The sequence below is a fragment of the Bolinopsis microptera genome, chromosome 10 (genome assembly GCF_026151205.1).
Source record: "Bolinopsis microptera isolate Bmic1 chromosome 10, MBARI_Bmic_1.0, whole genome shotgun sequence".
Taxonomy (NCBI): domain Eukaryota; kingdom Metazoa; phylum Ctenophora; class Tentaculata; order Lobata; family Bolinopsidae; genus Bolinopsis; species Bolinopsis microptera.
Genome location: NC_087081.1, coordinates 11,013,715 through 11,267,168, shown reverse-complemented (window position 1 = coordinate 11,267,168; position 253,454 = coordinate 11,013,715). Strand labels below are relative to the sequence as shown.

General features: G+C 38.1%; 14 protein-coding genes, 1 long non-coding RNA gene and 1 other non-coding gene across 21 annotated transcripts; 8 read left to right on the top strand and 8 right to left on the bottom strand.

Annotated features, from left to right (window-relative positions):
- Nucleotides 1-13,081: 13,081 nt before the first annotated feature.
- On the top strand, nt 13,082-17,943 carry LOC134822395 (V-type proton ATPase 16 kDa proteolipid subunit c-like). The gene is made up of 6 exons (XM_063833433.1): nt 13,082-13,220; nt 14,274-14,381; nt 14,594-14,644; nt 15,527-15,643; nt 16,688-16,803; nt 16,999-17,943. Exons 1-6 carry the CDS (start codon nt 13,133-13,135, stop codon nt 17,020-17,022), a joined length of 504 nt encoding a protein of 167 aa, XP_063689503.1. The 5' UTR covers nt 13,082-13,132; the 3' UTR covers nt 17,023-17,943.
- Nucleotides 17,944-30,766: 12,823 nt separating this feature from the next.
- On the top strand, nt 30,767-32,142 carry LOC134821619 (very low-density lipoprotein receptor-like). Its single transcript, XM_063832321.1, has 4 exons — nt 30,767-30,794; nt 31,050-31,175; nt 31,291-31,419; nt 32,087-32,142. Exons 1-4 carry the CDS (start codon nt 30,767-30,769, stop codon nt 32,140-32,142), a joined length of 339 nt encoding a protein of 112 aa, XP_063688391.1.
- Nucleotides 32,143-58,415: 26,273 nt separating this feature from the next.
- Nucleotides 58,416-64,385, top strand: LOC134822391 (adenylate kinase 2, mitochondrial-like). Its single transcript, XM_063833423.1, has 7 exons — nt 58,416-58,538; nt 58,708-58,811; nt 60,652-60,740; nt 61,443-61,551; nt 63,347-63,422; nt 63,586-63,718; nt 63,971-64,385. The coding sequence occupies exons 1-7, from the start codon at nt 58,436-58,438 to the stop codon at nt 64,062-64,064; spliced, it is 708 nt and encodes a 235-aa protein (XP_063689493.1). The 5' UTR covers nt 58,416-58,435; the 3' UTR covers nt 64,065-64,385.
- A 14,141-nt stretch (nt 64,386-78,526) lies between these two features.
- LOC134822390 (potassium channel subfamily K member 16-like) lies at nt 78,527-144,564 on the bottom strand. 5 transcript variants are annotated; one of them, XM_063833421.1, is made up of 10 exons: nt 144,455-144,564; nt 144,170-144,262; nt 81,817-81,949; nt 81,501-81,566; nt 81,143-81,236; nt 80,869-80,960; nt 80,375-80,505; nt 80,044-80,242; nt 79,598-79,743; nt 78,527-79,250 (listed from the first exon to the last, which is right to left on the bottom strand). In XM_063833421.1, the coding sequence occupies exons 1-10, from the start codon at nt 144,548-144,550 to the stop codon at nt 79,143-79,145; spliced, it is 1,158 nt and encodes a 385-aa protein (XP_063689491.1). In that variant the 5' UTR covers nt 144,551-144,564; the 3' UTR covers nt 78,527-79,142. The 5 variants fall into 5 exon arrangements, with proteins under 5 accessions (XP_063689491.1, XP_063689490.1, XP_063689492.1 ...); XM_063833420.1 differs by lacking the exons at nt 144,170-144,262; nt 144,455-144,564 and adding exons at nt 102,827-102,917; nt 103,161-103,425 and having other exon boundaries at nt 80,044-80,254; XM_063833422.1 differs by lacking the exons at nt 144,170-144,262; nt 144,455-144,564 and adding an exon at nt 125,405-125,477 and having other exon boundaries at nt 80,044-80,254.
- A 1,510-nt stretch (nt 144,565-146,074) lies between these two features.
- On the bottom strand, nt 146,075-207,576 carry LOC134822389 (uncharacterized). Its single transcript, XM_063833416.1, has 4 exons — nt 207,566-207,576; nt 147,206-147,272; nt 146,883-147,000; nt 146,075-146,690 (listed from the first exon to the last, which is right to left on the bottom strand). Exons 2-4 carry the CDS (start codon nt 147,255-147,257, stop codon nt 146,546-146,548), a joined length of 315 nt encoding a protein of 104 aa, XP_063689486.1. The 5' UTR covers nt 147,258-147,272; nt 207,566-207,576; the 3' UTR covers nt 146,075-146,545.
- Nucleotides 159,022-163,509, bottom strand: LOC134821618 (ectin-like). The gene is made up of 8 exons (XM_063832320.1): nt 163,466-163,509; nt 163,117-163,246; nt 162,823-162,872; nt 162,404-162,533; nt 162,079-162,128; nt 161,784-161,930; nt 160,184-160,381; nt 159,022-159,173 (listed from the first exon to the last, which is right to left on the bottom strand). Exons 2-8 carry the CDS (start codon nt 163,200-163,202, stop codon nt 159,022-159,024), a joined length of 813 nt encoding a protein of 270 aa, XP_063688390.1. The 5' UTR covers nt 163,203-163,246; nt 163,466-163,509.
- LOC134821532 (uncharacterized) lies at nt 163,745-164,226 on the bottom strand. Its single transcript, XR_010161022.1, has 3 exons — nt 164,116-164,226; nt 163,943-163,992; nt 163,745-163,834 (listed from the first exon to the last, which is right to left on the bottom strand). It is a non-coding gene; the product is annotated as an uncharacterized LOC134821532 (long non-coding RNA).
- Nucleotides 169,921-173,328, bottom strand: LOC134821617 (uncharacterized). The gene has a single exon (XM_063832319.1). The coding sequence runs from the start codon at nt 173,326-173,328 to the stop codon at nt 169,921-169,923; it is 3,408 nt and encodes a 1,135-aa protein (XP_063688389.1).
- LOC134822388 (coadhesin-like) lies at nt 176,138-184,097 on the bottom strand. Its single transcript, XM_063833415.1, has 17 exons — nt 183,989-184,097; nt 181,996-182,134; nt 181,520-181,714; nt 181,214-181,405; nt 180,868-181,097; nt 180,592-180,721; nt 180,426-180,475; nt 180,188-180,317; nt 179,954-180,003; nt 179,605-179,734; nt 179,285-179,334; nt 178,859-178,988; nt 178,637-178,686; nt 178,347-178,482; nt 177,658-177,719; nt 177,294-177,494; nt 176,138-177,086 (listed from the first exon to the last, which is right to left on the bottom strand). The coding sequence occupies exons 1-17, from the start codon at nt 184,092-184,094 to the stop codon at nt 176,935-176,937; spliced, it is 2,133 nt and encodes a 710-aa protein (XP_063689485.1). The 5' UTR covers nt 184,095-184,097; the 3' UTR covers nt 176,138-176,934.
- LOC134822076 (uncharacterized) lies at nt 191,211-195,588 on the bottom strand. The gene is made up of 6 exons (XM_063832932.1): nt 193,427-195,588; nt 193,240-193,311; nt 192,831-192,913; nt 192,492-192,577; nt 191,888-192,172; nt 191,211-191,736 (listed from the first exon to the last, which is right to left on the bottom strand). Exons 1-6 carry the CDS (start codon nt 193,490-193,492, stop codon nt 191,615-191,617), a joined length of 714 nt encoding a protein of 237 aa, XP_063689002.1. The 5' UTR covers nt 193,493-195,588; the 3' UTR covers nt 191,211-191,614.
- LOC134822075 (uncharacterized) lies at nt 194,737-199,128 on the top strand. The gene is made up of 9 exons (XM_063832931.1): nt 194,737-194,797; nt 195,066-195,201; nt 195,950-196,064; nt 197,315-197,433; nt 197,623-197,706; nt 197,862-198,017; nt 198,147-198,287; nt 198,472-198,569; nt 198,878-199,128. The coding sequence occupies exons 1-9, from the start codon at nt 194,768-194,770 to the stop codon at nt 199,037-199,039; spliced, it is 1,041 nt and encodes a 346-aa protein (XP_063689001.1). The 5' UTR covers nt 194,737-194,767; the 3' UTR covers nt 199,040-199,128.
- A 1,310-nt stretch (nt 207,577-208,886) lies between the features above and the next one.
- LOC134821616 (TANK-binding kinase 1-binding protein 1-like) lies at nt 208,887-209,924 on the top strand. Its single transcript, XM_063832318.1, has 2 exons — nt 208,887-208,944; nt 209,371-209,924. Exons 1-2 carry the CDS (start codon nt 208,887-208,889, stop codon nt 209,922-209,924), a joined length of 612 nt encoding a protein of 203 aa, XP_063688388.1.
- An 8,548-nt stretch (nt 209,925-218,472) lies between these two features.
- Nucleotides 218,473-227,931, top strand: LOC134822403 (uncharacterized). Of its 2 annotated transcripts, none has more exons than XM_063833450.1 (22): nt 218,473-218,707; nt 218,813-218,955; nt 219,137-219,296; nt 219,595-219,731; nt 219,879-220,223; nt 220,444-220,547; nt 220,721-221,914; nt 222,147-222,404; nt 222,605-222,746; nt 222,901-222,943; nt 223,170-223,409; nt 223,607-223,722; nt 223,873-223,970; nt 224,176-224,253; nt 224,373-224,492; nt 224,740-224,824; nt 225,014-225,219; nt 225,360-225,426; nt 225,884-226,004; nt 226,160-226,251; nt 226,552-226,736; nt 227,113-227,931. In XM_063833450.1, exons 1-22 carry the CDS (start codon nt 218,529-218,531, stop codon nt 227,233-227,235), a joined length of 4,236 nt encoding a protein of 1,411 aa, XP_063689520.1. In that variant the 5' UTR covers nt 218,473-218,528; the 3' UTR covers nt 227,236-227,931. The 2 variants fall into 2 exon arrangements, with proteins under 2 accessions (XP_063689520.1, XP_063689519.1); XM_063833449.1 differs by having other exon boundaries at nt 225,357-225,426.
- A 150-nt stretch (nt 227,932-228,081) lies between these two features.
- On the top strand, nt 228,082-252,073 carry LOC134822404 (importin subunit alpha-3-like). Its single transcript, XM_063833451.1, has 12 exons — nt 228,082-228,223; nt 228,997-229,137; nt 229,627-229,768; nt 230,030-230,117; nt 230,334-230,505; nt 230,633-230,773; nt 231,218-231,323; nt 231,586-231,731; nt 231,924-232,046; nt 250,513-250,635; nt 250,874-250,990; nt 251,292-252,073. Exons 1-12 carry the CDS (start codon nt 228,086-228,088, stop codon nt 251,409-251,411), a joined length of 1,557 nt encoding a protein of 518 aa, XP_063689521.1. The 5' UTR covers nt 228,082-228,085; the 3' UTR covers nt 251,412-252,073.
- Nucleotides 228,308-228,379, top strand: Trnaq-uug (transfer RNA glutamine (anticodon UUG)). Its single transcript has one exon. It is a non-coding gene; the product is annotated as a tRNA-Gln (tRNA).
- Nucleotides 233,032-234,421, bottom strand: LOC134822406 (rhodopsin-like). Its single transcript, XM_063833452.1, has 2 exons — nt 234,246-234,421; nt 233,032-233,997 (listed from the first exon to the last, which is right to left on the bottom strand). Exons 1-2 carry the CDS (start codon nt 234,319-234,321, stop codon nt 233,123-233,125), a joined length of 951 nt encoding a protein of 316 aa, XP_063689522.1. The 5' UTR covers nt 234,322-234,421; the 3' UTR covers nt 233,032-233,122.
- Nucleotides 252,074-253,454: the final 1,381 nt, after the last annotated feature.

The following is a 253,454-nucleotide window of genomic DNA, read 5'->3' as shown; positions in this document are numbered from 1 at the left end:
GTAGTTAAGTATGATTGGAAGGTTCTGACAAATTTTCAGCATGATTCATGTTCAGGAACTGAAGATATGACAAAATAATACGACAAAAATCAACGAATTTCGTCAAATTACGCGACTTTTACACCTAATTTTGCTCCAAAAGCCGCGCACCATCAAATATGGCACCTAGGCGAAACTCAATGATCATTCCAAAAAGGTATGATAAATTTGGTACTGTGAAAATTCTCACAGTCTCTAGAAAACGATGGTACACAAATTTTGAAAATCCGAGCAAGTTTATTTTTATCGTGCACCGCCTAGTACCACTCCAATTGAGGTGTAAATAGTCCGGTTTCTGGTTTCGTCCAATGTTCCTAGAGAATTGCTGACTTAGGAGCCCAGCCTCATCACAGAACATGTCAAAACCAGGTACCAAATTCACACCAAAGTTGGAATGGAGCAGCTCCTTAAAAGTTAATTCATTATAATGTACAACTTTACGATTTAGCTCAACGAGTTTGGTCGGCAGCAGCGGACACATTACTGGGCCGCGCTCAGCCTGTCATTCCGCCAAATCTCTATGTTTATGAACATAATTGCTCTAACCAGAGCCCTCTCGCTTGCAGTAGCGCGCGACCGCCGTACGCGTATATACATGGCTATGTGAATGAACATAATAGCCTGAGGTCCCCAGGTAACGGACACACAATATATTTGCTTTGGGGTTAAGCGCTTGGATCATCTCTACTTTCTGAACAAATGGTGTAAAAACACTATTCTTTATATCAGCGGTATTTTTGATCTATTCAAATTTTGATCTACTTAAATTTTGTTTTACTTAAATTTAGTTTTACTTAGTTTGCGCGGCGCGTCCAAGCGGCGAAGTTGAAAGTCCTCCAAATTTGTTTGTAATATTTGATTGTACATTTAAATAAAAATAGGATTAACTAAAATTAAAGACTGTCTGACCATTTTTGTTTCTTCATTTAACTAGGTAACAATCAATATAATATAAATAGGGGTGCAGTGCACGATAGGAAAGAAAAATTTTTTTAGGAAAGAAAAATTTTTATTTACCACAAATAATCAATACATAATGTTATATTCATAAATAAATTCAAATTTCAATTTCAAACCCATATACAGTACGCCGCGCACACAGCCAAAATTTAAAATTGTTCAGAAATTCGTAGGTCAGCTGTAGGCGCCGCGCACAGGATCTATTTAATTGTTAACTTACAATTACATGTCACATTTCTTAATTACTAGAGCCAAAATTTCAGAAGCAAAATAATTTAAAAGATATTTCTGTCGTTTACTCAGTACAGGCCGTGAGCACTGCGATCTAATTAATATAATAATGGAGAGATTCCAAAAAACCGCGCGCTCGTTATTTATTGTGATTAAATTGAGTGCGCGCCACTGTGAACAGCAGTACCGCTCAAGCATGAATTAGTACTGAGCGGTACGCAGTTCTGCGTGAGGCGTAGACATTTGTAGCACACGTTTCATTCAACTAATCCATTAATCCATGTGACATGTAATTATATCAAAGCAAAAAGAATATTAATTTTAGTAATAATTGACGTAAACATATGTGTTTAAATAACATCGCGTTTGTTTGTATTCTTGATTATATATCTTTACACTAGCCTATATTATGATGGAGATATACATTATATAATTGCTCCAATATTCAACACTGCTAAACAACAAATACCTACTCGCCCATCGATGAAGCAGTCGCCAAAACAAAGCTCAAAGTTAATATATCTTCGTACTTCGTTTTGGAAACTGTAGAATTCCAATAAATAATTAGTGTTTCAATCGTGTATTCGATGGGCAAGCACTCGCCACTTGAGGCCGAGACAAACGGCACCAGCTCCGCCCCGCAACCGTGAAGTAAGGCGGGGCGGTGGTGTGCGCCGTTTATACGGCCCACAGCACGAGACATTTTGAGCTCCAAGACTTAAGACTATAAAAGTCCCGAATTAAACGTAGCGACTTACCATCGTCAGCCGTCAAAAATTTAGAATTTGTATGTTATAAACTCTACACCTGCTATCAGTCTAACATGTAATTTAGTTTGTTATTGGCTAAATTTTCAACTCGATTAAGCGATGCAGACGGATGAACTAGGCTTCTCCTCCGTCAAAAACACAATGAGAGGGGATTGTGGAAGGACACGAACACTATTCGTTAACTCGTACCCCGGGTACCCCCTAGAACTGTGTCCCATCAGAGAGAGCCCATCACCCGTCAGATCGAAAACAGTGTTTTAGTTTTGATATATGCTGTACCAATTACAATAAATGGTAAGTCAAGGCTGACGTTGGTAGCAAAGTATAAAGTGACACGTCACAACAAAATAACCACTACACACTACACACACTATACGCTATAACTATTGTACACAGTACACAGTATAACTAAAATATGAAATATAAACAAGTTACAAGAGACAAAAGAGTTTACAGAAGAGTTTTACATCGGCTCAGCACCGCCAGGACATTGGCTATACACGTGGGTCAATTAGTTTGATTTGGTATGGTTCGACCGGGAAAGTGGTCGAAATTAGTGCTCTTAATGAGTCATCACTGTCGTCTGAATATTAGAGCGGGAACTTCCCAAGTTTCGGCCGACAACGCGCGCGCATAGCATCGGCGCGCAATGCTATGCGCGCGCGTTTCAATATTGCTGAGTCATTCGGCGGTTGCGCTCAGCGTAACTTGGAAATGAGTTGTATGTTGTTTACCTAAATTCAAGCATGGTATTCATAGATAAGCTTGTCAGTCAGTAAGTGCTTAAGTGGGAATAACAGGCAAATGAATATCACTTCATAATCAGAATTCAGTGAAATTTCTGTCACACCACTCAGTTCCATACCGGTTTTGAGCTCTTAGAAGTGACTGTTTAAGTAAATTCTTGACAGATCCGCATGTGGAGGTGAAATTTAACGGGCCAACTTTACGGAATTCGTTCCACAGCCATGCAGATTTATAAATAAATTGATTAGTTGGAGAGGGTGTAATGAACAGATTATCTTTCCTATTTGATATGTTGAATAAGTAGTATAACGAAATTGGTACTCGTGACTTAATGATCTTAAAAAGTTCCATTAAACAACGGTATCGGTACAGGTTCTCAGTAACAAGTAATTCATGTTTTGTGAATAGAGGCTTAGTGGACTCTTTAACATAGAATTCAGATCCTAGACGTTGAGAATTAATTGGTCTTGCTCTAGCACATGTCTTGAATTTGTCTACATAAGCTTCATAGTCTCCAAATAGAATCCTGATACACTTCTTTTGAGTAATAAATAGTGGTTTTAACTGATTATTGGGAATACCTCCCCAGACAGAAATAGCATAACCTAGGTGTGATTCAAAGAGAGAATGATATATTTGTTTATATAGTGATTCTGGTAAGCATTTCTTAATACGGTAGATACGTCCACAAGCACTTCTTAGTTTCTTGTTGAGGGATGATATATGTGGTTTCCAGCTCAATTTATCATCCATGATTACTCCGAGAAACTTTGTCTGACTTACACGTTTAATTATTTTGTTATTAATGGACAAGTTTTGGCTATCTATATCGGCATCTAATTCGTTATTATTACGTTTAGAGGGAGAAAAATACATGTAACAACACTTCTTTACATTAATGTGCAGTAGGTTAACTCCCATATACTTGTTTACGGCCTGTAGTACTTCATTAGCCAATTCATATGCTTTATTTCTCGAATCGGCAGCGACAAATATATTAGTATCGTCTGCAAATAAGACAAATTTACCCTTTTTAGTTATATTGCATATGTCATTGATGTACAGTAGGAAAAGTAGAGGTCCTAATACACTACCCTGAGGGACCCCGAATTCAACCGGTAATTCATCAGATTTGGTATCCAAAACGTTTACAAATTGTTTCCTATTAGACAAATAACTAGAGATAAGATTCAGAGCATTTCCTCTTATGCCATAGTTGTTTAATTTTGTAGTTAGTTTACAGTGGTCTAGAGTGTCAAAGGCTTTTGAGAGATCGATAAAGACCCCTAGGACATGTTGCTTTTTACTAATTAACGATTCTATATGTTCTACAGAGTAGTTCAGTGCATGGCTGGTGGAGTGTCCTTTTCTAAAGCCGAACTGGTTTTCATGTATTATACCCTTGGAAGTAAGGAAACTATAGAGCCGCTTATATATTAACTTTTCTAGAATTTTCCCGAATACAGGTAGAGTTGATACTGGTCTATAGTTTTCTAAAAGCTGTTCATCTTCTTTTTTGTAAATGGGGCTGATTCTCCCAGTTTTTAATTCATCGGGAAAGTGGCCTTCTTGCATGCATTTATTAAAGTATCTAGCTAAGTACGGTGCAGTAATTTGACACGACTTCTTGATCACATGAATAGGTATGTCACTAGATTTCCCGTTTTTTAGTTCGTTTATGATCTCTTTAATCTCAATACAGTCACAATCACAAAGAAAAATACTGGACGTAACTGATGTGGGCAGGTAATCAGTAAATGACGGCAGGGAATTTATTCTTAAGAAGTCACCAGAGTATGCTTCGTTCAAGTTAGCTGCAATAGAGGCAAAGTATTTATTGAACTCATTTGCAATTACACGCCGATTAATCACACGCTCGTTATTTATCACAAAGTTAGGTTTAATCTCACGTCTCTTCTTACCACGCAGTTCATTAATTATCTGCCAAGTTTTCTTACTATCTCCAGCGCATTCTGTAATCTTAACACCATGATACTTACGTTTTGCAGAATTAATAAGGTGGTTTAATAACTTCCGGTGTGCCTTAAATTCTTCATGACGTGTTACTTTATTTGTACAATTAAAACAAAGGGTAAGACAGTCTGCATGGTTGGTTGAAGAGGCGTTGAGGCATTTCTTCTTAACTGCCTTTTTCCACAGGTCATAAAGCTCATGTTTTCTATTTATAGAGGCAATCAGGCCAGATGTAATCCATGGATTATTCTTAGCAGTACGTTTAGAACACTTAGGCTGGCTTAGTTTACATGCACTGTCTAGTTGATGATTAAATACAGTGAAAAAATTACTGAAGTCTTCTGGTGGATCACTAGTTAATTCATTGTCTAGTACTTCCACAAATTTGTCCACATTTTTTGCACAGTAGTCATAGTACTGGAAATAGTTTTGTTCATGAACCTCAGTACTGACTAGGGGTGAGTTGAATATATGGAATACAGCATGATGGTGACTGATGCAGGTACTAATTGTTCCAGAGCAGATAGAGTTTTCTATGTTGTTGGTGAGTATGTTGTCAATACACGATTCGTTACATCCTGGTTTATGATGCGTGGAAGTAGAAATAAGTGGTGATAAACCTAGACCTAGAATAAGGTTTTCAAAGTCTTGAACAAGTTTACTGTTTTCATCATGTAGATTAATGTTAAAGTCACCTAGTATGTAAGCATTCTTTTTTGGGCATGATTCAATAATTTTTCTAAGTTCATTTAGTGCCTCTGAGGAGTCCCCACTAGGAGGACGGTACAGTACTCCTACATGTACAGGTTCATCATGTTGAATAGTAATAAATAGGGTTTCAAGATTTTTGGTTACCCATGATAATTCTTCGTTTACAACTCCATTAAGTTCGTCCTTTAAGTACAATGCTACTCCACTTCCCTTCGCTTTATTGATATGTTTATCCTGATAGAAACAATTGTACCCCTCAAGATGGTAAACAGTGCTTTCCTCTATTCCAATATTGGTTTCAGCAAGTCCAATAATTTTAAATTTTTCGGCTAATCGGTTTAGTTCCATGCTAAAGGCATCAAAATTTGTTTTATTGCCATCTATGTTCTGGAAAATCATGGAGCAGTTGCTTGCAAAACAAGGTTTGATATGTGTGTTAAAGTCCTTAATTGTATAGGATCTACAGTTTTCCAAAGCATCGGACATCTTTTGGATACATGGGTCACAGTCATTAACTTCAGGATCGGTCATTACTTTAAAAGGATTGTATTTTTTAGATATGGAATGTTTACACTCGTTGCAGTAAAAGTTTTCATTGATAACTTGCGCTTTGGAAGGATTAAAACATTTGGCATGGAGAATACTATTGCAGTTAAAACATTCAAAGTGGGGAAGCCCTAATCCAATATTCTTCAGACAGTGACTACAAATTTCCTTTTGAACACGATTAACCATACCTGTTAACCGTTCCGTCCCCTCCGCTGCGGTGCAGGCGGGTCACTAGCCACGTTGCTGTATAGCCGTCCATTGACTTTGCCGATGTGTTTTCTTCTGTCTTCTCCGCCATTTAACCTAATAAATACAGATTGTTTAATGAGTCCAGCAAGGACTCTTGCCCCTAACTTGTTGAGATGAAGTGTATCAAGTCGACCATGTCTGTCGAATTGTTTCGACAGTTCGTCCGCAAGACCATAGTTGCAGGCAAACTTTTCGAAACCCTTAACACATACGACATCCTTACATGTAGGGAGCAGGTCGAAATGAATCAGTCTATTAAATGCATTAACTTTTACATTCAGCTCTAAGTCCTTAGTAGGCAGCAGTTTACAAACAAAAACAGCTCTAGTGCTGGGGCTAAGATTCTTAATTTGTTTAATTTTCAGCTTGAGTTTATTATAACAATCAGCAACATCATTCTCACAACTAATATCAGGCTGTCTCACGTCATTGATCCCACAGTGGAGCACCACATTGGCGTAACCCATGCAGGACACAGGGTTGATATCTTCAATTCTGGGAGCCCAGAACTTTTGACCTGGCATGAGTTCGCCAAAGGTACCCCTCTTGTCAGACCCAAAACGCAAGAAGCCTGTGTTTGAATCACCATGTAAACTTGTGCAATTTTTATTTGTCCAGCTAACAGCACGAAAGGTCAGCGAATACCTAATACCATCTGATATTGAGCCACGCTCAATCATATGGCTGTAAACTTCTTGAGATCTACGGCTCATTATGTACAGGGAGCGATCATGACATTCAAGAGAGGATTCAGTTCTAGAGTCACATTCAGTGAACTTGATGTTGCAGATCTGGCCGAGAGACAAGGTAAGTATTGATGATTCTGGATGGATGGTCACTTCACGGTCTGAATGGTTAGGCAGGTGACTATCAGAGCCATCATATCTGTTGATGAGACATGAATTGATAACCGGGGCCGTCAGGTGGGGCTGATCCGGGTAGCTCTTGTTAAAAAGTTCAGTTTGTACTTTATTCATTTCATCAAATAATGGTTTGAGTTCCTCAGGAATTGGTGGCACATTTTCTGAAGATTTAGATCCCATGTAGTGGTAGGGGGTGCCAAATGAAGTGACGGAGTGACCGTTCTCTTGTTTGAAAAAAAAATAAAAATAAACTTGCTCGGATTTTAAAAATTTTTGTACCATTGTTTTCTAGAGACTGTGAGAATTTTCACTGCACAATACCAAATTTGTCATACCTTTTTGAAAAAATCAGTGAGTTTCGCTTATGTGCCATATTTGATAGTGCGCGGCTTTTGGAGCAAAATTAGCTGTAAAAGTCGCGTAATTTGACCTAATTCGTTGATTTTTGTCGTATTATTCGGATATATCTTCGGTTCCTTGAAAGTTGAATGAGATCATTCTTAAAATTGGCGACAACCTTCCAGTAGGGCTTTCAGAACTGTCCGAAAAATTTGGTGGATATCGGAGTTACTGTAAATCTATTAGTAAGCTTACAAATTTTTGTTGCAATCGGAGGTCGGGAAGTATATTTAATATCTATTTGTTTGAATATTGAAGAAAATTGTGCTGGCCGAAATTAGCGCTAAAAACCATCCTACAGTAGGCGCGCGCGGCTCACTCTCGATGGCGCACTACCTAATATAAAGATCAGGGCCGGGGCGAGGAAAATTATTTTTAGTCGCATTTTGATGATGCAGATGAACATGCTGAAAATTGTTTAGCAATCCATTCATACTATTATATTTATATTATTGCGACAAGGAAAAAGAATGTTAAAATACCAAATACGCCGCGCATATCCGTTTATTGTAAATCACGTTTTGTAAATCGAGCGCTAATACCGAATTTCCTCAATCTTTATACGAACTTTCTATTTTTAATCATCTTAGTTTTGGGTAGTGTTCTACATTAAGTGCTTTAGCCTTTGAATGCCGCCAACACCAAAAATTCAAGGGCAGATCTCTTCTGATGTTGGGAGGTAACCTGCCCTTTACTACTTGAGGTCGTGCTTATCTCATTTGAGCAACCGCAACCCACTCTGTGGAAATGGACCAGTAGTATACTAGCTGTACGGGGTTGTTCATACGAGCCAGGGTGTAGGGAGTGTGCATCACAGTCTGAAGTTGTACCAATCTGCAGCTTGGTAACTTGCTGACTTATAATAGACCATTACATTCTACACAGCTCATGGTAGATCGTGTTACTATTACGCCACCCAGCTTGCAAATACCATAATTTGTTGAAAGTCGTAAATCCACATTGCTGAAAGGATGACCGATTCCCTGCTTCCTTCACAGCTTATATCCTTTTCATCCCAATTGTTAGTGCTAATTGCAAAGAATGGGTTCCCTTGCTGACAAGAGGTGACCGGGATTCCCGGTACCGGGAATCCCGGTACTGGGATTGGCAATTTTCAGCTATTCCGGTCCGATCCCGGTCAACCGGGTCAAGTCAAATTTTTCATCCCGGTCGCGGTCCCGGTCAAATGCTGATCTATGATCCCGGTCCCGGTTAATTCAGGATTCTTGGTCCCAGTCCCGGTCCCGGTCCCGGTCAATCACTCAAATTTGCCGGGATTTTGACCGGGATCTTTTACATTATTTCATTCACTGTGATTTTAAGTTTTTACTTTCATTCATTGTGAATTTCATCTTTCAACAACCTCTGAGCCAAATAAAACAATGTTTAAAATTGCTAAACAAGTTTACTAGTTTAGGTAACTAATATCGTTACATAACTCATTTAAGTGCAAACTAACATCAAGTTTTCAACTCGGGCTACGCCCAATTGTCAATTGGAATTGGAGAATGAAACTGTTGAATAATTTGAGGGATCATTGATCGAGGAATGAGGAATGAGGGTGAACTTGAGTAATCAGTACATGAACATTATTGGTGTAGTACATTGGGCCCATGCACCATATTGACGGTTTTTTTTTTTCAATTATAATGTAAATGAAAGTTGCAGCTTTCAATATGAGAATACCAGTTTTGGTCCCGGTCATCACGGTCAAATCCCGGTCATCCCGGTCAAATCCTGGTCATCCCGGTCAATTCCCGGTCATCCCGGTCATCCCGGTAAAATTGGATTGTTGGTCCCGGTCCCGGTAAGATAGAAATCCCAGAAATTATTGGTCCCGGTCCCGGTCATGGTAAATTGATAATCTCAGTCCCGGTCCCGGTCCCGGTCCCGGTCCCGGTCAAGTCACATTTCGTATCCCGGTCCCGGTCCCGGTCAGGCCTAAAATCATGTCCCGGTCACCTCCTGCTTGCTGAACGATTGACAGGGCCGGGTTGCTCTTCAGCCAACTCCTACTTACGGATTTTCCGGATTATTCGGATTGTAATTTCTTAAACCATCATTTTACCACCCAGACCCTTTATCTTGTTAGTACTACAATTTCAAAGTTCAATATTAGGTACACTTAATCAAATCAAGAAATGCTTATGCATCACACACAGGTTAATACTTAAGTTAGCTAAGGTACTTTGATGTTAGGAGGGTTATTACTGCAGTGAACCCTTCCACTGTGAAAAATTTCGCACTCCATACTCGTTGTATTGTACTATAGACTCATCAAAACGTGATACAAGCAATGTCATAATCCTCCCAAGAAAAACCAACACTTTTCTTTATATAGCCTCCAAATTGTGGAATAGCATACATAAACGGATTCTAAATGAGAATGGGGAAATCCTCACTACTTCTGTATCTTTGGTTAAATTACGCTGTAAAAGTATCATCCTGGGATCTCAATCCATCAACAATAATAACACCTGGACTTACCACAACTTTCACATCGCCCCTCACTCAATCACAGACCAAACCATCTCATCACTCACTCACCAAATTGCCGACCCAATATCTATTGAAGTGGCGAAAATTTTCTAGACAAATGATATTTCGATATTATTGCTGCAGCAGATACAAATACCAACATTATTATATTCCCAAACGTTTGAACCTTTAAATTAACTAGGAAAGTCAATCCTCAACTTGACTTTTACTGTTTTAAACAGATATGATGATATTAACTTAATTCATTATTATTATTATTTTTTTTACATACTCCTTCTTAGTGTGGTGACTTGGGGTCCATAAATATAACAATACAAGCTGATAAACCAAAAAGAACAACTGGGGTAGGTAGGTAGCCCTGGTGGGTGCGTAAACTTTACGGTCTGCTCTCTCCAAGATCAGCCTGCTTCTCCATTTTACCGTGAAGCCTAATTTCTAGTTTTTATAAAATATACAATGCAAGTGCAGGTTTACTAATCTTAATCTACTTAACAACTCAATAGCCCAAGTCACCATACCCGTAGTATATTCCATGGTAATAGAAGAGCTTTAAAGTTTTTCAAATTGTTGCTATAATTGATTTAAATAAAAATTTGTTGTTTTCTTGAAAAAAATTTGTTGTTTTCTTGACTGTTAAGATAGATAATAATGCTCCTCAATTGTATATTGTATAAAATTTGTTTCTCAAATGGTTAGATTTATTCTGTAAGACCTTCTCGTGGTACATGTAATGGGACAACCTGCAATTGCTTTTAACCTTGTTTTTTGGAGCGATCGCCAATATAACAACTTCTGAATAACCAGGCAATGCTGAACTTGAAATGGGCAGGCGTGAAATTGCAATGTTTGGTCTTCATTGAATCTGAGTGTTCAGCTGTAAGCTGTTAGGAATCGCAAATTTTATTTTAAATGGATCAGATAACACTACAACTGTTTTATCTGAACAAGTTCCGAACACAGTGGCGTAACGTAGCCTGTTGGTGCCCCCCCGCCGAAAAAGCGCCCCCCTGTTGGCGCCCCCTCCCATTTTGGTGCCCCTCCCTAAAATTGAACAGATTAGGTGATGTTAGAGGATACGCCGGTAAAATCTCTAAAAAATTGTGTATCTAGAGTAAAACGCGCAGTTTTGCTAGTACTCTAGTGAAGTTTTCGAATTGGTCCCACATTCAAACGACAATTTGGCGCCCTCCTAAGACGGAGCCCCCCCTCCCCCCGGCCCCCCCGCACAGCGGGGTCAGCAGGGCCCTTCGTTACGCCTCTGTCCTAACATACAGTCATATCTTATTATTGCAAAGTTTTGTTCTAAAAAGGTTCATATCTTTTGTAACTTTGTAACTTTTCATTTAGAACATACATCGTTTTTGCCAATGTTAACATATAGGTAAGAAATCAAACCTTGGTAAGGTTGAGGTAAACATATTTCAAAACTTTTCAATTTTAGGTACAGAATAAGTAATCATGTCTACCGACCTTGCTCCTGCTTATTCCCCATTCTTTGGATGCATGGGTGCAGCTTCTGCGATAGTATTCTCATGTAATTAACAGTCCATTTATTTGTTTCAACCAAAGTACAATGTTTGTCATAATAGCAAACTTTTTGCCTGATGAATACTATAGCTTATGAAAAGTTAAACTTTCGAAAGGTTAAACTTCTTTAAGCCAACTAATTTAACTTTCTTTTCGTTTTCAGCTTTTGGTGCTGCTTATGGGACAGCTAAATCAGGAACAGGAATTGCTGCAATGGCAGTTATGAAGCCTGATCTTATTATGAAATCTATAATTCCAGTTGTTATGGCAGGTTAGCATAACATAAATGTAATTTTACAAACTCACAATGGGAGGATTATGATGAAAAATTAAAGTTGAATGTAGGAAAACCATAGTGAGTTATGATTTAACTGTCAAGCTCAGTAAATCTCGATGTTTTGCAGGTATTTTAGCTATTTATGGTTTGGTGGTAGCAGCTCTTATATCACAAGGATGTATCCTTTTACAACAAAATTTCTAGGTTACCTTACTTTCATTGGAAAATGTCTGATAAAGTACAATATTGGCTACCATTTTCTGTTAGTCAGCCGCAAACATGACGTTTGAAATTGTAAATTTGGGCATGACTTTCTGAACTATGAACCAGCTCTTGCTGGAATGTTGCACAGTGTGCTTCCCATGTATCCTTTTGAAATTACCATTGACGACCTATGGAAGACAGACAGTAGATTTTGGGAGACAATGCAGTTCAACTGACATCTGTTTATGACCGTTTTACTGACAATGATCTGAATTTGCCATTTTTTGTTTTCTTTATGGTCAACTCTGTAGTCTGTATCTACCCTCGCTCCTTCTGGACAACATGTCATGTGAGTATCTTATCACCGAAGCATCTCTGCAGTCAGCATTCTTATTGTAGCAAAAACTAATGTAAGGTTTTTTTAAGAGATTTAACTTTCAAGTTTCCCTCACCATGATCTAAACTGTAATCTAATCATGCATATCCATTATCCATTATTCATTTTTGTTATGTTTCGGTTGTTCATGAGCCTGTTGGGGAATTCGATCCTTGAAAAATAGATCAGGAAAGTCCCATAATATGATTTACTACGTCCTTTTCCTCATTTAGTATCGTGTCGTTATGTGATATGTTTTGCCCAGGTTGAATCTAACATGAGTTAAATAACTTTTATAAGCAATATTAATAAGAATGTTTTCATTTTAAATATAATATTACCAATTTAAAACATTTGTTTTTTGGGACCGCCACCACGTTCCTATTTGGCACAATGTTTGCTTGATTCTTGAACACGCTGAAGGGTGTATGTTTAATGTTTATTATTTCGTCTAACTTGACTGTACGAAGAAGTAACAATTAACATTCAACATGTACATATTCTGTGCGGCTAATAAACAATCGTCCGATCATAAACTTTAAATGATGTACAAACATCATCTAACTGCATTTGTTACAGCATGATAATATGTAATACACATAATTTTACACAGATATCATCGAGATTATCCAAGTTTCAATATTACAGCTTTAAAACAAAAAATGCTTTATTTAACCCCAATGCTTTATTTAAACCCAGTTTATTCAGCAAAGCAGTTTTAACCGATATTATTCGATAGCATTCTCACAAATCCAAAATGGCTGACGAAACCACCTCCGACTTAGCCCCAGCTTACGCACCATTCTTCGGATGTATGGGAGCAGCATCAGCTATCATCTTCAGTTGTAAGCACTTATCACTTTACTTATCACAGTTTCGATACTTTTTTTGCTGTTATACACCTCATAACAGTCAAATATCTTGACCAACGTTTACTAAATATTACAATATTTCCATACGTACAACTTAGGGAAATAAGGCAGATAAATTGTTGATATGTACAATGAGCTACCCTACTTGCCAAAATGACTTGTGTGTAAGTAGCGAAGCATTACGAGTTAAGACACACACACACACACCCAGCCTCGCCCAGTCATTAGTTTCTAGCATACCTATTTTAACACAGTACAGGGTAATTACACTTCATTATAGTTACACCTAATTGCTTTAATCACCACACCCCTCATTATATCTCTCCTATCTCCACTTTCCCTGCTAATGCACAGAATTCATCATTATCATGTACACTCGTTTTACACTCTGTTGGTACATCATGTGTTCAGTGTGTGATGAGATCACTGAACAAATGTGATTACCTTTCACAAGAGAGTCTCACAAAGCTGTATCGAGTGGGTCCCCATTAGAATTGAATTCACCAAATGAAGCACCGTCAATGAGCCTCACTATACTAACAAACACCCATATTTAACATGCTCTAAAACTAAAATCTGCGTTCTGCAGAACACAGCGCCCTGATAAGCGTAGCCGTGTAAGTAGGAATTAGAAAGTTGCTTCCGAGATATACTGAGAGATTCTAAGAAATACTAGAGTTTATATTTCTTTCGCCGGCGCGGCGGTTTACCCTGAACATGTGAGGGTAAAAGTGGACATAGCTAACCATGAAATTTAATTTACATTCCGATAAAGGGAGCGCATTCTGCTGCACCATTACAGAAATTAGCAATGAGAGGTAGCAGTAAGCAGATAAAACGGTGTTTAGAATTAGTTATTACAGCGATCATATTTCACATTTCGTCATTCAGCAGAAGCCATTTCCTCAAACTTCAGAATCAGCTCTAATATTGTCCCATGTAACTTGACTATTCTACACTGCCTAGAAACAAGAATACTTAGAATGTGCCAGTATTTACAACAAATACACAATAAATTTCTTTCAGCATTGGGGGCTGCTTATGGAACAGCTAAATCAGGAGTCGGTATCTCTGCTATGGCAGTAATGAAACCTGATCTGATTATGAAGTCTATCATTCCTGTGGTTATGGCTGGTTAGTATAATAATGGTTATTAATAATTTTATTAGTTTATTAATATAATACATGTGGTGTAACCCGACTTATGAATGATGATGAACTTGTCTTGAAGTAAAAATTGAAGAATTGTGTATTATATTGAAGCGCATTGGTACCTTAATATTATTTTTTTATTATACTGGTATTAAACGCTTGGAATTTCGGTTATTTAATCTGAAATATTTCAGGTATCTTGGCTATCTATGGTCTTGTCGTCGCTGCTCTTATCATCCAGTCACGTATCCTTTTGAAATGCTATCAAAAATTCCTTGCATTTAAAAAAATCATTCAATATTGTACAAAAATCATGATCAGTTTCACTCAACCACAGGCCTAGGATTCATACAAGACGTAAATCGCAAAAATTTCGGAACAATTGGAATCTTTCCAAATTTCTAATCGTCATACATGTTTGAGATTAAAAGAGCTCCTTGTATCAATATCCACCAAACAGTTGCGAGTAAGATTAAGGTATATTAATAGATTAATATAGTTCCTTTATAGTGCTGCATAATAGTCTCTATAATTGGTTTATTGTACACGTGCGCAATAATCCAGGTCTAGGTCGCTGCGTTTTGATACCTGGATTATTGGCTCTTTTAGACTTATGGTTAATGTTTTTAATGTCATAAGTTTTAAATTTGTTGAGTAAAGTATGCTGTAGAACGTTGATAACTGGTTTATCACTTGAGGGAAATCGAATGTCGATAGCGCGCGCCGTCATGTCAAGGAAAACTGCCCACCGAACCGGAACAAACCATGCCACTTTTGCAGCAGTTAGCATTTAGTATAACGCGCGCATCGCGCGCGGTACTTCCGGATCATATAAAAAATCACATGACACCCGGAAGTTGATTCCCGGATGTTCGGTTTTCAAGACTGAACACCTCGTACTCCTCATAACATCAATGATCAGGCTAAAAAGTTGACCAAACAAGCGATTAACCTTGAATATTCAAATTCGCCGATGGTAAGTGTAATGTCTATTACCAGTGCCACGTAAAAATTCTACACATTCACAGTTCACTATCACACCCAGATTTCAACTAAGTTGCCACAATTCAATGTTGTCAAAATCAATCTAATTATGTTTGGAACTTTCCTTAACTCCCTACAAACAGTATACCCAGCACCGAAATACACCCTCTTCATGTCATTCTGCGACTTTGCTGCCGGACTTTCAGTCGGAATTTGTGGACTTGCCTCTGGTTTTGCTATTGGAATCGTCGGAGATGCAGGTATGTGTTTTACTGGAATGTTGTGTGTTTGTGGGTGTAGCTAAAACTGCTGCCAATGTGATTCAACTACAGGTTTGTAATTTGTATGGTTGTAACTTGCAGGCTGTAGAGTGTAGAAGCTGTAAAAAGGCAGTTTGAACTGTGTTCGTTACATCCACAGACATCATGGTTTTTATTGTAACCTCTCACAAGGAACTGTGCTGTAGGAATTAGGATCGCTTAATATTGTTAGGACAGGGGTTACAGGGGTAACAGGGGTAACAGGGGTAATGACCAAGGTAGTTAGCTGTTAGTAGGTAGCTCCACCCAACAGTCAGTAATTGTAATTGGGTGACTGCATGACTGCATCTCATTGTTCCACATAATACCTGGATTGTTGCGCAACTGTGCAGTAATAGCATCTGTATTCTGCAAACATTAGGATTACCATACAATGTGCGTATTACGGATGTAAGTGTGTACAATCTGTAGGCTGATACCAGATTAACAGTAGCGTGGTTAGCATCTGACTTCCTGTTTATACTTTGCTCTAACCTCAATAGTTGAGCCGGGGATCAGCCTGGTTTGCCCAATTTGGTTTAATCGTGAAAATTACCCACCGTGTATAATACTGATGTACTGCAATGTTCACTGTAAATTGGGTTGTAATGTTGGTGTAGGTCGTGGTTGTGTAATGTGTACTCGCTACATCCGGTGTGAAATTGTTATATTTCTTACTAGGGTATGAAGATAAAGCGGAGAATTGTTCTGAAGGGTTCAGTGGCATGTAAAATGAACCATAAAGTAAACAATAACTTATATATGGATGAATCAGCATGATGCTAGAGCTAGAGCTACTGATCTCTATAGAATATGATTCCCCTTAATGTCTTCTTAATAACTACTTTTCTCTAATATTCTGCTTCAAGGAAAGATGTAGAGTTCCGGCTGGAATTGTACCAATCTTATCTTCGTTAGTAACGCAACCCAAACGTCCAGACTTAGCTGTTACATTGGTCATTTAAAAGATATTATCATGTTGTCACAATGCAATTTATTTAACAGGTGTGAGAAGCACAGCACAGCAGCCTAAACTGTTCGTGGGTATGATCCTGATCCTTATTTTCGCTGAAGTGCTCGGACTCTACGGTCTTATCGTCGGAATCATCCTTCACATCAGGGTGAGTACTAGAGATTATATTGTGGTTTTTTTTACAAGTTCGCGTCATAGCAATATTAGCCAATCAGCTTTCCAGGAAATAGGCAAATACTGAGAATTCTATTTTCTATTCAAAAGATTAATCGAAGATCACGAAATTTATTCTGTCTTGTTATTCCGAGTATCATCCCAAATTTAACATGACTATTATTTTCAGATTACCACCAAAGCAACGTCATAAATACTTCTTAACGCCATTTCAACGAACACTCCTGCCGGTCAGGATCAAAATATATTGTAGTGTGATAAGAAATATTAGTTGATTGGAAAACAATTAGACAACATTCTCATACTTGCAGTCGAGTATAAATACTATATATGTTTAAAAGGTTTCGAAAGAAAGGCTTTTTCATTTACCGTCTTAATGTAATCTAGATCAAAATGTGTAGTGTATAGAACATTCTGGATCATTCTGGAACATTCATCTGCTGGATTTCTCGCTTCAAGTGTGACGATCCAGTGATAGATAGCATGATCTGCTTTCTCAAGATCTTGAACCGTTTTACAGTTAATTTCTATTAGTAATTTAGTCTGGTGTTAAAGGGTTTCTGATTCGCCTCGTTATTGAGATTCGTCACTTTGGGAGACGTTGCATGTAGTGGGGAGACCTTGCACACAGTATCTGCTTATCTTATTGAGAATAGCGGAGGAAACTGTGAATTGTAAGATCTAGTCACGTGTTATTTTCATTCTGTTAGGTAATTTTTTTAGAATTTAACACTTGGCTTCACACTAGACCAATTGCAATGTATTTGTTCAAAAAGATTAATCCTTTCGACCGAAATTGCACATCATGACACACTATCTTGTTTCCATCCCAAGAGACGGATCTCATTTGAAAAGTAACATTTCTTATTTTGTGTCTATATGGTAAATTTTCTGAAGTTCGCAATTGGTTTTGGTACACAATCGGTCTTTTAAATTATTTTATAGTCGCATTGTTATTACGAATATGTATTATTTCGTGTGCACGTGACATTGGTTGCCATGGTGACTGCGACGTCTTGTTATAGTCATCATCTCACCCATGTCACGTGCCATCGTTTATCATGTGAACTACATTATAAATTTGTGTGAAATTCTTTGATGTGACTCATCCAAATTGCCTCTTATTGTGTATACCTTCTCGAACTTAAATTGGTCAGCATAGCCTGAGCACTGCCTCTTGAGTGTAAATAATACAAATTCGCCGGGAAGCACGATTGGTGGGCACCCTGCTGCAGTTAAATACCACGGGTTCGAGCTGACCTCTTCAATACGCTGGTTCGGGGAGGAGACTACATATTAAGGAGTGATCGTGTGATACTGATAACTGATAAAATAAAGTTTGAACTGTGCGACTGAAAGGTATGTGAGATATCAGCAATCAGGTGTGAAATAGATAAAACTGGTCATGGACAGTTTTCACCTGTAAAAGGAGCGATCAATGTCATCTGAGATGTTACGGTGTGAGAAGATAAAACGAAAAAGGTAAAGATTTGGTTAAGCTCGTTACTAGTTACAAGCTGTTAAACTTAAATGAGAAACTAGATGTGAATGAAGGGTAAAAAATTGTGTGAAGAGATAAGAAGTGCGAGGAGATAATAGATAATATAATAGATTATAAGGATTAGATGACTTGGAAGGGTTGACGACAGTGCCGTAACGAAGGGTACCGCAATCTTAGGGGGGGGGGGGGGGGATCGTCGTTTGAATGTGGGACAATTTTGAAAAACTTAACTGAGGTACTAGCAAAACTGCGCGTCTTGCTCTAGAAACACACTTTTTTAGAGATTTTACCAGCGTATCCTCTAAATTCACCTTAGTTTGTAATTTGTTCAATTTTAGGGACGGAGGGGTGCCAAAAGGGGAGGGGCGCATTAACGGGTCGGGTGATACTCTTAAAATATCTGTTCCATATATTGGACCGTCGACGAGTCCAACTCGGCGCGCGTCCTGGTAGCAGGTAGGTTGTAAACCTACAAGGGGCGCATTTCGGCGGGGAGCGCCGCGCCAAAATTAGGGAAGGGGCGCCACTGTGCACTGGTTGACGATGTCAACCTTTCCAAGTTTCTAAAGATCTCGTTGCAAAAACGATAGTTCGCGTCAAAACGGCGATGTCCTCCGATCCAGTAGGCGCTTATAAACGTAAACTGATTAACGATGTCCTTCTTTCGAAGCTATTCACTATTGCATGTTCATTGTTAATAATAATTTACTAACCTGGCGCGCGTAACACTAACACCCGTCAACTTCAAGGTACTGCGACCCAGCATATATAAATCACAGGGGTGCCATTATATTGCAAAAAAACTGCCCAGAAACCCTTACTGGATGGGGCCTAACTTTGAAAGTAAAAGAGTTAGTAGAGACATTCCGGTTTTTTGTAACATGTTCCATGTTCGTCTTATAAAAGTAACGTTACCTCCCCAGGAAGAAAATTTAAGACAACGTAGTTGTTGATTTGTGATTAATTGACGGATGTTACTCGTCTAAATTTCTTCGAAGTAGCGTCACGCAGTACGCGTAGACACATGGCTATGTGAACGCCGGGCCAAATCATTAACAATGGTCAAAGTTGTTGAGTTATCTCAAAATCTTTTGACCATTGATAATGATCTGGCCCGGCGCGCGCTACTTCGTAGCACTTGCCATCGCGCTACTTCGAATAAATTTAGACGAGTAACATCCGTCAAAAAATCTCCAGAAACAAAGAAAAGTCCCATTTTGGGCCGATCAAAAGTGTGCAACTTTAACTTTGCGGATTCCTGTACTCTGATTGGCTGAATTGTGTCACGTGCCATGCTAGCTGCTTGAACATTGGAATGCGCCACGCGTGCAAATCATGCTTAATTGTTAATGTCGCGCGCGAGGTCAAGCTTGACCATTGTTAGGTATGTAGCTGCGCCATCGACAGTGGACAGTGAGCCGCGCGTGCCGACTGTAGGATGGTTTTTTAGCGCTAATTTCGGCCAGCACAATTTTCTTCAAACAAATAGATATTGAGTATCCTTCCCGACCTCCGATTGCAACAAAAATTGGTTTACTGGGCCGCGCTCAGCCTGTCATTCCGCCGAATCTCTATTCGAAATTTTATTCTATGTTAATGAACATGATAGCCTGAGGTCCCCAGGTAAAAATTGGTAAGCTTAGGGGTTGTTCACATATTACGTAATCAGCCGAAGGGGGGAAGGGGGGGGGGGGGTTCAAATGCTTACGGTTGATTACGGCCTTGACGGATGTTACTCGTCTAAATTTCTTCGAAGTAGCGCGCTTCGCTTTCTTCTCGAAATGTTAGCGCGCGCCGGGCCAGATCATTAACAATGGTCAACACACGATATGATAACAAATTATATATATATATTTGAGACATTCAGTGAAACAGTAAAACACGAAATTCACATTAAGCTATCGATTGTGTAATCTTTACATGTCTCATTCTGAAAGCAAGTTTATTAAAATAACTGTTCTATGAAGTAAATTAAAAACATGACAAAAATAGATCAATACTGAGATGGGAAATTTGTGAGTAAGTCTCATTCAATCATAAGATATAAACAAAAGATGCAGAGGTGAAAGTAAACATCAAAATGCAAGTGTCTGTGGAAAGATTAATATTAAAGCATATCATATAAAGGTCAATTTTTTATTTCATTAAGAGCACTACGTTTATTAAGTCCTCCAAAATCACTGAGGGTCATAAGCTGGTTTTGCCAAAATGATTCTCTTTCTTTAGCAACCCTACTTCTATCTTCTAAGGTTAAACATTTTATAAAATCTAGCTTTTCAAAAATAATAACCTCTATCTGATCGGATAACTCAGTGTCAAACGTTTTTAAGGGCTCTTTGGTAAGATTATGGAACTGGTTATCGTTAAAATGACAAGAAATTTCACAACTCCTAACCGCTTTCCTAATATGTGATTTGTGGTTCTGCCATCTGGTCTTAAAATTGTTAACTGTGCTTCCTACTGAAGCACGTCTGCAGACTTTATCCCTTACTAGATAGCACACCCCTACTGTGTTGCAGTCTAGTTGTCCAATGATGTTAACAGTGTACCCCGAGTGGTAGCTCTGAGCTGTTTTTGATTCACAAATATACATTCTACAGGCTTTACATCTGGAGTTACAATGATAACATCCCCCCTCTTCTATACTAGTAGGCAGAGCCACATTTTCAGTGTTAGAGTTTAAAGCTATAACATTACTATCTTCATGATACTTACGATCTTCTGAAAGTTTACTCGGAACTAAAGTTTCTTTGATAGTTTTATTACCACGATATGAAACAAATACTTTGCTAGGCTGGATCACAGACTTTAAAAAGGGGTCTAGGCCAAGGATAAATTTATTCTTGTTAACTATTTTACCAATTGGAGGTAAGTTAGGGTCAAAATCACAAACTAAAGGAAAACATCTTTCACTCTTCTTACTATTAGAGCTTGTAAGGTTTTTTGAAATCAGATCATCCCGTTTAAGTAACTCAACTTTCTCAAAGGATTTATGGATAAGATCTTTATTGTAATTCCTATCTTCTAGATATTCACTAAATTCAATTTTACATTTCAAATACTCTTCTTCCTCTGAACAGTTTTTGAACACTCGGTGTGCTACTCCATATGGAATATTCTCTGCTATGTGTGTAGGGTGGCAGGATTGTGGGAGTAAATAGCTATGGGCATCACTAGGTTTGCAGTACGTCCTAGTTTCTAGCTTGCAATTTTTCGAGTAAATAAACAGGTCTAGAAATTCAGTCCCCTCTGTAGAAGGTGTCGACATTGTAAACTTGAGGTTTGGATGGTATTGATTGAGCCAAAGTAGGAACTGGTCTAGCTTCTCCAGTGACTCAGTCCAGGTGATGTATATGTCGTCACGGTATCTGCCATAGAACTCAGGGGTTGTGATTTCTTGGCTCTCCACGATCTTACTGTCCAAGGGGCTGAGAGCTGAGTCTGCATACTGGCAAGCATTATTTGGACCCATCGCAGTTCCACTTGTCTGTACATACATGTTGCCATTGAAAACAGTGATGTTGTTATCCAGGGTTATCTCCAAAGCTTCCATAACGCAGTCTGTGGAGAAAAGTTTAGTACTTCTTTGGTCTAGTAAGGTTCTACAGGCTGGTAGTCCAATCTCCTTTGAAATGCTGGGGAACATGTTTACAATATCAAATGTAACGTGGTAGATGGTCTTCCCAGTCAATCTTCCTGACTCATTGAGTTCTTTCATCTTCATAAGTAGATCATTAGAATCCATGAGGCAATGGGGCAGGGTTACCTTCTTTAGTTCTTCTGCTGTGAATATTGAGAGGTTCTTGATGTAAGAGTTACATCCAGTGCTGATAAGTCTCCCAGGGTAGTTTTTCTCTGGTTTGTGAGCTTTCAGGTTCATGTAGTTTACTCCAGGTTCATTTTCCTCTTCACTAGGTGTTACCCATTCCATAAAGTTTGGGGTCATGCCAGGGCAGTCAGCCCTGGCATTTTTTTTTTTTTTTTTTTTTTTTTTTAATGAGGAACCTGCCAAACCCCAGGACACCAGGAGGATACCACCGGCAAAGCGGCTAATAGTACCCTCCGGTCTGTGTTGTACCGAAGAAGCTAAGTTAATCGATCAAGACTCGGCTTACCAGCCAAGAGGGAAAATCTGAGCGGCACCAAGGGTTCAGAGAGTGTCATTTCAGCTTCTCCGGTGCTGGATGCCCTGGGGTTTCACATGCGCCGTAGCAAAATAAATATAAAAACACACGCACACAATTTTTTTTATTCTTTTAGATAATACGTCGAATAAAGTCAGTGGATATAGAGTAATAAATAGCACATAAGATGGAGAGAAAAAGGAGAGATACTACTGGTTTTAAATGTGACTCTATATCAATACTAGTAGTGGAGATAACTCCACTGGCTACAACTTGTGAAATAAAGGGTAAAGGTAAGGCACGGCTGTAATTTCGAGAGAATAAATAAACAAGAGTGTATAGTGGATCCAGTACTTTGGGTATAAAATGGTCATCAAGGTATAACGTCTTTAAGGCACCGTATAATATCCGGTTTTTCACCTAATAAGAAAAGCTTAAGATGTTTAAGATATCGCTCCCAGAATAGGGGTTCCTTGTTCTGGAAACTCCTTCCAATAAACCAACAGCAAACCGAATTTACGAAGTTAACACTTTTATCTCTGTGATTTAAGCAAATCAAATAGTGGCGATATGGGTCGTCATAATTTGCGTCAATATTCGATCTAATAAACAGATTTACTCCCTGTAGGAAAGAGCTTGTGGCTGGACAGTCAATAAATATGTGAGAGATAGTTTCGAGGTTGTGATTACATAACGAGCAATTTGGACTATCTTTTTCAATCTTCATTTTATATCTCATGTACCGACAAGTACTAATCCGGTGAAGGAGCTTATATTGGTACTGAATAAGTTTGAAGTTATTTGAGAAAGAAGTAAAAATATCCGTAAAAATACTAATCCAATCAATATCCGTTGAGGAGAGGTTAGCACTCCAGTTCCTCATTGGAGGAAGGGTGCTGGGATCTAAACGCTTAGACATGGTATCTCTAATGTTTCTACCTTTGATAGTGAGAGGAGTATCTCTAGAGTTGGGGGTATTCCTACCTCCCCAAAAGCGAAGTGAAAGTTGGGTATCGATAAATGTAATGTTACTTGTAAACGTATCGGTATTATTAAATCGACGTATTCCCAATTTTATACTCGCATATTGAGTCGAAGAGATTATACTACTTGTTTGGCCCCACTTTCTCAGAAATTGCTGAAAACTTAAGAGGTTACCTTCCTCTGAAACGAAATCAGAAAGATAGATGATATTTCTATCAATAAGAATATCGTTCCAGAGCTTGGAGCCAATGTCCGTTATTACGTCGCTTCCCCACACACAGTGGTTGACTGTACTCTTACTTGACTGTGAAGAAATAGACTTCCAAAGCTTATAATGGCGAAGAAGGTTAAAGGTAAAACCAGTATTCTTTAATGTGAGACAGTTTTCTATACACACAGTTGGTATATTTGGGTGTAAAAGCTGATTGATGATAATATTTTTCCAGGCATGTTGGAAATTAGGATCGATAACTTTTCCTATAAGTGACACTTTTAAACATATAATAAAATCGTTAGTATAGAAGAGACCTAGACCCCCACATTCACGAGGAGAAGTAACAATATCACGTTTCAACTTATCCCTCTTACAACCCCACAAGAAGTGAAATATCATAGTGTCTATTTTACTGATGGTGTTAGTATCAGGAGTTTCTAGTGGTATGATAAGGTAAGTGAACTGGGAAAGAATAAGAGATTTAATAATTGTACACTTTCCTATCAGAGTTAAGTCTCTCTTACTCCAGGTGTTGATAGCGGAGCTGGTGTTACTAAGTTTACTGTGGTAGTTCATTTTGCAGAGATCAGCTCCACTAGACGTGTTGTCGAACTAACAAATTATATTTATAGTTATACTTATAGCGATAAGCTTAATTTACCACACCAGCTCCGTCTAATTTCTTTACTACAGTTAATTTATTACTATAGTCTTTTGATCTTATATATATATCTTATATTAATTTGTAATTATTTTTTGCGATCAGAATTTTGCCCAGATTTATGACAATGCTTTTATGCGATAATCTTGTTGCCATGGCGACATTTATCGCTTGTTAAATGTCGCCATGGCAACAGAACTACAAGATTATCGCATAAAAGCATTCAGGCGAGAGACTTAAAAACACCACGTGAAGTAAGATTTTGTGTACTACAACTAGTGTCAGTGACAGTGTGTCAAAGCTGTGATATTTGGTCTGGAGTGACTGGACAATCGAGGTTGTTAAGTTGTAAGTTTATATATATATATAATGATCATCATGTTTAATTGTATTGACTAAACTGCAACATTACCCCCCTAGGGCCTGTAACTCTTTATAAACGCCTGTTATAGTGGATAAATAAAACGGTACACGTACCTTAGTTTGACACGCACTCCAGTTCGGCAAGTTATATTATTGCAAATATCTCCATAACATGTTGCACAATCATGTTGCAAAAATGATATGTTGCACAATTCAAGCTCTCGTACTACTCTTACGTGGGGACCCCAGGCTATTATGTTCATAAACATAAATGATATAAAGATTCGGCGGAATGACTGCAGGCTGAGCGCCGCCCAGTAAGTACTACTCTTGTTGTTGATGACAATTCGTTCAGATACTGGGCTATTCACTATTGTCGTCGAGTTGTAAGGTAGGAGCTATATTTAGTTTTACCTCTATCAGTATCAAACTAATTAAGATATATACAATATAGTGGGTTATCGTTTGTATATATATGCACAGAGTTTCCCAGAAATATACTATCGTGCTTGCTTCGTCTCGAAGTACTAGTAGTACCACTACCATTATAACACATATCCTCTCTGGGGTGAAAATTGTAGGTTTAAAAACCTACCAAGACGCGCGCCGAGTTGGACTCGTCGACGGTCTTGGACAAATGTTTTACGAGTATCACCCGTTAAGGGTGCAAATCGTCCATCAATTTATGGGGCTGCTCATGAGTTTAATTGTAGGAAGCGGGAAAAGGGGAACAACCCCCTATCTCTCATATGACTGTCACTCTCGCTAATTTCTTTGATTCCCACCTACATTTTTACTGTTGTCCTAAAAATAGAACAACAAAAAAAAACTTACTAGCCCGTCGATCATGTGACCAAAGTTTTTTGCCCATAACTCTCCAGGGAAGCATTTTTACCCTACTTTATGGGGGGTGATTTGGAATCAGCGTCCAAAAATACACCGATCAGATTACTTTCATACCCTCAGGGTCTTTTCACAAGAATTTGTAATGATTTGAGCGAGCGTTTTTTAATAGTGGGACTGGGAGTGGGAGCATTCAACTTGAGCCCTTCTATATGCCAATAATGAAAAACAATAAACCTCTCTCTCATGTCTGACTTTTTCAATGTCAAATTCATCAAGTAAGAATAGTTTTTTTGCAACTTTGAAAAATACGAAAATAGTTGGATTTCATGTCAGTGTCACTGAATTGTTAATTTCATAATTATATATCGACGGATTTACGAAATGAAGTACCGAGATCAAAAAAATTAATTAAAAAAATACTGCAATACTTTGTGCTTTGAAACTCTCAGCTGATCTGTACACATTCATATTCAGTCATGATAATGATAATTCAACTTCTACTGGTGCTATCGAATATCTGCCAGCTATCTTTACAGCAACCACGGCAACCAGGTAAAATGTTAGATTGTGTTAATTTGAAAGTGCAGCTTTTATGAATTTCGGACCTGTAAAATCCGGACCAAATAAAACTTAGATTAGAAAAGTTTCAGATTTCTACGAAAAGAGCCACCTGTATACTGCGGACCAAATAAAACTTAGATTAGAAAAGTTTCAGATTTCTACGAAAAGAGCCACCTGTAAACTCCGGATCAAATAAAACTTAGACTAGAAAAGTTTCGGATTTCTACGAAAAGAGCAGAAACTTACTTTATTAATATTTTAAATTAGTGTAACTGTAATATTCGGAACGGAACATTATTTATTAGTCGCATTTTTGTAATGACTTTGGGGCAAAATAGGTAGTGATCCCGTTTGTTGCGACAAGGAAAAGGCTCTTATCAGCATAAGGAGATATTTTAATACTTTCAACTCTTCTATATAATAAATAATTTTACATTGAAACGTATGTAAAAGCCGTTTCCTTGTCGCAACAAACGGGAACACTACAAATTTTGCCCCAGAATCGTTAAATAAGTACGATTATATAAATAGCTTTTACCAAACAGGCACCTGTAAAGGAGGAAAAGTAAAATGTCCGGGTGGTCTACAATGTATCGAGGAGGAATACATGTACTGTAATGGTGAAGAAGACTGCCGAGATGGTTCAGATGAGAAAGGAGCTTTCTGTAAAGGTTTGTCAGTTACTATTAATGGTATCAGCTGATAACAATTTAAGCGCCAATACACGAACAAATTCCTTCATAGTCATAGTGTTAAATTAGTACCACTATATATTGATAACTATTACTCAAACAGACTACACCTGTAAAGGAGGAAAAGTAAAATGTCCGGGTGGTCTACAATGTGTGTGGGATTTCAACAAATATTCTATAATGTGTGACGGCAAAGAAGACTGTTCAGATGGTTCAGATGAGAACGGAGCTCTCTGTAAAGGTTTTTCAGTTGCTATTAACAGTAACAGCAGTGGCGTAACGAAGGGCCCGCTGACCCTGCTGGGGGGGGGGGGGGGGGGGGGGGGGGGGGGGGAATCGTCGTTTGTATGTGGGACAATTTTGAAAAACTTAACTACGGTACTAGCAAAACTGCCTGTTTTGTTCTAGAAACACAACAGGCAACGTCATTACGCCACTGAGTATCAGCTGCTAACAATTTAAGTGCTAATGCACGAACTAATTCCTTCCTTGTGTTAAATTAGTACCAGTACCACTATATATTGATAACTATTACCCAAACAGACTACACCTGTAAAGGAGGAAAAGTAAAATGTCCGGGTGGTCTACAATGTATCGAGGAGGGTTACATGTGTAACGGTGAAGAAGACTGTTCAGATGGTTCAGATGAGAACGGAGCTTTCTGTAAAGGTTTGTCAGTTGCTATTAATGATATCAGCTGCTAGTGCTAACAGTTTAAGCGCCAATACACGAAAAAATTTCGTCATAGCGTTAAACTAATACCACTATATATTGATAACTATTACCCAAACAGACTACACCTGTAAAGGAGGAAAAGTAAAATGTCCGGGTGGTCTACAATGTAGCTCAGAGGGTTACATGTGTAACGGTGAAGAAGACTGTTCAGATGGTTCAGATGAGAACGGAGCTTTCTGTAAAGGTTTGTCAGTTGCTATTAATGGTATCAGCCGCTAACAATTTAAGCGCCAATACACGAACAAATTCCTTCATAGTCATAATGTTAAATGAGTGCCACTATATATTGATAACTATTACTCAAACAGACTACACCTGTAAAGGAGGAAAAGTAAAATGTCCGGGTGGTCTACAATGTATCGAGGAGGAATACATGTACTGTAATGGTGAAGAAGACTGCCGAGATGGTTCAGATGAGAACGGAGCTTTCTGTAAAGGTTTGTCAGTTACTATTAATGGTATCAGCTGATAACAATTTAAGCGCCAATACACGAACAAATTTCTTCATAGACGCCATAGTGTTAAATTAGTACCACTATAATTTATTGATAATTATTACCTTAACAGACTACACATGTAGAGAGGGAATGGAAAAATGTCCGGGCATTTCACAATGTATCAAGGAGAGAAAAATGTGTAACAGTAAGGCAGACTGTTTCGATGGTTCAGATGAGAACGAATCTTTCTGTAAAGGTTTGTCAGTTTCTATCAACATAATCAGTTGCTAAAAATTTAAGCGCCAATTCACGAACAAATTCCTTTATAGTGTTAAATTGGTACCACTATACTATAGAGAGCTATTACCCGAATAGACTACACCTGTAAAGGAGGAAAAGTAAAATGTCCGGGTGGTCTACAATGTATCAACGAGGAATACATTTATTGTAATGGTAAAGAAGACTGTTCAGATGGTTCAGATGAGAACGGAGCTTTTTGTAAAGGTTTGTCAGTTGCTATTAACAGTATCAGCTGCTAACAATTTAAGAGCCAATACTCGAACAAATTCCTTCATAGTGTTAAATTAGTACCACTCTATAATAGATAGCTATGGTTGGGAAAACAAGTAGAGAGACTACCATCTCGTTCATTAAGGCGCTTTCCATAGAGGGAACGTGATTATGAAACAAAACCAGTAGTCCATTTGGAACACAAGGAATTGTCACAAACCATCGAATATATAAACCGTCCTAGAAACGTCGTTCAGTTGAACGGAAAGTAAACTCAAAGTATAAGCCCAGACCCCCACTTTTGCAAAAACACCCTTTTCAACTTTGGAACTGATTCACAGAAGCAATTCTGGACAGAGTTTCATGATTCTAACACAGCCACATAATAGTGCTAAGAACACACGTACCCAGCACACGTACTGTCTCTTTACTTTTTGTCTGACGCTTCCAAGAAGCCTACAGTTCTTCTCTTCAGCTTTGTTTTGTTCGGTTTTTTCACGGTGGCATCTCTCCACTTCGCCACATGGAATGTTAGAGGCATTAGTCAGGAACACTCGCAGCATCTAGCTGCAAATGATTGCGACAGATACAACTTGGATGTTATAGCCCTCCAAGAAACTAAGGTGTCTAAACACTCAGACACTGTTATACCCGGCAACCACAGGCTTCTTTTGTTTAACCAGAAGTTGTCTTGGCATGGCGGACTCGGTTTTATTATCAACAGTAAATTTGTATCAAATGTTGTCTCGTACCATCAAATCAGTGACAGAGTAGCATACATGGACCTTTCTCTACCATCAAAGTTTCATGGGAAACCATCACTGAAAGCCCGTATTATAAACTGCTACAGTCCAACTAATGTCAAATCTATACAGAACCCACGCATTGCTGATGAGTTTTACTGTGAGCTCCAGGAAGCTATCAGAATTCCTGCCAGACATGAACTTTTCATCATGGGTGATTTTAATGCTAGGCTAGGGAAACGGACTAAATCAGATTTTGAAAGTGGTCTTCAAACTAACATGGGAAGACATGGTATTGGTCGGCGTAACGAAAATGGCGAAAGGTTGCTAGCTTTCATGATCACTAATGGACTCTATGCAGCCAACACTGCATTTTCACATGCGAGCAGACACACCAACACTTTTACAGGATGGATTAAAGACCGTAGATCCAAAAAGTCTGTACCCTGGTTTTCTCAAATTGATTATGTTTTATGTAGATCTAGAAGTACCCCTCTGCTTGTTGACGCTAGGTCTTACGCTGGTGCAAAACTTCAATCTGATCACAAAATTGTAAAAGCAACTTTTGACCTCAGTAAACGTTACAAACTTTACAGTACTGCCAAACACAAAGTCAAGCAGTATAACACCAACTCATTGGTTTGTAGCAAAGATGTTCAAAGTTCTTTTCAACAAAATGCTGCTCAGAAGATTGAAACTGATACATCTGCCCAGTCAGTCACTGAAAGTTTTAACAACCTTTTCGAGGCGGTTAAAATTGCTGCATCTGAAACAGTGGGTATGAAAAGAAACACAGCCAAACGTCACAGAACATCAGACCCACAAGTCGTCTCTATGCCAGAAAAGAGACACCAATTACTACAACATTTAAACGACAACAAAATGCGTGACAGAACTATCCTGCGTAAGGAAATCAACAGACTCAAGAATGACATTGCAAAGCGCCTTATTACACTTGAAACCGCTCATGCCGACCTTCTAGCTGAGACGATCAACTCCACTGATGATACCAGAAGAATGTTCGAAGCAACCAGAGCAGTTTCAAGCACAAAGGACACTCCTCCTATTTCAGTATTCCTACCAGAAACAGAAGAACAAAGGAGAACCTCTAAGAAATAGAGAACCTTGGAGGAAGTGTGTGTCCCTAGGCTCTAAGCTATGTAGTAAAGAAGACATACAGCATCGTATAATCCTTGGAAATGTCGCATTCGAAAAATACAAGAAAGTTTGGATGCAAGGATCTAAGATTAATCTGAAGACCAAGATTAAGATATACGAAGCATACGTTACATCTGTTATGCTCTATAACTGCAATAGCTGGGCTACCCCTCAGAACCTATTTGACAAACTTGATGCATGTCATAGAAGACACCTGCGTCAAATATTGAAGATGACTTATCCCATTATTATCAGTAATAAAGCACTTTATGAACGCTGTGGTGTAACACCGTTGTCAGAGCGAGTGACATATATGCTCGCTGGAAAATGCTTGGACATGTCCTTCGCAGTGACTGCTCATCACCAGCTCAGAGAGCTCTTCAATTTGCTGTTAATGCGTTATTTACCATGAAAGGACGTGTTGGTCGACACCAAAGTAATCTTTTAAAGTTTATTATAAATGATTTGAATAAAAGAAACCTACCATTACGTGATATTAATGATCTTTATGATCTTAGGGCTACTGCCTCTAACAGAGTTTTGTGGACAAAATTATTTACCTCATAATTAACCTTTATTTTTCAGAGAACTGTTATGTTTTTTTGGGCACTTATCAGTCTCTTAAGATGTTTCTTTACTATTTCGAGATTGTTTTATAAGTTAGATAATAATAATAATATTATCCAAACAGACTACACCTGTAAAGGCGAACAAGTAAAATGTCCGGGCGGTCTACAGTGTATCTGGGAGAATTACATATGTGACGGTGAAGAAGACTGTATAGATGGTTCAGATGAGAACGGAACTTTTTGTAAAGGTTTGTCAGTTGCTATTAACAGTATCAGCTGCTAACAATTTAAGCGCCAATACACGAATTAATTCCTTCATTTAATGTTAAATTAGTATCACTATATTAACTATTACCCAAACAGGTTTCACCTGTATCGAATATAATATGGTAAAATGTCCGGGTGGTCTACAATGTATCCAGGAGAATTACATATGTAACGGTGAAGAAGACTGTATAGATGGTTCAGATGAGAACGGACCTTTCTGTAAAGGTTTGTCAGTTGCTATTGATAATAAACAATTTAAGCGCCAATACACGAACAAATTCCTTCATAGTCATAATGTTAAATTAGTAACGGGTGATGACTAAAAAATGGGACTTTTTTCAAGGGTCTTTTTAGTGTCGATAAAACTATTTTTGGTTCAAACCAATGAAACAGCGTTGTAAAGCGGGCAATTTTGAACAAGTATGGTCAATGACAAGCGCCCATGAGCCCATTTTGATTGGTTCAGGAGGGCTTCTTTCTTCAAGCTCAAAAATTCGTCTGTACAGTTGGGCCTAAAATCGTGTTGGCGCAGTCTCTTCTTTTGTGCCCTAGGGCCCATGTATGCTTGTTAGCCATATTCTGGGCATGTACATGTGTTGCCAGGATACTAAAGAAGTCCTCTATGGGTTGAGATTGTCAAAATTTACTTTGGTCGATCACTTTTGGGACGAAATTAACCCTATGGCAAATAAAGATGTGGTTTTCATAGAAAAATACGATCTAGCCCCATCCTAACGAACCACCTTCCAACCTTTGGGGATATTTTCTTGTAGGAACAACACCAGGCAAGGCTCCAAGCACTTTGATTTTTACGTGGAACCATTATAGATCTTGCTAAAGCCGATAGTTGACCTAGCCTCGATCTTTCACACGGTAAAATTTTACCCCTCAGGTGGTTTTGAGCTCAAATATCTTCTTACTGGTTTTAGCTACGCTGATGGGTGTTGAACCCTCGTCTTAAGCATAAAATTCAGCATACTCTCTGCTAAATATTTTTTGGTATGGAAGCTTTAACTACCTGTGAGGCGACTTCTGTGAACAGTGCTTTACTGTAAAACTTTTATAGGACCCCTCCCCTAGTTCGAGACCATTATCGGGGACAAAGATCAACCAATTTGATCAAATGGGGGCGGAAACTGTTCGAGTATCGTTCAGAGTAACTGGTGGTTGTGATAAAATATCAAAATTTTGTTCAGGTGGAATCTGAGGGCTAAAAAACATGTAGTCCCATTTTTTATTCATCACCCGTTACTATTATATTGATAGCTATTAGTCTATTACCCAAACAGACTACTACTGTGAAGGAACAGGGAATCTAGTAAAATGTTTGGACGGTTCACAATGTATCAATGAGGAGTACATATGTGACCGGAAAGAAGACTGTCCAGATGGTTCAGATGAGAATGAATTCATATGTAAAACTGAAGGTACGTCTTCAGTTTAGCTTAAATTACAGGAGTCAATACGAATGATCATTACAATTTGATTTTCTGTGAAGCTATAAAAAACCTAATAAAGATTTTAAAACATGATTCAATTTCATGCTTCTTGAATAGAAGCTGCCCCGAATTGCATGAATAATGCTGTGGTAGTTATATATGGTTGTTATATGGTTGTTATATTAGGTGAAAAATATGTGTTTCGGGATCCGATTGAGTTGGCTCATTAGTGACTCATTTCATTCTCGGTATCATTTTGCATTTTAGAACAGTAATTCAAGTTGATACCATATTTCCTTTTGTGCGGTCCACTCCGCCCAATTTGGATTTTGGTGAACAAATATATACATACATATTATATACTAATAATTATTAATAAGTTATTGCTTTATTTCCCAATGAAAGTGCTCAATTTAACTGCAGATAAGCCGGGCATTATATTTCAAACAATTGAAACAACCAAATTGGCGGGCATACGATCCGTTACATAATTCATGGTATAGCTATATTAGTTATTACACAAGTAAAGTTATAGTAATTATCGCACAGGTAAAGCGTGTTTTGTAAAAGAACAGAATGGATTCCTCAAGTATTCCTGCCTCACCGGAATAAGCGACAATTTAAGATTCAAGTGCCACAACACTGATGAATATTATGAATATAAAGAGGCTTTGGGTAGTAACAATATGAGGGGACAGCTCTGTTCGGATGACCCAAACTTTTATCAGCTTTGTGGGATAGAGAAATCACAGGTTATTACAAATGATGAGGGTTTCTGTGGCGACGTCTTGTGTGTGATCAGTCGTAGCAACTTTCTGGTTACACTCGACTCACTTAAGTATACGGGTAAGTATTGTGATGGTAAAACTGATTGTATTAATAGTGACTTGGATGAAGAAGGATGCCTTGATCTTACGAACATGACGACCTTATTGAGTGGTACTATAACAGTGCAAAGCAGCCTGGTATGTGATGATGTCTGCGACATACAGTCCTGCGAGGATGAGGCTATCTGTAACGGATACCGATATGGCATGTGGTGTAAAGAAGACGGATACTATGTTACACTACATGCAATATGTGATGGAACGTGGAATTGTTTATTAAACGGAGAAGACGAAGAAAACTGTACCGTAACAGATGAGTCAGTGGACACTTGTGCCAGAGTATTGACACATCGTATCATCCCAATTCACAATTATACTAGATGTACAGTTATAGATCACCAATCTGATTGGACGAATATTTGCATAGATTATTGCTTTGAAACAGATTATTGCTCAGATTATACAGAGCAGACAAATTGCTCTGACCCTAGCAGGGTCGGTGTCTCTTGTCAGATAAACGGATATATGTCTACAGTTTCAAAGTACATGATTTGTTTTGGTGAGCAAATATGTGATGATAACATTGAAAACACCTGTTTGGGACTATCGTTTGATTGCCATGTGCACAAACATCTCATGTGTGATGGACGACAAGACTGCGACGATAAAAAAGATGAAACACATTTTAGCTGCGACAAGCAGACCCAACAAAAATGTAAAAGACGTATTGGAGAAGCAGGGGAACTGCCAATACCACTCTCTTGGTTAGAAGATGGAGTGTTGGACTGTATCGATGGGAGAGATGAGGAGACCATCTGGCCCACTTGTGGAAAAGGTATTTCCTTGAGATTTGTCGAAGTTGAAGAAAACTGTCAAAATGTGCTGCTCTGTCCATGGAATGAACCTAGTCTTGTGGAGCTGAAAGATCTTTGTGATGGACTTGAAACCTGCGGAAATGAAAATAAAGTCTGCTCTGAGGCCCGGAGTAATCTCCGAATTTCTTCGACTGTTCTGACAAGTGCTAACGGTTTGAGTAAACATCTCTCGTTTTGCCTAAAAGGATTAAAAACCAGTGGACATCTTAAGGACTGCACAACGTTTCCATCATTCATATTCCCAAATCACAATTTTTTTGGAGTAGCAGATAGAACTTCAGTGATCGTACCGAGAGAACTTCAAAGTTGTGACCACATGTTTGGAGAGCTGTACGTGTACACCAGTTGTACTCACAATTGTATCAGCTCTCCCTGTCCATTAAAAAACATTCCTAGATACGAGGTGTGTCCTGAACAATACCCGAATAGGATAGGAACTGTAGCTAATAATAAATACCTAGCGTTTTTCACAAAATCATTCGGAAGGTTCTACACAAACAGATATTTTGTTTGTGACAACAAAATCAAGTGTATCGACTACTCAAAAGTTTGTAATCTTGTGGATGACTGTGGAGATGGTTCAGACGAGGAACCCTGTACTAACCATTTTAAATGCAACTCAACAGGACATTACATACCCAAGACCAGTGAGTGTGATGGATTGTTTGATTGTTTGGACTTATCCGATGAATGCAATGTCCATTGTTCAAAACGTATTTTAGGTGGTTCTGCTTTAAACGTACTATCGTGGTTCGTAGGATTTTTAGCTGTGCTAGCTAACGTTATCATTATTTTTAAAAGCGTGCCAACCTTAACTAGATGCAAGACAACAGTTGCTCTAATAAACAAATCGTTTGTCATTGCAATATCGGTCGGAGACTTGTTTGTCGGCTGTTACCTATTGATAATCTCTTCCTATGACAGGATCATCTTTCGAGAAGATTATTGCCTTAAACAAATCAATTGGATTACAAGCTTCGACTGCTCAACAATCGGTGTTCTTAGCACCGTAGGGTCTCAACTCTCACTATTTGCCATGTGTGGCCTGGGCCTTACCCGAATGTATGGAATATTCTATTCTATGAGAATGCCGGGAAAGGTGACCTGGCTATTTTCGTTGCAATTCGTACTGTGTTTGATAATCATGATCATATCATCACTGATCATCGCTGTCATTCCAATTATTGGCAAATTTCAGGACTTCTTTGTCAACGGTGTAAACTTTCAAGAAGACCTAAAAGTATTTATAGGCACGCCAAACAAGCAGACAATTTCAGCAGTCCTTGAGTCGTACTACGGAAGAATGTTGGACACTAAACTGAGTTGGAGAATGATTTATAAAATGGTCAATGAAATGTATTCTCACGATTTTGAATACCCAGACCACACGACACAAATCCAGAGGGTTGATTTCTATGGAAACGATGGAGTCTGCTTGTTCAAATATTTTGTCAAAAACAATGACCCACAAAGGGTGTTCGTGTGATTCATCCTTGCCTTGAACTTTGTGTGCTTCATATTGATCACAGTTTCTTATTTGGTGATTGGCTACATTTCTCGGAAATCGTCTGATATTGTAGCACAGTCTGACACCTATGAGTCCATTTCCCAACGGAATACAAAAATGAACCAAAGAATCTCCATTATAATCATTACTGATTTCCTTTGCTGGATCCCCTTCATAGTAATCTGTGTGCTACACTCCCTTGAACTGTTGGATGCAACTCCTTGGTATAGCATATTCTCCGTGATCATCCTCCCGATCAACTCAGTCGTAAACCCTCTGATTTATGACGATTCTTTAGTCAAGCTGATTATTGTCCCTATCCAGAGACTTATAATCTTTATTACCAAAACAAAATTTTACCAAGCGCTAACAGAGACATTAAGAAGATCACTCACGAGTGTAATACGATCATTAAGAAAAATATGGAGAAGATCAACTACTACTGAAGCTGTTGAGGTAGGTGAAATTAGAACAGCAGAGCAAATTGGAGAAGAAGGAATTGAAAACCTCGCCACACATTCTCAGAATCCCACGCAGGAACGAATCAAGGACACTGCTTTGTAGTGCGGTACTGAATTAGATGTTTAACTTGTAACAGAGTCGACTCTTTTTCAAGACTATGAAATCTGAAATATGTGATCTGCCCTTTTAATCGGTGAGTAGGGCTGAACTGGATCAGGTGTACTAGGACATCTTTGAAGAAGATCTAGTTGCCAAGGTTAGAAGGGTCGAAATGGCTGCAGACAGATGCAAAAATAAAGAAAGTTGGAATGTCATAAATGAGATTACTGGTAGGAAGGCCAAGGGGGCTACTCAAATAAGGGGCAACGGAGCCGAAGAGAGGAAGGAAAATTGGCTTAGGCATTTCACGAATCTGTTAGGGAGTACACCTGATGTGGAAAACGAGCATCCTAGCATCGAGACTCAATTTGAAGGACTCAACATCAGTACAGAACCTTTAACTCTACAGGAGCTCAAAGCTGCTAAACTCAGGATTAAAATTAAAGAAGGTAAAGCACCAGGTGATGAAGGTATACCACCTGAAGTCCTCAAAAGATGCGACCTGGATGAAATCGTGTTGTCCTTCTGCAACAAAGCCCTGACAGATGGTATTGCGCCAGATCAGTGGAGGATAAGCAACATCATTCCAGTCCCCAAAAAGGGAGACTTGACAAACCCTGGAAACTGGAGGGGATATCTTTGACTTCACTTGTAGCTAAGACTCTTAATAGAATGGTGCTTAATAGGATCCAGCCGGCTATAGAAGGGGTACTTAGGGACACTCAGAATGGTTTTCGGGAAAGACGGTCCACTACTAGTCATATCTTGGCACTCAGAAGGATACTAGAGGGGGCTAGACAGAGAAATCTACCGGCAGCTATGGTGTTTGTTGATTTTAAGAAGGCCTTTGATTCACTTCACCGGGGAATTTTGATGCAAATACTAAAGGCCTATGGGATACCGGACAGTATTGTGGATATCATTAATCTACTCTATGTAAACACGAAGGGCAAAATTATTACACCTGATGGGGATACCGAGCTATTTGATATCCTGGCAGGAGTTCTTCAAGGAGATACGTTAGCACCATACTTGTTTATTATAGCCCTTCACTATTGCATGAGACAAGCTTTAAGCAAGCACCCTGAAATAGGATTTACCATCAAGCCTTATAGAAGTAGGAGAGTTAAGGCGGAGAAGATATCAGACACTGGTTTTGCAGATGACATTGCTCTGATAGCAGATACTGTAAAGGAGGCAGAGACGCTGATGCTAGAGGTAGAAAGGGTTGCTGCTACAGTTGGACTTAGAATGAATGAAGGGAAAACCAAATTGATTACTCAGAACATCGAGAACCCTGATACCATCAAGTCCCTGGGTAACAGTACAATTTAATAGAGCATGTGGAAGACTTCACCTATCTGGGTTCTAGAATCAGAGACAGTGAGAGTGATATCAGGGTTAGGAAAGGAAGAGCATGGGGGGCATGCCACACACTCAAAAAACTTTGGAATTCTAAGCTTAGAAAGTCTATCAAGATCAGAGTGTTTACAGCACTAGACACTAGTGGAGTCGGTGCTACTGTACGGTTCCGAGACTTGGACTATGACGAAAAGGCTAGAGAAGATGGTTGATGGTTGCTATACGCGAATGTTAAGAATGGCCCTTAACATCAATCAATATCGAGACCATGTCAGCAACTACAGCCTGTACGGTGATATTCCCAAAGTCAGCTCCAAGATAACCCAACGAAGGCTCAGACTTGCAGGTCATGCTCACCGACATCCGGAGCTGACACTGAACAAACTGATCCTCTGGAAGCATGGGCACATATTAGGTGCGATGGGTGCAGGATCGCACAATTTACCGTTTTCCGCACACTTCCGCATAATTTATTGTTTTCCGCACATTTTGTAATTATCGGCATATTTCCGCATAATCTAGCATTTTCCGCGTAATTTCGCATAATTTTGAAATTTTCGCGTTAAGATTTTCGAGTGTAAAAACCAAAATATGTTAAAAGTCGGGCCCTTTTAGGACCGTGACTCAGGCCCTTTCGGGACCCTGACCCAGGCCCTTTCGGGACTGTGACCCAGGCCCTTTCGGGACCGTGACCCAGGCCCTTTTGGAACTCATACCTAGGCCACGTGACCCAGTTACCACGTGACTCATCACTCAGGCCCTTTCGGGACCCTGACCCAGGCCCTTTCGGGACCCTGACCCAGGCCCTTTCGGGACCGTGGCCCAGGCCCTTTTGGAACTCATACCTAGGCCACGTGACCCAGTTACCACGTGACTCAGGCCCTTTCGGGACCCTGACCCAGGCCCTTTCGGGACCCTGACCCAGGCCCTTTCGGGACCCTGACCCAGGCCCTTTCGGGACCGTTACCCAGGCCCTTTCGGGACCGTGACCCAGGCCCTTTTGGAACTCATGCTTAGGTCATGTGACCCGGTTACCACGTGACCGAGGCCCTTTCGGGATCGTTACCCAGGCCCTTTCAGGACCGTTACCCAGGCCCTTTCGGGACCGTGACCCAGGCCCTTTTGGAACTCATGCTTAGGCCACGTGACTCAGGCCCTTTCGGGACCGTTACCCAGGCCCTTTCGGGACCGTGACCGAGGCCATTATGGAACCCTCGTCGTTACCGTACTTCGATTATAGTGTATCAGTTATCATTCGTAGGTGATAATAGAAGAATTCGTTGTAGCGTTGGCTTTATAGTGGGCTTAATGGATCTTGGATCAAATGGTTCACAAGTAGTGACGATCAATGCCAACAAGCGTGTCACATATTTGCGATCACGCATGGGATCTGATCGACTCTATCAAGAGGCGTCTTCAAATAACTGTATCCTGATTCCTGATCTCTACCAGATCAAGTCACTGTTCTTAGATAACTGAATCTCAACATTCAATTATGGTCTTAGTAAAGAACTACACCCTCAGTAACACATAAACAGACCCATTTTTGATAAGAGCGGCGGTTATACGTTTAGAATTTCCAAAGTCCTTGAGAAAATGCAAAAGAAAACCGCACAAATTTCGAAAAAATCGCCGCACATTTGCCGCATAGTTGGTAAAAATTTACCGCACCTTACCGCACATTTTACCTTTATAGTCGGGTGCGGTACCGCATAATTTCGATTTTTTTACCGCACCTAATATGTGCCTCTGACTGTCTGGAAGCCGAGTCATGGGCATACTAACAGGGGGCGACCTCACTCTAACACTACTAGATAACCTAAAAGCAGATAATGGGTTGAAGTCAGTAGATGAGATAGCTAGACTGATGGAAGACAGAAAGCTGTGGAGAACTGTTGTCAATGGATCTCGGGAATACTACCCGCCTTAAGTCAAGTAAGTCAGGGCCCGATAGAGTTCTCGTATCGATATTCTCACACAGTTAAAATTTCAGCAGCGATTTTTCAAAGTTTCCAACAAACGAGTTTTCAATATCAGTTCGTATAAATTATAGAGATTATACTGTGGACAGTATCACTATCTATAATCAATGGTGAGAATGTTAATTCAAATCTAGAAATAAATTGAAGTTATTGATTCCAGGACTTTATAGCTGACGAAATTTACCTAGAAATTTCACCACAGCGAGTCCCATATGATGATGTGCATTTAATTGGCATAACGTTACCATTTGTCGGAACATTTAGCTAAAACCTAATTTATCTGAAATACACTTTCACAGTGTCTTTAGTTTTATAACTTCTTAAAGCTTTATAATTTTTAAAAGCTACAAAGTCTACTGCTCTGTAAACACCTTTATCTTGGGTCTGTATTTATTATCATTATTTCACTTGATGTGATTAGCTAGCTCATGTTTCCGAGTTCTATTAATTAATAACGACATAAAATAGACATAACAGTGGAATTTTGGATAAGAATCTTTGCACTTTTTGACCACTCATGATCCCAGGACTGTAGATTCTCTTTGTTGGTGTTATATCTTTGTTCTCCAGCATAATGTCATTCATCCATCCTCGAACATTGTAAATGGAGCTGTTTTGCTGTATTATCCATGCAGCTGCATGCTATTAAAATGATATGACAATATGTGCACAGAGGTCCATCCTATCAATACTCTATAACTAAACAGTGGGATCACTATTCTCCTCCAAATACTGGGCTATCGTCCTCACAATGAGTCATTGTGAGACGAATGCTATATATACGCATATGGAACGATATCTCATATTCTCAAGAACTGTATGATTAATTTGGTAGTATTTACAATTTTATCGGGGCAAAAAAATCGTAATTCGTCTTCACTCAGCCTTAATCAGCTTGTAACTAATTGGGGATCTATTGTTCAATCAAATAATCCTTTGGAGAACAGAGAGGTTATCGTAGGAATTATTGGATTAAACAGGATTAAACAGGATTAAACATGAAATTACCAGAGAGAACACCAACGGACTCGTCTTGGCTATACAAGAATGAATAAATGAATAAATAAAATTATCAAAACTGAATCATTTAAAAATAGTAAAATTTAACCGTTTACAATTTCACGAAAATAAAAGAAGATCGTCTATAATAATTTAAGGTAATACAGTAAATAAAGTTCGAGTACTACATCTGTTTGCGAGGGTTAAGGGACGTTTTAGGAGGATTACGTAGATTTGAGGAGTCTGTAAGGTACTTCCCGAACTCTTTTATATGGGGTGAGTTCATTATTGCTCCATATTCTTTTAGCATCAACAGGCTTTTGAGGTTGTCAGAGAGGTTGGACCTGAGTTGATGGTAGTAGGGGCACTCAGTTAAGACGTGGTCTTCGGTTTCTAGAATAGGAGTTTTAAAGAAGGGGAGCTCTTCTAAAAAACGTATGACATCCGTTTCCGAGGAGCAGCAGAAGCGACACGTTTTAAGAGCTGTGTTGAGTTGATCTTTGGTGTAGCGACCTTTTTCTATCCTAAGATCGTGACTGCTAGATCGGAGTTTAGCAATATTGACCCTTTTAAGCCGGCAGGGGAGCTGTAAATAGGGTTCTTCGCCAAACTCGAATTTAACCGCTGTGTAGAAAGACATTTTGGGCTGGTTGAGGAGATCTCTCTCCCAATGGTCAACAAATGTCTCATGTATGTATTCACAAGGGTGGGTGATAACTGCGGCTTGATAACTGCGGCTTGGAGACTGTACTCATCTTGGCAATAGTTGACCACGAGTCATACCAGGTTAGATTCAGTAGCTTTTGTTCTTGAAAGGTGTGGTGCAAAAGAGTGTTCACGTTACCTTCTACCGCCAGGGATGCCCGATGGAAGTAAGCTAAACATTGGGGAATGACGGTAACTGTCCAGGGGGTTCTACCAGTGTCACCATAGCAGAAGTTGTTATTAGCTTTCTTGTGAACGCCTAGTATCCATTTGAGAATCTTCAGATGAGTTGTTTCGAGCGGATCTTTAGCTGCAGATTTAGGCAGGCTCACTTCTTCTTTTTTCGACAGGATAGCCTTTACGATGTTTGTTGATGAGAGCCAGACGGGACATGCATAGGTCGCTACAGGCTTTACTAGACTATCGATGAGTTTAAGCATCGTGCTGGTAGTGAGCGCTTTCGTGTTGATAATTCGCCTTATTGAGAAGAATGAGCGTAGAGCTTTCTTCCTAAGTTCGTCGATAGCTTGCTTAAACGATCCATTCAGAGAGAATTGGATTCCGAGATAGCAGTATCTTTTTACTGGTATAATGTCCAGGCTTCCTAGTTTAAAGCCATAAGAACATTTGAGTGTTCGTGAGCTTGTATTGAAGACCATCACACTGGTTTTGTCAATGTTCACTGATAACTCCCATTTTTCTGCATAGTCGTGCAAGCAATTCAGCAACGATTGTAGGCTGAACGCGTCAAGTGCTAGGAGGACTAAGTCGTCAGCCCATAGGATTACAAAATTTGCCCAACAAGATTAATAAAAAATTGATATTACAACCAAATTTTTAAAAAGCTTTTGAGAACTTTTGAGAATTTAAAAAAAGTGAATACTCAAAGACATTTTTAAAAGTTCCAAAACAAATTGCTTCTGTCTATATTTTCCAAATATGAAATCAAATAATCAACGGTTTGATGTATGTCTCGGCCTTAAGTAATTGCGCTCCTACTAAATCGCTAGCCCAAATTTTAAGAAAATTCTTGTGTACTTAAACTGTATATTTGCCAATATTTCATATACTTTTCTTTGATTTATTATGTCAAATCAATCAAGTATCAATGGTTTGATCTGAATCACAAACTAGTCCAGAATGTACATTTTATTCTTGAAAATGTCCTTGAATTGTCCAGTTCATTACTGACAGATTTACGAAATGCCGACTGCCGAGATGCAGTAGGCAAAAGTGTTGTTGTTCTTATTTATTTTAACAATGTTATACTCAGCTAACCTTATACTTTCATATTCAGTCATGACATTTCAACGTCTATAACTGGTTAGTAACAGAACAGAATGTCTGCATCCGCGCAGTCAGCCGATCGTTATAAGACAGTAGACACGTACGTAAGTGCCAACTGCCACAACACTGATGAATACTAAAAATCCTACTAGCTTATCGGACATAATTTGACCGGAGTCCGGACATTGCATGTGATCTGAATGGATATAATTCTAAACGAACATTAATACATTATCGCCCGAAGGCATTTCAAAAACCTTTAAAACTTTTTCGAAGTTTTATATTTTTGGAGATCAAATACAAAATAGTAACTCAAAGAAGTAAACGAGGAAGCTGAAGAAATTGATGCTATAATGTGATTTAGTTTTAGATAAAACTTGTTATTTATTAATTATATTTAACATTTTTATAATAACTTGTTTTTATTGATCCAATCATATTATTTACCCGATAGAAATTGAAATTGACCGAAATAATAAAAAACGATCATATTTTGGATAATAAGTTTGTAAATTAAAAACTTATTTACAATGTAATGGTATTCTTTTGGGAAAAGGCTTCAATTGAACGGATAAACATATAATTTATAAACATATAATTTATAAACATATTAATTATAAACGCTAGTGCCTAGTACGCGTACCTCCAGTGCAGCGTCCATGCTTGATTGTTGATGCGCGTTCAAATCAAGTCCCATAAGTTATGAAGATATTATTGAAGAATGGAGGACATTTCTGTTCAAACGATCTACATGTTTATCAAGCTTAAGTGTTAAGTTGGGTGACATCACAGACGTTAGACCGAAAGTTAGAGATATTCAGATAACAAATGATGAGCGGCTTTGTGCAAACTACATGTGCTCCCCAAAAAACCTTACCCGTAGGGGCCTTACTTTTGTAGGTTTACAACCTACCAGGACGCGCGCCGAGTTGGACTCGTCGACGGTCCTGTATAATATATCAATATGGAGCAGATATTTTACGAGTATCACCCGTTAACAGCTAACTTCGGAAGTAAAAGAGATAGAAAGTTTTGGTTTTCAACAAAATGTCCGTTTCGTAAAACTTTGTCATACGTTGTATGACCCGCCGCGCACGAAGTGCGCGGCTCCCCTGTATCTGCCAACTGGGGAGCTAACTTTAGTTTTACTTGTATCATGTGGTGACCCCCACTGTCGCTTCACTATAGTCGAAGACGATACAGGGGGAGCCGCGCGGCGGGTCATACAACGTATGACAAGATCTCGATGGGTCGACACCGTCCGCGTCAATCAAGCTCCTCAGGAGCACAATTTGGGACAACGTACAGCGTAGATTTTGAATTGTCCTGAAAAGTATGATTTTGGGCCAAACTAAAAATCGCAGCTTTTCAACTTTGCAAATTAATGTTGTTGCCATGACTCCATGTTTTAACGGGTGATACTCGTAAAATATCTGTTCCATATACCGAGTCCAACTCGGCGCGCGGCCTGGTAGGTTGTAAACCTACAATTCCATGTTGCTCTATCCAGAGCCCTTGCGCTTGCAGTAGCGCGCCCCCACCTCTCTTGACTTGTGAAACAAGCGCGCCCGCAGCGGCGCGAAAGCACATGTGATAAAAGGCTCTTTTCCTTTTATATTTTGTTCTGCAAGGTGACAAGGGAAAATACTTTAATTTGAATAAACCGTTCAAGAATTGTAATTACAATATCTCAGTGTTCCTCAAATACTATGTCAATAATTCGAATAGTTCTTTAACCGTAAACTTTAACTACAAAATCAGCTCTTCTCAAACCAAAAAAAGGTAACCTTCCTTCAATATCTCCAGAATAAGTATCCCCCGAAAGTATTCACAATCTCCCACTTTTCCCAGCAATCTCTAAACAATTTCCTAAACAATCCTTCCTATAGCCAAAACAGAGGTGTAAAATAGAACTCTCTGATAACCAAAACAGAGATGTTAAAATAAACTTTCTGTTTCCCTAAAACTCTCTGCTCTTAACAATATCTTTAACTATCCTCCTATAGCCAAAACAGAGTTGTTAAACTGAACTCTTTGATAACCAAAACAGAGATGTTAAAATAAACTTTCTGTTTAACCCTAAAACTCTCTGCACTACCCTGCTGTACTAAATGTCGTACATAAATATATGCCCTAAAATACTACCCTTAAATACTGGACTAATACTGTCATGCATATAAACTTAAAATATAAAACCTTAATTGACGATGTCAATTCATGGCAGCTCGGCGCGGCACAGTAGTGCATCTCGCCGATCTAGCATGTCGCTGTCAGAAGCCTCATTGAGTGCGTGGCCCGGCACAGTAACGCATCGCGCTACAAATAAAACCCAACGTCAATCTATATTAGAATCTAAACCGTCTATCGAGTTCCTTGCCATTAGGGCTCCACTTCTCGCGATCTCCTCTGCGCATCCCTTCGTCTTATCTCTGTATTCTCCTCTCTCCACGTCCTTCTTCTCGGTCCTTTCTATTCATTGTTGTAATAAAGGGTTAGATTATGATCAAAATAGTTATTTTGGAAAATGCCAAAATGACCCTACAACACATGGTTAGGTGAAACTCCATGCATGGCTGAATTCAAATTGTAATTCACGCATGCGATTAGTGAACATAACGTCATGCGCGCTGACACGCGTGCTATTGGAAAACAACCACCTCTAGTAACACGGCCAGCCGGTAACTTTTGCTGGGTGCTGCTCATGCTAACTGCTGCTAACTGCTGCTGTACATTGTAAAGTAGTTCATATACATTGCGCTATCCACAGGGGAGCTGAAACTGCAGGTTTTCGATCAAACGCTGTTATTTGTAGTCAAACGTCTCCAACAGTTGCTCTCGTCCAATGAAATCGCTGCATTAGTATTGTACGCCAAACTCCTCATATGAATATATGTATGCATGTAATTCAATTATGCATAATAACTTGCAAAATGTTGTAGGTTTATAACCTACCAGGACGCGCGCCGAGTTGGGCTCGTCGACGATCCTGTATACGGGACAATATATGGAACAGATATTTTTTACGAGTATCACCCGTTAAGCAAAATTCTGCAATTTCATTGGACGAGAGCAACTGTTGGTGACGCTTGACTACAAATGGCAGTGTTTGATCGAAAACCTGGTTTCAGCCCCCCTGTGTACCGAGACGCGTGCAGTCTAATATCACTATTCACTTATGCTTATTAATTTGGAGCAAATATTTTAAAAGTATCATTTGCATTAAACACGGCTTCACTCCAAATTATGAACTTGATTTCTCTTGGAGAATTTCTCTTTAGACTCTTAACTTGCGAACAAATTGAAGCAGCAAACTTTAGGCTATAACTCCAAATTATAAGTAGTCAAATTCTGCCTGTCATTCCGCCAAATCTATATTAATATAATAGCCTGAGGTCCCCAGGTAACAATATTCTTGTAGTGCAATAATGTCCAATGGACGGTAGTCTGCTGCCACTGATCCGCAACTGTCCGCTCCAATTGGTTAATCCTGTGTGCTTGCCATTTGCTAGAAAGGGTAAACCCGGTAAGTAAGTAAGTAAGTAAGTAAAGATTATGACATAACATCATCACAAGTGTCTACAAAATATCATTGCACTAAATAGAAAAATAATTTAAATTAATATATTTTTCCATCAACATTAATGATTTATCAAATTTAATTTTATTAATTAATAAAATCTAATACATTATATATAAATAATTCATTAAAACTTCCCAGTGGAATAAAGATTTACAAAACGCTTCTTTGCCACAAAAGGATGAAACCAAAGATATTCATTATGTCTCTCCTTATTGCTTAAATAACTGGGTCCTTCAATTTTCCCTAAAACTTCATTTGAAACATTCCAAAAATAAAAATCATTTACACTGTTTTTAGAAATCATTTCTTTCTTAAATCCTTCCAATCTAACTTTAAAACTGTCGAGCAGTTCTTGACATCTGAAGGGAGTTTGTTCCAATAAGGAATGACTCGCTCCGGAAGAAAAGAAGACTGGAGATTCTTCACTTTAGTTACACTTTTACTACATCTATTGGTTGAAACAAGATTAAGACCAGATCTGCTCATTCTGAACAAACCCGATCCATGTTCAGTCAAACCACTAGTTACTTTAAAAGCTTCAATAAGGTCCCCACGTATTCGCCCCTCTGCCAGTGTTGTCAAATTGAGGATATCCAGTCTACGGCTGTATGGAAGAGTACCCACCTCATCAATAAGACGGGTAAACCACCTCTGGACGCTCTCCAGCTCCAAAATAGTCCCCCAACTTCCATGAGCCGCAAATGGATTCCACAATTGGACACAATACTCAAGATGAGGTCTTATCAAAGCTTTATAAATAGCTATCATTACAACCTGTTCTCTAATAACTAAATTCCTTACAATCCAGCAGATCATACGATTTGCTTTAGAAATACATGCTTTTATCTGTTCATTCCAAAGCAAGGAGCTATTATATGGGTAATAACCCCTAAATCTTTTTGCTGTGCAGATACTTCTAGTTCTACTCCATTTACAATATAGTTTAAGTTAGGATTATTATTCAGATTAATATGAACTACTTTACACTTGGCAGGATTGAAGTTTAAGTGCCAAATACTCTCCCAAATTTCGAGTTCTAAAATATCATCAGATACACTTCCATGGTTAGCTGCATTAAAAACTAACTTGAGATCATCTGCAAATAATTTAATCTTATTTTTAACAATGTCAGGTTAATCGTTTATATTGATTGATTGAAATAAATTTTCGTGCACATACAGAATGAATGGTTAATAATTTAATATATATGTAGACCAAGGTCTGTGCACGGGATGCTTCCTGGAAGAATCCAGTTCTTTTAGCGGGGCACCCTACCTAAAGCCAAATTGAGATATAATAATCATATTCCTAGAGAAATAATCAGAAATCGAATACCAATCAAATAATATGATATATAGGAGTAGTAACCATATTTACTATGCAAAATGCCCCAACCACATAGTGTAAATTTATATAGAATTCAAATTCCATATCATCATTAAACCTCAATAGTCAATATAATAGCCCAAGCAAAATTAAATAACTTCTTATATACCTTACTGTCATACTACAAATTAATTAAACATTTGAAATCTGTTAACCAGAGAATAAATTTCTAAACCTAATGCAAGTGAAATAATTTAGATGCAATAATGAATGCCTAATGTGAGTATCATCTGTCAATGTCCTTGTAAAAAAGTCTGTAAAAGAGATATGAGTAACTAATATAGAAGAAAAAACAGGAAGTTGTCGTCTGTTGAAAAATAAATAAAATATCTAGAATATAAATTAGAATATAAAATAACATTCAGTCAATGTGTCGTCAATAAACTGTACAATTATCAAATGTTAAAACTGGGTGATACAGTCACCAAAAATAAATACTAAGTATAATAAGTAAATAAATTAAATGTGGTCTATAAAACTACCACTAGGTATTATAATAGGTCAATAAATTAAAAGTGGTTTATAAAACTACCACTGTGCGAACCCTTTCTCCGGTTAAAACATGTCAGTCATGTGCAAAATCAATCAAAATGGTAAGGTGGTAAAAAAGGGAAAATCCTTTCGATACATCAATTATATATGCCTCAGATTTAAAAGAATTAGAAGATACTTAGTTATCGTCGACTATGATTGCAGTGTAAAATTTGTCATATGAATTGTCGACGGTATAATTAGGGTCTGTTGTTATAGATGAGAGTAGCTGTTTCTTATACGAATCACTAAAGCTTTTAACATCGGGCAGATTTCGTAGATCTGTTGGAACATTATTCCAACATTTTGCCCCCAAGTATTGAAAGTTTTTATGTGATGTTGATCTATTAACATATAGGTTGCAGCTTTCGCCGCTCCTACTACCTCCTGATATGTAACTAAATTTGTTCATAAAGTTTGTAGGACAATTGTCATGGATGATTCTAAACATATAATTTGACAGATGGAGTTGTCGTCTAAGATGGAGTGGTAACCAAATTTCATGTCTCTATAAACATTAAGGCTGCTCTCTGTTTGTGGAACGTTGAGAGCTATTTTGGCTACCTTTTTGTACAGAGTGTCAAGTTCAGCAAGTTTTGTCTTGCCAGCTCTACAATAGATTGTGTCTAAATAATCGAATTGTGGCAACATGAGTGCATTGGCAAACATTTTCCTATATTTAATGGGTAGCAGTGCTTTACTTCTATACATGGCACCAATTCTCTTCATGACCTTCTTAATAATATAATCTACATGGCTTTTGAAGTTTAATTTACTATCTAGAATGAGGCCAAGATATTTTGTCTCTTTGCACTCCTTGATTGTGAAAGTTACCTCATTACATTCAATGGTTAATTCATCATGTTGATCAACAGAATCAAACAATAGGAATTCAGTCTTCTTTTCATTGAGTGATAATTTATTTACACTGAGCCATTTAAAGATTGTCATAAGTTCTATTTTCATGTTTATAAATGTGCTTCTGCAGGTTTGATCAAAGAATAGTGCACCATCATCTGCAAATAGAAAGGGCTTAGATAGGTTACAGGCATAAATGATGTCATTTATGAAGATACTAAATAATATAGGCCCAATGATGCTTCCTTGTGGTACACCACTCAGAACTTCTAAAAATGAACTTAGTTTGCCATTGATCCTAGTGCATTGATATCTACAAGATAAGAAGTTCTTAAACCAGGTTAAAGCAATGCCACCAATTCCATAATATGCCAATTTTTGAAGCAATATTTCATGATTCACTGTGTCAAAGGCCTTCTTAAGATCAAGAAAGATGATTCCTGGTTTATAAGACTTAGATTTACTCATATATATTTCGTCCATCAGATCGTACATCAAATAAGTTGTGGAGTGATTTTTCCGAAAGCCATATTGATGCCGGATGAAAAGTTTGTTCTCTTCCATGTAATCAGTGAGTTGCTTGCCGACAAAGTATTCTATAAGTTTTCCTACAAGTGGAAGGATGGATATTGGCCTGTAATTATTAGGATCATCTTTCATTCCTGCCTTATGGATGGGAGTTACTCTAGCTTTTTTACAAAGGGTTGGTACAACACCTGTATTAAGGCTCAAATTGACAATATGGGTCAGTGGCTCAACTATGTGTGGTACAGCTTGCTTAAGTAAAAATAGAGGCACATCGTCATATGAGGCCTTGTCATTCTTGAGCGTTTCGACATACATTAGGATATCAGTTTCATTTATTTCTTGGAATCTATCAAATGAGATGTTAGAAGTTCTAGGAGGTAAAAAATCAGTAAAACTAACTCTTTCAATATTGGGGGCCTGATTTTGTAATCTTGATCCAACATTTGCAAAATGAAAGTTAAATAGCTCAGGATCATTCTTATTGATAGTTTGACAATTAGTTGTACCAGGGGTCATATTTGATGCCAGTTTGATAGTTTTCCATACCCCTTTAAGATCATTCTTGGCACTTTTAACTTGTAGATCATCGATTACATTAGCTTTTTTGCAGGTTTTAGCTAATTTATTTCTAATATTTCTCTGAATCTTGTAGCAATCCCAGGCCTCATTACACTTTATACATTTGCTACATATACCACATTTATTGCAATTTCTATTGTCTCTCTTATCCTTCTTTTTACGGAATTTCTTTAGAAGAAAATGTGTATGATTAATGGCATTTAAAAGTTCAGTAGAAGGTTTATGTATGAACTTTTCATGCCTTTCTATGGTCTTGCAAGGGAAGAAGGTTGCATATGCCTGTTCAATATGATGACAAAGGCCAGCAGTGATAGCTTCAACATCTGTACTTTCCAATAGTGGACTGTAATCAGAACAGGTATCTAGATAGTCTAAGAATTGTTTAACATTACGTTTACAATGATTTCTAATTTCAACCTTTTCAAATTTAGGAGCTATAGGTACTTTACAATCTATCTCACACATAATAGCTTGATGATCCCCAATACGTTCATCAAGAACAGAAGATTGAACAAAATCTGCATAACAGTTAGTGAATATTACATCAATAGTAGTCTGGGTAAAATTGTCTCCACGTTTAGCAACTCTAGTTATCCCTTGAATGGTTTGAACTAGATTGTAACATCTCAAGGTCATATCTAATTTTTTGTACTGGGTGGATGAGATATTATTCTGGTCAATGTTTATATCCCCAATCCAGATAACCTTTTTCCCGTTCAATTTTTTCATGCAAAAATGAATGTACTCAATAAAGTTATCAACACTGCAATAATTTCCAGAGCGATAGAAGCAGCAAACATTGATCTTGCTATTCTTAAGCTTCACCCATAATGCTTCAATGTTATCAAGCTTACTATCCATAACTAATTCTGTGTAAGCTAGTTTTTTGTTTATCATTAAGCCACAACCACCCCTAGAACTGTTTGGCCTGTCGCATCGCATAATGTTGAAGGAGGAAGGAATATTTATGGTGTCTGTGTCAATAGTATCATTAAGATTCATCTCATTTAGGGACAGTATGTCTAGCTTATGATCTCGAATGAGTTGAGTAAGTTCATTACTTTTAGCTAAATTTAGGAGACCACCTTGAATGTTACAGTGACCAATGCAAAGGTTATGAAATTTGTCAGCTGAGTTGTGAATATTTGTCATTTCACAAAACGTGTTAGTCGTTGTGTCTGATTAAACTAAAATCAGGTGAAAATTATCTGCCTGTAAATATTTTCAATAGAAAAGTTTTAAACTTGAAATCAAAATAAATATTCAGGTGGAAATGTCATGTCGATTTCAATGGTGAGCATGGTACTTGATGTGCTTTGCTAGTTTAAAGATACCATCGCTGTTTAGATGCACATTGTCTTCCCCAAATCTACTAAAACAAGATGATTTCCTAAATCCAGATCTATCACTAAACAAAAATCGATTCATCTCTGTGGGTATAAAGCTAACAAACGAGTATTTGGAAGGAATCTTAGATAAAAAGATATTGATGTCATTTATCACTTTATTTCTAGCAAAACTTTCTCTTGGTAAAATGTTTATGATCTTAATTTTTGCAGCTGGAGCCCACGAGTGAAGTGACTGGATCAGATTATCAATAGAGCGATTGGTAATATCAAGGGCCTTTGCTTTTCCTGTGAACTCATCGGGTGACAATAATCTATTCCTCATGTGTCGAGGACTCTCTAGGATTAAGTCCACATCATTAGTTCCACACATGAGTACGATGGTCTTCACATTATTTGCATCAATTGACCTCTTTCTTTCATCTGAGTGGAAGCGTTCATTGATACCGTTTGCAATGCCACCAGGATAGTGAAATACATGTGCTTCTTGATGAGCAGAGGATAGTTTTGTAGCATCTAACTTGGAGAACATGCTTGAGCTAACATACACAGCAAGGGATTTGCTTTTGACTGAAGCAGGGGGTACGGTGCTCTTATGAGTGATTTTGTTGGGTGATGATTTCCCTTTGATTGAGGGTTCAGTTTCTCTTACAGTAACGAAAGGCTTACTTGAGGTATCGAGTGGAGCAGACAAGGTTGCACTGCCATCAATCTGGCGCAGAGTAATGCTAATTCTCATGTCATCAGTATGGTCCTGAATAAGGCTGTGTTCAAAGCTGTCCTGAGATTTTCTGGTCATAATCATTATGTCGCCATGGGAGAGAGTAAGATTGGCAACATGGACTTTGCTTTTAGACCTAAAACTGAGGACTCTTGTTGCTCCTAACGATATGGTGGAAATCATGGAGCCTGGTGATATGGACCTCTCATCATCTGAATGAAATGGTATTCCTTGCTTGCCATTTTCATACTTAGTGATCATGGCGCTGTTAAATTTCAGACTTGGGAACTGTGAGCGTAAACGTTCTAAAATAGACTTTAATAAGGGATTGTCATTTAACGGCCTTGTGTTATGGAAGCCTCCATTGTAGGCATATGGGAAATCCCCATAGTATGCTACAGCCCTATTGTTAAACGTTTGTGTGTATTGTGTTTCCATATCCAACTTGAGAGTATCAACAAACCTGAATACACCTCGACTCAAATCATGATATGGATTGATGGACTTACCCACAACGTTAACACTGGTTGAAGATTGTTTGTTAACATCAGAAGAATTCACAAGAGATGGGTTGCTATTAAGTTCAGTCACACTGCTAACTTCACAGTTTTGAGTTTCTGATTCATGTTCAGAGATAAGAACATTGTCCCCGCAAGAGAATGGAACCGCAATTTTGTCATGGCCTGAGCCTTGGGTAAGTTTGGTTAGACGAGCAATTTGTCTCCTCAAATTGTCGTTTTCAAGACTTAGTGATACACAGGTAGAACATTTTGCTTTTGCACTGTTAGGTCTGTCACGAAGGCTGTAATTTCTGATTGGGATACCGGACATAGTTCAAATAAACACAATAATGCAAAGAATTCAGGATAGAGTCTAAAACCGATGCTACTGTTTATAGTTATTTAGTTGTTGATTACAGTACCTTTGCAGCAATTCAGAAGATGGGAATGAGTGGTGTCTGATATTCTTTAGGTGATAGATGGGTGATAGGTAATAGATGGGAGTTAACAGCTCTTAAAAACGATGTCTGATAGTCTTTAGGATGTCTTTAAATAAACTATCATGCAACAACCATTTACATCGACATACAACCTGTAATGGTTGCTACATTTGATTGAGGTGTTAATTCCCACTAGGGGTCCTCAAATTATTTGTTATATAGTAGTGTTGAAAGTATTAGTAGTGTTGAAAGTATTAAAAAATAAAGAATAAATAGCAAAGGACCTAATACTGACCCCTGGGGAACACCAGATAACACGTGTTTCACCTCAGACCATTGTCCTTCTACACAAACCCTCATGGTTCTGTCTGTCAGAAATTTTTTTATAACATCTAAAACTTTTCCCTTGACCCCAAACCCCTCCAATTTAGATAGAAGTCTAAAGTGGGGGACTGTGTCAAAAGCCTTACTAAAATCAAAATACAAAAGATCGACAGGAGCACCTTTGTCTAAAATATAAGAGATTAGATAGACAAGATTAACCCTTCACAAATCCATGCTGATGCTTTGAAATTCATTCTTCTAAAAATGTTAGTAAATGTGCCCTCACCAACTTTTCATACACTTTGCACAAAATACAATAAAAAATATATCAATATACTTTTGTTGAATCATTAAAACCTGATTCTTAGTAGAAATACCACTATTTACACTACCAGTTTCCCAAGATACATTAGGTAGGTTAAAATCTCCTATGGTAATGGTTTCAAAAACATTCTTTTCACTAGATATAATGTTCTTGATGCAAGATAATAACATATTGTTCTGGTCCAAATTCAAAGAAGTAGACCTATAAATACAACAAATACTAATCAATCCACCAGAGGTATTGACATTAATAGCTAAAGAGTCTGGTGCTTTTAAAAATGAGCTCACTAATGGAGCATTACAACTGTTTTAAATATAAATAATAGAACCTCCACCTCCACTTATGTTGCTAGTGGAGTTATCGATTTTAAAATCTCTGTCTTTTCTAAACATACAAAAACCTTCAATAAAAATTTCAGCATCTAAAATATCACTATTAAAATGAGTTTCTGTAATGCAGATTACATGAATGGATTTATAAACTGATAGAATACATGTGTTAGTTCATCAATTTTATTAAATAGTCCATTAGCATTAGTATAAAAAATATTCATGGGCTGACTACATTCTTTGTCACTGCTATTTACTTCTTCTCCACCTTCTTCTCTGTCTTTTTCTTCTCTGCTTCTTCCCGCCTCTTCTTCCTCTCTTCTCTGGCTAAAAAACGGATCTCTCGGTCTGCTCTGCAGAGATCCAGATTTATCCAGTATGATGACTCTCTCCAGCCCTTGCCATGGTTGGAATAAAAGTTAACTGACTCCTCGTCAGCTGTCTGGATGATTAATGGCCGACAGGAGTCTGGCTTATCTGGATCCACTTTACCTGCACGATGGCAACTGATAAAGTCACTTTTTTCAATCTTTAATGTCTCCTTGCAGAAATTCGAGTCCTCTTCCTGGCGTAGCTTGGAGTTAGCTTTCTTGCTCTCTGGTACATTCAAAACACACAGATTGAGCTTCCTTAAATTTCGCTCATATGCATCAGTGTGCATCTTTGTCTGAACTTTACTGACAACACTTTGTGAAGCTTGCTGTAGGCTCATTTCTTCCATCACTTTCTTCTGACTATTTGCAGTAACATCAGCGAAGGACTGGAAAGCCTGGTTCACTATATTTGATATTTCTTTAGTTTTTTCAGACTCAAAGTTAGTTGAAATGTTCTCGTTCACTGCGTTTTCAACAACCCCTCTGATACAAGGTGTAAGGGCCTCAAGTTCCTGCCTAATAAAATTCCGTAGTATTTTTGTTTCTTCATTATCAGGGTTCGAGGTCTGAGTCCTTTTGCTTTTTATGTAAGGTGATATAAAACAATTCTGACAACGCCAGTTAGACAGATGGTCGCCTTCTTCTTGTGTCAGACCTGTCAGTCCAACACAGCAATAATGCCAGTACATATCACAGGTTGCACAAGCTAATGAAAACTCCTCTGCGATATACCTTCTGCATTCACAACTACGATCTTTTTCATCTTCAGTTGCATCCTTTTGTGCTGTAGCACCAGTTTTCTCTGGACTTTTCTTGACATTTCGTTTTCGTGTCGTTTCTCCTCATGTCAAACCTCAAATTATTTGTTATATAGTAGTGTTGAAAGTATTAAAACTGGTAAAATGTAGTTTATCACATAAAAGGTAAATAAACATGTGATCAGAACTAACAACCCATATTTCACTGTTTAGACTGAATTTATAAAAAAAAGACCATCTAGCAAGGTCACTGAGGATGGCACAAGACACGATTGAGGTACTAAAAATTTTATTCCTAAAGAAAGCTCTGATAAACGGAAAATCATCAATATAGGACGCAAGGTTACAAGGATACAAGGATACAAGGATGCAAGGATACGAAAGTGATAACTACTTTATTGAGAACAAAATAGTTGTAATTCTGAAATAATTTAAGTTACACAATTCTAATTATTTACAAATGTGTAATAATTTAGAAATGTTATATATTACTAGTTAAAAACAAAAAGAAATCGAGTTTGTATGGTTCAATTTTATTTTAAGGTCCTATAGCATTATGAAATCTGGGCTCTTATAAAAGGCTGTATATTGTTCGTTCACAGAGAGAATTGAACGGATTGCTCTTGCTGTGGCAGTAAATTTGGTAGGATCTAGAGTTTTGTTGGAGAGCAGACCGGCTAGGTCAGTGATGTTTTGGGTGGGATTTTTCCCTAACTGAGTAGTGAGGCAAACAGTCAATTAATTCGTGATTTTCGTCCTCAATAGGCTTGAGCCCTTTGCTGAAAAAGCAGTAAGTGCACCAACGTTCTTCTCTTGGTAGAAGGGGGGTTTCGTATCTGCCCCTTTCGATGTAGAGGTTGTGGCAGCTGATACGAAAACTTGTCAAGCTTTTTTGAACATCAGGTATTTTCATCATTCGTAGATATGCCTCTGGTTCAAAATCATGTTTAATTAAATTATAGACTTCTAGTCTTGGCGAGGAGGCCTTGGCAGATTTCCAGGTATTCACGAATTCTTCCCTCATATTATGACTGATTTGGGTGGAGAGCTTAAATTTTGAGGAAGATGGGTGGGGGAAGTTTTGAAGTATTGTCTTATCAGTTAATTGCTTTTGCGTCGGTTTAAACAGCTCTCACTGTGTAGCAGATAATATACTCGTGTATATTAAACTGGCCCTGCGTGTACATTGTACATCATGGTTAACAAATACTTGGAGAATCTTGACGATGAAATAGTGATGAATTACTCTACACTCAAATTCAGATCAATGTATGGCGTATGCTGAACAGATTTTGGGTGCTCAGATTATGCTACTCAACGATATGCGTCAAGCGGCAGGTGTTCAGAAATCCAATGTGTTACGTAAAGAAACGCTCAACAAGCCTCAGATCACCAAGGCTATACTGTGTGATTGGATGGAAACTTTTATCGACATTCTCGACAGTTATTGTTCACCGCTGTTGTTTTCAGCCACCAAACTACAAGATGAAATCGACCAACTGAAGGACGAAAAGATTGCAGATCAGAACACTGTGATTAAACTGCAAGGACAATTGCTTGAGAAGAAAAGTGAAGATTTGACCTCTGTTCAGACGACAGTGAAAATTGAACTCAAAGCCTGGTCGTCAGTTGTGAAGAATTCATGCAGCAAGGCGCTAGAGCGCCTAAGAAAATGAAAGGTGCTCTGAAAAGTGCCTCCGAGGAAAAGGATCGTAGTCAAAATCTGGTCATCTACGGTCTACCAGAAAAGAGTGGAAAAGAGTGGAAAAGAGAGTGCTTGAGGTACTAGAAAACATAGATGAGAAACCTCGAATCGTTTCTTGCTGTAGGATGGGGAGAACTGTATCAGATGGAGGACCAGCCGTTAAACCTATCAAGTTCACCCTCAGCGGCTCAGATCATGTGCGGCGAGTGTTGAGCAAAGCGAGAAAACTAAGAGAAGTGGAGGGGTATGACTCAGTGTACATCAGCCCCGACCGATCAGCCGAGCAGAGAGCTGCCTTCAGGAAGTTAGTTCTTGAAGTTAAGCAGAAACGGGAATTGGAGCCTCAGCGAGTTCATGTTATAAGGAACAATAAGATCGTAAGCTCCGAGAAGGACTGATGGGATATGATTTTTTATCAACATATTATTTGATTGATTTTCATTTACCAGGGACTAGGCTTGTGCGGTGTGGTTTCGACTACAATTTTACTGCGTTCTGGTTTCCCTTTGAAATTTACATACATCTGTCCTTTAGAGATCGCAATCAGTTATATTTTGATTTTATTTTGCGCCACATGTTATATTGTATGTAAATTTTGAAAAGATTTTCATAAAAAAAGTTGTATTTGGTGAGAAGCTTTGAGGTGTTGGTATACCAAGGAAGGCACAGCATGATTTGCTCGTGAAATGCAGCACAGAGTAGTTTGTTTTCAGTGCTTTCAAGGCGACCATAGTAATCTATTGCAAGTAATCTATTGCAATATGTAAGAAGAGATTTTGGAGGATTTTTGAAGAGAAGCATTTCTGCCGTCTCCTTGACTTAAATTTCGCGGTTTTGAAAATGTCCTACGGGTAGGAAATTTTCGAATTTCAGCTTCTGCGCCCCATATTTCACTGTTTTGACTGAATTTTTCTTGAATGACCATCTAGCAAGGTCACGAGGATGGCACAAGACACAATTGAGGTACTGAAGGTTCTATTCCCAAACAAAGCTTTGATACCAGTCGAGTCTGTTGATTTGTTAATAGCTCAATAGAGAATAAATCGAATGAAAGTTGGTACATTGTCCCATCGAACAATTGAGTGATAGCTTTTTAACCAGATAGGATAATTAGGACAAGACAATTTACGTTTTTGTTATCATCTCAGCTTAGTAAATGTTAAGGAAGAAGCAGAGAGGGTATGATACCTAATGAATATCTATAATTTATATTATATATTCATTTATTTTGTTATAATTTGACAGTACTAGCAGTAGCACAAAATTGTGATTTGTGCTTGAAGTTAAGAAAATAATACACAGGAAAAAAAAATTGATTTTCATATAATCGTGTTTAAGTATATATAACTTGCTTGCTACTTAGCCCGTTACTTTATGGTTATAATAATGTTTGAATAATATTGCTAGATTATCATGGCAACGTTTGTTGGTGCAGTAAAGCGCTATCTTTCTGGAGAAGCAGAGCAAAGGAGATCTATCAGGTCTATTCTTCTGGGACCTCCTGGTGCTGGCAAAGGTAATTCGATGTAACAGTTTGTTGTAATAAATATAGACTTCTGCTCTGTTAAAGTTTAATGATGGGAAAACCTACGTATTTTCTGAAGAGAATAAGAGAACAATGAATGTACTTATCACATGGGAATTGCCATTTCAGTCCTCAATCCAACTCTTGATTAACAATTCAGGGACCCAGGCTATCAACTTGAAGGAAAACTTTGGAATCTGTCATCTTAGTACTGGTGATATGTTACGTGCCATCGCCAAAGAAGATTCACCTCTTGGAAAAAAGGTAATAATTTGTAATTTAAGGCCAGAGGGGGGGGGGGGGGGGGGGGGGGGTAAATGGCACTTTTCTAGTTTTCATGTATTTGATAATAGCTGCTGGAGACGGACAAGAAGAAAAAAACTGGATCAAAATTTACCCCCCCCCCCCTCTGGCCTTAAGGGGGCATACCCCAAAACAGTGGTTTGTGCCGTCCAGACCAAATGACCTCATAGGCAGTTTAGTGACCTTCTAGCGCACCGTTTCCACTCCAAAAAAATTATTTTGAGAATACCTATTTTTGTAATCGAGCATTTCCTGGTTAAGAGTGCAATTTTCGGAAAAAATTATTTTGTGGTTGAGACGCTATAAGTTAATCATTTCTTGCGGTATCAGGTTGAAATTTTGCTCGCCGTTTATTCACATCTATGTCAAGATGTGTGTAAAATCTTGATATCGTATCTAAAAGGCTGGTGTGTTATGAATTTTTAAAGTCAAAAAGCTAAAATTGTCCTTTTCAGGCTTATTTTAACAAAAAGTCAGTCAGGGAAGATCGGATTATTTGATGCTTGACATCAAATTGTTCTCTGAATTCTGGCGCAGTTTTTGATGCCCTCAAAAATGTTTTTACTCATTTATCTTCTGATCTATTGGACCTCAAAGCCAAACAACAAATTTAGGCACATTTTTCGTTTTTAATATTTACTGATTTTTCTAAAATTTTGATAGGAATGTGCTAGTGACTTTTTGAAGGGTGAAAAATAACCGCAACTAGCACATTTATATATGAGTTATGAACAACAAAACACCCTAAAATGCTTCCCTTTGAAGTTATGGGAGAAAATGTGATTTTTTGGCTTTGCAGATCAAAATCACATTTTCTCCCATAACTTCAAAGGGAAGCATTTTAGGGTGTTTTGTTGTTCATAACTCATATATAAATGTGCTAGTTGCGGTTATTTTGCACCCTTCAAAAAGTCACTAGCACATTCCTATCAAAATTTTAGAAAAATCAGTAAATATATTAAAAACGAAAAATGTGCCTAAATTTGTTGTTTGGCTTTGAGGTCCAATAGATCAGAAGATAAATGAGTAAAAAAATTTTTGAGGGCATCAGAAACTGCGCCAGAACTCAGAGAACAATTTGATGTCAAGCATCAAATAATCCGATCTTCCCTGACTGACTTTTTGTTAAAATAAGCCTGAAAAGGACAATTTTAGCTTTTTGACTTTAAAAATTCATAACACACCAGCCTTTTTAGATACGATATCAAGATTTTACACACATCTTGACATAGATGTGAGTAAACGGCGAACAAAATTTCAACCTGATACCGCAAGAAATGATTAACTTATAGCGTCTCAACCACAAAATAATTTTTTCCGAAAATTGCACTCTTAACCAGGAAATGCTCGATTACAAAAATAGGTATTCTCAAAATAATTTATTTTTGTGTAGAAACGGTGCGCTAGAAGGTCACTGAACTGCCTATGAGGTCATTAGGTCTGGACAGATTTGGGGTATGCCCCCTTAAACTGTGTATCAATGTTGCAACATTTTAACTAAAAATGATAATTTAAACAAGTTTTAATGTATGTAATCTGTAGTTTCACAAGTGTAATTTTGTTGAAGTAAAGAGCGAGGACGGTATTATTTTGTAAGATACAACTTCAAATATTCACTTTACATCCCCCATGGAAAGGTTGCATTAGATGATACAATATTAGATGATACATGTCCCTCAGCCTTCCCTTTTGAGCTTCAAGGGTGCATTTTAGCATGATATTTTAAATAATTTATCACTGTGCTAGCTGCACGATACTTATAACTATTGATAAGACGTAATGTTTAAATCTAATTATTCAGGTCGCCAATACTCTAAGTTCTGGTGAGCTCGTTACTGACAGTCTTGTTATTGAGATCATTGAAGCTAACCTACAGAGCGAGGCTTGCAAGTGAGTTTAAAGAATGTCGTGTGATGTAAGAAAAAAACTTTTTAATTAATATGAGCTAGCAAATAACACGTTTGCAATATTAAATTTAGCCCAGCGTAATCCATACCTTGTTTTACACTGGTAAATGATCGAATTACTCTCAATTACTCTCAATACCTTATATTTTACCATTTAATGGAATTTGTTTTGATAAGCAGTTACACAAATAGGATCTTTCTTACATTATCATACGATATTTAAATGTGTTCAATATGTCAGGTCAATTAACATCAAATTTGTTGTAACTAAATTAATCAACTATCAAATGACAATATTGATACACTTCCCATGAGAGAGAGAGAGAGAGAGAGAGAGAGAGAGAGAGAGAGAGAGAGAGAGAGAGAGAGAGAGAGAGAGAGAGAGAGAGAGAGAGAGAGAGAGAGAGAGAGAGAGAGAGAGAGAGAGAGAGAGAGAGAGAGAGAGAGAGAGAGAGAGAGAGAGAGAGAGAGAGAGAGAGAGAGAGAGAGAGAGAGAGAGAGAGAGAGAGAGAGAGAGAGAGAGAGAGAGAGAGAGAGAGAGACAGAGAAAGAGAGACCACACAAAGGATGAATTACACAATATGCAATGATGCATATTGTGTAATATATTACATATGTTACATATTACATACAATTACAAGTAATAACCGTAACGAATACATTTTACCAAACAACCACTCTACAGATTGGGTTTCATGCTCGACGGATTTCCAAGAAACTTGGTTCAGGCAGAGAAATTAGACGAATATTTGGTTGGACAAGATGAGCCCCTCAACAATGTTGTCGAATTTAAGGTTTGAATTTTCGTTTCATTTAAAAACTTTGGTAGTTAAAGCAAAAATGTTTCAAATGCATCTGCTTCAGATAACGATTGATGCAAGTATGTGATTCTCATCATTCATGTAAATAATACCGTTTCCAACCTACTTTTTTTTCAACCTCTTTGTCCCAGTTTTTAATTTCACTTCCACGCTTAACGTCAAGGTTTTAACGGTTTTAATGATTCAAAGTATGTACAAATTCAATAGAAGACTTCTGCAAGTATAAATATATATCAGTAAACGACCGGGGGTAGGATTTGGCCGGGGCCGGGGCCGGGAATGTCCAAATATTGCCGGGGCCGGGAATTGGCCGTTCTGGAATTTGGCCGGGGCCGGGACCGTGAATTTAATAAATCCACGGCCAGAGGTTACAAAAACAAAGGACTGCTCTTGAAAGTTGGCACTCTGGACATCATCCTTTCAAAATTGAAAATCCATTTTAAGATTTATATGAAAGTTTTAGGCCGATTTCGATCAAAAATTCCCGGCCAAATTCCCGGCGAAAATTGAAAATCGGCCGGGGCCGGGGCCGGGAAGAAATAGCTCCCCCGGTGCCGGGATTTCACGGCGCCGGGAATCCCGGTCGATTACTGATATATATAACATGAAATGTGACTTCCTTTGTCTATGTATTATACACACTTACACAGCATAATATGATATTTCCTGGATTCATCATGATTTCTACACCGTTCCTGTTTAACTCTCCAGAAAGAATGATTCATCAAAATTACACGAATTTTCCAAGAAAATCAAATTTGCCATACTAATTTGATATGTTCGTGATACTACTACTATAACGAAGTTTAATGATATTAAAATATCTCTGAACTAGGTATCGGGGAGGGGGGGGGGGCGGGGGTGTACCACTGTCCATTTTATCCCTGCACAAAAAAAACTGAAAGAAGACAAAGACAAAAGGGACAAAAGGGACAAGAGGGACAAAAGGGACAAAAAAAGATAATAGGGACAAAAAAGAAAAAAAAGACAAAAAAGGCGGGGACAAAAAGGACAAAATGGACAAAAAGACAGGAAAAATGGACAAAATGGACAAAATGGACGAAATGGACAAAAATGACAGGGACAAACGAGACAAATAGATAGGGACAAAATGGACAGTAAAGAAAATAAGGTCAATTATCCGTTGAAATGCAAAAAATAAGTTCAGGCACAGTTCTAACAAGCTAATAAGTTGGGTAAATTCAGACAGAACAGTAAAGTCAATCTTGATTATATATCAGCCTTAGTGTACTCACTGTTCAAGACAACTTGGTCTAGTCCGATATGCCTGCTCGCTGATTCACATTTGACGTTTGAGCTGAATTTGATATCACCACTTGATTAATGGGATTAATGAAATATTGACTGAACCGTGTACACATTTATTTATGTGATGCCGTTGATGAATTCTGCTTATTTCAGTCCCTTCAGTGGTTTCAGTTGATTCAAAGTACAGCAAAACACTGACATGAAAATCTAAATTGTTGATGTCGAGTAGAATATATACATTCTCTACATTTGAGCTTGTCTAATTTTTTGTCTCATTTGTCCAAAATTTTTGTCCCTTTTGTCCCTTTTTTCCCTAGTATTGTCCATTTTGTCCCCAAAACACTGTCCTTCACAAAAAAATGTAAAAAAAAGACAAAATGGACAAAATGGACAGTGGTACCCCCCCCCCCCCCCCGGTATCATGTCACTATAATTACACGGGCAAACTTAACAGCTCAACCAATAGTTTTCAAGAGCTAACAAGTTACATTTACCTCAGGTTAAAGATGATATTCTGGTAGAACGTATATCAGGAAGGATGATCCACCAATCGAGCGGCAGAACTTATCACGAAGGTTTGTTTCGCGAAGTCTAAAGAATTACAGTTTACACCGGAATTCCCCTATTTCAAGATATTCACCGTATCTTTGCACCACAGAAATGACTTCAATCCTTAATAATATTAGTAGAGCACTTTCTTCAAATAAACACAGAGCCGTTAATTTATTTACCCCACAGTTTTCGCCCCACCAAAGGTTGAAATGACCGATGATGTCACTGGGGAGCCTCTGATGAAAAGGCCGGATGATAACCCAACAGTTTTATCGCGAAGACTAGATATTTATCACGAGCAAACCGCCCCCTTGATATCGTGAGTTCAGATGTTTTGTTATTTGTGATGACGTCACGTGGTGTTGTGATGACGTCACGTGGTGTTGTGATGACATCACGTGGTGTCGTGGTGACGTCATGTGGTGTTGTGATGACTTCACGTGGTTTTGTGGTTGATAAATAAAATCAAATGTATTTCAAGATTGTTCAATGACTTGGTATTTTTAGTCGTTAGACTTGGTTTAGTCGTTAGACTTGGTTTGGCTTGAATATCTAACTGTTATAATTACAGGTTCTACGAAAAGAAGGGTATCCTGCGATCAGTTGACGCAATGCAGTCGCCCGAGAAAGTATTCGAAGATATTTCTGTTCACTTTAAGCAATAACTCTGGAAGAGTCTGCCTATTGATCATCCGTTTTAGATATTTATTGTTACTAACAGAACAGATTAATGTTTACCATTATTATAACCTTTTTTGGTTTAAATTAATTAAAAATGTTTTTATAATTTCGGGTTGCATCAGTTTTGACTAAGCTTTTGGTACTTAACAATTTTAAACTGGGGTCTTCTTATTTATTCACCGACTTGAATACATTTAAGCTTTTGTCACCAGGAAAGAGAAAACTAGTAGAACCTAGTATATTGCATGATTATTCTTTTATGTTCATGTAAACGTTGCCATGATTTCTCAAAAGCTCTTAAGTAATTAACGCGTTTAATTTATCAACATCCTGGTTGGTTGATGGTTCCTGGAATCATACAAATTAATGATGAAGAAGCCACGCAACGATTCACCATTCGGTTGTACATTTCGAACCATAAATGGAAGACGCTTAGTATTTTACTCTATGACCGATCGCGCGCATCCTGACGTCAGTCACGCGACGCACGCGCGTACGTACGTAACGTACGCGCGCGACGTTACGTCCATTTGGCGCGTAATCGATCACAGTCGTCGCGTTCATATCAACATATCACGTACATCTGCACCATGTGCGAGCTCTACTCATTTCTTCATTGGTTTCGCGGACTGCGCTGAAACTGTTTCGTCTACAATTCGTGTCGTCCGTACGTATCATTCGATATGCCCATCTTTTGTATTAAAGTATTAAGCACAATGCACATTCTATTTCTAATTATTCATGACTATAATAATGGGAAATCCGAAATCGTCGTTTGAACTTTGATTTCTACAAATGCATTCGATAGTTGGTTAACGGTTATTGGAATTACAGCTGCATGCATGATGTATCAACTCCTTTCACATTTATATTGCCTTCAACAATTATAAGTACATGGAACTAGCGGAACTCATATTTCAAATCGGCTGATATTTGCATTAACATTCAACAAGCCCTTTCGTTTTGTATTTTCATCCGTTAAAACCTTAAATTTGCAAGAAATCGTACGCAATTATTTTTACCACAACGCAGACTGAAATAACGACCATTTACGACCAGCTTTTCCAATATTCCTGAAAATTGCCATAAGTTCGAAATCAATCTTCGTTTATGCTGTTCGGTGAACAGACTGAATTTCGAAAGCTGATACGTTAAAACCCTAACTCTGCCGTTTTCTGACAAAAGTGCTTAAGTAACACAAGGTTCTTTTTGTGCAAATTGACTTTAAAGATTTCAATTCTGTAATTGCTCTGGGCTAGCTACTGTCCAATTTAAACTGCACCCAATATGTTTCTAAGGTACTTGGTCGACTTTTGAGACTTATGACAAGGTTTCATCATCCTAACTTCTCAGAAAGTGCCTCAAAATCACAAATTATAGTTTGAATTTCTTAGAAAAGTGCTTAAGTACAGTCACATCGACAAATACTACATGTTCTGATGAAAATGACCCGTTCAAACCATTGGTCATCGAAAGTAAAACGAAAAATTAGCCTAAAACTGTTGCGATGAAACATTGGTTGTAAATAGGGGACACGCTGAAATAGAAAATTTGAAATTTCGTTTTCTGAGAAAAGTGCTTAAGTACAGCCACATCAGAAAAAAGCTCCATGTTCTGATGAAAATGACCCGTTCAAACCATTGGTCATCGAAAGTAAAACAAACAAGAATTTCGCCGCGGTAACACCACGCACGATCAAATTTCCCTACTGCATACAATTTAATTGTTCTACTTTATTGTATCCCAGAGTGGTGTTTGGCGCATGTACAATGTATGATGTAATAATCGTTTATATTATATTAGGCGTACAGAACTTGAAAAATCCTGCGCGCATCTGAGGTGTCGCCGTTTATTTGTGATCTGTATGTGGTTTGGTTGTAGATCATTTCATACTTTGCGCGGTTTTGTTTCGTGTTAACAATAACGATATGCATATCATGTCACGTCATATAACTGCATCGTATGCCAACTTATTGACTGTAATAAAATATGCTGTTTCGTCTTAGTTATTATTTGTATCTAACATAAACTAATACATTTTTATATGTTATATTATGCTTACTCGACACATCACAGCACCATCGACTTATCAAGCCTTTTATTTGATATAGGATTCTTTAAAAGCATACCGCAATCTTGATATTACAGTATTACAGTTGCTTCTTGAATGTAACTGTAAAGTAACTTCTATTCTCAACTATGTATTCCAATGCTTTCTACCATTCAGTGTCGATGAACTGTTAAATAATCAGCCCACAGCCACGAGTCAGCTGATATCATAATTCTATTTGTTTTGACTTGCTGAATTTTATCACTCGGTAATTTATTAAGCTTGTTTCACCAAAATAACACTTATATTGATGATTATATATAATCCGTTTGTAACAGTCGTCAAGCACCAAAAACTCGTTGCTATGCCTGTAATTAATTAACTCATAACCGGCGTCGCGCGCACAAAATAGACTCCTTTTATACACATAATTATAGGGGAGTGGTCTATATTGCGAAGGAGCAGACTTTTGTCATCAACGTAGGACCGTCGGGCCACCTCATATATCCAAACCCGATTACTTATTCCCTACGATCTTTTTGCCTTCGGCAAGAGTAGGGAAAAAAATTAGCCTTAAACTGTTGTGATAAAACATTGGTTGTAAAAAGGGGACACGCTGAAACAGAAAATTTGAAAATTTCGTTTTCTGAGAAAAGTGCTTAAGTACAGCCACATTAGTAGGAACTTTATCTGCGATCATTCTGACCTAAAATTTTACGACAAATTGATTGGTGGTGGTTTAAGAACACAAAAACACTCCCTTCTCCCCAGCGGATTAAAAAATAGTCGGAATTCTAACAGCATTTCAACGAAGAGGTGATTGGTGAAAGTACGGGATAATAATAAATAAGTTTCTTTCTTTAGAAATTAAATTAAGAACTCAGATGAGGCTTTCTTCATAAAGACCAATGGTTTGCGAATTATTGATATCGTAACGCGAGGCAAAGAAAAACAAGCGTATAAAAATGTAACATTTAATTGTAAGTAATACTGTACATAAATAAATGGTAAATAATACAAGAAATAGATGATTTTTAGTCAAACACTCGATTAAGATCTGTTATATCTGTACTATCAGGCAAGTTCATCCATAATACCCTACTACTCGGGGCCATAAGCCTGCACAGTTTACGTATAATGTCTTGTTTTTTGGGAGTAGCTATCCCCCGGGGCTCTTCCTGGGCGAAAGCTATTTTGCAACCTAGATGGAAATGAGTCTCTCGTCTTTTTGTCTGAGAAATGGAGTGAAATGAAAGGAAACCTCCTCATGATTTGTTTTCCATTCCATTTCTACAGACCCACGCTGGAAACTTACAACTTTAACATCTTTTAAGAGAGGTCTCTCAGTTTTAAAACGGTTGCTTGTTCCGTAGTACCTTGGCCAAGATTCAAAGTCTGTGCAGTTCATGCTTATCGCAGTACCCACCTGTTCAACTGCCTGAACAAAGTCCTTATAATCATGAAGTTGACTTGATTGTTTAACTTTAATGCACAACTCCACTTTATGGTGGAATGAGTCTGCACTCATAAAGGTGTGCCCTGGCTCTAGATACTTGACCGTTATCTTGTCCAGGTCAATATCTGGGCTGTTTTAAATTGAACATAGGGCAGTAAATAAAGTCCAACACTTGTTTTGAGCAGAACAATTGTCTGCCCAAAAAATGATCTCCCTGCTACCATCAATCTTGCCTGCGGCAAAATGTTTTATTGCCCTTATCCAAGTCGAGGACACATTCTCATCTTTCCTTCCTGAAATTAACTCATTCCAAAGAATCGCTAAAGGAGCTCCGTCTGACCCCAGCCTCGCGAAGGTCTCGTCAAATGTGACAAGGCGTCTTGTAAAAATGGCCTCCTTGTACTCCGGCATGTGTAGTAGTAAAGGAACTTTCTCCATATCAATAGAGAAGGAGCAGTGAGGCAAATCGCTTCTATCTCTTTGGTAATGTTCCCTTGCCTGTCGATAATCCCGCCAGTCTCAACTTATAAGAGAATAAAAAATGTTAAAGCAAATTATGACGTATACCTTACAAGACTTTTTTATAACGTACGAAATGCGACGGTTTTCTCGAAATTTCGCCATATTTTCGGACCGCCAAAATTTCGGTCGTCGTAATAGAATCCGTCGCATTATTTTTAGCTTATTCCAATAATTGTGGCTTTATCGATTCATTTTGTTCTTGAAAAGTTAGTGATATGATGGTGGGACAAATAAACACAATATTCCATGATGAATTTAATGTCAAGTAATACGTTTTAAATTTACAATAAATTACATATATGTGCTAACATAAACGTCTTATAAGAGACTATTACTAAGTCAAGATAAACAATTTAATACCAAACTCAATAAGTGAAACTGAAAGAGTCGAGCCGGACCCCTTAGAGGAAGATGAAGAAATCGATTTATAAGTTTCATTTTGTTTCAACATGATTTTACCGATTTTTAGAAAATTTTGAATTTCCTTTGTGTCAGAAAACAAAATGATGAAAAATACCCTTATTTTCTGTGACGTCCGAAATGTGACGGTTTTTGTCCAATTTCGCCATATTTTCGGACCGCCAAAATTTCGGTCGTCGCAAATTGGTCCGCCACAAAAATGTCTTGTAAGGTATTTTGAAATTTTCTGCATTGACAAATCGGCAATTTTGACGGCGAAGCTGGCGTTTCTGAAGTTTATGACCATCACCAATCGATCCGTCGTGAAAATTTAGATTTGTTAGTACCGATTATATAGTTTCAGTTGGCAGAATCAACATTTAATTAAACGTATAATGGCACTTAAGCACTTTTGTGAGAAAACGAGCCCGTTTTCACAAAAGTGCTTAAGTGACATAAATTGTTTTCTCCCAGGCCAAAGGACCCACGATCACCAAATTGCTGTCACTAGGCCAGTTTTGGACGTAGAAAACAATGCCACCATTTTCAGTTCCCGAAATGGCACCATTTTTGAAATAAACGGCACCCGTTTTCCAAAATGTTACTTAAGCACTTTTCTCAGAAAAATGACCATTTTTTGCATTTTAGGGGGTTCCAAAAAGGGGGTTTCGGGGGGTCGGTGAATGTATCCAATGGTCCTCAGGGATAGTTCTTGACCCAAAAACAAAAGTTAGACCAAAAAACCCGAAATTTCCAAAATGTTACTTAAGCACTTTTGTCAGAAAACGGCAGAACTGGGCATTATAATTGTATTGGTGGTCTAGTGACCATTCTTATAGTGTTCGTTAATACTTAATAGGTCAATGATGTAGACAATGATATTCATTTTCGACAAAACAGATAATCACATCGTGTAAATCCACGAATCCTTCTTTTCTTCTTTAACAGTTGATGAGTTGATCGTATGATTAAATAAATATCGCAATTTTTTATCGGCACCTTTAAATCGGACCTTTAAATCGGTACTTTTAAATCGGTACTTTTAAATCGGTACTTTTAAATCGGTACTTTTAAATCGGTACTTTTAAATTGGTACTTTTAAATGCGCGTGTTCCTATTAAAATTGCGGACAACATTTGCTTTTTTATGATGAACAAAACAGTTGACTCAAGACTATCGGTGAGTACATTGTATATATATTTACATTAATTTTTCGTCCAAATTCTATATGTATCAGCTTATGTGATGATGGATGGTTAAAAAAACCAATGAACTCAATGATATTTGATAATGATTAGGAATGGCCTGAATGAACGATAACTGATCCCTTGTGTTGTTAAAACCACTAGTAATATCGAGAAAATTGGGAATGAAAATATATTTGGGAAAAACAAAATAATTAAAGTATCTGCGTGGAGACGATTGAACAATACCATGTTTAGTAAAGACAAGTTTTAAATGCTACAAGTACAATAGTTACTTAAAATTAAACCGTCTCCGCCTCTCGTAACCTCCAGCATAGCAAACCTTTATCTTAGAACATATTATGTTAATGTTCTAAGATATCCTATAAATTACGGAGGAAACTGAATTGACTAAATACGGTAGCTCTTTCTACTCACCTTTTAGTCGACCCAGTCAGCTAATCTCATATTTATTCAATATTTGAATGAGCAGATAAGAAAACGGAGGCACAAATAAGGTATTCTCGGACCTTTCGAATTCTGCGAGAATTTTATTTTAGAGGGAGAGGCGCTATTTTATATGCTACTAAATAATTCAACTTGATTCTTGTTTAACCTCTGTTTAAACAACTCTGGAATTTGTGATCAAGTTACACTTGCAGTACGCTTTATTTTATTGATTTAGATAATCCCCTTTGTCGCCTGGTCCCCAGCTATGAACCGTGTAAACAGGGTCGGGTTTGATCGACTGGAAAATTTCTAACAGCAACTAGTAGTCAAATCTTCGTTTAATTTGGATCGTACTAAAAGCTCGCTTCGCTGTAATAAGTAATGACGGGATCGCTGCAAGTTTAAGGTGGGGAATCGTGACTAAGACATTGATTTTAATCTGTAATTATATCAGTATTAATAACCTCTTGTTAAAATTGAATTAGCATAATGAGATGTTACATGTATCAAGCTAAATGATACAATGTAGGAAAATCTGGCAGTTTAGCACCGCAACTTAAAGCTAGAAGCTGCAACCATGTTTCTACAAGGCAAGGAAGTTGGCCAAGTCACGTGGTATGCCACGTGGTTAAAGTTTTAACATTTATCCCAGGCAACGGTGTTGTCGCACGTGCAATTTTTACTACCACGTGTCATTACATTCTAATTACTATTCTCAGGACACAAATTTGTACTGTACCCAACGCAACAGTACTTCTGTTCTGTGCATTACATCGTCAGGTATCATCAGAAACTTGATATAAAACACCAAATTCCCGAAAAACGTTTTGTTTTCCTGCTGTTTAATTTAATTATTGCTTGATTTTGCAGTGTGATATGTACGTTTAGTTTGTCTTTTTTACTCTTCACTTTGACAATGCAAGAATGAGAGGAGTTCATTTTCCCAATAAACTGATCAATCATTTAAACAAGAATTTGATCATTGGTCAAGAATCCACTCGATATCAACAACAAACCTGATTTTGATAAGTGTGTATGTAATATCCGGATAAGAACATAATTGATGAGTCGCATTGTTGTGATGTTTCTGATGACAATTTCTGACAATTCTGTACAAATGTTATTGATATAAGATGAAGGAGTACAACGTGGAAGTAGTTGGGGCGTGTGGAGCGGGAAAGTCCACATACACTATCAGACTTGTTCAGGGTATCTTCGTCAAGAACTACGATCCTACTAGACAGGTTCTCAACTTAGTCTACGTATTAATTTGGGTTTTGTTATTCAGAGGAAAGGTAGGGTTTAAAGTTTCACCTTTTTGCTCGAACTCTGAAGCTGCAAGTACAGACCAGTACAGACAAGTTACAGACCAGTACATAGTACAGACCAGTACAGACCAGTACAGACAAGTTACATACCAGTACAGACAAGTTACAGACAAGTTACAGATCAGTACAGACCAGTACAGACCAGTACAGACCAGTAAAGACTAGTTACAGACCAGTACAGAGTACAACCAGTACATACAAGGTACAGACAAGTTACAGACCAGTACAGACCAGTACAGACCAGTTCAGACAAGTTACAGACAAGTTACAGACAAGTTACAGACCAGTACAGACCAGTACAGACCAGTACAGACCAGTACAGACAAGTTACAGCTGCTGTGAAAGCTATGTTAGATAAATATGTAGTTCTTATACAGTGCTATACTCACTGCCCCGTTTGCAGGATTTATACAGGCGGAAAATAGTCGAACAGATAACAGACCACTCACAAATTCAGGTATTAACATTTCATTGGCAATTTTAATGAGGTATAATTCTTGTGGTCGAGAGTTATTCCAACAGTTCCAAGAAAAACTGACTGAACTGATCGGAAATAAAGACAACTCGCTGCAACTGTCAACTTATTCTGGAACTTGTTGATTAAATATTATCCACATAAAAGTACCCTTCAAAGCGATTTAACTCAGTACACTGTGAACTTGTTAGACACTGTGGGAGTAACAGACACAGATAAGGAGGCCCCCGACTTCCAGGACACAAGGTTTCTATTCGGTCAAGGTCAGAAACTTCATATGTTTTGTTAATGCAATATCATTCATTTGATTTCCCTGCATCTAACTTATGTTTTGTAATGTGTATTATAATTGTTGTCGCAGAATTTTGTTTCACGACGCACACGTTTTTAACAGAAAATTTTGAAATTTCAACAGGTTTTGTGGTCATTTACGACATTACAAATGAATCATCATTCGAAGAGGCAAAAACGATCATCAAAGATATAGTAACGACGAAAAAAGACAAAAAGACACCAATTATTCTGATTGGTAACAAATTGGATCTAGAATCAGACCGTCAGGTTCTAAGATCTTCAGGTAAAGTTCCCACACAATTCTGTACCACTGTTGTATTCTTGTTGGGTAAAAGTTTACATTTATTACAACCTACTGAACACTGAGTAGCTCCGCAAGTCACAACTCATCGCCGGAGATTTTAAAGTATTTTTAGACGGATATTTCCAATAAACTGTTTTCAATAGTATTTCAATAGTGAAAAATATTTTATTTTTCTGCAGTGTCAGAAATAAATGTGAGAAACATGTCACTATATCCTCAGCTGCTATATTTCATTATTTCCTCAGCTGATATTTCATTATCTCCTCAGCTGCTATAAATATATTTCATTATCTCCTCAGCTGCTATAAATATATTTCATTATCTCCTCATCTGCTATATTTCATTATCTCCTCAGCTGCAATAAATATATTTCATTATCTCCTCATCTGCTATATTTCATTATCTCCTCAGCTGCTATAAATATATTTCATTATCTCCTCATCTGCTATATTTCATTATCTCCTCAGCTGTTGAGGTATCTGATAAGTACGGGAACTGTCAGATAATGGAGGTATCCTGCAAAGACAACACTAACGCAACAGAGAGTATTCAGAGTTTGGTGAAGGTAGTAGATAAGAGGACGGCGGGTATAGTCCCCAAGGACAATGACGGGAGCTGTGCTGTGTCCTGAGTGCACGGTTATTCGTGAAAACATTATTTTTTGTTAATACCATTTGCAGTTTTGACTATTGAGACATGAAATTCACCTTATTATTGTTAAAGCACCTTATTTCAGTTTTTCGAATTAGAAATTTATTTTCTATCGAGTTTTGGCTGTTAGCTGGTTAGATATAGCACTTAAATAAAACGTCTGCTCTGTTGATCTGATAGTGGTAGCTCACGGCCGTGGGATGAAGAGGGGATGTTATCTTTCGTTTGCTTTGTTGAGGGTTATTTTGTAGATACAATATTTGTGTAATATTAATTAATAATGGTTCATAATCTAGGAGTATCATTTTATATACAAATACAAGGTTTGAAAGTTATAAGAAGTTGTACACTATATATATAGTACACTATAGTACAGTCATAATATGATTTAAAATTAAAAGATTAATCAAAAGTCTGCGAAAATTACAAATTTGTTCTTGATTCCACAAGAGAATAATATTATTGCGAACTCAGCACCAGGAAGAGAATAATATTATTCAACACCAGGAAGCTAAGCTTAATCGTAAATGAATCATCAATTGATCATAGTTATAAACTTTAGTGACCTCGTAAAACGTAGACACTAATTTTCTCTCGTTGATATCACGTGACCTGCACCAAGCCTTCCAACTGGCTACATAGATCATTGTGAGTCTGTGGGCTTGGAGTGGTGATTCACATGCTTATTCTTCAGTAGTCAACCCATCCTTTGTTGTTCGTTGGACTCTGCGGTTGGCTCTTCTGAAAGTGATATCATAGGTTGTATGGGTAAACAATAATTAATTTTATTGAATTCATGAATTGGGAAACTGACGATTTGATCAAAGGAGTTATTGCAACAATGTAAATTGTAAATCGAACTAATTGTCACGTATGGAAAATTGTTTCTCTCTTACTGTGTTTGCTTGTAACGGTTCCTTCTTCCAAAATGTCCACCTCTGATTTCTCTGAGAAAAAGTGCTTGTTTCAACTGGATCTAAACTATAACATATTAAAGTTTAATACCAAGAAGCCACTAATTAAGTGGTTTAATGTTTGATGGATTGTAAAGAATCGTTTAACACCGAGATTATTCTTCATCCGACCCTAAAATAAATTGCAGACAAATTAAAGTAAAGTAAAAATATTTTCATAAATCATGGATTAAAATTAACCTCTTGTTCGCCTTCCCTGACGTTCATGTAGATGTGATCGTCAAGTTCTTGTGGATCTGATGAACTAGAGGTCGAAGAAGAGGCCGGTGGCGGTGATCGAGGGGGTTCAATTATCTCGTTATATCTCTGCGATTTTACATATATTTAGTCCTCGAGGCCTGACCAAAACATATCGTTTTGGATGGATATAAGATACAAAATAAGATATATGAAATTCTGAAAATTACCAGTTTATACTTACTGATTCTGGCACTGTATAAAATTGTGATCCATCATTGTTGTGACCATTATATTGGTGATCAGCCCTCGGAAGGTTTTCATAATCATTCAAAACTCTCCACTCCTCCGAATCTGATTCTTGTTCACTTTCTAATATCTTATTTCTGGTTATCGTTCTCCACAATCGTTGAAGATGTGCATCGCCTGTTGGAATAGTGTCTTCATCATCAGGGACATCATCAACTACGGAAGATTCTTGGAAAACTTCCCCTTTTTCATGCGGAGATTCTTGTGTCTTATCTGATTCTTCTCTCGCGAATAAGGTATTTTTTATCTCAATGGATCTATCAATAACTTTCTCAGCGCCAGATTTAGTTGTCCCAAAAGCCTCCTTCGTCGTAACAATGAAGGATTCAATGAAATGACTGGATTTAGAGGATACACTGTCAACACTTGAAACACTTTTTCCATCGGGCTTAGTTTCGTTCTTCGTTTCTGATTTGTGTGAAGACAGTTCTGATTTTTCTGACAGTGGTTCATCTATTTCTTCTACAACCGCCATCTCTGGAACTGTGTCTATTTTTAAAGATGTTCTCGAAGAAGTCCGAGATGCTTCGCTTAATTGTTTCTCAATTTTTTTTGTTGAGTTCTTCCGTTTATTTTTGTTACCAAATCCAAATGCTAACGCACTGCTTTTACGTCTTTTCTTTTTTTGCGGTTTTGCTGGTTCATGTACATTGTCTGGCAGGTCTTTTACATTATCTTCTTTTATCATTTCACTTTCATTAGCTGGTAGCTCTTCTTTGTTATCTACACTTGTATCTTCTTTCTCCTGGTAATTCACTTCCTTGTCCCCTGATGAATTTCGTCCTCTTCCAAATGGATGAACTGGGATATCTTTAGAAGCATCATCGACAACTTCGACCGTTTTATTCGCCAGTTCCACAGTTTTATCAACGACCACATTAGCACTTTCCACTGTTTTATCAACGACGGCAGTTGCACCTTCCTTAGTTTTCTGTAATGTAGCGTCACCAATCTCAACTGTTTTTTCATACGCTTCATTAGCAGCTATTTTGGTCCTTTCTAAAGTTCTGTCTTTTATTTCTATTGTTTTATCGACAACAGTAGATGTACCATCTATGACTTCTTTTCTTGTTGCATCAATGGCTATTTCGGCGCCAGCTTTCTGAACACCGTATGCTTCCTTAGTGGTTTCCCAAAATTCTTCTACGAAATTGATGCTTGAAGTCGTATCTGCATCAACATTGCTGTCACTTTGTTCTTCATTATTTTTTTCATCTATCTTTTCGTCCGTCTCCAAGTTGGCTTGAATTTCTCCTTCGACATCAGAAACAACAGGACTAATAGATCCGCCCAACTTTTTCTTTGAACGTTTTGTGCCAAACCCAAAAGTTACTCCCGAATCTCGGCGCTTTTTCTGTTTAGAATTCGTAGACTGTTTGTACCTCTGTCTCACTGGAGGTGGTGATGGTGGAGGGGGGATGTCAGACTCTGGCTGCTCTATCTCCTCTTCCACGGACACGTGCCTGTCTGCCTCATTGCCCTCCGGGTCAAATTCAGGGGACACCGTCCTAACACTAAAATGAGAAAATTGACTCAGCTGGATTTTCAGGTAAAGGCAAAACGATTGCATACAATCTGTATCGTGGGTTGTCTGATTTTCGTTGTTATTCCGATTTTCGTTTATGTTTGTAGTTTCTGGTGGAACCCATTCTGTGGTTTTTTCATTTAATCTGAAGATTTCATCCTTTTGTTGATTTCTTACTGCTTCCATACGCTCATCTTCCCTGACCTTATCTTGTAATTCTTCCTCGGTTTTGGGACGAACACTTAATTTCAGTCCTGCTTCGAAACTGCGAGGCTTTTGATCACTTTCGCTAGATATTGATGAAAAGGGCAACGATTTTCTTAAGTTGTCTCGTTTCTCTGCCATTTTTCGTTTCATTTCGCTGGTATCGACATTTATTCGCACACCCGTTGTGCCAGTACAATCAACTGTATAACTTCCACTCCCATCGGAATCATACTGTAATTCACTAGTACTAGTAGGTTTTTCTTCAGTTTCATCGATTGTTTCTATTGGCGTTGGTTCAAATTCTGGTTTCTGAAAATTGTTTTAAGTTAATGTTTTTGTCAAATTTAACAAAAGTAATTATTATTATATCTCGCCAAATCATTTGTTTACATTGCATACCATTTTGTACTTCAATTCCATTTATAATCCGGAAATTATTTAACACCCAACCCCACGCCATTAGACTTTGACCAATAGCCCAAAAGCTAGCAGAATCATCTCCTGCCCCCGTGCCCCGACACGGGAATTGATGAAATTATTTGCAACTTACCTTCTTTTTCTTTTTCCGATTGCCAAAACCAAACTGAATAGAGTTGGATCGCTTTTGATCGGTGGTATATCGAGAACTTGTTGCTGTCGAGGTAGATGATTGATCCTGACAGTATTAAGAATATTGGAGGATCAGGGCCAATTGTAAAGTCTCATGATATTGTACAATGTACATGAGTAGCACTTGCACTAGGGTTTGTACTATTTCCAGGATAAAAAAGTAATAAAATCCTAACTAAAGTTAAACTGCATTACAGTGAATTTAATGGTTTGACGAAGCAGAAAACAAATACCGAGCTATCTTGTTCAATGTCAGTACTAGTAGGCTCCTCTGGTTCAGGTAATGGTTCGTCATAAACTCCAAACTTGTAGTGACATTCCAGCATTTTTGTTTCTCCCATCGAGATTGTACTGACACTCATGTTGGGGTCCCTTGCAATAACTGCAAAATTGATGTATGATTTTACCTATTTTAATCTATCTCATGGGATATCAACACAAATTTGTCGTATTTTTTTTGCTAATTTAAATGCTAACATCTCATTTTGTTAAATTGGTGATGACTAATAAAATGATGAAATTGTGTTTTCCTACTTTCCCCAATAATTCCTGATATTACCGAGCAAGCCCTACAATCTACATCTGAAAATTTAAAGTCTGCAAAATGGATGCATGATTTTCCTTATTTCGTCTGGTAAGTATGGTAAGTGTTACAAATATTTGGCTACCTTACTCGGGAATATTATAGCAGGTTAATTTATGACTGGGAAAATTAATGACCGGGAAAAATATGGCGGAATGTTCCAAAACCCACCAAGCATCAAAGTGTATTACTATTAGTTTACCTTACTCGGGAACATTATAGCGGGTTAATTTATGACTGGGAAAATTAATGAACGGGAAAAATATGGCGGAATTTTCCAAAACCCACCACTTTATCCCAGTCATGATATTCCCGAGTAATGTAAGTGAGATTCATTATTCGCTAAGATTTAAAAATGGTAACTGGTACCTGCGGTCCCGGTTTCATCATTACTCTGTTCACCTGAGCTGCTAACCATCCTCCCTCTCTTCTTTACACACTTTACAAACTTACATAAAACTATTAAAATGCGGCAAAACAATCATGCTAGACATGCAGACAGTGCAGTATACAGTGTACAGTGTATACAATTGAAGACTTTTTGTGTATATTATTCATCAAGACTTAATCTGCCAACTTCGATTGTAAATTTCAACTCCAGTCGTCCTATCAAAACAGGGTTTTTGTCGATTTTATAAATGGAAATAATCGGGGGCAGTGGAGACAGAAGAGGTAGTATCATAATTGAGAGTCAATTAGTGCTGATTGCCCCACCTAATCGTTGAAAGTGAAATACATTTCCATGCCAAAGTCGTAGGCAAATATGTTCATGCATAATGCATATACATGTATAGAAGCCGGCCCATTTCCCTAAAAGCTAAAATTGATGACTGACGAATCCTCTCTCCGTTTTACAATCTTGCTTTAAGATTGGGAAAACTTCGGTGCTCGAAATATTATAAATTTATCAAGCATGAAGATGACAAATAAGACAAATTTATCTTGCTTGGTTAGGATGTTATAAAGTTCAAACACATCCAAAGTCAATATAAAATAGTATTCCAAAAGTATAATTTTTTATCAGAAAAACTTTAGAAACCTCCTTTTTAAAATCTTTCGTGGCTGATGGGGTAAAGAAAACGTGTATTATCTGCATCTCAAAATTTCTTCATTCATAAACAGGTTAGGTGTTCATAAATTCTTTCCTCGAAAAAAGTTTCAAGATCATTAACCTTACACATTGTCATTATAACATCATTAATCGGACTTAAACATCCGCGTATGAAACATGAATCGTGACTCTTGTAAAATGCTGTTATTCACTCCAAGTTAAACTCAAAAAGTCCTTCATTATTATTGGTGAGAGTTCATCACATACCGCTGTGCATGGTGGTAATCTCAGTTATAGTGCTCGAATCACGTGACGTCACAGATCACGTGACATCACATACCGCTGTGCATGGTGGTAATCTCAGTTATAGTGCTCGAATCACGTGACGTCACAGATCACGTGACGTCACATACCGCTGTGCATGGTAATTGGCTATCTTTTCAACTATCTCATAAAATAACCCCCTCTAAACGTTGTGTTAAATCGTAAAAATCAGTTCCCCTGTTTAAGTCTCTCAATCCACACCCATCAGCTTTTCTTCACCGCTGTCGATAGCGTTGCTGTGTTTTAAACGGTGCTGTTTGGCAACTGCTAACGTTTTCATTGCGATTCTTTGACTCACCTAAGGTTGTTATATTTTTAATTATTATCCGTCAACCTAAAAATCTACTTAACATCATGACCGGTTATTTTATAAGCCGGCCAGAATAATTAGTTAGTTAAGCGGGAAGTAGCGACTGTGGCTAACTCACACCGCGTTTCACAAGTGACATTTAGATATGATAGCTCAGTACCGTTTGGTAAGACAAACCATTGTAAAAAACATACAAAGACGTAACGTCAATAGTTATGAATATAATCTTGCAGTTTTAAGGTATTTAAAAAATCAGGGAAAGTACAGGGAAATCTGATCCTTTATCCTAGCAACTAGTCCTAGCTGACTAGTCACCATGTAGTAGATAAACAAACCTCAACAAGTCGTCTCTGATAGGCAGCAGCTAGCTCTCTGATAGCGTTGAAGACAAGGGACACAAGGACCAACCCGACACAGAAGACGAAGAGTACTCTTATCAACGCCAGATAAGAGTGATCTATCAATGTTATGTCTCCGAAACCTACAGGCGGGTTATTCAATCATCATTACAATTATGTTTATCGTATCATTATTATTTATTTATAATTAATTAATTAATTATTTTTATAATTATGTTTATCATATTAGGCCCACCCTGTATTTAACCCATAATGTTATAATGAGTGAAGCCGAAGAAATTAATCCAAAGTACCGCCTAAAATAGTTTATATGCTTCCCTCATAGCACCTTTGAAGAGCTAAGCTTAGCATGATCGTGATATTCTCATTTGTCAAGCATACGAAACAAGAATCACACAATGATCAAAGATCTTCAAACTCACCGACTGTAGTCATAGTTATTACATAAAAGTATAGGGATTGTGGAAAGGAGTCGTTTTCCTTATTTTGAAGGTGCATTAGGGTAGCCATGACCAGAAGATAACTGCAGAGGAAGAGGAGGGATACCCATAAGACTATCATCTGCTCCACCACATCTGGCATCCTCTTTAGATTAGATAGCTTCCGGATCGTCTTTATTATCTGAAACGATACCTTCATAGCTTGAAATTCTCGCGTTATCATGCATTTCATCACAGCTGAACGTTGAATATAATACAGGTTTAATTTGAGAATAAGCGCATGTCTAAAAAGTAAAACATGTTGAGAACTTACTTGTCTGAGAACGATTAAAATGCATGTAGAGAAAATGTTAAGATAGCTCATCATTAACAACATGCCCGGGATTGTATAGATGATAACAAAAAGTTTTCCTGTCTCGGTTCTTGGTGCCATACCACCATACCCTGCCAGGGTTAATCTTTCGTTATTGTGTTCAAACAAATGTAGGTATTATACCATTAAGATTAGTGTGTCACCTAGTCTAGGGAGTAGCTAAGGATCCATTGGATCTATGCGATCTCCTCGGTCGACTCAGCCGAATGATAGGAAACTTGATTGAGGGTTAAATGAGGGGGGTACCTGTTAAAAGTTCAAGAAACCTCTCTAGGCTACCCCCTCAGTACATACTGTAAACATAGTACTATTAACTATTAACTATTACTGTTGAAGGGCACTCAATATAAGAAACCTTCTAATTTAATAATCCGAAGATTGAATATTGTGAACTTCATAATTTTCTCATCAATGGTTTTTTAGGGTTCACTTACCTATCGTAGAAACTATTGTGGAAACGAAATCAAAACTCGTCCAGAAATTCCACATGTTCGCGTCTGTTTCAATGTTGTCAGTCTTAAAACACCTTGAATCATAAGTTAATTATATTTAAGATAATCAGGGGAACCAAATGCTAAAATACAACACTTGAATCTCCAATAGAACCTTAGTAACCAAAACCTTAGTAACCTTAATAACCTTAGTAACTTTAGTAACCTTAGTTATTAGTAACATTAGTAACCTTAATAACGGGCTGAAAACTGTTACCTCATGTAGTAGAGATCCTTCATAACAACGTGGAGCTGATCGTATGTAAGTCTATCATAAGTCTTATTGTCCGGTCTCAATGATCCTTCTACAGCTGTGGAAAGAACAAATTAATTGTTAGATAAATTATAATATAAAATAATAAAATAGATAAACCTTCACGATATAACATAAACGATGGTCAATAATGGGATGAAATTAGTTTTTCCAAGCGGTAAATTAAATAATAAATTGAAGTTTAATAACACCACTTTTAAGATAAAACTTATACTCAGCATTGTTTAATCTAAACATCCCAGAAAAGTGCTTGAAGAAGATAAGGTAACGTATGCTTGAAAATATATCGTCAATATCTAACTTAGATAGTGAGTAAGAAAATCTCGATTGTAGACGTTAAGTTCCGTTATGTTCTGAGCTTTTTCTCCTGAAAATGTAATATTTTTAGTTGATCTTTACACTATAGGTTTAACCGTCCAGTTAGCCGTCCACTTCTAGGAAAACTAGGATCATCAAAATTTACATAAAGAGCGACAAAAAATAAGAGCTTGAAATATAATATCTTATTCTTTATCTCATTTCAGATAGTCTCACTCAAAATCCCTTTTTGAAATAAAAAACAGAATTAAACACCAGACAACCATATTTATATTGTGTTTATAAACACAATAAAAAACCTGTTTCCAAGATTTTGAAGACATGAGCTCCAACACAAATGTGCGTGACCAGAAGGAGCAGCAAGATGAGCGAGTACCACACCTTCGTGTCTACTTTTCCGAAGAATCCGAAAATAGGAGCCATGACCACCACCTGAAACGGAAAAAAAACTTTAGTTTTCTAAATAATAAAAATATAATAAAAAACTTTAGTGTTTATATTAGACGAACCATGTGATTTACTATTACAGTAATTTATTTTAGATCAGGTGCACAAGCTTCTTGACAGTTTAGATTTAGTTGTAACATTCCCTTTAACACAGCATCTCCAAACAAGTTGTATCGTTAGCCAGCGCATGTGGGTCCTTGCACGATAATATTAATTAATATGATACGAATGGGTACACCCTGACACCAATCAACCACCTTTTGCCACCTTCAACCCCTTAATTGCTCTATAGCAACAAGGACACTTTTACACGTTATCAATAGCAGTATAATTGTCCATGTTATAAGGTACATTTAGACAGTTGATTTTACCGAGGGACGTCACACTTGGGACACGTCTAGATCTATGATGGTCACAGATCTGGTGTCCCAAGATATTTTAATGAACATTATGAAGAAGCAAATGGTATATTACGGGAAGTATGGTACAAAGTTCTGATGAATAGTTTTGGTACTAATTCTGGGAGGCCCTGTAAAGTGCAGCTACTGAACGCTCTTCAAAATATAAAAATGTTAACATTCTTTCTGGTACAAACATTAAGTAAAGTAAGTATAACCTTGGTCAAGCGAATCGGAATAGGACTTCGTTACGGATGAAAAAACGGTCAACAAGTTATACAGAAATAGATTTCTCCTCCTTCAAATTGGTCCATAATTTGTTTGAAACGTTTCGCTTTGCCCACAACTTTGCTTTGAAGGCTAATATATGTTATGGTAATTAAACATTTACTGCAATTAATTATGCAATTTATACATGATCAATGCTCCCGAAAGTAACTTAAGTACTGAACGTACTTAAATAGTGAATAAAGTTGTCGTCAGTGCAGCAGAACAGAATGGGTTAGTTCGGCGAGTAATTGGCTGCAACGGGAAGAAATTAATCGCTCGTTCTTTTAATATCGTGCATGTATTATTTTTGCAAGACTTTAATTAGTCCTGGTAAACAAATTACCGATTCAAATGGCTGCTTTACAGAATAATAATATTGAACAACGCAACATTTACAGCTATAGTATCAGTCTCATGCCATTAAGACCTCTTTCTTACAAGCCATGAGCTCGCACCATAATACAATTTTTCTTGAAGACTTTGGAGGACATCCAACTAACCATGTTAGCTGTTTGGGTACATATTGCAGAGCTTATTAATAATAGCAATTTAAAACACATATTAACTTAATTAGCAAGTTATTTTGATGACAGGAGACAGATAAGGATCTACTTTACCATGGTCGGGTATTGGAGAAAGCTAGACCACCAGTCAGTGTTATCAGAGTTTAAACTACTCAGTGAGCTCTCTGGACTTTCACATTGGAGGTGAGGATCCGGTTTGTTATTGTGTCCTGACCGAGTGTACTTTTGTCCTGACCGAGTGCACTTGTGTCCTGACCGAGTGCACTTGTGTCCTGACCGAGTGTTTTTAAGTTCTGAGCAAAATGTTCCATCCTCCAGAGCCTCTTCAACGTTCTTTACCCGTCTGTTTATGCTTTTGTTTTTACCATCATGGGTTCTCGTCACAAACTCGATGTCTTTTTTGTTGACAATGCTGAGGCGCACGAACGTATTCATGATGTATTCACACCGGTCTGCTGCTGTTTCTGGTCTTCTTGCTAATATCTCTTCTACAGAAAGTCGCAAGTATCGACTCCGAAAAACAATAGCATAATAGAATTTAAACCCACGAGAAAAAAGGTTACAGAACCATTAAAACATAAAGCCGTTAAATATTATCCTATATACAAGGGTGTAGGGCGGCAAGCTTGTATGCAACGGCATTTAACTATTTAATAGGGCTTGTGCGCCTGTAAAGCGTAGTGTTATGAATAACCAGATAAGCCAATATATAGATTGGACAAGGTGGCCATCAAGAATTGCTAATTCATGTCTCCTAATAAAATAATAAGCCCAATGCCTGATACGTGCCAATAGGAATTAGGAGTGTCGGCCTAATAATTTAATGCATTAATTTTGCAGCTTGCATGTTCAAGACCTGGAAGCAGTAATTTCAGATTAATTTAGAATGTAGTAATGCAGTCAAGAAGTTAGGTTCAACTTACGTTAAACTAAGGTCAAATATGAGTTGAACTAGAGTCTATATGGTTATTTAGAGTTATTAATGATAATGTTCTAGTGGACTGTTAGAGCCCGTACGAGGCAAATCGTGTCGCACAAAGTCAAATTCAACGTGACTTGTAGTGGAGAATACGTGCTTTTATCCACTATAATTACATTGTGTGGAAGTGAGAACGTTCGTAATTACGTGAGATAAAATTTGAGATAGCTACTTTGGTTATTGTAATCGGTTTTATATAATCTTAAGAATAATCATGCTAATGGTCGTGGGTCGGTGGATATTTGCTGCCACGTGGCTCGTCTAAATTATATACCAGTAGTTGTTGCTGATAGTGATACAATTGTTGACAGGAGTCGTTTAATTGCAATAATATTTCTATAACCGTAAACGTCACCCCATATTTGGTGCGAGCATGACTCGGGCCAAGTCTCATATGATGGGTTGTTTTCAGTTACTTAAGTATTGAATTTACCAAGATCAGTTTATCAAGGTACGGACAAAACTAAAACTGTTTAGAGCAACCCATAATATATATAACAAACACAAAAGATGCACATTTGATTGCCAGGCTAGGAACCATCCTTATGGTTCCCTGTAGTTGTACCTCCTGCGATTGTCCAGTTACCATGTATCAATGGGCAGCTGTTGGATAAACCGAAGTGAAATAAGTATATACTTGTTTTCTCTATATATAGATACATAAATCTATATATTATATACAGGGTGGGCCAAAAGTCAGTACCCATACGTTGGGTCTTATACCTCCGCTGTGTTTTATATTTGAGAGTTGTTGCTTTGCAGATGGCATACTGTACGGTCTACTTGTTCGAGGATTCCGTCGCCAAAATTTGAAAATTTGAATATTTTAAACCACGCCCATTCAATATTAAAACACCTATATTATTATTGTTCATTCTGAACATGCTGGACGCCTAATTTTTTCGGATACGGTAGATTGTTAAATGTATATTACATAGATATGTGGTGCTTGATACTTTAGTACCAGTGGAGGCCTTGGAGGATGCCTCATTTATTGTAGAAACGTACAGTATTCCAAGGTTAGTTCGTGTTAGCAGTGTCATGCTGGCTGCAAGATAGCAATATGATTTTAGCTAATCCAATTAATTCCTCACAGTCGAGATGGTACAACGATATAATAACCCTCGGTAAACCGTTTTTATCATCTCAATTAGTAAATTAATCAGTTAGTAATTAAGTGACCCCATTTGTTTTGAATTCATTTAAAAGAAAGCAAAGAATACGTTGAAACTTTACCATAACCCTAAAGAATGTGATCAATAACCTGGATAACCCTAAAGAATGTGATCAATAACCTGGATAACCCTAAAGAATGTGATCAATAACCTGGATAACCCTAAAGAATGTGATCAATAACCTGGATAACCCTAAAGAATGTGATTAATAACCTGGATAACCCTAAAGAATGTGATCAATAACCTGGATAACCCTAAAGAATGTGATCAATAACCTGGATAGCCCTAAAGAATGTGATCAATAACCTGGATAACCCTAAAGAATGTGATTAATAACCTGGTTTCTCATCGTCCCACACAGCTTCGCCTCCTCTTCCTGATCCTCTTCATAACTCATCTCCCTGTAACCATTCTCAGCTACATGACCATCATCCACTGTCTTCTCATCGTCCGAGCCCGACGACAAACTTTCCACCGGATGCTGACCCCTGAACCAACCATGCTCTTCCTCCCTCGGGTTCTCCTCGTAGTATTTGTCCCTGATGTAGACTATGTCCGCAGTGGAGATGGTGCTCAGCCGGGTAAATGTATTCATCTGCTCATTGGTTTCCAGATCTGAATATGATCACAAAGCTAAGTATGTGATCTTATCGGGTCTTTATCAAGTTGTTTTTAGAGCAGTGCTAGACGTCCGGACCCCGCTAGATCTCTAGACTTGAGTAGACTTAGAGAATAGTCACTTATCGTTCAGCTGAATAATCTGTTGTCTGGTGGTTGAAATCCTCAAACTTCCACTTGATTGAAGTTGATAATTGATGTTAAAAATAAAAGTTTAGAAACAATGTTATCGAAAAGTTCTGCGACAATTACAATTCGACTCGACAGAACTATGGAGACTAGCATGCAAGCAGATGTGTTCAAGCAAGAATTATAGGGAAGCTAGGCTAATTTTGAGCCGGGTGGCACAAACGAATTCTCAGAATCAGCCTGTTTAAACGAAGGTTGTTTGACAAAGATGACGGCCATGTTGAAAAAGTCACGTGACCAACATCACGGCCATGCTGAAAAGATCACGTGGCCGTGCTATGAAACGATATTGAACTTATTCTATTCATTGCCATTTGCCTGAGCATGACCCACGATGAGGTGCAAATTCACGTGCGTTGAGAATGGAGTATTTTGTGATTTGGTATATTGGATTAGGTGGAATGATGTGCGGAGGTGCATGCAGGTTGTGAGCATTTAGGTGGGGAGGCCGTATTGTTGATATGTAGATATCTAAACGGTTCTCCTAATTGTTAATTAACCCTTTTGTTTTATAGTCTGTCTGAGTCGATAAAATCTTAAATAATAATAATTAAGCGATTACGTGAGACGGTCGCTCATGCCTGAATAACTTTCTCGACCCTTCTAAATTCTTGGATCAAGAAGGAAATAATCATGAAGGTTTTATTTTAGCAAACATTTCTAGCTCGTAAAAATTCGGCCATTTTGTAAACTGTATTGAGGTATAAAGCACAACTAAAACTGGATTGAATTTGGTCTTCATTATGATCATGGGCAAAATCTTCATGAAAAATCTTGATTCTCGACAGATGTGCATTGTGCACTGTGTGCACTGTGCACTGTGCACGTTACAAATCATATGAATAGGCGTTTGTTTCAAAACGAGGTTTGCTAAATTAGCTAATTCTGTCTAAAAAAACGAGTCCAGACACGTGGCATTGCTAGACATTAAGACATGCTGGGCCTGATATCAGGCTCGCCACCTAAGTGTTGGTTATTTATAACCCCGGGAGTCCGGACCTCTAGGAATTAGAGTAAATTAGGGCGCGGCCAAACGTGTCTTTTTAAGGTATCTCCTAAAATACATGTGTTTTTAGAACCCTCTGCACGCTATCAAAGAGAGCAAAACGAAATTCGTAAAATTAATGGTCAACCGGAGACTAATCTCTAAACCGCAGACACATGCAACTGCAAGAACCTTCTTACCAACTATGGTAAGCTAATTTATATTATGTAGTGAAGTAACTTGCGAATTTTGTATCGCTTTAAACTTTATTAATAAGAAGATTATCAGTAACATCATATTCGGTATCGGAGTGAATTTATCAGAGTCAGATTAACGAGCATCGACTAAAGATCTTTCATTATGTACAATTCGACATATTTTTAAAGGGAGGATTGTTAATTTTTTAAATGAACTTCGTTAATAATAACTGTTACATCGTCTGGGATATTCAAAGAAGTCAAACTTATTTTTTTCATGCTGAAAATTATCGATTCTACGCAAAATGTTATAATTTCTACGGAAAAATCCAAGTTAATTTCTTAATTCAAATGAAATCCAGTGCAATAGCAAAATTGAATAAGAATCTGCGTACATTTTAAAGAATGGAAACATCAATGACCATACAGACTGCTAATTTTTGCTTTTCTGACGAAATGACACCTTGAGAATTATTACCTGCCTCTGTTTGAATAAATCGTTTGGCAAAGCAAAAATTGGTTGTCAAATTAGACACTTCCATGTTCAAATGGGCCGAAATTCTTAACACTGTTTCACTGTATGGCACTGCAATTGATATTCGTATATTTTTATTGAAGCCATATTTTTGAAGGAACAAAAAGAAACTTTGGGCAATTTATCATATTCTGTGACATTAAGGATACTTTTATTAATGATTTATGAAATAGTTCAATCAAATCATAGACATACAGCCAAAAATGTCGGCTTGAAGTGTCTTACCTGAAAATTAGTTGGTACCCGCACTGAAGGTGGCATCTGCACTCAGTCGATGAGAAACAGAAAGATAATCGAAAAATTTGTAAAGTCAAACTTCAAGTTCAAGGATAGAATGGAAATCGCCAATTAGGGAAAATGTAAAATGAATCGTACCATGGCATGGTACCAAGGGAATGGTAAAAGGGTTTAGATGGGGAAATAAGGATAGGAAAACGTACCGAGGGATTGTACCAGCCACCAGGTAAGGATTGTTTAAACTTTAAGGTCAGTTAGTTTTCGAACAACGTAAATCGATCGGGATCACAGTAAATCAGTATACCTTATCACAATCAGTTGTTAAGTTCCGAACTTTCAAAAACTAATGTGCTCCCATTCACGGAATAGACAGTTACCCGGCAACGCCCGCTCATGATGCTTCTCCAAGCTCAAACAACTGTCAACAAAGACTAGTTTATCAATCATTCGTCTATAATAGTTATACATGACATTTCGAAGTGAAGATATCGGTCTAATTGGTTAATCATGGGCAGAAAAAACCTTAACCTGGTAAGTAACCTTGTTGCCTGAAAAGTGAATTCTATCTGCACAAAATTTTATGTTTTCTGCACTCAAAAAATATCTCAAGGCCCGATTTGTTTCATGTTTCCTATCCTAGTCCTATTTTTAGTATTCACATATTGTTAACCACGTATCACTATGAAAAGAAAGCTATGGGTTCGTTTAAGAATCTATTTTTTTGTGAACAATGTTCTATCTAAATTTGGGCTTTGAATGCGGGTCAGCCGTACGTTGGCATACGATATATAATCATCGAAAGGTCACTGAATGCTGATCATTGTCCTTAAATATTTACTGCGTTTCACTAGGTACCATGTTACCACTCATTAAAAACAGAAGATCTGAAGATTGCAACTAGGCGGAGGATTTGTTGGTTGTTTGAGCTAGTCATACCGGCGACAGCGTGGATATCAAAAAATGGCGATGAAATTGCGGTAAAAATCAATGAAATTCTGGAAGAATATGCCCGGGAACTCGCGTAAAAGTCTTCCAAAAATGTATTTTGGTTATCTGAATTTTATAAATTAGATTTAGTTCATTGTGTTTAATGTGATGAAGTAATCGATATATTAACTTGTGAGTTAATATATAACCCTTTACTTGGTCATGGACGTTTTTGAGCAAAATTCTATCGCAAGTTTAACGGAAACGTATCAAATTAAGCTCGTGTTTCTCACTGTGCAGCATGCATCATGATGAAATAATGGCGTACTGTTTTTAATTCGTCCCATCAATTAATCAATAGCGATTGATCATTGATAAACTATAATTGGCCTGCCGTCAAATGTCAATATTTCAGACGTCTATTAATTTAAACAAATCAATTGATCAAGGCATTAATCTTGCAATTATATACATATGATTTTTTGCTCTAGACCACGCAAAATTAAGTAAAACTCTCATAAAGAGAATGTAAGTTTAAATAATTGAACAAAAGTTTAAATAATCAAACAAAAGAGAGATATGACTATGAGAGAATCACGAAGTATGATTCTATTGGAACTTTCAATAGAATCATAGTCATACTTCTTGATTCTTCTCTTTCAATGAAAATGCCACAACATTAATTGGGTAGTCAGTCAACATATAAACTTGTATGCTTATAATAATACGTTAGCCTTGTAAGGGTGAAATTGTTTTGGTTGGGTATTTAAACTGGTACATTGTACTTTACCCATTATCCGCGCCGCGCCATTCGGAGTCTCCACATACTTGAGTCATCAATTAATATTTATATACGGCATACCTCTCAAACCGTATATTTCCCTATATCGGCAGGCTATTTAAACAATTATGATGATTTTTGTAGGTACGCGAGTTTGATTTTGAGTAAATTATAATCAGTCATCTTCAGTATGCTTAATTATAATAGGAGCGAGTACGTTGAAATGTGATGCCATGATAACCAATTATTCCCTTACTCTTTCTAGAATATATAAAAATTGTATAACGCAAATGATTTCCTCAAAAAGTGGATGTTTCACAACATGAACAACTATTGAGTTTGAGCCAGCAAATTCATTACTGAATCACATAATAAATTGTGTAATAAATCCTGAATTCCCCGAATAAAAGAGGCGGTTAGGCTAAACAAATAGCGGTCAAATTGTTAAATCTATAATTAGAGATACAGAGAAATAGGTAGTGCTTCATATTAGCAGTACTTAACGTCACTGAACGGTTCAGTGAACCTTACATCATTTGCTATGTACCTTACTCGGGATTATTATGACCGGGATAAAGTGGTGGGTTTAAGGTAATTTCGCCATATTTTTCCCGAACCACATTTTCACCGGTCGTTAATAAACCCGCCTACTCAGCTTTTAGGGTTCCCAAGGGGTATGGGTGCTCATATTTTAATCGTTGTCTGATATTCACTAAAGAAGACTATTGGGACACTTGTTGTAGGTTTTTCGACTTCATTTGGCTAAAATTGCAAAAAATTCACCTTTTTGCCCAATTCTTGTCATATATCCTTATTGTCAAATTTGATTTAAATAGGCCAATTTTTAATTTCTTAGGTATTGACTATCTCTACATAATGAAATAGGACTCAAAGTAAAAGTAACAGTTAAATTAAAACTTGAATTAATTAAAACTGATGAAAGGGATGATCCAGATGAAGATAACGAAGATGATTACAACTTATTGGAAGACTAAACAACTCTCCCTTTATCTTAATATCGATCTGGTTGTTACGCTTCAAATGTTAAAAATTATTTTCCATCTAGTTTGATTAACCACGAGTCATTATTTCTGTCTACTTTCAACAATTATTGATAATTCGACTTGTTTCACAAGTTTTAGCAATGCGAAAATTTCTAAACTTGCTTATCTCTAATAAGGAAATTTACATCCGAGACAAAATTTTTGAATCTAAAATTGAAAGGTTGGACACCGGTAAAATGGCGACCGGGAAAATGTGGTGGGTTTTGAGCAATTTCGCCATATTTTTCCCGAACCATATTTTAACCGGTCGTTAATAAACCCGTCGTAATAATCCCGAGTAAGGTAGTTACATGTTACAGTCTAAATTTATCATGTGATCAGTCGGATTACATAACGTGAGACTTGTCCATTTAAAGATATATATCACGTTCTGAGAGTGAGACTGAGTGAAACAGGAATTAGACAGGAATTAAACAGGAATTAAACAAAATTGGGTCAAACGGCAGATGCCGTGTCTGACCAATATAGGAATAGAAGGTTTAATATTCAAAACTACTCCAATGTAACGAATAACCAAACAAGGTGGTAAAAGTAGGTAGCCATGTAAAAGAAATAGCACAGATAGCACAGTCGTATGCAGAAAAACTCAGCCAAGAGCACTCAACAATGACAAGGAAAGTATCATACAATGTCCACACACTTATCAAAATATACAAAACACGACAATCATTCAGTATTTTTCTTTGGGAACCTCAGTTCATCGACCTTATTTAAAAAACGTCCAATGTCTCTAATTGATGTTGAGTCGTCGAAGATTTCTCCCGGTTCTTCTCTCATAACTAACAGGTCCCTCGTTCGTTGATGCAGGTTTTTGCGTAGGTCTTCGTATAGGGGGCATTCGTAGAGGATGTGATGCTCATCTTCTATCACTGGATAGGCCCCTGGTAGCTCATAGAGAAGATCTAACAAGTCATCGTCACTTGAGCAGCAATGTCTGCAGGCCCGATGTTTTATGTTAAACCGCTTTTTGCCGTAGCGACCAGTTTCAACGTTAAAGCGGTGGGAGCTGCTTCTGAATTGCGCGATCTTCTTTGAGCAGTTAGGTTTAAGATCAAGGGCTAGGTACGTCTCTTGAGCAAACTTTCTCTTCACTAAGTTGTAGAATGATAGTTTTCTGTTAGATGTCCTTTCTGTTTCCCATGAGTTTATAAACCACTTTTGCAAACTCTTTCTAATCTGGCTTGGTCTTAATCCTTGGTTTCTCTCTGATGCCTCGATGGTTTCCTGCATCTGCTCGAGAGTGGAGAACCAGCTCAGGTTTAGGGTCGCCTGCTCTTCGAAAGCGTGTCTAGCAAAGCAGTCACGACCGTCTACAACCATTTGTTCAAGTCTTTCTTTGTAGTTGAACACTTGCTTTGATAGCGTGATGCCTAGTGGATGCCTGCCTGTGTCACCCCATATCGCAGCATTGGATGTTGACTTCCTCACCCCTAAGGTCCATTTCAAAAGAGACAGATGAAAGTTCTCTAGAGGGTCCCTGGCAATGAGTGTACACACGTTTCCTGTTTCTGGTGTGGTGCTCGTGTTTGTGGGGAAGTTGCGGAACAGGGCTGTGCTTGGCAGCCACACTTGGCAACCATACGACACCACAGGTACAATAAGTGTATCATATAGCTTGAACAGTATAGATTTCCTGATGTGGCGGGTATCAATGTAGCTTTTCAAAGAGAAATAACTTCTTAATGCTTTTTGCCTCAGCTTTTGTTGTGTTAGCTTAAGTGATCCGCTCAGAGTAAATGTAATGCCAAGGTAACAGTACTCTCTCCCGGAGGGGATCTGTTGTTCTCCCAGTTTGAACTCATGACTTTCCTTCAGATGCCTTCCTGTTGGGTTAAACACAAGGACTGAAGTTTTTCCAACGTTTACTGTCAGGCCCCATTCTGAGCAGTAATTGTTTAGGACATCAAGCATTTGTTGAAGACTGTGTTTGTTGAGGGCTAGAAGGACAAGGTCGTCTGCCCATAGCAGATGAGTTATATCTGTATCATTTAGGACAGGGACTTTCAATCCTTCGATGTTGTTGAGATCATGTGAAAGCTGGTGGACAAAGCATTTAAACAGTTCAGGGGACATGGGGTGTCCTTGCTCGGTACCACATATTATGTCGATCTTCTGTGACAGCTTGCCGAGTAGCTTCACTTTGGCTGAGGAGTTTGAGTACATGAACTTAATGCACTCAAAGAATCTCCCTTGAATACCCATTTTCCACAACTTGTATAGGAGTGCCTCACGACAGATGGAATCAAACGCTTTGGCATAATCGACAAAGCATGTGTATAGCCGTTGGCGTTTCTTGGTGACATACTTTTCCACGCAGGTTGATAATGTGAAAATGTGGTCTGCTGTCTGTGCGTCTTTACAGAAACCTAGTTGGTTGGCTGTATTAGGATCACATTGATCACAGAATGATATCAATCTTTTCAGCAATATGCTTGCAAAGAGCTTTCCGAGATTGCTCGCTACAGCGATGGCTCTGTAGTTGTTTGGATCATAGATATCACCTTTTTTGTGTAGTGGTGTAACTACTGATGAAGTCCATGGGTAAATTGATAGGCTTAGGCAGTGGTTGAAGAGGTTGAGGACTGCTTTGAGCATGGATCGTGTTGAGGCTTTGAAGAATTCATTAGAAATTAGATCTTCGGAAACTGCCTTTCCTTTTTTAGTGGCCTTAATGCAAGCACACAGCTCTTCCATCTTTATATCTTGATCCAAAAGCTTTGTCAGGTCGTCACAAATGTTGTTTTTCTGCATCTTTGACTGTAGCTCTGCGATCTTAGAGTCTTTGATGTTCTTTTTGCCGTAAAGTTCACTGAAGAACTTGCAAAAGTTGATCATATCGAAGGCATCAAGACTGGTTGCAGGCGATTTTGTATTTTTAAGAGCTTTGAAGGATTTCCAGCAGATGTTGTTCCCTGTTTCTATGTCCTTGCAAAGCTTCTCAAAGAATTCTGATCGCTTATGTCTGATCATCTTTCTATATTGTCGCCGAGTGTCGTAATAAGAGTCCCTGAGGAGCTTGTCCAATGGGGATCTTCCATACTTTTTTGCTAGAATGTTGAGTGTCCTCTTAAGACGGATACATTCACTGTCAAACCATGCCATTTTTGGCTTCATTCGACTCTTCTTTTTGGTGCTACCATATTTATTATGTCTCGGCCCTTTCTGACGACTTGTGGCGTTTTTTCGGGGCATCACTTGTTCAGCAACCTGATGATACAGCTCAACAATTTGGTTGTTAAGGTTAAGAACGTCTTGATGGGTTTTGCATGAACTTGTAGCCAGAGTTTCCGTCTTTTCCTTTATACTAGGGTCACCCATAGCTAGCAAGAATTTGAGCTCAGCATTATCCTCACATGGCCATTTGTACTTCCTGGGCGCGTCCTCGAGGTCACGCAGTATTTCTTCTGAAAGGGTTATGTTGTGTCTCAGGCTAAGTGTTGTGACAGAGGGTTTGTGATCGGAGAATTTGTTCAAATCAAGGACTCTAAAACTCTTAACGAACGCTTTTATGTCAGCTCCTACAGCAACATAGTCTACAACGCTAGCTCCGCCATAATTGACCGATGTGAATTCCCCTAAGGAATCGCCAAGTACGCTGCCGTTTAGGATGGTTAGATTTGCACAGGCCAGAAAGTCAAGGAGTAACTTTCCTCTAGGATTAACCATCTGGTCCTTGCTAGAACGATCATTGAGACAAGGGTGGCTGCGTTGGCTAAATGGGTTTGCAGCAGATAATGCTTCAGTATCTTCCTCGATGGTGTTGTTCAAGGTTGCGGTCCTTGCATTGAAATCACCTGCTAGTATCACCTTCCTGCCGTTTTGAATACTATTCATGGTGAAGTCAAGTAAGTTGTCTAGAGTTGAAGCATCGTCATCGGATGTACTTTTGCTTGATTTCAATCTCTTCTTGTAGGAAGAGTGCTCAGGGGAGTCGTATAAGTTGATGATAACTAGTTCATCGACATCACTCTCACTTCCTAGTTTTATCCTTACTGATTGGATGTCACTACAATTGGATGTTATTTCTTTGATATCCTTGGCAATAGACCTGTGGATACCAATGCAAAGTCCTCCTGAGCGACTGTTTGGTCTGTTAGCATTAAAACATTTGTAGTCTGGAACAAATATTTTACTCTTGGTTTCCTGAAGACAGAAAATGGGACAAGAAGTGACAATGGCAGCAAATTCAGTATCATCAATTTTCCTGCCTTCTTTCCCGTTTGAAGCATCGTGTATGTTCCACGAAAGGATTTTCAATGTCTCCCTGTTGTGGGAAGGCAATCTGATCAGGACATCAGTTGTTTTGGGACTATCCATTATGGTTTTTCTTCTGTTGAGGTTTGATTGAGTTTTTAGTCCCTCTTGATAGCTCAATGTCGAGAGATCTAAATAGTCCGTCACGGAGATGAAGCCACAATTTCCGAGCCCCTCGTTCATCGAGACCCAACAAGACTCCATGTGGTCCTACGCTGCGCTGGATGAATCCTCCGAGATTGTCATTGTTTTGCGTGCATATTTTTATGTCTAGGCTAGCATTATTCTTGGATTTGACGTATTCGCTTAGTTCAGAGTTTATCTGTCTTATGGTACTGCTGCCTTGTGGATAGCCGGGGAGTGGAATAATCTGCGAAACACATATCTTTGCTGAGGTTGCTTTTGTTAGGTCATCCAAGATTTTCTTCATACCATCTAGTATCGTGTTTCCTGGCGTATTCTTCAGAACATCTAGTTGCCCTAGATGGATATAAATGGCTTCAGGGTTGATTTCTGAGACTTTTTTTACTAAGTTTTGGTCCCTGCTAGCTGATACGGCAGTATCATATTCTATCCTCTTGACATCAAAACGTTTCGTGAATCTTGATTCGTCGAAGGTATTGAAGTGTGCGTCGTGAATGACTACACATTTCCGGGTGTGCCAATGTTGAGGATTGAAGTTGTCACGACGGTACGTTTCACGGTTAACAGGGGTGCCATCACTGTTATTTTTGCTTTGTTTATTGGCACCAGCAGTTGTCGTGCTTTTAGTGGTTCCCTCGGACAAAAAGGTTGCTGGGTCTTCAGCCTTTTGACTCGGCATATTCTCTTTCTTTCCTTTGTGTGGTGCCGTGCGTTTTTTGTCGTTTGGTCTTGTAAGGGGGTCCTCGGGGGTTTTGTTGGCGGCATCGTTTTGGTGTTCCGGTTCAAAACTATTAGCACGAGGTTTGTTAGCAGGCTGGATGTTACCTTCTTGACCTGCTGTGTTGATTTTAGATAGATCTTTGAGACACGCTGTAATCTCTCGGCTGATAAGTTCAAACCCTTCTCGTTGTCCTTGGAGAATCTTGTCTCCTAACTCATTCGTAGCGCGTCTATTGAAACTTTCCAAATGACTTAGGATCGCACATTTTTCGTCAACTCCATCATATTGGTTGGGATAATTGACCCCGTTCGAATGACTTCCGGGTACACTCTTCATCCCCATGATATCGGATTTGAGTTTTCTGAGTTCTTCGCTGTGTCTAGCCTGTATTATGCGTATCTCATTGGATTGGTTCGGCTCGTTGTTTTTCATTCTTGCGAGCTCGCTTTTTAAGTAGTTAACCTCCTTGGCTGAATCAGCTATCTGTTTTTCAAGTTCAAGGGTCTTGGATCGAAAAACCTTTTCTGCCGTTGCTCTGTGAGCTTGGTCTTGGATACGTTTCCGTTCCTTTTCTCCTTCTATCATTCTGTCCATGATATTGTCGATAGAGTTTTGCTGAATATTTAGGGTGTCAAATATTGTTTTGTTTTTGTTGACCAGCGTGGCTAGAGATTTTGAGCTGGTTAGTGGGGCGCTGGAGTTGAGTTGACTGGCTAAGGAGGACAGAACTGAATCTTGGTTTGCTAGCTTTTCTTGGAATTCTAGTAAGTTCTGCTCAAGGAGTCGTATTGAGTTTTCTATCGATTCGTGAGTGCTGCAAGGGACCTTAATTTTGCCGGGGGTTAAGATCTGTCTTGCTTTCCTCGTCTTCTTAACTTTGACCTTTACTTTCTTTTCTGTATTCTGCGTCTTGCCCTGTGCACTGTTACTGGAGCTGTTGTTCGAGTTACAGCTTTTGTAGCCCTTTCTGCTAGAGGCATCGCTGAGTTCAGAAGATATTGACTCAGAGTCAGTCTCAGAGTTAATGAGATCTGGTGGATTTGCCTTTCTAGCTTCGCGCCCAATAGCGTTGACGTGGTCACGCAGCAGTTTCTTTTTATTGTCAACAGGAGTTTGCGGGTTGAAGTTTATTTCAAACCTTTTGAGTTCTCGATCTAGCGAATCAACTGCCATTTTCTCGACCAGACTAGTTATGAGAGGTGCTGACGGGTACGTGCTGTATTTGTTGTCAATCACAAGGTTAAAAAACGCTTTAATTGCAGTTTGACTTCGCTCGTTTGTTTTCTGACTGGTTAGGCCACAAAGATCTATCCACTTGTTGAGATTCTTAGACGAGGCACTGTTAAGAATCTTGTCGCAGGTATCTCTCGAGAAAAATCGCAGTTGTTTTTCAACAATGGTGGTGTCGTCTTTAAATGAATAGACTCTAATTCTGTAATCCTGACCGTTTTTGGACTTCCTAGTCAAGTTGAGACCCAGATTAAGAACTAGCTGGAGTACGTACTACTTCTGTATTATAAGTTATTAGGTTCAGCTGATGTTATGAAGTGTTATCCTTAATAGCTAACATGAACGTAAAAATGAATGCGCTGAAATTAAAAGCAAGAAAAATTAAACAATACATCTTGTAGTCAAACAGTACCAAATGAAACTGTTTGAAATACGGCCAAATAAAGAGCCAGGCCAAACACTGACCACTACTGTGTCCTAAATAAGTATGAAAATAAAATACATGCGAAACTTAATTATAATCAATTTATTATCCGCATAGTTTGTTTTCCTACATAATTATTAGACACGCGTACCTGGAAGTGGAACCTACCTGGAATTGGCTTTGATCGTAAAGCATTGTAAGTTTTTGTCACATTCCACGAACTACAAACGTATTTCACTATAACATACCAAAATATGGTGTCTCGTGCGTGAAGCTTATTTGCTCACTTATCAAATTGGCTTTTCACTATAGTATGTGAACTGTATAATATATAATACATATATATGCACTACTATATGGCAACTCGCCCGGTCAATGACATGATTAATGTTTCGCTGACATTTCATGGTGACGGTTCATGGTAATGGGTCATTAAATATTTTGCTGAACAGTTTAGACTAGCAGCCAGCTTTAACTTGTTTAGGTACTTGATGGAACTTGAAATTTGGTAACTATACTACTTAAAAACTCATTACAAAGTTACGTGCTCAGTTTAAAACGATACACTTCATATCTTGTTTCTAACCACTTTATAAGTAGTTTCTAATCACTTCATTTATTGTTTCGTAATAACCTAATGGCCGGTTAAGAACAAGGTTGTCATTCCGATGATACGATATTCCGGAATATTATTACCGATTTGCTTAGACAATGTCTACAGGTGCAGACTCGTCCACTCAACGAAGAATTTTGGTGATGGCACGTTGCATTTCTGTTGACAAGACTCCTGTTAAAACGTTTCAGACGATGAAAATTTGGTGGATTGTTCAAATATTTTGGGCTGCATTTGAAAGAAAATTCCAGGCTTTTTTTACAACCCACAAAGAAGTCAAGGCCACGGGCCAAGTTACCAAGTTCACATTTTATTCTAATGGCTGAACATTGAGTATCATCAGAACTCACAGTCGAAGCTAGTGTTGGCCCTGCGAAAGCTGCAGGTCTGCACTTATGTTTCTCAAGTACTCCTAGTGCACCCCTAGTACATCCCCTAGTGCACCCCTAGTGCACCCCTAGTGCACCCCTAGTACATCCCCTAGTGCACCCCTAGTACATCCCCTAGTGCACCCCTAGTGCACCCCTAGTACACCCCTAGTGCACCCCTAGTACACCCCTAGTACACCTCTAGTGCACCCCTAGTGCACCCCTAGTACACTCCTAGTACACCCCTAGTACACCCCTAGTGCTCCCCTAGTACACCCCTAGTACACCCCTAGTACACTCCTAGTACACCCCTAGTGCACCCCTAGTACATCCCTAGTACACCCCTAGTACACCTCTAGTGCACCCCTAGTACATCCCCTAGTGCACCCCTAGTGCACCCCTAGTGCACCCCTAGTACATCCCTAGTACACCCCTAGTACACCTCTAGTGCACCCCTAGTACATCCCCTAGTGCACCCCTAGTGCACCCCTAGTGCACCCCTAGTACATCCCCTAGTGCACCCCTAGTACACCCCTAGTGCACCCCTAGTACACCTCTAGTGCACCCCTAGTGCACCCCTAGTTCACTCCTAGTGCACCCCTAGTGCACCCCTAGTACACCCCTAATGCTCCCCTAGTACACCCCTAATGCTCCCCTAGTACACCCCTAGTGCACCCCTAGTACATCCCCTAGTGCACCCCTAGTACACCCCTAGTACACCCCTAGTGCACCCCTAGTGCACCCCTAGTACACCCCTAGTACACCCCTAGTACACCCCTAGTGCACCCCTAGTACACCCCTAGTGCACCCCTAGTACACCCCTAGTGCACCCTTAGTGCACCCCTAGTACACCCCTAGTGCACTCCTAGTGCACCCCTAGTGCACCCCTAGTACACCCCTAATGCTCCCCTAGTACACCCCTAGTACACCCCTAGTGCACCCCTAGTACATCCCCTAGTGCACCCCTAGTACACCCCTAGTGCACCCCTAGTGCACCCCTAGTGCACCCCTAGTACACCCCTAGTACACCCCTAGTACACCCCTAGTGCACCCCTAGTACACCCCTAGTACATCCCCTAGTGCACCCCTAGTGCACCCCTAGTGCACCCCTAGTACATCCCTAGTACACCCCTAGTACACCTCTAGTGCACCCCTAGTACATCCCCTAGTGCACCCCTAGTGCACCCCTAGTGCACCCCTAGTACATCCCCTAGTGCACCCCTAGTACACCCCTAGTGCACCCCTAGTACACCTCTAGTGCACCCCTAGTGCACCCCTAGTTCACTCCTAGTGCACCCCTAGTGCACCCCTAGTACACCCCTAATGCTCCCCTAGTACACCCCTAATGCTCCCCTAGTACACCCCTAGTGCACCCCTAGTACATCCCCTAGTGCACCCCTAGTACACCCCTAGTACACCCCTAGTGCACCCCTAGTGCACCCCTAGTACACCCCTAGTACACCCCTAGTACACCCCTAGTGCACCCCTAGTACACCCCTAGTGCACCCCTAGTACACCCCTAGTGCACCCTTAGTGCACCCCTAGTGCACCCCTAGTGCACTCCTAGTGCACCCCTAGTACACCCCTAGTACACCCCTAATGCTCCCCTAGTACACCCCTAATGCTCCCCTAGTGCACCCCTAGTGCACCCCTAGTGCACCCCTAGTGCACCCCTAGTGCACCCTAGTACATCCCCTAGTGCACCCCTAGTACACCCCTAGTGCACCCTTAGTACACCCCTAGTGCACCCCTAGTTCACCCTTAAGCCCCTAGTGCACCCCTAGCACACCCCTGCGGCCTGCACCCCATGTGACATCCTATGAAACGCCCAAATGTGAGCCCTTCACCTAAGTGGTACATGATGCTCAGTGCTTACTAATAGACAATGTAATCAAGTACAGAACGAGTTTAGATTGAAGATAACTGTTTTGCGGTGTTTATTTTCGAGTTTCACTAAAGAGAGATTTCGCTGTATGTAATGCAATGAGTTTCGAACAGATCATTTCTCTGGCAGATTTGTAGAAGCTACTTGAGGAGTTACTTAAGGAGCTAAGGTAGGAGCCACTTAAGGTAAGTAACTTACGCTGTTTCACTTAACAGTAAAAAATTTCGAAAATGAGGATTGAAATTTTAACTATGATAAGTGAAATGTAGAGTCCAATTAAAAAATCATTTTAATACTTATTAATCAAGTTATTAATTATTATCAATTAAGTGATAACCTAATCACTTACCGTGGCCTTGGTTCGTTGACGTCGGAGAGGTGCTGGCATTGTCTGATTGAAAGCCCCTCGTGAGGGGATTGTCTCTAATGGACTAATTTATTAACTACATCATAATCATAATAAAACCCCAGTGGGCACTCCTGAGAAAACATACCTACTATAAAATACTAGACTGCTTTATACTTAGACCGCTTGAAGTGTTGGAAAAACTGTCTATCTTTAAAAGGAACAGATTTGGTGAAAATTGTAAAATTATAAGCTTATTCTTCAGGATTATGGTACAGAACAGCCTTCAAATTAAAGCGTAAACCTCTTTGCCAACTGCTAATCACCAACTAACAAATTTGATACTGCAACGAATCAAAACAAAACGAACATATTTTATGTCTTAGACTGGCTATAGTGCAACAATTAATGACGGTGAATTTTTTGTCTAGAATCGAGAAAAACATCGAAAATCGTTCGAAATTTAGATATATAGGTCTCTGGAGTGTGGAGGAATTAGTGAAACGGATTACAGTGCTGGAGATGAAGACATGATCCTAATGATCACACCAAAGATCCTAATCCTAACACCATGCCATAGATCTTACTAGAGCGCAGTAAAAATCTGACAAAGTATGTTGTTTTTATACCATTCCCCGTTTTTTACGTTGTGTGATTAGTTTGAACTGTTGATTGATTCATTTGGTCAAAATTGAGCGTGAGCCAATTACCAAAACTGTTTTAGTATGTCCTCGATGAAAAACCACATAAATACCGGGAAATATTTAGCAAACAAAAATTCTTCCGCTCAAACAAACTACTTTTATATTCAATCCATCCGGTAGTTATATGCCTCGAGCTGTTGCAAATTTAAAGGTTATGCTGTAAGTTTTAAAGGTTTCAATTTACAAGAACTATGGTATGGATAGTAAAGGCTCTTGTTAGAGCGTCCTAACTGACACTATTGCTATTGATACCTAGGGGCTGAACCATATTGTTGATCCTGTAACAGTAGTGAGTAGGCAAGGTGCACTGCCAATCCTGTAAGAGTAGGTAAGGTGCACTCTACTAAAAGTTATTCAGATAAGCCGCCAGACATTTATTGAGACATTAAACAAGGGGATCACCCATTAAATAGCTAACTATAGGGTCGTTAACTTGTTAGGGTGGACCAAAGTATTATTATTATTATTCTCATCAAATCAGCATATTGTATCTTATTGTTACGTAGACGTCAAACTTCAAAGGTCAAGACTTTGTCACGATTAGAAACCATTTGTCCCAAAATTACCTTGAACTTGGAGGGAGGCGATGATGCCAGCAAGTTCTGGTCGATCATTCCCTGGGTAGCTTTAAGATAAAGCTCCAGGCTGTCCGCTTTAGCACGTACAGGGCTATCATCCTCGGATAGTCTCCAACGGTTCTTGGGTTCAAACAGAAGCATTTTGAGGATCAACAGAACACAAAAGCAGATAAAGCACAAATTTGTGTCAAGTTTGATGGTTTATTAACGGCACTGGCACGATCAAGGAAGGACATAAATGGATGAAACCTTTCAATGTAATGATATTACTGTATGGCCGTGTACAACGACATTATAGCCGTAAAATCTACTAAATGCGTGTGCGTTCCCGTGAACTATTGCCAGAGTCGATGGTTCAACTTTTTATGTCGAATCCTGGGAAGAGGGATCTCGGAAGATGGACTCAATCTAGGACTCGTGTTTAGTTTCTTATTTTTGACGTTCTAGCAAACTATGCGGGAAAAAAATTGCAGTGGTATTGATCACAGTTTCATTCACAGTTTCTAGAATAAAAGTGATTTAAAGTGCACATGGATAAGGTGTATTACCAAACGGGAATTGTTAAAAAAATAAGTATAACCATCATATAATATATAACCTCTCTTCCATATAAATTAGTAAATAAATAGGAGCGTTACCCCTCTCCGTTAAAAAAACTCACTAAAAAGGAACATTACCTCTGTCCGTTAAAAAGGAGCAATAAAAAGGAGCATTACCTCTCTCCGGTAAGCGAGTAATCTGAGGAAAGCACCACAGTCGTCTGTCTCCCTAGTGAGGGTCACATAGGAGGGTCCGCTTCTTGATATCCTGACAAGACCTGACTCGTCATTTCTTATCTTTTTCTATTTCTTATCTTTTTCTAGTGCTTATCAGTTAAAATCGCCTCCATTCGGTGTTAATTCATCGATTGGCTCAACTGCAAAATGTGTCCAGAATCCGCTCAAATGAGCGCAGAAACTTTTAAATGTTTTGCCTACTAAAACGGGAATGATCCCCATGAAAATAATCAAAATGATTGTCAGTAAAAAATGATAAAGCATATCATGGTACCTTTTTGAAAAATTGTTCTTTGGCATCGTCAGCTCGGCTTCCTCCGGGAGAGGAAGCTCATAAGAAGAAGCCCGCCGTTCAGATAACACTTTCATGTCACGAGTACAATTGAGCAAGTGAGAGAGAGAGAGTGACGCTGCAAGGCCCAGTTCACATTCACAGTCTATCCATGACAATAACAGTGAAGTGGTATTATCCGCCCTACCAAGCACACATTTTACAGTAAAAACAACTATATAACTGTGCACATGTAGTAGTAGATCAAAATCAGTCAAAGCTGAGATAAAACTAATAAAATTTTAGACAATGCCCATTTGTAGTTATAAACGAAGCAAAACGTTAAAAATTCCTACATGCTATCGGAAAGTTGTTCGACTATGCCATTGTGATATCGTGACACCATAGTTGGCGATCTGACTAGGTCGTTAGGAGTCTTTTGAACGATAAATTATTTGTAACAGTCGGCTCATTGGTTTGACGCAGGGACATAATAAGATAAATAATATCGTGGAGTAGTGGTCAGAATTTAATCTTCTGTAATGAGTTCATGAGTGTACTTGTCGGCTGTTATAGCATTAAGTGGTTTATGGTTACATAAATGCACGACAAAGCATTTAACCGCTGAAAGCGGCACCGGATTCAAACCCGCAACGATGCGAACAACTGGTCGCTAGTACTCTAATATGTTTAATCATCTCTCACAAAAATTTAAGATTAACAATTATGTCGACAAACTTTCCAGATGATAAAATTTAAGCAAAGTTCTTGAGTCTGATATTTTTTATTTTAAACTGAATTTTATTAATTTTTTTCTAGTGTGGACAGGTTGAGTAAGTAGAATTGTCAATAAGGGAATTACCATACTGACACTTAAATTATTATGTATATAATAGCGTTGAAACTATTAGTAATTGATAATTCCCTCGCATATAATTTTACATGTACTCGAATCTAATCAGAAATAAATAAAATCACTTTAAACAATGTTTAGATGTTCAGAAGAGTCAGTCGAGTCGTCACGGCTCTTGACGAATCGTGTTTAAAGCGCCCAACATGATGAATTCAATTATTGATCTCAATTTACACTTACAGCTAATAGTAATAAATTAACTTAGTTTTAACAAGTTGTTATATCGAAAGTTGTAATATGGATGTAAACTTAGTTCGTAAGACGTGTCGACGCGCTTGGCGCTTTTAACAGATTACTCATCTAAGTTCTTATACGCCTGGGATCTGGGTCCTAGGCACGAGAGAATAAATCTGTCAAAATTTTATTGTAATAGTAATGCGTCGACACATCTTTTGAATTGAAATTGCGTATGGGGTTGATTTTAATATGATTGGTGCGTCATACCCATGGTACCAAGAGGCAAGACCCAATGGCCAATCATATTAAAGTCAGATCTATATTCAATAGATCGAATAGAAAGGAAAATATGTATCTAAAAATAATTTTTTCCCCGATTTCAATAATATTATACTTAGAGACTCCGAGATCTCCTTTACTTTTAAAAATAATCATGGGTGAACTTCAGATTGAGCTCTTGAAACTTGCTCTAATCTGGATCCTAGCTTTATTACAGGATTTTCACTTTCACAGCCTCTAAGATAAAATCGACCTATCGGATGGTCCAATCCGGAAACAACTGCACTCGAAAGTCTGCGTTAAAGGAGTGAAAACACTGTGGAATTGTAAACAGCTAATGGCCAAGTATTTACGGGCTCCCCCCGTCATAAGCACAATTTGCACGCTTGAATCCCTCTAAGAGTAACTACAACTTGCCAACTTTCAATAATAAGCTTGCTCCGATTAGACACTTGATATGACCCCCATCTGTGATAATATTCTTTTATTATACACCTGTTGTAGACCTGCGGAGACTATAAAACACGTGCAGCACTGACGAATCGTTTCAGGGCGCGTATATGATGACAAACAGAAGCTGTAATCAACTGAATAATAATGTCTACCTTAACAACCTTGATAACAGAGCAGACATAGCATGACAATGATATCTTATATTGGACTACATTAATTTAGCATTCTCCCCGGACCATTAATATTGGGTCTATACTTATATATTGGGTCTATACATGCTGACTGCTGAGTGCTTATACCGAATCTGTTGAATAAGTCATGAGTCTGGGCCCGCTGGTACTATAGAATGTTAATTATGAGAAGCGTAACGGAACAATATGTGTTTTAATTGATTAAATGTCAGGTATTTCGTGGAACTTTTATAGCACTTGACGCACTGTACTGACAAGTATATTAATCATTAATGTCATTGTTCATTAACTCTAATAACTGTAATGATAGTTATAATTATCATAAAATGATTAACAATGTGCTATACCTACCAGGTTTTGATCTAAAACTCAAAATCATGTTTAAAAATGTTTCTTTTTAGACGGTTCAACTTCAGTCCAAATCTCTTGTCCACACCATTCTGCCACAAAAGTTATAAGTTTGCTGACAACCGCGCTGGTTGTAAACTAATCTGCAGATTTCATGAACAAATTGTCGGCAAAACTCCTGCCTCCGGTTTGTAAGTTTTACTACGATGGCGAGTTTAGAATCTAAATTAGATGTAATTCCAAAATGCAAGCCGACCAGATTTTGTACTAATTGAAGATGTTATTCAAATTTAAGTCATGATTTGTAAGATAATAATAACTTATTATGATATTAGAATATAAGGCCTAGGCTACAACCTCACGCCATGTAAAATGAACGCCCGTTTTAAGATTTTACTCCAAGAGTTTACACACTTGCTGTATTATTATGTCACGTTAAAATAAGGCCTGTAATCTGTATCGATAGCTTGTAACATGTATTCACTACTCAAATAGTATCCAGCTATTTTATAATAACATTCCACGACGTATTTGAAAGTGGTATATAATAATATAATCGAATTATAATACCTGAATGAACAGTGTTTAGTCTGTATTGTCTGATTGTTTTACAAGTTGGTGGGATGTACGTGATACTCATTGCTCACTCATCATTATGTGGAGGTTGATGTGCAGAATTTACAACTGATATCACAACATTTTAAGATAAAACGATACGAATAGATAATTGGTCTAAGAGGCTCACGTGGAATCGGCAATTCAGTAGTGTGGCATAACACGGTTAACGCACGGTTAAGGCACAGTTAAGGCACGGTTAAGGCACGGTTAAGGCACGGTTAAGGCACAAGGGTTACATAAGGCACGGTTCTTAAGGCACGGTTAACGCACGGTTAACGCACGGTTAAGGCACGGTTAAGGCACAAACTGCCCAAAAGCAACCATTATGGTCGCTTAAGGCACGGTTAACGCACGGTTGGGGAAATATAACATATAAACATACAAGTGGTTAACTAAGGCACGGTTAAGGCACGGCTAGGGAACAAGGGTTACATAAGGCACGGTTGAGACACGGTCAGTTAAGGCACGGTTAAGGCACAAACTGCCCAAAAGCAACCATTATGGTCGCTTAAGGCACGGTTAACGCACGGTTGGGGAAATATAACCTATAAACATACAAGTGGTTAACTAAGGCACATGATCTGAATGTGACGATCTGTAAATTTTACAGATCTCGTTGATCAGCTGACATGGATCATATCCCGAAATAAACAAGCTCTGTCACTCTATCACAGTTGTATATAAACGCAGCTTTATTCAACACAACCATCCAATCTTTTCATTGTCTACTCTTAAAAATACTACTACTTTACTCACCATGGTAACTCGAAGAGGAACTCGACACTCTGCTGCCGCCCCCATCCCTAAATGCTTTTGGGCAGTTAACCCCCAACCACTTTTATGTTTATATGTTATATTTCCCCAACCGTGCGTTAACCGTGCGTTAACCGTGCCTTAAGCGACCATAATGGTTGCTTTTGGGCAGTTTGTGCCTTAACCGTGCCTTATGTAACCCTTGTGCCTTAACCGTGCCTTAACCGTGCCTTAACCGTGCCTTAACTGTGCCTTAACCGTGCCTTTAACCGTGCCTTAACCGTGTTATGCCACACTACTGAATTGCCGTGGAATCAGATACCTGCAGAATATTATATGATAACTGCAGAATAAGCCCCACTTGTAGCAACCTTAAGAACACGAAAAGATAAAGTTAAACCCCTTCCTCACAATGTTAATCAGCCAACTCCTCAGTCTTTTTCTTTGTCTTGCACTGGTTTCTTATCTACTTCAAACTTTCACGGTTTTAACTGCAAGAACTTTTCCACTGTGTTAAAAACCCTTACATATGTACATATCGTATAGACTCGGTTGCTTCCAAACAAGTGGCAAACACAGGAACACATATCCTATTCTATCTGAACGGGGATCTTGCATTGTATGATTTTAGTGTAGACCCCATATAATTATAAACTAGGTGAATATACGCTCTCACTAAGAACAAAGAGGCTGACAGATATGTGACGTATTCTATTATTGTGTTATTTTGGTTTCTGTCAAATTGACGCAGATACACTGAACAAACAGTTAGAAAGTAAATCAAGGCAGTAGCCAAGAAGCCCGATTGATAAGGATAGACTTTCTCCCCCCCCCCCCCCCTCTCTCTCATTTAGTTGACCACTATTTGAACTAACATGTCTGAGCACTTGTATAGTTGAAACTAATTTATTCTAATCCGGGTACTCAACAATCCTATCTGGCACATTCTTCAGAAAGTTGGTCTACCGGAGAGTGGTCTCTTTTTGAAATGCACAATTTCCTTGTTGGCCCAACAACTGTCTGGATAGTATTTATAAGTGCACGTTTTCGGATGTAACAACATCAGGGAACCAGTACTGCAGTAGGACACGTGTGTAAGTTTTCCTTAGTCCCTTATGGCAATCAGGGTAAATTCTGCAGAGAAGATCACGTTCAAATCTATTCAAGTTGGACACCCAACTTTACATTAGACTGTTAGTTAGTGTTACATTAGACTGTTCCCATGGTGCGTTGGAATTGGGCGAAGAGTCTTATCATTTATCAATGGTCTCGGTCGTGGATATTATTTAATGGTCCTATGTTATTAGCGATAGTTATAGCTACTGCTTGGTCTTCGGTAGACAATTTAAAGTTGAGGGATATGCTGCGAATTCTAAGCTTTTCAGATGACCCATGATATGGATCTTTTTCATTATTCCCATTCCCAAAGAATATTATCCAAACAATTTATCATATAAAACGCGAAAGAGCTTAAATGTTCGGTGATGAGACATGAAAAAGCTGTTGATAAATCTAGAGGAGGAGTCATAATCTTGTATAGGTATCATTTTAAATGTTAACGAAATAACTTAAAATGCTTCACTTGCCTTCATGGGATAATTCATTGGATCATCTGGATCGCCTTCTTCATTTTCTGGTATCATATTTTTTAACGAGGTCATCGCCCATCGCCTCATTGTTGCCTCACTTTTCGATCTGAAACTCACTCGCCTGACCTCGACAGTGGTTACAGTCGCTGTATTTCTTTCAGAGCCTTCATCATAATGATTCGTCATCCTGATAATGTAAGCGTCGACTGCAGTTGATCAGGCTTCTTTTCTATGTAGAATGTAATCAGATCACGACCATGTGAGCCAGTCCAAACTCTGACTACAGCATTTCTCGGTGAAAAGCTCAAAAACATAATTTGGCCGAATTCATTTTTGAGTCAAATTATAACGTACTACTAGTACTACTAACGAAAAACAATCTAAGTCAGCACACGAGGAAGCCGTGAAGGATGTTTAACTACAATTAAAATCAATTAAAGATAGTTTAGATTGGGGACAATTTGACACTTCGATTGGAAAATTTATAAATTCTTAAGCGTCTTTTAGCATTTCAATTCGGTTGAATTTGTATGAACTTTCGAAATTGTATTTCATCTTTTTGTCCGATTGAAGGTAGTACTTGTAATTAAAAATGAACGTTACTCGCATCAAACAGATGCCGACTTTTATGCAAATATGTGGCAAATTGATATGTATGCGTGTCGAATAATTTGCAAATTTCGGAAATTATCTAAAATAACCAATACGAATTCACCAAGGTTTACTTTTGAGCAAATAAAACAGCACACATTTTTTACTGCGTCAAAGAAATTAGACAGAGTGGAAATCAAAGTGAGACTTAATCAACAACGCACTAATAGAAAAGCTATCCTAGTCACCTATTGTCAGTTTTATGTTCTTCAAACTGTAGAATAATTGTGAATTGAATTTAGTCTAATAATCAAGCAGCATGCGGGTTTTAGTATAATAAGTTAGGAATCTCTATTGTCATGGAATATAATTTGTGTTGTCCTCCAATAAACTTTAATATTGTACGTATAAGTGAAAATAGTTTGATCCATCGTGATAACAATGCAAACGTACATAGCCTATTTAACGGCAGGCTAATGATGGCATTTTATATGTCCTTAAAAACGAACATGTGATTATCAATCAGAATACTCTTCGGTCAGGGCGGCTCCGCCAACCATACCCTTAATCGGTATCAGTATTCACTATTCATTGGTCTATCATATTGATACACCTGTTTTTTCAGAGAACGATTAGTCGTTGTATGTGTACATCAGCTCTAAGAAACGACAGGTCTGGGATTTTGGCTGCCGGACCGGAAACCGGGAAACGGCCGGAGATCGATCAATTATCCGGTTTGGCGAACCTTTTGACACAATTCTGCATATTTTTTGTCAATTCAAAAAGTTGGTATATTTTATACCTTATCGGACCTTATTTGGACGGACATTAAATGAACGGACATAATTATGAACGGACATTAATATGAACGCTAGAAGGCATTGAAAACCATCAAAAATCAGAGTTTTTTTCATTTTTTAAAACGTTGTTTTATTTCAGCAAATGATTTTTAAATCCATTTTTTATAAGTAAGAAAAGTCGTTAAGCAGTAAAAATGTTAAAATATGTGTACATGATCAGTGTCTAATATCACATATCATCTTCATCGAATGGGTTTTCCTGCATGAAATACTAAATAGTCCATGCTTAAAGCATCAGTGTTTTCTATACTAGCTTTATGGAAATTAAAAAAAAATCAAACTACCCCGGTCCTGCATTTCAGTGTTAACATTTACAAGCCATTCGGCGTGAAGTGGTTTTATCTTAGACAAATTTAGGTTTACCTTAACATCACGTGGAGCTTTCCTAGCACTGTTTCATTACCTCCCATGAGTAATATGAACTATAACAACGTCGGAAAATGTCCTTGGCAACACGATTTACCGTAATATCTAGAGGCTGTGGAACAACTATAAGTTTGTCATGTTGGCGGGGACGAGCTCATGAACTATGTTGTTCATGTTGAGTGCCATAATTTCGTTGACATTTTCCGCCAAGTGATCCTTGAAAACATCAAATACTAGTAGAGTTTTCTGTGCCTTCGGCAGACCAAGGAGAACCTTTCCGTCGTTAACTTAGGGCACGATAAAATTCCCATAGTTGTCATATTCTGGACAAAAAGTTCGAAGTGGACAAATTTTTGAAAAAAATTCAACAGACTTTAACTTGGACGGACCTTAAATGAACGGACTTTATTTGAACGGGCATTAAAATGAACGTTAGGGCCTTCAGCGTTCAATTAATGTCCGTCCAAATAAGGTCCGATAAGGTAGTTATTAATAAATGTATGTGCGTAATCCGATAATATATCTGGAATTTTCGGGAAACTCTGTTATATGACACATGTACATAGTCTTTAAAAATTGTTTATTGTCTTAAACTGAAAAATCATGTGGATCAATCAAAGTTTGAAGATTCTCAGATTTTGAAAGATTTTGAAAGATTTTGAAACGTTTTGAAAGGGGGGTAAAAATGTTCTAAAAGATGATTACCTTCATCACCTTCGTCGCCTTTGTGAATGAGGATTACGGAAGTCCTGAGGTACTGTTACACGAATTCTAAACATGTATTAATTTGAAATTCCACAACGGCATCGTAAATTTATTTAGAAAGCAATCAGATAATATCAATTCAAGTGCGTGCAAATTACAATTTACAGATGTGCAAAGAAAAACTAGTAACTTTACTTAGAAGTCTTATTGGCGAAATTCAAATAGAATTTTACTCTAAGGAAATTGGCCATTTGCATTGGGAAACATATGCTGTTGAAATGATTGATCACCAAGTGCAGGACAAATGAGCAATAATATAAGAGATGACAATGAAATGTGAATAACTTTACATATTTTAATTTAACAATGAAAGGATGACATTGATTTAAGTAGCAAATTCGGTTAATAAATTTGACCAAAACCCATAATTATGGATAGAGTGGACCGCGCCAGTGTCTCTCTCTCCCAAACAAAAGGAAATGATATTAATTTGAATAACCGTCCGCAAATGCATATTGATACCGATAATGAAATTGGTCGGTCTCTTTTCCCATTCATTCACAGCTTACGAATTGTAATAAAGTTCCAATTAATTCTATCCATGACATGTTAACGGGTGATACTCGTATAAGATCTGTTCCATATATTAGGACCGTCGACGAGTCCAACTCGGCGCGCGTCCTGGTAGGTTGTAAACCTACAAATGACATGCTGTAATTGTGTAAAAATCTATTAGCTTTGAGTTGCTTTCGGGTCGATACCTAGTATTTGGGGATAAGCCGGGTGGTAGTAAGTGTCCAATTAGCTGTTGTTTATTGAATCTTTATTGCCGAGTACAGCTGCCTTCGGGTAGTTCTTCTTAATCTATTACAGTTTTAAATGAATGGGAAAAGCGAGCGACCGATTTCATTATCGGTATCAATATGCATTTGCGGACAGTTATTCAAATTAATATCATTTCCTTTTGTTTGGGAGAGAGAGAGACACTGAAGCGGTCCATTAAACATTCTACCCATGATTATGGGTTCTGGTCAAATATAATCTCTTTTTAATTATCATGTCAGGATAATTTACAAAGTCGAAAAGTAAACTCATAACTTCATTAATAAGGAGGTAATTTCAACGATTTCGAAATTTCACCTTTGAAAACATTATCTTGTGTTTAGGTAGGCATATCCGTCGATAGCTGACTGAATATGGCACTTTTTACTCATTCAAGTTGGCATTAAATTCATATATAATGCCATCTATAAATGTCGTGGGAAAGCAGAATTTATTCAAAATCACGAATGAGCAAAATTCTCACTTTTCGCACGAGCAAACTTTGAGCGGACGTTGTGTGCGCATACAATATTGAATCACCGTAAATTTTTGCATAGTGGTATTTTATATATAGTTCGATAAGCATGCAAAGTTTCAAAATATTCCAAAAGAACTTGGATCACAGCAGGACTCCAAAGTTGATAAATGTTTTATGTTATCGGTTTAACGGTTAGAAATTATCGCCGATAACCTATGATGAATTTTTCACAAATTATCGCCGATAATATCGGTTGCAAACCCTAACCCGGCCACGCCCATATTTTATTGGTTTCTTATACAGGTAAAATATCTAGAATCGGCTTTTTTTTCCCATGGTACGTGGTAAGTTACCATGGTACGTGGTAAGTTACCATGGTACGTGGTCATCATGGTACGTGGTTACCATGGTACGTGGTAAGTTACCATGGTACCGGGTACGTGGTTACCATGGTACGTGGTAAGTTGCCATGGTACCGGGTACGTGGTTACCATGGTACGTGGTAAGTTACCATGGTACCGGGTACGTGGTAAGTTACCATGGTACGTGGTCATCATGGTACGTGGTTACCATGGTACGTGGTAAGTTACCATGGTACGTGGTAAGTTATCATGGTACGTGGTAAGTTACCGTGGTACGTGGTCATCATGGTACGTGGTTACCATGGTACGTGGTTACCATGGTATGCTTTGTTAATACTTTAAATACAAGCTTAATTTGTAACAAATAAAATTATGACATGCCGTCAGGTCCTCCATAAATCTATATTAATATGTATAATAACCAAGATTATAGGTACCTACGCATTATTAATCTGTAATCTATATGAGATAATTTTGGAGGATACGAGCACTGACCAGTTCACTTGATTAATAAATAACAAAATAATTTCCCCTTCTCTTGGTGACCCACTATTATATGGCGACCAACTATATAAATATTCAAGAACCACCATTTAACCTTTAAATACTACCTATAGATTTGATTAATGTGTATAAATAAGAATTAAGAAGTTCTCAAAAAGTTAATAGTTATTACTTGCAATTGACATGAAATATTCTTTAGTTGTGAAAAATAACCTGTTAAACCTTAAAATGCAATCTGGCAATCATTGGATTGTCAATTGTTTGTTTGGTGAAGCTCATAGTAATAAAATAAATGTAGATGTGGATTCTGCTGGGGAGGCGATAAGCAAATGTTTTTACTTTAAACCTTAAAGTTGACCCGTGATCAATCCCATCTAAAGAGACGAAGCATGACGTCAGAATTGGGACAAAACAATTGCTTATTACAAATGAAGTTCAAATATTATAGACTATTGAGGTAATACAGGTCCTTACTCCTTTCTCTGTCTATGATGTTTATATACCTGCAGCTTACCTGTTAAATACGTCATATTAGTCAGTAAGTTGTGTACAATGATCAGTCTCTGTTCAGTCCATTTATTTCATCTCCAATACTAACTTTAAATATAATTTCTAGCTTGTCTGTTTGAATTCTGTGAAATTGGTAATAAAATGGAGCTTTAGCTGACTGTATGCGTCATATAATAGAGCTTCTGGCACGTGGCAGTATTCTATGAGTGCACGCAACCGGTATGCTTTATTCATGTGTTTACAGTTGAACATAGTTGAATGACTCGTGAGTAATGAAATTGTATGAATATTTATGGCGGTAATGGTAAATACTAGTTGAAGCGTCTCATACAACAGCCAGGATTTGGCGAAAGAAAATCAGAAATTAGGTACATAACCAGAAATTAGGTACACAACGTTTAGGAGACCATAACGAACAAACCCGTTACGCTCAGGATTCCAACACCATGTGCTGATACGCCCCTAGCACTATGACATATTATTAGTAATGATTATAATCATAATAATTAGCATTGATACGACGATTTCGAAGGCATGTCTATAAAATAGCCCCTGGCTATAGTCGGCAAAATATTACAATGTTTTGGTTATTATACTGCGAATGCGTGTCGAAGCAGAGGCTCAATCACTAGCGTTGAGATTTTTCAAACGGCACAATGTTACGATAATTTAAATAGGCGTATTAAGTTAATCAAGATACTAAATATGGTTTTGAAATCCACTTGCCATCGTCTTTGGAGGAGCTTCATAATATCCGTCATCTAGTAAGAGTTGAAACTGAGCTTTAGTTTTCCGCAGAGTTTTCTTCTGCGACCGAGTTTTCTTTGGTTCCAGGATATACCGCCTCGAAACAATCATTACAGCAGGAAAAGTGAACGAGAAGAGCTCGATGAAAAGTCCGAGGCTCCGTCAAAGCTTCAATTCACTTGCTCACTTTAGTGAAACTTTTTTAGATATGGTCACTTCCAATTAAAGAAATAATCTTGACACGTCAGACAGCATCAAAAGAAGGAAATTCTGCAAGACGTACTTTCCAAACAGTGCAATCAGTGACCACCCTGGCAAGTGTTCATGATTATTAGTAAGTCGGTGGGTCTGCAGACAGGTTGGTCAGGATCATTATCTACTCTGACTCATAGCTTGTTTGCGAAGCTTACTTGTTTTGGAGTGCGAGTATGGGCTAATTGGGAAAGTGTTTATAATAATTTTGTGGCTGCAAGTGGTTTAAACTTTTTTTACTTTCGACTCAAGGTTGCAACATTTTCCATAATCAAATTCACCAAATTTCGTCACGTACTTAGCAACACACAAACATGGCAAATGTTCTAAAAACATGAAATGTTCAAGTCATTTACTACTTAAGTAATTATGTACGATCAATAAACAAAATAGTGTTAAACTTAACTAGAGAATCGGTTCTTCGGAAAACCACAGCGCGGGGTGAACAATTATAGGCAAAATAGTTCAATTGAATTGTGTTATCCCATTATCTATGAGTATGAGAAGACCTGATTAAAATAAAACATCTCATCTGAGACGAGACAGAACATATAATAATAACACGGTGGACAATCAAGTGCCACAATTACCAGTTCAAGTACCCCAGTAAATGTTTAATTCAAGTTTCATCTACTTCTCCTCCTGAATACATGTATGTTTCCAACGGATTACCCCTGTAATCAGTCCCCTAATTACCAAACAGCACGACCACGCCCAATTAATGAGCTGCACCTATAGGCTATACGCGTACCAAATACCAAACAATTATCTAACAACTACTGCTATACTACTCAAAATATCTACTCACAACATTCGGGAGCTTGACGTAAGAATCGGTACCCTCCAGCAGGTCATACCGGTGGTTCTGTCGCTTGAAATCGTGCGATAGGATCCTCTTTCTTTTAAACTCCATCACTCAAATACACGTTATCTTACACTAAAAACAGGTGTAGTCAGCAGTGATTGGGGGAACCACGTACCAAACACCAAAACGGAGATAACAGTGTTCGGGGGATCACGCACCAAAACGGAGATAAAATTGTTGTGCCGATGAAACTGTGCGCGTGAGGGCTGGTGGCCGGATTTGCAAGAGAATTACCAAATAGGTAAATCACACAGACCACTAGACTCGAGGGCCGGACACTGCACTGTCTGCGATTAATTAGGAAAACAAGCCAACAATTACGGGAGCTCCAGTGCGGCCCGACTGGGAGAAGTACTGTTGTAAAGTGAGCTGGCTTGTAAAGGTGCACGACTCAACACCGGAGAGAGAGAGATAGAGAGAGAGAGAGAGATAGAGAGAGTTGGGGTATAAGTATTAGTGCAGTGACATGAGAGGACTTTTCACTGTACATCTAGGCTACGCTAGTGCAGTTAAAACAAGACTTTTAGCTCATGTTATAGGCCAGGACTATTAAATAGTCGATAGTATTATAATATGCTGAAAAGAAGTTTAAGTAGTTTGGGTAAGTCAAGAAAAGAAGTTTAAGTAGTTTGGGTAAGTCACCGTAGATCTGTTTTATGGTTTTAAAACGTCCTTAGTACCTATAAGTATACTGCAAGTAAGAACCACAGAACGCGGCAGGTCCTAGTAGTACTTTGAGTGGTTTTACCTATTAAGACCACATACTGGCCGACAAAGAAAAAAAAAGGAGTTCAAAATGTTCTGAATTGGTGGCTTCATGATGTGTATGCGAGTTTGTTATAACGTAATGCCGTAACGGTGGGGCAGATGGACATGATATTACAGGATTAGGGGATTAATTTGTCAGCATTTGACCTCATTAATTAATCATTAATCGATCTGATAGTTAATCCTTAGTCGCCTCTTATTCTTAATTAATAATTATGCACATTACTAAACTCTTAAATTGAATATTGTATTCTCACAACATTACTTCGAATTAGTCTAAATAAAAGGATCACAGCTATAGCTACTTTTCTATTTACTGACAAAAACCTTATTCGGACAAAACGAATGGTACGGAACATTTAGCCCATGACTTAGTTATTCGCCATTACTTAGTTTAACAATGAACAAACGCATCGATCATTATTATGATTTGATTTGAAAAACGTTGATACAGTCCGATCACCTCTCGATTATAGACCGGTTCTAGGGATGAAATAAATTAAATAAAGATCGTAATTATTGCTCAAAGGAGGCAGCTCCGTATATAGTATTAGTGGCCGTGGTGACCTCGACAATTAACAGTCCGGGGATATCATATCTTTTTTATATCATAATAGTATTAACTTTTTGACAATGCAAAGATTCTTCCTGAACGTTATTGTGTGTAAGATTTTATAAATATTGAAAAACCAAGTTTTATGATTAGCCCTTAAATGGTTGGTAGCGTCAAGCTCATGATATCTAAACAGTCTTAATCAACTTTATGCATGACAAAGGCTGTCGAATTCGAGCACCAAGAGGCAAAGGAAAGATATACTTAATTAATTTCTATGGAATTATAGAAGTCATGAATCAATTATAAGGCATTAATAAGTTATCTGTTAATATAGCGATTAGTGACTCAAAGACTTGGCTGTTAAACCTACGTCCTACCAGTATAACTCTACATTCTGATTCAGCCTGTCAAGAATTAGATTACGACATCAGCAGCCGTGGTCAAAGTGACAATTGTCCTGGGCACTGGTGAACATTAAGAACGCAAGGCACCAACGTGTTAGGGTGTCTGAGCCTGTTGTTAGACCTGATTTTATAATAATAAACTAATGGAAAGTGGCACTGAAGTCACTGAAGAAGTTATTAAAGTCACCTTAGTGAAGTGCAAACCAATTGAACAACATAAACCAATTGAACAACACGCGCGCAGCCCTTACTCCTGACACTAAACATTATACAAGTGAACACTGAACAACACCACGGCACACAGAAGCAACTCGCTCACCTGGGGAATGGTGAGCCGGGAACACCATCGTCTGAACGCTGTCTGTTTGTTGGACAGCAGACTTTCGCTGCTAAGGACCGCAGAACCTCTGGTATTCTTACTGAGTGGAGCCATTGTGGCCGGCTTATTAGACCTACCAAATCAAATATGAACAAAACCCGGGTATGCTATCACGGGGGGTTATTATAAGCAAAAATGCAGACACCTGGTTCCCATCTATCACAGCCGCAGGATTATGATTCAGATGTGAGGTGGCAAACTGTAAGAGACACACTATCCGCCTATCCGGTAGGGTCCGCCTCTACCCAATAATATATCTGACAGGTCAACCTAGTACCAATTTCAGTTATTAATCACGATCATCTCCGCACTTACAGAATCAGTTAGCACCCGGCCCTTCCATCGGGTCATATAATTTACTTCAAACTACAGGTGAAGCAGACACATTTCACTGTTATCCGTTACCCATAACTAATCATTTGTCATCATCCTATGGGTATGACGCGAGCAAGATCTGCCGAAACCTCTCTTTAGGGATCGTTCATATATTACGTTAGTAAGATCTTTCCAGACCTCCCGTCAGTATTCAGCGTCAGCATATCGGTCAAATAAAAACCTCTCCGTCTTGGGTACAGCTGACGTAATATGTAAAACCTGAGATCCTCTCTTAATACATACCTCGAAGAACCTTTTGAATACTCGGAAAAGGACATAAAGTTGCTTTCCGTGCAGTGATTGAATTCAGCTTAGAAACAAGACGGAAGAAAATATCAAATGAAAACTTTTAAAAAATGAAAAATTACAGACGTTTTTAAAACAGCTGACGATTTAATGAAGATCATAAATGTAAGGAATAATACAAAAATAATATTTTGATTGATTTTATAATTATAGGTAGTAAATTTTGACCATGAATTAGTCTTACCACTATGATTTGAAGCACGATTTGGGGATATTCTGCAGGACTTTCCTAGTTTTTCTGGCTGATATTTGTACTCATTAGCAAAGTGTTCACTTTTCTCCAAATAGTGAAACTAGTAAGTAATATCTGGCAAACAGCCAACCAGTAAACATTGAGGTTACCCATTGTAAACTTCTAATTGAATCGTTGACTAGCAACACGGCAACAAATAGAGACACTAATAAACGGTAAACACCCAGCCCCTAGGTACTAATGCCTAAATATTAAGGTTACACATTACGATACTAAGAATGAAATCGTTGAGCTGGTCAAGAACAAGGTGGAAAATGCTATTTATAATATGGAGATACATAATGACCTAAACGGGTTCCACAATACCCATTATATGTCTCCTGTCTCCATATATTATAGACAAACCTGCTTGTCGATAACATTGGTAACATATCATTATTAATAAAATCGGTTATACATAAATTATTGGCAGACGCGTTGCCTGGCCTGGCATAGCTTGTGTCCCCTCCTATATTATTTATATTATTTATATTATCAATAAGTTATTAGTCAATTTATTGTGGAATCAATTAAGTATTATAGAATCTCTGGAGGACTGTTAGTTAATGGATTTATTAAGTTATTAGTCAATTTATTATGGAATGAATCAAGTATTAAAGAATCTCTGGAGGTCTGTTAATTAATGGATTTAAATCATATTATTAATATTATTTATTGCTTTCATCATATCAGTAAGTTATTAGTCAATTTATTATGGAATAAATCAAGTATTAAAGAATCTATGGAGACCTGTTATTTAATGGATTTAAATTATAGGAGACTTAATACCGTCTCCAAATTCAAAGAATTGAGCTTATTAGTATACTACATTATAATGCTTACCGATTATGAGTCTCTTCTAACAAATAGTTCCTTGTATTGTTAGACAGGGCTGAAGACTGCGTAGAAAGAAAAGTGGAATTGAAGGTAGAAAATCCTTTGATAGGAAACAATAAAGTACAAAGTGTTATATAGCCGATAGTGTCAAATAGTCAGCCAGCAGCTACTGTGAGAATTTGTTATAATCATGTAATTTTACCATTGTCTACAGCCGGCAATGACAATCCGGCTAAGACCATTGTAAAGTTATATATTATTAACATTAATCTTCGTGTCAAACCTACAGATTCTCATGTGATCAAAATTATGTAATGTAATAATAATTATTGTAATACACTTATCAGCATCAATAAGAGTTGTTATAATAAGATTTGTCAACAAAACGTGCAGGGTGTACAAAGAGAATATTATTACTATTAACTATGAGAATATTACCATTAACTTTTAAAGGAAGAGCTGACGTTTTAAATGCTAGTCTTATGTCAAAACTTGACATAAGATAACTGTTTAAATCGTTTGCATCAGGAAGATCAACTTTACAGATTTGTTTCATTAATTTCTTCCATCGCTCAAGAGCTGCACAAAATTTAGTACGCTACTATTTGATAGTAAAGAGATATTATGAGTATGACAAATATTGTGACAAATTACTGTCTTCCAGATTTCATTTTAGAGTTCTTCAAAATTGCTGGCTGTCTCCTAAGCCTATCCGGGAAAGAAATTAGGTGTTAATTTCATTTTTGCGAACTTCCTATTCGTTTTAACATGTTATTATATTATTATTATATCAACTCAAAACAGGCCATGAATAGCTACTATAAACACTTCGACGTAATAGATTTTAACACTGCAAATCCTTCCGTCCTTACCGCGAATAGGCAATAAAGAATTTAACTTAAAACCTCAAATATTCAGACAGAAACAAAAAATTCGACAGAAGTCCCGTACCTGAGTAAAAACATAACAGCAAATAACAAACCCCTCTAAAAAGTAACTACAGTTTGTAGTTTGTAACTACAAACTAAAAAGTAACTACAAACCCTGTCTTTAGATAGCATTCCAGATATTGGTCGCTGGGGGCGAGGCGCTTTCACCCTCTCTGCTACCTTTCCACCTGCCTTGCTCATATTGGCACTAAAATCAGGCCCGGTCCGAGACATGCCTGTGCTTTACACCTTAGACTGCAAAATGGTAAATAGACAATATAAAACGGCCCAAGACCAATGTGGCGTTGAGGAAGGAATTTGGAGTGTTAAACTTAAGGTGAATGCTTGGGCCAGTAATTATCACCCTACCCGGGTGCAAGTCTCGCCTGCTTGCTGCAACTTAACCCAATTATTTGCAGACACAGACAGTCGGTACGCCATTCGGTTCTACAGAACGGAAACTGTTTTGTAGACGAAAAAACAATGTTGTAAAACGTCTGCTTTCATTTTATCACGTATTTATGATGGGCCCATATGGGGTTACTCACCCATTGATAAAATGAAACCATTCCCGATGAGCTGTAGTACGATAAAGTGATCCAAAAATATCCAGTTATTTTCGCTGAGGATACCATTTTGGTTTAACATATTATACTTCTATTTCCACCAGACTCTGACTTTTGCAGTCGATATAAAGTTGATGTCAAATCAGTGCAGCACTCGGTGGGATGAATTGATAAAGCTTTTACATAAATGACTAATAAATATTCGACGGAGAGCTAATTGGTCAAAAACATGGCTAGGCTTCCCTGAAGTTGGAGGACTGTAGTTATACGCGCCATAGCACGGCTGTGGTATTATATTTTAACCTATGTTGGTATAAAAACTGGTAGCTAAGTGTGTCCCATATCCTAGCACCTTGCCTGGACATGCTGTAGCCCTGGGCCTAACGGAAAAGTGTGCTAGTCAACGTACTATAGTCAACATAACTCCACATATATAATGGTATTCCGATAAAAGGCTGGTACTGAAAGCTCGCGTTTTAAAACCATCAAACGTCTTGGTTCATTCTCGAAATCAGATAATTAATAAATATTGTTTATTTCAAATATTAGTGCGGAGCAATGACTTACCTTTTCTCCGACGGAGTTAGATTTTTCCTCCAAGGAACTTTCCTCCGATCCAATATAAACTGCATTATGAGCATTACGTAACATGAGCATTGAAAACGGAGTAACAAAATCGTTGACATAAGAACATAGACTACAGTAGTACAGTACACGGATAAAACGAGCAACTAAACGTTAGTAAACGAAAACATCCGATATAATGGTACTGTTAAACCAGATAAGCGTTCTTGTGTTCGATTTGGTAAGTGTTGCACGGCAAAACTAAGCTGCAGATAAATTCTCAGATTCTGCATGGTTCGGCGACGAGTTTGGTCTTTTCTGATCGGCTAACTAGGTTACTGTTGAGCAACTACTCTCCCACAGCTACGATAAAAACCCCAAATATAACAAAAGGTACATAAGTAAATGTAGAAATGCATTAAATCCGTATAATCGGGATTTTATAATTATATCCAGTGAGCGGTGAGCCACCTATGTTACCCAGTATTGAGTAACCATGTCCCTGGTAACCATGTCCCACCTATGTTACTCAGTAACCATTTTCCCATCACAGATGATTATGCACGTGCTTTCCGTACATGAGCGCGTAATTAAATGAGTTGCACAAGTAACGTGGTAACGGAATTAATGAAGCCTAATGAAGGTAGGATTAAACGCAAAAAGAGAGGGCGAACAACTAATGAGAGAGTAAGAATTTCACAAAGTTTCCTAGCCTTAAACGGTCGAAATAAAACTTTAAACGAGCCATTCAGATCTGAAATAGGTTGGTTGCTCGCAATTACAAACTCATAAATTTGAACCTCATAAATTCCACAGAAATGTATTCTTTCTGTTTTGCGGATCAGGGAACAGGTCTGAAATATGAAAAAGGAATAAGTACTATACTCCGTTTTACTCTTTCTACTTTACCTTTACGGAACATTGTCAGCAGATTAATTATGTTGTAAATAGATACAAGTTAGAGCGGAAGTGTTATTGAAAAGTGTCAGGTACGAACAATAGAATTTGGGAATTTTCCTGTAAGATTATGCAGGTTAGCTCATTAAATTTAGAGTACTTATTAAGTTATTACGAGAGATTCCTCAATATTGATCATAAAGGACACTTTTCAAGAACCTTTTCGATTCATCAGGTTACCACTTAGTTAATATACCAATGTCCGATATATTATCACATACAGGTCATTATATCCAACTTCACGTTAAGGCCGTAAGGATTTCCTGGTTTACTATTCTACGCCACATTTATAGCATATTAATGTGACTGGCTGCTAATGGTCCACTACGCAAACAGGCCTAATGTTGACTGTAGATGCTGCTTAAAGTAAAACTACTATAAACATAAGAATAATCTTAGCACAGCCAAATGCAAACAGATAAAAATGAATATTCAATATTATTCTCTCTGTTATCATAGCTTTATAGGGACTAGGGAGTAAAGCACAGATACTGCTCTTAGCAATTAGCACCCATTGTACGTCCTGTTGGAGACATATTCCCCCGGGTATTACAACGAAAACTTAGTATAAACAACTTTGGAATACTGATATTTAGATAATGTGAAGCTTTCCAGGTTATTTAGTATAATCGTTGACATTGCAAATAATCTACCCAGACGCAAAGGTGGCACTGGTAGCGAAAGAGCCAAGGTCGTTGTTAATTAAGAACAGTGATTATTTTGTGATAATCTGACTGAAATCATCAGATTATGCAGGTGAATTGTGAGTACTTACACGTTTGAACTTTCTGAGCTTTAGCCTGAGCCAATAACCTCTTTCCTCCTTCCGATTCATCTCGATTAGACCTCTTTCAAATATCGATGCCAGTCTTTTCCGAGCAAATTGTTGTTTTAGTCCAGATAAGTCTAGATCCTTCAAATCTCGTAATGTATCGTTGTGTTCTAAGGGATGGTTGGGAGACGATGACGATGATGTTGCAGAAGACTTTGAATCAGAACTTGATGGCAACTTGGTAATTGGTTGTCGTTCAGTAAGGATACTAGAAACATGAGATACTGACTGAGCAGGGTTAACTGCGGTGTTTAGATAGTTGTCTAGATTTGGCATACTCTTCACCCTTCCCATTGTGTATTTACCGGGGTTAACATATGACCAGTATTCAACATCTACGCAGTAATTTTCTATAATCACATTGTCCGGTGTGTTGGAGATGGAGAAGCGTGGCAGAAGCTCGTAGTGGGGTGACTCTGTACAATTATTATCAAACATGAACCCACTGTCCAGCAGACTACACCTTAAAGGTTCATAATGGTGCTCTTCTTGCTCCACATTACAAGCTACCTCTAATGTTTCATAATCTCTATCAAACCCAGTTATTGAAGAAATATGTGAGAGACTGAGGTCCTGAGAATCTGAATTAGACAGATGTGAAGATAGTGATTCTGCTGTTGTCCTTTGTGATGTTAAAGGGGAACTGAATGGCAAGCTCCATGAGCTTGAACGATATAAAGTTGCTTTTCCGTCCGATACAGACTGACTCTCAGTGTCCACTGAGTTGGGACGACCAAAAAAACTGGTGGTCACGAAATCTTGTAATGGAGAACAAGCGGAGTTTTCGTTTAAATATTCAGTAGATGAATCAAAATGGTCCAAGTTGAGGAATGTCTCGTTTAACAGAATTACTTTTTCTTGTACGTTTTGACATAACGAATGTTCTCGTCCTAGAGTTTCAAGCTTCTGAACAATTTCATCCAACGCATCTTCCATGGCACTACATGAACAATCAGCTGAACGTTTACTGATGGAACTGTAAGTCGGCGAATAACCCTCATCATACATGGGGGAAGAGACATCCAGCAGTAGATCAAGGCACTTGGTATCCATCAACGATTGAAGCCGTGCTTTAATAAGTTCCCTTTTCATATCTGGATTTATCAGTATGTTCTCGTCCTCCTCCAATTCAAGGCCTAAATGTGCAAATTCCCGATCCACCTGTTCGTCAGTCAGAACATTGAGCACTTGTATGCAAGTACAAGCTGAATATGACATTTTACGTAGGGTGTTCCAACACTCATTTGATAATATACACTTATGAGGGTCGCAAAAGTCAACAAAGCGGATCAAACGGATGCAAAATAAAATAGATCAACGACAAAAAACGAGCAAAACGAAATTCTCACAGCAAACCATGTGTCCGTGATAACCTCGTTCCGAAATGCACTGTTTAATTTCTATGTAAATGCCACACAAATTTGAGCAAATATTGCCACTTGCCAGTAATGGTTGAGCGCAATTAGCATGATTCGATCTTTAGGCCATATACCGTGCGGATACATTATTGTATTAATGCAATTAAGTCCTAGAAAATATCCCTGAATCTTCTATAGTGTACTTTCAACGTTATCTAGTCTATTACTGTTTTACAAAATAACAATTAAAGTGAGTTACTGTACGATGTTAATTACCTGGAAAGTGCATGATTTTGAATTGTGAAAGTGTTCACTTATCTCGTTTCTCTTACAGTAACAAGATTGTTTCCGGTATGACAGGAGAAAGAGTTTAGTATATTTCATATCTGAGGTGTATTCTCAGTGGTTCTATATGATGTCATGATTCAGTAGTTTTGTAGCATGGTAAACTTTGGTTGTGAAGCAGCGTTGTTTAACTTAAATAGTGATATTAGCAAGGATTTATTAGTTTGGAAATTAAAATTGTCAGCTTGGTTTGGCAATTAGTTTGAATGTGAGAGGTTTTGCTTCCTGATTTACATTATTTGAAGCGTTATATTGGACCTGCAGATGTAGCTACAGCATGGCTTCTTACCTTCTTGATATTAACATCCCCGATATTGATACCCTTCAGCCGTAAAGACTTGAATCTATCAAGACGGACTGATTTTGAGATCTTAATCCTCAGTGCTTTTCTGTGAGGTTCAGGTCTGACAACTGATCTATAAGCAGCTTGACTTTGATGTAGCCACATAATATTACCTTTTTAATCTTCGAGACGATATCACGCATCCTACATCGCTGGAAATCGTTAGTTTTAGCGCTGCCCACGGATAGTAGTATACTGCAGACCAATATTCTGAACCAACAATAAAATGTAAACTAACGAGATTAACGCTAATCTCGGAAGATAGGTGCCCAATCTTTTATTGTTGTATTTATTTATTTCTATACTTTATTAATACTTTATATTAATTCTTTAACAATTAAAGTAACTATCCGCCATGTTAAGTCATAAGAAGCTCCTTTATGTGATTTACCGCCGCATTGCCGCGCACCCATTGATCATCCAATATTAATTAAATAGGCTATTCTTTAAGCATCGGGGTTCTCATTCATAATAACACGTCTAATGTCGAGCAAGTTGATTAAGTAACATTAAATTTGGTATTATGTTACTATTATGCCCAATATACTCTATTGTTATGCACAATATAATTTAACATAACCAATAACTGTGGCGCCCCATGCGCACAAAGTTGCAAGAATTGCTGCATAATCTCATACCACAACTACAATGCTGATAAAGGATCTAAGAGATGAATTATTGATCAGTTCATTAAACTAATAAGAGGCCTGATCTAGATATGCTATCAGTCAGGCGGTTGAAGACAATTTGAACTGGTGAGTATTATGGTCTTATCAATAAATTATGTTGTGCTCGAAATTCATGATACTGATAGTGTATGATCAAACTTGAGCAAGGGATAGAATGGGGATAAGAGAACACCCAAGATTTTTCAAAGCAGGCTATAAAACTAGCAAAGTATGCTTTCTCTCACCAAGAATCAAAGAAATCCCTGAATTATAATGGGAGTGGGTAAAACAAGCATACGTGATGTCTCTGATGTCTAATGGGTCGGCTGACTCATTAAATGTGGATTTCCACTAACCAAATGGAAATCAGGAACATCTCTTATGATTATTTTACAGTATTTGAAAGGCTTCATTAATTTATGCTTTTAATTACCTTACGGTTACGGTAGGAATTTAAATTCCCGGTGGAATTTCCAGAAGTTCTAGACACCCAGGAATTTATGCTCTTTCTTCTGCTGGGAGCCTTCTTTGAGCCTTTTATCATGTGAGACTCCATTTCAAGGCAGTCGGCAGCTTCGTGACAATTTTTATTAAGACACTCAAAAACGTACTAGTTAATCACAATATGCCAAGCTAAAAATGTCATGCAAATTGCAAATAACATAGAATTTGGAAGGTTGAGGAAAAATTCTGATGAAAGAAATATAAGAATCAAATTATCTCTGGTGGAAAAACGCTTTGTAAAGCATGCATCCTGTTATGTATTTAAGCTATGAATATCAAATTTAAAACAGCAAGCCACTTGCAATGCGGCATGAAACAGGAGCCACCTGAGATATTGGCAATTTCTTAATTCTAATTAGGATTTAGGAATGAACTAATTATACATGAGCAAGACAAATTATTTCCACACTCATGCTGCTGAAAAGTTTTATAAGTTTAACGGCGTTTGCGTTTCAAGGATTCTAAAAACATAAGCACCTAGTTGTGCATATGAAACCAAATTCCGAGGAATTAAGGGCACGGCCAGTGGGCACCAGTGTGCCCTTGATATAAGCATCAAATCTAGAATGAATCGTGCATTCACGCAAAAACATGTTCATCACAATAACTAAAAGGCCAAAAAGCCAAATCTATTGAAAGTAAAAGCTGCTATAATAACGTGACATATTTGCGAATTAACTTTGATTAAATGTGCTCGGAAAAGTATTGAGCTTCTAATTGTGATAAACTGTATTTTTAGTTTTTAATGGGTAGACTCGAGTAAGAAAGGCAACATCACGACCCAACCATTCACAAGATAATCATTCTGAGTTTGTACGTGAAGTTTGCAGTGCCGAAAGTTCGCGGTTTTCTCATGTTTCAACACACTTTCTATTTTATTCGTTTCAACAAAAATCTTGGATAGCTGTTCCCAACTAGAACGTGCAACAACTATAAAAAATGCTGGCCTCACTTGAGTTTTTACTGAATAAAACTTAAAACTCAGTCAACAGCAACACTTATAACATACTTCTAACATACTGTAATATGAGAGAGACACAAAAACATTGCCCGACTATGGATATCGCTTAGAATATGGTTGCTACTTGCTTGCACTATTATTATATTAATGAACTGTTGGATTTTACCCATCAGGACTTTATAAGTGTTATAATATAACACTATAAGTTAACATATTAGTGTTCAATTGTGATATTTTGCGACAAAGTCAAATAGGTACAATGTCGTCCGGCTGATAGTACATAATAACCGGATAATAGCCCTCGAACAGCCGGTTAATAACCATTTTAAATGCATTTCCAATAGCCATCTAACAGCACTTTCTAGTTTCCACCCAGGTCTTTGTTGATAGGAAAATCATAAAAGCCCTCTAACAGCCCTGTAATAGCCATTTTGAGGGTAAAAATACCTAACAGCCCTCTAACAGCCTACTTTTAGCCGGTTCATAGCCAATGCTCAAGAGACAAGATTCTAGAAGCATTCCAGTCAAAATCAAGGACATGGACAAGGCTAACTAGTTCCTGCTCCGAATAGAATCGGCGGCAGCGAGCGTGGGGCGACACATAAACGAAGGCAATACCAAGGTTATGACATTGAATATGGAGGATCGATCTAGCGACCTCCAAAGTCGATCTGGGAAAGCCATAGAAAATGTGGATAATTTCATCTACTTAGGCTCCTGGATTGAGAGCACAGATAGGGAGATAAGGGTTAGGAAAGGGAAAAGCATGGGGTGCCCTACATAGACTGAAGGATATCTGGAAATCCAAATTATCAAAGAGCATTAAGATTAGATTGTTCATAGCGGCTTGTGAGTCAGTTATACTGCTCTAAGGATCAGAAACCTGGACACTGACAAAGGCCCAAGAGAAAAGTTTGGACGGGACATACAAAAAGATGCTGCGTATGGTGCTTGGTATCTCATGGAAGGACAAGGTCAGCAATATAACTTTGTATGGTAGCCTACCAAGGCTGTCAAACAAATTACGAAGCAGGAGATTAAAAATGGCGGGACACTGCATCAGACATCCTGAGCTACTTGCCAGTGATTTAGTCTTATGGGAACCAGACGAACCTATGCACGGTAGAGCACAGCAAGGCCGACCAAGACAAAGCTACTTGTCTATATTATTGAAGGAAGTTGGGACAAACTCTAAAGAGGAACTGACTTACTTAACCATAACCAATTTTATTGGATTTCTAAGAGCCATCTAACAGCCCTTTCCACCTACCACGGCCATGTCTTTGTTTATAGGAAAATCCTAACTGTCCTCTAATAGCTGGTTATTAGCCGGTTGGCATTAAACCTATTTAGTATTTACCGTAACGGCCGTTACCCACTAATAGGTACAAGGCTGTACTCTATACCTACATGCTATAATACAAGTTATACTATAAGTAATGCAGACTAAAAAACGCGAATTCTTCAATCAAATATTCTTTCAACCTGACAAATGAATAATTTACTTGTCTAACAGCCTCTAATATATAACTTGTCAAACATAAATTATATTACTGGTCATAACTCATTCCCAAATGTGGGAATATAGACATAGAACTAGAAGAGTAGAAGTGCGTGACCCCACGGCTAAAATGCGCGTAGATTGATTATAACGAACTTTTAAAATGGTTATGGCGACTACCCCGTCTAATAGTAATATATCATATATATATATAATATAATATAGTCTGTTTTTAAACCCCCCGGAATGATGACTTATATGTGGGAATATGAAACAAAGATCAGGGCTCCCAAGGTTCATTAAATATTACTCTTACTTTATTATGACAAAGTTTTAATTCAAATTATGAAATTACCACCTAGATGCGAATGAAATTTTACATAAACTAAAATCCTCCACTGCAAGCCTCTTGGGAATTTATCATAATTATTGTAATTCTATGACTTTATGAAAAATTAAAGCCGACCTAATATGCCTGATATGAGCGAAAGTATACCCAACCATGATCGAAAGGATATAGATTTACACCGTACGGAAATCAAAATTGAAAATTTAGAAAACTAAACGTGGGTAAATTTTAGCGACAGAAGATTTCGAAAATATTTAAAAATTGTCTTACAAATACAGAAAGGAAATGGAATGGAACAGAATTTTAGAGACACGCAGTTCGGTCAGATCTACGGTTAATAACTGTGGTATATTTTCGTTGCGAGACACGGAGAGAGTACGTGATTCTGTGGCGACGGTCGTCACATGAGAATCACTTACTCCCTCCGTCGGCACATGCAATTTCGGGCGAATCGGCACGTGCAAATCTGACTACCACGCAAGACTTATAGTCTAGTTCATGAACTCTAGAGGCCTGGTACGGCAGTGGTATGTACCAAGCAAACACCTGAATTAATTCCTACTCAGTTGTAAATGTTGCTTTAATTTGTTGAATTAATTAAACAAATTGACTAGTAATGTAAAAGAGCCTGAAGGGGTTCGATTGTAAAGATATCAATGAACAAGTAGGTACTCGCCCTTGCGTTAAGTTCTGAACGTGACAGAACACTTTATATTAACATTGTTGACAGCCAAGAAATTGATCAATTGAATTAATTATGTGAAGTAATATATGGCATAGCAAGGACAAACGCAAAAAATACTAATACTATCTCATACCATACAAGATACTAGATGTACCTTCACCTAGAAGTGTACCATCCCTTGTTCAGATGGACCGTATTAGATACCGACATAGGGTCTACTCTACTATAAGTATACACACGTTAGCAATAGCATGAGCCAAGAAATTGATAAATTGAATAAATCAAAGATGTTTGTCAGAGCAAGTGCAGAAGCGCAAACAATTACAGCACTACCTCATGTCATACTAGATACTAGAAGCATGTCGAGGTGTTATACCCTCCATGAGTCCATTGTGCATTTGGACCATTTTATACGGTCTCACAGTCTACTATACGGTCTATACATATATACTGTAGTTAAGGGCGTATCATGGTAATGCACACATCAACCAATTTGATACAATTGAAACTAGGTTTGTTACCATCTCTTTGGTCCCCATGATGTAACCATAATGATCGTTTAGTATTGTGTCATTAAAGAGATACACACTGCTGGTTTCAAAGCAAGCAAAATTAACGAACACAGTGACCCTGAAGTTGGTACCCCGAAAATGGGGCTTATTGGTCGCAGATTTTAGGTCTATTCGAACAGAAACCAGGAATTCAACAAATCAAGTAGATAAAATAGTTAAGATTAATGAGTTAATGTCTTTGCTCTAAATTGATCATAGTATAATTCCTGCCATTGATTCACGTACTGTAGGTCAAGATTTCGTGTCAGAAGTTTCGCATAGCTGTCTCTAACTTTTTAAGGACTTAGTGAAGATACAAAGAAGTTGTTGAAAATAACATAATGCACATTACGGGTATATGGCCCCCAGAATATAGGTGGCCCCCAAAATATAGGTCATGTTAGTGGATACAGTTCTAACCAAGATAAGCGATACTAATGGGATCTGTTACTGCTAGTTTGGAGTAAAACATGTAACTTATGTTTCTGGATAAAAATTGTGGACCTACATGAGGTATTTTGGTATATTTGGTCATGACAGCGAAAGATTTAAACGATGTTGTCATTTTCTAGAGGGGTAAATATGGCGAAAAATTGTCATGACAAAAATCTGTCCAACACATGCCATTAAGACTACTGGTATGAGTATAAGTATTATTTTGAGCTATCTTTTCATCGAGACATCTGCAAACTGACAATTTGGAAAAAAGTTATGGCCACCACAATTTTACGGGCCCCCAGAATATAGGTCTATACGACCCCCAGAATATAGGTTGGTCAAAAACCCTGAACATGCCCAAAACCATGCTTTGGGATGCTCTACTTGTAGCTACTAGTCTCCTGAACCCACATATCAAGTTTTATCAAAATTGGATAAAAATTGGCCGAGTTATGGGATAAAAACAAAAATCATATGCCCATATTTGGGCATACGCACCAAATTTGATCGATTTTGGTCCATAAATTGGTCAAATATCAATATTTTTGAATGAAACCAACTTTATATGGAAGGTAAGCATATATTACACATTCTCTATGATTATCAGCTCAATATCTACCTAACTGTGGATTCTGTGTTCAAATAATCGCAAAAAATGAACAAAATCGCCCATATCTCAAACTGACTTCGCTCAAAACAATAGAACTCAATAGGGTTTCAATATTTTCACATGAAATTTTCAGAATCAACGTAGAATTGTCTCATGACCTTAAGTTTTGGGACAGAATTTTGAGTTAGGCCTTTAAAAAAATTTGGCGGCCAAAAATGTCTGATTTACAGTCATTGAGGTGCACATTGTATTGATAAAGATAAAAACAGCCCCCCTCAATCATATCTAGGGACACTCCTTCAATCTTATTTAAGTATTTAGTTAAGATCCCTACTAAATGAGTGCATGAAAGCTTTTTAACAAGTAAAATTAAAGATTTTACTCATTACGGGTATATGGCCCCCAGAATATAGGTTTTAAAAAAAAATAGCGACCAAGATTCTGCATTTTCTCTGTCACCCTGAGCATTAAGGAATGTGGGGTAGTGATGAGAAACAGTTAAAGAACATATGCTGAAGAGATGGCATCATCAAAATGTATGAAGGTGGAGTATTTGAGGACGATTTTTGCATACCTATATTCTGGGGGCCGTAGTTTTTGATTTTTTGCTATTAAGTATACTCTAAACCATTTCAATTTAGTATCTGGAGCCATTGGCATCATCAATACAGTCTCAGCAACATATTCTGACTGCATATAACTGTCTGTGACAATTTTAGAACAACTTAGGAACAGATGTTTGGACCTATATTCTGGGGGCCCTGTTAAAAAATGGTATTTTTACAGGTGAAAAAAAAAGTACACTTAAAAACCTAATAATTATTTTCAACTACCCAAGAAACATTTAAAGGGTTATTATGTACATATTTACAGCCCTAAACATGCTTAGAAGTAGTTTTAACACCTGTTTCTAAGTGCTCAAAAAACGACCTATATTCTGGGGGCCATATACCCGTATAAAGTTGTTGAGTGCTTAATACGAATATATTGGTACGAGCAGAGCTGAGCTCAGAGGGTTTGGTAATATGCTGACGATGCTAGAAGAGACTAGAAAGGATTACCAACTATCTTCTGTAGACAACTCTACAATAACTACAAGAATACCTCCTTTCAAGTACAAGTCATAAGTGAGAACTTTATGCACAATGCCCATATTACCAAGAACTTTATGAGAACTTTATGCACACATTAAGAATAAGGTCCATGTTTATTGTTTAAGATGTTATTATAAAACCTTGAGATGTTAGAAACAGTTCATAGGATCCGGGAGAGATTGTTGCTAGATACTCAGATACTAGCTCCTCTTTGGAAGCACCAAATTGTGGGTGGCGAAGTAGATGAAACTGCTTATCTTACCAAAACTTACGTCAGGTATCTCAAGGATAATAAAATGCAATAAGCCACAATCTAATTGTTTGGTGGTTGCACCAAAACAGCAATTTAAACAAAATAAAAAGTAATGTACCGAATAATCAACACCAATGTCGCTAGAATTAGCGGCAAATAACTCACAAAAACCAAAGTGACTCTGACTCCATAAGCACGGAGCCATGACAGTGTTTCAGACAGTGGCCGTAATAAAAAGTCACAACATATTGAAATTAAGGCTACTTTCCCTATTGTATATTACCATTACTACATAGTACATACTATTATCATGTGTAGTCTACATAGTTTGTAGATACGATCAGCGCTATTTTTTGTGCTTTTTATAGTTGGTGCAATTTCATCCAATAACAAATCGGTAATTTATTTCTGGAATGCAAGAAGGTTTTTGTTTGTGCAATTTGTTTTTGGAATGCTAGAAGTATACGGAGCCCAGAAAGTACATCTTGGGCGGAATTACTATTATCGTCTTATTATATCTGATCAGAAAGATCGACATTAGGGAGGAGTTGGATAATCAGCCCTAAGTTAAAACCTCAAAAACTTCGTACGCTTTTGTGATGAAGTCACATTCTTAGATTCCACCTTGACACTCAATGGTGGTGGAACAAAGAAAATCAGGGTTACTAACTGTAATATGGGTATCGAACATTGGTAATTTGGCCTTTAAATAAATTTGGCGGCCAAATTCTGAAAAATACCCGGCAAATTTCAGAATTTGGCCGCCAAATTTTTTTAAAGGCCTAACTCTAAATTCCATATTAAAACTTAAGGTCAAAATGCGATTCTACGTTGATTCTGAAAATTTCATGTAAAAAATTGAAACCCTATTGAGTTCTATTGTTTTGAGCGAAATCAGTTTCGCAAATATCGCGAACTGAGATATGGGCGATTTTGTTCAATTTTTGCGATTATTTGAACTCAGAAGTCAGAATCCACAGTTAGGCAGATACTGAGCTGATAATCATAGAGAATGTGTAGTTCAGGCTTACCTTCCATATAAAGTTTGTTTCATTCAAAAATATGGATATTTGACCAATTTATGGGCCAAAATCGATCAAATTTGGTGTGCGTATGCCCAAATATGGGCATATGGTTTTTGGCTCATAACTCAGTCATTTTTTTTTCAATCTTGATGGAAATTCATATACGAGTTCAGGGGACCACTAGCTACAAGTAGAGCACCTAAAATCTGGGTTTTGGGCATGTTCAGGGTATTTGGCTAGATTGGGCCTAATTTGGACCAAATATGGGCGTGGCTGCCCCGCGGGCACCGTTTGGCGGTTGGGGTTCGGGACCCCCTCAAGAGTTTGGTCACCGGTCCTAGTTTGTTGGTCAACTGCTATCTCGAAACCAAGTTTCACAAAAAAATCATGGTGAACCCTCCGTTGACAAGATGGTTTGATGTCGATTCGGGGACTGGACAAGGTGATGTGCCACCCATTTTCAACCTTGTTATACTTAACTGTGGATTAGAAATTGCCGAGAAGTTTAAAAATATATCACGTGGTTTTACTTTTCAGCACATACGAAGTTCAAGACAACCGGAAAAATGTGTCATTGATCTGGATTATGCTGATGACATCGCAGGAATGGATGACACTATTGAAGGAATGCAAGAAACAACGGACAATATTGCTCAAATCGGTGGACTTGGGGGCTTGATAATGAACGCAAAGAAAACAGAGATCATGGTTATTGGGAAAGATACGTCGCAGCACCCACTCCCAGAGAATAGGACCATAGATATTACTGTCAATGGAAACCCTGCGAAGCAGGTCACTCAATTTACTTATTTGGGTGCCCAAATTAAATCGGATGGCAAGATTGACAAAGAAACAAGTGTCAGGATTGGCAAGGCAACCGGAGCTTTTAACCAATTCAATAACATTTGGAAGAATAAGAAAATAAGCATTAACAACAAAGTGCTAATCTTAAGATAAGGGCATCAATAACTGCTCTTACTGACATAATAGCAACAAAACGGCTGCGTTGGTTTGGACATGTGAAGAGATCAAGAGGCAGGCCTTGAGTCCTAGGAACTAGGAAGAGCTTAAATGACGTATTTATTGAGGATGCTGAGCAGAGATTGACCCTGAATGGACTAACGCGAACGGTTGATTGTATGAGAAAATTAGCTGCAGATCGAAAGGGATGAAGGAATGTTATCTGTCGAAGCTGTATGATACAAAGTGATGATACAGTGGACGAAAATTAATCCTTTTGGATCTTGTATAATTACTGAGGGGATTCAACAAGAAATGCGGCCGCTTTTCTTATGCGGATGGCCGCTCAATTTTCCGATCCATCGATGGCGTCTCATATCATATTCCATATTGATAATTTCATTGCCCCAGCTCACGGCTATGTTTGACGTATTGAAATATCTGAACTGTAAAGCGTCTACAAAGTTTAATGAGCTGTAAATTTAACGCAACACTTTTGTTTATCACATTTATTGTCACACTTAATCTTACTACTTATATACTTATAGTGCAGATTGAAGTCGTTCGTTGTATCCGTAAATATAATCGTACCAATTTAGAAAACACGTTTACTTTGTTTAGTGCCAGCTGGTTCAGGTAAGCCCTATTCAGACTTCGTTGAACTGTGACACTGACGTTCGATACAGTATAGTTGAACCGTGCAGTGCCCGAAGCTGTACTTAATAAAAGTTATGAAATATCATAAAAAAATTCATTCGCAAATTGTTAAATCTGTATAGAACTTTGAGATGGCTTTAAAAATATAATGGTGTTGATGATAAAAGTCGAGAGCAAACAGCTCTAATCCTACACGAACTTCGACATTTTTCTTAAAACGCAATCAACAGTTGAAATCTTATAAAACGAGTGATTTTTGAAAGTTTAGTTTCTCAAGTTTTGTTTCTCTCAGGCTGACTGCATTTACCTTGATAATGCAAAAGTATGAATATAACCACTCTTGTCAACGACTCGTTACGAACGTTTTGTAAAATTGATACGCGCAACCCTCTTATTGTTGCAATTCGCATTCTATATCTCTCTACAATGGATTGGGCAAAAGATGATAAGATAACCCCGCGAACCGGAACAATTTTTGCGTTGTACGACCTATCCCTGCGATATTCTAGTGTAAGCCATGGCCTGAATATATCTGGAGTCGCCCGGGAGCCGCCCGATTGCCTCAGCACTCAGCAGTGCCATAACTTTTCTATTCATGTCAATGGCTACATATCTTATAAAACACATGTTGCGCTTTTATTGACTTCCAACTATAGAGACAAAACTGGACAGTATTTGCGCTATCATTGACTTGTTACAGAGATGAAATTGAGATAGAAAACAGTTACGGCCGCTCGACTGTTAATTGTCAAATGAACAAACTTTACACCAGCCATGAGGTAAGCAAGGAATTCGGAGGATTAACTCCAAATAGTGTTATTTAAGCCGCCGGCCCGGCTAGGAGTAAGAGTTGCCCGGGTACGAACCAATCAGTGCCATATCATTGTCAGTGCTGTTTAATTGACTACTACTAGTTATCGCAGACCCAGTGTTTTCAATATTATTGACTTTTAATAAAGAAAATAAACTGCAAAGAAAACAGTTGTTCGCTGAACTGTTTGTTGGTTAAATAAAGTAAATATACAGTTAGTAGTGTAAATATGTTGTGTAAAATAAATAATAAAACGCCATCATCACACTTGTATTCGAATAGAAAGTCTCAAAGCACAGAAATGGCACTATCATATGTGAAAAAAGCCGATTCTAGATATTTTACCTGTATAAGAAACACTATAAAATATGGGCGTGGCCCAAGTCAGTATTATACGAAACCGTAGAGACGTAAATTTGTTTTGGTTGTTCTTGACCCTTAAAGAAACTAATTAGAGGTGATCTCTAATTATTTGAAATTATTTTGAACGAACCGTCCTAATATACACCAGGTACTACTACTAGTTACTACTACACTAAATAGTAGTATTAAGACACTAACTAATAAACACATACTTTAGACTACAAATCCTGTTAGTATTATTTAAGCTAGCGGTTTACAAATATATAATAAGCTTTTGACTATGATTCAGAACGAGGGAAAGAATTAAGAAACAACAAAACATGCTATAAACAAGGCCACGGTACCAGTGAAGATAAAGTGCATATAGACTATAGAGCTAAGATAAACTGGTAATATATTTATAACTGGTGGTAATTATATCGGGCAGAATATTGTCATTCATGTACCGGCTCTAGACTCTAGAATCTAGGCTCTAGACTCTAGACTCTAGACTCTAGACTCTAAACTCTAGACTCTTACCTCTAGACTCTAAACTCTAGACTCTAAACTCTAGACTCTAAACTCTAGACTCTAGACTCTAGACTCTAGAGACTATAGTTGCTAGGTGAAGTCATTGCACAAAATCTTACCTAGCCCCTCAGCGACGTAAAAAGGATCAAACTCGATGTGCCGACAATAATGGTTATTTTGTAATTGTCGTTCAAAATGAAATTTAGATTCTAGATAAATATTGAATTCAATTTATATCGTTCCCTTAGGCTGAATAAATATTTTTGATTTACCAAACCTAATCAACCTGAATTGTAATCTCAATTAGTAATCGATGATATCCATGATTACGATCCATCGATTTAGCAATAAACGCATGCGATTCGATTTACGGCGCAAGTTTACTTTCTCCGAGGAGAGCCCCAATAGATAAATAACGTGTTCGCTGCATGATTTCTTAATCGAAATCCATTATGTCCGACATCCGGGACCGACTTTTTTTTAACACTGTCCTAAAAATGCCATTTTTATGTATGAAAGCTGTTGAGCCCTATCAATATCATCATTATTTCGGCGGACACGTGCGTCGTACAAATAGTGGATTATATTAAATATTAAATATCAAAACAATAGAACTCAATAGGGTTTCAATATTTTTTCAAGAAATGTTCGCAAATATCGTGAAACAAGTCTCACAAAAAACAAGTTTCACAAACAATCAGGGTGAACCCCCCCCCCCCCCCCCCCCCTTAACTTACCTTTATTAATATAACAGGATAAGTTTATATTGATTCGTTTAAGGACAACGTTGTACAAATACTTTACTCGATAAACAAAAGCTGGACGCTGAATACGTTTCATGTACCAAAAAGAACTTTGTTTTTTACAACTTGTAAAGTGTGAACGAAATACGAACATAATATTAATATAATGCGGCTGCCGGCTGTAACAATTCTAGTTTAGCTCAAATGCTAGTACAGTAAAAAATAAAAAGAATTGCGATAAAGCATCTAGCGGTCACAGCATTTTTTAAATTGTTCAGTCACGCTTATCTACGCAATTCCATGCTCGATGCACGTGCTAACATAATACTGGAATTTCTACCGCCTTGATAGTATATAAACATTATTATGTGTTAATATTTGATTCAAAATAAACAGGATTGGATAAATACCAAAGTTGACCAATATTATGTAGATTGATGATTTTTTTATTGTAAACTAATCTCATTTGCATACTTAATGACGTTAATGTGAACGATCCATCATAAAACTTGATATTGTTGGAATGTTTTATGATAATTATAATATCAAATATAAATGTATGTTACATCCTATTTTATTTTTAAGTAATATCCTATTAATTGAGGCTCATACCACCCCATCGTGGGTTTACTGCTTACCAGTGATGCATTTATACCATCCACTGATCTAAAGTTGGATGACAAACATTTAAACTGTGGCGCAGTTCGTTAGTCTGCCTGCTTGTGAAATGCCTCGCATTTACATTTTACAGGGTGCCGGGTTCGATTCCCGTCTGGGCCGCTAGCCATGTGGTAAGCGTCGCTGACGCTCTGCTAAGGGTTCCGTTGGACCTATGCTGTATGCAGCCCCCCCGGTCTACTCAGCCGAATGCTCGAGAAATCGTGATTCGTGTGTGAGGGTTAAATGAGAAGCTGTACATGATCAATACAGCGAAGCTTCGGGCGAAGAAAGTGTGGTATAACACCTTAACCGTCGCTGGCCTTAGTACTTGATCCTTCGGTTTCCTGTAAGTGTAAGTGCCGGTTACAGCGTAACTATGTAGCCATGGTTGTCCGAAGACCGAAGTAAAGCATAAGGGTGGTCATTTCAGTTGATGGCCCTGCTGCAGCGCAGCTAAAACAGCAAGTAAGTAAGTAATATGCTCGACACAAGTGTCCGCTAAAATCATACATCGGAATTTTGGAATTTTTCAATGAATTTTTAACTGATTAATTATGAGTTATTGTCCATAATTATGCTTTTTAGTTTATAATGTATGCAAAAAAGTTAAGATCGAACATTAAACTCATCGTTAAAGCTTTATATTATTTGTTTGTATTTTTGTTGTATCGCTTACATTCACATCATCAAATCAGTCGGCGTATCACTTTGTGAAGACACGTGACACAAACTAACCAATCAGACTACAGTATCTACCAGCCCTAAATGTCAAACAATGCGGAACCGCCTCAATAAACGTGAGGGACGTGAACAACAGTTCATTTGCCAGGTCTATATCTTTAAACATTGAATAAAGTTACGAATTTTATCATTGTAATTTAGTACCTGACTTTATATTTATTATAAGTAGACTGGTTAATTTATATTATATAGACTGTTTTTGTAGCACAAAGGATGTTGCTAGCCATTAATCTAGCGGCTAAATCTATGATTTACTGTTCTTTGAATTTTAACCAAAAACTCAATATTTGAACGGATCAAGTATGATTACTAACAGTAAGAGGTACAATGAACTTGTTTATGCAGGAATCAGCAGAGAGGGGAGGGGATGTTAGCTACGGTACACTTGCTTCACTCGTAAGTGTTAATGTATTGAGAGGGAGTCAAGTGTTGCTGCGCCACAAAGAAAAATGAATATTTAAAAAGCAGTCTCTCAAATGTGATGAGAGACTGGTGCAAACAAAAAAGTATTGAAATATTTAAATTTGAAATCGTAAATATTTCGAATTTTTCAGTTTTCACCCCCTCTGCATGCAAAGTTTTTTTGAGGAATAGTATGCGTCATTCATAACTACTCAAATGTTTAATATAAATAAAATCAACTTGAACCGAAATGAAGAATTATTCAAGATTAAATTTTAGCTTAGGATTGAAATAAATTCCAACAAAGCACGTGGTTCGAATGCCTTCCTCGGCTCTTTTAAGAATATAATTTTTACTGAGTGAAAAATGCATTATGTTTTTCCTATTCATCAGAAAAGCAGCAGCAAAAAATTTAAAAATTTTAAAAAATTACCAGCATATATTGCGGACAGGTAACAGGTCCAATAATGAAAAACATATTCGTCATCTAATTGTTATTGATAGTGTTGCATTACTTCTAAATAATTAAAAATACCAGAGTTGACGTCACGTATTTTAAACATAGCTTTTGACCAACTTCAACTTTCTGCTAAGAAAGCTATAAATCAATATTTTATATTAATGTTGTCTACTATTTTATCTGGCAGGAAGAGAGTAAATCTAATGTTAAATCAGTTCTCCTGAAGTACCATAAGGATTTATTTTAGTGCCGAAGCTATTTGCCATTTTCTTCAATGACATCCTAATCGGCCCAATAAATACTGATGATCCTAATATTTGGATAACAAAAAGATCTTGTAAAGACTATTTCATTTTCAGGATAATATTAATCGCCTAATCAACAACTGGGATGTTCAAAATAAGACGAAATCTCAACTTGAAGTAAGGAGTTATCTATATCTGGTAAGAAATTAAATATAGAGATTTTAACGCGGTCCCTTAACCTTTTATCAAAGTATTTCTATTTTCCGGACGGAAAATCCTACTAGCACTACACTAACAATGACAAATACCAAAGAGAAGGCAGTTACAGAAAAAAAGATTCAATAAAGTATAAGTTGGATAGGCAACGAATATTAATTAGAAGTTGGGTATCGCCAGAAGAACTACTCCACTAAATGAAGTAGTTTGTTGTACTTGTATGTAAAGTAGATTAACATGTAATATGTAACCAAATTAAGAGCCAATCTGAAAAAACATTCCAAACATAAAGGCTTGCAACAACTATAGTGTGTCATGCATAAATACGATGCGTTTCACTTTAACTTTAAGAAAACGTGCATTTATCAAAATAGTGAGACAAAAAATAACTTTACATGCAGAAGTGACGACAGGTTGATATTTTACCACCTATAGTAAAAGGTTTGATCTCTTAAGGATCTAATTTATCCCACAAAACAACACTATGCATATTTTGCAAAAGAGATGCGAGCTGTCCATTACTCTTCAAGAAACAACTGTTCTAATGTTATATTATATAAATAGTGCCTTTTACTTTTACAGAGTTCTGAGTTAAGTATAACAATGAGTTTATAATATTTCTTGGTTTTTGTTGACAAAGCAAAAGTGGGATCTCACTTTGAAGCTTTGTAAGTTTCCGCACTTGCACGTGTTTTGGTCAAGCCGACCTTTAGAACAGTACAAAAAAGACACCTTAATTTAGTTCTAAAGAACCGTTGTATCTAGCATCAACTTTATTTTTAATTAATTACATTTAGTAAATATCATGTTCAATACATGTTCTGTTTTCAATTAAAAAAGGCCATCAAGGACCGCTATCAAAAAGAAAAGCGACACGTTGTCATGTCATAATCCCAGTTTTTCCATTTCAACAGAAATTTGTAAACTTTACGGCGCAGGTCTAGGTGATTATACTTTTTTTGATGGAATATCTGAAACGTGAAATGGATGATAACTGCGCAGATTCCAAAACTAAACGTTACCTTTTCATATGGACAGATGGAAAGATCAGTCGCTTCTTCTCTCTCAATTGACCCATTCTGATCCTCCAACTGAAAGTCGACATTCCATTGCGGGTTTTCATCATTCTTCTGATGAGTTTTAGAGTTCGAAACGTTAACGCCAAGCGCAGCAAAAACTGGTTCGTTGGTGCTTTGGAGAAGCTGCAACATTTAAAGTCAACATGACAATCATAATAGCTCAGTTGAGCTTGCAATAATTGAGCAATTGCAGTACCAAATCGTCATCTCATACACGGTAAATGATCAGAAATGAGTGCCATCTTATACAGAAACCGTTTAGTATGCAAAAACAGCTTGATCTTTAAAATTTGTGCGTACTGGTCGTCTGGCAGTGCCATTGTCACTGGAAGTTGCGGTATCCTGTACGTATCCGTTGCGCATGTAAATGACTTGAAATGTCATGCCACTGCATGTACCGAAACTGTTGGAGTGCCTTTGAATGTACCTAATTGGTGTATCTACTGTCTACAATGTACGGTGTACAATTGTGGTTCAATGACTAACCGTTAGATGAAATGCCGAACGAAAATTCGGTCGTGTTTGTTAACCGCGGCCTTATCAACTGTACCCCAGACCCGTCCTACCTGCCACCAAACTTTTTTGTCCTTTTCTATGCACTATGGTAACTGCTAAGTTCGGTTTGGCACATGATATGGCGATCCGGTCGCGGGTCGGAGGAGCTTCTTTTATAATATTATATATATTATATGTACAACAAATGTAATTGTATATCAATGTAACCGGAAGGCTTCGCTGATTTTTTTTTTTATCTAGACACTTATTTTACTTCGGTGTATTCCAACAGCCACAATGTTACACAAGTGCAACCAGCCAATTACAGGAAGCCGAAGGATCTTTTTGGCCAGTGACGGTTAAGGTAGTGTGTACCATACTTTCTTCGTCCGAGACTTTGCTGCAATGTGCAGCTCCTCATTTAACCCTCACACCCGATTTCTCGAGTATTCGGCTGAGTAGACCGGGGGGCTGCATAGACCTCTCATGATCCTTAGCTGAACGTCGACGACGCTCACCCCACGACCAGGCAGTCAGTGGGTTTCGAACTCGCAACCTAACGATTGTAAGACAGGCGTTCTAACCAACTGCGCTACCTGGCCGAAATAATATTGATAAACTTAAATATTTCAAACGAAATGTATCCTGAAGTGCGGTGTCAAAAATAACGGTTAGATTTGAAACTGTAGGACTGACAGTATCAACAATCAAAATATTACCACGTATTACGTGCCCCACTTCCACACCTTTACCTGGCATTTGGCAATATTTAAAACACAGAACATAACACTATAAAAACAGGGTAATATAACAGGGTATAATAATAACGGTATTAAGAATTTACCTCAGGTTTAAGTCTGCAAGTGATATCCTCTCTAGACAGGGTCTCCAAACTGTCCCAGCTGTCTCTAAAAACCTCTCGTTTGGGCTGTTCTCCACTCGGTCCCGTGATTCCTGGATCTGTAGGTACTACAAATCTATTACCCTGGACGCCCTCACTGGCAGTAGCATGGTCGTTGTTAATTTTGTAGTAATCAGGTCTGGGACTTGTAAAACATGCTGCTCTGATTTCATCAGGGTGAAAAGTTTCATTCGCTGAGCATGCCCCATTGCTGGCTACAGAGATTGGTCTCATCAGGAAATGCATTCCAGCCATCCTTTTCTGTCCCTTGTCCCGTAACTTGGGTGTTACCCCCAATCTTACGTTTTAGTCAAGAATCACGTACAACATGAACTACAAACAATAAAAGAAGACACTAAAACCACAAAGTTTCCGATTGTCTGACTTGTATGAATAACCACTGCACATATTACTGGCATCTAAATCTAATTACTATCCTCGTTTAGCTGCAATATGTGCAATATATACCTCGTAGACTTAGAGGACAGCGGATCATGGCTATAATGATAAATTGCTTAATGTGTGACACATCATTAGCTATTAATTCGTGGGTTTTAAATTTTAATCTTGGTCGGTTAGATATTTATAGGCCATACAAGATCCAAAGTAAGCCAATAACTGGAAAACATGGGAATTTCATGTAGTAGTAGTGCGGAATAATCAATTTGACCGTACCGGGATAGAAATAAAGTTTGAACTTTTGAGCTTAAAAGAAACTTTTCGGAGCGATTTAAAGGTACCTACTACCTAATGACATAATATCGCTTAAAAGTTGAAGTTGAACTTGGAGTTGGACTATTAATAATCGTGCCTGAACCCTAAAACGGCCAGAAATTATATTTTCTGATTTAGTCCCTCAAGTTTGTCGCTTAGAAATAGGTTTTCTTAGCAACCACCCCTAGTTTTAGTTTTAGTTTCCAATATCCAATTTTATTTAAAACATTAATATTGGTCTTCATTACAATGAATTTTACAAATCTCAACTTAAATACTCACACTGATAGTACTACGTCTACAACTTCGGAAGCTATTCCTTATTTCATGATCAGAACTAAGTTCTGTCTCAGTCTTATTAACACCATAGCTTATCTGAAAATATCAACGTTCAGGTAAGAAACAGCTTCACTGAAGCGGTATAAATAGATTAATTTAAAGTAAAAAAGATTGGAGAAGAGATCAAGATTAAGAATGGCTTGATAGGCTAACACATAGTACCTACTTTTCAATTAAGTGTGATAATCATAACAACCGCTCATTGCTCAATAATCAAAAGAAACAAACCCGTTTTTTAACTTCTTCTTGGACAGGTTTTAAAATCCAGCGTTTGGTCCATGCCAAGAGTACCAGCTTTAGTTCCCCTCGGATAGATAGGTACATGTAGGTAGGATTCTTTTACTGTAGACACGATAATTGATATTTGATATGATGTTATAATGTATATTAACTGAAAGTCATGTATAAAAGTAACATTTTGGGTCGAAAATCGAACCGCTTACCACAGTGAAATAAAGAATATTCATGCTACTATACATGAGCCTCACTTTAAGATATGACCAACAAATATTAAATTAATTAATTGTTATAATACATAATAAGGACATTATTTTTTATGAAATACTTTTCAAACTTAACAGAGTACAGCAATTGTAACGTACAAAATTGAAATGTACAACCTCAAACCGAAAAAGCAACAAATACAATGGCGCTAAAATGCTAATTTTTGAATAGCATTTTCATATTTGCATGTGGACATGCTTATATTAATATATTTAAAATTTTTGGCCATTCTTATGTCCCAGGATACGCCAAATTAATTAATTGATTATTACTAATCAGATTCAGATGTATCTGCGCTTTATAATTAAAAATTACTCTGCCATGTCTCGTGGCATACCTGCAATGTTAATTTATCACACAACTCGATTTGAGCGGCCGCGAGGCTACAGTTACCTGTTACACTTACTAAACTCCTGCAATATGCAGTATTAATAACGATACCATTACCTGCAAGTGCACCAATCGAACTACAGAAGCGGTTAACCACAAAAGCTACATAAGTATAAAATTGTACCCCAAATAACTAACTACTTTATAATAATTAGCTCAAATAACGCTACAATATAACAAAAAAAGATCACATTTATCTGAGGACCACACTTTGCACAATCTGCTTCTGATATGAGCCAGGCTACGGTTATCGCGGTGACAAATTCATACTCATAGAACATAGAATAAGTGTGTGCGTAGTGGACAAGGGTATTGTGGATGCAAGTGGGCACGTCAAAATGATTAAATTTAGATCAGTTTATATATAAAACAAAAATTACTTATTGATATTCTGACATTCTGTATTCATCATCTGTGATGCACCGGCACGCACGGAAATAACTGCTAAGGTTGTATACTGACTGATAATTTTTACCGATTGTTAATTGCGGCGTCATTATCAATCGGAAAGAAGCCGATTCTCAGTCGCAAAGGTGAGACCCCAGCTTATAATTGTAATTATATATGTAGTTCTACGTACCACAATACTGACTACCACGAATTAAAGTAGATAATTTGGAGTCTCACACGTACCGTTACAGCTGTCCACTATCTATGACTTTAAATATTCTCATAGATTAGAGCAAAGAAGTAACACAGTACAGCCACGGCCTCGCTCAGTTATTCCTCAATATAAAGTATATATATTTCCTGGGCTATGTAAATTGTAAATCAGAGAACATGGTATTAGTGCCAGAGAGGAAGAGGGAGGGAGGGACTAGAACGTGAATGTGGGGGATAATCTACTTGACTACGTTACCAGCATTCAGCAACGGCTCAAATAGGCTGATCTTCAAAATTATTAATTTTCAAAACAATTTTATCTTTTGATGATTCTAAAGAAAACTACACATATTTCATTGAATAATAGTATATGGTAAGGTTGCAAAGTTTAATACAACATATCGAACAAATCAAAACAGGACAAGCCTATCTGATTATCATTATCATGAAAAATGGTATTATCTAGAAAAGTTTAATTAAATATAAACTAGAACCAATAGACAGATTTAATTTGTTGTAAGTTTACTCATGACCATACCTTGAAAACACCACGACAATTTAACATCATATAACAGTTAACGCCATATATAAGAAAAAACCTATATACGATATTTAAAAACCAAAACACTTTGAAATCGCAAATTCTCGCTATGACAAAAATATACTAATCTCATCTTAACACTTATAAGATTACGCCTGAAGAATGTCTAGTTAGTTAGATAACGTAAGAAGTTCAATCTAAGGTTTACAAGGTCCCATTTCTTGTCCCTGAATGAAATTCATCCCACACAGGATGCTGAAGACCTCTTGATTCTATCCAAATTAAGTTCTGGGCATAACATCTACTCCTTGCTGGGTTCGTTCTTGCAGGTTTCCACACAGGGGAATACAGAAGGAGATTAAGCAGGAAATAAGCGCACTTTCGTCAATACCAGCTTTCTTTGCTACCTTTTGTCTAACTAAGAACCTGGAGAGAAAGTTTTGTTATTTCTTTCAATCAAATAGTGTATTTTCATTCAAGTAACCCCATGGATGAGGCAAAAACATAAATTGTTAATCAGAAATATGATGATTTTGATTAAACATCAAAAAAATCGAAAACAATGAAATTGAAAAGCAGTAAAGTAGCTAATCTAAAAGTAAATGTGTGGAAACTAACCTGAAGTAACCGTATACAATTGGAACGACACCAAGAATACCGTAGATTATGCAATCCTCTCCGACAGATTCAGCAACTTTACCGAATGTCCAGCAAGGGACGAAGTAGGTGATCAAGCCTGAAGGATTTTATAGGTTAATGAATAGAAATTTATCAATAATCATTGATTTAGCGAATAATAAAAACAATCGCTCTTGTATGCCAGTTAGTAAAATGAAATGCTATCATAGGTATGAATACGAAATCATTGATAGGACATTTTTCCCTTTATTTTTAAACTAGTTCGATGATAGGAATTTAGGAATACAAATATTTGAACTTACATGCGCCGATATCATCGAAACAGCCCCAGAGTGGTGATTTCCATTCGCCCATTTTGATTTGTTAGCTATAAAAATAGTTGGTTAGCTATGAAAATAGTTGGTTAAATATTAAAATATTCGATTAGATATTAAAGCAAATAAGCAAATGAACTAGAGCAGCTTACGAATATGTTTTTATGTGAATCTGTTGACAAAACATCCTATTGTGAATACAAACTTCGATTTCAAACTGTTAAAGAGGAATAATAATTTTTAAGTAATTAAAAAACGATTAGATTATAAAAGCCCCGACCCCAATCTGAACTCTGACCAAAGTGGAAGAAAATAGACAAAGCAAGGCAGCAGTAAAGGGTGAGCACACCTGGAATTCAACCTAGGAAGTGAAACTTTAGATATAGGTACTCTAATAGGCAATGATCTGCAAATCTATCATTCTTTAAGTGCCACGTCAGGTAGCAAGATCAGGATTGTAGATCCAACATTCGATTATTCAATAAACAAACGGGACTGATCTACAGAAGGAAATAACGAAAGGTACCCTGATAACTGAATAGGAAATCCGCCAACATAAATGATAAACGGATAGGAAATCCGCTAATTTGGTTTGAAGAACTTAGGCGTCCGACTGTGGAACATGATTTTAACACGTCAGATTTGTCTGTAAACTGTAAATGAACTACGAAGTGTGTGATTTCCAAAGTATCCACATGATACGATACATACATTGGACGAAACAAATCAAGGGTAGGTTTAAATAGACACGATACTATTAACTATTACTCGATAGAGCCTAGAAAAAGAAAACAACGTTTCGTTTGTTAAATGCCAAAACTGCAATCGAGCTTCGAGTCACATACGACTTATAAGCATTACAACAGCGTCAGAAGCAAGCATCCTTGGAGAGTCAATAGAAATCAGCCAACATGTTTTGCATCTAGCGAGTTGCATGGCAAGCAAATTGTTCGTTTAATGAGAATTGGCGATGTTTTTAAAGTGATCAATCGGAGCAGGCTGCTGCTTCTTCCAAACTCACCGCACACTCAATGGCTGCACAAGAAGACACTTTCGAGATGTTCCCTTGTAGGAACATGCCTAGACACGTGTTCCTACACGTGTCTAGACAGTTCCACTGGAATTCTACACAGAAAAACACAAAACCAAAAAAAAGCCGTCTGTTAATTTCGAGCAAAGTGAAGAGTAAAAACAGAAAGAGCCCCCACTATTACCATGGCTACTAGTACAGCTATGTCTCACCACAGCTCCACTCTCTTTGTGCTCCACAGGTGGCTTGTCTACTATTACTAACGAGCTTTAACATGAGATTATGAATACTAAACAAGACGCCAAATCTAGACTGGATAGAACTAGGGTAAAACTAAACACCAGGTGGGCCCGTACAGCTTGCAAAATATGAAACATTCATGTACAGTACATGACTGAGTCACTCATGTTTCTCATTCACTTTTGGTGTAAGATATAGAGATAAGCGGGAAAATTCTTGCCACTGTCAAGAATCAGGAGGTACACGATTAACAGAATATTCAGAAGACAGAATATTCAGTTGGAGGATACAGGACAGTAAATAACTGGTTGTGAGTAACTGGTTGTGATAACACAACCAGATTATGCAGCTGATTCCCTAGATTCAGTTCACATCTGCAACTTGATATTGATCTGGTCTGTCCAGACCCGATCAGCTGGATTATTTTCAGATCAGCTGTTTGGAAAACACCAGGCGCTACAGACTGTTCGCCTTAAAGTTTCATTTTAGCTGTTATAATAAACTGGTAAACTTTTTAAAGTATTCACACTAGATCAACTACTGCCACATAACAACAACTACTAAAAATATAAAAAACAACTCCTAAACTACAACAACTACATCTGCAAAACCTGAAAAGAGATATATAACCAGTGCCCTACACGCTAGACACGGAGACTCTAACTAATGACGCCATGTTTTGCCAGCACACACAATTTAAACCTGCGTGTGTGTACACGCAGTGTGTAAATACCACGTGTTCAATGAGGTCACGTGTTCAATGTGGTCTATGTAGGGTTGTTAACTCCTCCCGTACAACAAACCCTTTTTGTTCGGAACCACCACATACAATTGAAGCTCTGGTTAATTACCATCATTACCACAATTAGTCGTGAGAATAGTCGTGAGTGTTAGCAACCGATGGACCTTAAACAGGTTTAAGTTTAAACTAATGGTCTGGATATTTATAAAAGTTTCTATCGTTGATGCAAGCTCAATGTATGATCTAGTTACTCCATAGTAAAAATAGAAGATCAACTTAGCGATGCTCAGTAATCTTTATGCGGTAATAGAATTACTCCCGGGACATGAATTTTCAATTGAAAGTTGAAAGTTCGCTAAAATAGTAAGATCTTTAATCTTTATCCAGAAGTTTCTATCACGCCCTTTCCTTGAGATAAAGAAAACTGAGCAGTGGTCAGAAACCTGATGAAACAGAAATTAGATGCACACGAGTCAGCGGGAGTGAGTTGATGTTTTGATGAAACCTAGCAAGTTTATAGTATATATGTTATAAACTTGCCAGTATGTACTATACTAAACGTGAGGCAAATTAAGACCAATCTTTGTACCAGTTCCAACAGTGGCTAAACTGGCTGAACATGGCGAGGTGATGAGCTCCACTACTTGTTGACAGCAGATGAGGGCACTAAAGAAGAGGCTGATACGAGAAATGGTGATGATTTAATCAATTATTGGAAGAGCAGTGCCGGTAATATCCGGATAGGATGTTCCGACACCAGTATCTAATTCGTGGAATTGAGACAGGGGTGTACACCCCTGAAGTGAGATAAAGGCGCTGAATGCCAATACGCAGGTTATATAATCCGAATTTACAAGATTAATCAATCTGTTGACTGATATCTGAGCCAGCTCAAGTTACTGAAATACGATTCAAATGACATCAGATAAACTACTACCTTTAATGGTAAACGAAGAAAAGCATACCAGCTGTAAAAGGAAGTTAATGCCGAACGAAAAGATTATACAATAAAAAGCGCTGTTTTTGCTACTACTAATGGTTTATCCGATACATCATGCGTTTGTTACTAATACCCAACACCTCAGTAGTAGGTGTAAGGTGTAAGGTGAGTAACTTAAGAACATGCGAAATATCGGAGGAGTGAGGTAGGATTAAAAAGTCTTGTGAGTCGCGGAACGGTTATAAGTTAGGCGAAGCGATGGTAAAATAAGGTGAAGTTTTGAAGTTGGAGACCAATTATAAATACTGGTCTTAATTGATGAGTGTTAAATGTTAATTGGGTGCCTGATCGCCCTTAACGAACACAATTAAACTATCACATGGACTGAAATCAATATGAGTAGGTCTAGTTAGAATAATATCTGATCAGCAGACTCCCGATCGTAGAGACGTGCCATACCTCTGCTACAAATTAAGTTACATAATTGGACAAAAATTAGAATAACAGGGACACGGAGCCGGTGCCCGGTAACTCAGCGGTAACTCAGCAGGAATGCCAGGCATGTTAGGAATGAAAACGGGAGAGAAGAATTCTAGAATTACATCGGGAGCGTTTATAAATTGTGTAGCTCTTTAGAGTACTAACACGAAATGCAAACAGGCTGTGGATTTCCGGTATTTCGGAGTCTAATTGAGTTGAAGCTTTGTGTTTGGAAGGAAACACTGCCCCCCACATTCTACTGAGTGTAGGGAGGTAGTGTCACCACTTGGGAAAAGTCTTTTTCAAGTGGAAATATTCTTGGTCAAGTGAGGTAGTTTGTGGGTTTGAGCTTCGTACGTTACCGAATACCTGGACTGTAGTGAGAGTGTTAGTCTGCATAGTTACACTGTCACAGCTTCATAAGTTCATACTTCACATGTATCGTAGATGTCCACATCAGACTATTCATTAATATTAAGCAGGACTACTAAATATTAATTTTATAACACTCGAATTAACTTATTAGATAGCGTAAGGCGTGGAGATAAGAACACTTGTAAGTGGCTGTGAACTGATGGAATTAATTAGGCTGAGTAGGCTGACTTACTTCTTACAAGATACATAAAATCATTCGACCTGGCGTTTTTGATGCAAAACGAGGATGAAGAATTGGTGCAAATAATGATTGCCACGAACACAAAGCAAATTTGCATGTTAAATGTGCCACGTGTCTCTCAGGTAGTGCCACGTGACAATATCACGTGACTACGAGACAATATCACGCGACTACGAGACAGTCGGCCTGTTCCCGAGGTGAAAGAGTCTACTTTCCAACAACTTACATGCTACAAAAGATGAAGCTTGCACGCTAATAAGCATTCCAGCTACCAATGTGCAAGACATTCTTTTGTTTGGAGCTGCAAAAAGTGCTGTGTGCAAGTCTGCTTATCCTCTTATCGATCGTTGCATGAAAAAAGGAGCAAAATAATCCAATGAAGGCACAGAGATAACTATTAAATGAAGGATTCCTCATCGTCTGATGTAATTAACTTTAATTAATTTAATAAAATAAATAAATTTCATTCATTTAATGAAGTTGCTTAATCTAATCTATCTAATGCTTGCTTACATTGAAAACTGCTTACTAATTTCAAAACACCAAACCACGAAAGAAATTAAACAACTGATATCATACTGCATGCAAAAGCATCACAGATACCGGATATTTGTATCGACTTTTAGAGAACATGCCAAGATTCTGATTTCTGGTGTTTCGTGGAGATAAGAATATAAACTGAGCAGAAGCGAGGAGACATTAATACTGCAAGGAATTTGTGGAACGAAGTTTGGTATGCGGACAAGATAGGTATGTAAGGAAAAACCTATTGTCTCCTTCCATTGACTTTAATACACTGAGCTTTAAAACAACAAGCGCTGTGTAAACAAATTAGAACTGGAAGGTTCCCGCTACGTGTCTTGTAATTGGATTACAGTCGTGGGGGACGGAATTCCCGGTACTATTATAAGCGGGCTTTGTTATCATTGGAATTCCAAACATTCGTGGAGTCACCATTCTTCTAGTTCCATTTGGTGGGCAGATCACCGCTCAGAAAAAGTCAGAGTGTACAACAGAGAGATACATAGTGTATAATAATCATGGAGGTTAGTTTGTTACAGGGAGACTGTGTGGGGTGTTAGCGGTATAATGGGATCAGTTTATATCTCTCAATTATGTCGTACTTCAAGATCAGGGATATAGTTGCAACAATAAATACCAAGAAATGGCAATTATAATGAGATCTTATTCGGATATCGTTCTTGAAAATCTGGTATCGTTACTCTGCGGCAATGATATTCATGTGGCCGTCATACGCGAAAGAAACGGTGATATGAATTAGGAATCAGCAGCAGCTACCGCTATATAGATTATATATGACTCAACAGTCAACTCGGTAATGCACCAATTATTAGACTAGTGCAGCAGATGGACTAGTAATGGCTAATGTAGTGCCGTATCTAGTGCAGCAGATGGACTAGGAATGGCTAATGTAGTGCCGTATCTAGTGCAGCAGATGGACTAGGAATGGCTAATGTAGTGCCGTATCTAGTGCAGCAGATAGACTAGGAATGGCTAATGTAGTGCCGTATCTAGTGCAGCAGATGGACTAGGAATGGCTAATGTAGTGCCGTATCTAGTGCAGCAGATGGACTAGGAATGGCTAATGTAGTGCCGTATCTAGTGCAGCAGATGGACTAGGAATGGCTAATGTAGTGCTGTATAGTGCCGTATAGTGCCGTGTAGTTCCGTATTGATGTCATCTATAGCTGTATTTCTGATATAAATTCCACCGGTTTCGCAAAGCGATGCCTTAAAGTTTCAGTGGCGATGTAAGAATTGGTATTTTCTGTGCAGTGTAACATGGATCTACTTTTTATATAATGCCATTGCAATGGATCTCAGTACCAACTGCAACATACTTCCCCCTCGTGACCGGTTCCCGCTTAACTAACATCATTGATGGATGGCGTTACATCTGTCGGTCCATTCAGCGATGATACAAACTCAAGTATCTCCGTTGAACTCAAAGTTAAATGGTCATATTTTAAATAGAAAATATTCAAGCGTAAATTCTATAGAACAAGAAATATAACCGTCTGTGAAACTGTTTTAAATTGTAATATGCTTGCAAAACTTCAAAAAACGAGCGATGCAGACTTTGAGGAAGCAATGTTAACCACTGACAAGCAGTAGAAAGGTCCCTACAAATTACCTGCATGCTTATAGTTATGAGATTTTGCACTCGTTTGCCACAGAATAAAACGTAATTGACCACCCAAATTTCGTTTCCAGTGCAACTGCATGCACTCCGCGTGAGTCACTAAGACTTATCAGTATCAAGCAAATTCAAATCAAATCAATAACAGCTCTGAGAATTACAATCGCTAAGAGATGCTCAAACAAAACACCTGTACTTATTCTATTACGAGATTAAATTATATGCGGCGAGACTTGCTAGCTAACTCAACTGCGGTATTCGGGATTTAAAATATATGAGTTACAATTCATTTTTCGAGAGTCATTGGTGTAGTTATTCAAATAGCTGATATTTCATGAGAATTGAGGACTATGATGTGTAAAATCGGGAAGGGTCAGCCAACTAAACACTAGACGAAATGTAAGAAATTCTATTAGAAACAAACGGCTCTAAAGTTGCGACCGTACATGGAATGCGGATTGTGACGAGGTGAAAGTTACGTGAAATACCTCAGAAATACCTTAGAAACGGAATGTAAGGTTGCATCGTGAGCTGGGAGAAAGTTAATAATAAAGAACTGGATATTATAATAAATAATTATACAGGTAGTTTAAAGCCGGCTAAACACCGTGCTGTTTCCTAAAATCTAAATCCTAAATCCTACAAGTAACAAGGTGAATGAGGTGTAAAATTTATCAATTTGATGAAGTATTATCCTAAGTCAATGAGTAGATAATTACATTACCCCATTTATTAATTCCACAGTTACATAGGTCATACGAGAATATGGTTGTCATGACAGATAACAAAAACATTCTGGTATCAAATAAATTTCAAACGTTGGCAATTTTCGACTTTTGGGTCACGGCCGGTCTCGAGGTTTCCCTGGTGTGACCCAAGTTATAACAGTAGCATTACAAATGTAGAAGCTCAATAATTTCAGTTACCGATAAGACTGCTGAGGACTGTTCGCTAAAATTAAAGTTATTTTTACGTAGCACAGCCCCGGACACAACAAAATAATTTTAATTTGAAATGCAAATTCCTATCATAATTTGTAAACTACATCGTTCTATTCACTGCAGTATAATTGATTAAATTAAAACTATCGTAATTAAACACGTAGCTGAAACAATATAGATCAGAACGGTCACCAGCTGCGACCCACACACTGCTAAAGTAACGACACACCAGAGCCAACTAGACCACGGCGGAGAGAAAAAAGTGCTGAAATTAACCAGTCAGAGGCGGCTTACATTCACAAACTGATGGCGCAGTGAGGGTCTCTACTGACTAATCTCTACTCGCTATAGTGACTGGGGATCTGTTTCATATCATGAGATAGGTAGATCAGGCCTAGTTCAGGCACTGATAGTGATACGGAGTTAGAGGCGGCTAATTAGGTAATAGATAGGAGACACTCAGGGTCCGAGTGGTCATTAGTGAGGATAGAGTTCTGGGGAGTGGGTCATGATACTAAATTCATTTAACAAATACCGGCACAGGTTTAGTGTTTAAGTAACATGGCAGTGTTATATAGTCCATGGAAAATAGACGGAACTGTGGACACTGAACTCGGCTCTGAAAAGCAGATAATTACAGCAGAAAATTGAAAGGAGCTACCACAGCAACAATAAACATAACTGTTCTGGAATAACTTCACGTATTAGTTCCCGCCACAGTCCCGTATCTTTTGTTGCACACGCAGGTCACGTGATGCGCGCACTCACGTGACACTCACGTGGGCAGTCACGTGGTACATTTACCGCTAGTCTAGCTACTAGAACTAGTGTTTGATGTGATCAGGTGACCTATAAACGCGATGACGTGGCCGCTTTAGCGGGCTTTAGGCAGAGTTGAAGCGGTGTCGTGTGTCAAGTTTTAGATGTACATCGGAGGAGGTTTTATAAAACGTGTCTATCTCTAATTGTTGTAGCTCCACTTCGAGTTCTATTATATCTATGAACGGAATTACACAAACCTTCAAGTCACGTGGTAGTTTTCTGGAATATCATTGGAAGGTTGGTGGAGCTCATTGTGGCCTATCCTTTTGTCATTTATCGAGGAATGTGTGTGTTGGGGGTACTCAGAACAAAGTGTGTGTGGGGGTGAAGGTACTCAGAACAAAGGTTGGAGAACAAAGGTTGGAGAACAAAGGCAAAAAATGTTAATTAACAGAAAAATAATATTGAAGTGAGTGGAACTAGAATCTAGGTAAACTATAGGTAAAAATATAATATTAATCATAAGCTAAAATGTACTAATCTTTGTATTCTAAATGGGGAAAAGAAGGAACATTGTCAGTCAGTCGAGAAAATTGTCAGTCAGGCTATATGGCAGCTTTGTAGATGTTGTGACTATGCTAGTAGTGGTCCCAGGCTTGCGACTGGAATTGCGGTGTTAAATCGATTTAATGGTATACCAACGATCCACCTCCCACTTGTTGTTTGGTACTTAGCATTAATAGTGTCAGCTGTAGCCATTTATAGCAATAATCTTAAAACTAAAGGGGATGACAAGGAAAAGAGGAAGGAAAAAGAATAACGGAACAAACAATTAATTAAAGTATTTACAGGAGCATTAGTTATTGTAATTACAAGCTTCAATAAAAAATCACTGCTAAAATGTACTAATCTTTGTATTCTAAATGGGGAAAAGAAGAAACATTGTCAGTCAGTCGAGAAAATTGTCAGTCAGGCTATATGGCAGCTTTGTAGATGTTGTGACAATGCTAGTAGTGGTCCCAGGCTTGCGACTGGAATTGCGGTGTTAAATCGATTTAATGGTATACCAACGATCCACCTCCCACTTGTTGTTTGGTACTTAGCATTAATAGTGTTAGCTGTAGCCATTTAGGTAGCAAGAATCTTAAAACTAAAGGGGATGACAAGGAAACTAAAGGGGATGACAAGGAAACTAAACAGTAGTAATGAACGCTTAGTTTTTTAATGAAAAGTGAGAAAGATAAGGTCATGGAGATAGGTAGGATCTGGAAGTTAACTGTGTGAATGTGGTTCTAATTATTCTAGCTTAGTTAGATTCCAATCGGCAGAAACTATGATGGTGTTATCCTTGGTCATTTCATGTTTTATATTTAATTTCTGTTTAATTCCTATATTTCACCCACTTCAGGTGTCGGTCAACGGCCAAACATTTAGTTAATAAGGACCACAAAACGGCATGACAAAGTAGGTGGGTGGGGAAAGCACTGTAAGCCTAAAACATTCGCTTTAGCAACTGATTAAAAAACAACGCACTACCGGTCTGGTTGGAGAACATGATGCCGTATCAAGAATCAAGATCCATGCACGAGAATATGATGACGTGAGGCGAGGTACTGCACGTGTTATGCGGTATGGTAGCACGTGGTGCCGTGTTCGAGGATAAAATCACTGCTCCCCAGTCCCCAAAAGGCCCTCAAAGCCGAGTGCTGACAATTGTTCTGAAGAACCATAAGATGACCTGCTTGATTGGGCGTGCTGTGCTGCAGAGTGACCAAATCCGCGGGATGAGTAAAACAATTGATGTGTTCTAAAATTTGTATCTGATAGGAAGTGGTAGCTAGGAAGTGATGTTGGAGTGATGTTGGAGTTTTGTCTGAGTTTTGTCTGACCAACAAAAAGAATGTGCTTCCTTGTTGGGGACAATGTTTCATGGAAGTTTTTTAAAGTGCATGTTTTATTTTATACTTATAGTACAGTGTGTACTGTGTATATTGGTGTATCAATGTGTGAGGGGATTAGAGGCCCAAATTTGAAGTATCCTACCCAAAATAAAGCAAAAATTAGTAGGCTGAAGTAAGATGTGGTGTTTTTTGTTGGATAATGGGAAGTCATGTTGGGGAATGCTATACCAGTTGGAGATTACAGTACCCTGGGACTGGGGGCCACTGGACAGTTCTACTTGCCAGCACCTTCCAATGCTATATCCGGTCATACGACACCTAAGCCGTGAATCTCACTGGCTGATGATTATTATGGATCATCAGCCAGAGTAGAGGGAGGAGGAACGCATTAACTTTGAATTTTGGTTCTAGGAACATTTAAAGTATGAAGTATCGGCAAATGCCATCTCCATAGTAAACGATCTACGGTAAAATTAACAAGCTCCAAGCAATACTATATAGTCTTCGTCTAGAAGTTACAAAGTTACGATCCCTTACAGTTACATTAGCCGTAAAATGGACATTACTAAGTTTACGTAGGTAGTGTCTGGTCTATTTTGTAGTAAACTTCCTGTTCCTGGAGCCTTACTGGTAGGTTCTCGCAATAATATCGACATTATTAGGAACATAGTTAGAGAATGTGTTGCCGCATTAGAATATTTGTTGTAGAATGAGCAATGAGAAAGAGAATATTTGTTGTAGAATGAGCATTGAGAAAGAGAATATTTGTTGTAGAATGAGCATTGAGCGGCCGTGTTTTATACATATCATGTGTTGCGGTGTTGACACTTGATAATATTAGTCTATTTCAAAAAGCTTCGACCTAATATCATTAGATATAAGGAGACAATAAACAAATACACAGATATTATGATTCTTATATTTGAGAATTGGAATTAATCAACGCTCATTAGTTGTAATGTAAGGGTTTGAAGTGTGTTGCATAAGCAAAGGACAATCTTAAAGACTACTGTAAAGGTTACGTTTTGTAAACTCTCTTTCAAAAGAAAATGAATGTAAACATTTTGCCGATTAGGAAGTTTACTTGTGTTTGGACAGATCTCCAGAGGAACGGACACTACAGATAAGAAGAAATTAACAACTCTCAACGCAGAAAAAAGGAAGATGTGTAGCGATGAATCATGAAAGAACTTGAGGCTTAACTACAACCTGAATTCACATGGTTTACTTTAAATGTAGTGGGGGTATTTTCATGTTTATCAGCATTTCCGGGAGTGGTGTTATCATTATACTGATTTACATCCGAGTGTAACTGTGAAACTGTAAGAAGTCTAGTTTGATTTTTAATCAGCTGACAGTAGTTTTTGTTCCTTTATTAGTGTGACACAGGAATCGAAATCTAATTGTAATGATTTGTGAATTTCAATCCATACAAATAATCATTGATAAGATAAGGGTTGACCCCTTCTTCATTTCTTTCAAAATCAATGAGTCATATTTATTTCATTTTCATAACTTCGTTTAACACTTTTTGATTGTGACCCATATAATAATAGTCTGTTTCACTGCAGAATATCTCTTCAAAATCTTCCTTTCTCTTCCAAATCATAAAACAAAATACATTTATTAATTAATTAATCGTTTGTTGGGTCACGGTTTCTGCTTCATTTTACAAACCCGATTAAATAACTTGTTTTGAATGACGCCACTTTAATTTGGATAAACTTCAGCCCATATATTTACATGAATTTGTGGTTCATCCTTACTGTCACTATTCTCTGTTGCTGACATGGATTGGTTGTCTTCAGCTTCTCGACCACAATAAAGTCCGATAGAAGACTTAAACTTCGACTCAGCTTCATTTTAAGCAGATTATCCGCCACTTTTTGAGCTGGTTTGATAGATATTGATCCCCAAGCAACTCAGCTTCACTTGAGTAAGTCTGATTTCCAGCAAACTGATCTAATAATCATGTGAATTATTGTCTGACTTCAAAGTTCTGTGAAGTCCATGTAGTCATTTTCGATGGCATCAAACCGATGTGCTGAAGATGGGGAGGTTTGGCACGTCTCTGGTGGTGGGACTGGAGAGAACACTGCTGGTGGTGGAGTGGACTGGGCTGCCTCCAGAGGAGTTACTGTATCTGAAGACAAGATAAGGATAACACAAGATAAGGATAAAACAAAATTGTTACCTTACTCGGGATTATTACGACGGGTTTATTAACGACCGGTTAAAATATGGTTCGGGAAAAATATGGCGAAATTGCTCAAAACCCGCCACATTTTCCCGGTCGCCATTTTACCGGTGTCCAACGTTTCAATTTTAGATTCAAAAATTTTGTCTCAGATGTAAATTTCCTTATTAGAGATAAGCAAGTTTAGAAATTTTCGCATTGCTAAAATTTGTGAAACAAGTCGAATTATCAATAATTGTTGAAAGTAGACAGAAATAATGACTCGTGGTTAATCAAACTAGATGGAAAATAATTTTTAACATTTGAAGCGTAACAACCAGATCGATATTAAGATAAAGGGAGAGCTGTTTAGTCTTCCAATAAGTTGTAATCATCTTCGTTATCTTCATCTGGATCATCCCTTTCATCAGTTTTAATTAATTCAAGTTTTAATTTAACTGTTACTTTTACTTTGAGTCCTATTTCATTATGTAGAGATAGTCAATACCTAAGAAATTAAAAATTGGCCTATTTAAATCAAATTTGACAATAAGGATATATGACAAGAATTGGGCAAAAAGGTGAATTTTATGCAATTTTAGCCAAATGAAGTCGAAAAACCTACAACAAGTGTCCCAATAGTCTTCTTTAGTGAATATAAGACAACGATTAAAATATGAGCACCCATACCCCTTGGGAACCCTAAAAGCTGAGTAGGCGGGTTTATTATCGACCGGTGAAAATGTGGTTCAGGAAAAATATGGCGAAATTACCCTAAACCCACCACTTTATCCCGGTCATAATAATCCCGAGTAAGGTATTCAGAATCCAGATACAATTTTGAATTTGGTAGTTAAAGATTGCAATTTTTATCGTTTTAAGAATTCTAAATCATGATGTCGGGATCCCAAAATAACTAGGTATTGAATGATTAAAAATTAAATCGGCCTAAATTAATGCTGATAACATTTATTTACCTAAAGTAACTGATTGCTTTCGTCTTTTTCGTTTGACCAGAAATATAACTGCAACAATAGCCATGCCAGCTAGGACTATTCCCGCTATCGCAGCCACACCACAAATAATTAGCGGCAGGTTTGTACTTGAGAAGGTGTCTAACTGCAGTGACTCAGATTTCTCGGCCTCAATATAACTGCCCATAACAGGCACTATATCTGCAAATTCAAGACAAGTTTAAGGATGGAAATATAATATAAAACGTCATTTCAGCAATACAGCAATAAAATGAAGTATTATATATATCACCGATCATTTAACTATTTGACGTCTTTGTGAGTATATATTAGCATACTGATTTCCATCATTTTAAATCAGTATCAGGGTTACCTTGATCACATGCAGTTGGAGAAGCACACTTCGCAACTTCCGTATTGACCCCATCACACATCCTTAAATTAAAAACAATGAATCGTCTAAAAATGCTTACCTTAATCTATTAATATTATAGCCAAAGTAAATAAATATTTCTCACATAATTGGGTATTTTAAAGACTATGATTTCTGAAGATGTCGGTTTACTTATATTAAGTTATCATTACAGCAGAAGAGACATTACACAATTAAGGGGGGGGGGGGGGGGGGGGGGGGGGGTTCACCCTGATTTTTTTGTGAAACTTGGTTTCGAGATAGCAGTTGACCAACAAACTAGGACCGGTGACCAAACTTTTGAGGGGGTCCCGGACCCCAACCGCCAAACGGTGCCCGCGGGGCAGCCACGCCCATATTTTGTCCAAATTAGGCCCAATTTAGCCAAATACCCTCAACATGCCCGAAACCCAGGTTTTAGGTGCTCTAAACTTTATATGGAAGGTAAACCTATACTACACATTCTCTACGATTATCAGCTCAGTATCTACCTAACTGTGGATTCTATCTTCAAATAATCACAAAAAAATGAACAAAATTGCCCATATCTCAGTTCGCGATATTTGCGAAACTGATTTCGTTCAAAACAATAGAACTCAATAGGATTTCAATATTTTTACATGAAATTTTCAGAATCAACGTAGAATCGCATTTCGACCTTAAGTTTTAATATGGAATTTTGAGTTAGGCCTTTAAAAAATTTGGCGGCCAAATTCTGAAATTTGCCGGGCATTTTTCAGTATAGGTTTACCTTCCATATAAAGTTGGTTTCATTCAAAAATATTGATATTTGACCAATTTATGGGCAAAAATCGATCAAATTTGGTGCGTATGCCCAAATATGGTCATATGGTTTTTGGCCAATAGCTACAAGTAGAGCACCTAAAACCTGGGTTTCGGGCATGTTGAGGGTATTTGGCTAAATTGGGCCTAATTTGGACAAAATATGGGCGTGGCTGCCCCGCGGGCACCGTTCGGCGGTTGGGGTCGAGGACCCCCTCAAAAGTTCGGTCACCGATCCTAGTTTGTTGGTCAACTACTATCTCGAAATCAAGTTTCACAAAAAAATCAGGGTGAACCCCCCCCCCCCCCCCCCCCCCCCCCCCCTTAAATACGAATAACTGGGATCCTAAATTACCATGCTACGTAGATACGTGCTACATACGTACTACATACGTACTACATACGTACTACGTACGTACTTGCCGCGACAGGAGGGTTGAGGGTTAGTACAATACCGATCCCTCCTGATAACCCCTTTAGTACTAGTTGAGTTACTTTCGCAAATACAAGGTCCCCAGTCAGCCCACTTACTCCACCCTCCGTTCAGTGACGTGCCTGATAATCAGAGAGATAGTTCATAATTATCATCAACTTTAAAACAAACTGGACAATGGTACAATATGATAAACTGAAACTATGATTTATAATGTAAGGTGTAAGATATTTTTAGTAAGGGAAAGAACGATGGATTTATAAAACTTACAGCATTGATCGTTACATTTGCCGTGTTCAATCATATCTCCTTCGCAATCTCTGCAAAATATCTTATTATCTAACAATACTGATAGCTAAAGTACCCCTACCCTTAGTAATGATAGTTAAAGTACGTCAAGCAAGCATTAATCTAGAAGTCTATCACAATTATAAACGCAATCAGTTCATTAATACTCAAACAGGGTAAAAGTTGTTAATGTTGGTAACATTTGTATTTCCGTAGAGCTTTACTCACGATCTATATGATGGAAAAATAAGACGATTATATTTTCAACTGTTTTTTTTGTTCATTAAATTTATTTAAATTTACTTACGCTCCATGACAGGAAGGGGCAGGATCTGTACAGGATCTGGTTCTCATCTGAGATCCAGTACCAGCATTGTAATCACAAATACATGTGCTCCAGTTACCCCAACTGTTCCAGTTCCCGTTCACTAGAGTACCTGAATCAAGTGTGTGTGTTGGAGATAACAACATGATGACAGTTCAGCTAATTGTTAATGTTCGGACTACTTCCTAAATTAACACTTCTCAGTTAAATGCAGCCAATTTGCAGATTATAAACTTGACATTATGCACGTGATGGTATCAAAAGTTTCTGCCCGTTTACCCGACTGCTGTAGTGACAGGTTTAGAAAATAGGGCCACATGTAATATGTAGATTGTAGAGTGTAGAATGTAGAATTGATAGTTGTACTACCTATAACTAAAGAAACTAAGATAATAACTTACAGCACTGATCATCACACTTTCCATGCTCCACCATATTACCCTCACAGTCCCTGAAGGTAAAAGTCATTAGTTTGGGAGTGTTTAAATAAGCTTATTTAAGTTTTATCAGGAAGCGCCTGTTGTTGATTCGTTGACTCTGTAGCCGCTGACTATTCACATCAAGTAATCAATTCATTCAAACTAAGCCCAAAAAAGGCTACACTACTGAAATCTATAAATTTTGTACAACAGGATACGCATCACACGTGACACGGTATTTGTTTTGAACAATGTGACATTTATAATTTTACTTACGATCCATAACAGGAAGGGACAGGATCTGTACAGGATCTGGTTCTCATATGAGATCCAGTACCACCGTTGTAATCGCAGACACACATGCTCCAAGATCCCCAACTTGTCCAGTTCCCGTTTACTGATTCACCTTTTGGGAATTGAAATTAAAATCATCGAGTAAAAAAACTCGAAACGCTAGAATATGTTATTCAGTGTGTTGATATACAAATTCTAGAGTCATTTAAAATTTGAAACTCATTGCAACTTTACTATCACTATCGTCTGATTGATCATTAAAATTTTTAAAATATTCGAATATTTAAACAATTTAAATGGTCAATTAAACATCTCAAATGTTCCAACTCACAGCATTGATCATCACAGGATGTATGTTCCAGGATATTCCCCACGCAGTCCCTGAAAAATAACAGAGTTGTAATTTAAAACCCGGATCAATTCCAAAATCATTTAACTTGGCTCCATTCCTCTAACGAATAAAACGGTAGTAATTGTTTATGTAATTGTTCATGTAGTCGCATAGTGTAAGGAACAATGTATAGTCCAACTACGTGAAAAATAAACTAAATAAAAATGACAATGACTTACTGGCCATGACAGGAAGGAGCGGGATCTGTACAGGATCTGGATCTTATCATGTTTCCAGTTCCAGAGATGTAGTCACAGACGCACATATTCCAAGAGGACCAATTTGTCCAGCCTCCATGCACTGATTTACCTGAGTTGTACTTTTTTAAACGCTTGAATATGTCTGAAAATAATTTAATCAACCATTTTTTTGTTATATTATACAAAGTTTCAATTTTTAAATTTAAAATAAACCTACAGCACTCAAAAAGACAAACACCATATTCCACTCGGTCGCCATCACAATCACTGAAAGAAGAAATGATTTATTTCAGGAATCAGGATATCTGTTTCCGAATAAAAATGTCCAAATGATTCGATTCTATGTCACAATCACTCTTCCTTGAAAACATGCCCGCCTCCCCAACTTACGATCCGTGGCAGAAAGGAGCGGGATCTGTACAGCTCCTAGTCCTGGTCTTCACCCCAGCTCCAGAACTGTAGTCACAAACACAACTGTTCCAGCTCCTCCACTCCGCCCAACCTCCGTCCACTGTTTGACCTGGTGGATTAAAGGTGGTCAGAAATAACACAGAAATCGGAGGTTTTTTCTTTGTATTGATCCAATCAAATTGGTGGTTGTTGGTATCAGTTTCAAAAAAACAGACACCATGGGAAAAGTGAGATAGCAATCTACTCACAGCATTCCTCGTCGCAGCTTCCCGTCAGCACACTATCACCCTCACAAAAACTACCCCCACACTGAGGGGAGGGACTGTTACACTGCCGGGTTATAGTCCAGGTTCCGGAACCTACATCTGAGTTACACTGGCAGGAACCGGACTCCTTCCACTCGGACCAACCCCCGTGGGTTGTCTGGCAACAGTCCCCGTCACAGCTCCCTGTTTCAACTTTTGGTCCAATACATTCGCTGCAATATTGAGGTGAGTGAATTAAACTAGGTTTAAAATTTGAAAGTTTTTGCTGATGATATAATTATATAAACCAATTTCTTTTCCTTTAAATCCTACCACAAGAAAATGTTTAAATACCTGTCACTGAAAGAAGGGGTGGTTTTTTTACATTCTTTTGTTCGGGAAAAAAACGAAATCTCACTATATAAAACGATCTGAACTAGTAAGAGAAATAGGAAGAGACCTGCCACCACAAGCAGGTGCAGGATTATCACAAGTACGTGTTTTGTTCCTAGTTCCAGTCTCTGTTTCGAGATCACAGTCACATTCATTCCAATCACTCCAATCCGTCCACCCTCCATCTACTTTCTTGCCTGCGTCACAGCACTGCTCGTGAGCTTCACAAACCTTTGTTTCGTAAGCTGATCCTTGGCAGTCTCTACGGTAGATTGTAATGTTATGTTTGTCGCTCCTATTAAATCGCTCGCCCAAATTTTAAGAAAATTCTTGTGAAAAGGCCCTTTGGGTATGAAATAGACGCCGCGCTGATTCCGAATCACCCCCCATGACGTAGGGTAAAAATGCTTCCCCGGAGAGTAATGGGCAAAAAACCGTTTTGGTTACGTGACAGCATAGTTGGTTCGTGCGTCAATTTTTCGGGAAAAGTACGTAAAGTGCGTTTGAATTATTTCGTGCGTTAACTATGCGTGACAGGCTAGTAAAACATGAATTCGATTGTTTAGGGCTCGGGTTAGGGTCAGGATTGTGGAAAGGGTTATGGATAGCTTCGGGTTTATGGTTAGGGTTAGGGTTGGGATAAGGGTTTATGTAAAACCGTTTTGTACGGCTGCAAAACCATAAAAACCAAAGTCACGTGAAATTTTTGGGCGAGCGAATTAGTACGAGCCTATGTTTGTAGTGAGGACTATTACTGATAATAAGTTATAGTGATTACTTTTACTGTTCATTGTGTTTTGTTGCGAGTTTTTCACACTTTCCATGGTGGAGCATGGAAAGTGTGATGATCAGTGCTGTAAGTTATTATCTTAGTTTCTTATCAGTTATAGGTAGTACAGATACAGCTATCAATTCTACATTCTACACTCTACAATCTACATATTACATGTGGCCCTATTTTCTAAAGCTGTCATTACAGCAGTCGGGTAAACGGGCAGAAAATTTTGAAGCCATCATGTGCATCAAGTCAAGTTTATAATCTGCAAATTGGCTGCATTTAACTGAGAAGTGTTAATTTAGGAGGTAGTCCAGACATTATTAATTAGCTGAACTGTCATCTGCATGTTGTTATCTCCAACACACACACTTGATTCAGGTACTCTAGTGAACGGGACTGGCACACCAGCATATTACGAAGTTGCAGTAGTTATCAAATATTGTGTTTAGCAACTTTACAAACCATTTTGAATTTTTTAAAGTCCAATTTAACGAACACATGATAATGTAACCTAAGGTCTTTGTAGAACTAAGACACTTACTTAGGCTGTTTGCCGTAACAACCAAAAGGTCTAGGATTATCACAAACTCTAGTTCTCATTCTTAACCTTGCACCATCATCATCACCATCACCATCACCATCACAGATACACTCAGTCCATTCCTCCCAATCTGACCAACCCCCGTCGTGAACCTTACCTGTCACATTAAGATTTAAATATTTTTGTGGAGGAAACATTTAAAAATCATGTTGTAGGCAGGTAGGTGGTCGGGAACTGAGTTGTGCAAGACGTGTATTCGAGTCGAATGTCGATATTGGCAGACGGCGGATTTGATTCTTTGTAACTTGTATAACAGTATAATTGTATATAACATGTTTTTGTTTTGAATGGAAAGAATTTGTCGGGCTTATTTGCAGTTGCACGGCCATAAATTTTAAAATTGCAACCTTATAAATGTAACTACTATCACCATAGTCCAACAATAGGCCCAGTAGCAGTAAACAGAAGACCCCCAAAGTTTCTTTTTATCATAAAACTCCCAAACTTCGTTTCCGTCGATTTTATAGCTAGACACGACAACTTAACGAAACCTCAATGCTAGGTTCACTATTGTTACTCGAGTGGTTTCCCTCCTTGGTAGGATATGTACTGTACTAGGCCCAGTGGCAGAGTGCGTGAGTTAAAGTGAACGTCAGTCCGCTATTTGAGTATCTTTTTAGGTCAATCTTTTTAAAAATCTTGATACTGATCATGATATGATCACAAACAGAAAAGGAGAAACTTGTTCCACTATGGCTACAGACTGACGTTGTAGTTCTCAATGATAACTTCAGGTGCAATTGATCGAGATTACAGTGCTTGCAAGCACGACCGTGGCAAACAAAGGAAAGTTCTGTTGAAGCGAATTGTTTTTATTAAGCCCTATTCCCGAATCTTATTGACCCAATGAAAAGAGTTGCACAACTAGGTCAGTGGTAAATGTCAGGAATGCAGACACCCACCAGTGGTTAGTGTTGGTATGGCATATTACGACTTCATCGTCATAAACTGATAGTGTGAAATCAAATCGATAACAAAATTCCAAACAAAGAAACAAAATTTTGAATTTTAGTTGACGAAGTGAGAGTCTCCACTCAGTGTGTCAACTACAATTCAAAATAAATGATTGACCCACTCATAAGAGCAAAAAAGATTACCAGAAAGAAACAAAATCTTTAAAAACATATCTCAAACTTACAACTCGTCAACGTCCGTCTGCGACCACTTCTAAATGAACTTATTCTAGGAAACAGTTGCACCAAGGTTAACAGGAACCACAGCAACTTGATTCCTTTCATTCTATGCCTTTTAAAAGAACAAATTGTTATGTCTGATTGTTCGTTCAATATTCATATACAGTAGGCCATCGATATTTCTTGATGAAAAGATCATGCTAGTTTTTACATTGATCGGTTAAAAACAAAAAATAAAAAGCTTACAAACCATTTGGAAGTGCAAACGTACTGCTCATTTAAGATTATAAACTAGTAATAAAGATCTAAATTTGTCATAAACTCACAAAGAGGTCGGTATTGTCTAATATCTAGTTGACAGATTGTACTGTACAATGCAATGATTTAGAATTGGCGGTTGAGATTTCTAATTTTAATAATACTAATAGAACTAGAAGGTCTTACGGTATTTCGACTCAAAACATTATGAACTATGAACATACTTTACTAAACGCATTTTTTGCCTACTAGAAACGGTTAAAGGTGGTTTATTTATGATTGGATTGATTTTTATATAATTTTTGATTAGCTGACCTATATATATATTGCCGACTATTTCTAAAAAACTGCCAATTCTAAATAGGTGCACTATATAGCATTATATAGCACCACATATCACGATATGTAGTAATAATAATAATAAATAATAATATAATGATAACACCACTCCCGGAAATACTGATAAACATGAAAGTACCCTCGCACTACACCTAATTAATTGAGATATTGATCGAAAAACGGTCAACTCTCTGGCCGGCCACGCATAATATGCGGATATATTAAGACGCAATGAAACTACCGGACCACGATCACGATGTATGGGGACTTGCCACCCCATGGCAACATTAAAATATATCGACTCAGTTACATCGTTTCCTGTTAATATAAATCTCCGTTACAAATTGAACCGGAATCTGGCAATACTACACCTTAGTTCAATAAACTAAGGTGTAGTAATGTATAATTAGACTTAAGTAAAAGTCTGAAAGACTATAGAAAACAAACTAGTATACTGATTGAAAGCTTAATAATAAACTGTGAAAGAGTGGTCAACGTAAATAAAACAACGTAAATAAAACAACGTAAATATAAGAGACCGAGCTGCAGAAAATCCTGTTTACGTCGCGTAAGATCATTTTTCCAAGCTGGATTATTTCAATAAAGCACCGCTATCATCTAATTCGGTTGGAGAAGCAAAAAAATAGACAAACAAACTCGGTCTTATCCTCGATGATAACTTTGTGCAAGGGTAAAAACAAAAATTATAATTAACTTGTAATAGGGTGGAAAATGAACATATATGCAACAATAAATATGGAAATTCAATAAATCTTGCAATTTGTATCTAAAAATAAAGTTCCGAAGAATTATTCATTATAATTGTTAGGCTGCAGGCTTGGCTACTCCGTACTCATAGAATAATCCATAACCTTCTAGAATTCTATATTCTTTCAGAATTTTACTTAAGTCTAATTATACATTACTTTATCGTATTTTATTGAACTAAGGTGTAGTATTGCCAGATCCCAGTTCAATTTGTAACGGAGATTTATATTAACAGGAAACGATGTAACTGAGTCGATATAAATTAATGTTGCCATGGGGTGGCAAGTCCTTAGTCCCCATACATCGTGGTCCGGTAATTTCATTGCGTCTTAATATATCCGCATATTATGCGTGGCCGGCCAGAGAGTTGACCGTTTTTCGATCAATATCTCAATTAATTAGGTGTATAGTGCGAGGGTACTTTCATGTTTATCAGCATTTCCGGGAGTGGTGTTATCATTATATTATTATTTATTATTATAAAGGGTCTCAATAAGAGGTCTCGACTGCCTAGGCGTCAAACCTTGGCAGTCGGTAGTTTTCCTCTGGCCCGGGATCAGCTGACCCTAGGGACCAGAGGGTAAAGTTGTAGAGACTATGTGTATCTACAAATCTTTCGAGGTTGTTTTTACAAGAGACAGGGCTTGCTACGCAAGGGAAGAAAACCGGGAGAAACAATCACAAATTATACAAATAAGTATTATAAAACCTAGCAAAAAGAAATTAAAACAATCCTACACTACTACAAATGTTTATTACATACTACAATGTAATACACGATAAATAAATGCTGTATTATCAAGAAACAGGGCTTGCAGGGCAAGGGACGGAGCACAGGGACTGGCTACAGAGTGTATAAAACAGTGATTCAGCAAGTACCCATTGGGTATTGGTGAATCTGACCCACAAAATACCACAATCAATACAAGAATATACAATATTTAAACAAACATCATGTTTATACAAGAATCAGGGCATGCAGATGCAGAGCAAGAGAAGAAGAATAAGAGAAAAACTCCAACACATGTATACCCCTTTAGTCCAGTAAATAACAATAATTACTTGTACACAAAACTGTATTTAATATAAAATACATAACAAATACACAGTCTACCCAATATACGGGTTAAAAATTGTATAAACAAGAGACAGGGCTTGCATAGCAAGGGAAGAGATATAAGAGGACCAGGTAAAAAGTGTTTATTACAGTATCCAGTGAAGAATAAACTAAATATAGAATATCTACAGTGTATTATACTCTCAATAATATCATATGTCTAAGACCATCCTGAGAATTCTGGCTGATCCAAGCAGAGCTGTCTTCTGGAGATTAGAGATGCTCAGATTGCAGTGGACTGCGTCGAGGTGTTTACGAAAGTTAATGGTGATAGTTCCTAATGCGCCTATCACCACAGGGACGATTGTGACCTTTCGTAAATTCCAGTTCTTCTTAATTTCTCTTTTTAGGTCTTGATATTTCAGTATCTTTTCTTGTTCTCTATCCAGGATCCGGGTATCTCCTGGGACTGCAACGTCAATGATAGTTGCTGCGTTGGTTACCTTGTCTACCAGGAGGAGATCCGGTCTGCAGTGTTCGATAACGTGGTCCGACTGGACATGGAAGTCCCACAATATCTTGACTTTTTCGTTCTCCAGCACCTTCTCTGCCCGGTGTTCGTACCACCTTTTACTGCGTGGGAAGCCGTATTCCTTGCACAGACTCCAGTGCAATGCGGCAGCTACTTTGTCATGCCGACACTTATATTCTGTCTGTGAAAGTTTTGGGCACCCATTCAGTATGTGGTCTATTGTCTCGTAATGGTTTCTGCAGAGTCTGCAGAGGGGAGAAGAGCCAGGTGTTTTGTCAATCCTGTGCTTCACATAATTCGTCCTAAGTGCTTGGTCTTGGGCTGCTATCAACAATCCTTCTGTCTCCTTCTTCAAGTCTTGTTGAGTGAGCCAGTTCCAAGAGGTTAATGGGTCCGCTATACCCATCATCTGCCTTGGGAACTGTCCGTGCATCACTTTAGCAGTCCACTTCTCCTTGTGGATTTCCTCGCGTTGTGTTCGGTCGATATCTTTCTCTATCTCTTCACCCAAGAGTATCTTGTCTTTGACAAAGTAGTCGTTCAGAGCAATCAGTTCTGGGTCTCTACTTCTCACCACATAAATGGTGAGTGCATTCTCCTCTCTCTTTACGACTTCCTCTATACTATGTAGCCCACGGCCACCCTGTTGACGGCTTACGTATAACCGATCAACATCTCCTTGGGGGTGGTGAGCTCCATTTATCCTCATCAGTTTCCGGGTCTTGACATCTAAGGCTTTGGTCTCTCCAGTATTCCATGAGAGAATTCCAGCTCCATATCTTATCACAGGTACAGCCCAGGTGTTAATTGCTTGTATACTATTCCTGCCATGAAGCTGGGATTTTAAAACCTTTTTAACTCTTCTGATATACTCTTTTGTAACCAGTGCTTTCATCTCTTTGTGCAGTATATCATTGGCTTCTAGTATTCCCAGATACTTATAGCCCTCGTCCTCCAACTCATGGATCTGTTCACCTGTGGGTAGGGAGATGCCTTCGAAAACGGCTCTTGCTCCCTTCTTCACCTTCACCACGGCACATTTCTCTAGCCCGAATTCCATTTTTATGTCACTGCTGAACTCTGCTGTGGTATTAACCAGTGTTTGCATTTCGTCTTCACTCTCGGCATACAACTTGAGGTCGTCCATGTATAGCCTATGTGACACTTTCGGTCGACCTCCCTTCTCCAGAGAGTATCCTATGTCATGCTTATTCAAAAGAATGGACAGGGGTATAAGACTCATGATAAAGTGAATAGGTGATACTGAGTCTCCTTGGAATAGACCTCTATTAATTTTAATCCTCCCAAGGGAAACTTTACCAAGCATCAGGTTAACATAAAATTGCTTGAAGGAGGCTTCAAACAGATCTATGATGGATGAAGTGATACCACATATGGTCAAACAAGACAGAATCCAAGAGTGTGGGACGCTATCATACGCCTTCTTGTAGTCTATAAACGTCATGTTCAGGTTCCGCTTCCTTCGTTTACAGTTCTTCAGAATGAGTTTGTCTATCATTAACTGTTCTTTACATCCTCTGCTCTTCTTCTTGCACCCTTTCTGCTCAGGGGGGAGGAGTTTTTGCTGGTCTAAATGGTTGTATATGGAATCTGAGATTAGACCAGTGAACAGTTTCCACATAGCTGATAAGCATGTAATAGGTCTGAAATTGCCTGGGATGGGTCCTTTGGAGTGGTCCTTTATGAGCAGGTACGTGCGTCCCAATGTCATCCAGTCAGGGATATCAGCGTTGGTTAGGCAACTCATAAGTTGATCTGCAATCCTATTGTGGAGTTCTTTAAAGTGCTTTATCCAATAAGCATGCAGTCCGTCTGTACCAGGAGAGGACCAATTGGTCATTTTCTTCACTCTATCTGCAACCAGGGTGTTAGTTATAACAAACTGTCGCTGTTCATCTGCTGAGGCTAGTTCTGTTCTGACATCCGGTAACCATTCAGCATCACTGTTATGTTCAACCGGCTGCTCCCATATGTTCTTCCAGAACTTCAAACAAGAATCCTTGTCAGCCTCAGGGTGGGAGATATCCTGTTCTTCAGGGTTTGTTTGAAGGTTTCTGTAGAACTGCCTCTGGTTGTTTCCAAACAACTTGTTCTGGTGGTATCGTTCGCATCTTTTATTAAATCTCTTTATCTTAGCTGCTTTTGCACGTAGACATTGCTTGAGCTCCTCAATGATGCATGATATACCCTTTTTCTTCAACAGGGGGTGACGTCTGTTGAGCCCTTCTAGTATTTTTTGTTTAAGGGTAATACCTTTCTTCTTCTCCTCAAGATAAGAGATGTCTTTCCTCACCTGGGTAATCTTATCTTCGATTCTTCTTTTCCATAGCGGAGTTTTCCGCTTCTCTGCATTCTTATTTGCAGGTTTTTCACCAAGTCTTTCGCTGACTAAATGTGCTCCTGCAAGCAATAGAGTGTTGGTTTCAGTGATTGAAGAAGTAGGAATCTCTGCTATACATGAGTTGATGAGAGATGTTTCCTCCATAAGCTTCTTTCTGTTCACATGTCTCAGGGGCTTGGTTTCTATCACTGAAGGGTCTTCTAAGAGGGTTTTTAGCCGCTCAATGATTGCCTCCTTGTCAAAATCAGGTACCGTTGCGGTGGGGGTGAGTTCTTCGGCGGCAACAGTTGGGATAGTTGCATCCCTCAACGTCCTGATTGCTTGGGAGACTGTGGGTAGAGCTTGAGTTGTCGTTGTTGGAGCCTCTTCCACTACGCTAGGTGGAAGAGTGCCTCGAATCTCCAATAGTTCTATGTCTGAGAGGAGATTATTATTTCTGATTGACCTTGCTTGGTCTGCCAATCTTTGTTCTGTACAAGTGAAGAGTCCGGCATCATCCCACAGTGACCGGAGTCTCCTTCTATAACCAGAGCGGGATGGTTGGCTCTGGTAATACAGTGTCATGAGCTGTATGTTGTCCTCCTTGCTCCACGTGTGACGAGTGGAAGTCTCAGTGCGAGCCTTCCTCTCACGGCGTGCTGGAGGGGCGATGTTAGGTTGTTGATCCTGCTCTGACCCATTAGTAGGGAGAGTAGGAGAGTTTGAAAAATTTGAGAGAGAATTCATATCATAACTGGGGGACTTGATATACCCCCTAGAGAGTTGGCAGGGAAAACAGAGCACTGAGCGTTGCCCCGCGTCGCCCAGCTCCCCAGGTAGCTACCTCCTGGGTAGTAGACCCGTTAGTAACCATTTAACCCATGGCCACACATCCTTTTGTCACGAGTCCACAACTTAAGATTGGGGGACATCTACGGGTCAGTCCATGCCCGGAAGGAAAACCACTAGGTGTCAATTGCACCTAGTCAAGAAACCAAGAGCTAGAGCAGAAGGATAAAAGATTTTCACCAACGAGAGGCAAGAAAGGGAATTAACCGGGGGACAAGTAACATCAAATACAAGGATATATATAACATAATTTCAATTACAATGTAATTACTAATACAATGGGTATGGTAAATGGTAACACTATAAATAGTAATTATTTACTAAGGATGGAGAATCTTTCAGTACTGACAGTCTATGCTGCTATGATAACGAATAAATATATAATAAGGGGATAAATCTTAAAATACTGCTGTTTCAGTCACAGATACTTTTCTTGGTTTTTCCATTTTGTGCTTTTTTTTGTCTTTTTTGTTTTTAACTTTTTTTTGTAATTTTCTTTCTTTTTTTTTGTTCCTTCCTAAACATGAATTTTAAGCAATTACAAAATCTCACGATAACATTAAATGATGTTGAGAAGGACAATAGAGCCTGAGGTTCTGATGGTCTACAGGTGTTTCACCAGCTGTTTGGTCAAGTTCTAGCCTGTTACTCGGACTAGTAACGGGGGAACTAACAGTGTTAATAGTTTAAACTTTGTGCTATAACTGAACCTCAGGAAGAAGACATCTGGCAATGCCAGGGAGTGAGTAGCTCTAGCCGGCAGCCATCCAATGGACTGCTGCCGTTACCGACCCCGGGGGTGCTGACCACGAGTATCAGCCTCGGACCCACTACTCACTAGCTCTGGTGTTCTGAGCGGGGGCCTTTTATTATTATTATTATTTTTAGTAAATTTCTGTGACAGCTTAGCCATATCTCTCAATGACAATGTTCGCACTGACATAATTTACATATTTAACATGTTTTTGTTTTGAATGCAAAGAATTTGTCGGGCTTATTTGTAGTTGTACGGCCATAAATTATGAAATTGTTGATTCAATCTATACTATATTTTAATCGACGAAATTTCCAAGGCAACAGCTTAAAAACACAAACAAATTGACCAAAAAACAACTTTTCGCTGTTACCATTTTAAACCTTAATTGACTGACAGGTTTCTAGTACATAGTACAATATAGTTTTCAAATAATAAAAACACTGCAGCCTATTATATTTATTGAGCATTATTGTAATGATATGGACAAGTTTTTGCCAAGCGTAGCACCCTAGCTCTAAATGAAAAGCTCTAATAAGATGATACAGAAGGAATATATTTAATGTAGTTCGAGGAGTCCTTATCAGCTCCTTTTGTCAAGAGTGGTGTTTGTCTTAGGAACCGACCGGAATGGGCTTTTGGCTGTCGGACCGGATTTTGCCGGATATCAATCTATTATCCGGTTAGCCGGATTTTGCCGGACTGGAACCGGTTGTTAGGAAGGGCAAATATAAGACTGCCGGAACTTGCCGGATCTTGCCGGAAAATTTAAATTAATCCTTATTATTGAGCTTTTCTCATTATCAATTGTGATATTAATCCTTATAAGCCATAGTTTGTAATTACACAATAAGTTCCGCATTTATAAGAGCTATACAACCCCACCGATGATGTTTACTGTTTAGGCCTAGCAGTAGACAAACTATAGACATAGGTCAAATATCAAATCAACGAGCAGTACGTTGTAACAAAAGTAACCAAAAAGTAAGAGTAGACAAGTTATTATCAGAAATAATATGCAATTGGCATAGAAACCACTTTTCTCCACGTTTCATGCTGTACCCTGTTCATTATTAGCAGAAAATATTTGTTCAGTTTTCCGAAGTCCGCATCTACCCCTCGATACACAATTTTGGACTTGGGGCTTCCCCTTGTAATGTGATCTCAGAAGGCAGCCCCCGCCCCCCCCCCCCCCCCCCCCCCCCCCCCCCTTTGCAACACGAGCTCGGAAGCAAGAGCTCTGCCCTCAGAGGTACGTATCGACTTCGAGAATGACTCGGACCAAAAATGTTATGAGTCAAAATTTTCGGCATTATGGAAAACTAATTAAAAAAAACCGTTAAGCTTTTCCGAATTAGTTTTCCGTAATGCCAAAAATTGGATTAGCTAATCCTCATCCTGGACATTTATATAATTACATAAACATAAAGTAATATATTTACAGCAGATACTTGTGGCTAATCACTTGGTCCCATAAAATCCGGGGTCTCACGGTGATATGCCTTCCAGACATTGATTGGGTTAACAAGGTCATGTCGTACGTCACCTCAAGATCAGGTAACAGGGAGCTGACCAGGCCAGAACCCAATTTATTGGGTCTGATGTCACGTGATTATGAGCCTTAGGTCACGTGACTATGACGTCATCAGAGCTTGTTCTCCGTTTTCCGCTCATTGGACCAGCTGTGAGCTCGCATGCTTGTGAACGTGGAATATGAGTGTATGTGTACTTAAAAAGTCTGATAGAATATAGAAAACAAAATAGTTGACTGCTTGAAAGCTTAATAATAAACTGTGAAAGAGTGGAAAACGTAAATAAAACAACATAAATAAAATTACGTAAATATAAGAGACCGAGCTGCAAAAAATCCTGTCTACGTCGCGTTAGATCATTTTTCCAAGCTGGATTATTTCAATAAAGCACCGCTATCATCTAATTCGATTGAAGAAGCAAAAAAAGGCAAACAAACTCTTATCCCCGATGGTTATTTTGTGCAAGGGTAAAAACAATAATGATATTGATAATTAACTTGTAATAGTGTGGAAAATGAACATATATGCAACAATAAAAATGCAAATTCAATAAATCTTGCAATTTTTATCTAAAAATTTTAGTTTTTATTTCTTTATTAGTCTGACACAGGAATCGAAATCTAATTGTAATGATTTGTGAATTTCAATAATAATAATAATAATTATTGATAAGATAAGGGTTGACCCCTTCTTAATTTCTTTCAAAATCAATGAGCCATATTTATTTCATTTTCATAACCTCGTTTTACACTTTTTGATTGTGACCCATATAATAATGGTCTGTTTCACTGCAGAATATCACTTCAAAATCTTCGTTTCTCTTCCAAATCATAAAACAAAATACATGTATTAGTTAATGTATCGTTTGTTGGGTCACGGTTTCTGCTTCATTTTACAAGCCCGATTTAATAACTTGTTTTGAATGACGCCTCTTTAATTTGGACAAATGTCAGCCCATATATTTATATGGTTTTGTGGTTCATCCTTACTGTCACTACTTTCTATCTCTGACATGGATTGGTTGGTTGTCTTCAGCTTCTCGACCACAATAAAGTCCGATAGAAGACTCAAACTTCGACTCAGCTTCATTTTAAGCAGATTATCCGCCACTTTTTGAGCTGGTTTAATAGATATTGATCCCCAAGCAACTCAGCTTCACTTGAGTAAGTCTGATTTCCAGCAAACTGATCTCATAATCACGTGAATTATTGTCTGACTTCAAAGTTCTGTGAAGTCCATGTAGTCATTTTCGATGGCATCAAACCGATGTGCTGAAGATGGGGAGGTTTGGCACGTCTCTGGTGGTGGGACTGGGGAGAACACTGCTGGTGGTGGAGTGGACTGGGCTGCCTCCAGAGGAGTTACTGTATCTGAAGACAAGATAAGGATAACACAAGATAAGGATAAAACAAGATTGTTATTCTGAATCCAGATACAATTTTGAATTTGGTAGTTAAAGATTGCAATTTTTATCGATTTAAGAATTCTAAATCATGATGTCGAGATCCCAAAATAATTAGGTATTGAATGATTAAAAATTAAATCGGCCTACATTAATGCTGATAACATCTATTTACCTAAAATAACTGATTGCTCTCGTCTTTTCCGTCTGACCAGAAATATAACTGCAACAATAGCCATTCCAGCTAGGACTATTCCCGCTATCGCAGCCACACCACAAATAATTAGCGGCAGGTTTGTACTTGAGAAGGTGTCTGAGGACTGCAGTGACTCAGATTTCTCGGCCTCAATATAACTGCCCATAACAGGCACTATATCTGAAAATTCAAGACAAGTTTAAGGATAGAAATATATCATAAAAAGTCAGTTCAGCAATACAGCAAAAAATTGAAGCATTTCCGATCATGTAACTATTTGACGTCTTTGTAAGTATATATTAGCATACCGATTTCCATCATTTAAAATCAGCAGCAGGGTTACCTTGATAACATGCAGTCGGAGAAGCACACTTCGCAACTTCCGTATTGACCCCATCACACATTCTGAAAATAAAAACATTTAATCGTATAAAAATAATAACTTAATTCTTAAATCAATTAATATTATAGCCAAAGTAAATACATTTTTCACATAATTGGGTATTTTTTAAAAGACTATGATTTCTAAAGGGCTCCTAGTTCCTACTTTAATGTCTTTTATATGTCAAGAACGATTAAATATTATAATATTATGTAAATATAAGTTGGATCCTCCCTGTGAAGCTGTCAGTTTACTAATTACTTAAACTAAGTTATCATTATAGCAGAAGAGACATTACACAATTAAATACGAATAACTGGGATCCTAAATTACCATGCTACGTACATACGTACTAAATACGTACTAAATACGTACTACATACGTACTACATACGTACTACATACGTACTACATACGTACTACATACGTACTACATACGTACTACATACGTACTACATACGTACTACATACGTACTACATACGTACTACATACGTACTACATACGTACTACATACGTATTACATACGTACTACATACGTACTACATACGTACTACATACATACTACATACGAACTACATACGTACTACATACGTACTACATACGTACTACATACGTACTACATACGTACTACATACTTACAACATACGTACTTGCCGTGACAGGAGGGTTGAGGGTTAGTACAATACCGATCCCTCCTGATAACCCCTTTAGTACTAGTAGAGTTACTCTCGCAAATACAAGGTCCCCAGTCAGCCCACTCACTCCATCCTCCGTTCAGTGACGTGCCTTATAATCAAAGAGAAAGTTTATAATTATCAACAACTTTATAACAAACTGGACAGTGGACAATGGTACAATATGATAAACTGAAACAATGATTTATAATGTAAGGTGTAAGATATTTGTAGTAGGGAATGAACGATGGGTTTATAAAACTTACAGCATTGATCGTCACATTTGCCGTGTTCAATCATATCTCCTTCGCAATCTCTGCAAAATATCTTATTATCCAAAAATACTGATAGCTAAAGTACCCCTACCCTTAGTAATTATAGTTAAAGTACATCAAGCAAACATTGCATTAATCAAGTATCTATCTATAATTGGGAAAAATAAGACGATTCTATTTTCAACTGTTTTTTGTTCATTTAAGTTTACTTACGCTCCATGACATGCAGGGGCAGGATCTGTACAGGCTCTGGTTCTCATCTGAGATCCTGTACCAGCATTGTAATCACAAATACATGTGCTCCAGTTACCCCAACTGTTCCAGTTCCCGTTCACTAGAGTACCTGAATCAAGTGTGTGTGTTGGAGATAACAACATGATGACAGTTCAGCTAATTGTTAATGTTCGGACTACTTCCTAAATTAACACTTCTCAGTTGAAATGCAGCCAATTTGCAGATCATAAACTTGACATGATGCACGTGATGGCTCCAAACTTTTCTGCCCGTTTACTCGACTGCTCGTAAAGCTGTAATGACCTAGGTTTAGAAAATAGGGTCACATGTAATATGTAGATTGTAGAATGTAGAATTGATAGCTGTACTACCTATAACTGATAAGAAACTAAGATAATAACTAACAGCACTGATGATCACACTTTCCGTGCTCCACCATATTACCCTCACAGTCCCTGAAGGTAAAAGTCATTAGTTTGGGAGTGTTTAAATAAGCTTATTTAAGTTTTATCAGGAGGTGCCTGTTGTTGATTCAGTGACTCTGTAACCGCTGACTATTCACATCAAGTTATCAATTCATTCAAACTCAGCCCAAAAAACCTGCTTACATTATATGGTGGGATCAGGCTACTCTACTGAAATCTATAAATCTTGTACAACAGGATGCGCATCACACGCGACACGGTATTTGTTTTGAACAATGTGACATTTATAATCTTACTTACGCTCCATGACAGGAAGGGGCAGGATCTGTACAGGATCTGGTTCTCATATGAGATCCAGTACCAGCATTGTAATCACAGACACACATGCTCCAAGATCCCCAACTTGTCCAGTTCCCGTTTACTGATTCACCTTTTGGGAATAGAAATTAAAATCATCGAGTTAAAAAGCTCGAAATGCGAGAATACGTTATTCAGTGTGTTGATACAAAAATTCTAGAGTCAATTAAAATTTCAAACTCATTGCAACTTTTTGATCACTAACGTCTGATTGATCATTAAAATTTTTAAAATATTCGAATATTTAAACAATTGAAATGGTAAAATAAACATCTCAAATGTTCCAACTCACAGCATTGATCATCACAGGATGTATGTTCCAGGATATTCCCCACGCAGTCCCTGAAAAATAACAGAGTTGTAATTTAAAACCCGGATCAATTCCAAAATCATCTAACTTGGCTCCATTCCTCTATCAAACGGTAGTAATAGTTCATGTAATTGTTAATGTAGTCGCATAGTGTAAGGAACAATGTATAGCCTGACAACGTTTAAAATAAACTAAATAAAAATGACAATGACTTACTGTCCATGACAGGAAGGAGCGGGATCTGTACAGGATCTGGATCTTATCATGTTTCCAGTTCCAGAGATGTAGTCACAGACGCACATATTCCAAGAGGACCAATTTGTCCAGCCTCCATGCACTGATTTACCTGAGTTGTACTTTTTTAAACGCTTGAATATGTCTGAAAATAATCCAATCAAACTTTTTTCTGTTCTATTATACAAAGTTTCAATTTTTTAATTGAAAATAAACTTACAGCACTCAAAAAGACAAACACCATATTCCACTCGGTCGCCATCACAATCACTGAAAGAAGAAAGTTTTTATTTCAGGATACCTGTTTCCGGATAAAAATGTCCGAATGATTCGATTCTATGTCACAATCACTCTTCCTTGAAAACATGCCCGCCTCCCCAACTTACGATCCGTGGCAGAAAGGAGCGGGATCTGTGCAGCTCCTAGTCCTGGTCTTCACCCCAGCTCCAGAACTGTAGTCACAAACACAACTGTTCCAGCTCCTCCACTCCGCCCAACCTCCGTCCACTGTTTGACCTGGTGGATTAAAGGTGGTCAGAGATAATACAGAAATCGGATGTTTTTTTTTTTGCATTGATCCAATCAAATTGGTGGTTGTTGGTATCAGTTCCAAAAAAACAGACACCATGGGAAAAGTAAGACTTGGATAGCAATCTACTCACAGCATTCTTCGTCGCAGTTTCCCGTCAGCACACTATCACCCTCACAAAAACTACCCCCACATTGAGGGTAGGGACTGTTACAATGCCGGGTTTTAGTCCAAGTCCCGGAGCCTACATCTGAGTTACACTGGCAGGAACCGGACTCCTTCCACTCGGACCAACCCCCGTGGGTTGTCTGGCAACAGTCCCCGTCACAGCTCCCTGTTTCAACTTTTGGTCCAATACATTCGCTGCAATATAGAGGTGAGTGAATTAAATTAGGTTTAAAATTTGAAAGTTTTTGCTGATGATATAATTATCCAATTTCTTTTTCTTTAAATCTTACAACAAGAAAATGTTTAAATACCTGCCACTACAAGAAGGGGTTGGTTTTGTACATTCCCTTGTTCGGGTTATAGCACCAGTACCGTCAGTATGGTTACAGAAACATGGACCCCATTCACTGTAGTCAGACCAGCCCCCATTTTCAGTTTTACAGCAGTCCTTGCAGCACTGCTCGTTGCATTCCTCACTAACACTTGTTGATCCTTCGCATTTACTGGGGTGATTTTCATGAGTTGAGTTTATTGCAAGAGTCTTTAATGAAAGTAAATACAAAACGAAATCTTACTATATAAAACGATTTGAACTAGTAAGAGAAATAGGAAGAGACCTGCCACCACAAGCAGGCGCAGGATTATCACAAGTACGTGTTTTGTTCCTAGTTCCAGTCTCTGTTTCGAGATCACAGTCACAATTACTCCAATCACTCCAATCCGTCCACCCTCCATCTACTTTCTTGCCCGCGTCACAGCACTGCTCGTGAGCATCACAAACCTTTGTTTCGTAAGCTAATCCTTGACAGTCTCTACGGTAGATTGTAATGTTATGTTTGTAGTGAGGACTATTACTGATAATAAGTTATAGTGATTACTGTTTACTGTTCATTGTGTTTTGTTGCGAGTTTTCGCAGTTGTACGACTGACATACCAGCGTATTACGAAGTTGCAGTAGTTATCAAATATTGTATTTAGCAACTTTACACGCAAGTAGTCAAATCTCTTTTAAACCATATTGAACATTTTAAAGTCCAATTGAACGAACAAATGATAATGTAACCTAAGGTCTTTGTAGAACTAAGACACTTACTTAGCCTGTTTGCCGTAACAACCAAAAGGTCTAGGATTATCACAAACTCTAGTTCTCTTTCTTAACCCTGCACCATCACCATCACAGATACAGTTAGTCCATTCCTCCCAATCTGACCAACCCCCGTCGTGAACCTTACCTGTCACATTTAGATTTAAATATTTTTGGGGAGGAAACATTTAAAAATCATGTTATAGGCAGGTAGGTGGTCGGGAACATAGTTGTGCAAGACGTGTATTCGAGTCGAATGTCGATATTGGCAGACGGTGAATTTGATTCGTTGTAACTTGTATAACAGTATAATTGTATATAACATGTTTTTGTTTTGAATGCAAAGAACTTGTCGGGCTTATTTGTAGTTGTACGGCCAATTTTAAAATTGTTGTTGTAATCTATACTACATTTTAATCGTCGAAATTTCCAAGGCAATGGCTTAAAAATCACAAAAAATTGACCAAAAAGCAACCTTTAGCTGTTACCAATTTAAACATTTGACTGGTAGGTTTCTAGTACAATATTGTTTTTAACTAATTACAACACTGCAGCCCATTAAATTTATTGAGTATTATTGTAATGATATGGACACGTTTTAGCCAAGTGTAGCACCCTAGCTCTAAATGAAAAGCTCTAATAAGATGATACAGAAGGAATATATTTAATGTAGTTCGAGGAGTCCTTATCAGCTCCTTTTGTCAAGAGTGGCGTTTGTCTTGTATCAAATTTATTAAAACAAAGCCCCACACTGCTGTTTATGGTTGGTCTGACAGACGCAACCGTATAAATGTATCTACTATCAACCATAGTCCAACCAATAGGCCCAGTAGCAGTAAACAGAAGACCCCCAAAATGTCTTTTATCGTAAAACCTGAGTTAAAGTGTACATCAGTCCGCTATCTTTCTAGGCCAGGTCAATCTTTAAGAACATTAGATTGATAATATAACGGGGCTTGATTTCACGGGCAACCTTCCCCAGGGTTGCCACACCCCAGAGGTAGGCAGAGCATCTCAATGCTATCTTTTCGTGGGCTATCTTGGCCCAGCCTCTCTTTTTTTTTAAAGAAAAAAAAGGGGCTTGGTGGTATAATTTAAAATGAATTGAACTGGTACTCTGAAATGCTGCCATTGACTTATCGTTAGAAATAGTCACTAATCCAAAGTCAGGATATTAAGCGATAGAGATGCAATATCTAAATCTTATCATAGTAGTTAGTACTGTCTTTGATAAACTTGAGGAGAAATCAATCAAGCAGGACATTTCTCCCCATTGACTCACGAGTTTCCACACAAATATATTTATATTATCTAAAGCCACTCACTGGTCTAACAGACGAGACCTTATCATTGTGTTTACTATCAACCATAGTCCAACCAATAGGCCCAGTCGCAGTAAACAGAAGATCCTCAAAGTTTGGTTTATCATAAAACGCCCAAATTTCGTTTCCTTAAATTTTATAACGAGACATGGTCTCGTGGAATCCACTCAGAGCTAGATCTTCTGTAGGCCCACTAATTACTAGAGTGCTTTCTCCTCCTTGCGAGGATATGTAGTGAAGACCCAGTTTCAGAGTGCCTGAGTTAAAGTGAACATCAGTACGCTATTTGAGTATCTTTTTAGATCAATCTTTCAAAAATCTTGATACTGATATGACCACAAACAGAAAAGGATAAACTTGTTCCACTATGGCTACAGACTGACGTTGTAGTTTTCAATGATAACTTCAGGTGCAATTGATCAAGATTACAGTGCTGGCAAGCACGACCTTGGCAAACAAAGGAAAGTTCTGTTGAAGCGAATTGTTTTTACTTTTTAGTAAGCCCTATTCCCGAATCTTATTTACCCAATGAAAAGAATTGCACAAACGAATTGCAGAACTAAGTCAGTGGTAAATGTCAGGAATGTAGACACCCACCAGTGGTTAATGTTAGTATGGCAAATCGATAACAAAATTCCAAACAAACAATCAAAATCTTTAAAAACATATCCCAAACTTACAACTCGTATTTGTCCGTCTGCGACCACTATTTCTTCTAAATGAACTCACTCCGGAAAACAGTTGCACCAAGGTTAAAAGGAACCACAGCAACTTCATTTCTTTCATTCTATGCCTTTTAAAAGAACAAATTGTTATGTCTGATTGTTCATTCAATACTCATATACAGTAGGCCCCGATATTTCTTGATGAAAAGATCATACTAGTAGTTTTAACATTGATCGGTTGAAAATAAAAATTGAGAAAAATAAATAAAAAGCTTACAAACCATTTAAAAGTGCAGACGTACTGCACATTTTAAGATTACAAATTTGTAATAAAGATCTAAATGTGTCATAAAGAGGTTGGTATTGTCTAATATCGAGTTGACAGATTGTACAATGTACTATCTTTAATGCAACGATTTAGAACTGACGTTTGATATTTCTAGTTTTAATAATAGAGGGCCTTACGGTATTTCTAATCGAAACGTTATGTACTATGAACATATTACTTTACTGAACGTATTTTTTGCCGTAGAAACGGTTGAAACTTGAAAGTGGTTCATTTATGATTGGATTGATATTTATGTGTATTTTGATAAGCTGACCTTACCGATTCTACCGCCAATTCTAAATAGGTGCACTATCTAAGAAGAGAAGTACGTACCTTTAAACTGAACCAAAAGGTACAAAAGCCACAATTTAGCAAAATTTTGAAATTCATAAAAATTTTGAAATTCGTGGTGAGTTACAAATTGTCTGCTGTTCTGAAATTTTTACTCTGATCCAAGATTATTTGACTGCCATGACGCTGGCAGTCTACAGCTTAATCACGAGATTACGAAATAAGCTATTAGTTTTATGTAGTATTATACGTTCGTCACCCATATTCCTTTGCTGCTGTGTCGACTTTCACAATATTTTGCCTAATTCAGCAACTTGCGAAGTTGAATAGATAAAATACAAAATTAAAAAGTTTCCCATATTTGTACCGCAAGAGGAAAGGTACGGTACGTACCTTTCGGAAAGGTTTTACCGTACGTAGGTACTTTAAGCCGGGTACCGTACATACTTCTCATCTTAGTGCACTATACTTATAGAGTAGGTATAGAGTACTACATATCACGATGATAAAAGGCAACAATATAATATTAACAAAGCTTTCTAAGTTACGACTACGAGCAGTTAACACATAATGTTATTTGAAAAGGAAGGTAAGAGCCAATTGGTAAAAAGCCAATAAGTTATTTCCAAAGAATAGGCAAGAAGAAATTGCAAGAAATACAAGATACTGTTGTAACGGAGCCTCGATGATTCGTCCTTTTCGTTACCTCTAAACATACTGACTAGAGTCGTGAGAGTTGTCACGGCTCGAGTCACGGACCGTCTGTTCCGACCATAAACACATTTTATTCATTTGCCTCAAACGATAATTCATACTTTCTTACTATCAAATCAAATCAAATACATATATCCGCATATGCGTGGCCGGCCAGAGAGTTGATCAATCAATATTTCAATTAATTAAAACATCGCGTCGCCACTCATGCTCACCAAATAAGGAAAATACGAAGGAAAGGGAAAGGGTAACAGTCCAAAATACCAAAATGGTCTCCTGTGTTTTTTTGAGCTACCGAGAGTCCAGAACACCTTCATAGATATGAGAAATTAGACAAAAGTGTCAAGTGTGCGTAACCCATTAGGGACGATAGGGTCGTTTACGACCCACCTTTTCTAGAGGCTATAGAGGACAAACCATAATACTAAACGCAACGAATCTTTCGCACATATGCTCAAAATTTATTGGGCTACATTATTGACTTTCCAGTCGAGACCCAATTAATTACTAACAACTAAATAATTAGGCTAATTAGTCGTCATAATTGGAAAATATTTTACTTTACTTCTTGCCTTGATTGGGACATTAAAACTTTATGTAGGCTTATTTTGTTGAGGACAAAAAGTTGCGGGCAACGATTTCCTTGAGACATATGAAAAGCCCGTGATAATCTGATGTTCACAAACAGAGCTAGACGCTGTTTACTAACTGCGGTCGCATACGACCCACTCGTCCGGGTCGCAAACGACCCATCACGGTTTTTCGGCTTTAACTTCTGAAACAAAGACGTTAGGATAAAATAAAAACTGTAGCATAAGTTAAAAACATATGGTCAATACTGTGTAACTCTAACTTTTTAAAAATAAAGAATTTGGGTCATTAACGACCCACTCGGCTCACTTGCTTATTATTACATATGTCCATGTAACTTCTTGAATTCAGCCTAAAGCATGACATCATAAGTTCAAAATCGCCTCTCAGCAAGTGATAATCATCATAAACTGCGAAAAATCGGTTAAATGGGTCATTAGCGACCCACTAGGACCACAAAATTGATTAATTAAATATAATGTTGTCAAACTTTTACAAATATTAGTATAAAAACATGTTATATCTTGGTCATTACTCCTGTACGTTGATTTAACTTTTAAAATCGATCAACTGGGTCAATAACGACCCACTCGGAAGTTGAACCACCTCATCAATTATTATCAGTATCATGCTGTTCCACCTTCAAGAAAGACACTCGTAGGTCTTAATTCCACGCAAACCACGGGTGGCTGACTACTAGCCCTTCTGAGATCCAGGGCCAACTGAAGGGCCGTCATCACTTATCAAAGAGCTGCGAGAATAACACTACTGCATATGCCTGGAGTTGCGTCCTGACTATAATACTATGGTGCGTGGAAATCTGTACCGAAAGGACCGTGGCCGTGCCGCAAAAGAAAAGGAATCGGCCCTCGTTCCTAACTTGCTAGGTAATAGCCATGCTGTTGTTGTTGCTTATTAGATTCTGTTACCTTTTTCGTCAATTTCGAATCTTGGTAAACGACCTGCTACAACCCACCGCTTGAGACCCAGGGTCCCACGGTGATCAGATCATGTCACTCAAGAAAAATCCCCTGAACGAAGTATACGAGATATCATGTAACCTTGGGTAAATACTGAAAGACGAGTGGTCAAATTGCATATTCTAATCCAACATGCCAATATGTTTTTTTCATTCCTAGAAAGTACGAGAATAACAACTGCTGCATTCAGATGGCTACATCTACAGCTCTGTGAAGAAGGACAAGGAAAAAGCCCCCCCCCCCCCCCCCCCCCCCCCCCCCCCCATTTGGCTGGCGGTGCTGCAACCAGCAATCTCTCAGACAACTACCTCGTTTTGGGTAACAAATCCCACAACAACGAGGCAGCTTTCAAAACGAAAACAAGTATTACGTAATCGGCCGAGAGGGAGGGGAGTTTCCAAATGATTAAGCTTGTGTAATTTTGACATAATAGCTATGTGGTGGGGGGGGGGGCCGGGGGGGCGTAAAAATTGTCCAATAAGTGATTACGTAATATATGAACGGCCCCTAAGAAGTAAAGAAAGGGAGCTGCGAAGACAGAAGAGAGTAGATGCAGCCATCTGAAATCTGAATCCAGCAGTTGTATAGTTCTTCTTGGACGTTCTAGGAATCGGGAAAAGATAGGCATGTTGTTTGCTGTCTCACGACATTACGGTCGTGTACTAACAGCTGATAAACTCACCTACCTATCTATCCAATTCTGCCCATTATTCGTCAGTCATTGGGTGACGTGATCTGCAGATTACCGTGAGACTCCAGATCTCAGAAGGGCTAGTAGTCAGCCACCCGTGGTTTGCGTGGAATTAAGACCTACGAGTGTCTTTCTTGAAGGTGGAACAGCATGATACTGATAATAATTGATGAGGTGGTTCAACTTCCGAGTGGGTCGTTATTGACCCAGTTGATCGATTTTAAAAGTTAAATCAACGTACAGGAGTAATGACCAAGATATAACATGTTTTTATACTAATATTTGTAAAAGTTTGACAACATTATATTTAATTAATCAATTTTGTGGTCCTAGTGGGTCGCTAATGACCCATTTAACCGATTTTTCGCAGTTTATGATAATTATCACTTGCTGAGAGGCGATTTTGAACTTATGATGTCATGCTTTAGGCTGAATTCAAGAAGTTACATGGACATATGTAATAATAAGCAAGTGAGCCGAGTGGGTCGTTAATGACCCAAATTCTTTATTTTTAAAAAGTTAGAGTTACACAGTATTGACCATATGTTTTTAACTTATGCTACAGTTTTTATTTTATCCTAACGTCTTTGTTTCAGAAGTTAAAGCCGAAAAAACCGTGATGGGTCGTTTGCGACCCGGACGAGTGGGTCGTATGCGACCATAGCTGTATCTTTTAAAGTAAACGAGATACAGATTAGCTTTTTTGGATATCTCATTTTTGCTGTAAAGTGACCTAGTGTGTTAAACGGCATCAAAATCGGCAAACTTTAAAACTCGTCGTCCCTAATGGGGTAAGCCAAAGTACATAATCGATAAGTAAAATTATTTGTATATTCAAAATTAAGTACAGTTAAAGATGTACACGAGTGAAAACATGGAATTATTTCCATTAGAGTTTACTTTCATGATTTTATGTTTCCCTAGAAACAACAAGCTAATTGCCACCCTTATTAACTTTTTAATTGGTTGCGCTCAGCCTGTCATTCCGCTGCATATCGTAGTGTTTATAACACTAAGCCTGGGTTCCCCAGGTTAGTCCCTTGACCCTTATATTCAATGAGTCCGAATGTTCTACTTGATTTGATTGGTTGAATTGTGTGGTTATTTCAGACTTTAAAAGTATATCAAAATACCATACAAGCTTTTACATTTACCTGATAGTGGGTACCTATATTTTCTTAGCCCTTACTTTAATTAAGCTAGAATTTAATATTAAAACCACAGAATTTGCATGTAAACCAAATTTTGCTCGAAAGACACACCCTACAATATGTATGAAACAAAAATGTAGCACAATTACTGAGATATATATGTAACAATTGATTTGAGGAAACGATGTGACAGAGTCAATATATTTTAATGATTCCATGGAGTCAGGAGTGGTAAGTCCCCATACAATTACACCGTAGTCCGATAGTTTCACTGTGTCCTAGTATATGGAACATCAAAGTAATAATAAAGTGGTGTGATAATACTAAATAAGGCACCAAAGCAGAGAGACTTGTAAAACCGAGAATTTTTATTCTGAGAACAAAGGTCTTCAAATTTTTTAAGTATTTAATTAGATAACTGGTTTATAACGTTATTCCTAAGTTTTGAAAAATGCTTCTCACATCGTGCAGATATTCTACAGCTTTTGACTGTACTACTTGGGCCCCAAAACCATATAATTACAAAATTACTAATCAAACGATTAAAAACCTATCTGAAGCGATAGCTTAAAGATCAAAGCATTATGAAAACTTCATTCAATAAATAAACAAATCTTGGAGTTGGCAACCGAGCAAACTTTTCAATATACAGCCCCTGGTAACCCACACGAATATCCCTTGATATCCGTCTGAGACACCGTTTACCCGTACGGCCCTCGTGATTTCAATGAGTCTCAAGCCTTTGACGTTTCCGGAATTTAATTATGAATATGCATTATTCATTGAGATTTTAGCTATTATGGAGATATTATCGGAACAGATTATTCTTGGTAATTATCTGCACCGATCATTAGTTCATAGATGTCGTAACGTGTAAATTACTTCCTCATATTAGAGTAGGGTCCTAACGTCCTTACTGAATCAAATCAGACACAATCTGAATTTATCTTGAAGGAGTGGTGAGGTTGTTGCAAATCATCAGCTAATCAATAGCGATATAATTAAATTTAAGATCCCCCCGTTTTTATTCCATGATCCCTCTACAACTTGTATTAATCAAGTTGCAACGAAACTGGTTCGTGCTCTCTGTTGATATAAACATTTAACCATGACTAATTGACAGTTTCAATTATTTTAGAAATAACCTCAGCTGAATTCATGATTATTGAATCAAATAATCAATTTTCAAAGTACGATTTTTAAAAATGCCGTTCTCTCTACAAATTCTATTTGGGAAATCAAGGCCATGCACGATGAGCATATTTTGTCAAGAAACAGTTTTATTCATATAATAGCTGATATTCGGGGAAATTGTGGTGCGTCAGGAATTGGTTTAGTTCGTAATTTGCATCAAAAGCGAGTCAGTTAAACAATTTCTATTCTTGAATTTTATAAATTCAGATTTATTACTCTTGGACACTGTAATCATGGTACTAATACTATCATATGTGATAGCGGACAGCAGTAACGTCACAATAACAACAAAACAGCTAAATCGGTCACCAAATTTAACTCTAGTTCCTATTACTCACATTATGCTATTACAATTTACTTTTAGTTAAATCTCCCCTCCTCCCCTTCCGTACAAAAAAAGTAAATTATAGTTTAGACAAATACTAATTAACATCCAGGGACCATTTGACAAGGCCGTCTTATATTATACAATGACTTGGCAAAGCTGCAAAACATGATGAAGAACTCGATAAATTAGATTTATTGTAAAAGCCTTCACTTTGTAGGGTCCTTACAGGCTATTTCATTGCTGTTATCAAACTAATTTTTTGTCTGATATCAATGATTTGATATTATTAATATTAACATCCTCACCTCAATGAACCTCCCAGCGACGCCGCACTCTCATAATTCCGTGATCCGGCTTGCTACAAGCAGCTCGGCATTATTAGTACACAGTATAGTTATTCTATTGGATGAAACACAACAATAATTACTGCCAGATAGTACGCTCCATGGTTGTGTATAACTCCTAGTAGTGGTTGTGTATAACTCCTAGTAGTGGTTGTGTATAACTCTTAGTGGGTCATGGCTGAGCGATTACACTTTAGTGAAACTAAAAGGTCGAGAAACAGCGAATAAAATCAAAATTGATTCTCGTGATGCTCGGAAAAACGACACTGTCGGGTGTCAGGCCTGACCTTACTTCATATAATACTAAGTACCAATGAGCCCGGGGACGGCATGTTACTCTCGGTCAATATTTTACACGATTTTCAGATTGATTGAAGCGTTGCAAAGTAACTTAATACTTTAATAAGAAATATTGAAAGATGTAATTTCTTATAGACGTCCTAATATTCTGCGAATCTGTTACGAGGCGGGTCCGATCAGTTTTGCAGTATAATTCGGGATAATTCTGCGGGATTTGAACTGTTAAGCTGCCGGCAAATTGTTGCCTATTTTTCGGGAGAGTTCTAAGGTTTTCACCGATCTTTATTTCCAGCGAATAATTCGATTAAACAATTATAAGACAAATACACTCCAAACATCATTTACAGTCCATATCTTGCAACAATAATACAATTTTTGTAAATTTAAGATGAATATTAGATACGTACTGAAATGTAATTCAAGTTAATAAGCTAAATGAACTAGGAGGGAAACAATTTGTCAATAAATTTATGGTAAGTTTTCATTCCAGAAATCATAAACACTATGCCAGGACTTGAAATCAGAGAGAAATATTGTCTTCACAAAAATATTTCAAGCCAGATCTACTGTACACTGTACAGTGTATATCATGTACTAATTATCTTTATCGGCTTGATTGTATCGATATCGATTCTGCACTCGTACTGTCTTCAGAAAGTGTTCAAGTTAACAGCATACATCTCGAATATCAGTTTCCGAGTCTACTACTGAATCTAATGAGTCTATAATCTACATGTAGGTTGTGTAGTCCACATGACTGTCCCTCAAAGTCCCCATCCTTGACTTTGGCAGGGTTCGTCCCAATTGATCCAAGTTCAGGTCAGATGACCGTACAAAGCCATTGGTGTTTTCTGAGGATTCAAAAATGGTCTTAATCATAAACGTTACGACTCGAAAATCGTAAAATAAAAAGTCATACACTTTCATGAAAATCAGTAAAGTTCTTTTTCGTGCAATTAAAACTGCAATATATCAGATATATAATAGTTAGATCATACTCACGGTTAAAATAGGCAGCACCACTATCACCAGAATGAACAGTCCCTCCATTTCCATTTCTATTTCCACCTCCATATCCACCTCCATTTGCCGAATTTCCATTTCCATTTGCAGAATTTCTATTTCCAGACCTGGTTAGCAGCAGATAGAGCAGGTGTCTCTGACACTGAACAGCCATGATACAGCAGATCAAGGAGAGCAAGGTTGACAGGAACACCATTACCAACCACGTGATCAGGTAGCCGTCTATCTCAAACTCTGGCTTTTCCAAGTCGTACTTTGAGGTGTCTGGGGAAAAAAGGGTTTCTTTTCTTTTTCTTTAAAGAAAGGGAGTTTGAGTTTTAAGGTTGAAAATTAAGCGTTGTAATATGCCCATGACCCCTAGGGCCCTGAGGGTCACATATGCAAATGTGAGCCTCTGGGCCCTGGGATCGTGGGCACATTTTAACGCGTCATTTTGAACGGAGAAGCCTATTTAGTCTCACAGTGTATGTGGACTTTAAGTAAAGTATTTCGTTGTCCGACGTAATATAACGAGTTGCTAAAGTTAACAGCATTATATAAAGTTAATTTACAGTTTACTAAAGTAAATAAAGAGTATAATTACATTGTGATAGCTCGCTGATGATGAAGCCGGAACTGCAGATCATGAGACAGGTAGTTAGAACCCACAGGTTCGCACACGGTACCACACTAAAGTGTTATATGAACTTTGAGAAAATACACAAGAACTGTTTGAACTTTACTGCTTCTGCAGGTAGGCGATACACAGTACAAGTTAAAATACTTATTTACCACGACAACGGTAGTACAGTATGACAATCGGATTCAGAGCTGCAACATTGAGAAGTTAGGATTAGGATATTCTGGGAAATGTTTAATTTCGGAGATTTTTAGAAAATTAATTTTTTAAGAGGAAATAAAGAGAGTTTTGGAAAGCACTAACGTTAGGGAGAGTAAGCAGGTGCATATTAGGAGAACAGAGCTGTAGATTATAATGTAGAACATTGGTTGAGCTAGCGAGGATTGCTGAAATGGGTTGAGAATAAGAATTAGCTAAAATTCATTTACTGCGGTCTGAACTTAGTTTTGCGAAAAGGTAAAATGATTTTACTGGCCACTCACAATTCGATGGGCTGAAATTCAATGTACGGACCACCATGGTCTGAACTGAAGTCGGTTCAACATAGTTAATTTTAAATAAATCATATTCAGATCATTACTCATACTGGGCCGCGCTCAGCCTGTCATTCCGCCTAATCTCATGAACATGATAGCCTGAGGTCCCCAGGTAATCAGATCAATGAATGAACATATTATAGTGCTTTTAAACTTTAAAGGGATGTTCAGTTCACCTCGAAGAAAAATGTTTTCAGATTTCCAGCGTTGTAGATAACAGTCAGACAGAGTGTTATAAAGCTTATCATCTGAAAATAGTCATTTTGTTATAAAATATTACAACTGATTGGCTCTAGGAACGAAGAAATTGGATAAACATACAAGGTTTATCACATATAAAGCTAATAAAATGTAATTACTCACGGTGGTAACTGTACAGAAGAACCTTCTACAAAATTTCACGAGAGGGTTTCTTTTCTTTTCCACCATGGTCTGAACAGAATTGCAGATTCTAAACGCTTCTTGCTATATTTTCTGTATACGATGTTCCAAGTCGGTTGCAGGGTGAAAGTTTCTTTCACTTATTAGCTTTATAAGTCTGTTGAAATCTTGAAAATTACAGATCGAAAGCATCAATCGAAACAACTATAAAGCCATTAAAATAAATTAACAACAGCAATAAAATGTAACATTTACCATCATCAATGTAGAGAGTGAGACATGGTTACACAAACCTCAATTTAACTATTTTCACTCACACATTTAACTCTCTCTTAAAACTTAATAACAGCAACTTAGCTATTGAGTGTAATTGGCACGATAATGAGTGTTTTTTCGGCGAAGCTGGATAAATTTAGCTGATTTTATAGTTATTGAGTTACCTGGTTATATGTCGACTAATACTCAATAATGTAAACATATAATCACCAATATGTAAACAGTATTATCACAATAACTTTCAAGTCACAGACAAAATTGTCCAATTTGTGGTTAGTAAAGTAGCGTACTAACTAAATAACCCGCTCTAAACTTACAGAACAAAATGATAAGTGCAAATCATTCGGTTAACCACTTGTAGTTGTAAGACTTTATCCTGCAGGCAGAAAATAATTCCAATAATTTCGGAAATTGTCTGCCAGGCGTTACAAAAATATCATGAGTCTCAGCTAAGAAATTCTTGGTTATCCGCGGAATTTCGGAAAGCGAAAGTCACTTGTGGCCTGAAAATGGTTTAACTGTGCCACGCTCAATTAGTCAAGGTCACGTTGTAATAATCCAGCTTTTAAAAATCAGAACTTGTCAGTCAGTTGCAAAACTCACAACTTTTGGATTCACATAATCTTGTAATCAGCGTATTAACGCTCATTAGGTTCTCATTATAGAACCAGTACCATTGATCAGAATTTAAACCCCTATAATTCATATTGAGAAATTATTTGGCTAACATCCAATAACTACACCCCTGCTGCATCATATGACATCGTGTAATAATCTGCAAAGTCTCCAATAATAAGCGGGGGTGAGGGTGGCTTAGCAGTGACATTTCTTTATATTGTGCTGCATGCAGTCTGTCAGTTGTATTACCCTTACCTCGCCCTTTTTCTGTAAGAATCTTGTCCATAGTTAATGCTACTTAGAAGACGTCATATCGTTGAGAGTGTTATAGTAATCATTATTCAGCTTCTAGAGACAGCTTGAATCATGGTTTAGAATTTTGGCTCAGTAATTTCTGTTTTCTTACGGAGTCCTCGCGATAATTGCAGAATGGTGCAGCTTCAAGTTATCGATTTGCTGGTGAGGATTTTTATATTATATGGTTGATTTCCCCTTAAAACGGGCCACGACGAAATTCTACCCCGGTTATTCACTGTTCATAGTTTAAAACCGTTCAAATTTAAGATGAGCCATACTTCAAATACTCAATACTGTATATTTTCAAAACATCTTTTTGATGATTTTAATGACATTATTAAAAGTTAAACATTCATTCGATCCAGCTATGATGATGTTAACCAGAAGTTTAACATTGTAATAATTTGAAAAGTTTGTAAAACATTTTCAGAAGACAACTTGTGGACCGGGCTGTCAGAGTATCAGGTCCTGCTGGAGGGTCAGACTACCTCTACCTGCTCGACCTGGCGTATCAGACCCTAACGATCTCAAGAAACTACAGATAGGGGATATCTGCCGGTCCCCCAGTGAGTTTAATTAGATAATTATAATACTGCTGCCAGCTACCATTATTATAAAAACCTGACAATTTAACCACTACACACCCTTGATAAATCGCGTAACTCTCATCAGAATTGTACACAATTTTGAGGGGTAAGAGCTCATGAGAAGATTTGACTTCAAGTGGCTTATATAAGGTTATTGTTCTTAAAGTTGGCAACTTTAATTCATGGTATATTAGGAATTTGTCAGATCTTTGTTTGTCCATTAGCTGGTGTGAAATGGGTTTAGCATTTAGACTTCAGGGCACACATTGACATATTTGTGTAAGACTGCTGCCCTTAATTCCTTAAGTTCCCTTTGATTCAACAAGAGCAAGCAGAAACAATAGATCAAGTTGCCAAGAAAGCTACAATTTGTTAATGTTTAATCATAGTCCACTAAGTATCGGTTGAGCTTCTCAAACAAAAGTGGACAATAAAGATATTAAATTGTGAAGCTTTGCCAGCACGTGCTATCTAGAAGCCCGGAGGCTCTGCTTTGCTGAACTACTTGAGCAAGGAACTCCATAGTTTATATGCCAATCAACTGAAAGTTATGGACCAAATCATTAGGGTCGACCACATCATCAGTGAGTGGTCACTATGATTGCTTGAGACGATCTGATATTCTGGTTATACAATCAGCATTATACAATCAGCTGATTGATATGTTTTGACTCAAGATTGTAATGTTTGAACACAGTGTATTACTAACCACGTGTAATCCCTGTAGATGTGATAAAGGCCAACAATCCGGAAGTAGTTGCAATATTGGGGGACGAGTTCTGTCACCTTGTATGTGATCTAGAGCTGGACAGTTTGGAGGAGGAGTTGTGGGAAATTACCTGGTTAGTTTATACCTGGTTACCTGGTTACCTGGTTACCTGGTTACCTGGTTACCTGGTTACCTGGTTACCTGGTTACCTGGTTACCTGGTTACCTGGTTACCTGGTTACCTGGTTACCTGGTTACCTGGTTACCTGGTTACCTGGTTACCTGGTTACCTGGTTACCTGGTTACCTGGTTACCTGGTTACCTGGTTACCTGGTTACCTGGTTACCTGGTTACCTGGTTACCTGGTTACCTGGTTACCTGGTTACCTGGTTACCTGGTTACCTGGTTACCTGGTTACCTGGTTACCTGGTTACCTGGTTACCTGGTTACCTGGTTACCTGGTTACCTGGTTACCTGGTTACCTGGTTACCTGGTTACCTGGTTACCTGGTTACCTGGTTACCTGGTTACCTGGTTACCTGGTTACCTGGTTACCTGGTTACCTGGTTACCTGGTTACCTGGTTACCTGGTTACCTGGTTACCTGGTTACCTGGTTACCTGGTTACCTGGTTACCTGGTTACCTGGTTACCTGGTTACCTGGTTACCTGGTTAGCTGGTTACCTGGTTAGCTGGTTACCTGGTTAGCTGGTTACCTGGTTAGCTGGTTACCTGGTTAGCTGGTTACCTGGTTAGCTGGTTACCTGGTTACCTGGTTAGCTGGTTACCTGGTTAGCTGGTTACCTGGTTACCTGGTTACCTGGTTACCTGGTTACCTGGTTACCTGGTTACCTGGTTACCTGGTTACCTGGTTAGCTGGTTACCTGGTTACCTGGTTACCTGGTTAGCTGGTTACCTGGTTACCTGGTTAGCTGGTTACCTGGTTACCTGGTTAGCTGGTTACCTGGTTACCTGGTTAGCTGGTTACCTGGTTACCTGGTTACCTGGTTACCTGGTTACCTGGTTACCTGGTTACCTGGTTACCTGGTTAGCTGGTTACCTGGTTACCTGGTTACCTGGTTACCTGGTTACCTGGTTACCTGGTTACCTGGTTACCTGGTTACATATAAGCTACCTAGTTTACTCAGAAATATAGTAGACATTATTACCGTACCCCTCTCTTTCTCTCTCTCTCTCTCTCTCTCTCTCTCTCTCTCTCTCTCTCTCTCCCTCTCTCTCTCTCTCTCTCTCTCTCTCTCTCTCTCTCTCTCTCTCTCTCTCTCTCTCTCTCTCTCTCTCTCTCTCTCTCTCTCTCTCTCTCTCTCTCTCTCTCTCTCTCTCTCTCTCTCTCTCTCTCTCTCTATCTCTATCTCTCTCTCTCTTCAGGTACAAGATGAGACCTAACGGAGAGTGGGATGAGAGTGTAATGAGTAAGAACAGCAGGTACCGTCTCTCAGAAGACAATCTGGCTCTGAGAATAGGGAATGTTATTTATGAGGACAGAGGTATATTACGTTAATACCATTGTTTAATGTTAATTGATGATTTTGTCGCGATTTTTTTCACATGTTATAGCACTATTGTACCTTCTGTACTTTTAAAAATAGAGTCAAATCAACTATTTGGGATAATTAAGATGACAAATTTGACAATCAGTTAGTAAATTAGTAAACTGATCAATCAATCCCAACCAGGTATCTACAAGTGCGAGATTGTGAACGTAGAGGGAAAATATAAACGTAGTCGAGGGGAATTCAACGTTATCGTAATACCCCAGGGTAATGAATTCGCATATTGTGATATTGCACAATTGCTAAAATATACTAATCAGCTAATCCTAGAAATTAATTCTTCCTACATATTAGTGCATATTCTTAAATACCTCTGCATATTTCTGGAGCGCCACATGTTTCAGATGAGCTGAATATCTCAGATTGTGAAGATGGGAGAGTGAGGATACGCGTGGAACAGACCCCGATATGTTGCAAACTAGGAGACAGAGTCAATATGGCAGCCATCATCGAGAATAAACCACGCAAGGCCAAAGTGGATTGGTTCAAGATGAGGGGAATCGAGGAAGTTTCACCAAGTAAGTCGTTTCTTGAAAACTTTTTCAAATTTGTCGTCATTTTCTTCCGGGATCAAACACAAAAACCTTGTAAGCAAATCAGTATAATTATAAAATGATAAATATTTTCAAGTAAAATAATTATTACAGGCAGGAGAAAATTCAAAATAACTCACCACAAAGATGTCACGCAAGCGCGTATAAAGTCCGCTTCTACGGAAGATTCCGGAGTTTACCGGATTAAAGTGGTCTCTTCCGGTGATTACGCTATCGGACACATCGTGCTTAATGGTAATTCTTTCCTTGATCGAACGTCAAATGTAAAGCAATTTGAAATGTCGTTATCATACACGAAGTATCGATTGTAACTGGATTTAGGATTAGGATACAAATTTAGATCTTTCTTTAATGTTATAAACTATATGTTAAACTATGAGTAAAACTGGCTGAGAAATTATATTCCCAAATTTCTCAGTTAACACAGCTAACAGTGAGGTGGAAGTTGAGGAAATGATGAAAAGAGCCTTTGCTGTTGTCGACCATGAAAACTCTGGCCTACTGCTTCCTTCTCAGGTTAATCATAATAAATGAATTGTCAATCATTCGGATCTTAAAATTCTATGTTTTTAGCCGTCAACAGTCTTTTTTTACCCGAAATCAATCAAGTAATACTAGTACTTTCAGTGGTTCAGTAAAACCCTAATTTACCGTACAGTTCGGGGAAAGGAAAATAGTAGTTGTACGGTAAATCGGGGTTTAGGGTAAATCGGGGTGTAGGGTAAATCGGGGTGTAGGGTAAATCGGGGTGTAGGGTAAATCGGGGTTTTACTGTACTGAATGAAACGTTTAAAAATCACTATTAATTGTTTACAACGTTGCAGGTAAAAGAGACGATGTCTAACTTAGGACTGACGGTTCCTAACGGGTGTATCGATGACGTCATATATTTGGCCATCAACCCCACGAGCAAATTGGTTCACTATAACACGTTTATTGATAAGATAGTTTATCAGTACAAGTCAGAACTTGGAGAACTCACTTAGATTTGCTATTTTGTTCAAGAAATCAGTTGCGTTAAGTGAAGAGCTGTTTTTTATCGAGAAGCTTTAAAAAACGATCCTTTAAGTTAGGTTGTTAACTGTTAAATCAGAATATTATAGTTATGAACTTGAGTTGATAACATTAATTGCAGAGGTTTGTTTCACAAAATATGTTAATTTTTACAATTACTGCGTATGTTATAACATAATACGGATTATACTGATAACCAGTAGTTTTTAATCTATTCGTTTTAATTTGTCTAAGATTAGCATTGAGAATTTTTAATCCGTCGTGTCTCCGGTGGTGAATGAAAAAATGTATGATGTGATTGTCAAATGACTGATTGGCAGCTGGAAGATTGATAATTTAGCATTCATCCACTGCCACGATTTATACATATGACACGTTCTTCTACGTAATTGATAAATGATAATAATACTATCAAACGTGAAGTAATACCCGAAAATGCATTAAACCTGACATCGATATGGTGAACGGCTGTCAGAGGGCAGCTTATGAGTTCTGAATATTTTAAATTGCACGGGTACTCTCATTTCGGCGTCTACATTTACTGGGGTACCTTCTGCGGCTTTCTTGCTGGTTTCCTATATTTCTGTTTTCTCCCACTCTCCACAGATTCGCCGTTGTGGTATTTCACTAGGAATACAATCTGCTATCGATTTACTTTGGCTGCACGTATTTTCACCGACCTAACCCTATTTAACTACCTTATCGGACCTTCTTTGGACGGTCATTAATTGAACGCTAGAGGCCTTAACGTTCATCTCAATGTCCGTTCGAATAAAGTCCGTTCATTTAAGGTCCGTCCAAGTTAAAGTCCGTTGCATTTTTTTCAAAAATTCGAACTTCTTGTCCAGAATATGACAACTATGAGAACTTTATTGTGCCGTAAGTTAACGACGGAAAGGTTCTCCTTGGTCTGCCGGAGGCACAGAAAACTCTACTAGTATATGATGTTTTCAAGGGGCACTTTGCGGAAAAAGTCAACGAAATTATGGCACTCAACAACATAGTTCATGAGCTAGTCCCCGCCAACATTACAAACTTGTTCCAGCCTCTACATATATTACGGTAAATCGTGTTGCCAATGAAATTGTCTATTAGACGAGACAAAAGAGTTTCTCGAATATAAAATTGATTTATAGATTGCAACGGCCCTTAAGCGCTTGGTACATCGACTTTAATTCTATTTTAAGTCTGTATAATTATCTGCACCCGGGAATTCAAAACTGCAAAATCTTGCAGCTTTGGTAAATTAAATTACCACAATGATATCACTATCAGAGTTCAGACTACGCAATATGTGAGTCAACGAAAATAAATCCCATGGAAAAAGCGCTCTTGATGAATAGCTAATGAGAGCGGGAACTGGAAAAAGGACGGTCAAGCAAAACCCTTGCAAATCTTATCGAAGATATTCCCTCTAAGAGTTACTCCCAAGCTCCCACACTGTAAAACACTAAATCATGTCGAGTCCTAAATAATGGTGATCAGTGCAGACCAAACAGCAAAGCCAAAAAGAAAAGAAAAGGGGGGACCCCCAACCCATGTAGGCGTAGCTGAGACACCTCACAGCAAGTAGACCAAAGTGGCTCTTGCTTCTGAAAGGTGTATCAACTCCCCGCTTGGTTCAGCTAGGCCTGATGGAATTCTCTTCCAATTATTCAATTAAACAGTTATATATAGTATAGCCTTCTGAAGCAGCCCACAAGTGAGCCAGAAAGAAGGTTAACTTATTTTATTCCAGCTGTTGTGAGCCTAATGATCATTATGAAAGTCTGGAATTAATAGAGATCAAGTTTCTAGCTTACTCGTTGAAACTGAAAAGACGTCGAAACTGGGATACAAAACACTACAAGAACGCCCAAAAAGATGAACCAATTGATATGAGCAACGTTTAAAATTGAACAGCGTTTTAACGTTGTATTTAATTTTAGATTGTGAATGAAAAGTTCTTAAACGTTTTATAGGCCAACGTTGGTTAATTTTAAAGGTTAATTTTTTAACGTTGAAGTTGAACTATTTCATGCACGAAAACCCAATTGATGAAGATGATATGCGATATTAAACACTGATCATGTACACATCTTTTAACATTTTTACTGCTTAACGACTGCTTTTCTTACTTACTGTATAAAAAATGGATTTAAAAATCATTTTCTGGAATAAAAAAACGTTTAAAAAAATGAAAAAAATTCGGATTTTTGATGGTTTTGAGTGCCTTCTAGCGTTCATATTAATGTCAGTTCATAATTATGTCCGTTCATTTAATGTCCGTCCAAATAAGGTCCGGACATTAAATAAATAAGGTAGCTGTAACTCTAATGTCTAACCTAAACCATATTATTATTATCATTTTTATCAATCAGACGGTTACTTCGAGAGCCTAAGTGCTAAGTGAAATTATAGGACTGGATCAAGGGGGGGTTCGTTCCGTGAGTGAAACTGAAAGCATTCAGCTTCATTCACAGGCTTGTTATAAATCATACATATCCAGTAACTTGTTAACATTTTTTCAGATCCATTTCAAATTATCATGGCAATTTTGGAAGAACTGACTGACGATGAGGAGAAAATGCTTCTAGACATGAACGAAGACGCACAAAATACTGAATTCGCCGCAAAAAACTGCAGAACATTGAACGGCATATCAAGTAATAAATCACGCAACTTCTCGTCAGCCGTCGTATTGACAGGATCAGGATCGCGGTTATACCGTCGGTCCATTAACCCACACTACAAGATGCGTAAGTTGCTAGGCAACCAGAAGACCTCCCCCTCTTCACGGATCTCCCCTCGCGAGGAAAGTCTGCTAGGAAACCCCCTGTTGAGTCGTCTGCTGTGGGGATTGTTGTTCTTTTTCTGGGTGAGCGGCGTCTGTGTCGTTATACACCGGCTCAGGGAGTTGTCTTCAAGAAACTACACCATGGGAGATCTTGCAGAACTTTGGAACAATGGGGCACCAACACAATAAACGTTTAAACATAAAATTAAAAGTCCGAAAATCAGTATAAAATTTAAATGTTTCAATTATTAGTATATTTTATGGATTTTTTACATTCCCGTAACAGTTGATTTCGTTCAGACTCGAATCTCAATTAAATATAGGGATTTTATTTTATGCTAGAAGTAGAGCATATTTAATATAATCGTCAATTGTACACGAGTACAGTGTAAGTGTGTAACTAAAACCTAAATCCTGCTCTGATCGGCTATAACTATAAATTAGCTTTAGCTTTTATATTAATTCACCGTGTGACTTGGGCATTGAGATTTAGCACTTTTACGTATGCAGCCAGGTTTACCATTACTGAACACCTAACAAACGGTCAACATACGGCCAATATGTTAACTTTTAGTTTAAGCATGGATCTTGTAGGTTTATAACCTACCTAATACCTATAACTATAGGTATCCGTATATAATTATATACCAAAACGAGCGCCGGTAGTTGGACTCGTCGACGGTCTTAATATTTGAATCAAATATTTTACGAGTATCACCCGTTAATGGATTCTGTAATAATTTGAGACATATTTTTTAAGAGTATCACCCGTTAAACTTAACACAAAGTAAACTAGCAAGCATCAAAATGCGCGCGGTCCAGCTAGAAAACCTTACCGGCTGGCGGGCTCGCTAAAAGTAAAAGTAAACAGTAAAGGTGCTTTTTTATTTATTTTAACAGCCGGTTTGAGTTCTCGCGCGAAATTAGGTTACATAGTGATTGCATGCGTGATCTGACTAGTGACGTATTCCAATGTTCAAGCAGCACGTAACGTTGTAGCGCGATGCACTACTGGGTCGCGCGCGCATCAAATAATGCTTCTCGCAACCACGTATGCAGATCGGCGAGATGCGAAGGATTGACATCGTGAATCAACACGTAACGCAATTCCGCAATCAAAGGATCAGCACTTGACAGGAATTCGCAAAATTAAAGTTGCGAACTTTTATTCGGTCCAAATAAAAATCAAAATTAAAACTTTTCATAGATAACTCAAAATTTACGTCTTCACAAATTGTGCTCCTGGATTGATTCACGATGTCAATCTTTCGTTGATACATGTTTCGTATCGAAAAGTGGCATGCAACGTATGTCAAATCTTTCGAAGCTCGGCGAGGCCCAGTCTGCAGTCTAATGGCGCATCTCGCCGATCTACCGATAAAACCCAGTAGTAGTAGTAGTAGAGCATTACTAGATACTACATTATTAAATTGCGCGACAAGCTCCTGGGGAGCTAATTTTAAATTTACGAGACGACATTTTGCAAAAAACCTTGTATCACGTTGCGACTTGATACATGTTTCGTATCCACCGGCGGCGCGCGAAAAGTGGCATGCAACGTATGTCAAGTTGCGACCCCCACGGTCGTTTCACTATGGTACAGGGGATACAGGGGGAGCTTCGTGCGCGGCGGGTCATACAACGTATGACAAAAAAACCGGTATATATTTATATATATATATATTTTCTAAATAAACCCTAGCCAGTGCAGCTTCACATGTTGTTTGACGGATGTTACTCGTCTAAATTTCTTCGAAGTAGCGCGTGCCGCTTTCTTCTCGAAATTGGAAATGTTATGGCAAGTGCTACAAAGTAGCGCGCGCCGGGCCAGATCATTAACAATGGTCAACATGTTGTCCATTGTTAATGATTAATGAATTAGCCCGCGCGGCGTGTGCTACTTTTGACTTTGTAGCCCACTTTCCTCGGACAAGTGAAGAAGAAAGCGCGCGCGCGATACTTCGAAGAAACTTAAACGTGTAACATCCGTCAATTTTCACAACACAATCCAGCCAATCAGAAGACATGAATTTGCAAAGTTAAAGTTGCAAACTTTTATTTGGCCCAAAATGAAACTTTTTGCGATAAATAGCTCAAAACTTAAATTTTCCTCCTGGAGAAGCAACGACGCCATCCTTTACATAGCCATGTGTATACGCGTACTGCGTGACGCGCTTGTTTCACAAGTTGAATATATATATATATGTATATATATATATATATGTATATATATATATATGTGGTTGCGAGAAGCATTATTTGATGCGCGCGCGACCCAGTAGTGCATCGCGCTACAAACTATGTTATAAATCGAAACCTACAATACATTACCTGGCTTGATCGAGTACGACATTACCGGGCTTGATTGATAACGCAAACGGCGAAGTTCTACAACCTGGCACGCATATTGAAGGTTTATAACCTACCAAGAATGAAAACGCGCGTCGATTTGGACTCGTCGAGTCCAAATCTGAAATCGATTACAAGTATCACCCGTTCATGTGCGCGGTGCTTTTTTCCAGCTTCCTAAACAGGACATGAGCCAAAAATAAAATCGCAAGCAATAGACTAATACCTCAGTTTTTAAAATTTGTACCATTTTTAAAGAATTTTTATATAGCATATAGGGTCATGAAAAAAAAAATGAAAAAAAAGGGTCATTGCTATATTATGTGTATATTGTTTGAATAATTTTCCCCTAGCAATAGATTAATATAACAAATTAAGTAACACGCTACAATCCAACTTTCTAATAACGCAGCTAAACCAATTCCTATGATGTATTTGGCTCACGAGACTGAGATGAAAAGAGCATATAATGCAAGGGTCTTAGAATTGGAAAAAGCTTCCTTTAGGCTTTACACCTTTAGTTTTCTCCACAACAGGAGGCATGGGAGTCGAAGCGCAACGCTTGATTAAAAAGCTTGCACAAAAGATGGAATCTCCAACGGGTCAGCGATATTCAGACTCAGTTACATATCTTAGAAAGCGCTTGCGCTTTGAGGTATTAAAGACAACAGTTATTTCGATAATATATAAGGGGGGACAGAGGGCCCAAGTTGCGACATAAACCAGACAATATTGAAGATTTATATTTAAATATTGAGCCCTTTGGCTAGAGAATACTTTCTTAGATATTTTGGACAGTTTTTAATATTGGTAATGTTAATGAATTGTAATTGATTGATATAATCAAGAGGCTTGCGCTTGCATATAATGAACATATTGACATGGGTGTAGAGTTGAGCCTGAACGGAACCTAGTAGTTTCAGTTCCTTGTTTAACTTGCCGTACAGCAAGGACTTCCACTACTTTCGCCCGGCGAGGCACATAGCTCACTCCACATGTAATATTTAGGCCTTTGGCCAGTTTTCAAAAAAATAACAATAAGAATTATCATACTGATACTCTAACCTGCAAAATCGGATTACGCGTTTCATTTAGACACAATACACTCAGAGATACAATAGCTGAACTCCTAACCACTGTTTACAAAAATGTTGAAACAGAACCTCAGTTTCTCTCCGTTCCTCACACACTTAAACTATCCAATGGAACAAATAGACAATGGTGCAATACTGGACATCAGTGCGAGATCATTCTGGTCGCCGCTGGACAGGGCATTCACAGATGTAAGGGTTTTCTACACTCAAGCCCAGTCCAAAAGTGACTGATATTATCTGTATACTGTTCGAAACATTTTTACTCGATTTAAAAAAATGTACACCGTAGTATGAAAATCTAGCGCTGAAGCAAAATAGTTCATTTTTTTAGGGGAATATTCATCAGTATGTTAGCATTAACGTTGAATTTCTGATTTCCTTAATCAATCTATTTAGTTAATTGTTTCGATGCGTAATTTGATCATCAACTATGTTTTTTGGAATCCTCATTGATATGGAGTCCTCATCCATACTGATTTTTTATGTTTTCTAACCTTCATATGCTTCATACCTCTATAGTCTACTCTGTATGTATGTGACATACTTTTTATCTTCGCCATAATTTATCCTGATTGGTTGTTACTGAATTGGTTTTCATGAATCCTCTCTTAACAAAATTGGTAGGGTTGCAGCCATTTCAAAATATTCAGTAAATTCACATTTTAATTTTTCATAGTTGCTCTTTGCAGAATGCACCATTTCGATCATTCAAATTTCAATATATTCACTTAGCCCTTATTTATATCCTGAGAGTTTATCAGTAATATAAAAATAAATAAATAAATACAACATTTATAAACCGCCTTATAGCTAAATCATATAACTCGATATAATTTAATCCTGGAGATAAACTCCAGTGCTTTCTAAAGCGGCTCTTACATTAACTGAGCTTAGTTTAATTGAAAATTAGACATGACAAGTTCATTTTACCTATGTAAATGCAAAATCAATCAAATGCTAGAGAAAAGAAGTATGTTTTAAGTTTGGTCTTGAAAGATGTAACTGACTCAGCTGATCTTATGTCGTATGGCAAGGAATTAAATACTTTAACTGCACAGTGACTAAAAGCTTTCTCTGTGTTTACATAGTTAGGAGAGGGCGGAAAACTAAGGTAAAAATAATCATTATCAAGACGTACATTTTTAAAACTTTGCTGCCTAGGAGATATCAACTCTTTCAGGGAAGTTGGTCGTTTACCACCTGACAGTCTATGCAACGTCTATGCAACGTCCGTGCAACAACAAAAGAACCGTCTATGCAACGTCTATGCAACGTCCCTGCACAATGAACACTCTATGCACACTCCCTGCACGGTCAGTCTATGCAACGTCTATGCAACGTCTATGCAACGTCTATGCAACGTCCCTGCACAGTACCATATGAACACCGGCTACTAGCCGGCTACTAACCGGCTAGTAGCCACTTTTGTAATAACAGCTCCTCAACTTCACATTAACAACCGGCTACTAACCGGCACTTGAAAAGTGGTCACTAGCCGGCTACTAACCGGCTACTAGCCGGCTAGTGACCACAAAGTGGCTACTAACCGGCTACTAAGCGGTCACTAGCCGGCTATTAGCCGAGCTCTAAAGCAGACCTACTAGTAGCCGGTTCCAAACCGGCTACTAGCCGGCACTTAGAAAGTGGTCACTAGCCGGCTACTAACCGGCTACTAACCGGCTAGTAACCACCAAGTGGCTACTAACCGGCTACTAACCGGTCACTAGCCGGCTCTTAATCGGACCTACTAGTAGCCGGTTCCAAACCGGCTACTAGCCGGCACTTAGAAAGCGGTCACTAGCCGGCTACTAACCGGCTACTAACGGGCTAGTAACCACCAAGTGGCTACTAACCGGCTACTAACCGGTCACTAGCCGGCTCTTAAGCGGACCTACTAGCCGGCACTCGAAAAGCGGTCGCTAGCCGGCTACTAACCGGCTAGTAACCACCAAGTGGCTACTAACCGGTCACTAGCCGGCTCTAAAGCGGACCTTCTAGTTCCAAACCGGCTACTAGCCGACACTTGAAAAGCGGTCACTAGCCGGCTACTAACCGGCTACTAACCGGCTAGTAACCACCAAGTGGCTACTAACCGGTCACTAGCCGGCTCTAAAGCGGACCTTCTAGTTCCAAACCGGCTACTAGCCGACACTTGAAAAGCGGTCACTAGCCGGCTGGTGGGTACTAGCTGGTTAGTAGACGGCTACTAACCGGCTAGTACTAACCTGCTCTAGGCGACTCTAAATCAGACCGGCTATAATTCATTATTGCCAAATAAACAAATTATTTGAAACAAATTATTTGAAACTTGTTATTTGAAACTTGTTATTTGAAACAAATTATTGAAATGAATTATTTGAAACAAGTTATTTGAAACACGTTATTTGAAAGTAAGTTCCAAAATCGATTACAACATTTTTATGAAAAATAAAAAAATACTGAAAACTGATTACATTCAATTTCTTCGTGGTGGAGGAGCAGTGTAATTGTTTTTGGGCGCTAGGACGACGCCTTGGGTACAAAGGGTCACCTCATATATCCAAACCCGATTACTTATTCCGATCCCTACGATCTTTTTGCCTTCGGCAAGAGCAGGGAAAAAAATTGGCCAAGAAATAAGAATTTTAGTGCCCAAAATTCGGACTTCCAAGTGGTGTCAAAAACGTGAATTAAATAGGTAATAATAATTTTCACTGGGAGACTTTGCGGCAGGAAACTGATCCGGCCTCCTAAAGTCTTGACACCACTTTAGGGTTAATGGGTTCCTGCTAGTGTTAATAACAGGTAGCTAAACCTTTGTGGCAAGTGTTGTGTGAGTGCTAGCTTCACTGAGCTTATTTGGCCAATTTAGCCTGAGCAAGCTAGCTCGAATTTCTCACGCAGAACTGTTTACATTGGTTAATAGAGACATTGGTTAATAGTGGTTAGGGTTATGAATAGCTTCGGGGTTAGGGTTAAGGTTGGGATTAGGGTGTCTGTAAAACCGTTTTGTTTGGCTGCAAAACCATAAAAACGGCACGTGAAAATTTGGGCGAGCGAATTAGTTAGAGCCGATTTCTATACGTGGCGCTAGCCAGCGCTAGCAGTAGCCGGCACTAGCAGTAGCTGACGAACAATATCGCAACTATATTGCGCTGGCCTGCGCTGGCTGACGAGTAATATCGCAATTATTACATTTTGAAAATAGACGAATGCTCCGCTTGCTCCCACTTTACTAAGAAACGATCTATAAACCGTACCGAAACTGATGGATCCCAAATTATTTATGATATGGGACGCATCAAGTATCATAGTCATTTTTTAATCCTTTTATCAAGATTGTTTAGGTTATATCCCTCCTTTTGCATAAGAATCCCTGCAGGGATGTGATCAGTGAAAACGATGTGATCCCCAATTGAGTTCTAACGGATCACCGCAATCGTTAGGATTTGACGTGACACCATGCATGATAGATCAGATCAAATAACCATGGGTATAACGAGCCCTGACGGACCTGCAGGCCTTTCCAAAAACTATATAAGTAGCATTAGCCACCAACTTATTTATCCCTCGTTCTTTACATCGTTCTTTACTATACATCATTCTTTACTCTTAATCAACATGCGGACCAGAAGAAACAGATATACCGCTCCTACACCTGCTCCTAAATGCGATCACTGTGGGTCTACCGGTCACATCTCCTCAATCTGCTCCAGAAGGACTTACAGTCCCGACCTTCCCTCCCTCAGATGTACTGCCTGCATTCGGACTGTTAGAAGCGCTTACAGAGAGGACCCAGATTATCTACAGATTATAGTACACATCGATCCGTGCTCCCTGCACTCTACACCCACAATTCGACCAAACAGACCTATCCCCACCACCAATCACCGACTTAGAACCTCTTCTACTTCAAGACCTACCCCACCCCCTCCTCCTCCCACTGTTCCAGGACTAGCTCCTCGTACCGCTGCTGCTCCTCAACCGCCTCAACCTCCAGCTCCTCAACCTCCAGCTCCTCAACCTCCAGCTCCTCAACCTCCAGCTCCTCAACCTCCAGCTCCTCAACCTCCAGCTCCTCAACCTCCAGCTCCTCAACCTCCAGCTCCTCAACCTCCAGCTCCTCAACCTCCAGCTCCTCAACCTCCAGCTCCTCAACCTCCAGCTCCTCAACCTGCTCCTGCACAGCAACCTGTTACTGATCAACAACCTGCTCCCAATTCTCCTCAACCTCCTGCTCAGCAAGCTGCTCCTGGACACCAACCTGCTACTGATCAGCAACCTGCTCCCAATGCTGCTGCTCTGCCTACTGGTCGCAGAACGAGGCGGATATTTTCTTTAGACGGGGTTATAGCGGAATACGACGCCGTTGTGCAGCTAGTCAACTCTGGTCTCTCAAAGTCTGCCGCTCTGGAGCAGATACACATTTCTCGGAGTCACTTCTCAAGAAAGCGATGTATCGCTGAAGCAGCAAAAGTTGATCTACCAGGTGTCCAACACGCACTGCTGCAACTACGAGACGTCAGACTTCCTAGTGTTTACACCTTCGCAAACGAGATCTGCAACCGTAATCTTGCCACTCTTAGGACCCTTTGTACCCAAGGCGTCGTCCTAGCGCCCAAAAACAATTACACTGCTCCTCCACCACGAAGAAATTGAATGTAATCAGTTTTCAGTATTTTTTTATTTTTCATAAAAATGTTGTAATCGATTTTGGAACTTACTTTCAAATAACGTGTTTCAAATAACTTGTTTCAAATAATTCATTTCAATAATTTGTTTCAAATAACAAGTTTCAAATAACAAGTTTCAAATAATTTGTTTCAAATAATTTGTTTATTTGGCAATAATGAATTATAGCCGGTCTGATTTAGAGTCGCCTAGAGCAGGTTAGTACTAGCCGGTTAGTAGCCGTCTACTAATAGTCGGATCCCAACCGTTCTAAAAGGCTATCTCGTTAGCTTTTCGTGTTAAAAGCGATTTCTCAACGGTTATCACCTCTCTAGATGATTCTTAAAACATTTGGACTTCATTGCATTTTTGAAATAAATGCAATGAGGGCGTTTTCGGCCACACCCTTTTTCAGGGTTTCGCGGTCACTCGAATTTTTGTATTTCAACCCAGGAAGGTCTTAAAGACTATTCCGATACACCAAAATGTGCCTAATAGCCACATTTATATACAACTTATGAAGCAACATATACCTTAAAATGCTTCGTTTCGGAAATATGGCCGAAAAACGGTTTTTGGCTTGACGCAGTTCATAATTTCCGTGATTTTTGGCATTTCCGCCTAGGAAGGTCGTAGAGACTTTTCGGAAACACTAAAATGTACATAATGGCCACATTTATATACAACTTATGAAGCAACATATACCCTAAAAGGCTTATTTTCGGAAATATGGCTGAAAAACGGATTTTTGCCGAGCGAACAATGACAATATTCACAAATGGGCTATTGGACTGTTAACTAGAAAGGTTTTAAAGACTCATGAGCAACACAGCATTTGTCACAAGATGTAAGATGACTCACTTTGTGTCCAGAAACACCTACAAAAATTGGAGAATGATCTACTTTATTGGGCATCTCTCTTAATGGGCCAGGCCAGCAGCATATTTGTGTCTTACGAAATGGCAATTTTTCAAAATTACGGTTTCTTTAGTAAAGGTCAATGGGTCAGTTGCTAACAGCAAATTGTTCGCAATTGCCGACTCATGCACATCATATACTCAAAAACGCTCACTTTAGGAGTCATTAATAAATAACTACTACATGATTTGTGAAAACTCCAACAATTTTTCCTTGGCACCAATTTAAATAAAATGTGTGACGTGCCAGACCAAAATTCAACTTCAAACTTTTTATTTATTCAAGCCATGAAACCATGATATATGTACCAAGAATACCGGACCTAAAATAAATCGGCACTGGATCCGGGCCAGATTGTTGCTTGACCGCTGACCAGTACCCCACTTTATAATTATGATTGATTTCGCTGCCTCGACCAATATTGGTCTGTAATCCCTGGATTGATATCTCTTGGCCGCAGTTTAATTTAGCTAATTTCCTATAATACCGCAGTGGTCTGGTTCCCACTTCAGAATGACCCCATATTCTTTTTTTCAGTCGCATAGATTTTTCCATCGTATGATAATGTGTGTCATTCCCTCGTTTTTTAATCAAGTAGTGACTTGCTATTTCTTCTGTTATTACAGCTGTGAGCTGCCTCGAGATCTTATCTGGGGCATGGGCACAAATACTAGAACATTAGAACTGTAATTCTAAAAATTCAGATTAAGGTTACTGGGCAGAATAGCATTAGCAGGGTTCGAGATTTGACTGAGGGCATTCAGGTAACATACCAGGTTCATATATCACCAGTTGAGGTGAATCTTAATTTCGGCATGCAATGCCTTTATGCCTTATAAGTTATAAGCTTATAGTTAATAGTAGGATCACGGGGTTTTTATAATAGAAGGTCTCGAGATGCTGATTTAACTATTTAGGTTTCACATGTGAAATTTTTCCAGCTTTGGGTAAAGTGGATTTCAGAGCGGGGAGGGGGTCTAAATGACCAAAATCTGAACGATCTCTTACTTACGGGACACTACGGGACAAGGGACGGATCTCGGGCCTAATAGCTGTTTTTAATGAGAGGCTGGAGTTTGGACCTAGATGGTCAACGTGATGATAGCATGAGGATTTAGGATGCTCTGCCTGCCTTTCGTGGGGTCTTGTAACCCCGAAAGCTGGTATATCTTATCTAAATTAACCTTAGTTACATCCCGTGCTGTTTCGAATATATAATTAGATTTATAGGTCCAATATCAAGCAAAAAAGTCTGATCTCATGTACTGATGTTACACTTATATGATCTCCGACGCGAGGATCTCCGAAGTCCGATCTTAAAGTTGGATCTCAGAGCCAAAAAGAGGAACGTAAGCCTTGGTTCCTCTCTTTGAGAGTCAAACAGGAAATTCGGTGTTATCAACTCAAACTCGGATTCGTAGCACAATTGAAAAACCAAAGAATAAAAATCTTAATGAATTTCCCGACATCCTAAAATTAATATCAGGTCGTATTCAATTCAGTGGCCCAAACTCCAGTAGGTTACAAGACTTAAGTTCAAGTCGAGGAACACTTTGATTAAGCATGATCCTTGTCTAGTTGGAGTTTTCGCATATCATGCAGTAGTTATCTACTAATCATTCCTAAACTGAGCGTTTTAGAATTGAATCTTGAACCCTGCCATTCGGCCAAGTAATCTTAATCTGAAGTTCTAGAATTACAGTTCTAATGTTCTAGTACTAATGTATTAGTGCCCTAGATAAGATCTCGAGGCAGCTGTAATAAAAAAGAGCTAGCCAGTAACCACTTACGAGGGAATGACACACATTATCATACGATGGGAAAATCTATGCGAACCAAACCACTGCGGTATTACTATTATGGTAAATGAGCTAAATTAAACTGCAGCCAACAGATCTCAATCCATGGATTACAGACCAATATTGGTCGAGGCAGTGGAGTCAATTATGATTATAAAGTAGGGTACTGGTCAGCGGTCAAGCGACAATCTGGCACGGATCCATTGCCAATTTATTTTGGGTCCGGTATTTTTGGTACATATATTATGGTTTCATGGCATGAATAAATAAAGTTGAATTTTGGTCATTACATTTTGGCTAAATTGGTGCCAATGAAAGAATGAAAAATTGTTGGAGTTTTCACAAATCATGCAGTAGTTAAACTTATTTACTAATGACTCCTAAAGTGAGCGTTTTTGAGTATATGATGTGCATGAGTCGGCAATTGCGAACAGTTTGCTGTTAGCAACTGACCCATTGTATTGACCTTTACTAAAGAAACCGTAATTTTGAAAAATTGCCATTTCGTAAGACACAAATATGCTGCTGGCCTGGCCCATTAAGAGAGATGCCCAATAAAGTAGATCATTCTCCAATTTTTGTAGGTGTTTCTGGACACAAAGTGAGTCATCTTACATCTTGTGACAAATGCTGTGTTGCTCATGAGTCTTTAAAACCTTTCTAGTTAACAGTCCAATAGCCCATTTGTGAATATTGTCATTGTTCGCTCGGCAAAAATCCGTTTTTCAGCCATATTTCCGAAAATAAGCCTTTTAGGGTATATGTTGCTTCATAAGTTGTACATAAATGTGGCCATTATGTACATTTTAGTGTTTCCGAATAGTCTCTACGACCTTCCTAGGCGGAAATGCCAAAAATCACGGAAATTATGAACTGCGTCAAGCCAAAAACCGTTTTTTCGGCCATATTTCCGAAACGAAGCATTTTAAGGTATATGTTGCTTCATAAGTTGTATATAAATGTGGCTATTAGGCACATTTTGGTGTATCGGAATAGTCTTTAAGACCTTCCTGGGTTGAAATACAAAAATTCGAGTGACCGCGAAACCCTGAAAAAGGGTGTGGCCGAAAACGCCCTCATTGCATTTAGTACAAAAATGCAATGAAGTCCAAATGTTTTAAGCATCATCTAGAGAGGTGATAACCGTTGAGAAATCGCTTTTAACACGAAAAGCTAACGAGATTCCGTTTCGTCTCGGACTATAACCAGCTAGTACCCACCAGCCGGCTAGTGACCGCTTTTCAAGTGTCGGCTAGTAGCCGGTTTGGAACTAGAAGGTCCGCTTTAGAGCCGGCTAGTGACCGGTTAGTAGCCACTTGGTGGTTACTAGCCGGTTAGTAGCCGGTTAGTAGCCGGCTAGTGACCGCTTTTCAAGTGTCGGCTAGTAGCCGGTTTGGAACTAGAAGGTCCGCTTTAGAGCCGGCTAGTGACCGGTTAGTAGCCACTTGGTGGTTACTAGCCGGTTAGTAGCCGGCTAGCGACCGCTTTTCGAGTGCCGGCTAGTAGGTCCGCTTAAGAGCCGGCTAGTGACCGGTTAGTAGCCGGTTAGTAGCCACTTGGTGGTTACTAGCCGGTTAGTAGCCGGTTAGTAGCCGGCTAGTGACCGCTTTCTAAGTGCCGGCTAGTAGCCGGTTTGGAACCGGCTACTAGTAGGTCCGATTAAGAGCCGGCTAGTGACCGGTTAGTAGCCGGTTAGTAGCCACTTGGTGGTTACTAGCCGGTTAGTAGCCGGTTAGTAGCCGGCTAGTGACCACTTTCTAAGTGCCGGCTAGTAGCCGGTTTGGAACCGGCTACTAGTAGGTCTGCTTTAGAGCTCGGCTAATAGCCGGCTAGTGACCGCTTAGTAGCCGGTTAGTAGCCACTTTGTGGTCACTAGCCGGCTAGTAGCCGGTTAGTAGCCGGCTAGTGACCACTTTTCAAGTGCCGGTTAGTAGCCGGTTGTTAATGTGAAGTTGAGGAGCTGTTATTACAAAAGTGGCTACTAGCCGGTTAGTAGCCGGCTAGTAGCCGGTGTTCATATGGTACTGTGCAGGGACGTTGCATAGACGTTGCATAGACGTTGCATAGACGTTGCATAGACTGACCGTGCAGGGAGTGTGCATAGAGTGTTCATTGTGCAGGGACGTTGCATAGACGTTGCATAGACGGTTCTTTTGTTGTTGCACGGACGTTGCATAGACGTTGCATAGACTGTCAGGTGGTAAACGACCAAGTTGCCCTCTTTCAAGTAGGAAGGAGCTATATTATTTAAACACTTGTAGGCAAGTAGGGCAATCTTAAAATCTATTCTAAATCTAACTGGTAGAAAATGAACTTTCTTAAGTAGTGGAGTAGTGTGTGCCTTTCTTCCTCTCCCGAAAATAAATCTTACAGCAGAATTTTGCACCTTCTGTAAACGACTTAAATCATAAGAGCTCAGTCCAAAATATACGCTATTGCAATAATCAATTCTAGAGAGTACTAGAGCATGATTATTATCAAACTTTACACAAATCCAAAGTAGTTACTAAGAACATCCTAAAGACCTGGTAAGTCTACTTAAAAGACTTGTAGAACTGAAAACTTACTATAAATACAAAAAATGGAACTTAAAACTGAACTTATCAAAATCAAAAATTATGCAAAAAATTGAACTTAAAACTGAAATTATCGAAATAAACAAATTTAAAATAAATTTCTCCACAATTGGCGGTTCGAGGCTAAATACCTTAAGTCTGTCAAGTCGTCACTATTATTCAAATTAATATTTCTTTTATTCAAATCGTCTAAAATAGTTTTAAAAATATTACATTGATGTCTACCAATCCTTCCCCTCATATTTGACATACTATCAACAGCAAAATTTAGAGCTAGTTGTGGTGGTGAGTTGCAGTCGCTACGAAGAATGTGCCCAAACATTTTCCAGCGGGATTTATGAACTCTCTCTGAAAGTGGAGTTACATTGCAACGAGCATACAAGTCCTTGTTGCTGATGATGCGGGGATAGGTCATGTTGATGATACGTCTTAGATGTTTGCGTTGACACACATCAACTTTATTGATAATGTTCTGTGGGGCTGCCCAGCTGTTACAGTTGTACAATAAAACAGGGGTAACAAATGCTTCATACAGCTTGATTTTTACAGGAAGAGAAATGCGGGATTTCTCTGCCCATACCTTGCTGTATTTCTCAAAGGCAACGTAAGCAAGGATGCATCGGCGAGAGATGTCAGCCTTACTGCAGAGCTTGGATCCAAGAGAAATAGTGTTGCGCCAGGGCTCTCTGTTCTTCACGGGTTCACCCTTGGCGTCTACCTCGTCCTTATTTGCAATGTAGAAGTGGACATGTTCTGTTTTGTCCTCGTTCACAAACAGGTTCCATTCTTCAAGGATCTCCTTACATATGGGCAGCATTTCTTTAAGAGTTTCCTCATCCTCGTCTGCAAAATCGCCATCGTCGGCGTATTCCCATTCAATAGGCATGAGGGTCTCGGGGTTGAACGGTGGGTTAGGCCGAATGGTAATCACTACTGCACGGAAATGGTACAAAGCTCCAGCAAAGTACAGTGTGAAGAATGCACCAGATGCAGCATCACCTTGAAACGAACCCTCGGATGTTTCAAACTCTAAGGAAATGGTGTTGTTGATTTTTATCCTCAATTTGGTGTTGGAGAGCAAGTATCTCGCCAAACGTATGTCATCCTCACAACAACCAGCATCAGCCAAAAGTTCCAGGATAACTGATCTCTTGATGGTATCGAAGGCCGAGCTCATGTCGATTCCCATCTTGTGGAACTCCCATCTCTTCTCTTTAACAACAGAAATCAGAATTCGTTGAGTCCAGACAATATTGGCACAACTATGACCAGCCTTGTAGGCATTTTGCCATGGTCCTGTGTACTCTGCAATTTGCCTTTGAATTCTGTGTAGAGTAATCAAGGAGAGCAGTTTCCTAGTTCCATTCAGAAGGCAAAAAGGTCTGAGGCTCTTTAGAGGTCCTTTTAATTTTGGTTTCCCTGGCTTCTGAAGAGGGGTTAGAAACCCTTCCGTAAAAGAGGGTACATGCTCATGTACTTCAAATGATCGATTAATGAGACATGCATATTGCTGGAAGAATACAGGTGGTGCGTACTTCAGCAGCTCGTTAGGAATCTCATCAGGACCTACTGCTTTCCCATTTTTCAACTTTGAAGCAGCATATTGGACTTCTAAGGAAGTTATAGGAGTATTCAGAGGACGTGGGGGTCCAGTGAAAGGTACCAAAGGAGGGTCTGAGCTGGTGTAGTGATTTTTAAACCACTCTCTGATGATACTTGCTTTCTCATCGTCACTTGCAACTAGCTGATTTTCAGAGTTGAAGACAGATATTGGCTCTGACTCTTTGTTGGCAGCAAGAGCTCTGGTAGCCTCGAACATCCTCTTTGTGTCATCTGCAGCGTTGATGGTGTCAGCTAGTTGGTTGGCTAGAGCTGTCTCTAGCACTTTAAGACGTTTATTGATATCGTTCTTGAGTTTATTGATACGTTTTCTCAATACTGTCCTGTCTCTAACTGAATTGTTGTTCAGTTCTTGTAAAAGTTTGTGTCTCTCGTCAGACATATTACATACATGCTGATCTGATGAATGATGATGTCTTTGGGTTTTCTTCTTGACACCTACAGTGTTAGAGGCTGAACAAGCTGAATCTTAAGGTTAAAAGACAGTTTTGATGCAATAAACCACAAATTTCTGATCTGAATATTACATGCTTGAACCACTGACGTAATCTGATCACTCATTGAAAGATAACTGTCCAAATACAGCCCAAGACTCTTCACAGTTCCACTAACAACATGTGGCTCTTGATCCTTAACAATCTGTAGAGAGGCTAGAATATTTGTTGAGTCAAATTTAGAGGATATAACGATGACTTCAGTCTTAGAAGAATTCAGTTGAAGGAAATTGTTTGTCATCCATTTCTTGATATCAGACATACAGTGTTCCATATTGTGCTCTAGCTGTGATGGGTCATCAGAATCAAGAGTGAAATACAGCTGGGTGTCATCAGCATACAAATGAATACAGCACCCATGCATACTTGCAATGTTCTCAAGATCTTTGGTGTACAATATGAATAGCAGGGGGCCAAGGATTGAACCTTGTGGCACACCTATCTCAAGAACAGTTGCTGAGGAAGACGAATCCTTGACTTTGACACAAAATGAACGGTTAGCCAAGTAGGACCTGATCCATGTAAGAGCAATGCCTGTAATGCCATAAGCAGATCTTAGCTTCTTGATTAATCTTGGGTGATTGACAGTATCAAAGGCAGCACTCAAATCTAGAAGTAAAAGAACAACTTTAGTTTTCTTGTCAATAGTTATCAAGATGTCGTTATGGATTCTGGTTGTTGCAGTTTCACAGCTATGAAACTTCCTATAGCCGGACTGAACTTTAGAAAGCAATATGAGTGCAAGCCTCGACTGAATCTCTAGTCTAATTGGGGATCTTGGACAGATGTCTGCAGTAGACAAGCCCTCGCAGAAGTTACAGTAGGGAATGAAGAAAAAAAACAGAAGGGTATATATACCTTCAAAATTTTTACTGCAATATTCACAATGTCACAATGAGTTTAACCATACATCTAAGCCATGTTCAACCAAAGGAAGTTTTTTATAAAAACCTCCACTCATATCATATTAACACCCTATGTTGATGTGTTCCAAACTATGACAATAACAACCAAGCATCAATTGTCACTTGCACTAATCTAAATATGATTTCTTGTTGCTTCTGATATCTCTTAATCTTTAGTATATCAATCACTGATAATCATTATCAAGTTACAAATGTATTTCACTCTGCATTGATATGCTCTTACATTCGATCCAAAAAATAATCTAAAATCGATCAGGGAATGGTAAAGGAGTACATAAAAAAATACAGCTTGTATTCAGCAGCCTATCATGAACACCAGGCTCATTTGCTCTCTCAGTACCAGGAGAAAAAGAAGCAGATTGAAGAATACCTACAGGAGATCAAAGATGTTATTATTGATGATGTCAGAGATTCAATGAGAGACAGAAGACAAAGCATGTAAGTACTGAGATTAATGCAATCAAATATTCTTGATTGCTCCATTTGTCTATTATATTTTTCTTTGAAATATGGTATTTTATAAGTACACAATGTCTGTTTCAGTGATGCGTGTATGACAGTAACTGCACCCAAGACACCCGGAATGACAATTCGGCGTACCAAGAGAAAGATACAAGAAAAGAAGGTTGAAATCGACCTTAATTCTCCTGATACATCCATTTCATTTGCAAATATTGAAGTTCAAGGTAAAACTATAATGATTTGATATTGATTAAATAAATTAACGACACAAATGTTAGTTTTGCACATAAGAAAGATTATAGAGTTGTCGATTTTGGCTGTTCGTTAAAACGATTTTAGGTTATTAAATGTGGTGTTCATAAAACTTTCAATGTAGATAAATGCTAAAATCATCAACAATTGCAGGATCTGCAAGATTCACAGGATGCACTTCACGTTTGGACTCTACCAACAACACCATAACACCTACAAACACCATGACACCCAACAGAACACAGTCTGCGTTCAAACAGACACGATTACAGAGTCTACTTGAACAGAAATCAGTTTTAAATCTTACTCCTACGTAAGCTGATGTTTCAATTAACTTATAAAAGAGACAAGTTGATTATCTTTAGTGTCTAGAGCTATCAATTTTGGTTATAACAAATTGGTTGAACTATTTATATATTAGTTTAGTAAATGCAGGAGTGTGTTTTACCAAAGTTTATCCGCATTGAAACAATGGTCGTTCTGAGCTTTCATCAGAATGAACTGTTCAATTCGGATCATCACCTATATCATCACCTATATCTATATATACTACATGTACAGTGTACACCTATATCTATATATATATACTAATCAATGTCACATATTTTCAGGAGCGGTAGAGCAACAAGACTCACCAGGGCAAAAGTCAAACTTCTGGAGCAAAGCTTGATCAACTCTACCATAAACTCTATGCAATCTGTTAATAATAATACTCCCAGTTTAAAAACGAAACTTCTTGATAGATACGGTTAGTTAAATAGTTCAAAAATAATGTTTTGTACGATTTTTGATAGCTTAGTTGTCAAATTGTATCCTGGTGATGTCCAGATTGTTTGTTAAGATATATATAACAGCCTGTTCCTAATACCAAGAAATATCATAACATTTTCATCAGACGAAGACATTACTGCGACCCCATCAAATGGCTCTACGACACCTCAAAACCGAACAAAATCAACAGTTCCTCACGACGAATCCACCTCCGCCACCCCACAAAACAAAACAGCAGTGGGTGTTACCTTCGCTCTGGGAGCCACCCCTATCCAAGAAGAGATTGGTACACCAACCCAAGAAGAGAGTGGTACACCAACTCATGTAGAGTTCCCAGCAGCGAACAGCACCATGATGCAACCTGGCACTCCAGCAGCTAACAGCACTATGATGCAACCTGGCACACCAGCTGCTCCTTTCGGTGCTAATATTACTCTTATAACCAACACTCCTAAACAATCAACTCCTGGTACGTTGTGATGATCACGTGTTATTTTGTGTGTTATTCTTTATTAATCCAATGGCTGAGTGGCGGCTTGCGCTCATGCAAAGTCAACACAGTTATTGATTTGTGGCCGAAATCTCTGAAGAAAGCATGTTCTAGACGTTTATATGTCTCACTTTTAACGAAACAGAGTTATCACTTACGTTATGCGAGTTCCTATGTTTCAATTCATTGTTTATTTCAGTGGCAGGAAAAGCAGAGGCTTTGGTGGTGTCATCTCCAATTGGACCTATTGCCACTAGTGGCACCCCAACTAGAAACCAAGCTATTGATACCGAAAAAAACACAGTGAGTCATCTCAGTTTCATCTTCGATTTTTTGTAACCAGTACATGGGTGATTGAAATTCATAGGAAATTTGAGATTTCAGTTGATCGTATGATTTACTTTTAAGAATTAAGCGCCCTGTCCCCTTGCTGACTAACTTATCGATTTTTCATAAAATAAAACGTACAATTTCAGAGTGACTGGGTTGTTAGCACTGGAAAACGAAAGTTCAGCAATGGAAAATCTACAGTGAGCACTCCAAGCCCTGCGACCACTCCAAGGGGCACACCAGGCCCAGCTTCCACTCCAGTTATCAAACGTCTCCAACTATCCACATACCAACCTTCTCCCGTCCCCATCGCAACCCCTGCTGAGAAAGCACCTGCTCTTCTATCTCTCACCATCCCCGGTACACCAACCCCTGAGAACGTATCCGCTTCTCTCTTCCCAAGTCCTGTTGAAGAGGTTGGAGTACTGCCAGGCACTCCGAGACTGGAGGGTAACCCTGATGTTACAAGGACTCCTAATATGAACGATATTCAGGCTCCTGGAGCTCTGGGCAGGACTCCAGGGTTGAGCAGAGTGAAACAAGTTCTGGGAACTTTGAATGAAGTGGAGAGAGGGAGGAGTGGAGATGATTTGGTTTTTCTCGGGGAATCAGCCGAAAATAACGATGATGAGGTGGAAGTTGGATTGGGCGAAGTCGAGGTTGCTGAGGGAAGTGAATCCAATGGTGTAGAAGATGAGGAGAAAGTTGAGATTCCTGTCGTAACTCATGATGAAGAAAAAGTTTCTATTGACGAAAGTCCTGAAGAAACTGAAGACATGGAAACCTGTGAAAATGTTGAAAGTGAGTCAGACATAAAATCTACTGAAATCATTGACGGCGATACTTCCATGCGATCAGATCCAGACCAAAAGAACGTGTCTATGGCATCAGAGCAAATCGGCAACGTTTCAATAGAACATACTGATGCGAAAACTGAGTCTGAAACTGAACCAGAAGCCATGGATGTAGCCGGAATTCCTAAAACAACTGACGATAATACCAATGCACCATCTGAAGAAATCGCAGCAAAATTCTTTGAAAGCCCCAAAGTTCTCAAGGAAGAAGTAAATTTGGTTACAAAGCCAGAGGACAGTGGCGACAAAGAAACAGTTTCTTCAGAGCCAGAACTACAAACAGATAACCTGGAAACTAAAACTGATAATGAAATATCACTGGAGGAAGAGTTGCAAGCTGCTGAAGTTGGTGATGGGAATGAATCAAACCAACTTTTTGAAAGTTGTGATGAAGGAGGTGAAAAAGAGAGTGAGGTAAATGTTGTGGACCAGTTTGCAGATCATGCTATTGAAGAGGAAGAGGTGGAGGAAGAGGAACCTGCCAAGGTATAGTAAGACTTTGACAATTCTTTTAAAATTTTGAATAAATTAAAATCAAGCTTTTGTCACCTTTGGAAGAACGACAAACTGATATTTGTTCTTTTTTAATTTCAAAGAAGAAATACCTGTTATATGATATAATAGTTACCCTTCTGATGAAATATTTGAACCTCCGATGAAATGTAATACTTTTATTCCAGCACAATATCACACAGTCACGTAATATCTCTCCTTACAGACCGAAGAAGAAGAAACACCAGCTCCGCCAACTGATCCTAAAACCCCACGACCAGTTCGACAAACCAGGTCATCCCGGAACAAGAAACACGCAGAATCTAAACAGAAAACTGAAGAAAAGGGGAAGAAGCCAAAACGAGTGGGAGTAGATAAAAAAGTTATGCAGAGTGGAGGAATTGAGGTTGGAGAGGGTCTAGCTAGAACTAGAACTAGAACTAGAAGTGGGAAAGAATCAGATGAGCAGAGAACATCCAGTCAGGTTTATTACCTTGCAATACTGGATTTATAATTGTTAATTTGATTTTATTATTTAATTTATTTTTTCTAGAAGATGTTGTGTTCGCGCAGTTGCACAACTTTTTTTAGGACAGCAATTCTGCAAGATTTGATAAGTCGATGCTTAAATTGTAATAAAATATGTTTCCAACTAACTAACTCGTTTCTTGATCACTTAATCAGGGAACAGTAAAGAAAATAGCGGCTGACTACGAAAATATCTCCAAGAAAACTGTCAAAGAGGCTGGAATCTCAAGAATTCCGACCTTGTCATCTAAAAATCAAGCCAGGGACGACAGACTTGACATGTCCAAGCGCGAACGAGGTAATCTATCAAATGATAACCTCAATTTCACCGTAGTTAAATACATACTGAACTTGCTTAGCAAACCATGTCCCCTAGATAAACAAATAACTGTCCCTAGCAGTCGAGATACTCTTACATTATTTAGTAATTTGTTTACTAATTTCTGTTACAGAAGAATCTGAAGCGGACAGTATGGAAGACAAGACTACAAATTCGTACGTAATTTAATTTGTCGGACAACAACCGTATAACAATAACTTTATTCCTTTTTTACTTATCAATCAGTCATGATTTTCAGCTTATACACCAAGTTATCTACAATTTGTAATAAGCGGTATGTATTTTAATCATAATCTAGTGTTTTGTTAAAGATCAAATTCCATTCCATTAAAAGTTACACCGCCTGATTCCTGAATCTTTAAAAACATTTCCTTTCATCAGTGCTGACGAAAGTATACACCTAAAGAAGAGGATGAAGGACAACGCAGGAGTACCCCGCAACCCTCAAAACCTTGTCACATCAGTAATGTCCTTCGTAAACAAGCCGGTAGTTGTGGTGAAGACTGCCAAGGAGCTGGAAGAGGAGAAGAAGGAGGCTGCTAAGAAGAAGATTGAGGAGAAGGAGGTTAAAGCACAGCAAGTTCTTAACAAAAAGAAACAACGAGAGAATGAGTTGAGATTGTAAGTTTAACGCAAGAAAAACCGACTTCCCATCAAAATGATCATGTCTTTGACCGACTGAAAAGTGCTCCAATTCAATCTCACTATATTTTAATATTCTACAGTTCCAGTCCATATGTTCTCGTATGATAAACTTCTCAAACCCCTAAACGCTAACTACACGTTATTAATGACTTTTAACCGGTTTTATTTTGCAGGAAGAGGATCGAGAAAGATAAGAGGATGAAACAAGCGAAACAGAACAAGGAAGATGAGGCGAAGAAGAAGAAAGCAGATCTTGAAGAAAGGATGAGGAAGAAGGATGAAACATCTGGTAAGAGATTTATGATTATTTGAATGGAATTTGGATGGTATTTGAGTGGAATTCCGAGTTTGACCATCCAAATTCCAAACTATCTCTTTTGAGAACAATCCACAACTTGGCTAATGATGTCATAAATTTATTAATTAATCTATAATTTAGTGAAAGAAAGAGAGATGCTGGCTAAAAAAGAAGATGAGAAGAGGCAGAGAGAGTTGAAGAGACAGGAACAGGCGGAACAACGTCGCAAGCAAGCTGAGGTGAGAACTGTCTATATATAACAGATAACAATTAACAGCTACTGTGTTTACTTTGTAATCTACGACATTGTCTGCCATGTCTGGGTTTAGTTATCTGCCGCTCTTCAGTCAGTACCACTTGAGAAACTCGTTGAATTTATCAACGTATATAGAAGATATTTTCTCATTTCATACTACTGATCTACCAATTCAATCTTATTTACAGAAAACCAGAGAATTGAAGAAAAAGAAGCTGCAAGAGGAAGCGGAGGAAAGGAAAGTAGATGCATTGAAACGAAAACAGGTACATAATAAATCGATATCATTGTAATCTTAACAGTAAGTTATTTGAACTGATCTACCCCTGCAGGAGTTTCTATTCACAATGGAGCGACATTTTCTTAACGATTTCTCATTATCAAGGAATTGGAGGCACTCAAAGTACGAGAGCTAGAGAAGCATAGGATGGAGGAAGAAGCAAGAATGGAGGAACAGAAGAAACTAGAAGCAGAAGAGCATGAAAAACGACAAAAAGCACAAGAGGTAGCTATATAATATGCTTATCTTATATTGAGATTGATATGACCGATACTACCAATTTTGCCCTTTTTCGAAATCGCTTCGCGATATCTTATTTGATTCCGCAGACAATACCGCTCGAATTACATGACCGGAACAACAGGTTTCCCGCCCTTGTAATTGTGTTTTATCTTACAATTCACGAATTTATTCTGCTCAGGCTAATATATTTGTGTTTTTTTGATATGTTACTATCTTATCATTCTTCTAGGAAAGAAGGAAGTTGGAGGAAGAGATCGAGAAGAAGAAAACCACTCCGAGTAGAATGGGAGCGAAAACGAAACTTAACCTGACAGGTTGGGAACTTTAAATAAATATTCTACTGCTGTTTGCTTTTGGGATGTTCATTGTTAAGAATCATATCATAATTTGTTAATATTCCATTGTTATGGGACCTTTTTGTATTCATTTATTGTGAAAATTAAACATGGATACAATGGACGAGATTGCATTATCAGTTTTTAAATTCCATGATGAATTGTCAGGCGCCGGAACTCTTCTGGGAGCCACGCCTACTCCACGACCCCCTCCCCGCACAAACAAACACGCTGCCAGTAAGATACCCACCAAAGCGGGACGCGCTGTGGAAGAGGCGGTCCCTGGAAGTTTACTTATAGATCTGGAAGAGGCGTCCAATGTGTGCTCGGACAATGAGGAGGTCAGGAGCATTCCTGCTCCAATATTTGCGAAGGTGAAGGATCTATGATTACATATGATGATATCTGGGATTTTGTTTCTCTTTGTCTCTTGTTTCCTATAAAACCTCCTAAACGTGGACATGTTCCGTTACATCTAGCTCATAAAACTAAATACTGCATCATATTTCAGAAGGATGAGCCCTCTGTTGATAAACCTACATCTTTAACTAAAACAACCTCCGGTTTACTCACTCCTATTGGTAAGCAAATATTACATTTCTTCAGAATGGTATTCCATGAATTTGGACGATAATAAAATCCCATTAAGTGCAAATCTTTTTGTCATCTTAGTATAGAGTTTGGGCTTCAAAAATTTCACACAAAACCACGTTTGCAGCTCTCGTTCCAAAGCAGGAACCCCATTATTGATTATCATAATTTATGGTTTACTAGCTGTACAGTGTAAAGTGTACCCATCCAAACATTTGATGATCGCTTCAATGATCAAGTTACAAACATATTGTGAACAATTATCCTATGATCTAATTTCTTTCTAATTAAGTCCACGAAAAGTTTATTTAATCCACGTATCAGACTTCAGGTGCTACTTACTAGGAAAATTCGGTCCAACCGGTTCAAATATAGCAGTAGATAAACATAAGGCTAAATTATAACTTTATCCTCTCATTTCACTTTAGTTAAATTAAAACCCCACAGCCCAAGCTCCAGAGTCAGTAGATTCACCGAGCAGTGCAGCTTCAAGTAGGATTCAGAGCTACATGAAGAACAAGCTCCTCAGTCTCGGACAAACTAAAACTAAGAGAAATCTCGGAAGCAGGTCAGATTGACCTGATAATACACATGCTAGAACATACATCTTTTTCATTCTTCCCTTTTTTTTGTGAGTTTTCTTCTTTTTATGTGCTGCAAGTTTTTTTCCTTATTTGGACGCATTTTTTTCTGAAGAGAAATTTTGTATTTCTTTGTTTCCAGGATGGAGTCAATAAGCGAAGGCAACTCAATGAAGGCGTCCCCTCTCTCTTACGATCCTAGAGATAATTATAAGATCGACGATATTGAATCTGGTGAGCTACATTTTCCAGCAACTCTCCTTTTAGCTTATTAACTACTTCTTAGTTATTTAAAGGATAATAATGGGATGTTTCGTGCTTGATTGATTTGTTAGAAATAATAAATATAAGTCAATTGAACCACTTTCAATTTGCCATATATATAATAGTAATTTATCAGTGCTTACAAGTCACCCATGCTTTAAATAAATAAACCGTTCAAAGTAAATACATAATTTGTAACAATGCTAGTAACAGAAACCTGATAATTCAGCTACTTATGCAATTGATTTCCTCATATCTATTTCCATCTAGGTGACGACACTGACGACGAGAGTAAACCAAAGAGAACCATGCCTAGCTGGGCAAGAAACAAAATATCTCTCAACGATTCCCTGAGAAAACAGTTTTCTGGGATTGAAAAACATTCTGCAAAGACAATATTTGGGCCGTTTCCCAAGACAGCTGATCTGGATCAGTTGTTTGGCACTGTCAATAGAGTACGTTGTAGAATTGTCATGTTATAAGTCTTCGTTTGAAACCAATGAAGCACAGAAATCATGTTTATGCCATCAATTGCATTTTATACATATTTTCCTCATCTTTTTCTTCAAATACCCTACCTGATATTTAAAGCTGATGATGCAGATTACCTTATATATTTACCTTATATATTTAGTTATATATTTACCTTATATCTTTATATATATTAAAGAACGTGTTCGTTTCTCGTGTTCGTCAAAGTGCTTATAGGAGCTTTTTATAAGTGTTACAAAGTAAACGACGGTTCACGGTATTGTCCAACAATAAATTCGTTTACTTTGTAACACTTTTACCTAATATATTATGTTAATAATTTATATTATGTTATTTCAGTATACCTCCCGAACAAGCTCGGCTCACTGGTCCGCTCCTCCTTCAACTGGAAACTTAGACTTCTCAATCTTAACAGAGGACGAGATAAACCACGCAAACAACATTCTACTTAAATACAAATGATCCTGCGAGGTTCTTAGTTAATTGATTAATTAGTAAATGAGTTAATTGGTTTGTGAATAATACGTCAGTTGGACAATGCAAATAAGTGTTTTGCGGAGAAGTGGTTGTTGGTTTGAGAGAAAAGGTAAGAAGTCAAGTCAAAAAGAGGTTTAAATTAACTTCCTTGAAATTACTCTACAGAAGGTTACTATTGTTGAATTTCGTTGATTTATTCATTGTACCTGTTTTTGATGACAAACTGTTAAATATTTGACAACTCTGACCAAAACCGATTTAGTTAAGTATGACGAGCAAAGTTTAAATTGCATGAAATACATTTGACTCAATTTTGCGAATTTCAAGTCGTTCATACACACCGATTCAGTAATTCATATCAGAATTTCTTCGGAGGAAACGCGGGAATCCGGTTTTGAATTGTTTGTTTGCATCTTTTATACTAGTAAATTTCTGGACAGTCTGTATGGAAAGTTGATTTGAGCACTATTGCTGCGCGCAGATTAAGAATTTGTCGAAATTTGAAGATTTCGTATGTACCGCGGGTTACAATAAAAGCCTGTCCATTTACCGCATTTCATATATTCGGAGATAAGTAGATATCTGATAAGAATTCGATGATAAAAATCACTTAGTTCATAAATTGTATTGTTCAGTTTAAAGTTATTGCAATACTTTTATTTCATCGAATTTTAAATTCAATTCATTCGTAATCCTTTGTGTCACTTTACTTTTATCATAAATTCTTTCGCAAATGTATGTTATTATAAAAAGCTTCAACTTCACCTCCGATAGATTTTCAAAATCTTAATCATTTTCAACCCATCTCACTAACTTTCATTTTCTAGCTTCAATCATGCCTGTTGAGGAAAGTGGACGAGCGCAGCTTTTTAAGAATAGCAGTCGTGCAGATGATTCTCGAAGGAACCGCCAAGACATGGTCAGCAAGCTCCGAAAAGACAAGAGGACGGAACAGATGCTCAAACGTCGACAGGTCACCAGTAACCACTAGCCGCGCTTAGAACCACTTATAATATATTAGGTGTATAATGTCCATAGAATTCATTTGAGCTCATCCGGTTCTATGGTGTAATGGTTAGCACCTTGGACTTTGAATCCAAAGATCCGAGTTCGAGTCTCGGTAGAACCTCTTTTTATTTCAGGCGTGCTGATTTTCAGAATTTTGCTCCTCTGATAAATTGATATCGAAAATAAATCATGCCTTTGATTCAAGTTTACATCACGAAAGTTCACTGAAAAGCGGTCATGTGACAACGCGCGTCGCTCATGTTATACAATAGGTAGCAATTAAATCCATGGCTGTTATATACTATCAATTACCAAGTTAATGATTCGCGTGATTTGTGAATTAATCATACTATTGTATTGTATGTTATGTGTATTGACAAGAGGTCAGTCGATATTACTGCTGATCACATGATCGTCTCAGACATATGTGTGATGTGTATATTACGTCATAGTAAGAAACTTGTCTTAATACTTTCTTATTTCCCCTTTTAGAATCTTAGCGTTTCTAGTATTAATTCTCAAAATGAGACTGTATTCCATGATTGGCTTACGTAATTAGTAATCTATCCCTGTATTTACGCTCAAAACGATTTGTATCTACAATCAAATATTTGTATCTTGTTATTTCACAGATAAGAAAATACCTAACAACGCAGTGCAAGTAGAAGTCGTTTGTACAAACATTAAAATTTGAAAACTCATGCACCGGGTCCTTTTATCAATTCTTTATCTTTTCAGGTAGTGGAGGATAGTGAGAATGAAGTTACCGACAAGGATTCCAACGCGGTCCCTCCACCGGACCCAGTCCAGATAAAAGCTCTTATTGATAGTAGTAACGATATTAACGTTATCTTGGGGGCTGTACAGAACTGCAGAAAGGTTTGTCAATGATTTGTAGTTAGACGTTTATGATTCATCTCTTAAAGGCATATTATTAGAACTGATTTTGTAAGCAGCCCTTAAATCAATTCCTTAGTATTGCTATTTCAAGAAACGGAAAGCTTCAATGTTTATTCACTTTCAGAATAATACTGAAAATTCGATGATTTTGTGTTTGAATTGTAAGGATAAGCCGGAAATTCTTGGGTATCGTGATTATCAACTTTTGATTGATTTAACATTAAATCAAATTAAAATCTTGAATAAAGGCCAATATTCATTGTTCACTAAATTGTTATGTGGTGAAAAGGTCACGCCTAATAGGAACTTACAGTCTCCAAACAACGAAAATATCGTATTTTGTAGGTTGAGTGAGAAAGTTCCGGATTCTTATACATGTAGAAAACCTCTCAAACTTTATCAAGTTCGAAAAAAAAGCCTTACTTCTTAAAGTTATCAAATTACTTACCTCTTATTTAAATCTCCCAGGTGCTATCCCGAGAACAGAGTCCACCAATAGACGAGGTGATAGATTCAGGTCTCCTCCCCAAACTGGTCCAGTTCCTGCTCTGTGATGATAACCCTGCTCTCCAGTTTGAGGCTTGCTGGGCCCTCACCAACATTGCTTCAGGTGAGGAGAGGTGACTTGTCGGGGGACAATTGGATCACAACAAGATATTGTATTTGGAGACAATACTGAATGGAGTTGGGTTAAAAACATATAAGTGATACGATAGTTTTACTTGTAGAAGCTTTCAATAAACATGTGTTAATCGTCGTCAGCTCAGACAATAATTCACTCCCAAGATCACGACGTAGTAAATTTATAAAGCATATAATATTTTATTCTATAGCACATCTTATCCCACTTGAACTAAATGTCTGATTGTAGGTACGAACAAGCACACCAAGGCGGTTGTGGAGTGTGGTGCAGTGCCTCACTTTATCAAACTACTGAGCTCCGATCACGTTAACGTTTGGTAAGTTGTGTAAAACTTTATTTTAATTACTAATTATTTATTTATTGAAATGGTGTTTTATTTTTGGTTGTTCTTTGCATCAGTGTGGTTTAGTTTCTTTTGACTTTAGCCAGCCAGTTCAGTTGATTAGATTAGAATCTCCAGATATATCCAGCAAATAACTTCACTTCAATGTAAAAACTAAAATGTATCTGTTAATCTACACCATGTCCCTAGTGAGCAAGCAGTTTGGGCGCTAGGTAACGTAGCTGGTGACGGATCTACCTACCGCGACTTTGTGATAAACTGTGGCATTATCCAACCTCTCATCAAACTAGTCAACCCGGAAGTTTCCATGGGATTCCTGAGAAACATCTCCTGGACTATGAGCAATCTTTGCAGGAACAAGGTCAGTTTGTATCATCTATCAGTTGTATTGGGGGGAATTTAGTACTTTAGTCGAGATGATAAACGGGGTTTATTTATAATCGATTGATAATTACCGATTACTCGCCAATTACCATTGACTCCCTCAGGACCCTCCACCCACGATGGAGACTATAGAATCACTGATCCCCACTATCTGCAACCTCTTATCCTATGGAGACAAGCACGCTCTCAGTGATGCTTGCTGGGCTCTTTCTTATATCACCGACGGCAGCAATGATAGAATTCAGGTTGTCTCGCCATTCCCTTTTATTTCGCAGTAAAACTCACTTTACAGAAGTATACAGATTATCGAATTGCTCTAATGCATATTTGATAGTACTGTATTAATATTATATCAAGTATTAAAATACAGGATCTTCGACTGGTTAGTTACCTTACGAGACATATTTATACTCGACGAAATTCGGGTGACCTAAATGATATGGGAACAAAAATATGGGATTTTTTTCCCGAAAACCAACTCATTTCGTACCCCAAATTAAATCACGGTATTTGGTGAAAAATTATGGTAACCTAAATTGTGGTTGTCCGAAAATATTATGTTTTTTTCCGGAAAACCACCGACTGTCGTACCTTTTAAATATGTTTCGTAATGTATGCCCGATAACGTTATTCTGCCGAATAGATTTGATGAATTACTTCAACTAACTTTAGCCAATCTCTCATTTCAGAGAGTGATAACTTCAGGAATAATCGCTAAACTGGTGGAACTGTTGGGCCACGCTGAGGTCCTGGTGGTTACCCCAGCTCTCCGTGCTGTTGGCAATATCGTTACTGGTAAGTCAGTGACCTGTGTTAATGTTAGTCACGTGGTTACGTGATGACGTCATTGTTTAGGTTACGTGATGACGTCATTGTTTAGGTTACGTGACGTCATTTTAAAGTGCATATTTTCACTGGATGTCATGGACGTGAATTTTGTATTAATGCTCCAATAATTTGGGGAAATATCAGGCTACAATGAGGAGACTGTAGTCGGAGTAACTTATAAAAATTACTGTTAATTACAGTAATTTCTGAAGATTACTGTAAATTACAGGTAACGATGAACAGACACAAGCCGTGATCAGTTCCGGTGCTCTGAAACACTTTGAGAAGTTGTTGTGGCACAAGAAAAACAACATCCAGAAGGAGGCTGCCTGGACTATGAGTAACATTACTGCTGGAACAAAACATCAGATTCAGGTAAATGTTGTTCCGTAAACCATAGCATCATCATTATTATAATATAGAAGTGTAGTGTGGTGTGCAACCATACTTCAAACATCACACAAATCACAAAGTTAACTATAAAAACTGATATTTAGTAATCTTAGTTTACCATGAATATCAGGACTAACTTATAATTATGAAGCTAACTTCTACCTAAACCCCCAGTCTGTGATAGACGCCAATCTGCTACCCTACATTATAGACGTGTTGTCACGCGGTGACTACAAGACTCAGAAGGAAGCAGTGTGGGCCGTCACTAACCTGACCAGTGGTGGAACACCTGAACAGGTACGTGTATATGTAGTCGGCAGTTTGTTCGGTTGTCTGTCAGTTTGTTCGGGTGTCTGACAGTTTGTTTGTTCTGGTGTCTGACAGTTTGTTTGTTCGGGTGTCTGGCAGTTTGTTTGTTCGGGTGTCTGACAGTTTGTTTGTTCGGGTATCTGACAGTTGGTTTGTTCGGGTGTCTGACAGTTTGTTTGTTCTGGTGTCTGGCAGTTTGTTTGTTCGGGTGTCTGGCAGTTTGTTTGTTCGGGTGTCTGGCAGTTTGTTTACTCGGGTGTCTGGCAGTTTGATTTTTCGCAGGTTTGTTTGTAATTTTGTTTACTGTTAGTAAGCGGGTATGTGTGTTTATCAGTCTGTTTTGATAGCAGTCCCTTTATAATATGTTGACCTTGCTGTACGGCAAGTTAAACAAGGATCTGAAACTACTAGGTTCCGTACAGACTCAACTCTGCACCCGTGTCAATATGTTCATTATATGCAAGCCTCTTGATTTATAACCCACTTGCACTCTTCCTACTGTAATTTCTGATATGGCCAGTTGATCATATTTCTTATTAGTTGCATGTTTATCTGAGCAGTTTAACAACAGCTAGACCAACAGTTTGCTGTTATTTCACCGATCCTACCAATTCACTTTGAGCGTGATTCTTTCTCAATTTCTCGTATAAGGGGTCGCTGTCCACTTTAAATAGTTAGGTTGATCGCAAAGTAAAAGATACTCCACCTTTTATGGTATTATCATACTGGAATGAATATGAACAGCTCGGTAACATTGACCTGAATATAATGTCATACATGTACGTCACGTTTAACGGACTAAACTCTGGACAAATACTTTAATAACAGCTACAGGGAATGACAAATATTCCGAAAGCTTGGTTTATTGAAAAATAGCAATTGTATTATTTATCCCATCTCATAATCTAACCAATGGGAAAATATCGTATTACGTCAGGAAATTTACATATAGATAGATAACCCAGATATTAATGATTTAATTATTGTGTCAGAATAAAATTAGCGTCAGTATTGCATAACCCGTCTCTCCACTGAACCTCACCAAATCTGAATGTCCCAAAACCTCAAGTAATCCTCCAAATTGTCATCTCAATCCCGTTTTCCTCCTCGAAGCTAGGACTGACTGGGTCCCTTCCCGGAGTCCTGGGACTGGAAGCGGTCAACAAATACCTCTCCGTAACAAATAGTTGAGACACATACCTCCTGAACCGTGCATTTGTTGCTACGTATATAAACGGATTCAGTACCACATGTATACTCTTCGCGTAGATCTGAAAGAGAGTGAACCAGTTTGGTACAGTAGTTCCGGTAGATTTAAGGATGATAAGGATGAAAACAGGCAGATACGAGATAAGGAGAGCCCAGCAGATAAGGTTTACTGTAAGGAGAGTTCGGAGGTGGTGGACGATAGAGCGACCTGCTTTCAGCGTATGAAGGATGATAGTGTACATTATCTTAATGTTAGCTATGAAGACTGTTATCATAGGTATAGCCACGTAGAACACAGTGAATACCTTGGTTGACGTGAAGGTAGTGGATGTGGGGAGGTGGTTTGAAGACCAACATATCAGACCTCGTGTGAAGAAGAACGACTCCGCTTTTGAGCCTATCCAGAAGACAACAGGAACAAAAGTGCTCAACCAGATGAAACCAATAACTATCTTGACATGCCGTAGATTGATTCGTTTCCTAGCAGCAGGGGGTTTCTTCAGTACCCACAGCCGGTAAACAGATATAGACACGATGATCAGGATCTCCGCGAGAAAGGGAATGTGTGAGCTGAAGAAGCCGGTGAACCAGCAAGCAGCCTCCCCGAATAGCCAGATACCAGAGGGGACAGTGGCCAGCATGGGTGTGTAGAAGAATAGGGAGATTATTATGTCTGCAAATGCTAGGTTCTCGATGAAGAGCAGGGTTACTTTGTCCATGTCGAGGGCTCCTGGGGGTAAGGAATGTTAGTTTAAGGAATGTTAGTGTTAGTGTAGTGGGGACAGATACAGGACTTGAAATAGTTTATAATTTTCGGGTGTAGCAACGACCTTATCTAAAGATTAACACTGAATTGATTCATGAGTCATGACCAACACTATTATGTAGTGGTCAATTGTTATAATGTATGTTGTGTTTAGTTTTAAATACAATTAAATACAGAATTTGTAGTTTGCCAGATATTCTAGATAAACTTACTGTGTCGGAGTGAAAGATAAAGCACACCAATGTTCGCAAACACACCAATAACCAGGACTAGAATATTGTAGAACATTAACAACCCTTTCGTAGCCGTTGTCAGTACCAGCACATTTGCGATATTTGTCACGTTAGTGCCATATACCACGTGATCAAATAACACGTGGGGGGTACTGTTGCCAGGCAACGTGTCATTTATCAAGGATAGGTTAGTTGGCATGATCGTTACATTTGCTGCTGCGAACGTTTCTAACATGATCTAGGGAAATATCGATTTTTTTATTAAATTAATTTACAAACTATTGATTACAAGGTAGTACAGACAAATCCGTCTGAAAAAATCGATCTGCTGACACACGAAGCTTTCAGAGGATTTTTGACGTTTTTGAGTCCCATTAGGTGCCCTTTATGGCTGACCAACTTTTCCAAACTTTTCCACTTGTCTTAAGGCCACTTTTTGCCACTTTACCACTTTTTACCACCTTTCTTGTTTGTCGAATATCTTTAGTTGTGAACATCGTAAAAGGTTGCGGATCAATCGAGTGTGTTCATATTATCAGGAAGAAAAACTTTTGTTCAAACAATTTTTACGTCAGATAATAAGTTAATTGGATAATTATCAATTAACTAATTAGCAAAATTCTAAAAATTTTTTATTGGCTCAAAATGATCGGAATAGCTTGAAACACGGAGAAAAGTATTTTTTAGAAAAACTTTGAAAATTTTTCACTTACATTTTTTTTTCGAGACTTGAAAAAAATTTCGAAAATTCAAAATATTTTTTCCGCCAAAAGTGATCAAACCGCATGAAACACGGAGAAAAATTCCTTTCAAAAAAACTTAATACTTAAATCGCCAATATTTGTAGTTGGAGTTCAGTAAATCTCGGCAGATTTTAGTAAACAGGAATTACTAAGTGAAGAGGTCTGACACTGAAAAACGTTAACCATACGATCGCGCGGCGATATAAGAGTTTCATAAACTAATTTTCACAGAAACTGCACCAATGGCACAGTCAATATCGAAACGATAGCCTGCTGTACTGTCATTTTATTGATTTCAATGATGAATCAGTGGGGTTAAGATAATCACATTTGTAATAAATAAACATCTCTGTGCCGTCAATTGTGCTAATCTAAACCAGCCTACCTGTATTACCAGACCTCTTCTTTTCCTCGACAATCAAACCAAGTTGTTCATATCGCATTTGGTGGGTGATGTAAGTAGTAATACATATCGAGCTGTACTCAATCACAATGCGACACAATGCAATACGTGTATATTATATTATGGCCCTTAATGAGGTATATGAAACGTTCTATACCGTACACTTCTCGTTACTCCAGTGAGAGGCCCAGTATGGAGAGGTTTAACAGTTTAGCACGAAAACGTCTACTTGGCCTCATGGCTCTTTGACAGCTCAAAGAATGCGAGAAAAGACCAGAAAGCTTAAATTTTCAACTCCACATTAATCCTGAGCTGATCATCATGGCCCCGAATATCCTACGGGAAGAACCTGTATTTTTACCTCACAACGTCCGGATTTCAAATCAACACCCTCAATAACATTAACAATCCTTCCTGATCAGGATCTGTCTCTATTAGCAATTTCCAAAATATCCTGACTCTCGTGGAACATTTCACTGAATTAATTATTACTGGTTTTTTATTACCCCTTGCCCGTCATTCGTATCTACATCTTACCCTTGCCAGTATGTTACCCTTGCTGATTTTACGTTTAGCCGACCCTGACATATGGGGGTGATTTGAGGTAACCACCGATCCAGCATAGTAAATGAAGCGGTATGCAGAACAATACAATACAAGTCACAGTTGACATGATGTTGGAAGGTGTATTTACACTTGCTTCCTGGACCTGGCTGTTCCTTAGTTTCCCTGATCTGTTCTTGCCTTCTTCAAACTGTAAATGAGCCATGAGGCCAAGTATACGTTTTCGTGATAAACTTTAAAACGTCTCTATACCGGGTTTCTCACGGTATAAAGCGTTACATAAACCTCATTAGTCATTAAGAGCCATATAATATACACGTATTGTGTCGTAGTCTGATTGAATACAGCTCGATATGTACCTATTAGTTTCAATACTTTCAACACTATACTATATAACAAATAATTTTAATGACAGGATGGATTACTGAGGGCACTGTGTTAAGGTGATTTAAGTGGGTCCCAATTCCCACCGACCATTCTTCTTTGTGTTATGAATACTTGCTTCATCATCTCCTTTTAATAAAAATCACGGTGTCTTTATTGACTAAGCGTATTACTACTTACATCACCCACCAAATGCGATATGAACAACTTGGTTTGATTGTCGAGGAAAAGAAGAGGTCTGGTAATACAGGTAGGCTGGTTTAGATTAGCACAATTGACGGTACAGAGATGTTTATTTATTACAAATGTGATTATCTTAACCCCACTGATTCATCATTGAAATCAATAAAATGACAGTACAGCAGGCTATCGTTTCGATCTTGACTGTGCCATTGGTGCAGTTTCTGTGAAAATTAGTTTATGAAACTCTTATATCGCCGCGCGATCGTATGGTTAACGTTTTTCAGTTTCAGACCTCTTCACTTAGTAATTCCTGATTACTAAAATCTGCCGAGATTTACTGAACTCCAACTACAAATATTGGCGATTTAAGTATTCTTGAAACGAAAAATTCACTAAGTTTTTTTGAAAGGAATTTTTCTCCGTGTTTCATGCGGTTTGATCACTTTTGGCGGAAAAAATATTTTGAATTTTCGAAATTTTTTTCAAGTCTCGAAAAAAAAATGTAAGTGAAAAATTTTCAAAGTTTTTCTAAAAAATACTTTTCTCCGTGTTTCAAGCTATTCCGATCATTTTAAGCCAATAAAAATTTTTTAGAATTTTGCTAATTAGTTAATTGATAATTATCCAATTAACTTATTATCTGACGTAAAAATTGTTGAACAAAAGTTTTTCTTCCTGATAATATGAACACACTCGATTGATCTGCAACCTTTTGCGATGTTCACAACTAAAGATATTCGACAAACAAGAAAGGTGGTAAAAAGTGGTAAAGTGGCAAAAAGTGGCCTTAAGACAAGTGGAAAAGTTTGGAAAAGTTGGTCAGCCATAAAGGGCATCTAATGGGACTCAAAAACGTCAAAAATCCTCTGAAAGCTTCGTGTGTCAGCAGATCGATTTTTTCAGACGGATTTGTCTGTACTAAGGCACGAATTTAGAGTTTCCATAAAAGAAAATACACCATGTTTTGTCGAAGTTTCGGCTATAGGCCTTTGTCATGGACGAACGTAGCTGCAACACACAATAGTTAAAATAGATATAATAATATATGCAACATAACTATCAATAACGTGAAAAGTACCTAAAAAATACAAATATTAAACTAAAATAAAAACGCAACCCGTATTTTGCTTTACAGTGAGTGGAGACTATCATTTCGTCAATAATAATCGACCCACTCAAGAGAGCGAAAAAAGAAACATACTTATTCCCAGAAGTTTATAGAGAAATTACAGAGTTCGTTGCAACTGTAATGAACGGGAAAACTTTCCATGCAAGAGGATAAGAAACTTTACCTATGAAATTCAATTATGATGACAAAGTGGCACCGCACGGCATCTGATGTTCCAACATTTACATCCCAAGTTGAAGTACATACCATAATTAACATTCCATTGACAATCTAACTACAGTTAAAGTATCATCACATCTATAAGACAGTGCTAATAACTAAATAACTAATTGTGCAAAACTGAACGCTGCTATCGAATCTGCAATCTTCACTAACTCTAAGCTATTCTATACTATTAGAAATTTATCATTGGATTTTTGCCTCGGTTGAATATGCCGCTCTAAACAAAAATGGGCCCCATCAATGTCAGGCAATCGTTAAATAGGTGATGGTGACACTTTGACTTTCAAGAAGACGATCAAATTAAGACAATTTGTCTTGATTGGTATCGCGTTACGGCCCATGCCTCATAATATGCAGGTCTGGAATTTCTAACGGCAAGATATTACCCCAATCGAATTGGTATATCCACGAAATCGTAAAAGAGGTAATCTTCTGTACTTTACCAGTACAGAGGAACTGTTACTTTTTATAATTATAAAGAGGCCTCACACAGAGATGTTCTGTCAGCGCCAGCTTGATTTGTAATAGTAAATTACGCTACTGCGCCAATATTGTAGCTAAACAGCTGTTATACTCTAACATTTCAAGGCATGACGTAAACTGAGGATTTTCATTCGCTCAATAGTTAGGGCTAGAATCGAAATTTATGGGACCATCTGCATCTGGGAATTAATTCACAACAAAGGTTTCTCTTCAGGAATGTGTTGTCCACAGTCCCGGGAAACACCCCGAAACATTGTCAGACTGAAACTGATGGGAAACCCTTCTAGAGCAATTTTGCTCCAGGGACCCATACACCCCAACCTTAAAAGTTACAAATCGATTTTGGAAGGTCTGTGAAATCTTCTAAGTGTGTGCAAAATTCCCGCAATTGCTACATTTAGGAGAAGATTCAACAATTTGATAATGCCAAGACGGTACAAAATTACCTTAAGACCGATGCCATCCCTCGCAAGACTTGCTAATCTAGCAGCAACACTCTTGTTCAACAGCTAGAATCTGAAGTACGCAGATCTTGACATCTTGTGCAGACTTGCTGATTAACTGATAGTTCGACCTTTATAACCGAATTCGAACTTCAAGTTATCGATATTCATATCACCACCTGACCAGTCACCACGGTCTACGAAGTAACGCAATCGAATCCCCCCCCCCCCCCCCCCCCCAATAGAACGCAGTAAACACCCACAAATGTACAACAAAAGCAAAAACCACTACCAAAGAATTAATCATTAAAAGCGCAAAATAAAGAGCTTTACTATATCAGTATAGTAGTATATAGTAGTCAGTACACTAGTACCAAGCATCATTTAGTTCCCCCTGGTAAAGTCAAAGTACTGCATTTACTTACAGTGACATCGGGACACTAGAATCAGTGACTCAGACTGTCTGCGAGATGACTGTCATGTGACTGATGGAAAGTGACTGTCACGTGACTGATTAGATGGTAAATACCTGTCCTTCCCCGCTCTTCAATCAAGCTAATGAAAAAGTAATGAAGTGCAAGTGTGTCTCTTAGCTACCTGACATATGTCATGAAGTAAGAATCGTTCTACCTCGAAACTGTCATGTTAAACAAAATGTAACGGGCATTATAAGTAAAGTGTGTTAACATTTAAGTGGCAATCTCAGACATGATTATTAAAGAACCACGCATCTCGCAGACAATTAATTTAATAGATTTAGGTGGATATTTGATCGAATCTAGCAACTTGATACGAGACTATAATTTTACCCGCTCAGTGCCCACCTATTATAAATACCGCGCATATTCCGGGGAATATTGCCCGTGTTATATCTCTATTAACATTATTAATATCCCTGGAGCCACTCAGTTGGCGTCGGGTCGCACCCGAGTGTGCTGACCACTGACTGGTCAGTGACCTGTCAGTGACTGGTTAGTGACTGGTCAGTGACTTCCCGCACTAAAACGAATAATACAATATTACGCTAGATTTGAGATAGATTTGTACGAAATATCCCGCTCATTCCATCGCTCTGTCATTAATTCCCCTAATTCGATCTCCGTCAATTTAAGAGTGTGATTAATCATAGTTTCACCATTAATCCCAGATCTCTTAGAGTGTGGGTCTTCTGTAAGTTTAAATAAAATATAGGGGAGGGGTAGGGGGGATAACATTTTTTTTTTGTTAAGGTAAAAGTAGTTTTTTGAAAAAAACAAAAACAAAAAAGGGAAAAAAATGGGGGAAAAAAAGGGAAAAAACCAATAAAATGATAAAAATATAGCTCAAAATCGAAATAGCTCAAAATCAATTTTTTCTTTTTTTGTTAAGGTAAAAGTAAATTTTTGAAAAAAACAAAAAACAAAAAAACACGTAATCCCCCCCCCCCCCCCCCCCTCCCCCACCCCCAATATAGTATTAACTCCCAAAACACGCAAATAGAAGCTCATGATTTTTGACGACTTACCCAAGTACAACTTAACCACAGTCTGTTAATCGACCAGCTCTAATAAAAGTTCATCGTATAAACTTAAGCTGACGTCAATCGATATCAAACTGGTCCAATAATTGGAAGATAAGCCTCCGTTAATTGCCCGCAGTTGGAGTCTGAGAAGCAGTTTCTGTAGAATACAGTTTAGAAATTAGAGTTCAAGGCATACATTGTGTGGTGATCTGCAGTCTGCACGTGCGAGACACGTCACGTGCGAGACACGTCACGTGCAAGACCCGGCAGCTGCAGCGGCAGGGGCCTGAAACATTTCGCACATGCGTTATTTGTCTGCAACTACAATTTGGACTGACAGTAAAGTGCAAAGTTTTCTATTGACAGCAACGGAGTACGGACTATTGTGAAATAAATGCGAGGAATATGGGAATATATCCACCAGCGTGCGCTTTTTCGCATAGCGGGCTCTCACCAGCCCGCTGTCAAAGGGCCCGATATCTCTACAGCCCGCTCATGATATAGCCCGCTAACAAGTGACATTTAATTTGACCAGTAGCAATATAGCCCGGAGTTCTCTAAAATATTTTCAGTTTCTGTATCGTCTCCATGTGAAATTCCTTATTACACTGACTATATTATATACATTTTATTTTTGTGTCCGGTAGGGCTGCTCATGCAGCTCGTGAACAGATGACATGATACTTTGATTTATATCAAAGTTATTATAACACACTACATAATACACATCAGCACTATAATCCCCCTATATTATTGATATTCATCGTCACTGACATTACATTCATTATTCCCACGGCCCAGGAATGCAGTGCATCTCCAGCCCCTATATACGACACAGCCCTTTATGATTGGCTTACATTGAACACGTGACATGTTACCATGGTTACAACAATTAGTGGCGACCTTTTCTATAGTTGACTTTTATACAAGCTCCATTGTTTATTTATAAAATTATATATTAACTGTAATACGCCCGCTGGTGGATATAATCCACATCACCTCGACCCGCGGGCGGAAAAATCGTATAGCACTCGGGCCCGATGGGCCCTCCGTGCTATACGAAAATATGTCCTCCTCGGGCTAGCGCCCTCGGGACATATGAAATATTGCACGCGCGTGCGCGTGCAATATTTTGTTCCGCCCGCGAGTCTCCGGTGATATGTATATATATTGTGATGTTATAGTGAGCATATTCTATGCTGATACAGCAGAACCAGCCGACCTCTTAAATTATCATGTTAATGAACACCTTGCTTAAATACTTGACACATTGCTTTCAAAATGTTATTCAATGTTAGGGGGGGGGGGGGGGGGGGACAAGGGGTATTTTTTGTTTTTTTTGTGAAACTTGCCAAAATCTTTATATCTGTTTAAAAGCAAAAAGACCACAAAAAAGACCACAAAATTGCCAGTATCTCGCTTCGCGATATTCGCGGAATTGATCTCATTAAAATCAAAACAACTCAATCACTAAGTCAAAATGTTTGCATGAAATTTTCAGAATCGACTAATAATCGCATTTCCGCCTTATTGCAGGAAGCCGATTTTTTCCATTCACACCCTTTTGTAAAAAGGCAATAGTAAAAGGTTACGAATGGTAAGATATAAAGATATAACTCACAGATAATATATAGTTTAGGCTTACCTTTCATATAAAGTTAGTCTAATTCAAAAATATTGATATTTTACCAATTTATGGGCCAAAATCTATCAAATTTGGTGCGTATGCCCAAATATTGTCATATAATGGTTTTTGGCTGATAACTCATTTTTTGTCCAATCTGGATGAAAAATCATATACAAGTTCAGGAGACCACTAGCTACTGCAAGTAGAGCACCTATGATCTGGGTATTTGCCATTTGGCATGTTGACATGTTGCCAAAAAGGGACCAATAATGGGCGTGGCTGTACCGAGGGCAACGGTGGGTGGTTGGGGTCCAGAAGTCGGAACCCCCTCAAAAGTTTGGTCACTGATGCTAGTTTGTTGGTCAATTGCTAGCTAATAATCAAGTTTCACAAAAAATACCCCTTGTCCCCCACCCCCCCCCCCCCCCCCCCCCCCCTAAGGTTCTATAAAAACAATTTCAAAATTGTTAAGTTTCCCTAACACTGACTGCAATGTAACGAATCCAAGCTGATGAACTGAAAATAAATACTCTAACACTTCTCATACGAGAATATTGAAAAACAATCTAGAAATTTAACGCGATGGTTGACGTGGAAATGGCAGGAAACTTCTGATTAATTTCTCAAAACTAACGACAAAATCACTTAATAGATACTTGTCAACAGCTACAACTGACTGTCATGTGAGTGGCTATTTATCAATATTAATCAAATTTGCCAAAGATGCAAAAATTATCTTGGTTAAATGGATTAATACCGTGTAATGGTTCAATACCATGTTTTAATACTGTATAGTTTAATCGAACCCATAAGACTGCAAGATATAAGTGAAAATGGTTGCAGAAACCCCAATTAATTATTAAACCGGGAGCGGCTTGGGAAATGATGACATCTAATGTGAAGCTGTCTCTGTAATCACAGCTGAAATTATCCAACTGACATTTGGCATTTGTCCCTGAGAATTCTAGCCACAGGAAAATTCCCAGATTACTTGAACTTATTTTGATTGCAAGCCAAGAGACTCAACCCTGGAAAGATCACAATATTTCTTACTTGTGCAGAACAAGAATAAACCATCAGATACAGGATATATCATGTCATGCCACAATCAAGATAATTAAACTGCTTGGAAATATTAGCCCTGACAACAACAACTTACCAACCAAGGAAGACCCTAGTGCAGTTGACAACAACAATAAGTATAGCAACAACATCAACAACAATAACAACAATAACATCAACAATAACAACAATAACAACAACATCAACAACTACAACAATAACAACAACTTCAGAGCAATTTGAACTGTAGCATGCAACATGATCAGCAGTGAAACAGAATGATCGGTAATATTTGAATCAGTCAGCTGTGACAAAATGTCACAGTACCCTATTGTGCTCTATTCAACGAAAGCTTGCTCGGCTGACTTGATATGATTGACAATGGATGTAGCTTGATACCACTTTGACACCACTCTGAAATCTCCCTTGTTCAGGTGATGACTGGGGTTGATATTAGCAGCAACCCTGTTCGAAATATATAATATTAGAGGAATATAATAATCATTTATATCACTACTACTCCTGTTGTCTCGACATACTAATGGATCCTGACTTGATCCTGGCTACTCATCTATCTCTATTAAATTTGTAATGGTCGAGAAATATCTGATACTGAGTTATTAGCATGGCATTTTAATAATCAAATTTATTAATATTTTGATCAAAGAGTAGCTTTAATGCATTCACCATGGAAATTGTCAAATATGTTACTCATCTTCCCGAACTTTTGAGAAAAAAACTTCAAATCGAAATGAGCAAACGTAAATATAATGCGAGCAATCCACTGTAAAGTCTACTTTAAATCTACTGTACAAACTTGGAGTCCGATCAACAAATCAACCCAATATAAAATATACTTCTCTTTAGTTGCTTCTGAAAGTTAGCAATGCGACCTCTAGCTGGATCATCCAGCTAGATCATCAAAAATTGCATTAAAAGTTACAAATAAAAGTCAAACATCTAGCCTGGACGTTTGACTTTTATTTGTAACTTCTAATGCAATTTTTGAATCAGGATCACGATTCACGGTTCAAGTTCTCTTTTTGTTGAATGGTTTCCTTTTGGAGGCATTAAAGGCCACCCATTTAGTAATTGCTGTGCTGAATTAAAACAATATGTCACAAAAATTTGTCCGGATTCTGAGCTGTGACCCGAAAAGTATCCCCATAAAATTAAAATTAAAATGAAGGAAACACTAAATAAAGCTTTGTGACTGTGACTAAAAGCTTTGTGACTGTAAGATTCTGTGGTTTCTATTAGAACCAGGGATTGGTCCCATGGTAGTACGTATGGCATGGGAGGGCGGGTGGGGGCGGGGCCGGGGTATTATATTTCTACACAATAGCTACGGAGAGGGAGGGGTTCTATAATGCACGGTACTACTGACTTAAAATAGTAATATGAAACATCAGGAACATAGGTTAATACAACATGGCCTGCAATGGTTCTGAAACCTACTAAGCTGTTTCTTATAACCAAATAAAACAGTTACCGGCTTTTCGTTATTAGAAACCCATTCATGGTATTGTGTGCCCAGAATACTAATAGATCTCAAATAGTACGTAACCTTTGAGCAGCAAGTAAATAAAGAGCACATCAATGTGACCACTGTCATTTGATCTCATGTGATCACTGTCATGAATCAGACTGTGCTGTCAGTGACTTCGTTTTGAATTTGATTATAATAATATTATAAATATATTATAATTTTATTAATATATATATTGTTAAACGATTCATGTAACATGGCCAACCATGTTACATAAGTCTAAAATTAGAACTAGCACGAAAGAACACTGTTGAACTCAATGATGTCTGAAGGCCTAATTTTTTATTAAAATCACTTAACTAATTAAGTAAACTTTGGTATCGAATGATATATAAGATCATACGCACTCTGTATGGGAGACCAGCCATAATGAAATACAATGATGATGCGAATAGAACAGCAAATTATAAGGTAAAACTATTGTTTGGGAATGGGCGCACGTATCTAATAAATTATTGCAAATATAAATAGATAATATTAATACTCAATGGACTACAAATACGTATGCTTGGGATGAAGGATAAGATAAAATGATCCAAACGTGCACATAATCAAAATCAAGGTTTACTTAATCTGAGTTCAACATTCTGCTTAAAGATGAACACAACGATACCTCACCCAAACTACCGTAAAGCAAACTAATAGTGGTTAAATTAACAAATATCCAGCAGTCCAGGTGCTCTAGAGCAGTGTATTGTAGCTGTAATTACTTGTAGATTAATCTATAGATAGCTCTTCAAGTTTTCCTAATAATGTAATAAGACATGCAAATGAACGTGTCCGTATACTCCGTGCCATCAGACGTGCAAGATTACATTGCTGGTGCAGGACGCCTTCTCCAGCTCTCCTGGTCTGTCTACTGACGACTGACTTACCTAACTCTTACCTAACTCTTCTTAGATTTAATCTTATTAATCAAGACTTGGCGAACTGTCAAATTGTTCAGTTCATAGGAGCCTCCTAATTTGATTAAACTCAGCTCCGTGCGAGAAAAAGAAAAGTATTGTTGAAAACAAAAAACAGGATACAATCTGATGATGTACCGTGTATAAGATGTAGAGTGTTTAACCGTGCAAGATAACCACAGAGACTCAATATAATGAGCACCAAAACTCATCAATAGTGAGCACGTGTGTGACTGGGTGGGTGAGCAATCTGAGAGGTTATGTTATCCAGAACTGTTACAACTTACCCACGCACAAGACTTTTATTAAAGATTTAACTTATTATTAGCTTAATTTAAACTTAATGTTACAGTATATTATTTTACAGTATATTTACCTTAGAAGGTAAGTTATTTGGTGTTGATCCGACTTCTACAAGATCAAATAAACGAACTTAAGATTTACTGTGGTGTTCATTGTTTATGTACTGTTTCTAGAGTATTTAAAGAAGGTACACGTCAAAAGAAGCTACAGATTTAGTGGCCTGATTATTTTATATAAGGTCAAAGCAACTGAGTGAAAGTATGAGGTCAAGGGCACATATTATCGAGATAGTTGACTTTGCTAGGCTCGACTAAATGTCAATACCGGAGTCTATTACAATATATCTGAGCTCCAGTCCACCAACATTGGCACGTCTGGTATTTAGCCAATAATCTTGTCAGGTGTCGGTCCCAAACTAAATTACGTAATTAAAGATCTTGGAGTACGGATAGCTTTTATAAAAGTACTGATGTTGAACAATTCGGTTACCTGTCGATATAACGCACGGTTAAGGCACACTTAAAGGCACGGTTAGTACAAACTTAAAGGCGCGGTTAGTGTACACTTAAAGGCGCGGTTAGTGCACACTTAAAGGCGTGGTTAATGTACAATGGTTACTTGTTGCTTATATTAGGGCTACAAATCTCATCCTCCTCAAACATTTGGGTGATAATTAGAAGTTTTGTGAAGAAAAAAACTCGGCATTCACTGGTTATATTATATTAGTGGTTACCCCTGGTTACCACTTTTCATTCAAAGGTTTGGTCAAACAAGACAATATTTTGGAACGAGCTTTACAATTAATTAACAAGATGTTGATAGCGCACAGCTATGTCTTTATAACCGCAGTATACCGTGATTAGACATGTTCACGTGTATCTGCAACTTGTTCTACAGTCAACAATTGCAAAAAGTGGATATTTATCCTATTAAATCAAAGTTCTAAACAAGGGATAGTTAAAAAACAACGCCCAAGTCTAATCTTTCCCTAAAACAAGAACTAAAAATAAAGAACTTCATTGCAATTTCCGCCAATATCTCTTGTCATAACTCAAATTACGGAGATAATGCAGGTCAAAGATATTATTCAAATAAAGATTTCTTTTACATAAATCATGCACAATCAGCGAGAATAGATTGCTTTGGGGTCTTCCTCTTCTCCCTGGTAAGTCCAGTGTATTGATGGCAAAAATGAGGGAAGAAAACGCTGGTCCGTCAATATGACCCCGAAAAACATGTCCTAACATTCTCCACCGACTACGGGCCACTTTTTCAACATTGCAGCGTTTATACAAGTTTTTGTTGGAGATGACTCCTAGGTACTTTATATTCAAAATAGTGCGAAGATGTCTGCGGTGAACGACATCTAGTTTTTCAAGGAATATTTTGGGGACGGCCCAACAGGATGAGTTGTAAATATTTATCCCATGAAATAAATTTGGAGAATTGATTATTTAAGCTTATGGGCACTGGTAATCTAACCTACATTAAAGAGCATAATTATTCTTATCTATCGTTTTAACAAACGCGATTAAACGGTACCCTCTTTTTTTAACAAAATAAGTTTGAGTATTAAAAAATTTGGCAACGTTTAAGACAACAAAACGACATCTCAAATGCATTTAACAACGAGCTAAATCGAAACGCCCAAAAAGAGGTATTTAAAATGGGACATATTGATTATTGGGGAGCTACAAAAAAACAATTTGATAACGTTCAAGTCAACAAAACGACATCTCAAATACATTTAACAACGAGCTAAACGCCCAAAAAGAGGTATTTAAAATGGGACATTTAAATACTACGATAACACCTGCGCGGTGTTTAGTGTTTACCCCTGAGAGAGTTCAGAAAATAACAATTTATTTACACCCGGGAAATAATATTATTCACGCCACATAATTTGATTAATTATCATGATACGTCTAGTATATTAGTCTAGTATATTATATTAGTAGTAATTAGTAGTATATTAGTAGTATTTATCACGGTGTCCGTAAGGAATTCAGCGCTTCTTTTTAATTTTCGTCCTGCAGTTGCAATGTGTTAAACTGTCAAGTGTCAACGCTGGATCATTACTATGTTGCAACCTACAAGATGTCTGAGGAAATAGTCGACTGTTAATTTCAGGTTGAAACGACGTGCATATTTTATGTCAAGTTTGCAAATAAACCCAAAAATGTCAGCAAATCCTGTACTTCTACTTCTAGCAGTTGCCTCCAAAATTCTGTTCAGTTGCCTCCAAAATTCTGTTTAGTTTGACGTCACAGTGCTTTCTATAGCACTGTGACTTCAAACTGAACAGAATTTTAAAGTCAAGTTATTATCGGTGATTTTTCTGCTAATTGCTAGTAGAGTTTTTGGGTCACTACTTGTTACTCACGTCACTAGAAAAAAATATGATAGTATCAACAAAACAAAACTAGAAACTCCCTATAATAATGACACTACACGATAATAATAATAAAACTTGTATAGCACATTAGATGAAAAAATAAACTGTAAACAAATACTGTAAACAAATACTGTAAACAAATACTGAATGACTATAGAAAAATCGTCCGACTCTGTTAATCTTGTCCGTTTAAGTAGTCTCTCAATTAATACTATCCTAACTTACATCTCTTAAATAGATATTAAACTGGATGGACTTTGTGCTAAAAGGTTTGCAGCTGGTCTTAAATTCTTGATCTAATATAACATCGAAATTTCATGAAATCTCAGAAATACTTTAAAAAACAATTTTGAGCACTCAAAAAACCTAAGCTTCAAAGGGTCGATCTTGCTAAATTTATTTAAATACTGAGACCTGATAATTAGTGATATTTTTTAAAGTGATTATTAATATTATTATTAAAAGGGTGCGATACAACTACAGCAAAAAATAACTTTTGAAGTCTAATTCTTTCAAATCTGCATTCTACAGAACACCAGTCTTCTTTCGGGGGTAAATTTAGATGCATAAAGCTAAAAATTAGTGCCTATTTCCTTGAAATTAATCGGAATAGATAAATATTACAAACCTAGCTAGGCCTAGGGCGCAAAGAACATGTTGGAGTTGTTAAGTGTCAAACCTTCATGGATTAGGTACTAGCAGGAATGTAAACTATAGTTTTACGAAAATTTGACCTTTACTCACGACATACCAAGCTTTCCGCAACTCTAAACAACATTCCATTCGCTACAACAGACACGCATGTATTAAGATAGACTATAATATATTGAGTATGATCCGTCAAAAGAGCTCTTAAAATCTTACATGCGAATTTAAGTTCAAATATCATAGCAACTCCATCTACTAATATATATATAATGGCTCATATCCACAAAGACCTTGAGAACACTGAACAAGTGATTTGATAATATTAAGAACCGCTCCCTTTATTGTCCTGCATATTAATGCGTTAAAAGAAAGCGTGTCCAACAATATCTTATGTATTATCTTGTATATTATTGCTTCTCCAAATTATGGTTTCATTCACACCTCCAGAACAGTATCAACAGTGTGCTTGACAACAACGCATTGCTTAGTTGGGTTAGTTGCACGCTCATTTCCGACCCAACGTAACCCTTTGTGCGTATGCTTTATATCCCGAACAGACCACTTAAATAATACTGGAGCTGGACTACAAATTATAATGAAGTGATTTTGAAAGCCTTTCTATGGAGTGAACTTCGAGAAAAGCGTGTTAAGGAGAAACGAGTTCCACGTTCTAGGCGTTATCTTTCCAAATGTTTAACTTTTAATTTTAATTTAACTTTTAACTGCTTGTCCCAAATATAAAAACATCAATTTTTATAATAATTATTTCAACTACTCTAATTCTCTGTGTCGTCTTTCTTAAAACATAATATAGAATTAAAGTTACTCTTCCAGTAACCACAATCCTCTTCGGTAACGCTTGTTTTATTCAGTTTCACCTATAAAACACACAGGTTCTATTGGGTGACCGACAACTTCACTCAATTTGTTCCCACACAGTTAATAGGGCACTCGATCAGCCTAAATCCCAAAACGACAACTTCACCCAGGTCATATTTTAATTGCACCCAAATACGGCAACTGCACCCAACTACGACAACTTCACCCACACGTCAGATTTTCAAGTTCAGGGCTTGAATTGGCTCAGATCGTTAACACCGTGTTAGGTAAGATGAATAAGTAAGCCATAATCTTACTATATATAAAGCGAGACGATATATATATATTTATTTATCCGTGCCATTTTACTGACACCACGGCATCAACTTTAACGCGAATTTCTGCAAAAACCGTCAAAGATATACAACTGAAACTTTTTTGACTGGGTCAAATGCTTTAATGGCCTCCAAATCGGCATGAAAAAATAAAAAATTGACCAAGAAATAGGAGTTTTAGAGCCCAAAATTTGGTACCCAAAGTGGTGTCAAAAACGCGAATTAAATAGGTAATAATTGTTTTAGCCTTTTGAGTCTTGACACCATTTTAGGGTTAGACGGGTTCCTGCTAGTTAATATAAACGATGAAAACTTCTCGGCACTGATCATATTAATATAGACTCACACAATACTTGAAGATGACTTCAGTGGCGACGTCTGTCTGTCTGTCTGTCTGTCTCTCTGTCTCTCTGTCTCTCTGTCTCTCTGTTTGTCTGTCTGTCATGTTTATCTGTCTCTCTGTCTAGTTTGTCTCTCTGTTTGTCTGTCTGTCTAATGTCTCTCTGTCTCTCTGTCTGTCTCTCTGTCTAATGGCCCCAATATTACAGACACTACAACTGGTTGAACTGAAGGCTCTGCCCCCTCTCTCCAACATGCTGACAGTACAGGACCCTCGTACTGTAACTGTGGCCCTGGACGGTATACACAACATTCTCACTGCTGCTAACAAGGTCAATAATTAGTTAATTGGTTAATTATGTCATTTTTGAGTGTACGATACGGTAAATTTTGATTTGATCATCAAAACAACAATTATTAGATATAGACGTTACGTATAAGTTGGCCCTAAGTTTCCCGTCCTATTAACTAATTATGAATTACAGTTAATGCTCGCTCGCCTCTAGTTCGTCCTGCAATTTGATCACAAAACATCCGATCAATGAGGTAATTAAAACGTTATCTACCCAGATATCAGAGGAGGTATGCAGTAAAGTAGCTATTATGCTTGAGGAATGTGGAGGATTGGATCTGATAGAGAAACTGCAGGAACACGAAAACGAAAGTATCTACGCTAAATCCGCCCTGGTATGTTGGACCAATTCATCACACAACTTTAACCGTCTGAATACACATTGATAACATGTTAAATTTAACATGTTAATCTCACAAATGCCAAAATTTTAGCCTGTGCATCAGGGACACAAATTTTCGCATTAAATAATTGAACAATCAGTGACTTTTCTCGTAAGAAGTAGGAAGAGAGTGAGGTGTATGATAGTATTGTGTCAAGAATCAAGGTATTTAATTTGATTCCGAAATAATGACTCTTTAGACATTTTCTAATTGTCATGTTCATCACACTTGCTCACATGATGTCTTATCTCAGATAATAGAGTCGTTCTACAAAGGTGAGGACGGAGAGAACGAGGAGCTCCAGCCACAAGTTACAAACGGACAATATCTCTTCAACGCCCCTACTAATAACACTGGCAAAATCTCCTTCTAATCGACTAATTGGCTGATTAGTTAATTGTTTCATTGATTAATTAGTGTAATTGGTCAATTAGTTGGTTTTTGTTCTCCAATCCAGCAGAGTGCACCCATCGCTGACGATTTTCATGTGTTGAACTTCTTGTCGCAGTTATGTGACTTTTTAAGAATTTATTTGTTATTTGATAGAATTTTTGGTCGGTTCCTATATTTTTATTTTTGGGCAACGGTATTTTCTAGTCTTCATGTGACTAATCCATTGATTTGATAAATTTTTACTGAATTTATTTTTAGTTATTTTTATGTTTCTAAGATAGGACTAAATTTGCGCGTGTACTGTTTCCTTATACAATTGGGGCGCAGTCTTCAGCATGTAAATTAACACTATGACTAATAATATGTTAAATAGTTTTTCATTGTAGCAAGCCGTGAATATTTCCTAAAACCCTATCGTTGTTTTTAAAACAACAAACTTAAAAACGTGAAATTCCATTTTCTGCTCTTGCAGATTGTTGAGAAGTGAAATTGATTGAGAGTAAGTTGTGAAGTGAAATTGAAGGAGATACTTATTCCAAGTTCTTAACAGATCTTGATGATTGATAATTGATGAATAAAGAATCCTCGAGATTTGAGGTTGGATGATAGTTGTTATGGCGAATTATCTTATTTGTTTTTAAAGGACAAAACGCGTTTTATTTCCGGATAAAGGATTATCATTGCCCCCCCCCCCCCCCCCCCCAGAGAAGGCTCTGGTTAGAGCAATCGACGGTCTAATAATATAATATTTGGAACAAATATTTTACGAGTATCACTTACCTGGGGACCCCATGCTATTATATTTATGTTCATAATCATAGAATAGAGATTAGGCGGAATGACAGGCTGAGCGCCGCCCAGTATAATACTAGTGTAACCCGTGCCTTCGGCCGGGACTTAACTGTCACAGTTGCAATGTAAAAGTATACAACCGCATTATATATTGATATCATGCATAACGCTGTCTTATGAAATTATGAAATCTCCCTACAGTTGAAACAAAGCGGCCGCAAGAGTGAGCTCTAAGCTTATAGCATTACGTGGGGCTAAACTAATTACGGTACATGTTATCCTCCTCGTTCTCTCTCCCATCCATTTATGTCACATTTCTGGAACAAAATAATCAATTAAACCACTTACCACCGGCCGATTTTTATAAAATTCGCTTATAGGCTTCGTCAGAGTTTTGTCAGCACTATACCGAAAAAACCAGTCCCGTAACTATTACCGTTTTTTTTGTATAACTGTTCGGAAATTACACACACACAGACACACACACATTCTGGTGTTATTAAGTTGATACTTATAGCTAGCTTCACATTCACTATTGATTGGCAATCAGTGATGTTACAAGTCGTAGCTTCAACAGTCGCGCTAAATCACTCTACAGTCGATTCTTTTAAATTTTCATCAATTTCAGTTTCGCTTTTAGTCTATGAATAAGCGCCATGAGTTGGCATAGAATTTTTTGTCTCTGATTTTGATAAATTTGGTACCAAAAGTTGCCTTTAACTGTGAATTATGAAAATTCACCGTGTAGCACGATTACGTCAAGATGTATGTGGGTCTCCTGTGCATTGCAAAAGTGTAAAATGCCTATAACTCCTGAAATATTGAATATTTTGAAATAATTCTTACAGGATCTTAATGAGCTTAATCAGACGCAACTTTTGGTACCAAAATTATAATATTTAAAGCACCAAATTTTTCGAAAATTTGTTCAGATTAAAAACTTTTGAAAAAAAATTCCTTTAAATCTTAAAATATAAGTACTAAAAGATTCTTCTCAATGAGCTGATTACGATACCATAATAACGATACCATAATAACTATGTGATAATAATTGAAAATGTGAAAGTTATAGGCTTGTAGCGCGATACACTACTTACATAACTTACATAACTGGGTCGCGCCGCGCATCAAATAATTCTTCTCGCAAGATCGGCGAGATGCACCACTGTGCCTCACCGACCTGCGAGGGATTGACATCGTGAATCAAGTTATAGGCCAAAAACTAAAAATT

Bases quoted from the DNA above. Each gene is read 5' to 3' on its own strand.
- LOC134822075 (XM_063832931.1), top strand. From the start codon at position 194,768: ATGGTGCAGCTTCAAGTTATCGATTTGCTG. The intron at 196,065-197,314 runs GTTAGTTTATAC...CTCTCTCTTCAG, and splicing joins GAGTTGTGGGAAATTACCTG to GTACAAGATGAGACCTAACG. The intron at 197,707-197,861 runs GTAATGAATTCG...TGAATATCTCAG, and splicing joins CGTTATCGTAATACCCCAGG to ATTGTGAAGATGGGAGAGTG.
- LOC134821618 (XM_063832320.1), bottom strand. From the start codon at position 163,202: ATGTGTGTCTGCGATTACAACGGTGGTACTGGATCTCATATGAGAACC. The intron at 160,382-161,783 runs GTACGTATGTAG...TTGAATTTGCAG, and splicing joins TCGCGGCAAGTACGTACGTA to ATATAGTGCCTGTTATGGGC. The intron at 159,174-160,183 runs GTAAATAAATGT...TCTTGTCTTCAG, and splicing joins AAAGCAATCAGTTACTTTAG to ATACAGTAACTCCTCTGGAG.
- LOC134821617 (XM_063832319.1), bottom strand. From the start codon at position 173,328: ATGAATTCTCTCTCAAATTTTTCAAACTCTCCTACTCTCCCTACTAAT.
- LOC134822076 (XM_063832932.1), bottom strand. From the start codon at position 193,492: ATGGTGGAAAAGAAAAGAAACCCTCTCGTGAAATTTTGTAGAAGGTTC. The intron at 192,914-193,239 runs GTGAACTGAACA...AACCCATTTCAG, and splicing joins TGAAAACATTTTTCTTCGAG to CAATCCTCGCTAGCTCAACC. The intron at 192,578-192,830 runs GTTAGTGCTTTC...ATAACACTTTAG, and splicing joins ACCTGCTTACTCTCCCTAAC to TGTGGTACCGTGTGCGAACC.
- LOC134822390 (XM_063833418.1), bottom strand. From the start codon at position 85,905: ATGAATACATTTACCCGGCTGAGCACCATCTCCACTGCGGACATAGTC. The intron at 81,950-85,647 runs GTTATTAATCAC...TTTCCGTTTCAG, and splicing joins GTGGGACGATGAGAAACCAG to GTGGTGGTCATGGCTCCTAT. The intron at 80,255-80,374 runs GTAAGTTCTCAA...CAAGCTATGAAG, and splicing joins TTTTAATCGTTCTCAGACAA to GTATCGTTTCAGATAATAAA.
- LOC134822391 (XM_063833423.1), top strand. From the start codon at position 58,436: ATGGCAACGTTTGTTGGTGCAGTAAAGCGCTATCTTTCTGGAGAAGCA. The intron at 60,741-61,442 runs GTGAGTTTAAAG...ACCACTCTACAG, and splicing joins CTACAGAGCGAGGCTTGCAA to ATTGGGTTTCATGCTCGACG. The intron at 63,719-63,970 runs GTGAGTTCAGAT...TTATAATTACAG, and splicing joins CAAACCGCCCCCTTGATATC to GTTCTACGAAAAGAAGGGTA.
- LOC134821619 (XM_063832321.1), top strand. From the start codon at position 30,767: ATGAAAGGACGTGTTGGTCGACACCAAA. The intron at 30,795-31,049 runs GTAATCTTTTAA...TTATCCAAACAG, and splicing joins ACGTGTTGGTCGACACCAAA to ACTACACCTGTAAAGGCGAA. The intron at 31,176-31,290 runs GTTTGTCAGTTG...TTACCCAAACAG, and splicing joins GAACGGAACTTTTTGTAAAG to GTTTCACCTGTATCGAATAT.
- LOC134822404 (XM_063833451.1), top strand. From the start codon at position 228,086: ATGCCTGTTGAGGAAAGTGGACGAGCGCAGCTTTTTAAGAATAGCAGT. The intron at 228,224-228,996 runs GTCACCAGTAAC...TTATCTTTTCAG, and splicing joins AGATGCTCAAACGTCGACAG to GTAGTGGAGGATAGTGAGAA. The intron at 230,506-230,632 runs GTCAGTTTGTAT...TGACTCCCTCAG, and splicing joins GCAATCTTTGCAGGAACAAG to GACCCTCCACCCACGATGGA.
- LOC134822389 (XM_063833416.1), bottom strand. From the start codon at position 147,257: ATGGGCGAATGGAAATCACCACTCTGGGGCTGTTTCGATGATATCGGC. The intron at 147,001-147,205 runs GTAAGTTCAAAT...AAAATCCTTCAG, and splicing joins TTTCGATGATATCGGCGCAT to GCTTGATCACCTACTTCGTC. The intron at 146,691-146,882 runs GTTAGTTTCCAC...CTTTCTCTCCAG, and splicing joins ATTGTATACGGTTACTTCAG to GTTCTTAGTTAGACAAAAGG.
- LOC134822388 (XM_063833415.1), bottom strand. From the start codon at position 184,094: ATGAAAGAAATGAAGTTGCTGTGGTTCCTTTTAACCTTGGTGCAACTG. The intron at 182,135-183,988 runs GTAAGTTTGGGA...TAAATGTGACAG, and splicing joins CAGACGGACAAATACGAGTT to GTAAGGTTCACGACGGGGGT. The intron at 179,735-179,953 runs GTGAGTTGGAAC...TATTCCCAAAAG, and splicing joins ATCCTGTGATGATCAATGCT to GTGAATCAGTAAACGGGAAC.
- LOC134821616 (XM_063832318.1), top strand. From the start codon at position 208,887: ATGCGGACCAGAAGAAACAGATATACCGCTCCTACACCTGCTCCTAAA. The intron at 208,945-209,370 runs GTGGGTCTACCG...CTCAACCTCCAG, and splicing joins TGCTCCTAAATGCGATCACT to CTCCTCAACCTCCAGCTCCT.
- LOC134822406 (XM_063833452.1), bottom strand. From the start codon at position 234,321: ATGTTCTACAATATTCTAGTCCTGGTTATTGGTGTGTTTGCGAACATT. The intron at 233,998-234,245 runs GTAAGTTTATCT...CCTTACCCCCAG, and splicing joins TTATCTTTCACTCCGACACA to GAGCCCTCGACATGGACAAA.
- LOC134822395 (XM_063833433.1), top strand. From the start codon at position 13,133: ATGGCTGACGAAACCACCTCCGACTTAGCCCCAGCTTACGCACCATTC. The intron at 15,644-16,687 runs GTATGTGTTTTA...TTTATTTAACAG, and splicing joins TGGAATCGTCGGAGATGCAG to GTGTGAGAAGCACAGCACAG. The intron at 16,804-16,998 runs GTGAGTACTAGA...TATTATTTTCAG, and splicing joins GAATCATCCTTCACATCAGG to ATTACCACCAAAGCAACGTC.
- LOC134822403 (XM_063833449.1), top strand. From the start codon at position 218,529: ATGGTAAAGGAGTACATAAAAAAATACAGCTTGTATTCAGCAGCCTAT. The intron at 218,956-219,136 runs GTAAAACTATAA...CAACAATTGCAG, and splicing joins TGCAAATATTGAAGTTCAAG to GATCTGCAAGATTCACAGGA. The intron at 222,405-222,604 runs GTTTATTACCTT...TCACTTAATCAG, and splicing joins AGCAGAGAACATCCAGTCAG to GGAACAGTAAAGAAAATAGC.